Here is a 288,358-nt window from a genome sequence, read left to right on the forward strand (position 1 = left end):
AGGGATAACACACTGGATGGAAGGGTAGAAGAGAAAGAGGAAAGGTTTTAGATGGAAGGATAGAGAGAGAAAGAGGAGATGCTGGATGGAAGGATGCAGAGAGAAAGAGGGGAGACACTGGAAAGATGGGAAGAGAAGGAGGGGAGATGCTGAATGGAAAGGGGGAGAATATAGAGTTAGTGAAAGACTGGAGAATACGAGGAAGGGGCATGGGGAGAACAAAAGTGAGGAAAAGATGAAAAGCCATAGGTAGATGAAGTAAAAAGAGGGAAATTAAAGAATGAATAGTAAGAATGAATTAAATCTGGACAGAGAGAGAGGCAGGAAAAATAAATTGAAGAAAACAAAGGAAAAGGAGAGAAAAATGACAAATGGACAGGAAACCCTGGTAAGAGAAGACAAAGGAAAGCAGAATCAAGAGACTGGGGTCAACATAATTAGAAAAAGTAAATGGCCAGACAACAAAGGTACAGAAAATAATTTTATTTTTAATTTAGGATAAAGTAATTTGGTAGCTGTGTTAATAAAGGTTAATAAATGCAAATAAAACACAATAGAAAATAAGGTGATATACCTTCAATGATTTTAAAACATTTTTGATTAGCCTTCAGAGACCAGCTCTTCCTTCCTCAGGTCAAGAGAGGATACCATAACAGCATTATACAGTCTTGACCTGACCTGAGGCAGGAGTTTTGGCCTCTGAAAGCTAATTGAAAAGGGTAATAGGCTATTAAATTAAATATTTTCTGAAATAGCTGTGGGATTGAGGTGTGCCAGGGGGCAGAGCCATGCAGAGTGGGTGGAGCCAATGCAGAATGGGGTGGGGCTGGGGCATGTACTAAAATCTCCATCTCAAAAATTGGGACCCCTTGGTAGCTCTGCTGGGGCTTTGATGCCTTCTTTTCTCTGGGCCACTTTAACCTTAGTCAGGCCTTGTCTTTAATACTCCTGGTTTTGAATCCACTCCTCCTCCCGGCTCAATTCCTCCCATATGGGACTAGTGTTCTTAAGGTAGCTCAGGTTGTCTAAGGGACAATTCTTAAAGGTGAGGGGCAGAGTTCTATAAACCCCCTCACTGGCAAAAATTAACACTCAGCACTATTCTATAAACCGCTCTTAAAGTTAGGCTTGGTTTATAGATTAGTACTTACACCCGACAATCATACCTAAGTTTGGGCATGGCCATTTGCACCAAATAAAATATGGTGCAAATCCTCACACCTAAATTAGGCATGGCTCCCCTTATTCTATAACTATGTGCATAAATTCTAGGCATGCCTCGATCCACCCATGACCCTTCAATTTTCATACCCCCTTTTTGGACAGACATATTAAATTGAGGTGTGGATCCGGTGCCTAAATTTCTGCACAAAACTGCTAATTAAATTCAATTAGTGCTAATTGCTTGATATGAGGCCAATTAGCGCTAATTGGCTTGCTATTCAATTAAGTTGCATTGCAAATTGGGTGCACACTCAAATTTGCACATGTAACTCAAACCATCATGTATCGAATCTGAGGGTATATTACCTCCAATTGCTTCCTTCCTTTGCTTTGCCACTCAGGTCCCTTTTTGATTGGTCTTAAGAATGCTTCTGATGTTCACCTCTTTGATAGGAACTTTTCGAGGTATTCACAAGGGTTAGGCCATCTTTTGCAATAACATAGGAAATATTAGCAACATATCCTATGTTATTGCATGTTGTTACCAGATGAAATCAAGTAGAAAAACCTGACATTTCAGGTTTTGTCATTTGCCGATAATGGTGCACACACTTTGGAAATAGCGTGCGCTATGTGGAAAGAGGGTGCACTATTTCAGAAAGAGTATGCACTCATTCCCAATAGTGGAACCACCACACGTGTGAACCATTACACATGTGCAGATTCCCTATTGGGAAAACAGTGCACCCTCTTTCAGAAACAGTGCACCCTTCACAAAGTGTTCACTTTTTACAAAAAGTGTGCACTATTATTGAAAGCTGACATACATTATTAAGTTCTAACATGCATTAAAAAAAATTTTATGTGGAACAAAAGACAAAGAGCAGACCTTGCTGAAGAAAAATGCAGTCTTTATTAACGCTCCCAGGATACACTCTCAAAATGCCCAACATGGCCATGTTTTGCCTAGAATACAGACTGTGTCAGGGGCATACAATACCAGTTGGTGCAAATCTAAACACTCTTCCAACATGGATTAGTGCTTATTTTCCTGGGTCCATTTCAAACGCCATCTTGGGCCTGATATCCTTACTCCATTATAAGCCTGATTAGAGTATTAGCTTGTACCCCCTGATGAAGCTTTCTTTGAAGGTGAAACCTGGATCTGAGTTGGGGGGCATAAGAAGATTTGATATACTATACACAATATCTATCAACATTGTTTGATTCCTGAAGGTGAAATGTTGAGCTTATACTATATACAAGATAAGTGACTTTTTTCAGCTTAAGAGACACTATCATTATTCAGTTGAATTTGACCATCTTTTTTTTATGACTGTTGCCTTAAATGAACGAGGAAGTACGATGATAGAGAAAGGTGGCTATTTATGTGAGTTTCACTTGAATCACACTAGTTTCTGAGCACCTTCACTGCAAATTTTAATATATTTAATTTATTGGTTTCCTGGGATTTTGAGTTGATATTCTTTTTGTGTTATCCTGGGTTTAGGAATAAGTAAGGTAATTGGTTGAATCCCAAGTTTTTGAATACTATGTAACTTGGGGTAACCTAAATAATGCTGCGTTACGGTACTGTCACCTGTTTTAATGGCCTTTAAAACACATTAACAGACAAATTATGTTGTTTAGAGGTGTAATGCAGTTTGATAACTTCCCCTCTTACTCTGGTAGTCTAGGCTTTGTGCAGTCCACCTCTCTCCCAGAACACCTTACAAATGGATCAGAAAGATATAGGGGGAGGTATTCAGCTGGCAGTAGTGAGTGTTCTTTTTAGCTGTTGATGGCATTATCCCCAGACAGTAATTCCGGGCCATATCCGGGTTTATGCAGCTAGCTATCAATTATGCGGTTAAGTGCAATATTCAGCACTGAACCATTTACTGTAAGTGACACTGCATAAAGATAGGACTGAGTTTTATGCAGTTTGATTTGGCTCCTTAACTTACAAGCAGATGATCAAAAGCCCCGTGCTGTTCCAAACAGCGCGGTGCTTTACTGCAGCGATGATCAGAGATAATTGCATGCAAATTTAAGCACGCAATTATCTCTGATCATGGGGTAGAAGTGCGGGAGAATTGTGCCTGAGCATGCGCTCAGCACAATCCTCCCGCACTTGTTTGACAGGTCTGGGCTGTCAAAAGCCCAAACCTGTCAAACACAGGGGCTGGAGGTCCATGGGACCACCAGGCCCCAACTACCCCTGCCCCGAGCAATGGGGGCTGGAGGCCTGACAGACCTCCGGTCCCCCCCAGTTAGGTGACCAACCAACCCCCCCCCCCCAGTGACAGGGGGGCTGGAGGTCCACTGGACCTCCGGTCCCCCCCAACGATCCCCCCCAGGTTCAGGGAGGGCTGGAGATCTGGTGGGTGTATAACCCCACCCAGTGCATCCCAGGATACACTGGGCAGGACTGGGCGCCGCTATTTTGCAGTGTCGCAGGAAGAGGAGGGAGGCAGGCAGGCTACCCTCCCTCCTCCAACACATGTAGGGGGGACGACCACCAGGGACCCCTTGCGGGGGGACTAGGGGGGGCTGGAGACCCACCGGATCTCCAGCCCTCCCTGAACCTGGGGGGGATCGTCAAGGGGGACCGGAGGTCCAGTGGACCTCCAGCCCCCATGTCACTGGGGGGGGGGGGGGGGTTGGTCACCAGGGACCTTTTGCTGTGGGAGTTAGGGGGGGCTGGAGACCCTCCGGATCTCCAGCCCTCCCTGAACCTGGGGGAGGGGGATAGTCGGGGGGACCGGAGGTCCACCGGACCTCCAGCCCCCTGTTGCTGGCAGGTTTGTTGTTGGGGGGAATGGGGGCCTGCCAACATGCAAATGCATGCTGGACAGGGCTCACCATTTCTCCCCAATGCTCTTAAAACCCTAACACCAGCTCACAAAAGTTTGGTGTATTACAGGATTATTAATATAATTTATTTAGGATTTATATTGTAAATATATTATATACTGAGGGGCCCTTTTACAGAGTGGCAGTAAGCGCAATGCGGTCTGTTGGGACTGCCTTCGGCCCAATATGGCCACCGGTGTTAGTCCTGCCCCGAGCATGTGGCATTTCCAGGAAATGGCTTGCACGGTGGTAGCCCGGTGGTAGTCGGGCATCTCCGCGTGCTGCCTGGTTACCACTGGGTTAAGTGCAGGAGCCCTTATCGCCACCTCAGTGGGTGGTGGTAAGGGCTCCCCGTCGCATGGCCATGTGGTAAGAGTTCACTTACTGCATGGCCATGTGTGTCTGGGGGTTTTTTACCTGCTGCGGTAAAAAGGGCCCTGGCGTGTGGGGAAAATGGCCCCTGCCACCAGCACAGGGCCCTTTTTCCTGCAGCTTGGTAAAAGGGCCCTTGAATGACATAAATATTGCACAAAAAATATAAAGTAGGAAAATTTGTTGTTACAAAACAGCTAACTAAAATTAAAATGAAGTAACAAAATAAAAGACCTTTTTTTTTAATCGCGCTGTGCTAGTGGTTCCTGCGCAACAATGCTGATGGAGCACAATCAAAGTGAATGGGCTTTGTTGGCATTACAGCACCAGGTGCCACTAGTGCGGCTTGATAAAGATGCCCAAAGTTAGTTGATTACTTATTAATATATAATATAATGTGATACGTGCTCAGATATAATGTTGTCAATCGCAGACTGGCTTAGAAGATATATACGTTCCTCACTGCACTTATCCCATAAATACAGCTAATAGAGCAATAACAAGAAAAGGTCTGAAATACGTATCAAGAAAATTGTCCATCAAGTACGATGAAAAAACTTGCTTCCCAGTGACTTTGATGATCCAGTGTCCATAAAGTGAAAATGTGTAAAATTCACATGCTTCTTACGCCATATATATAATTGCTGCCCTCAAAAACTCAGCCTTTCAAGTTCAGCCACCTTCAAATCTTCAGCTGCCCTCATACATACAGAATCCTCTTCTCTCACAAATAATAATAAAAAAGAATGTTAAACAAATTATCTATATACCGTCATGACCATTAGCTCTAACCCATTTACAACTAGACAGCCTGCCTAATTTACAATAACAAACAAATAGCACATTATGGTTTGAGGGTAATAAAAAGATCTAAGCCTAACTTGCTACTAAATGAGACAAACAATACTAAAGCTCAATTCCATTATAGATGTTTGGTAAAAAGCCAAGTTTTTAAAGCATTGTATTTACTAATCTAGCATAAGGACTGCCTTATTGCACACAAAAACATGTTTTGATGCACATAATTTACTGTAGGTTCTATTTTATTCAACAGCACATGGAGCAAGTTGTAGAAAATCTAGCCCTATACAAATTTCACGTGTTCTTGTGTTTTCTTGTCTGCAATAAATGGGCAGTCTTGATTCTATGTTGAGTTTCCCCAAAACACATTTCTTTGGATGTCAGTCACTTAAATTATGAGCCTACTAGGGACACAGAACGTACCTGTATATAGTATATAAACCACTTTGGTCGTATGGTAGAAAGATGGTATATCATATGTTTGACCTCCCCTTCAATTATCTGACTCACCTCCCCTTCTGTTTCCCACCTTCATGAATGTCAGTTGAGGCAGGACAAAGAGAGGAAAATAAATACATTTAAAACATGTAGGGGTTGATATTCAAAGCAATTTAAGCTGCCAGAAATGGCTCATGGCCAGTTAAATCACTTGTGCAGGGCTATCCGCTGATATTCACTGGTTAGTGCCATTGAATATCACCACAGACTGCTAAAGTGAAAGCCGGCTATTTTGTGGGTGGTTCACAGGCAGCATCAGCACTTATGCGGTTAAGTGGTGATGTTCAGCATTTCAGACCATATAAAACTGAGCCCTATCTTTATGCAGTGTCAAATAGGTGGTTACGTGCTGAATATTGCACGTAATCGCTTAAGAGATGGCTGGCCGCATAAACCCAGATATTCAATGCCGGTGCCCAGACATGGTCTGGCATTGAATATCTGGGAATAACATCGATTGTGGCTCACGTGGAGGGGCACAATCGAACAAAAACGTCTATCTCCATGGGCGTTTATCTCCGAGAACGGGTCTGTGAAGGGGCGAACCGAACCGTATTTTCACAAAAAATAGACGTCCATGTTTTATTCGACAATTTGTGAGCTGGGCGTTTTTGTTTTTCAGCGATAATGGAAAATGAAAGTGCCCAGCTCAAAAACGAATAAATCCAAGGCATTTGTTCGTGGGAGGGGCCAGGATTCGTAGTGCACTGGTCCCCCTCACATGCCAGGACACCAACCGGGCACCCTAGGGGGCACTTTTACAAAAACAAAAAAAGGTAAAAGAGCTCCCAGGTGCATAGCACCCTTCCCTTGTGTGTTGAGCCCCCCAAATCCCCCTCAAAACCCACTGTCCACAAGTCTACACCATTACTATAGCCCTAAGGGGTGAAGGGGGGCACCTACATGTGGGTACAGTGGGTTTGGGGGGGTTGGACGACTAAGCATTAAGCAGCACAATTGTAACAGGTAGGGGGGGATGGGCCTGGGTCCACCTGCCTGAAGTCCACTGCACCCACTAACAACTGCTCCAGGGATCTGCATACTGCTGCCAGGGAGGTGGGTATGACATTTGAGGGTGAAAATAAAAAGTTGTGAAACATCATTTTTTGTGGTGGGAGGGGGTTAGTGACCACTGGGGGAGTCAGGGGAGGTCATCCCCGATTCCCTCTGGTGGTAATCTGGTCATTTAGGGCACTTTTTGGGGCCTTATTCGTGAAAAAACAGGGTCCAGGGAAAGTGCTCTATCTAGCTACAAACGCATACTTTTTTTCCATTATCGGCGAAAGGCGCCCATCTCTGTTCAGGTGATAACCATGCCCCAGTCCTGCCTTCACCATGCCTCCGACACGCCCCCGTCAACTTTGTACGCTTCCGCGATGGAGTGCAGTTGAAAACGTCCAAGTTCAGCTTTTGATTATACCGCATTATTCGTTTTTGTGAGATAAATGTCCATCTCCTGATTTAGGTCGGAACTTGGGCGTTACATAAGTACATAAGTACGTAAGTACATAAGTAGTGCCATACTGGGAAAGACCAAAGGTCCATCTAGCCCAGCATCCTGTCACCGACAGTGGCCAATCCAGGTCAAGGGCACCTGGCACGCTCCCCAAACGTAAAAACATTCCAGACAAGTTATACCTAAAAATGCGGAATTTTTCCAAGTCCATTTAATAGCGGTCTATGGACTTGTCCTTTAGGAATCTATCTAACCCCTTTTTAAACTCCGTCAAGCTAACCGCCCGTACCACGTTCTCCGGCAACGAATTCCAGAGTCTAATTACACGTTGGGTGAAGAAAGATTTTCTACGATTCGTTTTAAATTTACCACACTGTAGCTTCAACTCATGCCCTCTAGTCCTAGTATTTTTGGATAGCGTGAACAGTCGCTTCACATCCACCCGATCCATTCCACTCATTATTTTATACACTTCTATCATATCTCCCCTCAGCCGTCTCTTCTCCAAGCTGAAAAGCCCTAGCCTTCTCAGCCTCTCTTCATAGGAAAGTCGTCCCATCCCCACTATCATTTTCGTCGCCCTTCGCTGTACCTTTTCCAATTCTACTATATCTTTTTTGAGATACGGAGACCAGTACTGAACACAATACTCCAGGTGCGGTCGCACCATGGAGCGATACAACGGCATTATAACATCCGCACACCTGGACTCCATACCCTTCCTAATAACACCCAACATTCTATTTGCTTTCCTAGCCGCAGCAGCACACTGAGCAGAAGGTTTCAGCGTATCATCGACGACGACACCCAGATCCCTTTCTTGATCCGTAACTCCTAACGCGGAACCTTGCAAGACGTAGCTATAATTCGGGTTCCTCTTACCCACATGCATCACTTTGCACTTGTCAACATTGAACTTCATCTGCCACTTGCACGCCCATTCTCCCAGTCTCGCAAGGTCCTCCTGTAATCGTTCACATTCCTCCTGCGACTTGACGACCCTGAATAATTTTGTGTCATCGGCGAATTTAATTACCTCACTAGTTATTCCCATCTCTAGGTCATTTATAAATACATTAAAAAGCAACGGACCCAGCACAGACCCCTGCGGGACCCCACTAACTACCCTCCTCCACTGAGAATACTGGCCACGCAATCCTACTCTCTGCTTCCTATCTTTCAACCAGTTCTTAATCCATAATAATACCCTACCTCCGATTCCATGACTCTGCAATTTCTTCAGGAGTCTTTCGTGCGGCACTTTGTCAAACGCCTTCTGAAAATCCAGATATACAATATCAACCGGCTCCCCATTGTCCACATGTTTGCTTACCCCCTCAAAAAAATGCATTAGATTGGTGAGGCAAGACTTCCCTTCACTAAATCCGTGCTGACTTTGTCTCATCAGTCCATGTTTTTGTATATGCTCTGCAATTTTATTCTTAATAATAGCCTCCACCATCTTGCCCGGCACCGACGTCAGACTCACCGGTCTATAATTTCCCGGATCTCCTCTGGAACCCTTCTTAAAAATCGGAGTAACATTGGCTACCCTCCAGTCTTCCGGTACTACACTCGATTTTAGGGACAGATTGCATATTTCTAACAGTAGCTCCGCAAGTTCATTTTTTAGTTCTATTAATACTCTGGGATGAATACCATCAGGTCCCGGTGATTTACTACTCTTCAGCTTGCTGAACTGACCCATTACATCCTCCAAGGTTACAGAGAATTTGTTTAGTTTCTCCGACTCCCCCGCTTCAAATATTCGATTATAAGCAGGAAAATGTTCACCGCCAGCAACTGAATATCTGCCCCATAATCTATCCCCCCTGATGTTCAGCTACAGCAGTCAGTGTTTTTGAAAGCACTGACCACCACAGGCTGACTTAGGCCCAGATTTTCAGTGCCAGCCTAATCTGCGTATTGGCATTGCCCAGAAGTGATCCATGCACTGCTGATATTTAGTGCCATACTCAGATAACTAACCAGGCAGAGTTAGCACAGCATTTCCCCCCAAATTCTATATAGCACGACTGAAATTGCTTGTGGCAAATCCAGTCGTATTCTAGATTTACATGTGCACTTTATTTATTTATTTAATTTATTTATAGCATTTATATCCCACATTTTCCCACCCATGGGCAGGCTCAATGTGGCTTACATCAATCTGCAAAAACCTACATCAATTCAGCAAACAATCAAAGTCAATGAAGTAAAGAGACTAGCGAGTAACAGCAAAGGAGAGGAGAAGGAGAAGGAGTAATAAAGTTCAATATGTTGTAGTGACTGCAGCAGTTCAGACGTTATAGATGCTAGGCGGGTCTGAACGTAAGCTTTCCCAAATAATAGGGTCTTCAGAGATTTTCTGAAGGCCAAATGATCTTGAATAGATTTTACAGATTGTGGTAATCCATTCCACGAGTGAGCGTTAACATAAGGAAAGGTGGATGCATAGGCAGTTTTATACTTGATGCCACAGCAGGCTGGGTAGTGAAGATTCAAGTACATGCGTGATGATCTAGAAGAGTTCCTTGGTGGTAAGCTGATAAGGGCATCCATATATGCTGGAGCTTCACCGCAGAGAATTTTATGCACCAGGATGCAAACTTTAAAAGTTATCCGGTCCTTGATAGGAAGCCAATGCAGTTTCTCACACAGTGGTCTTGAACTTTCAAACCTCGATTTACCGTAAATCAGTCTAGCAGCTGTGTTCTGGGCGGTTTGAAGTTTGTTATGAAGCAGAGCTTTGCACCCTGCATATATACCATTGCAGTAATCAAGATGACTTAAGACTAATGAGCGAACTAAATTGCAGAATACATCTCTTGGGAAATATGGTTTAATATGTTTCAGTTTCCAAAGTGAGAAGAATACTTTCTTAGTGGTGGAGTTTGTTTGCTGCTCCAGCGTTAAGTTTCTATCGACAATTACACCCAATAGTCGCAGAGTCTCTGAGATTGGTAGGGAACGTTCAGGAGTGACTAAGGTGGTTGGCTTGAATTTACTATAAAGAGAGGAGAGTATAAGGCAATGAGTTTTCTCTGTGTTGAGTTTGAATTTAAATGAGTTAGCCCAAGCATGCACGGTATGTAGACCAAGTCTGATTTCCTTGCCTATTTCGCTTAAGTCCTTTCTAAAAGGGATATAGATGGTGATGTCATCTGCGTAAATAAACGGGTGGAGTCCAACTGTGGAAAGAGCCTTGGCCAGAGGTGTCAACATTATATTGAAGAGCGTTGGGGAAAGGGGCGATCCTTGTGGCACGCCACAGTCAGCTGACCATGGAGGTGATAAACTTGTGATAGATTGAACTTGGTAGGTTCTTGATGTTAAAAAGCCTTTCAGCCATAGAAGAACATTTCTACTGGCACCAAAATAATCGAGGAGATGCAGAAGGATGTTATGGTTGACCATCTGGTTGCACAGTTTGTAGGAAAAAAAATCCAGCGCTGCTCTTTATAATTAAAAAATTGTTCAATATTCCCACCCTCCCATCCTAGTTGAACTTTCTCTAGAACACGCCATTTGACATCTTTTAATTGATGTAGGCAATCAAACCAATGTTGCGCCAATGGAGCTGAAAAGGTTTTATTTTTAATGTGAGACTTAAGTTCATTGAGTCTTGTCTTTATTGGTCGACTAGAATGCCCAATATACACTAAAGGGCAAGGGCACATAATCATGTACACAACATTCTTAGAATTACAAGTAGTATGTGCTTGAAATGTAGCGTTATATTTTATTGCAATATAGTTTTTTTTATTTATGCATTTTAAGAATAGTACACAAGACAACTCTTGTATCAGAACTACAGAACATATTATATAATAAAAGTAGCAAATGATATAAACAAGAAACAACTTGCTCTTCCTTAGACCACAATTATATAGGAGGGGGAAACCTGAAATTAAGTAGAAGACTTAAATCAAAAGAACAAATTTACTAAGGAAAAGGCTTAACAGGCTATCCCTTAAGGTTAATTACACAAAATGCAAGCAAAGATTGTATCAAACTAATTTCTTCAAATTCAGGAATTCCCTCAACTGTTCTGGGATAAAGAAGACATATTTTGCTTTTCCATACCGAATCCTGCATTTACAGGGATAAGCTAACAAAAAAGTAGCTCCTAAATCTTTCACTTCTTGCCTCATAGAAGAAAAGCCTTTCTACGTTCCTGTGTTACCTTTGTCACATCAGGAAATATCCACATTTTGTAACCAAAAAATAAATCTTGAAAATATTTAAAGCACTGTCTCATAATAGATGTTACATCAGGTTCAAATACCAATGATACTAATAAAGTTATTCTCTGAGATATTTCACTGACAGTTTCTTCAAGGATAGCTGAGATATTATTCAAATTCAGAGATTGATCAAGAGCTGACATGAGCCATTCCACTTGTATATTTTTGAAGGTAATCAATAGAAATAAAACAAAATAAAACATGGAAAAGAAAATAAGATGATACCTTTTTTATTGGACATAACAATACATTTCTTGATTAGCTTTCGAAGGAGGTTGCCCTTCTTTGTCAGCTCGGAAATAAGCAAATGTTGGTAGGTGACTGCTTTGTCACCCTCCTATCTCCATGCATATCTCCCTGTCCCTCAGACTCTTCCTGTCTCTCACCTATCCACCCTCACCCTGTTAGATTGTCACTGAAATGCTTTGATGTTTCACTTATATATACTGTCACCTACCAACATTTGACGAAGAAGGGCAACCTTCGAAAGCTAATCAAGAAATGTATTAAGTTATGTCTATTGATTACCTTTAAAAGTGGACTAACATGGCTACCACACCTCTCTATTCAAGATGGAAGATATTTTTTTAACAAACTGGCAAATAGAAGATCTTATTTAAAGGAGGCAAAGCATCTGGGGAAAACTTCAAAACATCAATTAAATACTTCTTAAAAAGATCCAAAGGTGTCATGGTTGCCAACTTAGGAAAATTCAGAACACGCAAATTAAATCTCCTATTTTGATTTTCTAGCTGTTCTAGTCTACGTTGCATCATCAGTCTATCCACCACTGCAGAAGCCTTAAATTCCTGTTGGCCTTTAACTTCAGTCTAAATTTAACACGAGGCATAATGATACACATAAAAGGTACCAGCTAACAGCTCCGGCGCTCACTGCAGTGAAAGCCTGATGCCCTTGCAATATAGTTGATAAAAAATAGCTTTAAAATTTGTTTTTGATCGATGATGATTTATACAGTGCTGCTTGAGAAAAGCTGATTCTGCAGTATTTGTGTTGTAAGATCTGAAGATCCTTCTCTTTAAAGAAAATGATTTCCTATTAGATGATGTGTAAAAAGAATGTGGTGATAGAAGAAGTTTTTATGCTGGGATTATAGCTGTAGAATTAGGTGCAGGCATTGCTTTAAGGCATATTCTATAAACTGTGTCTAACTCTAGGCACGGTTTACAGAACACACCTAGGTGGAAATATTTTTGGCACTGATGTTTCAGTACTACTTATATAAAGTACTCCTTACACCTTTAATATCTTAAACTTGTTTTTTATTTTATTACTTGTGCCTAATACCTCTACCCTCAAAACTCACATTCTCACATTGCATTCACACATATCTCACAGTGTCTTTACATGATCCCTTGTTAATTAATTAACCATTTAAGTTCTATATTCACTTTTCAATACAATACATTTACTATACAGCAGTTTCTCTGCCTTATTTCAGAACATTTTCAAATCAATGTCTTCCGATGTACTTCTGATATTCTTCTTAAGTCCCAGTTCAAATGTCTGATGTTTCAGTGCCATATATAGAATCTAGTCCTTTATACAGTCCTTCTTCCTCTCTTAGGAGCCCTTTTACTAAGGTGCGTAGGCACTTACACGCTCCAATGCATGACAAATTGGAACTGCTGCCTGGCTACCGCATGCCCTGGGCAGTAATTCCATTATTGATGTGTATCTAAGACACATGGTAGAAATTTTCTGCCGCGTGGTGCTTACCCAGCGGTAATCAGCAGTGTACATACGCTGATGATTACCGTCTGGTTAACGTGTGAGACCATACCGCTAAGTCTATGGAAGGTCTGAGGCCAAAAATGGAAGCGTGCTGGTTTTAATTTTGCTGTACGTCCATTTTCGCCCCCCCCAAGACCATTTTTGTAGGTGCGCTGAAAAATGGACCTGCGTGCTCATACCAGTGCAGGCCATTTTTCGGTGTGCCTTAGTAAAAGGGCCCCCTAGTCATCTGGGCACCGATATTGAATATCTGCGGTGCCCAGATAACTTATGGGTCCAGCCGGACTCCACCTCTGGACTGCCCCAGCACTAATTTGATAGTGCCACCATAGTCAGACATAATATTCAGTGGCATTATACAGTTGTGCCCTTGAATGTAATGTTCCAAACCACACAGCACTATTTAACTGGGCGTTTGGTTCATTAGGGCAGTGCTTCTCAACCCAGACCTCAGGCACACCCAGCCAGTCAGGTTTTCAGGATATTCACAATGAATAAATCATGAAAGAGATTTGCATACATTGCCTAGTTTGTCCATGCATGGAGGTTTCATTATCAGGAAAGAGTGCATTAGAATTTACTTGCACCACGTTATAGAATGCGCTTAGCAAGTTGAGTGCATAAATTCTAATTAAAGCCAATTAGTGCCGCTAATTGGTTGTCAAGTATCAATTATTGGCGCTGATTGGCTTGTTAATCAATTAAGTTGTGTGCACAATTTGGCCATGCAGCCAAGTTAGCACGCACAACTTAAGGAGCCATTTAGAGAATTTGGGGGAAAATGTGTTTTCTTTCTGCTTGTTTTCATCTGGTAACAAGATGCAACAACATAGGATATGTCATTGCAAATGACAACCCATCTCTATGTAGAAGTACACCTGTGCCAATGCACAAAAGAGAGAACAGGCATACTCAGTTGGACAGACAGAATTAGTGATATGAAACAAATAGGAAGTAAAATACCTGAAACAAAAGACAGCCCTCATCAAGCTTTTCTTTTTACATGCAAGGTCCAGTAGTTCTTGATTGCATTTTGTCCATTACCATAGAAGTCTTCTATGCATATCTACACCAGACTGAGCAGAATTTATGCCCCTACGGCAGGCAATCATGCTGAAACACAAATCTGTGCCTGGTTCCTCTGACCTAGTGCACTATCCTCTGGTGGAGTTTCTTCGCAATCAAATTTATATTGTTTGATTTTATTATGGATCTTTTTGATCTAGTGTGCTATCCCCTGGTAGACTTTCTCAAGCAGTCAGATTGACCACAGTGGACAGACATTACTCTGAATTTTGTATGTCTATTACAATATTTTGGAGTTTTTACTTCTTGTGTCTCTTCTTGTTTTTTGGAAACCCATAGTCCAGTGGTTCTCAAACCTGGTCCTGGCGGCACCCCAGTCAGTCAGATTTTCAGGATGTCCACAATGAATATTCATGACAGAGATTTGTTTGAGGTGGAGGCACTGCATGCAAATCTCTTTCATGAATATTCATGAGTATCCTGAAAACGTGACTGGATGGGGTACCTCCAGGACCAGGTTTGGGAACCACTGCCATAGTCTATCCCTACTACTTTGTATGTGTTGACTTTTTACGTAGGACTTTTTCCTCCTCTTTTATAGTTAACATTTTAAAACTCCATGAGTTAGCTAGTTGTCTTGAAGAGAAAGACACTGACATGGATGAAAAAGCATTTCAATCTTTTCCTGAATCCTGCACAACATTGTCACATACATACTGGGGGAAATTCTATAACTGGGCACCTGCATTTAGGTGCCCTGAGGATGCATGGTGAGAGTCTATTCTATGACAGCATCTGGGTGCCATGATTTCATTATAGAACACTAGCGTAACCTGGCATTGGTGCAGTTAACATTTAGGCACCCGCAGTTCACCAGCCATAGACTTGGTGTGAGTGCAGGCATGGGAACCCGAAACTTACAGTATTCTGTATTATTTTTCCCAGATTTATATGGTAAATTTTTCTTTCCCTGTCAGCTTTGGAACTTATATCTATAATATATTTGTATTTCCTTTTTTTTTAAGCTATACACCTCTCCAGCATAGGGCCACTGCCTCCTGTCACAGCTACATTTCCAAATGAAACATCTTGTACCAATTTACAGTAGTCTGTAAGTTATGGGCCAGATTTTATAAATGGTGCAGATAAAATTGGGCGATCAGCACTATTCTGTAAAGGCTGCTATGGAATGAGCACTCTATAGAATAGCATTGAGTGCCAAATTTGGCACTCAACTTTGGGCTCAAGGACTTACACCAACTGAAACTTGGTATAAATCCTTGCATGCAAATTAGGCACAGATCCCTGTTAATCTGTAACACTGCATGCATATTTTGTGCATGCCCCTGACCGCCTGTACCCATCCCATGGCCATGCCCTCTTTTGAGTTTCGCAAGATCCAATTTAGGCACCCATGTAGCACAACAGAACAGATGCAAAACACTCTTCAGACTAACATAACCCTAGAACGCATATTGGGGGCCTTTTAGGCCCCCATGCTTACATTTTTGCTATTATCTGCAAAATTACTTTAGTTAGAATTTTGAAACTCAAGGTATTACTCAAGTATGTCATTGTTGATAATATCCAGTTGTTCATATAATTTTTTTTCATAGGCATTATGGTGTAACAATGCTTGTTTGGTGAAAACTACATCTGTACGAATTGGGGGCCTTTTAGGCCCCCGCTGTTTTTATCATGTTCTCAGAAGTGTTTGTGTCTCAAGTTACTTTATTTGTACTCAGTAATGCTGGTGGAGGGGCCAGGGTGTGGATAATAACATGTGAGGATGTCATGTGATTTTCGGAGGGAGTGATAAGGCCATGACATCACCTCAGGTCCTCTGAACACTGAGGACAGTATACACTGTGAGCTAATTGCTGAAGGACCTGTGATAAGATAAGCTGTTGAGAGGAAATCTGTTTCATTTTCTAACATCTAGTCAGCAATGGCACAGTCTTCCTCCAAGTGTCTGACTGACCAAGAGATTGAAGCGATTATGTTTCAAAGCGATGATGAAAGTGAACTATCTTTGTCTGATGAAGAATATCTGCCACCAGCTAATCAAACATCCTCATCCAGTGATTCTTCTGATGATGAAGAAGTGAATCTAGTGGATCCTCAAGAAGTGATAAGTAGAACATCCAAAACGAATGTTTTTTGGGACAGTAATCCTACATTAGTCGGACGTACTCCAATACACAATATTGTGAGACAGGCTCAAGGAGCTGTGGGAAGTCCCAGTTACTTTACCCCTAAAGATGTATTCTGTACTTATTTTTCTGACAATATTGCAGAAGAGGTCCTATTATGTTCAAACCTAGAAGGAAGACGTATCGCTTCAGCAAAAAATAAGTCCTGGAAAAATATCTCAAAAGAGGAACTTTATGCATATATTGGACTTTTCCTGCTGGCAGGGAGTCAAAAATCGTATGATGTCCCAATACGAGAATTATTTCTGGACCCACTTTCTGATCCACACTATAAGGCGACAAAGTCAGTGGGCAGATATGAGGAAATTAGAAGGATCATTCGCTTTGATGATAAGCGAACTCGTGCAGCGAGGTTTGAAACAGACAAATTAGCCCCTATCAGTTATATCTGGAACATATTTATCAAAAATTGCACAAAACTTTACAATCCTAGTACTAATGTTACTGTAGATGAGCAACTTGTACCGTTCAGAGGACGCTGCAAATTCATACAATACATGCCCAGCAAGCCAGCCAAGTACGGTATAAAAATCTTCTGGATGTGTGATTCTGCAAATTATTATGGCATAAATGGCGTAATCTACTGTGGCAAAGAGGTTGGTGCACCAGTACAGAAGGATCTGGGGTCTGAAATAGTCAAAACTCTTGCTGTTCCAATATTCAATTCAGGTAGAAACATCACCATGGACAATTATTTCACCAATGTTGAACTAGGCAATTTTCTGCTTGCAAAAGCTATTACACTTGTTGGTACTATAAAGCAAAACAGACGAGAAATTCCAGCAGCACTCAAACACAATCGTCAGCGAGCACTTTATGAGAGTGTCTTTGGATTCAATAACAAAGCGACTTTGGTATCTTACAAGGCAAAGAAGGAGAAATCTGTAATTTTACTCAGTACCATGCATCACGATTGCAGTGTTGACAGCAATAACCAAAAATTGAAACCAGAAATCATCCTGCATTACAATGCAACAAAAGGAGGTGTAGATAAAATGGATGAGATGGTGGGAGAATATTCGTGTAAGAGGCAAACAAAACGATGGCCTGTAGTACTATTTTCAAATATGCTTTTTTTTTTTTTTTTTTGTTACATTTGTACCCCGCGTTTTCCCACTCATGGCAGGCTCAATGCGGCTTACATGGGGCAATGGAGGGTTAAGTGACTTGCCCAGAGTCACAAGGAGCTGCCTGTGCCTGAAGTGGGAATCGAACTCAGTTCCTCAGTTCCCCAGGACCAAAGTCCACCACCCTAACCACTAGGCCACTCCTCCACTGATGTAGCAGCCCTAAATTCATTCATTATTTATACAGAAACTCATCCTGAATTTCATGCACAGAGGAAGGACAGGAGACGCTTATTCTTGAAGGACCTTTGTCATGAACTTGTAATACCTCACATGATAGAGCGAAGCGACTTGAAATGCTTGCCAAAGAAAACTAAAGAAGCAATGAAACGGTGTGGCGTACAGTTTCAGATTACTCCAGAGCCAGGAGAAAGAAAACGAAAGCGTTGTTTCATGTGTCCAAGAAACATAGAGAGGAAACTGAGCGATATGTTCCACTTGTAAGGAAACTGTTTGCAAAGAACACTCTTCTGAAAAAATAACATGTCAGAATTGTTTGGAAGACTAATATAATAGAAAAGAAAGTTAGAATAAAAATGTAGCTGCAGCTAATTTGCTATAGATTTCTATGCATTTTTGTGTGTTTTCATGTCTTTGCGTGAAATTTGGGAAAAAAAAGATTTTTTGGTGTTTTCTGTGAAAAATTATAATTAAATGTTGTCCACTATTCATATTTTATTGAGCAATTTGAAATAAACTTGTGAAAGTTATTTAAGTGTGTTTTTCTACATTATGTGCATGGGGGCCTAAAAGGCCCCCATGACGTTAATATGTATATTTTTAACGTCATGCGTTCTAGGGATAAGCAACATCACAAAGCAGAGGCATTCCAGAGAAGGAGCAGACTCAGGGTTCTCACTTGTCCCGACTTGGACAAGTTTCTGCACTTATGCCTTTGTTAGGGGGTCAAGAAAAGCTCCTTCTTCATAAAAAAGCAAATTAGGCAAATAAACATGCATCCAATGTAGCTATCAAACACTCGTGCGCTGGATGCTGAACGTTATTATGCAAATGGTATAGAAATAGAATAGCGTGTAGCCAGATCGGCACCCAAATAATAATTAGTGCAATTTATGTGCGTATTAACTTCAATAATCAAATCCTTGGAGTCCATAAACTGATTATTTTGTACACTGATCTTGGATCCACGCTCAATTTTGGTGTCCAAATTTGTAACATAGTAAATGACGACAGATAAAGACCTGTATGGTCCAGTGGCGTAGCCAGACTGCCAATTTTGGGTGGGCCTGAACCCAAAGTGGGTGGGCACAAAATTTTCTCTCTACCCCCCCCCCCCCAGCAAAATGTAGTCACACTCAGATGCATTTGTCACACAGGGTAAAGTGCTGCTTTTCAGTGCATCAGATTTCAGACAATTTATTTAATAGCCTTAACACCCTTTTCAGTGAGCTTTCAGAGGCCAAAACCTCCTGCCTCAGGTCAGTATAATGCTGTTACGGTATCCTCTCCTGACCTAAGGAAGGAAGTATTGGTCTCTGAAACTTTATTAACACCATATTACTTTATCCTAATTAAAAATAAATTATTTTCTTTACCTTTGTTGTATGGCCATTTACTTTTCTCATTGTGTTGCTCCCAGTCTCTAGATTCTGCTTTCCTTCGTTTCGCTTGACTCTTCTGCCAGGGTTTCCTGGCCATTTGTCATTTTTCTCTCCTTTTACTTTGCTTTCTTCAATATTTTTCTGCCTCTCTCTGTGTCCAGATTTAATTCATTCTTACTATCCATTCTTTAATTTCCTTCATCTACTTATGGTTTTCATCTTTTTCTCACCCTTGTTCTCCCCATGCCCCTTCCTCTTATTCTCCAATCTTTCACTACTCCCCCTTTCCATGCAGCAGCTCTCCTCTTTCTCTCCCCATCCTTCCAGTGTCTCCCCTCTCTCTCCCCATCCTTCCAATAGTCTCCCCTCTTTCTTTCTGCATCCTTCCATCCAGTGTCACCACTTTCTCCCTAACCTTCCATCCAGCATATTCCCTCTTTCTCTCCCCATCCTTCCACCCATCTACCCTCTCTCCTGATCCTTCCATCTAATGTCTCTCTCCCTCCTTCTAACCAGTGTCTATCTCTCTACCCTTTTCTGTTCAGTGTCCTTTCTCTCTCCACATCCTTCCACTCTCCCCTTTTTCTCTGCATCCTTTCATCCATCTCCCCTCTTTCTCTGCCATCCTCCCATCTGTTTTCCCTCTTTCTCTCCCCATCCTCCATTTTCCCTCTTTCTCTGCCATCCTCCCATCTGTTTTCCCTCTTTCTCTCCACATCCTTCCATTTTCCCTCTTTCTCTGCCATCCTCCCATCTGTTTTCCCTCTTTCTCTCCCCATCCTTCCATTTTCCCTCTTTCTCTGCCATCCTCCCATCTGTTTTCCCTCTTTCTCTCCCCATCCTTCCATTTTCCCTCTTTCTCTCCCCATCCTTCCATTTTTCTTCTTTCTCCCCATCCTGCCATCTGTTTCCCTCTTTCTCTCCCCATCCTTCCATTTTCCCTCTTTCTCTGCCATCCTCCCATCTGTTTTCCCTCTTTCTCTCCCCATTCTTCCATTTTCCCTCTTTCTCTGCCATCCTCCCATCTGTTTTCCCTCTTTCTCTCCCCATCCTTCCATTTTTCCTCTTTCTCCCCATCCTGCCATCCATTTTCCCTCTCCCATTCAGGCCCACCAGCCCCAGCTCCCATTGCCGGCCACTGCTGCTTTTCCTGATGAGCAGCAGGGCCGGCGCTACAAAAGAAGAAGCGCTCAGCTGACTGAGCTGAGCGCCAACGCGTCGCTAACCCCGACAAGAAAAAATGTTTAAAAAAAAATGCGGCACTGCAGGCAGCCTCGAAGCGTTGGCTGCTGGCTCTGCAGGCTCCTTCCGTCTCTTACGTCACTGCCCCTGCTTCGCTACAGGGGCAGTGATGTAAGAGACGGGAGGAGCCTGCACAGAGCCAGCAGCCAATGCTTCGAGGCTGCCTGCGGTGCCGCATTTTTTTAAAAACATTTTTTTCTTGTCCTTAGCGACGCGTTGGCGCTCAGCTCAGTCAGCTGAGCGCTTCTTCTTTTTTGTAGCGCCGGGCGCCGGCCACTGCTGCTCATCAGGAAAAGCAGCAGTGGCCGGCAGTGGGAGCTGGCGCTGGGCGGGCCTGGGCTGGAATTGGGTGGGCCTGGGCCCACCCAGGCCCACCCGTAGCTACGCCCCTGGTATGGTCCATCCAGTCTGCCCAACAAGATAAACTCATTTTACATGTTATGTGATACTTTATACCCAAGTTTGATTTGTCCTTGCCATTCTTAGGGCACAGACCATAGAAGTCTGCCCAGCACTGTTCTTGTACTAAGTTCAGAAGCTAACGTCGAAACCCCTTAAAATTTATACTCCAGCCCATCCATATCTATTCAGTCACGATCAGGGCGTAGACCGTAGAAGTCTGCCCAGCACTGGTATTGCTTCCCAATTACCAGCGTCGCCACCTTATCTCCGCTAAGATTCCGTGAATCCATTCCTTCTAAACAGGATTCCTTTGTGTTTATCCCACTCATGTTTGAATTCCATTACCGTTTTCATCTCCACCACCTCCCGCGGGAGGGCATTCCACATATCCACCACCCTCTCCGTGAAAAAATATTTCCTGACATTTGGGCAACCTTTATAGAATCTGGGGGTATGTGTGTAAGTGGGAGACATGTCCATCTTCCACCCATGTTCCACTTACATTTGCCCCCTTACACCTATGCGCTGTAGCACTTCCGCACATTTTTAGAACAGTGCTTAGGGCACTTATGCATATAAATACAGGCGCCCTGTTGTAAAATTGCCCTTTGATTGTCTAGCTAATAGAGAAGCAGCATAAATGGAGTGAATAGGATGACGATGCAAAATATTTAGAGCCATGAAAACAAGAATCTGTTTGAGATCAATTCCAGTTTAATAGAAAAATGGAACGCTATGCATGAAACCAAGTCCTCCAGGAAACATTACAGATAAAGCTCTGAAGGGAGCATCATCTACAATCAAGTCCATTTCATAATGACACAGGGAGATTCTCCTTTGGCAGAGATGTATACAAATCAATACAATGAATTCTAGTATTTCATTTGTAAAATTTCAATTTACAAAAGCATTCCCATTGAAGGAACATTGTTTTCAAAGGCACTGTGTGTATTGCTTCTTCTGGGAAATTCCTCTGATAAGAACATTCTGCTTGTAAGAACATTTTTGTTTAGTCCCAGAAGGGTTCTTATGAAAGGAATCTTCTGTATCTTGTGTTCTTGAAGGCAGAAATTGCTCAGCATAGAGAAGAAATGTCCATAGTTTTATACCTTTGAAAACCTGAGAGAGAGAGGGGAAGCATAACAGCTGGAATTAGAAAGGATCAGTGATGTTGACCTGTTTGATGGATTAATTCAGTGGTTCCCAACTTTTTGGTTCAAGGTATGGCTCCATATGGCTCCAGAAAAGGGAGGATACATTGATCCAATCCAGGTTTTGCTTCCATTGAAAGGAATGGAAGTAAAACCCAGACTGGCTTCAAACTGTCCTCCGTTTTCTGGAGCCATATAACCCTAGTTCAAGGCACCCTTAGTGTTCGAGAAAGTTTTAGCGGACCCCCCCCCCCCCCCCCCCCCCCCCCCCCCGCTATACCAGGTCTCCACCCCTGGCCACACAGGTCTCTACCGCCTCCCCCGCTACACATCATGTCCAATATTTCTCCTCTCTCCACCATGCACCATCTCTCTCTTCCCTCCACCCCTAGGTTCAACATTTCTCCCTCTCTGGCCCCCTTTCCCTCTCTATGCAGCATCTCACCCTTCCCTCGACCCCCGTATACAAGATTTCACCCCGTCTCCCCCTCCAACTCATATCCAACACTTATGCATCTCATTCTCCTGCAGCACTCCCTTCCACCACCACTTACAATTCTCCCTTAGTTTGAACGGGTCCATGGCAGAGACAGCAATTCCCACATGGTGCCTGTCGCTAACCTAGAAGCCTCCCCTTGGTTTCATGATTTTTTTTTAACTTGCGATTCTTACAGGTTGAGGCTTAATTCTTGCTCACCTTATCTCTATCTCTCTACCAGCTGCTTATAAAATCTTGTCACCGATGGAGGATCGATCACGGCTTAGCTGTGATTGGTCACCGGAGCCTGTCTGGCGCCTAAAAGGATGATCCTAATTGGAAACAAAGAGTCTCACTCATTGCTTCCCAATCAGGATCACCCTTTTAGAAGCCAGACAGGCTTGCCCAGCCATGTAGATTTGCTGGAATGCCATACAACATTGTTCAAATATCTCTCTATATAAAACGCACCGCGAACGTTCTAATGAGCCTCAGCCGGAAACTTGAGGTGGCATAGATATCCGTTTGGCCATAAGTGTCAGCCCCGCCCTAGCATCACAACCTGATGACGTCGAGGGCGGAGCACTGACACTCGAGGGCCAAAACGGAGAAGGCACAGGCGCGGAGGCGGAGCAACAAAAACAAACCAGCGTCCCGAAAAAAACCGACGTCGCGAAAAAAAAGTTTCAGCTGTATCACGGACAAAGCCAGCCACAACGTGCGAGGTAAGGAGGGAGGCACACAGGCAGCCTGAACGTCGGAGGCCTGGGAGAGAGGGACCACAACTAGCCAGCCAGCCAGCCTCTCCAGTGCCGAAAAAAACAAGGCACAGGCGCGGAGGCGGACCAACAAACATACACAGAGCGTCCCCACACAACAAGCGTCCGCCAATACATAACACACGAACCTGGAACAACGTGCAAGGGAGGGAGGCAGTGGCGTAGGAAGGGGGGCGGTGGGCGGTCCGCACACAGCAGCCTGAACGTCGGAGGCTGGGAGAGAGGGACACAACTAGCCAGCCAGCCAGCCTCTCTAGTTGCCGAAAAACACAAGGCACAGGCGCGGAGGCGGACCAACAAACATACACAGAGCGTCCCCACACAAACAAGCGTCGCCAAATACATAACACACGAACCTGGAACAAACGTGCAAGGGAGGGAGGCAGTGTCGTAGGAAGGGGGGCGGTGGGGCGGTCCGCCCAGGGTGCACGCCACTGGGGGGTGTCGGCGCCTCGCTGGTTCCTTGCTCTCTCTGCCCCGGAACAGGTTACTTCCTGTTCCAGGGCAGAGAGAGCAGGGAACCAGTGAGGCGCCAACACCCCCCAGTGGCGTGCACTCGGCGGATTGGCTCTCCCGCCCGCCCCTCACCGCCTTCCAGGTATGTTCTCGGGGGGGGGGGGGTTGTGCTCCGGAGGGGGGGGGGGGCGCCGCGCTGCACCCGGGGGGGGGGGGGGGTGCGCAGCGGCGACCCGCCCCGGGTGTCAGCTGCCCTCGCGATGCCACTGGAGGGAGGGAGGCAGGCAGCCAGACAGCCTTTACATCGGACAGTGGGAGGGAGGGAGACAGGTAGTCAGCGAGCCAGCCAGCCATCCTGAACGTGGCAGCCAGGGAGCCAGCATTAACGATGGTGGGGCGGCAGCCTGCCTGGCTGTGGCAGTGGGAGGGAGGGAAGGATGGTGAGAACGAACCTGAACGTCGGTGGCAGGGAGGGAGGAAGGGAGGGAGGGAGGAAGGCAAGAAGGGGGGGGGCACAACCATGACAGCTGCAGGTAGGGGAGCCAACCACCCTGAAGCTGGGAGGGGGGAGACACTCTCAGTCTTTCTCACACACACACTTTCCTTCTCAGACACACACTCTCACACACACACACACTCGCACATTAACTCTGTCTCTCGCTCTCTCACACACACTTGCACACACACTCTCTCAAACATACACACTCAGAGGCACACCTTGCTAGTGCCCATTTCATTTCTGTCAGAAATGGGCCTTTTTTACTAGTGTTGACATATTTGATGTCCCAGTGTGCCTGTGAACCTCCCATCTGCCCTTCGGCACCCCTGTAAGTTTGCTGTGGCGCACTGGGGTGCCGCAGCGCACAGTTTGGAAAACACTGGATTAATTATTAAAAACCTACAGGAAAAAAGAAATTAATATTCCAATATTTTAATTTTGTTCTAATCTTCATATTTTGATTTAGCAATAAAAGACATTGAAATGGGATATAGTCTTTATAAATGTTCTCTTAGGCTTTCACGGCTGGCATCATGATTGTTGCAGGTGTCCGGGTCTTGTTGCATCTGAGTAAGTGGAACTGACATCTCAGCCATTGTGCGGTGGCTTTCTTCAGGGTATACTGTAAGGTCTGCAGTTTGTCTTTATATATTGTGGGTTCTCAGACTTCATTGGATGGGGTTTGAGGTAATCTCGGTGGAAAATGAGGCAGCAAAGTCCATTGGTCATGAATTTGAATTTTGGCGAAAAAGTCACTTGGTCACAAATTTTAATTTTGGCAGGAAAAAAAAATTTAAATTTTGGTGGGAATGTCTGTTGGTCACCTTTTTTAATTCTGGCAAGAATAAGGCTAGAAATTCAAATTTGTTTTCCCGCCAAAATTCAAATTTTGTGACCAATAGACTTTCCTGCCTCAATTACTTCAAACCCCAACCATCAGGTTTGAGAACCCACTGCATATAAACATAAACTGCAGATCTCACAGTATATCATGAAGAAAGCCACAGCATGATGGCTGAAGCGTCGGTTCCACTTACTCAGTGGCAAGACCTGAACAACTGCAACAATAACTCTTTATAAATAATGGGGTGGTATTTAATGAGACTTATCCAGCTAGCAGCAGCCCCTACCCTGATAAGTCCTACTCACAGGGTCCATACCCAGATTTCAAAATTTGGACCGATCAGTTCATCACTATGGGGTCCTTTTACCAAGTTGCAGTAAAAAGGGCCCTGCAGTAGTGGCAGCGGCCATTTTTGCTGTGTGCCTGGGCTCTTTTTACCGTAGCGGATAAAAAGCCCCTAAAAAAGACATGGCCATAAGATAAGATTATTCTTACCATGTTGCCATGTGTGTATGTGTGTGTGTGGGGGGGGGGGGGGATTGGACTTATCGCCACCCATTGTGGTGGTAGAAAGGGCTCCCATGGTAACCTGGTGGTAACCGGGCAGCAATTACTGCCAGGTTAGCACCATGCTACAACTTGGAATTATTGTCTTTAGCACCAGAAATGGTGCACTCTGAGGCAGAAGTACCACTGGCGGCTGCATTGGGCTGGTGGTAGTTTTGGGTTGCCATGCGGCAATCTTTTAGTAAAAGGGCCCCTATTTGAATTGTGCTGGAATGGTCCAGAGGGGAGTGGGAATGGGAGAGGTAGGGCAGAATTTCCACTTAACCATTTAGCAGTGAAAGTCAGTCTCTTAATCAGATAAAGCGGTCAAATACAAACTAACACATGCGTCCAGCTTTTCCTACATGAGTACGAAGAGGTGGAATGCACTACGAACTCACTTGAAAACGATCAATGAATTAATTAGCTTCCGCAAAGCTTTGAAAACCTATCTCTTTATCAAAGCCTACCACGAGAACCCATAACTACTTGAACACAACCCTTACACTCCTTCAGTCAGAATATCTCACGGTATAGCTGCATAACCAGATCCTCTTGTTTCTTTTATCTCTTTACAACACCAATTGTATTTCTTCCCTGCTATGGCGCTGCCATAACAGATCTTTGTAAGCCACATTGAGCCTGCAAATAGGTGGGAAAATGTGGGATACAACTGCAATAAATAACTGCCCACATAAAGTCAGGACAAGTTTATCTGGTAATTTATGTCAGCACTGGTTTGAACATTGCCAGTAGCCAGTGCTGGCAGCCAAGTTATACCCTGATATTCAGTGCCAGCCAGTGTCCACATTCTGGTGTTGACTATTCTAGTATAAAAAAACTCTGTGGCAGCTAGCAACTATACCAAATGCTGACTGCTGCTGAAGATTAGGGGGAGTAAATTTAAATAAATCCAAATATTGCCAGCCAATTAATTTGCGTGCTTATTCTCAAACAGTGCCCAAATTTTGTTGCCATATTTAGAACCCGGGGGATAGTGTGTAAATGCAAGGGGAGCATTCAGATGGGTGGAGCATAGGTGAGGCTGTCACTTATGCATGCAACTTACAGATTACTGTAAATTATGCATGCCGTTGCTGTATTTAAGTGCCTGCTATTACCAGATGTAACTACAGGCACCAAACTTTATGCACAACACAGTTGAGTTCTGCTAGTATTCTGTAAAGCAAAAGGTCAATTCTATAACCTAGTGATCCATATTTATTTGCACTTATGCATGTATATGAACACATAACCACATAAATGCTAGCAGGGCACCTAGGTTCTATTCAGCAAATACCCATGTAACTTCATAGTGCAGATTTTGCACGGGGGTGTGCACAGGGGAGGAGCATGGGCAGGGCTTATGCAGGGACTCCTTATGTGGGTAACTTACAGAGTACTGTAAGTTACGCATGCGCCTGCTGCATTTGGGTGCCCGCACTTGCACCAGTTCTAAGACTAATATATTTGTGGGTGCCTAAATATTAGGTGCTGTGTTCTGTTCCCTGACAGCCTTGCACTAGTTCATAACGTGATCCTAAAATGTGAGTAATGTCTTTACTGTTATTCTCATTTCTAAGAACTTTCGCTGCTGCAGTCTCTCATTGTAAAGATATATGAGCAATGCACTGTGGGTAATGTAGTTCACAGGCAATGCAACCACACTTGTTTGGCTGTGTAAGAACTGCTATCACTGGTTGTGAGGCTGCTCAGACCTTCTCTCTCTCCCTCTCCCTCTGCCAAGCTTGGCTCTTTTGTCTTCCTGTTCAGTCTTACTATCAGAGGTCAGCCAGGTATGACCTTTCCCTCCTATCTCTAGGACTACCCCTTGCTATCCGATAGCAGGCTCTGTTCCCCATTGGTCTCTGTCTGCTCCTCCCTGTATGAAGCCCCACCACTTCCTTGTCCTTTCAGCCATGTGGGGCTTCTTCCTCCATTATAGCCAGGGCATGGAGCCCACCACCATCTCGCTCCAGACAGCTCTGTCCTGCTGAAAATCCCTGTAACGTCTAAGCCCTCGCACTCCCTGTAACGAACCTGGATTTTTTACCCTGTAAATATTCTTCCAAATGAGATATGCACATTGCAGTCACCCAGCTTTGGACTATTTCTACCTGTTCAACTACTTTCCCCTCCCCCTGCAATACAACTACCTCTCTTCAGATCTCCACCTCCCACAGCCTCCAGATTAAGAAGTCTCTGTATCCTGAACATCTATCTGTGAGTAAATTATCTGTGATTTATTCAATAAAAGAGACTTTACAAAATAATAGAGACTTCAGGTGATTGCTGCGCCAGGGTTATGCTCCATGATATTGGGGCTTCTTATTATCAAGCCCCGAGAGTCATGACAGTAAAAAATCCAGCATTATAACTGAATAGCTGTGAGGAAAGTTTGGAGCAGGACAACTGTGCCTTTAAGAGAACAGAAGGGTCAAGTGTGTGAAAAGAAAAGGAAAATCAGTAACTGCGCATTGTCTGGATGTTAATTGATCTGCATTCTAGTGAAGCCATAAGGAAAGCAATGTTGGATGATCTGTTAAAGTTAAAATGCATTTACTAGATAAGTGGAGCTTGTGAAAGAAGCAGAAAATCGTGGAGGTTTAAACTGAATCCAGTGTCTGCCTGCATTCTTGATAGTGATTAATTTAAATACCCTCTCCTGCACAGAAGGGGCCCCTTCTCATCTGGCCGCCAGTAAGCAAAGTAAAAAACCAGAATTAAAACAGCCATCTGCACTGTGTTTAAAGAAATCAGTGACTCTGCTAGCACTGCCTATGTTAATTGAAATGCATCTAAGTGAACTTGCAGCTAAAGGAAGCAACATTGGACTGTTTAAAGTTTAAAAGCACTTTAAACGGAAGGACTTAGTTGTGGATTTGCAGAGTTTTCAAAACCAAAGCTTTGAGAAGACTGTGCTAGCAATGGGTCACATTCCAGAGAGCCATTAAGTCAAAAGCACTATCCTATTGTCCTCTCCCGCTCGAGAGCAGCCCCCCCCTTTTTTGGGTCATCAGTAAATGAAGCCAGTAGCTAAAGGGTCGGAGAGAGAAGAAAAATGTTTTGTGTTGACAAACCTGTGAACGTTTAACCTTCAAGCAAGACATCAGAGTGAGCCAAAGAATGTGCAGCTAACTCTTTGTCTGAATATCACACCTCTGTGACTGTTGCAGGAATTGATACATGAATTTGTGATGCTTCAGGAGTCAGACAGCACACACCAGTATGAGAGAGAAATCTTCTTTATTTGCCAGCAAACAAAGCAGGACATCAGTTCTAGCTCTCTTCTCCTCTGTCTCAGCTCTCTGGATATTATGGCTTCTGTCTCAGCTGCTTCTCTTCTGCTGTCTCTCCTGTTGTCTTCCAGCTTTCTTCCAGCTCTCCTTCTGACGTAAACTGCTTCTGCTCCTACTTAAATACAGTTTCTATCCCCCTCCTAGCCTAGCCCCCCCTTACTCTCCAATTGGTTAAGGAATAGATTGGTCACTTTGCCTCAACCAATCATTACTTTTGAAATATCAGTTACATAGGTTTGGTATTCCTCAAACTGACCTGTGACCTGGGGCCCCTTACACCAGACATTTGGTCTCCAGAACTCCTGCATGTTATTATGATTGATTTCTCATATTCCTAGTACTAACTGCTAACTAAACTCTGGCATTCATTAAAGGGGTCAAGGGCCAATCTTACTTAATGGCATACGGCTATGGTCTGTTATTACTTTCAGGAGGCCATTTCTACATTTTACCTATAATTAATCAAGGAGAAGAGAGCTGACTAGTTCTGACCTCGTTCACCTATCAGCTTATACATTGAACCAGCCAGAACTGCAGATAAGTCAAAACACATGTTTGACCTCTTCACTGCAGTCTTTGCTTGACCTCTTAAACAGCAGACAAAGAGTAATACAGAATTTAAAAAGGTTTTCTACATATTAACTACACAGAATACACATATTCTAAAATAAGCATCCTTATAAGACATATTCTACATACTTATAATGGTCTATATATCTAAGCTATCTCCTTATAACAAAATCTACATATCAAGAACTTCTGAAATTATTTCAGCTTATTCTACAATATGTCATATGTCTGGCTCATGCCTGCTTACAAAACTACAGTATGCCTAATAGTATACAGATGTGCCAGCTAGCATTCATCATTCACCAGGGTGAAAGAAATTCCTGTCTCTGACCTTTTTAACCCTTTTGCTCGACAGCTAGAGTTCTAGTAATTAACTCCAGCCTGCATTCCTTCACTACTTGCAGGACTGAGAATTCAAACTTCAAGCTTTTAATATCATTTCTTATGTATATATAATTATGCCCATGGCTGCCTCATTCCCCCCTTTGAGACTAAAATCAGCTTATGCAGAGATAAGTCTCACATCTCAAACTCTGGAGATTATAGTGATCCTAACTGGGAATAGACTTGTGAATCACCATTACCCTACTTGTTAAGGTCCGACGGCATACTGCCGAAGCACATGAGGCCAAGAAACAAAACAACAACCCTGCTAAAACTAAGACTATTAGGGAAATGAACAAGGGACGTATCCAGGAGGTCAATGACCACCACCAGGAGGTAAGGTCTAATCCTCCTCGGTAATCCTCCACATTAAGGCTAGCCAACTGTAGGACTTTATCCATGGCATGCCTAACTACATGCGTCCTATTTATGACAATAGTACAGCACTCTGAAGAATTTAACACTGTGCAGAGACCACCCTGGGCTGCAAAGAGGTAGTCAAGACCCATACGATTATACCGAGAAACTATACTTAATTCATTAATTTGATCCTGCAATGCATTGACTACCACATTCAGCTCATGAACTAAAACATGGAGTAGGGACTGAAGTCTCCGAGTAGCCATACCTAGTTCAGTAATACCCGCTACCGGGCCTCCAATTGGAATCCAGGCTGTGGCAGAAAGGGCTACAAGTCTCTTTTTAGTCAGAGGATAAGTAGAATTAATATACTGGAGGGCTAATTCAATCGCCTCATCCTCTGTGGCAACGGAGGAGGGTAAGGACAAGGCCTCTCGCTTAGAGCGGTGCGGGGATGGTGGTTTGAGAAGAGGAATAACTTTAGGAAAATAATTCAAGGTTACCAATACACAAAAATCATATGTGGAGGGAAGAATCATGTGGAGGACATTATCACAGAGCCAGTAATGACCAAGGAGAGGGTGAGGAAAGTTCCCAATAAATGTTGGCTCAGGCTGGACAGGGTACTTAGGGTGCCCATAATGCGAGCCCCTATCCCAGGGGGAACGAAGACGAAATGGAGACTTTGCACACCATAGGCGCCAATCCCCAATTGTGACAGGCTGCTCATTTGTTAGTAACTCTTCATACCCCGGGGACTTATGAAAGTAGAAAATAAGCTTGGACACTATAGTCTTCTCAGTGGTACGCTTAGGAGCCAGATAATCACCTGGGTCATAATCTACAGGTATGGTAGTAGGGCACATAGGAGTACCTGGAGAAACTACCCACACAGATTCTCCTTTTTCTGGGAGAACATTAGTATAGTTACAGGGAATGGGAAGAACAGTTGAGATGTTTCTTGTTAAACAAAACACTCCAGAAGCTGGATAGGGAGACGTAAAAACTGGCCTTAGAGAAGAGTCAGAGGGGGAGGTAGCATTATAAAAGGACCACCAAGTATAATCCTGGCTCCAAGGGCCTGAACTCGAAAAGTAGGGAGGTATAAGAGCTGGGAGCTGCACAGGGACAGGAACAGCTGGGACATCTGTGGTATAAGGAGAAAATCGGGAACACACAATACAAGGGGAAGTAATCTTTGCCTGGCTAATTAGTTCCTGGACAGAGTGTAACCAAAGGTTGGAGCGAGTTGGGGTATTAGGAACAAGGAGGCAAGGAGTAGAAAACAACAAAAGCATGCAAACTACTAACATTTTCTTTCTTCCTAATCTAAAACAAATACAGCAAACTAATTAAGCAATAATATTTCAACAGTCTGTGCTAATCACAGATTACTCTAATATAGTGTTCTCAGTCTTTGAGTTCTTATACCAGTTGGGATAGACCCTCAACTGACAAGGATCAAGCTCTCAAATTCCAAGAAAGCCAGAATCTGGGCAAGAAAGAGTCTCAGTATGAAGCCGAAGTTCAGCCGCTCCTGCAGTATGCAGTTGACCCTTCTTTTCAGCTAGTAGATTCTTTGGTTCGGGTCAAGCGCAACTTCAATGGCTCCGCTGGATCACTTTCTGCTCTCCACTGTCTAGGCTCCGTCTGATCCGTGCTGGGCTCAGTCTGGTCAGCAGACTTAATTCGAGACCAATGGACCCATGGAGTTATCCCTGCGACCTTCACAGCTGTAGGGGTAGAAAGCAAAACAGTAAAAGGTCCTTTCCACCGGGGCCCCAAAGGCTGGAGCCTCCAGTCTTTCACCCAAACTCTATCCCCTGGCAGGAAGGAATGTACCTGAGCCTGGAAGGGGACAGGGTTTATTTCTCTCACATAAGACTGAAGCTCAGAAATTACCTTACCCAGGAGGGCTACCTGCTCCTGCACCTGGGCAGACCCTAAAATCCCTATGTCTCCCTTAATTCCCTGTAAAATGGCTGGGGGCTTCCCATACACAATTTCAAAGGGAGAGAGGGCTGTTCCTTTAGTTGGAGTGCATCGGAGGCGGAAGAGGGCTAGTGGCAATGCCTGTGGCCATTTCAATTGGGTTTCCTGACAAATCTTTGCTAGGCTATTTTTCAAGGTTCTGTTTGCTCGCTCAACCTGCCCTGAACTCTGGGGACGATAGGCACAATGCAATTTCCAGGTAATGCGCAATGCGCGGGACAGGGCCTGAAGTGTAGCTTCAACAAAGGCGGGCCCATTATCTGAACCTATGGCAAGGGGCAATCCATACCTGGGGATGACATCCCTAAGGAGAGCTCGAGCTACTTCTGTGGCTTTCTCAGTAACTGTAGGATATGCTTCCACCCACCCAGAAAAGGTACAAACCATAACTAAGAGGTATCGGAACCTACCACTCCTGGGCATTTCTGTGAAGTCTATAACTAGGGACTCAAAGGGTGTTAGTCCTCTAGACTGAACTCCTGGTGGAATACGGGGTCCCTGACGAGCATTATTCTGGGCACAGAGAGTACATCGGGCAGAGGCAGTGGCAACCAGACTATCCAATCCTTCCAGCACCACTACTCGACTGAGTAGGCGGGCTAGTGCTGTTTTCCCTAAGTGTGATAGGTCATGAGCTTGAGACACTACAGGCCAAGCTAGATGGCGTGGCACCAGAACTCTGGTATCAGGGAGATGTAACCAGCCATCAGGTCTCCTTACCGCACCTTCCTCTTGAGCCCATTTCTCTTCCATTTGGGTATACATAGGCGTCCATTCTTGCAGTCGAATTTGGAACAGGGGGGTCACAGTACTTGCTGGGGGTCCTCGAGCAGCTTCTTTGGCCACCCGATCAGCATGGCGGTTCCCTCGGGCCACTGGAGTATCTACCCTTTGGTGTCCCCTACAGTGAATGACAGCTACCTTCTTGGGGGCCCAAACAGCCTCTAGCAGCTGAAGTATTTCGGGTCCATACTTAACAGGTTGGCCTGCAGCATTTATGAGTCCATTTTCCTTATACAAAGCTCCATGAGCATGTAGGGTTGTGAAGGCATACTTGGAATCAGTATAAATGTTGGTTACCAGTCCTGCTGCTAGCTCCAGAGCTCGTATGAGGGCCACAAGTTCTGCTTTCTGGGCTGAAGTTCCTTGGGGCAGGGCTCTCGCTTCTATCACCTTGTCCTCTGTCACCACAGCATAGCCTGCCAATCGCTTGGAGTTCTCCACATAACTGCTTCCATCTGTAAAATAAATTACATCTGGGTCCCTCCAAGGCACATCTTTAAGATCTGGTCGACTGGAGTACACTTCATCCATAGTTTGGATACAGTCATGATCCGGTGGTCCCTCAGATGCTGGCAAAAGAGTGGCAGGATTAAATGTAGCCACTGTTTCCAGGTGTATCCGTGGATTCTCACACAAGCTAGCTTGGTACTTAACCATGCGGTTATTTGTAAACCAGTGGTTGCCCTTATACTCCATGAGGGTGAGAACTGCATGGGGGACTTTAACAACCAGTTCTTGCCCCAAGGTCAACTTATCAGCTTCCTGGACCAGTAAGGCTGTTGCTGCAATGGCCCTCATGCAGGCTGGCCATCCTTTAGCCACTCCATCCAGCTGTTTAGACAGGTATGCAACAGGCCTCTGCCAGGATCCCATCATCTGGGTCAGCACACCCAGAGCAACCCCCTGTCGCTCGTGGACATACAATGAGAAAGGTTTCTCCACATCAGGAAGGCCTAACGCAGGGGCTTGGAGTAGGGCTTTCTTTATGGCAATGAAGGATTGTTGAGCTGTAGGTCCCCATTCAAATGGTTCCTTTTCACCCCCCTTTGTGGCTTGGTAAAGGGGTTTCGCCATCAATGCAAAATTTGGAATCCAAATTCTGCAGAATCCGGCTGCTCCCAGGAATTCCCTAACTTCTCTTCTGGACTTGGGTTGGGGAATTGCAGCTACCGCTTGCTTCCTACTAGCATCCAGTCTCCGACTTCCCTGGGAAATGCAAAAGCCCAAATACTTCACTTCTGACTGACAGAGTTGGGCCTTTGAGCGTGAGACCTTATAGCCTGCATCCAAGAGTAGCTCCAGCAATTCTCTAGTAGCCTCAAAACACTCTTCCTGGGTCACTGCTGCAATCAGGAGGTCATCTACATACTGGAGTAAAACTCGCCTGGAAGGCTCAGATTTAAAAGTCTTAAGGTCTTGTCCTAGGGCAGTCCCAAAAATGGTGGGGGAGTTCTTGAACCCCTGTGGCAGGCGAGTCCATGTATACTGAAGCTTCCTTCCTGTTACTGGGTTTTCCCATTGAAAGGCAAAAAGCAATTGACTAGCGGGGGCCACCCGAATACAAAAGAAGGCATCTTTTAGATCTAGTGTCGTGAAATGGGTAGCTCCAGAAGGTATCAATCCTAGCAGGACATATGGATTAGGCACTACAGGGTGTAATGAAATAGTGGATTTGTTGACCACTCGTAAGTCTTGGACTGGCCGGTAGTCCTCAGTCCCTGGCTTCTGAACTGGCAATAGTGGCGTATTCCATGGAGACTGGCAAGGTCGAATAATTCCATGGGATAACAGACGATTCAAATGTGCTTGGATCCCTTCCAGAGCCTTTCTGGGAATTGGGTATTGGCGAAGATGGATTGGCCGGGCACTTGGAAGTAAATCTACATGGACAGGAGGAATATTTCGGGCCAACCCTGGGGGATTATCTTCTGCCCATACCCCACTGACCTGAAAGCTGTCTGCCAGGGGTAGGTCAACTTGGCCCTGTGACTGATGCAGCCGCCATTCTTCTTCAAGAGGGCAACAGAAACTCAATATACCCTTAGGGCTGGATGTCAGGGGCCGAAAGGAGACTGAAGTCTGGCCATCAGAGTCAAAAGAAATTTGGGCCCTAAGCTTGGACAGCAGGTCTCGACCTAACAAAGGGATTGGACAGTCTGGCATATACAGGAATTCATGAGTGACTATGTGTGAGCCTAATTGGCATCTACGGGTTGTCAGGAAGGGCCTCCGGTTCTGCACCCCCGTGGCTCCCACCACTCGGACAGTTTTTCCAGACACAGGCGCTAATCGCTCCGTCACAACAGAATGTTCAGCTCCTGTATCAATCATGAATGGAATTGAGCGGCTCCCTATAGTTAACTTGACCATAGGTTCCTGGGAGCCCAGTTTGTAGGAACCCGGTCTGTCCTATTCATCCCATTCTGCCATCTCGGCTATCCCGATGATGTCAGATTCAGGAGGCTCATATCTTCCCTCTCGAACTCGGCCTCGGCTTCCTCGATCTCCTGGTCCCCTTCTCAGTCCCTGGCGCCTCTGGGGGCATTCATCTTTCCAGTGCCCTCTTTCCTTACAATAGGCACACTGATCCCTCTCCAATCTTGGTCTGGGATTCTCCCCCCTTGGCCGGGATTGATTGAAGGAATCTCGGGGCCTGGCTGGTGGTCCAGGGTCCCACTTTGGCTTCCCATTAGCTAGAGGTCGACCTCGGTTAAGGGTGGAATTAGTAATGGCTGCCGCTAAAAGGTCGGCCTTCTTCTGCATCTTCCGGTCAGCCTCTCGGCGCACCTCCTGATCTCTATTAATGAAAACCTTGGTTGCGATCTCAATTAGCTGGGTGGTATTCATCCCTGCGAATCCCTCCTGACGCTGCAACTTCTTCCGGATATCTGGCATACTCTGGGCCACCAATGCGCTATTCACCATTCTCTGGTTTTCTTGGGCTTCAGGATCAAATGGGGTGTATGTTCTGTAGGCTTCAATTAGTCGCTCTAGAAAGGCCCCAGGGGATTCAGTTGCCCCTTGGAGAATTTCAGAAACCTTTGCCAGATTAATGGGCCTCTTTATGCCTTTCCTCATACCTTCCAGCAAGTCCCGGCAATAGCCAGACAACAGTTCATAGTGCTGCCCATCATTTGGATCCCAAGCTGGAGCTGCGCGAGGAAACCGAGCTCTAACCCATCCCTCTGGATCCTGTGTCCCCCCGGGGACACGCTCTCGCGTGATGGCCTCAGCATTTTGCAAAATCTTCCGCCTCTCCTCAGTTGTGAAGAGGGTCAGGAGAAGTTGTTGACAATCAGTCCAGGTTGGGTTATGGGTGGCCATAATGCTAGTCACTAGGTCCACCACTGCCTGAGGCTTTTCAGTATAAGAGGGGTAATGCGTCTTCCAATTCAGGAGATCGGTGGTTGTGAAGGGTACATACTGATAGGCCTGTGCCTGTATAACCTGACCCTCATTATTAGGATCCGGTCGAGTGATGGTTACCTGTCGGAGTGGCAGAACTCTCGAGGAGGTGGGAATGGAACCTGAGGTAGAGCTAGGAGCTACCCTCCTATCATGCTCAAAGGTGATTGCAGCGGGTCTAACCCATTCAGGGGAGGTAGGTTGAACCCCTGAGGGATGGGGAGGGGTACTCATAGACTGAGAGGTGGTCACAGGTGATTCAGTCCATTGAAAGGGATGCCGGGCCCCTAATGAATGGGTAGGGGTATTAGAGGGAGAGGCTGGGCTGTCAGGAGTTGAGGAGTCAGGGAGTGGAACCCAAAGCGGGTCTTCAGAGGTTAACAGGAGAGGATGTGGCACAGAAGGGTAGAGACTGGGTGAAAAGTCCAACCTAGGGTGTGGCAGGTTTTGCACAGGAGGGGAAGAACTATCCGGAGAAGCCTGTGCTGGAGAAGCTTGGGCTGGACGGCGTGGATCTCTGGGGGTAGCACGGAACCCCAACAATGGGCTATAAGGTGGTGGCTCAAGGTCTGAGGGGTCATCAGAGAATATGGGTTTCTCAGACAGGGTAGGGGCGGAAGCCACCGATTGGGTGGTAGGCTTCCTAGGGCTCTTTCCCTCTTCTAATTTAGATTTTCTAATCTTTCTTTGAACACGGCCTAACATGAATTTTACTGGGGATCCCATATAAGTTTTTAACCAGGAAGGAGGGTCAGTCACAAGGCTGTCCCAGGAATCTATATAAGGGAGTTGTTCAGAATATTCTGGTTCTCCTACAACTATGCTGTAGACCTTCCGGATTACTTCAATATCTAAGCTGCCACTAGGGGGCCACCCCACTCCCATAGATGGCCACTCAACTTCACACAAGGTTCTTAAAGTACTTGAGCTTAAAGTCTGTCCATAATCATTAATTAAAAATCCTTTCTTGAAGTTCTTAAGCATACAGTCTAGGGGAGTATCAATTTGTCTAGACGATTTCCCTCCCATAATGCTTACAGTTACAACACACAAAAGGGAGGGAGTTTTTGAAAGTGCAGTAAGGGGTCCGCACTCTCGAGACACTAGGTAGACAGACAGCAATCGCTTCCTTCCGTCGCTGGTCAATTGAACTCGCGTTAATTGAAAACGCAGCTATAAGAAGTCCGCACTCATTTAATCATTCACGCATCACACATTCCATACAGAAAATCCCACCCAACAATTTCAGATTTCTCAGATACAGATAAGCTCAAGCGTTTTCGCTTCTAGTCCCCGCGACTAGAAGGTACTAGGGCCTTCGCTGAGAGTTGATCAGGCTCTCCTTCCTCAATTTTTGAGGGGCTGATTTACAATTTTCTAGCTAGAATTACAATACAAAATACAGAATACATACCCGGCGAATGTTCTCCAGTCAGTTGGGTGCTGGGATTAATGCAGGATTCATCCCACCGCTGCCACCAAGAATTGTTGCAGGAATTGATACATGAATTTGTGATGCTTCAGGAGTCAGACAGCACACACCAGTATGAGAGAGAAATCTTCTTTATTTGCCAGCAAACAAAGCAGGACATCAGTTCTAGCTCTCTTCTCCTCTGTCTCAGCTCTCTGGATATTATGGCTTCTGTCTCAGCTGCTTCTCTTCTGCTGTCTCTCCTGTTGTCTTCCAGCTTTCTTCCAGCTCTCCTTCTGACGTAAACTGCTTCTGCTCCTACTTAAATACAGTTTCTATCCCCCTCCTAGCCTAGCCCCCCCTTACTCTCCAATTGGTTAAGGAATAGATTGGTCACTTTGCCTCAACCAATCATTACTTTTGAAATATCAGTTACATAGGTTTGGTATTCCTCAAACTGACCTGTGACCTGGGGCCCCTTACACCAGACATTTGGTCTCCAGAACTCCTGCATGTTATTATGATTGATTTCTCATATTCCTAGTACTAACTGCTAACTAAACTCTGGCATTCATTAAAGGGGTCAAGGGCCAATCTTACTTAATGGCATACGGCTATGGTCTGTTATTACTTTCAGGAGGCCATTTCTACATTTTACCTATAATTAATCAAGGAGAAGAGAGCTGACTAGTTCTGACCTCGTTCACCTATCAGCTTATACATTGAACCAGCCAGAACTGCAGATAAGTCAAAACACATGTTTGACCTCTTCACTGCAGTCTTTGCTTGACCTCTTAAACAGCAGACAAAGAGTAATACAGAATTTAAAAAGGTTTTCTACATATTAACTACACAGAATACACATATTCTAAAATAAGCATCCTTATAAGACATATTCTACATACTTATAATGGTCTATATATCTAAGCTATCTCCTTATAACAAAATCTACATATCAAGAACTTCTGAAATTATTTCAGCTTATTCTACAATATGTCATATGTCTGGCTCATGCCTGCTTACAAAACTACAGTATGCCTAATAGTATACAGATGTGCCAGCTAGCATTCATCATTCACCAGGGTGAAAGAAATTCCTGTCTCTGACCTTTTTAACCCTTTTGCTCGACAGCTAGAGTTCTAGTAATTAACTCCAGCCTGCATTCCTTCACTACTTGCAGGACTGAGAATTCAAACTTCAAGCTTTTAATATCATTTCTTATGTATATATAATTATGCCCATGGCTGCCTCAGAACTATGGGTTCAAAGAGGTACTGTGTGTCCCAGCTGAAAAGCCTGTGTGTCTAGAACAGTGAAGAGGGACTCTGTGTCCGGGGACTGAGTTAGTACTGAGCCCAAATGGATGTGTGAGAGGGCTCAGGGGGAAGAAATCTATGGACATTGAACTGTGCAAGAAGAAATGTTTAAAATGGAAGATTGCACTGAGTAGAAAGAAATGAAATGTTAAAGCTGGAAGAACTGTTGAAGCTTGTAGCTTGTGAAAGTGTTTTAAGCTAAAAGAAGTGTGCCCCAGGGGCTGGAATAAAGTTGTGTATGAAAATAGCCTGATTGGTGAAACCTGACTATGTTTGCTTTTTGAGAAGCAGGTCACCCTGAGCAGAAAAGGGTGGTAGATTAATTTGCATAAATCTGCATACTGAGAACCAGCTCACCCTGAGTGAAAGAGGGACCTGGGATCCTGAGGTGGGAGCTTCATCATCACAATAGCCTCATCATTTTCACAGGGGACAGAAATCTAATCCTTCTCTAGTTTTTTTTTTTTTTTAAAAGAAATGGCTGTGCAGCAAGTGCTGAGCACTCATTTTGGGCGGGAGAGGTGGCAGTAAGAGCTCCCATGCTATCCTAGCGATAACCAGGCAGTCAATTAAAATATTTTTGTAGCGCACGTCAGGGGCGTAGCCAGACCTCGCTGGGAGGGGGGGCCAGAGCCTGAGGAGGGGGGCACTGTTTACCCCCAGCTGCCGCCACATTGGACCCGCCTGCCGATGACCCCCCCTTGAACCCCCCTCCAGCCAACAACCCTCCCCTGCTGCCGCATCAGATACCTCGTTTGCTGCAGTTGAAGAGAGTCTTCTTCAATTCACCGCCGGAGTAGCGCCTTCGTTCAATGAAGTTCCTGCTGTGATCAGCTGGTTCTGACGCCTTACGTCCTGCACAATGCAGGACGTAAGGCGTCAGAACCAGCTGATCACAGCAGGAACTTCATTGAATGAAGGCGCTACTCTGGCGCTGAACTGAAGAAGACTCAGCTGCAGCAAACGAGGTATCTGATGTGTCGGCGGGGCGGGCGGCGACAGCGGGTTGGTGGCGGGAGGGGGGGTTCAAGGGATCGTCGGCAGGGGGGGCAGGCCCCCTCATGCCCCACGTAGCTACTCCACTGGTGCATGCAGGAGCTGGGAAATACTGCTGGGCTGCTGCGGTAGCCTGGCGGGACTTCCTTTTTAGTGAGCAGTAAGCCCACATTGGACTTACAGCTGCTTTGTAAAAGGGCCCCTAAGTGATTTGCCAAAGAATTCAAGGAGCAGCAGTGGGATTTGAACCGGGCACCTCTGGATGTCAAGACCAGTGCTCTAACCATTAGGCCACTCCTCCACATATTGATGGAGTAAAGGCCCCTGTGGCCCACCCCATTCTGCTGCCTCTGGCACAGAAGATCCTCAGTTATAGAGAGCCGAAGGGAAGGCCTTAGATGAACTGGGGTCTATGACACTACAACAGGAGGTAAACTGGGCCAACTAGAGGGGCTATAAAATCCTTGGAAACCATCATCCTCTGTATTTCTACGCAGTCTTTTGAAATGGGACATGGCTAGAAGTTAGCATGTCAGTAAAGTACTTTCTTCAGAGGTATGAAAGTGTTTGTTTGTTTTGTTTTTTTGCAGCAGTTAATATTGCACTACTGTGGTTTTGTTTTCTATGCAGAAGTCGTATTACCTGCCTGCAGCAGCAGCAGCAGTGAGATGAAAGCTTGCAAAATGCTGGCCACTATCAGAGAGCGATTGGAGCAGTTCTTAAGTGCCACTGTTTTTGGAAAAAATATTAAGCACAGAAACATTGAATGGGAAATGATAAAGAGGAAGGTCTTTTATATACTATTTATCAAGCTCATTCCTAAATCATGATGCCAGGTACAAGTTAAACTCTGAAATGCATTGCCAGAGAATATGGTACAAGCACTTAGCTTAGCAGGGTTTAAAAAAGGTTTAGATAATTTCCTAAAAGTCCATTAGCCATTATTAAGATGGACTTGGGGAAAACCCACTACTTATTTCTAGGATAAGCAGCATAAAATCTGTTTTACTCTTTTGGGATCTTGCCAGGTACTGGTGACCTGGATTGGCCACTGTTGGAAACAGGATATTGGGCTTGATGGACCTTCGCTCTGTCCCAGTATAGCAACTCTTATGTTAAAATATTGTATAAAGCAAAGCTGATTGTTCATGCCCTTTATTTCAATTTAACTGCTAGATGCAGTAGGCAGAACATGCTTTACAAGGTGCCGTCAACCATTTAAAAATGTTATACTAACCATCATTTAATAAAAACCTGTTATTTTAAATATTAAACCTGTGTAAACTCACACTTGTCACAGATCTAGCATTCCAGTAAGATACAGTACTGTATGAGAGATGCAGTGTAGACTGAAGCTTTTTAATTTACTAAGGGTTTTAGTAAGTGCTAATGATTAGTCTATATTTATTTATTTATCGCATTTATACTCCACATTTTCCCACATGTTTGCAGGCTCAATGTGACTTACAATAGACTGAAGAGGCTATCGCCAGTCCAGTAGTTATACAAATACAATAGAGTGTGGTAGTCAGAGTGGATAGAAAGAACAGGGTATAAAGGGTAAAGGTAAGAGAGTCCAAAATGGTCCATTTATATGCTATTTTGAAGGACTTTGTGTGTTATGTTGGAGCCTAGGGGTAGGCTTTCCGGAATAGGCTGGTCTTGAGTAATTTCCTAAAGTTGAGATGGTTTCGAGTAGTTTTGACAGCTTTTGGCAGTGCATTCCATAATTGGGTGCTGATAAAGGAAAAGGATGAAGCTTAAGTGGATTTATATTTGAGGCCGTTACAGGTAGGATAATGGAGATTTTAGGAATGAACGGGATGTGCTTGATGTATTCCTGGCTGGAAGATTGATTAGGGTGTTCATGTATCCTGGTGGTTCTCCAATCCAAACCAGTTGATAGAAGTTTGCCACGATTAGACATTCTACATTTATAAAGGTGGTTTTTGGTAAGAAGAGAAGTGAAGCGTCGAGACAGACCATGTTGATTTTGTATAATGGGAATAAAGTTAAAATCTGCTCTCTTCATCCGTCTACTCCGGCCCCCAAGACAGCTAGTGCGGCGATCCGTCGAGGTGAGAGGGCACATTTTGGCCCCCCCCCCCCGGCACCGCCCCCCCCCCCCCCCCCCCCGCCGACAACCCCCGCCAGCCGAGGTCCTCTTCTTCCGTTGCAAGGCTTCATTCAGTTTCTGAGTCTGACGTCCTACACGTTGTACGTGCAGGACGTCAGGCTCACAGAAACAGAACGAAGCCTTGCAGATCAGCCAGCTACCCCCCCCCCCCCGCCAGCCGAGGTCCTCTTCTTCCGGCGCAAGGCTTCGTTCTGTTTCTGTAAGTCTGAGGTCCTGCACGTACAACGTGAAGGACGTCAGACTCAGAAACTGAACGAAGCCTTGCAACGGAAGAAGAGGACCTCGGCTGGCGGGGGTTGGGGTTCCCCGCCAGCAAAGATAGGTCCAGGGCCCAATCTACGGGGGGCACATAGCTACGCCATTGTTTAGCGCACGGTACACACATTAGTAAAAGGGTACCTAAATGTCATGTGGCTGCTAGGTATGAAATAGGATGTGCAGCATTTAGCGAGCACTAAACTTTAACGCTGGAAGCAAGCTGCCTTCCCTACCATCGAGGGACATCGAGGGGAGGGGAGGGCAGGGCAGTGGAGAATCGACATGGATGGGTGGGTAGGGTACAGGACATGGAGGGGATGGGAGGAGAGGAGAGAATCACGGGACATGGAGAATCGCTGGACATGGAGGGGGTGGGAGGAGAGGAGAGAATCATGGGACACAGAGAGGACGGCAGGGCAGAGGACAATGCTGGACATGGAGGGGAGGCCAGAATTACAGGATACGGAGGGGAGGGCAGGGCAGAGGAGAATCGCTGGACATGGAGGGGAAGCCAGAATCACGGGACACGGAGGGGACGGCAGGGCAGAGGAAGATCGCTGGAAATGGAGAGGCCAGAATCGCGGGACACGGAGGGGACGACAGGGCAGAGGAGAATCGATGCACATGGAGGGGAGGTCAGAATTGCGGGATATGGAGAGGATGGGAGGGGAGGGAAGAATTGCAGGACATAGAGGGGAGAGCAGGGGAGAGTGGAGAAATCACTTCGACGAGAGCCTTAAAAACATAATCACCATTATAAGATAGCCTTGCTAGCGCCCGCTTCATTTGTTTGAGAAACGGGCCTTTTTTACTAGTTTAAACCTAAAAATGTTATGGAGATTTAAGCAAATGCAGAACATGAATTTTACAAAACACTATGGAGTACAGAGACCTGCTGTAGCTTGCTTAAAGGTTAGTTCCCTCTTTTTTGAGTCTGCTAGTTTAAACAAGTCTTTTGATGTGAAGATTTAAAAGAACATCTTTGAGAACACATAGGCTCACATAAATAATCAGAAGGTTGGTCAGAAGAAAGTGTTGATGGCATGAAGTACAAATAACGAGCTGCAATGTCAAATTAAAGCAGCTGAAAAAATAGATGCATCCAAACCTAACTACAGCTGCAACAGATATCGCAAATGTTCTGAAATTAACAGACCACGGCATTTACTTAGAACGCATAAAGAAGCTTTAGTTGTGTTCTGCAATACATAGATACCGTTCAGCATTCATTTGGTGATGGAACATTTTCTTTAAAAAAAAAAACCCTAGGGGTGTTTTTTTTTTTTTTGTTACATTTGTACCCTGCACTTTCCCACTCATGGCAGGCTCAATGCGGCTTACATGGGGCAATGGAGGGTTAAGTGACTTGCCCAGAGTCACAAGGAGCTGCCTGTGCCTGAAGTGGGAATTGAACTCAGTTCCCCAGGACCAAAGTCCACCACCCTAACCACTAGGCCACTCCTCCACTGTTGCTACTATTTGAGATTCTACAAGGAATGTTGCTATTCCACTAGCAACATTCCATGTAGAAGTCGGCCCTTGCAGATCACCAATGTGGCCGCGCAGGCTTCTGCTTCTGTGAGTCTGACGTCCTGCACGTACGTGCAGGACGTCAGACTCACAGAAACAGAAGCCTGCACAGCCTTCTACATGGAATGTTGCTAGTGGAATAGCAACATTCCATGTAGAATCTCCAATAGTAGCAACATTCCATGTAGAATCTCCAATAGTATCTATTTTATTTTTGTTACATTTGTACCCTGCGCTTTCCCACTGATGGCAGGCTCAATGCGGCTTACATGGGGCAATGGAGGGTTAAGTGACTTGCCCAGAGTCACAAGGAGCTGCCTGTGCCTGAAATGGGAATTGAACTCAGTTCCTCAGGACCAAAGTCCACCACCCTAACCACTAGGCCACTCCTCCACTCTTTATGATGTTGGGGAAGGGAAGGGAGAAAATAATGGGGCTTTTTTTTTAAAATCTTATCAGCATAAGTACATAAGTAATGCCACACTGGGAAAAGACCAAGGGTCCATCGAGCCCAACATCCTGTCCCCGACAGCGGCCAATCCAGGCCAAGGGCACCTGGCAAGCTTCCCAAACGTACAAACATTCTATACATGTTATTCCTGGAATTGTGGATTTTTCCCAAGTCCATTTAGTAGTGGTTTATGGACTTGTCCTTTAGGAAACCGTCTAACCCCTTTTTAAAATCTGCTAAGCTAACCGCCTTCACCACATTCTCCGGCAACGAATTCCAGAGTTTAATTATGCGTTGGGTGAAGAAAAATTTTTTCAAGGTGCCAATCAAAATATATTTTAATACTTAATAAACCTTGAAACCCGGGACTTCATTTCTCATTACACCTCCTTCTGGGATCTGCTTCTTTTCTGTGGGGTGACATCAAACAACTGTCTGAAGGCTTCAGGAACATACTGCCTGAGGGGCCCTCTTACTAAGGCTCGTAGCGCCTACATGCATACAACGCATGTCAAATTGCAACTACCGCCTGGACACTGCATGCCCCGGGCAGTAACTTCATTTTTTACACGGTGGCCTGTAACACGGTGCACTTTATGCAAAGAACTGACCACCCCCCAAATGTTTTTTTTCCCCAAAATGAACCAAAATGCTTTTGCCTTTGCACATCCCTACCAATTAGCTACATCACAGTTTTGACCCGAAAAAACAGTATTTACCGTCAAATACGAACCTAAAATATATGGTGCCAAAAATCAAATATCCATGTATTTATACCCACTGCTCCTAACACCTTTATTCCTTCAAAAGACCAAACAATGATAGAATGTAGTTTAATATAAAGTAAAATTCAAACCAATTAAATAATGAATCTCTTCTATTTTTTAAGGTCCATACTACTAACGACAGCCTGACCAAAATATCAGCCAAAGCAATAAAACAGTGTACTGATAAAAAAAAGCATCTCATTCCAGAGAACAGAGATACAATACAGGTGCTGCTGACTATGAGATAGGACATGAGGTATCTTGGGGAGACTATTTCACTGCGCCGGAGAAGAACGACGCTGGCACCTTGTCATGGTTTGCTAAATTAAAGCAGGCAAACAGCTCAGCACAGGGGAGATCAAATGATTTCCCGCTCATCAAATTCAAGTCAAGGAGAAATATGAATTTCCATCAACATAGGAAGGAAGAATTAGGAGTAGGGGAGGAAGAACATGAGAGAGAATAAAACCCATGAAGGAAAAGGGATCAGATAAGGTAGAGAGGAATAACAGAAAAACATCAGTGAGTGGTAAGTGGTGAACAAATGAACACACACAAGAAATGCTCAGGTGATATACTGGCCAATTTGATGATTTATCACCTCATCAGATGGCCTCAATGAAAAAAAAACTGGCTGATAATCAAACTTTCCCCAAGTGCTGTCTTGAATGTTTCCATATTAAAAAAAAAAATCATTTTGCACAACAGATCTTACAAATAGAGCATACACACTCTTTTCTCTAGACTGGTAGCATCTCCGAAAGGAGACGATTTCTCAGTCTGAATACAATCGATAGCAATTTTCAGATGTACTATATTCTACTTAAAATAATATTTTCTAATGATTCCAGAAGGCCTACAGAGATGGCAGCTTTTTACATTTTATTTATTTATTTATTTTTAGGAAACATAATAAACTGCAAAAAATCAATTGAATAAAAAACTGCCTAGGATTATTATGATCAGATACAGTGGGGGAAATAAGTATTTGATCCCTTGCTGATTTTGTAAGTTTGCCCACTGACAAAGACATGAGCAGCCCATAATTGAAGGGTAGGTTATTGGTAACAGTGAGAGATAGCACATCACAAATTAAATCCGGAAAATCACATTGTGGAAAGTATATGAATTTATTTGCATTCTGCAGAGGGAAATAAGTATTTGATCCCCCACCAACCAGTAAGAGATCTGGCCCCTACAGACCAGGTAGATGCTCCAAATCAACTCGTTACCTGCATGACAGACAGCTGTCGGCAATGGTCACCTGTATGAAAGACACCTGTCCACAGACTCAGTGAATCAGTCAGACTCTAACCTCTACAAAATGGCCAAGAGCAAGGAGCTGTCTAAGGATGTCAGGGACAAGATCATACACCTGCACAAGGCTGGAATGGGCTACAAAACCATCAGTAAGACGCTGGGCGAGAAGGAGACAACTGTTGGTGCCATAGTAAGAAAATGGAAGAAGTACAAAATGACTGTCAATCGACAAAGATCTGGGGCTCCACGCAAAATCTCACCTCGTGGGGTATCCTTGATCATGAGGAAGGTTAGAAATCAGCCTACAACTTCAAGGGGGGAACTTGTCAATGATCTCAAGGCAGCTGGGACCACTGTCACCACGAAAACCATTGGTAACACATTACGACATAACGGATTGCAATCCTGCAGTGCCCGCAAGGTCCCCTGCTCCGGAAGGCACATGTGACGGCCCGTCTGAAGTTTGCCAGTGAACACCTGGATGATGCCGAGAGTGATTGGGAGAAGGTGCTGTGGTCAGATGAGACAAAAATTGAGCTCTTTGGCATGAACTCAACTCGCCGTGTTTGGAGGAAGAGAAATGCTGCCTATGACCCAAAGAACACCGTCCCCACTGTCAAGCATGGAGGTGGAAATGTTATGTTTTGGGGGTGTTTCTCTGCTAAGGGCACAGGACTACTTCACCGCATCAATGGGAGAATGGATGGGGCCATGTACCGTACAATTCTGAGTGACAACCTCCTTCCCTTCGCCAGGGCCTTAAAAATGGGTCATGGCTGGGTCTTCCAGCACGACAATGACCCAAAACATACAGCCAAGGCAACAAAGGAGTGGCTCAGGAAGAAGCACATTAGGGTCATGGAGTGGCCTAGCCAGTCACCAGACCTTAATCCCATTGAAAACTTATGGAGGGAGCTGAAGCTGCGAGTTGCCAAGCGACAGCCCAGAACTCTTAATGATTTAGAGATGATCTGCAAAGAGGAGTGGACCAAAATTCCTCCTGACATGTGTGCAAACCTCATCATCAACTACAGAAGACGTCTGACCGCTGTGCTTGCCAACAAGGGTTTTGCCACCAAGTATTAGGTCTTGTTTGCCAGAGGGATCAAATACTTATTTCCCTCTGCAGAATGCAAATAAATTCATATACTTTCCACAATGTGATTTTCTGGATTTAATTTGTGATGTGCTATCTCTCACTGTTACCAATAACCTACCCTTCAATTATGGGCTGCTCATGTCTTTGTCAGTGGGCAAACTTACAAAATCAGCAAGGGATCAAATACTTATTTCCCCCACTGTAGATATCACCGATCAACCCAATAGAATTCTTTGCATTATAAATTCTGCCCTAACATTTAGTTTAAGCATTTAAAGACATGCATTTTTTTTTATCAAGATGATAAAAGACATCATGGCCTCTATTTAAATGTTTAGAATGAAATGGGATTTGTGGTAAATAACATATGATAACAATGTTATCGCACACTAAGCATTAGTAAATAGAGGCCAAAATGTTTTAGGAAACCTTTTACCACGCTGAGGTAAAAGGACCCCTGCGCTGGAGTCGGCGAGCAGGATTACTGTACACCAAGACCCCCTTTTACTGCACAGGTAAAAGGAGTTTTTTTTTTTTTGCTTTAAAGAAGGAAATGGCTGTGCAGTAAGTTAAGAACTTGGGATGCTCGGAAGCGGTAAGGGCTCCCGTGCTAACCTGGCAGTAATTGAGCAGTGCACGGTGCTGCCCAATTACAACCTGGTAAGCCCCCAATGGTAAAAAAAAATTTCCAAGCACCAGAAATGGTGGGCGGCGTACGCCTTCCAGTGGTAAGGCCGATTTGTCGTGCACCATTGCTGCAGTAGCCCTCCTGTGGGTTTGTAAAAGGGACCCTTGGTAAATAAGGCCCCAAATACTTAACCAATATTTTAAGTGTCCTGGAAAACAATGAGACCTTTGGGTTTGCTTATGTGCCTTTTCTTTTGATCAATTCATCTACCAATTATATTTTTACGCTTAATTTATCACTGAAAAATGGCTTATGACTATCAAACTGTATTTTTTTTCCTTATCAATTAAAACAATCTGAAACTTTGCTACTGAGAAAATTAAGCACTAAGGCGGGGGTTCTATATATGGCACCCTTTAAAAAAATATGCACGGAAAACACTTCCAAGCGTATTCTATAAGCAGCGCCTAGACTTAGGCGTTGTACGTAGACTATGTCTAGTTGACACCCTAGTGCCTGTGCACCTCCATTTACACCAACAAACACATGGCATAAATCCCAGCACGTAAATTTAGACGCAGAGGGCCATAGTCTATAAGCATGCACATACATTTTGAAACGCCCATGAAACACCCATGCCCCTGCCCATAATCACACCCGCTTTTTGCCTGCATGACACACTGTGCATTACAGAATACACAGCAATTTTCACGTGTAAATGTTAATTATTACCAAATAGTGCTCATTATTGCTTGTTAAGAGCTGTTATCAACACTGATTGGTTTGCTAAGCCAATTAAGTTATGCGCGTTGTTATAGAATATGCTTGGATTTCAGCACAGAACGCTAGGTGTGCTATATAGAATCTGGGGGTAAGCTCTATTCTATAAGAGGAGTGCACCCTGTATTGAATCATGTTTGGCGGAAGAAACCAAAAGGACCAGACTGAAGACCACAAATAGTAAGAGCACGAAAATAGTTTTATTAGGACCCTACACGGTCCGTGTTTCGGCCAAAAAAGACCTTCCACAGGGGTCTTTATCACATATAAATTCGCACTATATATATAGTTTTAATATAAGTATTCGTGTATGTGGCTTTGGATGTTTGAAACAGCATCATAACATTTTTATGCCTATATTATGCAGCTTTGGCTTTTATTGTTATTTTGGATTATTTCATATCATCGCATCTTTATTTATCTTTTGTAACAATTTTTTGGCCGAAACACAGACCGTGTAGGGTCCTAATAAAACTATTTTGGTGCTCTTCAGTCTGGTCCTTTTGGTTTCTTCCGTTCTTCTTGTGGTTGCCAGTTTCTCACACTGCCATTAAGGAATCTTTGCCTATTCTTCCATACAGAACTATTTCTCAACTCTATGAAATTTGAGGGGGTCTTTTACTAAAGCTTAGCTTGAGTTAATTGCAGCAGGGCCCATTTTATTCCTACGGGCCCCGCTGCAGATAACTCAAGCTAAGCTTTAGTAAAAGGACCCCTGAGTGTTTCTATGCATGGACAGCTTACTTCAGATCAGAACCCAGAAAACAAAAGAGTAGCCCCTGTATCAAGCAGAGTTTGATTGGGAATCCCAAACCAGGTCATCATCTCCCCCAGCAGCCTCCCTGAAGAGCTTGCCACATGCCACAAAAACAGGGGGCCTCCCACCCCCTTGCAATGGCTCAGGGGCTGCAGCAACAGCCTACGAGGAAACCGGCTCACCCGGGGGTGAAATACAGCTCATCACAGGGACTAGAGGCAACAGAGGAGGAAGGAGAAGCATGAGCATGTTTCCCCCCTATAGAGTTGCTCCCCGGAGCCACCCCCAACTTTTTGGCCTTCTTCTTGGAGGGAAATATATCCACAGCCAAAGTAGCACGGGCCACTTCTTTAGACTCCTGGGGGGGGGGGGGGGGGGGGGGGGGGGGGGGAGGGGAGGGGGTCTGACAATGCTGATTGGGACCACAGCTGGAGTACTCATCCAGTCCAGGGATTCCTGCCAGAAGAGATAGATCTCTGCATCAGCTGGAGCGGAGTCTTCTGTCATGACGCCTCCGAGGAGCAGGAAGAATTCTGCTCCCAGGAGGCCACAGCATCTTAACCAACCCTCTCACAGCACAAGGGAAGGATCTGATTCCCACCACAGAACCTTTGAACAATCCCAGCCAATTTGCTAGGACTGGTGAGATGTCCTCCAGCCTACCCAGCATGCAGACTAGCTACCCAGTACAGATACCGCTAGCTTACCCTAACTCCTCCCCCCCTGGCCTGGGCAAGCAAGGCCATCAAGAGGCCTGCCATGGTCACCCAGACCATCATCGGGTGCGGCTCACACCACCATTATAGGTGGGATGAGCCTGTCACCCTTGATAATGTCTATATGCTTTGAAAATGAGTACCTATACCTTCAAACAAATGTACTACAGAATGGCCAAATCAAAGCCTTGACCTAAACCCTATAGAAATGGTGTAGCAAGACTTGAAATTTGTTTTTCATGCCAGGCAGCCCTCAGACAACACAGACTCGAAATACTTTTCTGTACGGCAGGTACTAGCTAAAATTCCTCCAAGGTGCTGTGAAAGATTTAACAACAGTTACTAAAAATGTTTGCTGAAGTTATTTCTGCTCAAGGTGACACCACCACTTAATGAAGGGTTCATATACTATTTCACACAAGAATATATATTGCAGAATAATTTTATTGAATAAAAAGAGATATACATTTTTCTTTTTTTACCTGTTATTTGTCCAATAGGGTTACTTTTCTCTCATACTAGGGTTTCGTTACAATCAAATCATGTTTTTGAGTGTAAATTGTGCTAAATCTGAGACCATCCTACTGTGTGGGTTAGAACCAGGACCACCTGGTCTGCACCCAACACACCCTACCCCAACTGTATCTTGGGATGATACCGACCTGATAAGTGGGTCGCTTAAAAGAAAACTACGAACAAGAAAGTCTTCTCACGTTAGTAATGTTTATTCTTAGAAAAATTAGTAAAAATAAGAAACGATCTGTAGCAAAATAAAGCAGGGTAATTAGGACACACAATCAAAGGGTAAAACTGGCACACAGAAACACCTATCGAACTGATGACTCCCCAGCAGCAAGAGGACGTCCGTGTTTTACCGCCCCTCCTTCTCAGGGTGTTATATACTATCATTCTTAACTCAGAGTACAAAGAAGCTGATTTTGTAATATGTTATTCTTTTTTCATGATTGAAAAAAAAGTACATAAAAATATCTTTTCCTGCTTTTCTAATTACACAGGTTCTTGTTAAAACTTATCATCTCGTTCATACGAAGGAAAAGGCCATGGTCCTAAAGAAAAGGTCACATTCTTACAAAAAAAAAACAGTATATTTTTTCTCCCTCGCCCCAGGCAAGTCCTATCTCATATCCCCCTACATTCTGTCCTCCCTTCATAAGTACATAAGTATTGTCATTGAGCCCAGCATCCTGTTTTCAACAGTGGCCAATCCAGGTCACAAATACCCAACAAGTTTGTCTTGCTTCCTATGGTTGTTTTTTTTTTTTAATTGTTGTGTCTGTGCTCCTGTGTCGTTGCATGCAAGGAGGTTTAATAAACAGGAGTGAAAGTGAGTCTATCTAGTCTATTGTAAGCAAGGAAGCCAATTAGGACAATCTGAGATTTCCCTTCCCAGCGCAGCCCTCATCCCAATTTACTCAAAACAAAGCAAGCAAACAAACAAACGGAATTCAAACGTGTGGGATATCCTGTTCAGAAGGAATAGATCCTCAGGAGCTTAGCCGAGATTGGGTGGCAGAACCGGTAGTGGGAGGGGGGATAGTGCTGGGCAGACTTATACGGTCTGTGCCAGAACCGTGGTGGGAGGCGGGCAGGGATAGTGCTGGGCAGACTTATACGGTCTGTGGCTCTGTGCCCTGAAAAAGACAGGTACAAATCAAGGTAAGGTATACACAAAAGTGGCACATATGAGTTTATCTTGTTGGGCAGACTGGATGGACCGTGCAGGTCTTTTTCTGCCGTCATCTACTATGTTACTATGTATAACATCTTAAATGATCCTTTTCAGGAAGATGGTACATCAAAAAATTTATAAATAAATGAACACATACATACCATGTGCCAATGGTTTCCCTCAGTTTATATGCTTAAATCTGCGCCTTCCAAACAACCATCTCACTACAGAGAGATCTGGTCAGTCTCTCTCAGTGAAGACTGCACCTCGGCTGGTTCCCTGCACTATCTGCTCAACCCCAGCTAGGTAGAACTAAGTAACAGATTTCTCGCTCTTTCCAGTCTCCCTATCTGCCTTGGATGCTCACTTATTCCCCCTCCTCCCTAAATAATGGCCTCTGTGGAAATCACCGGCCCCTGTATTTCAGCATGAGCTGGGAACAATGGACAAGATTATGTTAAAAGTGCTGCTTTCTCCTAATGGAGATTAGGTTTCCCATAAATTGCCAACATCACATGAAAACCCTCCAACAAAGTGCACTTCCTTGATGGAAACACTGGCAACCCCTTTATCTCCATACGGTTCCCTTGATCACACAGCTGCGTAGACAGTATTGTATTGTATGGGCCATTGCTCTTGAGGACAGATGGGGGGGGGGGGTGTGTGGAGGGAGCTTGTGCAGTAAATTCCTTTCGTTTATTTAATTTTACCCACAGTAGAGGTAAATAACACCCCACCACCTGTAGTTGTAAATTCCTTTTGCTCTGCACACCATCAGCCCTGCACTGCCCCGCCCCACCCCCCTTACACTACCAAGTTCACAAAAGTTCTCTCAGCACTGTGGGGGAAATTCAGTAAATGGTGCCCAAAGCTAGGTGCCAGAATATCTGTGCTAAGCTAGTACTCTATGTGGAATGAGCTTTACAGAATACTAGCTTAGTATGAATTTCACACCTAACTTTGAGCGCCAAGCATTTGCCTGCCAAAGTCTGGTGTAAATGCTGGCACCCGAATGATGGCGGTTAGGTGTGCAAATGCAAGTATTCTATAACATCATGTCTAATTTCTGGGAACGCCTTTGACCCACCCTGGCCCTGCCCCTTTTGGAGTTGTATGCTATGAAATTTAGGCAAAATGAAAAAGAACCAGAGAATGATATAATGGAGATAACAAAACAGTGAAAGGATTGACCCCAAAAAATGTTCTATGATGTACCAACAGAAGAGCGGCACTTTACATTTTTTTCCCGATTTCGATAAGTGAAAATTTAACATATATAGAGTTCCTAAAGAAGTTCTTCAAAACCCTGCAGAGTCAGACTCATTATGATCTCACTTTGAAAGCATTATTACTACTTGAAGATCGAATAAACACTGGAGATTTTGGACTCACTATCATTTTACTTTGAAAATTCAGCTATATCCAAAAAAAAAAAACCGCTGGACATTTTGCTACAGCTCCACTTGGATTTGTTTTTTTAGTGAGTTAAGATCGTCAAGAGGGCCATTGGATAGATCGTTTGACGGCATTGATAACACTATATGGACCAAAATCTCATTCAGCGTGGAGTGGCATTTTCTACATACGCTAAGTGCCTTTAAAATTTTTCATTATTTGTTTATTATAGCTACTCTTTATAGAAATGACATACTAAACAGACAGTGATTGTAGCACACTCACACATACATAAAAATATTTCTTTGTGTGCAAGAGGTTCGTTGGAGCCAGTGACAGGATTGACTCATTTATTCTTTAAATTTAGTGATAAGAGAATTTTCATGAACATTGTTTTTATTTGGATATCACTTATAGCACGTGGGTGCACTTGATTAAAAAATTAAAAATAAAGAGAAACTCTATGATCGAGAAACTTGTCCACCCTTAGAGACGTCGTTCACTTCGGTGTAGCCTCGCTTGGGTGAGTTTATACTCTGAGAACTTTTCTATGATTCTCACATATTTATAATATCGTATTTATACAAAAAAGATTTTTTTTCTAAAGAATAATTCATCGTAGAACAGTTTTGGGGTCAATCCTTTCACTGTTTTGTTATCTCCATTATATCATTCTCTGGTTCTTTTTCATTTTGTTATTGTTATTTCACCAGAGACTTTTAGGGAATTCATTTTTTGATAATGAAATTTAGGCATGCATATTATAGAATAGAGTGTATGGCAGATTTGTGCATAACTTCTAATCAGTGCCAATTAAGTGCTTGTTAACGCCCAACATCTGTCATCGCCTAATTAATTAGTTTCCATGCAAACCTGTGATCCATGTTCAACTTGCTCACCCAAGTTTTGGTCAACCTGTGCAGAATCTGGTAGTGTGTGCACCTCGAAACACTCTGAACAAAGCAACCTATAATCACCACAGGACACCTTAAAATAGAATTTCTCAGGCAGAAGTTTTTAATATGATTCATGATACTGCTAACTCCAAAAGGTCCTGGTTGATTTAGGTGGGATATAAGAACAGGAATAGAATAGAATAGAAAGGCTAAATTAATTATATTCTAGCGTATCTTGACCAATGCACGAAGCTGGAAGTTTTCCCTCCATGAGATGTTCCAGGTTCATTATGTTCTCTTCTGCACATCCACTGCGACATTTTGTTTTGGTTTCTCTTCAGATTTTTCAAGATGCTGTGTTCTCTGTCTAAATATTAGTCGAGGGTCGGGGTCAGAAAGAGCAGGACAATTACACATTTCTCTTATTTTAAGAGCCTAAAAAAAAAAAAAAAAAAGCAAACATACACATGAAACAGAATTAAACCATAAAATAGTGCTACTAATAAGTGTTACCTGGATTTAGATAAATCATCAATTAATTGGTTACCCATGCATTTTATCATTTAATATTTTAAAAAATTATGCATATGACTCTGGAGAGGCTGAACCATACTGTATGCAAAAAAAGGAGGAAAACAGAAAGACAGTAAAAGAGGGTCAATAGCCCAGGATGTTTGATTTTTTTTTTCTTTTTAAGTATTATAATCTTTTCATGTCCATACACCATGTCCAAAGTTATATTTCCGCCAATGATCATATTTGAACACTCACAAATGTATGGTCATTGACCAAGTTTCATTGGGTAAGGGGGGGGGGGGGACATTAAAAACATTCTACGGCGAAAGGAACAACATTGGATATACCTTTTGAATACAGTCGAACCGAAAGGTCTTAATAAAAACAATAAAAACATTGAATGGAATGCTTATTATTGATCTGCCAAAAACCACCTTTAGAGAAGTGTCTTCCTGATAGGGGGAGCCGCCCTGTTTAGTGACTGGCTAGTCCATGACGTCCAATGATTTAAAAGGCAGTTAGCTTAGCAGAGTTTAAAAAGGGGTTGGACGGTTTCCTAAAGGACAAGTCCATAAACCGCTACTAAACGGACTTGGAAAACTCCAAAATTCCAGGAATAACATGTATAGAATGTTTGTACGTTTGGGAAGCTCGCCAGGTGCCCTTGGCCTGGATTGGCCGCTGTCGTGGACAGGATGCTGGGCTCGATGGACCCTTGGTCTTTTCCCAGTGTGGCATTACTTATGTACTTATGTCCTCTACTTGGCTCACTTTTATTACATAGAGCAGTGATTTAACCTATTGTGATGTCATAGTGGCTCATTCCACCAATAAGAGCCAACCTCATTAGTGATGTCACAATGGCTTGATTGTATAGAATGTTTGTACGTTTGGGAAGCTTGCCAGGTGCCCTTGGCCTGGATTGGCCGCTGTCGTGGACAGGATGCTGGGCTCAATGGACCCTTGGTCTTTTCCCAGTGTGACATTACTTATGTACTTATGTCCTCTACTTGGCTCACTTTTATTACATAGAGCAGTGATTTAACCTATTGTGATGTCATAGTGGCTCATTCCACCAATAAGAGCCAACCTCATTAGTGATGTCACAATGGCTTGATTGTATAGAATGTTTGTACGTTTGGAAAGCTTGCCAGGTGCCCTTGGCCTGGATTGGCCGCTGTCGTGGACAGGATGCTGGGCTCGATGGACCCTTGGTCTTTTCCCAGTGTGGCATTACTTATGTACTTATGTGTGGGCGTCGAGGATTCTCTCTGCGCCATCTTTGTGAAACCAGCGACTGGGACTCAGATTTTTCTCTCGTATTGGACATTTGGAGTCATTACAGCGCCCTTCCTGAAGCAGCCAAGGATTTGGCGAAACAAGGCGCACTTGTTGAAGGGTTTATTGATTGCGTTGTAGGCCGTAGCCAAGAAGTAAAGAAGGATTGCCGGTTCGCCTCTCAGACCAAGCCGTTATCAGCCTTATTTCCTCGGCATCCATCACAACCTGTAGTTAAGTATTGTTTATTTTTTTAGGTTGAGTATAGAAGGTTCTGGTTTAGATTGATTGGCTTGCTTGTGTATATGGGGGGTTGCCCGTGCAGTTAGCGTTATACATTGGAGCCGGGTACAGTCTGTTCTAGTTTTCTAGTTTTAGTTTGGTGTCTCTCACGAGGTGATAAGGAAGGAACAAAGGAGTTTTTAAAATCATTCGCTTTTCTCATGTAGAGTGAGTTTTTTGCGCTTGATTATTTTTTTTCCTTTGCTCCTCACAGGAACCAATGATAATAATGGACTCCTAAGCTGATAGTGGTTTTATCAATACGATTGTATTTTCCCTATCTGGAGCTTTGAGGTTCCCATTTATGTAATTGGTCATTATAGATTTCTTTATTGGAATCTCTAGTAAACCACTGGGGAGACACCCACAAACTAAATTCTCAATTTTCAAACTTCTGTGAATGCTTGGGAAAGATCCTCCATAGTGCAGGGCCATCCTTAAAGAACGGACAGATCAAAAGGCATTGAACAGTCTGCATCACCAACAAATTACAGGTAACTGGATTTATATATTCATTCGATGTGTAACTGTAACTACTCAGATAATACTTAGCTGTGGTTTGTGCTAGGGCAAATTCAACTAGTCCAAGCCCAACGGCGAGCTCCCGCTTCGCTCGTAGCTTCTTAAGGAGCCGGACAAACTAACCCTTCTCAGCACCTTCACGGACCACCAGCTTTCAACTGTTTCAACTGAGGCAGTTGAAAGCTGGTGGTCTGTGAAGGTGCTGAGAAGGGCTAGTTTGTCCGACTCCTTAAGAAGCTACGAGCGAAGCGGGAGCTCGCCGTTGGGCTTGGACTAGTTGAATTTGTCCTAGCACAAACCACAGCTAAGTATTATCTGAGTAGTTACAGTTACACATCGAATGAATATATGAAATTGATAGATCGATGTGCAAGAGGTTTTTATGACTGATGAGGATTCTTGCCAGCGTGAACTGAATGTCAGACACGCAGAGCAGAGCGGTCAGCTAGTTTAGTTTTGAGCGTAAACAGCTGTGACCGGGAGTCTGAAGTCTTTTCCTCTATAACTAATTGCAGTTGCCATACTGGAGTAAATACTTGTTCCCATTTATATTTATGTAGTAGTGCATTGCAAGAACAAGTACCAAAGAGATTGTTTAGGTAACTGGATTTAGCAATGTATTCCCAATTTGCCACGCTAGGTCTTGACCTGCGACTTAGATATGCGAGCAATTTAGAGTCTTCTGCAGAAGCTGTTCAGTTGCCCTGATGCTTCAGCTAAGATCGGTGTCAAGATTTCCAAGTCATGCCTGCCACACCACTTCATGGGAATTTGCAGATAAGCAATATTGCAACAGAATTTGTTAAAATAGCTATAAAAACCATGAATCCAATAATATTAACACCTTATCAGAATGTATCTGCGGCTGTAAGAGGAATTAGATACCGATGAAACCTATTTTGATAAGCCATAATTACAGTACGTACAGCTGACTTGTTTGCTAAATGTTTGGCTTGTGTTGCTCAAACTATGTCCATAACCATTAAATGGAGGATCTCTTCCTTGTAAGATTTGGTTTCCTGCCAAAAATGTAGGCAAAGGTACACAACTGAAAATACAGATAAATAAAAACAGTTACACCATCTGGTTTCAATGTGATTATGAATCATCAAGAGAGCAGGATTAAGGGGTTGTACCGATACCTTCTATTTTTAAACCTCTTGTTGCTGTGCATAATTACAAGTCCAGAGTATTTGGGGATAGCTTGCCTTTCCTTTTTAAAATGTGTCTATAAATCCAGCTTAACATACTGAAGTGAATGCTTTTTCAAGGGCAAAGAAACTTCTATGTCATATTTGTAACCACAGCAACCAGTGGCGTAGCTACGTGGGGCCTGAGGGGGCCTGGGCCCCTGTAGATTTCAGTCGGGACCCCCCTCCCGGCGAACCCGCCCCCGCCTACCTTCGGTTTTGCTGGCGGGGGACCCCAATCCCCGCCAGCCGACGTCCTCTCCGACCGTTCTGCAGTCAGAGTCAGACTCAGAAAAGTCTTCTTCCTTCAACAGTTGCAGGGGGAGGCGGCAATGGCGGCGGGGGGGGGGGGGGGCGGCTAAAATGTGCCCCCTCCCCTCGAGCTCTGGACCCCCCTCCCACGGAAGTCTGGCTACGCCCCTGACAGCAACAGAGTCTTGTTTTATAAGCTTCTGCTGGATGCAGGAAAAGAGCAGATCCAGATCTAAGGTCCAATCAGCAAATTTATTAATGTAAACCATAACATGGTCCATGTTTCGCCATTTCAAGGGCTGCCTCAGGGGTAAAGTACTAAAAACAATAACCACGACCATCAAAACTTCAGGTGATCTTTAAAGACCTATCTGATTTGCAAGGCCTACCCTATTGATCCTACTTAAATGCCTCAGCTCTACAATGCATCTATACATAAATTGCAATGGACATTTTTCTTTCTTATTTCCTTGTCCCTTATTGTACCCATTTACCCCTACCTTACCTGACCCTTTTCTAATTGTATTTGTTTAATACCTACCGTACTTGGCGCTCACCATTACGGTATTTTTGTAAGCCACATTGAGCCTGCTAATATGTGGGAAAATGTGGGATACAAATGTTACAAATAAATAAATAACCACCTATGACTAGGTGGTTTCCATAAAAACATTCATAATCTTTACAACAACAATACAAAGACATTACTCAGCATAAAACATCATACTCGTATTAGTTATAGAATAGCGCGCAAGCAGATGTGTGCGCAAATACAAATTAATGCCAATTAACTTCAATAATTGATTTCTAAGGCCAATTGATTGATCATTAATGGCTTGTTAACCAATTTAGTTGCATGCGCATCTTAGATCCATGCCAAAATTTCAGCAGCATATATAGATCCAGGGGTTTGTGCTGTCGGTGTATACTGAAGTTAGCATAACCAAGGGATAGGTGTGCTCCTTTTTTTGCTGGTTTCTATAACTCTAAAGATATTTAGGCCTATTCTGATTTTTCCTTATGGCATTCTGTTCTAGAGCCAATGATTGCCGCTGACCCATTTTTTTCCATCGCTACTCACTTGCATATGGCCTCACTGTATGCAGTTCCTATAGTATGGGGCTGTTATGACCACAAGCCTCATTCACTGTTCATGCAACCAAAAGTAAAACATCTTGCTGGTTACACACCATTTACTGTAACACCCTGCTTTTCACCTCATCTATGGAATCCTGTCTAAAGGTTGGCTTAAACATAACATAGTAGATGACGGCAGAAAAAGACCTGCATGGTCCATCCAGTCTGCCCAACAAGATAAACTCATATGTGCTACTTTTTGTGTATACCTTACCTTGATTTGTATCTGCCATTGTCAGGGCACAGACCGTATAACTCTGCCTAGCACTAGCCCCGCCTCTACCCACCGGCTCTGCCACCCAATCTCGGTTAAGCTTCTGAGGATTCCTTCCTTCGGAACAGGATTCCTTTATGTTTATCCCACGCATGTTTGAATTCCGTTACCGTTTTCATCTCCACCACATCCCGCGGGAGGGCATTCCAAGTATCCACCACTCTCTCTGTGAAAAAATACTTCCTGACATTTTTCTTGAGTCTGCCCCCCTTCAATCTCATTTCAAGTCCTCTAGTTCTACCGCCTTCCCATCTATGGAAAAGGTTCGTTTGCGGATTAATACCTTTCAAATATTTGAACGTCTGTATCATATCACCCCTGTTTCTCCTTTCCTCCAGGGTATACATGTTCAGGTCAGCAAGTCTCTCCTCATACGCCTTGTAACGCAAATCTCATACCATTCTCGTAGCTTTTCTTTGCACATCCTTAGCAAGATGCGACCTCCAAAACTGAACACAATACTCCAGGTGGGGCCTCACCAACGACTTATACAGGGGCATTAAAACCTCTTTTCTTCTGCTGGTCACACCTCTCTCTATACAGCCTAGCAACCTTCTAGCTACGGCCACCGCCTTGTCACACTGTTACTTAGTCCTAGTTCCTTACATACTAAAGTTGTATTAATGTCCCAATTACAAAGCATCACCTTGACAAATTATGTCTCACAGAGAGGTGGTTAAAAAAAAGAAGACGAAGCCTATTTATTGGCTTGCTTGATTCCTGGTTGTTAATATTTTTTCTTGCAACAAGCTGGGAAGGCTGGATGCGAGCTTGCTTTAATCTACTCAAAAGCTCTTCCCATTATTTCAATGTGATGGATATAAATCACAATATCCTTGAAACCTTAGCCATTCATAGTGACTATTTAGCCATTTATGTACTCTTACACTCACCACCACCCTAACAGCCACCTCTTGGGATGCTTTATATTAACTTGTACTTCTGATGTGGAAGCTTGTTATAGCATCACTGGTAGTGGGAGCCCCTCAAATTCACACAGAAAATCCCCCGAGATCCCATGATAAGGAGTTAATTCATCTTTTAGAAATCCATCAGCACATTCCCTTTCCTACTTATGAAGCAGGACATACACTGGATTGTATTATCGCTATCATGATCTTCATTTGTTCTAACTCGTTTCACGGCTTTTTCATTTTCATGGACGGACCACTTTCTTGTCATCTTTGATTTAGCATCCATTTTACCCAGCAAACATCAGAATAATTTACATATTGTTCTAGAGGCTTGGCTAATATCTATCTTGAAACACTGGCCTCTACTGGGATTGACTTTCTCACCAATTTCGAGACCTTGCCTTTGGTGGACCACGTATGTATTCTGAATTCTGCATTAGAAGCTGTAGCTCCTTTACAGACCCATTCTCCTCCTCATAAGCCTTGCCAGTTGCCACCCTTCAGTTTTTAAAAAGACAAGCCAGGAAGGCGACGAAGGCGCGAGCTGTGGGTAGCTCTAAAGAAATCAAAAGAAGCTACTTTCAGCTGCCCGTGGATGCTTATCACATTTTGGCGGCCACGATGATAAATCTGCCTGCAAAAAAGCAAATTACAAAAAAAAAAAAACGTTGGTGTGTGTTCTCCGAGGTCCACAGGCAGTAACTATAACCGGCCACACAAGTCAAATAGATGTGGCAAAAAGGAACATTATCAATTGAAATGAAGCTGATAAAAGGCAGATGACAACTTTCCCATTCAGCTGTACCTTCTAATGTTCTGATTTACTGAATAAAATGAAGCCCAAGGTTTTCTGTTAGATTCTTTCTTTTGCCAAGTCTCTGTAATTTTAGTGTTTGCCTCCACCATCATTTTTCTTTATTACCACCTGTGCGTCACCTTTCATACAGTAAGTGTCTGCGAAAGACAGAAACAAATGGCCAGTCTCCTCCTACAAATGGTGCCCCACTTCAATTTAAAAACCGTGATCCTATTGTTTTGGAATTGATTGGGCTCCCAGATTCCTACCTAAAGAAACTGAAAAGGACAAAAGAAAAAATAACACCACACAATATATTAAGTGGGATGTTTACAGGGCAGCAAATTCAATGCAACATAAACTTATCCTGAAATTTAAAAAAACAAAAAACCTATATGTATTTTTTTTGTCTATTATTTTATCATTTATATAGCATCTTAAATCAGGGTGCTTTGTCATTAGTTGCCTACTTAGTTCAATGAATCTTGGCGCATAATCACAATTTACTGATTAATTCATGAAGGTTTTCTACCATACGTGTCGTCAATGGGGGAAAAAATTACAAAATAAACAGTATGCAGAAAGCAACTTCCTTTCTGAGGTGGAAATAAGCAAGTAATTATGTTTGTTTAATACAAAGATCCCAAATTGGGCCTTGCTTGATATCCCTTTAAAAGGGATCTGGATGTAGCTCATGCCTTTCTTAGTAGTTCAAGGTGAGATACATTCAACATAGGCGCCGACTCCGTGGGTGCTCGAGCACCCCCAATATTTCACCCACCGGAAGTTCGTTTACCCACCAGAAGTTCGTTCCATCCCTCCGTCCTCCAAATTTTAAAAGTCATCTATTTTACCTCGTCGGGGTTAGGGCGGCAGCAGTGGTAAAAAGCATACAGGCTCGGCTCGGTGCTTAGTTGTTTTCCCTTCTCTGTCTCTCAGCACTGGTCCCGCCCTCATTTCCTGTTTCCGCAAGGGCAGGACCAGAGCTGAGAGACAGAGAAGGGAAAACAACTAAGCACCGAGCCGAGCCTGTATGCTTTTTACCGCTGCTGCCGCCCTAACCTCGATGAGGTAAGATAGATGACTTCTAAAATTCGGAGGGAGGGGGCCTGGAACTCGAAGGGAGGGCGGGAGGAGGGACCCTGTACCCTCCTGTGCGCATGCGTCTGGTAAAACCCGAACATGAAGCACACATTAGCGTCTGTTTTCTGCGGACTAAATATAAGCATTTTTAATTTTTTTTTTTTTTTTTTTTAGCTTGGATGCTTATATTTAGACGCCAATGTGTGTTTTTTGCTTGGATCTGCTTTTTTCTCATGACCAGCGCTTAAGGGCTTGCACGAGCTTCCTTCTGCTTCCAAAAGCAATTAAAACCAGCAGATGTTGCAGAAAGAATCATGAGAGGAGGGAAAGGGTGAAATGGGACTTGATATACCGCCTTTCTGAGGTTTTTGCAACTACATTCAAAGCGGTTTACATATATTCAGGTACTTATTTTGTACCAGAGGCAATGGAGGGTTAAGTGACTTGCCCAGAGTCACAAGGAGCTGCAGTGGGAATCAAACTCAGTTCCCCAGGACCAAAGTCCACTGCACTAACCACTAGGCTACTCCTCCACTAGCAACATTCCATGTAGAAGCCTGCCCTTGCAGATCAGCAATGCGGCCGCGCAGGCTTCTGTTTCTGTGAGTCTGACGTCCATACGTGCAGGATGTCAGACTCACAGAAACAGAAGCCTGTGCGGCCGCATTGCTGATCTGCAAGGGCAGGCTTCTACATGGAATGTTGCTAGTGGAATGGCAACATTCCATGTAGAATCTCAAATAGTAGCAACAGAATCTCAATAGTAGCAACATTCCCATGTAGAAGCTCAAATAGGGAAAGGGAAATGGGACTTGATATACTGCCTTTCTGAGGTTTTTGCAACTACATTCAAAGCGGTTTACATATATTCAGGTACTTATTTTGTACCAGGGGCAATGGAGGGTTAAGCGACTTGCCCAGAGTCACAAGGAGCTGCAGTGGTAATCGAACTCAGCTCCCCAGGATCAAAGTGCACTGCACTAACCACTAGGCTACTCCTCCAGGAGCATAGGCATCATGAGAAATCTTCTCTTCCAACACCCTAATGCCTGCTCCACCCTGGCATTATTTTTTTGCAGCGATAAGGCAGTTTTGTTTTGGGCACTCTTTTCTGAGCATAGGGGAGGAATACAAATGACCTCATTTACATGAGCTTCACTACATTTGCATGCTATCTGAGCTAGTGCCTGGTGTGCTCATTGTTTCCCGCGCTAGACCCTTCTGAACATTCTGCGCAGGTAAATTGCAGGCACCAGTAGGGTGCTAATGGCCTCTGGCATCCGCGTTTACTTTTAAGCATTGGGGCCTAACAGCCAGCTCAGCAGGGATATGGGAATGGCAACTCAAGGGATGGGGCGGGGGGGTGTGGCACAGCATGCCCATGAAATTATTTCCAGTCCCTCTACATTTACCGCTATCAACACACCTAAACTAAATCTGCCAATCTCTGAAACTTTAAAAATCCTTGGAGTCACTATTGACCGCCACCTAACACTGGAGACTCATGCGAATAACACAACCAAAAAGATGTTCTACTCAATGTGGAAACTGAAAAGAATAAGATCATTCTTTCCAAGATCCGTATTCCGCAGCCTAGTGCAATCACTCGTACTCAGTCATCTGGACTACTGCAACTCACTATGCGCAGGCTGCAAAGAGCAAATACTGCGGAAACTTCAAACAGCCCAGAATACAGCAGCCAGACTCATCTTCGGAAAACCAAAATATGAAAGTGCAAAACCCTTACGTGAGAAACTACACTGGCTCCCACTCAAGGAACGTATCACCTTTAAAGTATGCACCTTAGTTCACAAAATCATTCACGGTGAAGCCCCTGCATACATGTCTGACTTAATAGACCTGCCACCCAGAAACGCTAAAAGATCATCCAGAACTTTCCTCAATCTCCACTTCCCTAATTGCAAAGGCGTAAAATACAAAGTATTGCATGCATCAACCTTCTCCTATATGAGCACGCAGTTCTGGAATACACTACCACGCAACCTGAAAATGATCTACGAATTAACCGACTTCCGCAAACAATTGAAGACTCATCTCTTTGAGAAAATTTATTGCAAGGATCAAAACACATGAAGTCCATACATACTAATAGAAATGCATCAATACACTCCCTTCTGAACTTCTCTTACCCCGTATTTCCACCACACTTCAAACTCCACCCACAGATAAAATGTTATACCCTATGTTCTCTTGAAATTGTTCTATCGCCTTATCTTTTCCCCATTGTAACATCACATGGTTTCCACGCCCTAACGATTTTTGACTTGACTTTGTCTTCCCATAACTCCTCTCAATGTAACCCATAATTGTACTGTAACACACTGAGCCCGCAAATAGGTGGGAAAATGTGGGATACAAATGCAATAAAATAAATACATGTGTGTCTGTTTTGTGTGCACATCTCTGGGTGCAAGTATGTGTATATCTGCATCTCTGGGTGCTTGAAACGGAGAGGAACCAACTTTTCAAAATTATTGGGGGTGCTAAGCCCAGTGAAAATAACTCTTCCCTGGACACATACAAGGAATTTTCTCAAGCACCCACAGAGTCGGCTCCTAAAAAGAGCAATCCCCTAACTGTTATGTTTCAGTGTATCAGTGTTTCTAAGCTGCAAAAGCTGGAACTGGTTAACTCATAGAAATGCATAGGGCCACCTTTTTTTGAGGGGGGGGGGGGGGGCCTCTGGATTTGCCAGTTCCATCTGTTCCATTTTTAAACTCAGTGTCTCTCTCTTTTTTTTTTTAATCAGTTTTTATCTCCATACTAAATCTGGTCCCGTCCCATTACATTTTTTGAGTGTTATTTTGCCCCCCAGGCAGATGGACAGACATTCTTACCCCCTTTTGTATAATTTATTTCCAACATTTGCTTGGAAAGAATAAAAACAGCATACTTCATAAGATTCTTGTTATTTGCTTGTGTCTGATCCAATGTAGCATTTTGCAAAGTTAAAGCACAGAAGACTGATCACAGTACTCAGCCCAGCCATGCATGAGATAGCTCTGCATATATTAAAGACCCTTTGTATGGAAATGGTAATGGTAAAGACTCCTGGATTTGATATACTGCCTTTCTGTGGTACAACCAAAGCAGTTTACATTTATATATGCAGATACTTTCTCTGTCCCCCTAGCAGGTTCATAATTTAAGTTTTTGTATCTGAGGCAATCAAGGGTTCAAAAGCAGCCACAGTGGGAATCAAACCCAGTTCCCCCAGGTTCTCAGCCCACTCCACTAACCTTTAGGCTATTCCTCCAACACCAATCTCTCTCATGCATATTCGCTGTAGTCTCTCATGCATATTCGCTGTAGTAATCTTAAATTCTGACTGGCTAAAAGGGCCTGCAGCAGAGGGTTGACAAGCAAGAAGTAGTGAAAACATTATTCCCAATTGTAGAGGAATTAAATACAAGACCTACTACGCATCCAGTTTCTCCTTTTTGGGCAGCCAGCTTTGGAACGCTCTACCCAGACCAATCCGATTAATAAACGACTTCTTGCCCTTTAGAAAAGTGCGGAAAGCTCATCTCTTTAAGCAAGCCTACCCAAATGCCCCAACCTAATCTCGCCAACTTCCACCCCCAATTCTGTTCTGATTTAAATACCAACCTCCCATCCTTCTCTTTCCATCTCTCCTTAATTTTATCCCTCCTTACCCCTTTTCTCCCAAATTACACTATCCTATCCACCCTCTTTTATCCTAGTCATATATTATCTAGCTCAACTTATCATACATACACTACTAAGCCCAACTTTACATTGTTTTCTACTGTTTTATTAAAATTCTATTAACTTTGTATTTCAAATTACTATGTAAGCCGCATTGAGCCTGCATTATGTGGGAAAGTGCGGGGTACAAATGTAATAATAATTATTATTATTCTGGTTCAGGGGTTTTTAAACAGTGATACCTGCAATGCCAAAGGGTGCAGGAAAAGGTCAAATGTGCGAGCCCTCCAAAACCCACCAAAAACCCACTGTACCTACAAATAGGTGACACCTACAGGCATAAGGGCTAATGTAGTGGTTTACAGTAGCATTTTGGTGGGTTTTGGATGACTCACCATCAATGGCGAGATGTGTACCTGGGAGCTTTATGTGGTCCACTGCAGTGCCCCCTAGGGTGCCTCACTGCTCTTCTGGGATGTCTGTTTGGCCAGTCTGCTAAGAATGCTGGTCCCCCCATACAACCCAATGGCTTGTTTTTGACTTGGGACCTTTTTTTGTTTTCCACCAAAAAAATGGCCCTAAAAGACAGGCACACTGAGCACAAAAATGTCTTGCAAATGGCCATTTTCGAAACAAAGCTGGACGTTTTTCTGGTTTGAAAATGGCCATTCATTACTGGATTTTTGGAAGTTGTTTTTTTTTTGGAAAACGTCTAAAATCGGATTTAGATGTCATATTGAAAATGCCTTTCCAGATCTCTTAAAATCAGCTAAAAGTTACCAAAGTTATATAGGGCCCTGTTTACTAAGATGTGCTAGCATCTAAACGCTAGAGACACACATATATTCCTATGGGTGCCTTTAGCGTGCGCTTAAAACGCTAGCACGCCCTTAGCGCAGCTTAGTAAACAGGACCCATAGTCACTTTGCAGACCCCTCAATTTAGACCCTACCAACCCCACTCGAAAATTTCTGGTTTTCTTATAAAATATTGTCAGCAAGACACTGAATTGGTCCCTATTCACAGACTCTCGATTTTCCTTCTCCCACAGAGAAAATCTCTTCAGGAGTATTCGTTATGTAAGGAAAAATTATGCTCTTACCTGATAATTTCTTTCCTTTAATCATACCAGTTCAGTCCAGACCAATGGGTTATGTCCATCCACCAGCGGAAGGAGACAGAGAAAATAGTTTCAAGTACTTTGCCCTTAAAGGGTATCGTGCAGCCTGGAATCCTCAGTATTTCTAATAGCCAAGAATGGTGCTCTCAACTGCAACAAAGAAAGTACAGGAAACATATCCCACCTTCACTGAATAACATGCAGGCAGTAGACCTCCTGGGTTCTTGCCAACCCAGGGCCGCAGACAACCCATCAAAGAACTAGGTGAGACAGCACTTAGGCTTCAAAGGAAGCCGGTACAATCCACAGGGAAGAAGCAAAATGCAACCACCCAAGGCAGAGTAAAGCGCAGCGCCCAGAGGCAGAGGAAGGCTTGGCACCCAGAGGCACAGCCAGAACCAACGCTCAGAAGCAGGGCAAGGCTCACTCTTCTGAGAAGCAGCCAAACTCGACATCGTGAGACAGAGCAAGGCCAAACTACCGGAGGCAAAATAGGGCACAGCAACCAAAACGGAAATGCGCTCTACAGCAAGAGATGGGGCACAGCCCGACCTCCAGAGCCGGGGCAAGGCCCGACCTCCAAAAACAACAGCTTACCTTACCACAGCTGAAAACAGCATGTCAGAAAAAAACACTGCCAGCCAAAAAATACCAAAACAAACAAAAAAAACTGAAATATACTTGCCCAAAAGAAACCAAAATAGTCCAGCATCTTACCACAGTTAAGTCTGCCGAGTCTCAAGATGCTCGGGCGAGAGCGGGAAGGGACCTAGTAGCACTAAGTATCTCGTAGCTGGAGATGAGGGACCCAGGAACACTGGGTATCATCTTAAGGAAACCCAAGACCGTGTTACCAGCAGACCCCCTTGCTCAACAGCCCCCAGCACAGCAGGAGCCACATAAGCATAAGTACATAAGTAATGCCACACTGGGAAAAGACCAAGGGTCCATCGAGCCCAGCATCCTGTCCACGACAGCGGCCAATCCAGGCCAAGGGCACCTGGCAAGCTTCCCAAACGTACAAACATTCTATACATGTTATTCCTGGAATTTTGGAGTTTTCCAAGTCCGTTTAGTAGCGGTTTATGGACTTGTCCTTTAGGAAACCGTCCAACCCCTTTTTAAACTCTGCTAAGCTAACCGCCTTCACCACTTTCTCCGGCAACGAATTCCAGAGTTTAATTACACGTTGGGTGAAGAAAAACTTTCTCCGATTTGTTTTAAATTTACTACACTGTAGTTTCATCGCATGCCCCCTAGTCCTAGTATTTTTGGAAAGCGTGAACAGACGCTTCACATCCACCTGTTCCACTCCACTCATTATTTTATATACCTCTATCATGTCTCCCCTCAGCCGTCTCTTCTCCAAGCTGTATAGCCCTAGCCTCCTTAGTCTTTCTTCATAGGGAAGTCGTCCCATCCCCGCTATCATTTTAGTTGCCCTTCGCTGCACCTTTTCCAATTCTACTATATCTTTCTTGAGATGCGGAGACCAGAATTGAACACAATACTCAAGGTGCGGTCGCACCATGGAGCGATACAACGGCATTATAACATCCTCACACCTGTTTTCCATACCTTTCCTGATAATACCCAACATTCTATTTGCTTTCTTTGCCGCAGCAGCACACTGAGCAGAAGGTTTCAGTGTGTTATCGACGACGACACCCAGATCCCTTTCTTGGTCCGTAACTCCTAACGTGGAACCTTGCATGACGTAGCTATAATTCGGGTTCTTTTTTCCCACATGCATCACCTTGCACTTGCTCACATTAAACATCATCTGCCATTTAGCCGCCCAGTCTCCCAGTCTCGTAAGGTCCTCTTGTAATTTTTCACAATCCTGTCGCGATTTAACGACTTTGAATAACTTTGTGTCATCAGCAAATTTAATTACCTCGCTAGTTACTCCCATCTCTAAATCATTTATAAATATATTAAAAAGCAGCGGTCTACTACTACTACTACTACTATTTAGCATTTCTATAGCGCTACAAGGCATACGCAGCGCTGTACAAACATAGAAGAAAGACAGTCCCTGCTCAAAGAGCTTACAATCTAATAGACAAAAAATAAATAAAGTAAGCAAATCAAATCAATTAATGTGAACGGGAAGGAAGAGAGGAGGGTAGGTGGAGGCGAGTGGTTACAAGTGGTTACGAGTCAAAAGCAATGTTAAAGAGGTGGGTTTTCAGTCTAGATTTAAAGGTGGCCAAGGATGGGGCAAGACGTAGGGGCTCAGGAAGTTTATTCCAGGCGTAGGGTGCAGCGAGACAGAAGGCGCGAAGTCTGGAGTTGGCAGTAGTGGAGAAGGGAACAGATAAGAAGGATTTATCCATGGAGCGGAGTGCACGGGAAGGGGTGTAGGGAAGGACGAGTGTGGAGAGATACTGGGGAGCAGCAGAGTGAGTACATTTATAGGTTAGTAGGAGAAGTTTGAACAGGATGCGAAAACGGATAGGGAGCCAGTGAAGGGTCTTGAGGAGAGGGGTAGTATGAGTAAAGCGACCCTGGCGGAAGATGAGACGGGCAGCAGAGTTTTGAACTGACTGGAGAGGGGAGAGGTGACTAAGTGGGAGGCCAGCAAGAAGCAGATTGCAGTAGTCTAAACGAGAGGTGACAAGGGTGTGGATGAGGGTTTTGGTAGAGTGCTCGGAAAGAAAGGGGCGGATTTTACGGATGTTGTAAAGAAAGAAACGACAGGTCTTGGCGGTCTGCTGGATATGAGCAGAGAAGGAGAGAGAAGAGTCAAAGATGACCCCAAGGTTTCGAGCTGAGGAGACAGGGAGAATGAGAGAGCCATCAACAGAAATAGAAAACGGGGGGAGCGGGGAGGTGGGTTTGGGGGGGAAAATGAGAAGCTCGGTTTTGGTCATATTTAATTTCAGGTGGCGTTGAGACATCCAGGCAGCAATGTCAGACAAGCACGCTGAAACTTTGGTTTGGATGCAAGGTGAGATATCAGGGGTAGAAAGGTAGATTTGGGAGTCATCAGCATAGAGGTGGTAGGAAAAGCCATGGGATGAGATTAATGAACCAAGGGAAGAAGTGTAGATAGAAAAGAGGAGGGGACCAAGAACAGAACCCTGGGGTACGCCGACAGGCAGAGGGATAGAAGTAGAAGAGGATCCACCAGAGTGAACACTAAAGGTGCGGAGGGAGAGGTAGGAAGAGAACCAGGAAAGGACAGAGCCCTGGAATCCTAGCACGGACCCCTGAGGAACCCCACTAACTACCCTTCTCCATTGTGAATACTGCCCATTTAACCCCACTCTCTGTTTCCTATCCTTCAACCAGTTTTTAATCCACAATAGGACATTTCCTCCTATCCCATGACCCTCCAATTTCCTCTGTAGCCTTTCATGAGGTACCTTGTCAAACGCCTTTTGAAAATCCAGATACACAATATCAACCGACTCCCCTTTGTCCACATGTTTGTTCACTCCTTCAAAGAATTGAAGTAAATTGGTCAGGCAAGATTTCCCCACACAAAAGCCATGCTGACTTGGTCTCAGTAATCCATGTCCTCGGATGTGCTCTGTAATTTTGTTTTTGATAATAGCCTCTACCATTTTCCCCGGCACCGACGTCAGACTCACCGGTCTATAATTTCCCGCATCTCCCCTGGAGCCTTTTTAAAAAATGGGCGTTACATTGGCCACCCTCCAATCTTCCGGTACCACGCTCGATTTTAAGGATAAGTTGCATATCACTAGCAGTAGCTCCACAAGCTCATTTTTCAGTTCTATCAGTACTCTAGGATGAATACCATCCGGTCCAGGAGATTTGCTACTCTTTAGTTTGCCGAACTGCCCATTTACGTCCTCCAGGTTTACTGTGAAGTCAGTAAGTTTCTCCGACTCGTCCGCTTGAAATACCATTTCCGACACCGGTATCCCACCCAAATCTTCCTCAGTGAAGACCGAAGCAAAGAATTCATTCAGTCTCTCCGCTACGTCTTTGTCTTCCTTGATCGCCCCTTTTACCCCTCGATCATCCAGCTTTTAATATACCGAAAAAAATTTTTACTATGTTTTTTTGCCTCTAATGCTATCTTTTTTTCATACTCCCTCTTGGCAGCATAAAATGTTTTGTACTTTTTGGGATCTTGCCAGGTATTTGTGACCTGGATTGGCCACTGTTGGAAACAGGATGCTGGGCTTGATGGACCTTTGGTCTGTCCCAGTATGGCAATACTTACAGTGGTGGAAATAAGTATTTGATCCCTTGCTGATTTTGTAAGTTTGCCCACTGACAAAGACATGTGCAGCCCATAATTGAAGGGTAGGTTATTGGTAACAGTGAGAGATAGCACATCACAAATTAAATCCGGAAAATCACATTGTGGAAAGTATATGAATTTATTTGCATTCTGCAGAGGGAAATAAGTATTTGATCCCCCACCAACCAGTAAGAGATCTGGCCCCTACAGACCAGGTAGATGCTCCAAATCAACTCGTTACCTGCATGACAGACAGCTGTCGGCAATGGTCACCTGTATGAAAGACACCTGTCCACAGACTCAGTGAATCAGTCAGACTCTAACCTCTACAAAATGGCCAAGAGCAAGGAGCTGTCTAAGGATGTCAGGGACAAGATCATACACCTGCACAAGGCTGGAATGGGCTACAAAACAATCAGTAAGACGCTGGGCGAGAAGGAGACAACTGTTGGTGCCATAGTAAGAAAATGGAAGAAGTACAAAATGACTGTCAATCGACAAAGATCTGGGGCTCCACGCAAAATCTCACCTCGTGGGGTATCCTTGATCATGAGGAAGGTTAGAAATCAGCCTACAACTACAAGGGGGGAACTTGTCAATGATCTCAAGGCAGCTGGGACCACTGTCACCACGAAAACCATTGGTAACACATTACGACATAACGGATTGCAATCCTGCAGTGCCCGCAAGGTCCCCCTGCTCCGGAAGGCACATGTGACGGCCCGTCTGAAGTTTGCCAGTGAACACCTGGATGATGCCGAGAGTGATTGGGAGAAGGTGCTGTGGTCAGATGAGACAAAAATTGAGCTCTTTGGCATGAACTCAACTCGCCGTGTTTGGAGGAAGAGAAATGCTGCCTATGACCCAAAGAACACCGTCCCCACTGTCAAGCATGGAGGTGGAAATGTTATGTTTTGGGGGTGTTTCTCTGCTAAGGGCACAGGACTACTTCACCGCATCAATGGGAGAATGGATGGGGCCATGTACCGTACAATTCTGAGTGACAACCTCCTTCCCTCCGCCAGGGCCTTAAAAATGGGTCGTGGCTGGGTCTTCCAGCACGACAATGACCCAAAACATACAGCCAAGGCAACAAAGGAGTGGCTCAGGAAGAAGCACATTAGGGTCATGGAGTGGCCTAGCCAGTCACCAGACCTTAATCCCATTGAAAACTTATGGAGGGAGCTGAAGCTGCGAGTTGCCAAGCGACAGCCCAGAACTCTTAATGATTTAGAGATGATCTGCAAAGAGGAGTGGACCAAAATTCCTCCTGACATGTGTGCAAACCTCATCATCAACTACAGAAGACGTCTGACCGCTGTGCTTGCCAACAAGGGTTTTGCCACCAAGTATTAGGTCTTGTTTGCCAGAGGGATTAAATACTTATTTCCCTCTGCAGAATGCAAATAAATTCATATACTTTCCACAATGTGATTTTCCGGATTTAATTTGTGATGTGCTATCTCTCACTGTTACCAATAACCTACCCTTCAATTATGGGCTGCTCATGTCTTTGTCAGTGGGCAAACTTACAAAATCAGCAAGGGATCAAATACTTATTTCCACCACTGTATGTACTTGGGATTCTGAATGGAATCTTGCTACTCTTTGGGGTTCTACATGGAATGTTGCTACTCTGAGATTCTGCATGGAATCTTGTCACGCTTTAGGATTCCAGAATCTTGCTACTCTTTGGGGTTCTACATGGAATGTTGCTACTCTTTGGGGATCTTGCCAGGTACTTGTGACCTGGATTGGCCACTGTTGGAAACAGGATGCTGGGCTTGATGGACCTTTGGTCTGTCCCAGTATGGCAATACTCATGTACTTATGTATTTAGGATTCTGAATGGAATCTTGCTACTCTTTGAAAGTCTGCATGGAATCTTGTTATTCTTTAGAATTCTAGAATCTTGCTATTCTTCGCAGTTGTACATGGAATGTTGCTACTCTTTGGGTTTCTGCAAGGTACTTGTGATCTGGATTGGCCACTGTTGGAAACAGGATGCTGGGCTTGATGGACCTTTGGTCTGTCCCAGTATGGCAATACTCATGTACTGAGGATTCCAGGCTGCACGATACCCTTTAAGGGCAAAGTACTTAAAACTATTTTCTCTGTCTCCTTCTGTTGGTAGATGGACATAACCCATTGGTCTGGTATTGATGACAAGGAATGATATGTTACTACATGAACAATGAACACATACACACGTGTGCTAACCCCTTTTAAAAGAGATCTGAAAACACTTATTTGAACAAGCGTTTGTACAGGAAAGCAACAACACACTTCAGAGTCTTTAAGTAAAATTTTTAAACTAGAAAAATAAAAGAGAAGATGAGATTGAAGACATCGAAGGACTACTACTACTACTACTTGACATTTCTAAAGCGCTACTAGGGTTACGCAGCGCTGTACAATTTAACATAGAAGGACAGAGAGTACGTTATTAAACAATGACTGACTGTTAGGAAATATTTTTGATAAGTGTTTTTAAACATTGTTTTTGTAAGGATATGTTATGCTTTTTTTAAATATATAATGAATGTTTTGATGTGTTATCAAACGATGTAAACAAACGTGTACTCCTGAACAGATAAATAAAGTTGGTCTGACAAAAAAACAAAACAAAATCACATTCTTCCAAGTGCTCACCTCAGGTATGAGCCTGTCCAAACGCTTTGCACGCTTCCCATGGGAGGGGTGTGTGGAGACCCATTCTGGTAATTGAGGTTGCCCTTTCACTGCCTCCAACAACTCCAACTGTTGCCAGAATACTGAACTTGCTCTCACATCTACGCAGGCCTGAAAGAAAAGAAGACAAGCTAATCTAACACAACATTAATCATGCATAAACATTACTATTTTTGTCACATACTAGGAACATGCAGAAAGAAAGAAAAACTCCAGGAGCAGAAGAGAAACGGTAACAGAACGTTTACTCTGCAAGTGGTAGGAGTTGCAATATAGAGAAGGGATACCTGCAATGCTGTGGTTCTGGCTACATAAATTTGGTCTGACTCACAGAGAAGTAGCTTAGTGGGTTTTTCAGATTTGGATTTAGCTCACATCTTTTCAGTAGTAGTTATATTTTCCTGTCCCTGGAGGGCTCACAATCTAAGTTTGTAACCTGAGGCAATGGAGGGTTAAGGGGTCCTTTTACAAAGGCGCGCTAGCGTTTTTAGTGTGCACTAAACGCTAGAGACACCCATAGAAATATATGGGTGTCTCTAATGTTTAGCATGTGCTTATTTTTAGCGCACGCTAAAAATGCTAGCGTGCCTTTGTAAAAAGGACCTCTAAAAGACTTGCTCAAGATCACAAGGAGCAGCAGCAGGATTTGAACCTGGCTTCCCTGGTTGTTTTTCAGACCTATGATGACTTTTTTGACCAAACACATTGTCGTGTGGTGTTGAACCTCAGTATTATTGATAAGGTACATCACAAGCTGAAAGCCTGTGAGGGAATCAGTGGAACCGCTAGATCATGTTGGAGCAAAAGGGGCACTCAGGGAGGACAAGACCATAACGAAGAGACTGAATGAATTTTTTTGCTTCGGTCTTTACAGAAGATGATGCAAGAGATCTACATGTACCAGAAATGGTTTTCAAGGGTGATGGTGCGGAGGAACTGGAAAAAATCTCAGTGAATCTGGAAGAGGTACTGAGCCAAATTGACAAATTAAAGAGTAGTATATCACCTGGACTGGATGGCACACACCCTAGGGTATTGAAAGAACTCAAACATGAAACTGATGATCTGTTGTTAGTGATCTGTAACTTGTCGTTAAAATTGGAGGGTGGCCAATGTGACATCAATTTTTTAAAAGGGTTCCATGGGTGATCGGAGAAATTACAGACCAGTGAGCCTGACTTCAGTACTGGGCAAAATAGTGGAAACTATTATAAAGAATAAAATTACTGAACACATAGACAAACTTGGTATAGTGGGATAGAGCCAAGGGAAATCTTGCCTCACCAATTTGCTTCATTTCTTTGAAGGCGTAAACAAACATGTCGATAAAGGTGAGCTGGTTGATGTAGTGTATTTAGATTTTCAGAAAGCTTTTGACAAAGTTCTACATGAGAGACTCCTGAGAAAATTAAAGAGTCATGGGATAGGAAGTAATGTTCTGTTCTGGATTAGGAATTGGTTATTGGACAGAAAATAGAGAATAGGGTTAAAATGGACATTTTTCTCAATGCAGGAGGGCAAATAGTGGATTGCCGCAGAGATCTGTACTGGGACTGGTGCTATTTAAAATATAAATGATTTTGAAACTGGAAAGACAAGTGAGGTGATTAAATTTGCAGATGACACAAAACAATTCAAAGTTGTTAAAAACACATGTGGACTGTGAAAAATTGCAGGGAGACCTTAGGAAACTGGAAGACTAGGCATCCAAATGGCAGATGAAATTTAATGTGGACAAAAGCAAAGTGATGCACATTGGAAACAATAATTTGAATCATAGTTACTTGATGCTAGGGTCCACCTTGGGAGTCACCAAGAAAGATCTAGGTGTCATTGTAGACTATATGCTGAAATCTTCAGCCCAGTGTGTGTGACGGTGACCAAAAGCAAACAGGATGCTAGGAATTGGGATGGCAAATAAAAACAAGAATACTATAATTCCTTTGTAGCGCTCCATGGGGTGACCTCACTTTGATTATTACGTTCAACTCTGGTTGCCATATCTCAAAAAAAGATACAGCGGAATTAGAAAAGGTTCAAAGAAGAGTGACCAAAATGATAAAGGAGGTGGAATTCCTCTCTTATGAAGAAAGGCTAAAGAGGTTAGGGCTCTTCAGCTTGGAAAAGAGACAGAGGAGGGAAGATATGATTGAGGTCTACAAAATCCTGAGTGGTGTAAAACGAGTAGAAGTGAATCGATTTTTTACTCTTTCAAAATGAACAAAGACTAGGGGACACTCAATGAAGTTACATGGAAATATTTTTTCGCTGAATGAATAGTTAAGCTCTGAAACTCATTGCCAGAAGATGTGGTAACAGCGGATAGCATATTTGGGTTTACAAAAGGTTTTGACAAGTTCCTGGAGGAAAAGTCCATAGTTTTCTATTGAGATAGACATGGGGAAGCCACTGCTTGACCTGGGATTGGTAGCATGGAATGTTGCTAGTATTTGGGTTTCTGCGGTACTTGTGACCTGGATTTACACTGTTTGAAACAGGTCTGACCCAGTTGTCTATTCTTATGTTCCTAACTATGCTTATATCCCAGTATACTTTATCAGGATTTCAAAAAGTGGGGGGAATCCCTGAAAAGATGACACCTCAGCATATTCCTCTATTTGGCATTAGCACCTTTAAAAAGAATAGGTTCAAACTGCTGTACACTACAAAACAGGAGATTCAGGTTTGATTCCAAAACTCTAGAGAGGAATCCTATGCAAGGATGACACCTATGCGTTAGACTTTGGGTGCAGGGTTCCAAACGGAATCGTGTTCTGTGGCTTTGTAAGCTCTTTGAGCAGGGACTGTCTTTCTTCTATGTTTGTGCAGCGCTGCGTATGCCTTGTAGCGCTATAGAAATGCTAAATAGTAGTAGTAGTAGTAGTATCCATGCAAATTCTTTCGCTGTTATGGTTGCCTTATAGAGGGGAAGGCCATGGAAATTATAAACATGGGGAGGAAAAACCTAGGTTAAACTGTTTTCCCGTGCCCAGAGTATATAGTACTGTGTCATTTTAAAAAGGCCAAAATATGCCTTGTAAGTTATGCTATCTATAATTTACGCAGTGCTGCATGCCATGGATGTTTTGTATTCTGCTCAGAAGCACCCCTATCTCCCTGCTGAGTCTGGCAGGAAGCTCAGAGCTATCACAGTGGCTTCCTGAAGGGCTAAGCAGGGAGCCTAATGGATGAGAGTCCAGGAAAACAACTTTTTATTAAATGAACAGAATGCTGTAATTTAGGGCTATCTATCCCTACAAGCATGAAGCCTGGTTACCTGGCACAATCTCAGACAGCATCAGAATGCAGGGAAGCACAGCAGAGACAGGGGAAGAATTGTAAAGCTGAGCTCTTTACAACTGGTGTGGCTGGGTCCAATGGACTTGATCTTTATCCGCAGGTCAGCCCTTGACTAGTAAGTTAGTACACATGCTTTATCCTTCCCTCTGCCATTGCTTATATCCCCCCCTTTTATATTTTTATTACAGTTCCATTTCTCCCTCTCCCTACTGTTTTTTCCCCATGTTATTTCTACTTTTCTTTCTCTCTTTTACTGAATTTTTTAGATTTGTAAGCCACATAGATATAAGTTTATGACTTGCGGGATGGAGTGGAGGAGTGGCCTAGTGGTTAGGGTGGTGGACTTTGGTCCTGGGGAACTGAGGAACTGAGTTCGATTCCCACTTCAGGCACAGGCAGCTCCTTGTGACTCTGGGCAAGTCATGTAACCCTCTATTGCCCCATGTAAGCCGCATTGAGCCTGCCATGAGTGGGAAAGCACAGGGTACAAATGTAACAAAAATAGATAGATACTATTGGAGATTCTACATGGAATGTTGCTACTATTGGAGATTCTACATGGAATGTTGCTACTATTGAGATTCTGTTGCTACTATTGGAGATTCTACATGGAACGTTGCTATTCCACTAGCAACATTCCATGTAGAAGGCTGCGCAGGCTTCTGTTTCTGTGAGTCTGACGTCCTGCACGTACGTGCAGGACGTCAGACTCACAGAAGCAGAAGCCTGCGCGGCCACATTGGTGATCTGCAAGGGCCGACTTCTACATGGAATGTTGCTAGTGGAATAGCAACATTCCATGTAGAATCTCAAATAGTAGCAACAGTGGAGGAGTGGCCTAGTGGTTAGGGTGGTGGACTTTGGTCCTGGGGAACTGAGGAACTGAGTTCGATTCCCACTTCAGGCACAGGCAGCTCCTTGTCACTCTGGGCAAGTCACTTAACCCTCCATTGAGCCTGCCATGAGTGGGAAAGCGCGGGGTACAAATGTAACAAACAAAAAAAATAAACTTCAAACTTGACATGTTCTAGGTAACTTCTAAGACTGCAAGGGCAAAGGGCTATTTCAAATTGATTTTTTTTTCAAAAATTTAGCAACACATTTCTTGGTTTGCATTTCTGTAGTTATTAGCGCTTATGAAATGGTTGAGAATAAACAAACACTAGCAGGGACCAGCAAAACATTTGTGGTCAAATTAGTACCACAACACAAGACTTCGGATATTCTTATACCAAAATATTTAACAGGACGTCAGGGAGGGACACAGATTCAGAGGGGAAAAAAGGATCAGGACTGGGGAAAGGGAGGTTTCCTGCCCTCTGCTCCATTCCCTCATATTCCCACACAATCTCCCACTCCCTAACTCCAGTCCCTTTTCTCTACTTTTCAATCCCCTTCCCTGTTGCCCTCTCCCTCCAAACACAATGACTAGTATTGTTTCAAATACACACCTTTTCCTGATGTCAATCCCTCTTTCTAACATATACCATGGCATTAATTAGCTCTTTCATACATATACACAGTAGATCTGCCATAATTTTCTCCTTTTATGATCCTTTCTTACCAAGCCCCAAGATGATCTGTCGCTCTCACCACCCAAACCAAGATCCTGTAGCTCATTTTTCTCACTCCCAGTTTCCCCATTCAATTTTCTTCAACTGATCTCCTGTCACACTCCCCAGCCACCATTAATCTCCTCTCTCATGTGTTCTCCTGTTGCCCACTACTCGTGGTCTGCGCAGTTCCTATAGCACCTCCCACTTGCCCCAATGCATACCGGCCACAGCCCAACTGTACCAAAAACAGAATGTGGTCCATGTTCTGGAATTTATCATTTCTGATATTCATTGCCAATGCACCGATGCCAATGTTGCTGCCACGGCTGTAGCTCACCTTCCCAGGAATGCAGCTTGCCCTTGGCATCACTCATTCATTGCACATTGCTGGCAGTCCTTCATCAAATCTTATTTCAATACCATTAGCATGCAGATCAAGGCAACTCCAAGCACCCCATGGCCCAACTCTACTTAAGTACATAAGTGTTGCCATACTGGGACAGACCAAAGGTCCATCAAGCCCAGCATCCTGTTTCCAACAGTGGCCAATCCAGGTCACAAATACCTGGCAAGATCCCATGCATGCATGTTCAAGACAAGACAAAAAAACAACCCTGTAAGTTGTAAGATACGGCCAGTATGTGGCCACTGACAGTACTGCAGACTCATGTTTCCCATTGGATTAACAGACTGAAGTTCGGCACATAATTATCAGGCGACTCGGAATCACAGGCAGTGGAATGGGGCCAATTTTATTGTCCCCCACATTAACAACCACCAGGAAATCTGAGGGATAGAGTTTGGTTTGTTTAGCCTTGCCAAGCAAAAATATGTTCTGCTAACCCTATTTTGAATCACAGACCACTCGTACACAATGCCAACAGCCTTAAGGTATTCATCATTAACAATGACGATGAGCTTTACAAGGGAATATGTCTTTCTGTAATTAAGTTGCGAGACACAGAGATAAAGAAATGTCAGTGATTAATATATAAATAGCTGCCTGGCTTGAAATAATATTTTAAGTTAAACAGGTGGTGTGTATGTGTCTGTATGAGAGACAGGGAAACTTCGATTAATTTAATGAATAGTAGTGCCATCTGGTTCCGAGTTACTGACCTTGGAGGAATTTAGACAACACAGAGCTGACACTGGAAGCAGAGTAATAACACAGATGTGACTTAGAAGGGTTACTGTAATGTTGCGGAGTAGCACTGTTGTGCTTACAGCTCTGTAACTGCTACCAGTGTTAAGAACCTCTCTTCAGGGAAGTAGAGCACAGATAAGAGTAATATTTTTCATTAAAGGGATGCTGTCAGGGTTTGCAAAAAAATAAGCCAAGTGAAGGGATGCAGAAAAATTAAAACACTTTTCCAGTGGACTGTCTTAACCCCTTTGTGAATTATACCTTGGGAGGATACTTCTCAAAAGCTAGCTGTAAATGTTTTAAATGAGTCCTAGACAAAGGCATCACCTACAGCAGATTTTTGAACCTTTATTTCTACTATCCAAACACATGAACTACATTGATGTCGTCAGCTGAAACTCTTCAAGAGCTTATTAGGACGGAGCAAGTTTTGCTGCTGTAGTACACAGGAAAATGAAATAAATAAATACAGGGACCTTTTACCATGCAAACAAGGTAGAGCAGAAATGTTTGAAAGCATTTTGTGATATTCTGCCTATGTGCACTGACCTGTTACCAATTTTTAAAAAAAATATTGTCAGAAGAGGGCTATTCATGGACGGAAAGTAAGCGTGGAAGCGTTAAACCAGCTACTGAATCATACTTAATTCACAGTCAATGGCTAACAAAGAGTTAATGCAGAGTGCTCCCGCATTAACTCTATACTGATAACATGAACTAATGAAAATATTAATCACCACAATATCCGCTGCATCAAAACGACATTAATATAACCTGTATATGATACAGTGTTATGGTTAACAGGAAAAAAAGGCCTCAAACAGCTCACAGATCTTAATGGAACTGTTCGAGGTGAAACGGATCACCAGATCCTACCTTCATCATCGGCCAAAAACCTTTTGATGTGCAAGTTTCCTGTCACTGTAGCTGGTCACAACTTTACTATTGGATAGAGTATCTAGTTCTTTCAGAAACGCTAATGTTTTAAAGGTACCAGCACTTATCTTTAGCGGTGGTGCTCCTGAGTCACGTTGCCTCAGTGCTTTACTGTGGTCTCTCTGGACTCATGTGCCGAGCCGACGATGGCCAGCGTTTCGCAAGGCTGCTTCAGGGTCTCGGTACCACATGGGAGAGTAAACAGCACAGCTTCTCAAAGCATTTCTGGTCATTTTGGCCGATGATGAAGGTAGGATCTGGTGATCCATTTCAGCTCAAACAGTTCCATTAAGATCTGTGAGCTCTTTGAGGCCTTTTTTCCTGTTAACAATAACACTGTATCCTATACAGGTTATATTAATGTCGTTTTGATGCAGCGGATATTGTGGTGATTGACAGATAGTTTAGCATATCTGCACCCGGAGAGTTTAATTGAGTCTAATGAAAATATTATCCTATGACTTGCAATAAGGAGAAATTAGGTCTTACTGATAATTTTCTTTTCATTAGTCCTTTCCACTATTCCAGAACCTGTGGGATAGTTGTGTCCATCAACCAGCAGGTGAAGATAGAGAACTGAAAACTAAGCTGAGACATCTCTCCCTTGGCATCCAGTCCAGCTCTTCAGTATATGCATGCAAACAGTAAGGAGAAACTCCGAATAAACACAACCACCTTAATTAAACAACTCGATAACCCAACACTAACCGGACAAGCCAACATGTATGGAGACCCCTCTTATCTCTGGAGACAACGTGTAGAGAACAAGAAATATGCAGGAAGCACCATGCAAGGTGACAGTCATTATCTGACCTATTACTCTGCACCGACTAAACATCTCAGAAACCTCGGGCGAGCCTTTGGAATAGTGGGAAGGACTAATGGAAAGAAAATGATCATAGCTTCCCATTATTCCAGAACCTGTGGGATGTTTCCCTACAGTGGGTGGAATCTTGGCACCGCTGCCCATCTGAGGACCGCAGCCCTCGAACTGGCTACCGATCACACCACGTTGTCTGCCCTGCAGCGCTTGGCAAAGGTATGCAGCGTTGACCTGTCACCACCGCCTTGCAAATATTCACTGAAAACAGTAAGGTAGTCTCCACCAGGATGTCTCTGTACATTCTTCCACTGTTAGAAGAGAAGCGTGGACCAGCTTTGCATCACTGTGAAACTTGGAAGGCACTGGGTGCTCTAGCTGACTGAGAGGAAGGAAGATTAGCTGACTGAGACGAAAGGAAGATTAGCGTGCCTGAAAGTGGGACAAATATTGCTGATTTTATTTTTATTTTTGTTACATTTGTACCCCGCGCTTTCCCACTCATGGCAGGCTCAATGCGGCAGGCAATGGAGGGTTAAGTGACTTGCCCAGAGTCACAAGGAGCTGCCTGTGCCGGGAATCGAACTCAGTTCCTCAGTTCCCCAGGACCAAAGTCCACCACCCTAACCACTAGGCCACTCCTGCTGTCTTGAAATCGAGATCGAAAGCCCCCTGAAGATGGGCAACCAGAGGCTTTCGGTTTATCCTCCGGCAATCACTGTGGCTTAGTTTCCCCCAGTTCTTTCACCAAGTTACTGAGATCTTCTCCAAATAGCCACTTGACATGAAAGGGAAGTTTACTCATCCATTTGATGCTGCATCCGTTGCCCAATGCTGCAATCAGAGTTGCCAATGTACTGTGACAGCCAAAGACATACTGTGGGCCATAACCCGTAACATGTGAAATAGCATCTGTCAAGAAGGTCAACCCCGCTTCCAGCAGGGCGTTATGGCAACCATCTTGTGTTGTGCTCTGTGCATGATCAGACAGAGGATGTTTTGCGCTGCCAGTTGGACCTGACAAAATGGTGCCCGTCCCCGTGTTCTCTTGCATCAAACTGTGCACCAGCTCTTCCGGAGAACTCAAATCCCTGGCATTTTCAGATGCTGCGACAAATCCGAAGACATGCAGCTGCTGACCGTTTTCCCCATGTCCCGCGGGATTCCCGGCTTGCATGCACTGCAATACTCCAACACCAGCTGGTGGGTCCCACAGCAGGAAAACCACCCAACTGACTCTGTGGGAGTTGCCATTCACCCCATTTGGCACAAGCGCAGTACAACGCAGTCCCAAAAAGTAAGTCAGGTCTCCCCACCCTGCACCAAGTAGAACTTGTAGCCCCTCCAAGCAGTTCCGAGTCAAATTTTAGCTGCTCCCCCAAAGCTCACAGTCTCTACAAGTCTTATCCCAGATGAGAATCAGGACTGATACTCTGTCCCACGCTCTCCAGTAAACCTCTTTCCTTCGCCCTTTTTATTTTTTTTTAGTTAAGTGCTGTTAAAGGGGAACTCCACAGGAAACAGGGGAGAAGTGAAGGGAGAGAAGACATAAATTCATGGGTCACCAGAGACGGGGATCAGAAGACCTCCAGATATGACTCTGCAGACTCAAGACACCCGCACAGCTCAACTTGAGAACAGCTGACCAACTAGACCAGGAGCAAATCACTCAGAATCAGAGGCTGAAAAGTGTGTCCATCCACCCGCTGGAAATGAAAATGGCGAGGAGCTGGACTGGATGCTAAAAGCGATATGTCTCAGCTTAGTTTTCTGTTCTCTATCTCCACCTGCTATTTGATGGACACAACTATCCCACAAGTTCTGGAATAGTGGGAAAGCTACGTAAATGGAACACATTTAAAAAAAAAATCCCCCCACAAGTGCTGCGTTACATTTGGGATTAAATCTCACTTTAAACCCAGATTCTATCAAATTTTAGTGAAAGGGTCCCTAAATAAATAAATAAAACCAAGGAATTAAAGACAGGGGGGGAAAAAAGGATTACAGTTCTTCTTCAGAACAGTTACAAAAATAATGCAATTAACATACACTGAAAAAATAATTAAATGTAGCTTTTACTAAAACTTTAAGGGTCCAATATTCATCCGGTGGCCATCAGCATTTTGTTGACTGTCACCAATGCTAAATCCAGAAATTCAATGCCTGACCATGTTCGTTCAAGGGAATTGAATTTCTGGATTTGGGAAGCCAACTAACATATAGCCGGTTAAGTGCAATATTCAGCACTTAACCGGCTTATGGCTTATCGCGTAAAAATAGGACTGACTTATATGGGCCTATTTATGTGGTTATCTGGCCAGTTAAGTTCTGAATGTCAGCATTTAACCGGCCAAGTGCTGACTCCACTCCCGGGAACATCCCCAAAATAGTCTGTTTTTAGTTTGGCGCTAACCAGCTAAGTGTTGCTGAAAATGACCAGTTAGCCCTAAACAAGTGATTTAACCAGCCAGGAGCTATTTCTAGCCAGTTAAATCATGTTCAATATCAACCCCTAAGTTTTTGGCTCAGATTTTTACTTTTATAGCACTTTCATTTTGTTTAACCCATTAGTTTTTTTCTTGATCCTGTGGGCCTCCAGCTCAGTCGCAACCCCAGTTCGACATCTGGCACTTGCTGAAAAGTTAACAAAAATTAGCAGCTACCCAGAGATTTCTCTCAATAAAAGCTCATGGAACAGTAGCGAAGAGAGGGCAGATCTGATTAAGCTGTAAACCCAAAAAGAATCAGCAGGAAACTGCCAGGTCAAAAGAGGTATATTGTAAAATATATTCAGATAATAAAGAACCTTTTGGTAAAAAAACAAAACAAAAAACTCATTACGTCCATTAGATCTCTTGTGTGTAGGAATGGCACAGAAAAGCATTGCATTATCTAGTATCAACTCTTTTCACTAGATGGTGCTGTTTCTAAAGCTATCTATTTTTCTGCATGAAAGAAGATGTTCAGACCAAGGGCTCTGCTTACTAAAGTGCGCTAGCGTTTTTAGCGCATGCACAAAATTAGGGCACGCTGTGTAGGCGCCCACAATATTCCTATGGGCACCTACACAGCTAGCATGCACTAAAAGCACTAGCGTGCCTCTAGCGTGGCTTAGTAAACGAGGCCCCTAGAGACTAAGGGCCCGGTTTACTAAGCCACGTTGTAGGCGCGCTAGCGTATTTAGCGCGCGCTAACTGCAGGCACGTGCGGTGAGTTAGTAAACAGCGCCCTAAGGCCCTTAACCCTAATCCGACCAACTGAAGTCCCACGAGACCCCAACATATTTTTATGTTGGGGTCTTGTGGGACGTCAGTTGGTCGGACAGTTGGTCGGATTGTGGGTCTGTGATTATTTGTTATAACACACAAATAGCCCAACATATTTTAAGTTGGACAGTTGGTCGGACTCCAGTTTGTGGGTCTCTGATTGGCGACCATTGGAACTCGGATACTGAGCCTGATAGACCTTCAGTCTGGGCCAGTATGGCAATTGTGATCAATTTTCATTAATCTGGCAAGATGAACTATTAGAAATGTAATCTGAAATCAAACAAATCATTTATGTTGTAAAATTTATGTTGTCAGGAAATATTTTTTCACGGAGAGGGTGGTAGACGCTTGGAATGCCCTCCCGCGGGAGGTGGTGGAGATGAAAACGGTAACGGAGTTCAAACATGCGTGGGATATGCATAGAGGAATCCTGTGCAGAAGGAATGGATCCTCAGAAGCTTAGCTGAAATTGGGTGGCGGAGCAGTTGGGGGGAAGAGGGGGTGGTGGTTGGGAGGCGAGGATAGGGGAGGGCAGTCTGTAACAGAGCCGGTGATGGGAGGCGGGACTGGTGGTTGGGAGGCGGGAAATACTGCTGGGCAGACTTACAGTGGGGGAAATAAGTATTTGATCCCTTGCTGATTTTGTAAGTGTGCCCACTGACAAAGACATGAGCAGCCCATAATTGAAGGGTAGGTTATTGGTAACAGTGAGAGATAGCACATCACAAATTAAATCCGGAAAATCACATTGTGGAAAGTATATGAATTTATTTGCATTCTGCAGAGGGAAATAAGTATTTGATCCCCCACCAACCAGTAAGAGATCTGGCCCCTACAGACCAGGTAGATGCTCCAAATCAACTCGTTACCTGCATGACAGACAGCTGTCGGCAATGGTCACCTGTATGAAAGACACCTGTCCACAGACTCAGTGAATCAGTCAGACTCTAACCTCTACAAAATGGCCAAGAGCAAGGAGCTGTCTAAGGATGTCAGGGACAAGATCATACACCTGCACAAGGCTGGAATGGGCTACAAAACCATCAGTAAGACGCTGGGCGAGAAGGAGACAACTGTTGGTGCCATAGTAAGAAAATGGAAGAAGTACAAAATGACTGTCAATCGACAAAGATCTGGGGCTCCACGCAAAATCTCACCTCGTGGGGTATCCTTGATCATGAGGAAGGTTAGAAATCAGCCTACAACTACAAGGGGGGAACTTGTCAATGATCTCAAGGCAGCTGGGACCACTGTCACCACGAAAACCATTGGTAACACATTACGACATAACGGATTGCAATCCTGCAGTGCCCGCAAGGTCCCCCTGCTCCGGAAGGCACATGTGACGGCCCGTCTGAAGTTTGCCAGTGAACACCTGGATGATGCCGAGAGTGATTGGGAGAAGGTGCTGTGGTCAGATGAGACAAAAATTGAGCTCTTTGGCATGAACTCAACTCGCCGTGTTTGGAGGAAGAGAAATGCTGCCTATGACCCAAAGAACACCGTCCCCACTGTCAAGCATGGAGGTGGAAATGTTATGTTTTGGGGGTGTTTCTCTGCTAAGGGCACAGGACTACTTCACCGCATCAATGGGAGAATGGATGGGGCCATGTACCGTACAATTCTGAGTGACAACCTCCTTCCCTCCGCCAGGGCCTTAAAAATGGGTCGTGGCTGGGTCTTCCAGCACGACAATGACCCAAAACATACAGCCAAGGCAACAAAGGAGTGGCTCAGGAAGAAGCACATTAGGGTCATGGAGTGGCCTAGCCAGTCACCAGACCTTAATCCCATTGAAAACTTATGGAGGGAGCTGAAGCTGCGAGTTGCCAAGCGACAGCCCAGAACTCTTAATGATTTAGAGATGATCTGCAAAGAGGAGTGGACCAAAATTCCTCCTGACATGTGTGCAAACCTCATCATCAACTACAGAAGACGTCTGACCGCTGTGCTTGCCAACAAGGGTTTTGCCACCAAGTATTAGGTCTTGTTTGCCAGAGGGATCAAATACTTATTTCCCTCTGCAGAATGCAAATAAATTCATATACTTTCCACAATGTGATTTTCCGGATTTAATTTGTGATGTGCTATCTCTCACTGTTACCAATAACCTACCCTTCAATTATGGGCTGCTCATGTCTTTGTCAGTGGGCACACTTACAAAATCAGCAAGGGATCAAATACTTATTTCCCCCACTGTATATGGTCTGTGCCCTGAAAAGGACAGGTACAAATTCAAGGTAAGGTATACACATATGAGTTTGTCATGGGCAGACTGGATGGACCATGCAGGTCTTTTTCTGCCGTCATCTACTATGTAACTATGTAAAAATGACAATTTTCCTATTTATAATTTGCACAGATGGGCCTGATGTAAAAAAGCAAACAAAAAACCTATGGGAGGCCTAATTTGGTAGTTTACTTCAAAATTAGCGTACATTTTTGTGTAGTAAGGGCTTCTTTTACAAAGCCGTGCAGCAAATGAGAGGAAGCCCATAGGAATTGAATGGGCTGCCTCTCATTTTATTTATTTAGATTTCCTCACACCTTTTTCAGTAGTAGCTCAAGGTGAGTTACATTCAGGTTCTCTGGATCAGGAGCGTATCTGGACTCTGGCGGTAGGGGGGGCCAGAGCCAGAGAGAGGGGGCACATTTTAGCCCCCCCCCCCAACGACCCCCCCCCCCCCCGCCGCCATTGCCAGAACCTCCCCACCAACGACTCTCCACCCTCCCCCCCGCCGTCAACCCTCCCCCGCTGCCGTTGTTTACCTTTCCTGGCGGGGGACCCCAACCCCCGCCAGCCGACCCGACATCTTTAAAGTTCTTCTTCGGCCTCCGTGGCCGTGCTGTAGTTGACTGTTCAATCCAGTTCGGAGTCTGACGTCCCAGCACGTTGTCCTGCACGTACAACGTGCTGGGACGTCAGACTCCGAACTGGATTGAACAGTCAACTACAGCACGGCCACGGAGGCCGAAGAAGAACTTTAAAGACGTCGGGTCGGCTGACGGGGGTTGGGGTCCCCCGCCAGATGAAGAAATATCTTTAAAGGCGGCAAGCGGACCTCGGCTGGCGGGGGGTTGGGGTCCCCCGCCAGCAAAGGTAAACAACGGCAGCGGGGAGGGTTGACGGCGGTAGGGGGGTCCAGGGCAAAATCTGCGGGGGCCCAGGCCCCTGTGGCCCCACGCAGATACGCCCCTGCTCTGGATATTTCTCTGTCCCAGGAGGGCTCTCAATCTAAGTCTGTACCTGAGGCAATGGAGGGTTAAGTGACTTGCCCAAGATCACAAGGAGCAGCAGTGGGATTTGAAACGGCCACCTCTGGATTTCAAGACGGATGCTGTAACCACTAGGCCACTCCTCCACTTCAATCGGTAGTGCGGCTTTGTAAAAGAGGCCCTAAAATTACTTTTGATACAGGCAGGGTTTTGGCTTACAACATAATGAAGCCCCTTTACAAAAGTTTGGTAAATGCAAAGGCTGTGTGTTAACCCTTATTTTATCATCCTCACTTTAATATTCCCTTATCTCTTGTTTGTCCTGTTTGTCTGTCCTAATTAGATCGTAAGCTCTGTCAAGCAGGGACCGTCTCTTTATGTTCAAGTGTACAGCGCTGCGTACATCTAGTAGCGCTTTAGAAATGATAAGTAGTAGTAGTAGTAACTGCTAGGAGCGTTTTGAATGTGTTTCCATATCGCTACCACACAGAAAAAAAAATCCTTACTACGCAATAAGTGCAGTGACAGTGCAGATGTATTTACTGCCCTTCAATTTCCTCCTGCCGTTGATACGTGAAACGTGTTTTGTGTAATGCTTAGAGCCTGACAGCCCTGGAAACTATACATTGAAGAAAGGGAATTCTGGAATCACTCTTGTCATGACTGAGCACACCTCGATCCCTTGCCGTCCATTCCACAGTGTCCTTTCAAATCAATACAGAAAGTGTAGCTTGTAAATAATATGTAATTTTTGTTTTCCCAAGAGATGCGATATTGTTGAGAAGAGTGTTGCAGAGAGGAAATGGAGAAAGTGAGCCACAGATGCTCACCCCATGCTGATACCAAGGCAGCTGCAGAGATGAGATATTTTTGCATACCAAGACACAATGACTGAAAGAACATTGAGTTCCTGAGAAGCCATTTCCAATATTTGGATCACAGTAGAAGCAGCCTGATCTGTGTAGCAGAGATGGTGACAACTATAACTGTTGTTTGCTATACACTGCACAATATTGCAGTGACACGGGGGATACCCATGGAAGAAGAAACTTCTTGTGCAGAAGAGCCTTCCTGTCCAGCAGCTAAAAGAGCAAAACCTCATCACCATCATGAAGAAAGTCTGTACATCTTCTAATCCATTCTATGGATGGGAAAGGTGGGGATTGGGGTTCAGAGGTCAAAACTCCAACAACGCCAGAGTGAGAAGGATGGATAGGTGATTGGACACCAACGGAGACATAGTCTAGGGTGGGGAGAGGTGAATAATTCTAAAATTCTAGTATGAACCACTGAGCATGCAGAAAGCTTCTGTATCACTCTGCAACCTCACCTTGAGTATTGCATTCAATTCTGGTCGCCGTATCTCAAATAAGATATAGTGGAATTAGAAAGAGTTCACAGATGATCGACCAAAATGATAAAGGAGATGAAACTCCTCTCATATGAGGAAAGGATAAAGAGGTTAGGGCACTTCAGCTTGGAAAAGAGATGGCTGAGGGGAAATATGACTGGTGTAGAACGGGTAAAATGAATTGATTTTTTGTAAAATTATTTTTATAGATTTTACAAAAATACAACAACATGTTCAAAACAGAAAAACATGCACAATTTAGAAAAAAAAATATTAGATCCTTGGAGCTTGAATATGCTTCTAACTCAAAATTTAGAATTTTTCAAACACTTTGTAAATTTAATTCAGATTATATAATTCTATATGAAGTAAAATCTCTACTCATCAAATGGCCATTTTCGGAGCTAAATACTACTCGGAAAATAATAAGATGGGACGTTTACTGGCTAATGTATTAAAAGGAAAAAAAAGTAAAACAAAGGTAGTATCTCTCAGAGACTCAGATAGTAATTCTGTTGTCACGAATGAAACCCAAATTTTGAAGTTATTTCAAGACTTTTATAAACAGTTATATACTTCAGAATTATCTGTTTCAGATCAGTTTATTAAAGATTTTTTAAAATAATTTGTCATTTCCTAAATTATCTCAACAAGAAGCAAAATTATATGATTCACCATTTTCAATAAAAGACATTGAGCTAGCCATAAAATCTTTGCCTTTAAACAAATCACCTGGACCGGATGGTTTTGCTGCTGAATATTATACATTTTTTGCTAAAGAATTACCTCCTTTATTATTAGAATTTTTTTTGGTATCTCAAAGAGCCATTTTGTGGATGGCACATTTACAGAAGCAAAGATTATTGTACTGCCTAAACCAGATAGAGATTTGACCTTAGTTTCAAATTATAGACCAATTTCGTTAATTAACTTAGGGGTATGTTTACTAAGGTGTGTTAGCGTTTTTAACATGCCTGTAAATTTAAGGCACGTTAAATGCTAACGCGCCTATACATTTCTATGGGTGCGTTAGCGTTTAACACGTGTAAACCATTTACGAGCGTTAAAAATGCTAACGTGCCCATAGCGCCGCTTAGTAAACCTAGTCCCAGACAGTAAATTTATGCTAAATTACTTGCAATAAGGTTATCAAAAGTCCTGCAGGATATTATTCACTCTGATCAATGTAGTTTTATGGTTAATAGATCCACAAGTGATAACGCAAGGTTATTTTGTTAATATTCTCTCTGTGGCTAATCAACATGTAGATAACATGGTGGCCATTACCTCAGATGCGGAAATTATTTTGGTTTTGGATCTTTATTCATAAGTACGGTGAAGTTATTATACCAACAGGACGTCAGGCTCACAGAAACAGAATGAAGCCTTGCAGATCAGCCAGGATTCGTTCTGTTTCTGTGAGTCTGACGTCCTGCACGTACAACGTGAAGGACATCAGAAACAGAACGAAGCCTTCGGAGCAAGAAGAGGACCTCCTTGGCTGGCGGGGATTGGGGTCCCCCGCCAGCAAAGGTAGCCCACAGCGACGGCGGGGGAGGGTTGGTGGCGGGAGAGGGGGGGGTCGAGAGGGTCGTCAACAGGGGGGTCCAGGGCCAAATCTACAGGGGCCCAGGCCCTATGTAGCTACGCCACTGGCCTGTCTGCAAAACTGAATTTAGTCATGGTTACTTAAATGCAGATGCCTAAATTACACGCAAACCATGTGTATTCTATAACTATGTGCACAGATTTTAGAAATGTCGACAACCTGCCCATTCCACACTCATGGTGACTCAGAAGTTACACGCATCATGTTATAGAATAAATTTTGATAGTTCTGCTTGTAAATTCTAATTAATGCCAATTAGCATTAATTGATTGCTAAATGGCAATTATCAGCGCTAGTTGGCTTGTTAACTAATTAAGTTGCATATGCAAATCCAGAATACGACTGGATTTGTGCACGTGCAACTTAAATTGTGCTACATAGAATCTGGGGGTATATGTAAAAATTAAGAAGAAAGCCCCTAAGGAAGGTTGTTCCCAGTGGCATACTAAGGGCAGGGCAGTGGGGCAGTCCACCCCGGGTGCAGGCAGCAAGGGGGTGCACGGAGCAGTCATGCAGCTGTCAGCTCTTCCGGTTCCCTGCCCCCTCTGACATTACTTCCTGTTCCAGGGCAGGGGACCAGTGGAGCTGACAGACGCGCGACTACTTCGTACATGCATAGGCGGTAAGGATGATACACTTCGGGGGGGGGGGGGGGGCGTAGTGGCGTCCCATCCTCGATGGCAGCAAACTTCCTATTAAAGAACAATTAAGGACATTAACTCACTGAATTCTTTGTGTTAAGCCCTGGCTGAAAATCAGCACATTTTATAAAACAGTTCTGCTCTCTTTGGAGGAGATGCAAAAGCCAGCGAGGAAGTCTTTTTGGTTATATATTTATTTCCCATTGCAAAATAGGAAACACATGCATAATTTTCCAGCCCACCCACATCACACCCATAATACGCCTCTTCGAATCTCAGTATTCTAGGCATCTATAGGTATAAATAGCAGCTTTCTGAAATTGATATATACATATAGAGCCAATCTACATATCTAAATGCTGTTATTTATACATGTAGACATTTCATATTGTGCAGAAGAGAAGAGGCTCTTTCAACTGAAAGGAAGCTCTGGAATGAGGAGGCATAGGATAAAGGTGAACAAGAATAAACTCAGGAGTAATTTAAGGAAACACTTCTTTATGGGAAAGGGTGGTATATGTGTAGAAAGGCCTCCTGGTGGAGGTGGTGGAGATAAAAACTATCTGACTTCAGCAAAGCATGGGACAGGTGTACATATAATCTTTTAAGATAGAGGAAGGGATAATAGATGATATGGATAGGCAGACTGGATAGACCATATAGTAATTAGTGATTTATAGTTTATTTATATTCTGCCTATATCAGAAGTGGATTACAAGCAAGTGGAGGAGTGGCCTAGTGGTTAGGGTGGTGGACTTTGGTCCTGGGGAACTGAGGAACTGAGTTCGATTCCCGGCACAGGCAGCTCCTTGTGACTCTGGGCAAGTCACTTAACCCTCCATTGCCCCATGTAAGCCGCATTGAGCCTGCCATGAGTGGGAAAGTGCGGGGTACAAATGTAACAAAACTAAATAAAAAAAGACATGTATAATCATAAAACAATATACAATAATATTTTAAATAAAACTTTCAACAAATATTCAAACATAAATGCAAACAAAACTATAACATATCATAAACTACCACCATATACGTATATTCCAAACAAAATAACAGTTGGAAAAGGATCAGAAATTTTTATTTTTGTTTCATTTGTACCCCGCGCTTTCCCACTCATGGCAGGCTCAATGCGGCTTACATGAGGCAATGGAGGGTTAAGTGACTTGCCCAGAGTCACAAGGAGCTGCCTGTGCCTGAAGTGGGAATTGAACTCAGTTCCTCAGGACCAAAGTCCACCACCCTAACCACTAGGCCACTCCAGAAATGAGAAAAAAGACCTTGTCTCAAGAAATCTTTTTCTCTGTGAAATTGTGCTTTAATTCCTTTTCATGATGAATGTATTATCTTACACAAAATGTTCCTATACACTTATGGATGAACACTTGCTATTAGTATTTTTATTTTATTTTATTTTATTTATTTATGTAACGGCTCATGTGGACGGCAGCCACTCTAAACTCAAAGTCCTGGATTTCAAGCGAGCTGACTTTAACAAAATGGGAGAATACCTGAGGAAGGAGCTGATGGGCTGGGAGGACATACGAGAAGTGGAAGGACAGTGGTCCAGGCTAAAAGAAGTAATAAACAGGGCCACAGACCTTTATGTAAGGAGAGTAAATAAAAGCAAGAGAAAAAGGAAACCAATATGGTTCTCAAAGCAAGTGGCTGAGAAAATAAAGATTAAAGAGTTAGCGTTCCAAAAATATAGAAAATCTCAAGAGGAGGAACACGGGGAGGAATGCCGGATGAAACTGAAAGAAGCCAAGAGAGAGGTACGTCTGGCGAAGGCGCAAGCGGAAGAACACATGGCTAGAAATGTAAGGAGGGGAGACAAAAACTTCTTCAGGTATATTAGTGAAAGGAGAAAGACTATAAAGGGAATTGTGAGACTAAAAGATACAACAAAACACTATGTAGAAAATGATGAAGAAAAAGCCAATTTGCTAAATAGATACTTTTGTTCTGTTTTCACTGAAGAAAACCCTGGGGAAGGACCGAGAGGGACTGGCAAAAGTACACCTGAGAATGAGGTGGATAGAGCGCCGTTCACGGAAGAGAGTGTGTATCAACAACTTGGAAAGCTGAAGGTGGACAAAGCCATGGGGCCGGACGGGATCCACCCCAGAATACTGAGGGAGCTCAGAGAGGTTCTGGCGGGTCCTCTTAAAGACTTGTTTAATAAATCCTTGGAGACGGGAGAGGTTCCGAGGGATTGGAGAACGGCGGAGGTGGTCCCTCTTCACAAAAGTGGGGATAGGGAAGAAGCTGGAAACTACAGGCCGGTAAGCCTCACTTCGGTTATTGGAAAAGTAATGGAAGCCATGCTGAAGGAAAGGATAGTGAATTTCCTGGAAGCCAATAAGTTGCAAGATCCGAGACAACATGGTTTCACCAAAGGGAAATCGTGCCAAACGAATCTCATTGAATTCTTTGACTGGGTGACGGGAGAATTAAATCAAGGACGTGCTATGGACGTCATCTACTTAGATTTCAGCAAGGCTTTTGACACGGTTCCCCAAGGAGGCTCTTAAATAAACTAGACAGCCTGAAGATAGGACCCGAAGTGGTGAACTGGATTAGGAACTGGTTGACGGACAGACGCCAGAGGGTGGTGGTGAATGGAGTTCGCTCGGAGGAGGGAAAGGTGAGTAGTGGAGTGCCTCAGGGATCGGTGCTGGGGCCGATTCTGTTCAATATATTTGTGAGTGACATTGCCGAGGGGTTACAAGGTAAGGTTTGCCTTTTTGCCGATGACACCAAGATTTCCAACAGAGTGGACACCCCGGAGGGTGTGGAAAACATGAAAAAAGATCTGAAGAAGCTAGAAGAATGGTCTAACCTTTGGCAATTAAAATTCAATGCGAAGAAATGCAAAGTGATGCACTTGGGGAGTAGAAATCCAAGGGAGACGTATGTGTTAGGCGGGGAGAGTCTGATAGGCACGGACGGGGAGAGGGATCTTGGGGTGATAGTATCTGAGGACCTGAAGGCGACGAAACAGTGCGACAAGGCGGTGGCAGTAGCTAGAAGATTGCTAGGCTGTATAGAGAGAGGAGTGACCAGCAGAAGAAAGGAGGTTTAATGCCCCTGTATAAGACGTTGGTGAGGCCCCACCTGGAGTATTGTGTTCAGTTTTGGAGGCCGCATCTTGCGAAGGATGTTAAAAAAATGGAAGCGGTGCAAAGAAAAGCTACGAGGATGGTATGGGATTTACGTTCCAAGACGTATGAAGAGAGGCTTGCTGACCTGAACATGTACACCCTGGAGGAAAGGAGGAACAGGGGTGATATGATACAGACGTTCAAATATTTGAAAGGTATTAATCCGCAAACGAATCTTTTCCGGAGATGGGAAGGCGGTAGAACGAGAGGACATGAAATGAGATTGAAGGGGGGCAGACTCAGGAAAGATGTCAGGAAGTATTTCTTCACGGAGAGGGTGGTGGACGCTTGGAATGCTCTCCCGCGGGAGGTGGTGGAGATGAAAACGGTAACGGAGTTCAAACATGCGTGGGATATGCACAGAGGAATCCTGTGCAGAAGGAATGGATCCTCAGAAGCTTAGCTGAAATTGGGTGGCGGAGCAGTTGGGGGGAAGAGGGGGTGGTGGTTGGGAGGCGAGGATAGGGGAGGGCAGACTTATACGGTCTGTACCAGAGCCGGTGATGGAAGGCGGGACTGGTGGTTGGGAGGCGGGAAATACTGCTGGGCAGACTTATATGGTCTGTGCCCTGAAAAGGACAGGTACAAATTCAAGGTAAGGTATACACTTATAGGTTTTTCGTTGGGCAGACTGGATGGACCATGCAGGTCTTTTTCTGCCGTCATCTACTATGTTACTATGTATTTTTGTTACATTTGTACCCTGCGCTTTCCCACTCATGGCAGGCTCAATGCGGCTTACATGGGGCAATGGAGGGTTAAGTGACTTGCCCAGAGTCACAAGGAGCTGCCTGTGCCTGAAACGGGAATTGAACTCAGTTACTCAGGATCAAAGTCCACCACCCTAACCACTAGGCCACTCCTCCACTATTGCTACTATTGGAGATTCTACATGGAATGTTGCTATTCCAACATTCCATGTAGAAGTCAGCCCTTGCAGATCACCAATGTGGCCTCGCAGGCTTCTGCTTCTGTGAGTCTGACGACCTGCACGTATGTGCAGGACGTCAGACTCACAGAAACAGAAGCCTGCGCAGCCTTCTACATGGAATGTTGCTAGTGGAATAGCAACATTCCATGTAGAATCTCCAATAGTAGCAACATTCCATGTACAGTCTCCAATAGTATCTATTTTATTTTTGTTACATTTGTACCCTGTGCTTTCCCACTCATGGCAGGCTCAATGCAGCTTACATGGGGCAATGGAGGGTTAAGTGACTTGCCCAGAGTCACAAGGATCTGCCTGTGCCTGAAGTGGGAAGTGAACTCGGTTCCTCAGGACCAAAGTCCACCACCCTAACCACTAGGCCACTCCTCCTCTATTTATTAACACATATAGAGGGATATTTTTGAAAGGAACGTCTAAGTTGGAATTTGGATGTCTTTGTAAAATGTCCAAATTCAGAGGCGGGGAAAAGGTTATTTTCGAAAAAAGATGGATGTCCATCTTTGTTTTCGAAAATACCATGGACGTCCTTGAATTTAAACGTCTTTGATTTTCGGCAATTTTCGAACGCAAAGACATCCAAGTCTAAAACGTCCAAAGTCAAGCCATTTAGACATGGGAGGAGCCAGAATTTGTAGTACACTGGTCCCCCTGACATGCCAGGACAGCAATCGGGCACCCTAGGAAGCACTGCAGTGGACTTCATAAAATGCTCCCAGGTACATACCACCCTTAGCTTGTGTATTGAGCCCCCCAAAACCCACTACCCCCAACTGTACACCACTACCATAGCCCTTACGGTAAAGGGGGGGCACCTATATGTGGGTACAGTGGGTTTATGTTGGGTCTTGGAGGGCTCGCTGTTTTCCTCCACAAATGTAACAGGTAGGGGGGGTATGGGCCTGGGTCCACCTGTCTGAAGTGCACTGCACCTATTACTAAACTACTCCGGAAAACTGCATGAACTGTCATGGACGTGAGTATGACATCTGAGGCTGGCAAGTAATATTTTTAATGATGTTTTTTGAGGGTGGGAGGGGGTTAGTGACCACTGGGGGAGTAACGGGAGGTCATCCCTGATTCCCTCCAGTGGTCATCTGGTCATTTCGGGCACCATTTTGTGCCTTATTCGTAATAAAAAGAGGTTTGGGTGAAAACGTCCAAGTTTTAGTCATGGACGTCTTTGCTTTTTTCCATTATGGCTCAAAGACGTCCAAGTCTTAGGAACACCCAAGTCCCGCCTCAAACACATCTCCGATATGCCCCCTTGAGATTTGGACACCCTTGCGACAGACTTCTGATAAAGACGTCCAAAATCGAGTTTCGATTATACTGATTTGGACGTCTCTGTGAGAAGGACGTCCAAGTGCCGATTTATGTCACTTTTTGGACGTCCATGTCTTTCGAAAATGAGCCTGATAGTCTTCTTATTCACAGAGCTGACATCATGTCAACTCCAAGAAGGACTGTTTGCTTACCTTAGCAGCTATCTGCAGGCCAACTTCGTCGGCTTCGTTCTCCAAAGTTCTACTGTAAGGCCTTTCAAACATAAACTGGGGAAAAAAAAATCCCAAAAGTTAAGCCATGGAAATAATCTTTTTCCCCATCATCATACAAATTCAACGGTATAGAAAAGCATGCTATCTTTATTGTATCATTTGAATTGTTTTTTAACCCATTTGCTACCTCTTAAAATTAAAATACATGGAATAGCCAAATGGCCTACAGTAGCACCATGTGTACAGTGCTTTGATTGTTGGCTTAGGATCCAGCACTTTAGAACGACCAGCATTAGAAATAAGGCAGCGCTATTTTGCAATCACTGGGAGAACAGAATACCAGAGTTTTCTCTAATAGAACACCCACTTGTTAAACACAGAAACACAAAACATGATGGTAAAAAGATCTTTATAACCCGTTCAACCAGCCCATTCATGTTGTTCAATTCTACAGCCCCTTCCTCGCCCTCAAAGACCCTCTCTGCTAGTCCCATGCTCTCTTGAATTCAGATACTATCCTTGTCCCCCACTCAAAGCATATCAAATGAATGTGATATAAAACACGCATTCTTGTTCTCAGGGCTTTTTTTGAGGGGGTACTTGGGGGTACTGAGTACCGGCACCTTTTCTATTGTCTGCTAAAATTGGCCCATGGTCCCCAAGTTTTAATGAAAGAGCTCAGGCTCTACACACCAATTCTTCCTTGTCATAGATTCTGTGGCTGGTTGAAGGGGGCCTGGCTATTATGGGGTGGGTCCCTCAGTGATCTCCCCACCCCTAAAGGGTGGCCTAGCGTTTGAGTACCGGCACCTTTTTCACTGGAAAAAATGTACTGCTTGTTCTTGATCTGTCCAATTCTACAGTCCCTGCTAAGTTTTATTTTAGTTCCATACTCTTTCCATCAGTGGCGTAGCTATGTGGGGCCAGGGGGGCCTGGGCCCCCGTAGATTTGGCCCTGGACTCCCCTGCCGACAACCCTCTCGACCCCCCTCCCGCCGACAACCCTCCCCCGCCGTCACCATGGGCCACCTTTGCTGGCGGGGGACCCCAATCCCCACCAGCCGAGGAGGTCCTCTTCTTCCCGTGAAGGCTTCGTTCTGTTTCTGAAGTCCTGCACATACAACGTGCAGGACGTCAGAAACAGAACGAAGCCTTTGCGGGAAGAAGTGGACCTCGGCTGGCGGGGATTGGGGTCCCCTGCCAGCAAAGGTAGGCAACGGCGGAGGACGGTTGGCGGTGGGGGGGGGGGGTCGAGAGGGTCGTCGGCAGGGGTCAGTGGGTGGCGGGGGGGGGGGCAGTAATGGCGGGGAGGGGGTCAGCGGCACCTGGGGGGGGGGCTAAAATGTGCCTCCTCACCTCGGGCTCTGGACCCCCCTCCCGCCGAAGTCTGTCTACGCCCCTGCTTTCCATATAAGGATCCTTTGTGTTTATCCCACGCGTTTCTGAATTCTCTCACCGTTTTTGTCTCCACAACCTCCACCATCCTTTGTAGACTCAAATTCTTATACAAGTTTATTTAAAAACTGCAGCCTCTTAATTCTTCGGAGAGACTAGAATTACAGTGGAATCATACTTTTGCAACCGCTGAAATATCATCTTAAACCAAAAAAAAAGAAAACTGCAAAAAAGACAGTGCAACCTTTCCCTCATGAAAAGGCCCTGTTAAAGCAAAATGAAGAACAACAACTATGCATCAAGTTTAGAAGACATGGACCCAAAAACACATATGGAAAGGAAAAGGCATGTGAATGGAGAATATTTAATTATTTTTTTCAGTTTCATTGTAAGCATGGGTTGCTGTTTTACAACATGCATTTATATATTTTTTTTTACAAATAGAAACAGTATTTCACAGGCAGAGGGAGACTGATAATTCAAAAAAAAATCATCAAAACGATTTATTATTTTGGCTCTCTTTCATGATAGTCTATCCCCAGAAAGGAATATAAATTTTTGCAAGAAGTCATAGTAGAAGATTCACAATACATTACTACTACTACTTATCACTTCTATAGCGCTACAAGGCATACGCAGCGCTGTACACCATACATGAAAAGACAGTCCCTGCTCAAAGAGCTTACAATCTAAATATGGAATGTTGCTAGTGGAATAGCAACATTCCATGTAGAATCTCAAATAGTAGCAACATTCCATGTAGAATCTCCAATAGTAGCAACATTCCATGTAGAATCTCAAATAGTAGGAACATTCCATGTAGAATCTCAAGTAATAGCAACGTTCCAGAATCTCAAATAGTAACACCATCCCATGTTCCACTGCACTAACCACTAGGCTAGTCCTCCACTAGCAACATTCCATCTAGAAGCCTGCCCTTGCAGATCAGCAATGCGGCCGCGCAGGCTTCTGTTTCTGTGAGTCTGACGTCCTGCACGTACGTGCAGGACGTCAGACTCACAGAAACAGAAGCCTGCGCGACCGCGTTGCTCATCTGCAAGGGCAGGCTTCTACATTACTACTACTTATCACTTCTATAGTGCTACAAGGCATACACAGCGCTGTACACCATACACGAAAAGACAGTCCCTGCTCAAAGAGCTCACATTCTAAATAGGACAGGCAAACAGACAGAACTACTTATTTCTAAAGCGCTACTAGACATACGAAGCGCTGTACACTTGAACATGAAGAGACAGTCCCTGCTCGACAGAGCTTACAATCTAATTGGTTCAGAATTCAGTACAGTACACACTACACTCAAGAACAATACTGCACGTCCCTCAATAAACAATCTACCATACCAGAAAGCCGGCTATGGTGCCAAGGTAAAATTTTATAACATTTCAAGACTCAATGAGTGGCGTGGAGGAGTGGCCTAATGGTTACTGTAGTGGGCTGAGAACCAGGGGAACCAGGATCAATTCCCACTGCAGCTCCTTGTGACTCTGGGCAAGTCACTTAACCCTTCAAATTTAAATTGTGAGCCCCCCAGGGACACAGAAAAGTACCTGAATATAATATTGTACCACAGAAAGGCGGCATATTAAAAGCATTACCCTTACCCAATGCAACATTTTAAACAGCACTCTTTTAAATGTGGTGTGAAAGCCAATTCCTCTAGTCACTTAACTCTTACCTCTTTCAACTTTGACTGGATCCACTGGCCTAAGATGGCAAGACTATCCATTGGACAGATTGCCCAAATCATCATAAGAGAAATGAGAAGCAGGAAGTCCAAAAGGTGGGCTACACTGCCCTTCTCTGCCTGAAAACACACAAAAAAAAATCAATTTGCTTAATGCATCTTTTTTATATATATATTTTAAAAAATTGAAGCTGCAAGATTGGTATTATCAGAACCCAAATGCTTCTATTTATCCTTCAGAACAGTTAGAGCACAGGAAGCAAAGACATGAACTTCCCCGGGAAACAACCTTTATTCTGCTTACTAAGGGCCCTGTTTACTAAGCCAAGCTAGAGGCGCGTTAGGGAACGGAAGGGAAATGGGACTTGATATATCGCTTTTCTGAGGTTTTTGCAACTACATTCAAAGCGGTTTACATAGAATATTCAGGTACTTATTTTGTACCAGGGGCAATGGAAGGTTAAGTGACTTGCCCAGAGTCACAAGGAGCTGCAGTGGGAATTGAACTCAGTTCCCCAGGATCAAAATCCACTGCACTAACCACTAGGCTACTCCTCCACTAGCAACATTCCATGTAGAAGCCTGCCCTTGCAGATCAGCAATGCGGCCATGAGTCCTGCACGTACATTGAATAGTGGAATAGCAACATTCCATCTAGAATCTCAAATAGGGAAAGGGAAATGGGACTTGATATACCGCCTTTCTGAGGTTTTTGCAACTACATTCAAAGCGGTTTACATATATTCAGGTACTTATTTTGTACCTGGGGCAATGGAGGGTTAAGTGATTTGCCCAGAGTCACAAGGAGCTGCAGTGGGAATTGAACTCAGTTCCCCAGGATCAAAGTCCACTGCACTAACCACTAGGCTACTCCTCCACTTGCTTCTAGCGACCGCTAACCATTAGCGCTCGCTGTGTAGGCGCCCACAATATTCCTATGGGCGCCTACAGTTAGCGTGCGCTAATTTTGTGCACGCGCTAAAAATGCTAGCGCACCTTAGGAAACAGGGCCCTAAGGAAATAATACAGGTGAAGCAAAGCAGAGGACAATGCAGGTTAATCTGTTCGTCTAATGTTTATTGTTTTAATCTTTAAAAAAAAAGCTTATGTGTATGGTTTATCTGATCCATGAGAAAATAAGTGCACAGAGATAAACAATCAACCTATAGCCACCAAATTTTCGGGATAGCTATATCTATATAAATGTTAGAAACCAAAATGTTTTGCCCCCCAAAAAAATTCTGGATCTAACCAATATTCATGTTTATGAATTGCTTGTTGTACCACCCTTCAATAGGATATCACAGTACATAGAGCAAAACTCCCAATAAGAATACATTTACTAAGTCCAAGAAAACTATAACAAAGGGTGAAAGAAAAATGAGTATCAGAAGAAACAATGAACAAAGAGTTGACAGAAAGGTTTCCTGCTGCATATGGTAACCGCCAACACTAGCCAATCCCACTGAGTTCATATGCGATAGTACTGTAATGCATCTTAACACCAGATTTAAATTTATGATAGGAACTTGTTTGAAGGCCCTTAGGGTTGGCGTTCCAGGGCACCAAAATATAAAAAGCTGAACTATGTGTATCTCCCAACTGAGCATGGTCTGGAGGGGGAATTGACAACATTCTGTCATGCTGAGACCATAAAAACTGAATTAGCTGCCAAAGAACGTATTACTTTCAAAATCTGCACACTGGTCCACAAAATTATCTACGGCCAAGTCCCAGGATACATGACAGAACTTACAGACCTACCACTCAGAAACATAACCAGATCATCTCGAACATACCTAAACCTCCACTATCCAAACTGCAAAAAAATTAAATACAAAACAACCTATGCGTCCAGCTTCTCCTATACAAGCACACAATTACGGAACGCACTGCCAAAAGTTGTGAAGGCAACCTACGACCACCTAAACTTCAGGAAATCATTAAAGACCTACCTGTTCAAAAAGGCATACCCCGCCGACCCAACATAAATGCCTGCACTCTGCAACACAACATAACCAAAGCTTGTACTGGACACTAAATAATCTTTCCTCTCCTTGATTCCCATTGTAACTGAAACATATGTTCCTTACTCAACCATAATACCACCTGTATTTGTTTCTTTACCGGACTGGCGAATGCCTCTACGGTACTATGTAAGCCACATTGAGCCTGCAAACAGGTGGGAAATTGTGGGATACAAATTAACAAATAAATAAATAAATGTTGGCAAGAAATATACAGGGGACCTTTTACTAAGCTGCGTAGGTGCCTACACGTGCCCAACGAGCGTGCCAATTCAGAACTACCGCCCAGCTACCACGTGGCCCGGGCGGTAATTTCATTTTTTACACAGGTCCACTACGCATGCCAGAAAATATATTTTATTTTCCGGTGTGCAGCGCTAACCGGGCGGTAATCGGCATTGTACGCATTCAGACGATTACTGCTCAGTTAACGCACAAGACCTTACCGCTAAGCCAATGGGTGACGGTAATATCTCAGGCCCAAAATGGACATGCACCAATATTTATTTCACCACCTGTCCATTTTGGATCAAAAACAAAAAAGCCTTTTTTGTAGGTGCGCTGAAAAATGGACCTGCGTGGGTCCAATATACACATCTACAACAGCGCAAGCCATTTTTCAGCGCGCCTGCAAAAATGGCTTTTTTTTAAATCCAAAATGGACGTGCGGCAAAATAAATATTTGTGCTTGACCATTTTGGGCCTGAGACATTACCGTCACCCATTGGCTTAGCGGTAAGGTCTTGTGCGTTAACCGAGCAGTAAAAGGACCCCTCAGTGTCAGAGTTCAAAGGTAAAAGACTTTTTCCCATGAAACCTATATGTCTGTGTATCTATTATTTCCTCAACCATTCAATTTACAACTTGCAACAAACATTCAAAAAGCAAAACAGTGAAAGAATGGAAAAAAAAAAAAAGACCACAAGGTAGCAATATTGTTTAATATTAGGATACTTCCATCTTTTGAAATTGAAAGGGGGGGGGGGGGGCTCATTACCTTCTAAGCCCAGTGCAGATGTCTCCACAGGCAAGTCACTACAACTCCTGTCCCACTGGTGCACCCACACAACAGGAAGCATATGTAAACATTTGGGGGGGGGAGGGGGAGAGGCAGAACTACCACAACAGAATAGACCTCCCAAAATCTGACCAACCTACCTAGAGCAGCGGCACATAATCAAAATTGTGTGGTTTATAATCATATGGCAGAAGGACAATCAATGGGACACTGTTACCAGGGTATAAATTAAAATGATAGGGTAGAACAAATTGGAGAAGAGGTTGTGCTGTATGTGAAAAAGGGAATTGAACCAGTCAAAATAAAAATTCTGCATGAAACAGGCAGCAATATGGAATCCTTATGGATAGAAATTCCATTTGGGAAGGAAAGGAATATACACAGAGTTGTACCACCATCCGCTAGGCCAGAACGATCAGACAGATGAAGATATGTTAAATTAGAAAAGCTAGAAAATTTTGCAACAGTATAATAACAGCTGAATTAAATTACCCCAATACCTGACTGGTTAAATTTCACATCAGGAGGGTTCTAGGGAGGTAAAATTCCTAGACGAAATAAATGACTGCTTCTTGAAATCGACAAGAGGGGGAGCTATTTTACATCTAGTCCTTAGCGGAATGCAGAACTTAGTACAAGAGGTAACGTGTTGGGTCCACTGGGAAACAGTGATCGTAACATGATCAAATCTGAGTTAATAACTGGAGTGCAGTCACTAAGGAAATGTACTGTAGCAGCATTTAATTTTCAAAAGAGCAACTATGATAAAATGAGGAAAACGGTTAAAAAAGAAACGGCTGAATGGCTCAGCTACAAAGGTTAGGACTTTAAATCGGGCATGGATGTTGTTTAAAAATACCATTTTGGAAGCACAGACCAGATATATTCCATATATTAATAGATGATTGGGGTGGGGGGGGGGGAGCAAACGACAGCAGCATGGTTAAAGGAAGAAGTGAAAGAGGCTAGTTCAGCCAAAAGACCATTTTTCATAATATGGAAAAAAGACCCAAATGAAGAAAACAAGAAGCAACATAACCACTAGCAACTTAGATGCAAAAGCATTGATGAAGAAAGCCAAAACAGAATACAAAGAGAAAGTTGCCTCGGAGGTAAAAACTGATAGTAATTTTTTCAGGTATATCAGAAGCAGAAAGCCTGTGAGGGAATCTGTAGGACCGTCAGATCATCAAGGAAGGCCATAGCAGAGAGGCTGAATGAATTCTTTGCCTGGGTCTTTACTGAAGAAGATAAGAGATCTTACCTGTACAAGGGATGGTGTTCAAGGGTGATGACGCACAGGAACTGAACGACATCTCAGTGAACCTGGAAGATGTACTGAAAGAAATCGACAAATGGTATACACCCCAGGGTACTGAAAGAACTCAAACGTGAAACTGCAGATCTGCTGTTAATGATCTGTAACCAGTTGTTAAAATCGTCCATAGTACCTGAAGATTGGAAGGTGGCCAATGTAATGCCTATTTTTAAAAAGGGATCCAGGGGTAAGCCCGATGTCAGTGCTGGGCAAAATAGTGGAAATGATTTTAAAATAATAAAATCACTGAACATATAGACAAACATGGTTTAATGGGACAGAGTCAACATGGATTCAGTGAAGGGACGTCTTGCCTCACCGATCTGCTTCATTTCTTTGAATGCAAGAATAAACATGTCGATAAAGGTGAGCTAGTTGATGTAGTGAATCTAGATTTTCAGAAAATGTTTGATAAAGTCCATCATGAAAGAGTGCTGAGAATTAAAAACCCATGGGAAAGCAGGCAATGTTCTGTTGTGGATTACGAATCAGTTGATGGATAGAAAACAGAAGGTAGGGTCAAATGGCCAATTCTCTCAGTGGGAAGGGTGAATAGTGGAGTGTCCAAGGGATCTGTACTAGGACCAGTGCTATTTAACTTATTTATTAATGATCTGGAAATGGGAAAAATCAGTGAGGTGATTAAATTTGCATACGACACATAACTATTCAAAGTTGTTAAAACGCATGCGGATTGTGAGAAATTGCAGGAAGACCTTAGGAAACTGGAAGACTGGGAATGCAAACGGCAGAAGAATTTTAATGTGGACAAGTGGAAAGTGATGCACATTGAGGAGAATAATCCAAATCATAGTTATTTGATACTAGGTTGGTTTATTTATTTATTTATGTATTTATAGCATTTATATCCCACATTTTCCCACCCATGGGCAGGCTCAATGTGGCTTACATCAGTCTGAAAGACATGCATCAAACAGACAATAAACAATCAAGTACATTCTTTTAACAGGGTAAAATCTCCTGGTAGTTTTGGAAAAAAGCTATTAGAAATAAATCCCAGCTTGGTTCTAATTTACCTGGAAGCCCAAACAGAGAAGGAAGAAAGTTCTGGGTCAAAAGAACAGTAAAAGAAAATATTAGTCTCCTGCTCCTTTCACTCAATGTGGTTGTTACTCATATTGAATTTTGGAAATAGTGGGCTATATGGTTTTAATAAATAAATACAATATCATGGGCTTGATTAAGGCTCAAAGTGGAGGGAAGGCTTAGAAGGCAAGAATTACTGGGATTCAGATGGGGTTGTTGGGGGGAGTTTCTATAAGGATTTATTCTTTATCTTTGAGTAGAGAGGTGTGGTAGCCGTGTTAATCCACTTTTAAAGGTAATAAAACAAAATAAAACATGGAAAAGAAAATAAGATGATACCTTTTTTAATGGACATAACTTAATACATTTCTTGATTAGCTTTCGAGCCTATTTCCAATCTGACGAAGAAGGGCAACCTTTTTATGTCCAATTAAAAGGGTATCATTTTATTTTCTTTTCCATGTTTTATTTTGTTTTATTTCTATTGATTCTTTATCTTTGGAAGTTGTATTAATAACGGTTTTAACTCTGCCAAGAGGAGATAGAAGAATCAATTGTTACTACAGGAGTTGATACTTTGAAGGGAGGGCAGTGTAGAAAGGGTTGAAATGGTGAAAGGAAAGTTCAGGTTATTGTCTAAGAGATGTTGTATTCATAAGTTTCATTTTGCTAATCTTATGTATTTTTGCTAAGTTGTGTGACTGTACTTTCATCATAAACAAACAGAATGATTCTATCATCCAAAAATAAGTCAACTGTAAATATTTACCACATGACATTCACTGAAATTATTCTACTAAGTAGTGAATTACTGTCAGGAACTTGGGATGATGATTCTACATTACTTTGATGGGCACTGGTTTTACTTCTGATGTGGTTTACTTTTACTGTATTTGTGTATTTAATTTTGTACATCGCGGGAGGTGGTGGAAATGAAAACGGTAATGGAATTCAAACATGCGTGGGATAAGCATAAAGGAATCCTGTGCAGAAGGAATGGATCCTCAGGAGCTTAGTCGAGATCGGGAGACGGGGCTGGTGGTTGGGAGGTGGGGATAGTGCTGGGCAGACTTATACGGTCTGTGCCAGAGCCGGTGGTGGGAGGAGGGGCTGGTGGTTGGGAGGTGGGGATAGTGCTGGGCAGACTTATACGGTCTGTGCCAGAGCCGGTGGTGGGAGGAGGGGCTGGTGGTTGGAAGGCGGGGATAGTGCTGGGCAGACTTATACAGTCTGTGCCAGAGCCGGTGGTGGGAAGCGGGACTGGTGGTTGGGAGGCGGGGCTAGTGCTGGACAGACTTGTACGGTCTGTGCCAGAGCCGGTGGTTGGAAAGCGGGGCTGGTGGTTGGGAGGTGGGGATAGTGCTGGGCAGACTTATACGGTCTGTGCCAGAGCCGGTGGTTGGGAAGCGGGGCTGGTGGTTGGGAGGCGGGGATAGTGCTGGGCAGACTTATACGGTCTGTGCCCTGAAGAGCACAGGTACAAATCAAAGTAGGGTATACACAAAAAATAGCACATATGAGTTGTCTTGTTGGGCAGACTGGATGGACCGTGCAGGTCTTTTTCTGCCATCATCTACTATGTTATAATGTTACTATGTACTCTGCTTAGTTCTTAGGCAGAATAGAAATTTTTTTAATAAAATAAGTAAAGATCAAAGACTGAAAAGTGATTTCTGAGACCTGATTTCAGCACATATGTGCACATCCCGATAAACAAATGCACACAGAAACCAGACGATATGCCTGTCAAGGCGATGAGATATTTATGTGTATATTTGTACCACATCATTATTCAAAATCTCAAGCATGCAGAATAATTCCAGGCATGTAGACAGGTAACGCGGAGAACAGCAAGAACAAAATGTCAGAGCAATAAAGCCAGGACACTGTGTTACTACAATAAACAGGGTGGCTGTGGCACGTGAAGCCACATCAACACAATGAACAATGGGATTTCCATTACTTGTTTAAGGGCATTGCTAGGAACATAAAAGATGTTTTTGCTAGATCTCTGAACTGACAGGCAGTCATAATGGGTTATGCATGCGAGAACAGTGCTGGCGGAATGCTACATTCGGCTGGAATAAATAAACAATGCTTTAGAACGTTAATGTATTCCGAAGATGAGCTGAATTCAAATGCACTAAATGTCACTTGATAAAAAATGTAGTTCCCACTTATAAAGGGCAGTAGAATCATATGTATGTCTTCCAGCCGGAAATAACTGAAGGGTAACTGGATAATGTTTGGCACTGAAGCTGGAAAGCCAAAAATGGGGGGAATCTTTCAGGGAAAAGACGTTAATAATGAGATACTTAAAAGCCAAAAATTATTCTAGTTCCACATCAGAAATAAGTTACATAGCTGACTGCATGTTTGACACTGGTTTTTATTAATGTTGTTGGTTAAATTACCATTAACAATTACAGGTAATGCACAATCATAACAGCGATTAAAATTAACAACGACATTAACCTTGAGCACCTCCCCCACCATCACCACCACCCATTATGTAACCACCCAAGGAACCCTATCCCGGACCTACTTTAAGGATGCCTTGGTGATCCAGGGTAGGTCAAAATGGTGGCCACGACCTTTAGCAATAGTCTTGTGGTACTACTGTTAGGGACCTGAACTCTAACGGTACTATGAAGAGACTACCATCACAGGCCACTGTTTTGAATCCAGAGCCAGTACAGGCAGAAGTGACTGGGAACTGTTCCTGCCTGCCCTACCCTAGACCAGATGCTAATAATTCCCAATAAGACCACTGGTATATACACACCTGATAACCACAAAAAAAAAAAACAGGGTACTTAGCAAGCGCCCAAATGAGACTACCGCCAGGCCAGCATGCCCTCCTGGTGGTAATTTCAGACGTCCATCTTTTTTTGAAAATACGATTTTCCCCGCCCCCGGATTTCGACGTTTTGCAAACGTCCAAATCACAACTTGGACGTACCTTTCGAAAATGTCCCTCCATGACACATGATGGACTGCCTGAGAGAATGTGTGTGTAAACATTTGGCATTACCTGCACTCTATCATCCAAAGATTTCACTATTTTAGTATCACAGCATTTCAGACATTTCATTTAATTAGCTAAGAAGCACTTACCGTGTGTTCTAGCACAGCGTGAGCAATTTCATGCCCCAATATACACGATAGCTGATGAATATCTGTCACTGCTTTCAGTAAGCCAGTGAAAACAAATACTTGCCCATTCTGGAAGCAGAGAAATATTTAAAAAAAATTAAAATAAATAAATACGATGTGTGTGTCTTTATATACCTAAATTTAGTTCACACTTTTCATAATAGTTCAAGGTGAATTCTATTCAAGTACAGTATGTGTATAGCATACAGTATATACCAATCTATGCTGAAAACCCACCTTTTCACTGCTGCTTTTTAGCTCCTAGCCACTACTCAATTGCCCTCCCCTTGTCCCTTCCTTCCTTCTCACCCATTACTTCCCTCACCCGTAACTGTCTTGTCTGTCTGTATTATTTAGATTGTAAGCTCTTTTGAGCAGGGACTGTCTCTTTGTATCAGGTGTTCAGCGCTGTGTGCGTCTGGTAGCGCTATACAAATGCTAATAATAATATACTTATCAGTCTATTTAATAAGCTGCATTTGAACACAAACATTTAGACTTGGATTCAGTAAATGACGTCTAAAATGTAGGTGCGTCAGAATAACCCACATAGCGCTATTCTGTAAGCCATGTATACAGTAAGACTTGGTTTATAGAATAGCGCATAGGCCGGGAGAATGTGCGTTCCGGGAGAATGTGCGTACATTTAGGTGTGGCTATTTATGCCACTGAAAACCTGGTGTAAATACCTGCGCCTAAATGTACGCAAGTTCCCCCAAATTCTATAACACATGCAAATTTGATTGATGCCCCTGACGCGCCTACACTCCTCCCATGGCCACGCCCTTTTCAGTTATGTACACTGGAATTTACAAGGGCCTCTTTAGAAGACGTCTAAAAAGAAGCACATGCAAATTCCAATTATTCCCAGTGATAATTGGTTCTCGGACAATTATCACTAATTGGCTCGTTACTCAATTAAGCAGTGCTCATAAATTGGCTGCAAGTACAATTTAATGTGTGCTATTCACCACGCCTATACAGAATCCAGCCCTTAACAGATAACAGTATCCTGCTTATTTTCGAAAGAGAAGGCGGCCATCTTCCGACACAAATCGGGAGATGGCCGCCCATCTCTCAAGGCCAGCGAAATCGGCATAATCGAAAGCTGATTTTGGCCGCCCTCAACAGCAGTCAGTCGCAGAGCCGGCGAAAGTTTAAGGGGGTGTGTCGGAGGCGTACCGAAGGCAGGACGGGGTCGTTCTTAACACATGGCCGCCCTCAGCCGATAATGGAAAAAAGAAAGGTGGGCTTGACGAGCATTTGGTCAACTTTACTTGGTCCATTTATTTTTAGGACCAAGCCTCAAAAAGTGCCCCAACTCATCAGATGAGCACCGGAGGGAATAGGGGATCACTTCCCCGTACTCCCCCAGTGGTCACCAACCCCCTCCCACCCAAAAAAATAAAAAAAATTTTTTGCCAGCTTCTATGCCAGACTGAAATGTCATACCCAGCTCCATGACAGCAGTATGCAGGTCCCTGGAGCAGTTTTAGTGGGTGCAGTGAACTTTAGGCAGGCAGACCCAGGTCCATCCCCCTCCTACCTGTTACACTTGTGGTGGAAAGTGTTGAGCCCTCCAAAAAGCCCCAAAACCTACTGTACCCACCTGTAGGTGCCTCCCTTCACCCCTTAGGGCTATGGTTGTGGTGTACAATTGGGGGGAGTAGGTTTTGGGGGCAATTTGGGGGGGCTCGGCACCCAAGGGAAGGGAGCTATGTACCTGGGAGCAATTAATAAAGTCCACTGCATTGCCCCCTAGGGTGCCCGGTTGGTGTCCTGGCATGTGAGGGGGACCAGTGCACTACATATGCTGGCTACTCCCACGACCAAATGCCTTGGATTTGGCCGGGTTTGAGATGGCCGGCATCGGTTTCCATTATTGGCGAAAAACGAAGCCGCCCATCTCTAAGTCCGGCGATCTCACCATTTAGGTTGACTAAATATTGAGATTTGGCCGGCCCCAACCGTATTATCGAAACGAAAGATGGCCACCCATCTTTTTCGATTATACGGTTGGGGCCGGCCCTTCCCGGGGCAGTCCCTGGAGATGGGCGGCCCCGTTCGATTATGCCCCTCTATGTTAACTGTTAGTGTGTGCTAGTTTATTTATTTAATACATTTATGCCCCACATTTTCCCACTAGTTGTAGGCTCAATGTGGCTTACACATAACAGTAGGGTAGGCTACAGTTCAGAAAGTATAAATGAACAATGTAACAGTAGGTTATTAAGCGTATGGGTATCATATGAAACAACAAAAGATAGTACAGGGTAATACAAGATAATAAGGTCCATGGATTTTGCTGAAAACAGGAAAAATTAAGATTAGGTTGTCTGGAAGGTATACCTTTTTGAACATGGTGGTCTTCAATAATTTTCTGAAATTTAAATAATATGCATGTATGTGGGCAGATAGACACACAAATGCCAATATTTCAGCTATGTGCCATTCAATAAGGTGCCTAAATGTGGTGTTTCTTTTACTTGCTTAGTATCTTCTTGAAATAAACTTTCCGTGAAGTAATTCCAAGTTTCTGGAATTCCTTGCCAGATGGAATTAGACTACAACAGGATTATTTGTGATTCCTACTGAAAACTTGTGACTCCTTTTACAAAGCCGCGGTACTGATTCCCGTGCGGCAAATACAACAAAGCCCATAGGAATGAAAGGGCTTTGTCGCATTTGCTGCACTCAGAATCACTACCTGCATTCAACCCCCAACAAGGAAGGGTATGTAGAATCTCTACCTGTTTTCAAATCTATGCTGAAAACCCACCTTTTCACTGCTGCTTTTTAGCTCCTAGCCACTACTCAATTGCCCTCCCCTTGTCCCTTCCTTCCTTCCTTCTCACCCATTACTTCTCTCACCCGTAACTGTCTTGTCTGTCTGTATTATTTAGATTGTAAGCTCTTTTGAGCAGGGCCTGTCTCTTTGTATCAGGTGTCCAGTGCTGCGTGCGTCTGGTAGCGCTATACAAATGCTAATAATAATATGCCTTACAGGTAATGGGGAGATATTCTATATTTAGGTGCACTGGGCCATATTCTATAACTAGGCACGTAAATTTTGGAACGCCCACAAAGCGCCCATTTCCCCGCCCATAACCATGCCCCTTTGTGCCTGAATGCGTTAGAAGTTCGGCACATATTGTTACAGAATACGCTTAGCGAGTTGTGCACTTAAATTCCAATCAGTGCCAATTAGTGCTCATTATTGCTTAAGTGCTGTTATCAGCACTCATGATTGTTAGGCTTGTTAAATTATGCACATTGTTACAGAATCCGCGCCGAAATCTCTAGGCATGCTATATAGAATCCGGGGCTTCTCATTAACTGCTAACGTAGCAGGTAACAAAGAGCAGGCACACCACCACCTCATGAAGTGTAGCTAATATCATTGTGCCACTGATGCATGGTAGCAATCTTTGCTCTGTGTTAACTGCATGGCTGCTTTCCCTAAAGTGCTATGAACGCCCCCATATACAGAGGGCTTTTTCGGTTTCTGCTGGTTAGCTGCAAACCTTTTCGTGCAGCTCAGTAAATAGGGTCTCAATGAACAGTTCTTAACTGTGGTTATCACAAGTCACGTCTATATTTGTTTTGCTTACTGGAAGCACAGAAGCATTAATGTCCGATTTCTCGACAACATGGAGAATCCATTCCATCTTGGAAATTCCTGGAAGGTCTCTGTTGGACTTTATTAGCTGGTCAATAATTATTTTAACAACTTGATAACGAGGATCATTCTCAGTTAGCATGTTCTCAGCAAACTCTTCCATTAACTGTGGAAGTAAAGAAATACTGCCAATTAGCAGCTTAAAAGAGATGCAGTGTAGCATTCATGCATCATTCCAACACACAATAAGGACTCAGGAACTATCTATAGTTATACAATGGGATGGAAGCAACCATAATTACTGAAATCTGCAAATGAGACCTCTATCATATCACACTGTACATTTTTCATCCTGATTTTTATTTAATTTCTGAGGTGACAGCCAATAACATATTTTGTAAGCAATTCTTACTTAACCACTCCCACCCTTATGGGTCTACTGCAGGGGTTATCAACCCTGTCCCTCAGGGAACACCTAGCAAGTCAAGTTTTCAGGATATCCACAATGAGAATGCAGGATATAAATCTGCATACGAAGGAGTCAGTGTTTGCAAATCTCTCTCATGGGTGTTCAGTGTGGATATCCTGAAAATCTAACTGGCTGAGTACGCCCCAAGGGCTGGGCTGAAAACTCCTGGTCTACTGGGACCTATGCAGACATCTCTTTAATGACTACAGTACCAAAGAAGGTGAGCAGATTTAGAAAAAAAAATCTTACTAAATGGAAGGGTGGCTAAAAACAACAACAAAATCAACAAAATCCCCAAAACAACTCAGTAGTAAAATCTACTAACATAAAAACATGATAAAAGGTATCCACAATGAATATGCAAGAAATAAATCAGGCTAGTGGTTCCCAAATCTGGTCCCAGAGGCACTCCAGCCAGTTAGGTTTTCAGGATACCCACAATGAATATTCATGAGAGAGATTTGCACGCACTGCCTCCACTGCATGTACATCTATCTCATGAATATTCATTATGGATATATTGAAAACCTGTCTGTCTGGGGTGCCTCCAGGACCAGGTTTGGGAACAACTGACATAGGCAAATTACAACCTTACAAGGTCCTACCACTAAAGCCACCCAAAAGTTACAGGACCAACGAACACTAGCAATTTAAAGTTTGGGGTAAGAGTTTCTTTGCAGTAAATATGAACTTTGCACATCTCCTTACCTTTCTTCCCCCCCCCCCCACACACAATTTACAAAGCCATGTGGTAATGTCAACACAGCCCATTCACATGGTGCAATTGCATTCTTGTTTTAAGAATGTTCCAGTAGCGGCTTTTACACAATAGAAGACTATTGGAGAAAAATTGGTCCATCAAAAGTTTCTGCGTCAAAAGAAGAGCCATATAACAACTGCCTCCCGTGAAGCTTGTGGGAGTTACCAATGGTGTAGTCTGACTTTGTCAGGGAACCAGTGGATAGATCCCTAGTCTGGGAAAGTGTTTATTATTTGTCCCTGTGGGTTGGTGTATGGAAGGCTTACTAGTCGTGCTGTGAATGAGCACAAGTCACGAATTTTGGATGAGAATCAACAGGCACATTAGTACTTCATTGCATGACTTGTGGACATTCTGTAAACGAGTTGAAGTGGAGAATAATAGATCAAGTGCAAGTGGGTAGGGAGGGTGGGCATTTTGAAAAATATCTAAATTATAAAGAACAAAGATGGATTTATTCTTTCCTTAAATACGATGACTCCATTTGGTCTAAATGCGGAGATTTTATTTATTTAATTAATTAATGCATTTATATCACACATTATCCCACTAGTTGTAGGCTCAATGTGGCTTACATAAGCTGTATTAGGACTACAGTACAAATAGTATATTTAAACAGTACAAACAGTAAAATATTAAACAAAGATTTGCATTATAATAAACATCAGGATAGTGAGTAATATATAAGGTTTAAATGTCTCTGAATTATTTGAAAACCAAAGAAAGTGATCTGATTATGTTGCAACTAAAGAATACCCCTTTTTGAATAGGATGGACTTTAATAATTTTCTAAACTTTAGATAGTTCTGATTTGATTTTACTAATTTGGGTAAAGCATTCCACAGTTGAATTCCCAAGAAAGGAAAGTTGGAGGCATATGTAGATTTGTATTTGAGTCCAATACAATCCGGATAGTGTAGATTTAAATAAGATCAGGAGGAACTGGATCTATTTCTGGGTGGTAAGTCAACCAAATCTAGCATATATTCGGGAACTATGCCATAGATGATCCTATGAATCAAGGTGCAGACCTTGAAGGCAATTCGTTCTTTGATGGGAAGCCAGTGTAATTTTTCACGAAGGGGCTTGGCAGATTCAAATTTAGATTTTCCGAAAATCAGTCTCGCCGCTATGTTCTGGGCCGTCTGAAGTTTCTTAAGTAAATGTTCCTTGCAGATTGAATGGGGATCTTTGATTTAGTCTTGACACTCTGTGACTGGCTGTTGGGAGGTCAGGTATTTGAGGGGGTATATTAGGAGGCGTTTTAGACACCGCCGCCATCTTGGTCATGAAAAGGCTGTGGCTAGAGATGTGCGTAGCATAAGGTATTTAAAAGTTCTATTATATTTTAGCTTGAGACGTTTTTGTTATTGTACCATCTAATATTGTTTTTTTCTCGCAGGGGCAGATCCTTGATAAAGCCATGGGGCGAAACACAACATGTGTTGGATAACATACCTTCCTTGCCGAACTGAGTTTATAATGACTTGAAACGTAAACATCAATAAGATAGTATACTTATGTGTCGTTTTGATAGTGAAAGACCGATGAGTGGATGCTTATTTGTAGGATGGCACATTCCATTCAGCTGTGCAATAAGTAGCGGGAAGTATGCTAGACTATTATAATGTGTTATGGGTTGGTCTTCCGAGTAGGGAACTGAGGAGACTTCATGTTGCACAACATATATTGGCAAGATTTCTCCTCAAGATGCTGGAGACTACAGTGCTAAATCTTGCTAAATTGTTCACACTGGCTGCCTGTAAGGAAATGGGAGTATATTTAAATTGATGATGTTTAAACATCTAAATAATGAAGACCCTAAAATGTTGTGGTTGTGGTATGTTCCAGGATGCCCCCTTCGGTCTTCCCATACAAATCTTTTAGTGTATCCCAGTAAAAAAAAGTAATGAGATAAAGAACAGTAGAAGAAAAAAAAAGTTTTCGGGGGGGGGGGGGGGGGGGGGGCTGTAGTGGAATGGAATAAACTTCACTGTTGCAATTTAGGACAGGTTTGGTGTCTCTTCTTTCCCTTGATTTTCTCTTTTTCTGTTCTGTTCTTAGCTTTTTAATTGTGGTTTTACTTGTATACCATCTTGATTGGTATGTAGCCTTCAGCTTGGAGAAAAGGCAGCTGAGGGGAGATATGATAGAGGTCTATAAAATAATGAATGGAGTTGAATGGGTAGATGTGAAGTGTCTGTTTACGCTTTCCAAAAATACTAGGACTAGGGGGCATGCGATGAAGCTACAATGTAGTAAATTTAAAACGAATCGGAGAAAATATTTCTTCACTCAATGTGTAATTAAACTCTGGAATTCGTTGCCAGAGAATGTGGTAAAGGCGGTTAGCTTAGCGGAGTTTAAAAAAGGTTTGGACGGCTTCCTAAAGGAAAAGTCCATAGACCGTTATTAAATGGACTTGGGGAAAATCCACTATTTCTGGGATAAGCAGTATAAATTGTTTTGTACTTTTTTGGGATCTTGCTAGGTATTTGTGACCTGGATTGGCCACTGTTGGAAACAGGATGCTGGGCTTGATGGACATTTGGTCTTTCCCAGTATGGCAATACTTATGTACTGTAGAATATGGTCACCATTTGCCTTCAGCCTTCAGTGAAATACAGGTCAAGTGGCTTGCAGCAGCTAGCTAGGCCTCGAAGAAATCATAAGACATCTCTGACCCAAGATTCACTGAATTCAGCAACAAAGTTATTGTGACAGGCTGAAAGGTAAGTGAAACTTGGCATGGAAACAAGATTGCCACAGCTGAGGCAAAAATGCCAGCTGGTCAGTGGCATAACGAGAACTTGTGGTCAACAGATATCCCGTAATAGATAAATTTACTGGTAGCCAGGTGCAAGAAAACAGAACTATAATGAGGGCTGATCAAAAGTGGAAAGTTAAGAAGTCATTGTGGTCGAAAGTAATGATTTCAAAATATAAATACTGATGATAACGCGAAACTGCCATTAATGTGATTAGTAGAAAAGGGTATAAAACTGGCAGCCGAAAAACTGTTCAGAGGGAGAGTCCAGTATTTGTGAGACACAAGTTTGATTCGCTTGCTGATCTCCCCTGAGAAATGTACCTGGCTTGTACTAACATTGATCCTGTTGTATTTGATTGTGGTGAGTATAAATAAAAAGCTAATTTCTCATATCCACTGTATGTCTTCTGATTATTGCCTCTAGAATTATTCAGAGTGAGTGCACTGCTCTGGGGATTCAGGAGTCTAGATAAACGAGGACAAATATACAGAAGCAGCCTTGGGTGCTTTGTTCATTCCTAGATACTAGTGGCTGGTCCACAGTACTGGAAGGGACAAATACACCCTAAATAATATACAGTACTTACGTATTATTAAGGATTATTAATGATTTTCTCTTTAACAGGTTCACAATATATTTAACTGGGTTTCAAGGGCAACATTTGATTGCATTGAAGACAAAAGGGGATGAACTACACCCACTAAAATTTCAAGAGGCGGGCAAGCAATTCCAACTACCAACACAATCTATATTTAATTTTAAAGCTTTTAATTCACTTTTCCAAATAAAATTACCTTGGCACCTTGCAAGGAGACTGCAAGAACAGGTCTAATTATGAACCAGCTCCCCACATTTTTATGAAAATCTAATGCACAATCAATGTTGTCCTGCTCTTAACCAGCTGTGCAAACTTGATGCATTCAGAAACAGTGGAAGCAGTAGAGGCAGGTGCTCGTAATCTTATCTTCCCACCCCCCAATACCTTTTTTATCCATTTATTTATTTGTTGTATTTGTATCCCACATTATCCCACCTTTTTGCAGGCTCAATGTGGCTTACATAATGCCGTAATGGCGATCGCCATTTCCGGAATGAGAAATACATAGTAGTATTACATTTAAAGTACATAAATGTTGAAATAAATTGTAAAGTAAGTTAGATAAACAGTTCGTTTCAGGCATGAGAGATAAGGGGGTAATGCATTAACGTTCATTAGTGACAAATTAATTGAAGCAAACAGGAATAAAGAGTACGATATTGTCTAGTTCTGGTAGAGTTTTGATATCAGGTCATTTATGAAGGATCACTATGGTATGTCTTTTCGAACAGGTTGGTCTTTAGTAATTTCCGGAAGGCTGCCAGGTCGTGCATTGTTTTTATGGCATTTGGAAGTGCATTCCATAGTTGCGTGCTGATGTAGGAGAAGCTAGATGCATATATTGATTTATATTTAAGTCCTTTGCAACCAGGGTAATTGAGGTTCAAGAATGTGCGTGTTGACCTTTTTATGTTCCTGGTTGGTAAGTCTATGAGGTCTGACATATATACCGGGGCCTCGCCATGAATGATTTTTATGAACCAGGGTACAGACTTTGAACGTAATTCGTTCTTTTAGTGGGAGCCAGTGTAGTTTTTCTCTAAGGGGTTTGGCACTTTCGTATTTCGCTTTTCCGAATATGAGTCTGGCTGCAGTGCTTTGGGCAGTTTGGAGTTTCTTAATAACTTGTTCTTTGCATCCGGCGTAAATGGCATTACAGTAATCCAAGTGGCTTAACACCATTGATTGTACCAGGCTGTGGAATATTTCCCTTGGGAAGAAAGGTTTTACTCTCTTGAGTTTCCACATTGCGTGGTACATTTCCTTTGTTACATTTTTTGCGTGATTTTCTAGTGTGAGATTTTGGTCAATTGTAACTCCCAAAAGTTTCAGGCTGTCCGAGACAGGTACCGTGTAGTCTGGGGTATTTATAGTGGTGTGTTTGATCTTGCTATATTGTGATGAAAGAATAAGACATTGTGTTTTTTCTGTGTTGAGCTTCAGTTGAAATGCATCTGCTCATGGCATAAAAGTTGCAGGAAGAGTTTTTCTAAAATAATACCCACAGGGAGAAACAAGAAAATAACTATTTACTGGCCATTTTTATTTTCAAATTAATCTTCACTTGTTGTTTCTGGATTCTTATCTTCTTATCCTTCATAAGGGAAAATGAACATGGAACACTCTAAACACACTTTTTATTCTATGTAGACTGTAATCCTTTCACAAGCACTGACTGATTCTTAAGTGCTGCTCTGCTGATCTCAGCAATTTTGAACTGTCCTATCTGGCTGCTCCCAACCACTGACAGCAGTCAGCTGTTCACTGAAGTAGGGAGTGCAGGCACTGAGCAGAGTCAATCATGGGCCTTTTCAGGCTGATCATGTAAGATATTGCAGCACAGAAAGAAGAATTCTGCAACCCTGCCTTTTGACCATGTAAAGCACTCAATTTATTCTGCAAAGACTTTAGCTTTGTATAGTTTTGTTTGATCAACGTATGCTCATTTCTCAACAATACTTTTAAGACCGCTTGGAAACAAAGGCTAAGTCTGACTTTCATAATGTTTCCAAGTTATACTGAGGTTTAAAATAAATTAGTCCCATACATTGTCACCTATTATCCTTTGCTATGTGTTAATGTCGGCCACGTAAGTCTTTTTGTTATTCCAACCCAATGGAAAGTTGGGAAGAAATGATATTTTAGCTGTCACAATAGTGATGAGATCCATTGAAATGGGACACATAAAGCACCCCCCCCCCCCAAAAAAAAAGGGCCCAATGTATTACTATGGAAAAAGCAATTCCAGCTTCTGCAGCATACATACACTGACACAACGAAAAAAGTTAGGAAATTGCTCCTTTCAAAATGCTTCTCCCCTTTCATAGTAACATAGTAGATGGCGGCAGATAAAGACCTGTGTGGTTCATCCAGTCTGCCCAAAAGGATAAACTCGTTACATATGATATGAAGTGATACATCATAAGTATACCTGATCTTCATTTATCCTTGCCTTTTTAGGGCATAGACCATAGAGGTCTGCTTGGCACTGGTCTTGTTTAAAATTTCTGAAATTGTTGTCAAAACCCCTGAAAAGATCCACTCCAAGTCAGTCTCAATCAAGGCACAGACCACAGAAGTCTGGCCAGCACCAGCTTTCCTACCTAATGTCTCCTAAGCTTCTTTGGATCTGATCATTCTAAATAGGATTCCTTTGTGTTTGTCCCACACATTTTTGAATTCCGTTACAGTTTTCATCTCTACCATCTCCAGCGGAAGGACATTCCAGGTATCTAACACCCTCTCAGTGAATAAATACTTCCTGACATTATTCCTGAGTCTGCCCCCTTTCAACTTCTATTCATGCCCTCTAGTTCTACCATCTTCCTTGTCTCTGGAAATGGTTTGTTTACGGATTAATACCTTTCACATATTTGAACGTCTGTATCTCCTTTCCTCCAGGGTATACATGTTTATATCAGCAAGTCTCTCCATGTATGTCTTGCTACATAAACCCCCTACTAATTTCATCGCTTTTCTCTGAACTGCTTCAAGTTTTAACATCCTTGGCAAGATAAGGCCTCCAAAATTGAAGATAATACTCCCAAGTAGGGCCTCACCAACGACTTGTACAGAGGCATGAACACCTCTTTTTTGTCTGCTGGTTATACCCCTCTCTACACAGCTTAGCATCCTTCTGGCCGCGGCCACTGCCTTTTCGCCATGTTTCGTCTCCTTGAGATCTTCAGACACCATCACCCCCCCCAAGGCCCCTCTCTCCTGAGCCGAGCTTACCAATCTCTCCCCTCCTATCCAGTTCATCTCTCTTGTATTTCTGCACCCCAAGTGCATCACTCTGCACTTCTTGGCATTGAATTTCAACTGCAGACCCTTGGCCATTCTTCTGGCATTTAGAGATCCGTTCTAATGGTTTCTACTCCCTCCAGGGTATCCAATTGAGTGGCTATTTTTGTGTCATCTGCAAAAAGGCAAATTTTTCCTTCTAACCTTTCAGCAGTCTTGCACAAATATAGTAAATTTCTTTCCTCTCCCAGTCACATTAAGGTTTTCTTTTTCTGTAAAAGTTTATGACCGAGCTTCCCAAACTTGGAACTCCTTCTCCCTTACAAATCTATTGGATCTTTTTTTTTTTTTTTTTTTTGGGGGGGGGGGGGGGCAACCTTGTGCATTTTTAATCAGGTTTTTCCATATGCCAAGTTTCATCCCATTCTGTAAAATTTTCAAGAGGGCTATTTTGCCACCAAACGGATTGACAGACATCCTCCACCCCTTTCGTATAATTCTTTCCAAATTCCACAATTAACTATTGCACGCTCAAAAGAAAAAAGGCTCATCGGGTTAATGCACTCAATTCATGCCATGTGCCTAATTTTTGTCTTGCACAAGCTGTGTGTGTGTGTGGGGGGGGGGGGGGGGGGGGAGAAACTCTTTAGCAAAATATCAAATTCAAAATTGATAGATTATCAATCTACAACTATTTCAAAAGCCCCTAATACATGACAGTATGAAACGTTTCCCTCTTCCCTGTTTGGTCACCTTTGAATTTATATCCATTACTTACACCTTCATACTCCAGCTGTGTAAGAACATCGTAATGCTCTTTCCTGAAGAGCAGCAGCCGGCTGCGGCCAGTGACTGGGCTCTCTTCCAAGTGAGTGAAATAAAACAAAATAAATATAATCCCTAGTCCACTCAGGCCTGCAAACAGCTTCCATTTGTTGCTTCTCAGATATTCTGTGAATAGCGTCCGCTTGTTTGAAGGAAGAGCTTTCCACCACTTTCTAATTCTCCTGCAAGCAGAAACAACAAAGCAATTCCAATTTCAAGTAATAATATCACATTTTTTTTCAATTATTCAGAACTATGGAGTAGCTGCCTATGGTTATAACACAGGGGCTGGCACCCTCCGTCCTTGAATGCCACAACCCGATCACATTTTTCAGGATTTCCCTAATGAATATGCATGAGATCTAGTTCCATATAATAGATAGCGGTGCATGCAAATACAGCTCATGCATAATCATTGGGGGAAATCCTGAAAAAAAACAACTGGGTTGCAGCCTTCGAGTACCGAGGTTGCCCACCCCTGTTCTAGGAGCAGGCTGGGAACAGGAAAACCCAGGTTCAAATTCCATGGCAGCTCCTTGTGGTCTTGGGCAAACCAATTAACCCTTCATTGACTTGGGGTGGCACTAGCAACCTCACCCCAGTTAGAGCCTGCCATGGAAAGTGTCAAGCCTGTGATGGCCCCATAAGCTCTTCACATCTGGGTGCATGTGAACACGGGACAGAGGAGAGCAAAGAGGTTTAAAATTTCACCAAGCTATTCCAATTTGTTTTCATAGAACTTTGGACTTTAACTAGCATTTCTTTCGGTGTGACCTTCCTACGAGGTTGATGCAGAAAGGCTCATGGTAGCACATGTGGAAGTCTAGGCACAAGGCTTCTACTGTGAGTATAATACAGCACCATACAGCAAGGTAAATATATTCAAATTTTATGTATGGAAAACTTGCAGTTAAATGTGTGTGTGTTGGGGGTGGGGAGGGGTGAAGCATGCTGAATGCTTATTTGTGCGCATGTCCAAAAGAAAATGGAAATGCCAGCATACATCGGTCTTATTCTTTTACACCTAAAGTGAGTTTAAGAGGCGGAAGGGGCCACTGCGCTAACCTGTCTGTAAAGAAAAAATGGCACGCACTGGAGGAGGAGGTAGTGCCAGACTGGCGAATGACAAAGCGGCGGTAGCTCTACCGCTGCTTTGTAAAAGGGCCCCTTAAAGCACTAAAGGAAAAGGGGGTCATTATTTTCAGAAAGATATGAAACATTTATTTTGTTTACAAATGTTTGAAATGTTATTACTTTTTATGTTATCACTTGTGGTGATTTATTTTTTTATTAGGGCTGTACATCAATTTAAATTTTTAATCGTATAATACGCCCCCCCCCCCCCCTCACATTTCCTCCTGTACAGTGCAAAATATAGACAGTAGATGTAAATACTCAAAACTGAATATTTCAATTACTAAACTGAACATAAAATCATTTTTCTTACCTTTGTTGTCTGGTGATTTTATTTTTCCAAACATCTTGTTCCCTGCCTCTAGTTCTGTTTCCCTCTGCTCCCAGCACAGTTCTGAACTGTTTCCAGGGCCTCCTGTTTATGCACTAATTTTAATCTCCTCCTTCAAGTCCTTCCCTATAGCCAACTTTCACGTTCAGCTTTTTCCCATCTTTCTTCCTCCTTCTGATATCTATCTAGTTCCATCTCCTCTTCTCCTCTCGTCCCTTTCCTTCCTTCCAGAAGTACTATTTCTTCCCTATTCTCATCCCTCTCCCCGCACTTCTTTGGCAATTCCTCCCCCCCCCCCAATCTTCTCTCACTACCAGACTTTTGCTCCCCTCCCAACTTTCCTTTAATGCTGCAGTGAAAACATGCTGCTTCTCACCTGTCCGAGACCTCTCTCTGTAGCATTCAAAAGAGAGAGTGCAGCCTTAATGCACACCATCTTGAATGGATCTTTGTTGGTTCCAAGAGGGTATACAACATTTCATAAATAAACGTGCCAGATTTTGTTAGCCTGCTTTAATCTTACAACAGGGATATCACTGGGACCCTAAGGGTAGATATCACTCACAATGGTTAGATGTCAAACGCTCATTTGACCTTCCCTTTTCCTTTGATCTATGAATTGGAATGAAAATGCCCTAAACTTAAATCTACACACCGTGCATTTGCCTTAAACAGTTATAAAACCGAAGTTCCAAGGAATGCTTCTGTATTCACCTCCCCATAGTACAGCTGGGTTCAATTCCCACTGCAGCTCCTCAAAAATGGTCCAAAAAGATAGAAGCACTGAGCACAAAAATGTCTAGCAAGTGGCCATTTTCAAAACAAAAAGATAAAAAGACATTTTTCTGGTTCGAAAACTGATATGTTCACAATTTGATTTTTGAACATTTTCAGCAAGACGTCCAAAATCAGATTTAAACATATCGAAAATGCCCCTCTTTTATTACAAAGCTGAAAAAGAAACCAAAGGTGATGATCCCACTCAAAAATATAAATCATTTTTTTTCCATCTTTCACCACCAGGTTTAGGAACTATGACAATAAAGAAAAAAAATTTTTCACCTGCCGAGAACAATGGCAAAAAGTTTCTGTGCTGGTTTAAGCAGTAGCCACACATGTGGGGGCAGCAGAATGTTCAGTACCGGTGAAGTGCGGAAGTGCCTGGTTTTCTGGAGAGAATATTCTGCAGGAAAGCAACGTGGGGCGGAGAGTGGATAAAAAGTCCCTTGTAACGTACGTCCCCTGGCAAAAGGCACAGATGACAGAAAAACGTGGCTTCTCATGCAACATTGCACGTTTCTTTGTACGTCTCGATTCTGGTGACTTAAAAGTAATTTGTGATTGTCATTGACAAAATACCTATGAACGTCATAGCCTGTAGCCCTGAAACAGTCTTTACGTTTGCTGCTTATATTCAATTGTTGGTGTTTCATTTCTGAGCAGTAACTTGGCATTTCTGGACCGTCCCTGGAAGCCACAGAACAAGTGCAGTTGTCTCTGCATTTCCCTCCAGCAATCTGAAGACTGCAGAAGCTTCTTATTTCCTCTTTCACTAGCTCACCCTGGAACATAAATAGATTATTGTAAATTTAAAGAAGAAATGCCTAAAGCAAGCAAAGGTTTTGCATTTTTTTTTTAATTATTTATTTATGATTTTCAATATACATTTATGCAATTTAGAAAATAACAATAGGAATAGCTATATGTAATTGTCAACTTTAAATTCCAGTATTTGCCCACAATTTCTTGGATCCAAGAACAAGGAATATATAATACAAAGGAAATTTAAAAACTTGTTATGCAGTCGAGTGGAAGGAGAATCAAATCATGCACAATTCGACACAGCGTAAGCCACCGAGTGGATCAACCTTGTTCTTTACTAGAAATAAATTCAACTAAGTTCTTTGGGTCCAAAAATATATAGTTCAATGAATTCAAAGAAATCACACATTTGCATGGGAATCTAAGGAGAAAAGTTGCTCCTAGTCGAGCATCTCTCTCTCCTTTAACATTAGGAATTCCTTTCTCCTTCTCTGAGTTTCTTTAGAAACTAGTAAAAAAGGCCCGTTTCTGAGACCAATGAAACGGGCGCTAGCATGGTTTTCATCGTGAGAGTGTGGTGTGAGAGAGACTGAGTGAATGTGCGAGTGTGTGTGACAGAGTGAGGCTGTGTGCGTGAGAATGAGTGTGTGTGTAAGAATGTGAGTGTGCGTTTGATATATGTAGACTTCGTGTGTGAGTGATTGAGGGAGAGAGTGTGTGCGTTTGAAAGAGTGTGTGTGTTTCTGTGTATGTGTGAGTGTTTTTAAGCAGGTGGTGCATTCCCCTCCCCCTACCCTGCCGCTGTTCTTTCCCCTCCTCTCACCGCCCCAGTCACCCTCCAAGTTCCAGGCCACCCTCCCCCCCCCTCAGAGAGAGAGTGAGTGTGTGTGTGTGTGTGTGTGTGTAAGTGTTTTAAGCAGGTGGCGCATTCCCCTTCCCGTTCTGTGCTCCTCGTCCTCCCCCTGTGTTCACCGTCGACATTCCAGTCTGCTGTCCCTCCCCCAAGCCCCCCTCCCTCTTTTCTGTACTGCCTCCCTGGCAGTGCATGCAGCATTCATGCATTGATTTGTTTGCTGTGGTGCTGCTCCTCTCTCCTCTTTCTGTCTCGTAGGAGCGCAGGTACCAGGAAGTTGTTTTGAAGTTCGTGTTCCTGTGCTCCCGGGCCAGTGAGAGATGAGTGGCTGCAGCGCAGACAGGCAATGGCTGAAGGCTGTGTTTTTTGTTTTTTTTTTATTAAGATTAGCGGCGATCATTGAGGGGGGAGGGTGGATATGTGAAACGGCAACCTCGGGGGAGGGTGGGCTTGAGAGAAGAAGCTGCGAATTCGGGGGGGGGGGTTGTGTTTGAAAGATGCGACCTGTGGGGGGGGGGGGGGGAATGGGGGAAGCAGCGACCTCGCTCGCGGGTGTTTGGAGAGTGGAAGAGTCGAACTGAATAGGCGACCTTGGGGGGGGGGGGTGGCGAGGGGGAGGTGCGTACTTGTTTTGAAGCCTCCAAAAGTCCCTAGCAACGTGTGTGTTCGATGTGTGCTCGTCCCTCGCGTCCAACTTGATGACATTGAGGACGGAGCGATGCGATTGGTTGAGTGTCATTGCTCCGCCCTCGACGTCCTCACGTTTGACGCGTGGGCGGGGCAGACACAAAGCGATCTCACCCCCTTCACTTTTAGAATGTTGGGTAAATGAGGCTTCATTAGAACGTTGGAGGTGCGTTTTATATAGAGAGATGTCCGGAAAAATCTGTATTTTGGAACCCAGGAACTCAGTATTTAGGTGGCGAAAATACAAACGAAATATACTGTTCCGATCAGGTTCTAGTGCAAAGGAAACAATCATTGTAGTCCTTTCGGTAATAGTTTCAATTGAATTCTCCAAAAAAGCAGTCAAGTTTTAAGGTTTTGCATTTTATTTATAACTAGGAAAGAAGGCCCGTTTCTCAGAGCAATGAAATGGGCGCTAGCTTTTTTATTGGGGGGGGGGGGGGGGGTGACTCACATACGGAGAACAGTGGCGATTTTCCTGGGCTGCCCCGTGGCTCGTTGCGGTTGTAGCTGGTTCGTGCACCGCCGCTGTTGCTAGCGTTGTAACTCTGTGTGGGTGTCGATTTTCCTGGGCCGCCCTCGACGTCATTGCGTTTTGACGCGAGGGCGGAGCACAGGTACAGCAATAAAACTCACCCTCAACGTTTGCTCCGCCCTCGATGTCATGACGTTTGACGCGAGGGCGGGGCCCGGTGGCTTCACCACCACGAACCTTCGAACCTGAAGGAACTGAAGTCAGTGGCTTGGCTTCACTGACGTCAGCGTCCTCAGAACGTTGAGGGTGAGTTTTATTATAGTAGATGATGATGATATAGATTGCACAAAACAGTAGCAATTGTAGAATGCACCATACAGTTTAAATAGATCTTTTTAACACATCTCACAAGCAAAACAAAAATAGCCACACAATAAATAAATTATTTAAAAATAAAAACAAAAACAGTTTTCAATCAGCATTTGCACTGAATTCTGCAGGAAGGAGTTCCAAAAATATGTATGTTTTATTACCGGGAAGATCTGGTGATATATACTGTTGCCCTTGATTATGAAAACTCATCTTTTTACTATTAAAAGAAAAAATTTGGACAGATATGGTAGAAGCAGTAGAACATAGATCTAAAATACACACAGAGAGCAAATAAACTGGAATACCTGTACCTACGGAGTATCAAGGCTCGAGGACCTAAATATGTATACCACAGAGGAAGAGAGGGGGATAAGGATTGCCTAAGACCCCACCAGAGCAGGTTGCATACCCAGTTCATAGGAACAAGTATGCCAGCGGATAGAGATCTGGTCAGCCTAAATACGTTAAGAAATTCTTCATGTAGAAGAGCTAGGAGATGCCTGAAGACAGCCTTCCAGAGAGGATAGCAGAGATAAAAACAGTAACTAAATCCAGAAAAGCCCCGAATACGCACAGAAGATCCTTTGCACCAAAAAGGGAAAACCAACGAACTGGGGCCAACTGCAAAAGGATGAAAACTGGGCAAACAGGATGAGTCTTGCAATTTTTATCTGTTCTCACATTCTATATTTATAACTATGATGCAGCAGTAAAAACAAACAAAACAAAATTTCAAACTGAAGAAAACAGGGTTGAGGCTTCTGTTAATTTAACTGAAGATTGTCTACTGAAACAGTCATTCACCTTAAGTAAATGCATCAAGAAATGTTACACGTGTAGTCACAGTAACTAGAGCTATAGACTCGGCTGCCAAAACTAGAGACATCCAGGCCATCACTAGAGCAGGAGTTAGAGCTGGTTGTGCAGCAGTATCCATACAGTAGCTGGTGTCATATAATCGGCTGTGGCTGGTGCCATACAGGTGGCAGTGTGATAGAGGGAGCTGTGAGGCTTATTTTCGAAAGGGATCGCCGGCGATCTTCCGACACAAATCGGGAGATCGCCGGCGATCTCCTGATCCTGGCCAAATCGGTATTATCGAAAGCTGATTTTGGCCGGCTTCAACTGCTGTTTCATCGCGGCACCGGCCAAACTTCAAGGGGGCGGGTTGGTAGGGTAGTGAAGGTGGGACGAGGGGTGGGACGGGGGCGTGGGTACGAGATGGCCGGCTTCGCCTTATAATGGAAAAAAAAAAGAGGCCGGTTCGAACAAGCATTTTGCCGACCGGACTTGGTCCATTTATTTTTAGGACCAAGTTTGGAAAAAGTGCCCCAACTGACCAGATGACCACCAGAGGGAAGCGGGGATCACCTCCCCTTACTCCCCCAGTGGTCACCAACCCCCTCCCACCCCAAAAAAAAAAACAACTTTTTTTGCCAGCCTGTATGCCAGCCTGAAATGTCAGCAGTATGCAGGTCCCTGGAGCAGTTTTTAGTGGGTGCTGTGCACTTCAGGCAGGTGGACCCAGGCCCATCCCCCCCTACCTGTTACACTTGTGGTGGTTAATGTAGAGCCCTCCAAAACCCCCCAAAACCCACTGTACCCACATGTAGGTGCCCCCCTTCACTCCTTAGGGCTATGGTAATGGTGTATAGTTGTGGCGAGTGGGTTTTTGGGGGGGAGGATTTCGGGGGCTCAGCACACAAGGTAAGGGTGCTATGTACCTGGAAGCTATTTTTTTTTTTTTTTTTAAATCTTTTTAAGTGCCCCCAAGGGTGCCCGGTTGGTGTCCTGGCATGTGAGGGGGGCCAGTGCACTACAAATGCTGGCTCCTTCCACGGCCAAATGCCTTGCATTTCGCCGGGTTTGAGATGGCCGGGCCCAGTTTCCATTATGGCTGAAAAACGAAGCCAGCCATCTCATATATAAACCCAGCGATCCTTCTGTAGACCCGGCGAGCGATTTGGCCGGCGCCGGCCCCGAAGATGGCCGGTCATCGATTTGGCTGGTGCCGTTCGATTATGCCCCTCGGTGGTAACTGGCAACCAGGGACATAGCCAGACCTCAACGGGATGGGGGGGGCCAGAGCCCATGGTGGGGGGGCATATTTTGGTCCACCTCCCCGGAGCCACCCTGCTGCCGCCGCCACCACCTTCCCCCCCATCCCCACTGGAAGGTACCTTAGCTGGCGGGAGGGACTCCAACCCCCACCAGCGAAAGCGTTTGTCCCGGGCTGGTCTCACATTGCCTGGCGCCCTGCCCTATTTTCAGCGCCTTGCACGCTCGTTTTAAAGCAACTGAGCATGCTTAGTTTCATTAAAACGAGCGTGCACAGTGCTGAAAACAGGACAGGGCGCCAGGCAATGTGAGACCAACGCGGGACCAATGGCTTAGCTGGAAGGGAGTTGGGGACCCCTGCCAGCCAAACCGGGGGCCCCTGAGCCAATTTGGGGGGGCAGGCCCCCCGTAGCTACGCCACTGCTGGCAACACACAGGTGGCCACTGCCTCTGAAACCATACACTTGCATGCTGCATGCAATATAACATACATTTGCCATAGCTGACGTATATGCATGGATGCCGACTGATGCCCTACTTATGGTTACCACAGCCAATGACACGCAGTCAACTGCTGACTGGTATGCCGTATAAATGTCCACCCAAATGTACTATAGACACCTGGAACATTTGATGCCCCAGGCAGGTCTGAAACGGTGTCATATACACAGCTTCCATAACTGGGCCATACAGACAGTTGCTGGAACTGTGCTATACTGGCAGCTGGTGCCTTTCGATATCTAATACAATCAATGGTCCTAAGCCATGCAGATTATTGCAACGGAATCTACGCGGGTTGCAAAAAACAACTCCAGACTGCCCAAAACACAGCAGCCAGGCTGATATTCAACAGAACACGCTTCGAAAATGCCAAACCTCTTGGAGAAAAGTTGCACTGGCTCCCAATCAAAGAACGGATCACCTTCAAAATCTGCACCTTAGTCCACAAAATTATATACAGCGTAGTCCCAGGATACATGACAGACCTTATAGATCTGCCAATAGGAAACAAAGTCAAATCGTCAAGATCCTACCTAAACCTACCTGAAATACAAAACAACTTACGCATCTGGCTTCTCCTACATAAGCGCAAAACTATGGAATGGCCTCCCAAAAGCTGTGAAAACAATGCACGACCACCTGAACTTCAGGAAATCACTAAAAACCAAACTCTTCAAAACGGCCTACCCCAACGACCCCACGTAAACCTCTTCACCCAGCAACACAGCATGACTATAATCGTACTGGACAACACGCAATCTTCATCCCTTCCGACCCTCCACTTATACCTCATACGATCACTATACAACCTTGTATCTGTTATCAACCGACTGGGCAAACGCCTTGACGGCACTATGTAAGCCACACTGAGCCTGCAAATAGGTGGGAAAATGTCGGGTACAAATGCAATAAATAAAATAAAAATACCTGCTACTGAAGAAGTTGGACATATATGGTGACAGAGTAGACAAGTTACACAGCTGGAAACGAGAACAGCACTATATAACCGTCTTGGAACACTAGCACATGTAGGCGACTGCTGAAGGTAAAGAAGAAATTCAGCTACTTTAGCGGCGCAGCACAGCTGATCGTGCTACCATACAAGACATATGGTTGTCATATCTATGAAATACCAGTACTGAGCTACACATAGGGCTATCGCAGGTACAGGAAATAAGTGGCTGCTTAAGCTGAGTAGGTACCGGCGGTTGTTGCAACTATGGAATGAGCCAGTTATTGCAAGTAAGCAAACAGCGACTGTTGAAACTACACATCAGAGATGATGGTAGCAGGAGTGACACAGGTCCCTCCCCTCCTTTTAAAAAGCTGCGCTAGCAGCAGCCGGTGCAGTAATGCAGACACAGTCCATTCAAAGTGAACGGGCTGTGTCGGCATTACTGCGGGGCTTTATTTTTTTTAAATTTAGATTTACAAATATCTTTTTTATTGGTAGCTCACAGTATGCTACATTCGGATACAGTAGGTATTGCTATGTCCACAAAAAAAGCTAATAATCTAGGGGCAATAAACAATTAAAGTAATAGATCGATGACAATAATGGGGAACTAAATAACACACCAATCTATTATCACACATTAGAAAATCTAGCCCTTGGTTGCTACCCGAGGCAAATGGAGAGTGAACTGACTTTCTAAATGTGACAGGGAGTATCAACAGGACTTGAATACTAATTTTAAATCTGCTGCTCTAATCACCATACTCCTCCTCCCCCTCCACATAGTAAATAGTCTTCACATTTTAAATAGTATGTTCTGTTCTTAATAACTTTAGTCTCTGAGGCTAAGAAAACTATCTTTTTATTTTATTTTTTTGTTCATACCGAGTCAGACCAATGATCTAGCCCAGTATCCTATTTCCAACAATGACCAATCCAGGTCACAAGTACCTGGCAGAAACCCAATTAGTAGCAACATTCCATGCTACCAATTCCAGGGTAAACAGTAGCTCCCCCCCCCCCCCCCCCCCCCCATATCAATCTCAATAACAGACTATGGACTTTTCCTCCAGGAACTTCTCCAAAACCTTTTTTAAACCCAGATACACTAACCGCTGTTACCACATCCTCCGGCAGTTACTTCCAGAACTTAACTATTCTTTGACTGAAAAGATATTTCCTCCTATTTGTTTTAAAAGTATTTCCATGTAATTTCATCGAGTGTCCCCTAGTCTTTGTATTTTTTTTTGAAACGGTGAAAAACTGAATCATTTTTACCTGTTCTACAACACTCAGGGGCCCTTTTACTAAGCTGCCTAGGCGCCTATGCACGCCAAATTGGAGTTACCACCTGGTTACCGTGTGGCCCTTGCAAAAATTTCAATTTTGGCGCGCGTCTGGGTCGGCCCGCTGAGCTGTAATAAGCTTCTGGATGGCTTCATGCACTGGGAATGCCCTGGACGGTTTCCTTTTGCTCGCCATCTCAATATTCACCATGGAGGCAGCCTGTGTCTCTGAATCTGCAATATTCAGCACTTCCAAAGCCTCAGCAATCAGAGAAGGCAACTTCTCTCTATGGAAAATTTGCACAGCTGTGGGGTCATCAGGTTCTTTCTGAAGAACCTCACCCTCCTCCATTTCATCCAGCCGAGAAGCACGCAAAAACTCCCCAGATAAAGCCACCATTGAGGGGGAAAGGGAAGCAGGGCCCATCGACCCCACCTGAGAAATGGAGGCCAGCCGCCTCTGTTTTTGCACCAGGTCCCATGACGAGGAGTACAGGTTCTGACCCAAGTCCCTCATGGGGCCAGAACTACCTGAGCTGGCTGAGACAGTGGTAAGGCCCTCTAACAAATGGGCTTGGTATTAAAGCAAAACGAATTTGGGAGAAAAAACATTCCCCATAGCCCACAGGCTCCGAAAGAACACACGGAGCTCCGACCATCGATGAAAAAGGAACCCCCAAAGTGGAACTGCCAAAGCTAAAGTCCGGAAGCGCTCTGGATCACAAGGGCTCCGTGTCCAACTATCCCACTGACGGCTGCCCAGAGGGAATCGCGTCGGCGGGAGAAAGCAAGGTGGCATGCACGCCTGGCACCTCAGTGCATAGAACAAGTACGTCAGGGGAAAGAGCAACGCTATCCCCCACCAGGCCCTCAGAACACCCCTCTGTACAGAGTCCCGCTGCCGACCATCTCTTACCGCAGCGGGAGCATTTCAACCATCTCCGCAGCCATGCTCTGTACCCCTGACTACAACAGTAATTAAGAATTTAAAGTAGCCACTCATCACAGGTGCGGAAGGTCAACAAGTCTCTGCCAAGCAGCAGTCCCCTCAGGTCAGAGCCTGCTGCCCAAACCGGCTCACCAGGCTCAACAGCAAGAAAACCCACTCTGTAGCTTTTTTTTTTTTTTAATTGTGATGAAGGCTAAAGCCAAGGAAAGCAAACAATATCTGTGAATCTGGGACGTAGGGAACCTGGGGTAAGGCAGGGACTCAACCAGGTACGCTCGCAAGGATGGCACCTCTTGGCCAAACACCCCTTGGCTCAACTGGCTTGGGTCTAGCCCAGGAACTCCCCAAAACGCGAAGAATCCAGGAGTTGGTGAGAAGCCATCCACTGCCTGCTGGAGATAAGAGATATACTGACTGACAGAGGGGCTGGCCATCCGATATCACTTTCTTCAGTACAGTATTCTCTACCTCCACCTGCTGGGTAGATGGGCACAATCCACCAGTTTCTGGATTCATCTGCTCCAAAGGCCAAGGAACTTATAATAGCTTGCTTCCACTATTTCAAAGGGCAAATTTATTCAGACTATTCTCAATTTACTCTCCAACAAAAGAAAAGTTTCAGACCTCTAATACAATCTCTGAGATACAAACATATTAATTACAGATAGTCTTTTCTGTTTGGGCTGATACTCTCATATCAAGGAAAACAAATGTATATCTCTGAAATGGAAGATGGTCTAGAATGGGTTCAAACCCTTGAAGGTACACATGGATCCTCTACAACTTATTCACCCCGGAAACCTTCCAACTCAGATTGGTACCAAGTTACAACTAAATGCCACAAGATCTCCAAGAGAAAACGTATTCCAGAAAATGAATCAACTAAACGCTGTACGTAATGGAAACTGCCAAGGTGTTAGACTGATATTCTTGCTAACCTTTTCATTAATATTCTTTCATTTCACGATTAACAAGTTTCTCTCTTGTCACTGGTACTCAGTGAGGTAATTTCGGAAGCATGAGAGACTACAATATTCTGCCTGTTGTGCTTCCATGTGCCCTTTCCTCACACTCACTGGGCAGAACACTGGATTGTTCCTGCTCTAATTTTCTTAGTATTAACTGTTCAATTTTATTTTTTGAATTTTACTGCTACTACTATTACTAAAGGTCAGAGAAGTGACAAACTCGAAGTTCTCCTTAGTTATAAGCTTGAAGGGTATAATTTAGGAGTTGAAAAGTCTTTTGAACTTTTAATACTTCTCCCACTATATTTTAATTATATGACTAATCTTTTTTTTATTTCTCTTAAATGTCAACTAAATTGATCTCCTGGAATGTACATGGGTTGATTAACCCAATTAAACATAAAAGAATATTACTATGTTATGAATTTTAGGACATCTTAAAAAGACAAATTCCCAATCTTTCTGCAAGAAACCCACTTATTCCTATCAGAACATGATAAATTATCTAAAGGTTGGATTTCTAAAGTTTTCAGTTCATCTTTTAGAAAATTTAGGAGGGGGGTATAGCTATTTTGTTACCTAAATACTGAATTTCTCCCCCCCCCCCCCCCCCCAAAAAAAAAAAGTTATAATCTGATAATGAAGATAGATACGTAATTGCTATAGGCATCTGTAATAATTTCAAAATTACCATAGCCAACATTTATCTTATTTTATTTATTGTACAAATTTATACCCCGCTTAACAATAACCCTCTAATTTTATAAAAGTCGTCAAAATTTGCGCACAAAAATTTGAGCATGCGCCCAATTTGTGTACACATTGTAACTGAATAAGCTAATTAGCACCAATTGGCTTAGCAATTATTGGTACTAATTAGATTTAATTTGAATTTACACATATAGATTATTTTATGCATGAGTATTTATGTTTATTAAAAATTTAGTACGCCACTTAACTTTAGTAGACCCAATTGGCTCACAATACAATAAAAACATAAAAGCAAACAAACATTTGATGTCCAAGAACTCCATAAAAATGATAGAAAAGTCCTATATCCGTTCACACCAGGAACATGCACAGTAAACAGAAAATTACATGAAACTTATACTTCACAAAAACATCAGTAAACCCAATCCCTGTCCCCACAATCAGTATTAAAAGAGGAAATGGGAGGGTCATGTGTGGAATGGGGGTGTTCCTAGAATTTAAATGCATTGTTATAGAATAAAGAGGGAAAAGCAACCAATTTAGGTGTGTACATTTGCACCACGTTTCAGTTAGTGCAAATGGCCTTGTCTAAAGTTAGATGCGATTCCTGGGCGTAAGCCCTATTCTATAAATCGCATCTAAGGGCCCCTTTTACCAAGCTGTGAGTAAAAGGCAAAAAAAAAAAACCGGATGTGTTAAGTACATACTTAATGTGCGGCCATTTCCGGAGGGAGCCCTTACCACCACCTATTAAGGAAGCGGTAAGGGATCCCGTGCTAAACCAGCACAAAATAATTTGTTTTCTGTTGCATCGGAAATGGGGGTATGCAGGGGGGTGGCATTACCGCCGGCTCCCACGGTATGCCTGCGGTAGTGCTGGATTGGCATACGCCAATGCCATGGCAGCTCTACCATGGCATTGTAAAAGGGCCCTTAAGTGTGGCTTATAGAATAGCACTTTTTTCGGCGTCATATATAGAATTTACCCCTGTGGCGAAATGATGAATTTTCCAGCATATGAATTATAAGATTATTTCTTGAAGTGTATTTCTCTAGTTTGGCCAGCAGGTGGTGCATGTTTATGTTTACAGTTACACAAAAACTGACTGTTTTTTCTTTATTCTAACTCAAATAGGAAGTAAAATGCAGTAAACTTTTGAAAACTTGTTCTGGGCTCTGATTGACCCAGGATCTCAATTCTTCTAGGATATACTGACTTATTTTCTCCAGTCTTAGCCCGGGAGAAGAGAGAGAAAGATCTCTTTGCTGAGGCCCTGTGAACAGTTATATTTGATAACCTGTGAGCAGCTATACGTCCTGAACTCCCCAGGTACTATTTAGATAGAAAACAAATGTTTAGATAGTGTTATAAATGATCCATATTTCAGTTACTATTACTGTTTGCTGATTGCACCTTTTCTGCTTATTGTTCTAATTTTTCATGACAATAAACATTTCTAATTTATTGCCTCTGCTTGTCTGGGCTGACTAAGAATCCTGGTGGTTCGTGTGTTGGGTCTGTGGTTGCTTTCTAGGAACTGTGGGACCACTGGGAGCATGGCCCCAGTAACCTAGGAATCACTGGGGAAACTTGAGAGCAGGAGATTCGCCCAGAGGCAGTTGGAACGCAGTCGTAGGGTGCTAGTGTAGTGCACAAGCGGCAGGTGGAGGCGGACCTGAGCTGTGCTAGGGACATACTCTCTAAGTGGCCGCGGGTTAGCCCAGGCAGGTAGCTAGGCATTTCGTGACAACTCCTAAGCAGCTTATAATAAAAACATACATAAAAACTCTGGGAATTTCATTTAATTTCTAGTTTAAAAACTGTCGCCCAACAACTTATTTCATGATATTTATTTTATTTTGACCATTTATAACCCACTCTAAGCAATTCTAGGCAGCTTAAACAACATGCTCAAGGAATGCCATATATACGAGAAGATTTCAATAGCACCATTTCCACTAAAAATAGATCTACAGATAGAGATTCTAATCCAACCGTTAGCAAATCACTCCATGGCTTTATTAACATTTTCCACCATATAGATATTTAGAGGAACTTTCACACATCCAAAAGAGATTACACCTTCTATTCTCATACTCATATTGTATATTCTAGAACCAGTGGCGTAGCTACGTGGGGCCAGGGGGGCCTGGGCCCCTGTAGATTAGGCCCTGGACCCCCCTGCCCCGCCAGCCCAACATGGCCACCGACAGTAGTTCTACCTCGAGAGTGCACCATTTCCAACGCGCCAACAAAATTTTTTTAATATAGCAAGGCGCTAACCCGGCGGTAATTGAGCATCACCACACAATGGCTGGTTACTGCTGGATTACCGAGGGAGCCCTTACCACCACCTTAACAGTTGCCGGTAAGTGCTTCCCCTCCCCCCCCCCCCCCCCCCCCCCCCCCCAATATGGCCATGCGGTAAGAGTAATTTTTCCACATGGACATTTTTTAAGGGGCTTTTTACCCACTGGGTAAAAAGGCCCCTGGCGAGCGAGAAAAATGCCCCCTGACGCAGGGCCCTTTTTCACACAACTTAGTAAAAGAGCCTCTGAAGTACAGAGTTGCAAGGGGACAGAAATCTTACCTATCCCCAGCCTTCCCTGCTGGAACCTTACCCATCCCCGCAAAAATTTAACCCAACCCAACCCGTCCCCACCAGTCCCCGCAAGAATTTAACCCATCCCCGTAAGAATTTAATGGTACATAAAAGAAAATTCCGGTCAGCTCCCTCAGTCTCTCTCTGGATTTGAGCCACAGCACTGTAGGCAAGGAAGGAATGGAAGTTGGAACACTCTGGTGTGCACATGTAAGATTTGTCTCTGATTTACTGGCACTGTGTGCTGAGAGGTCGCCACATGCACGCACCAGTAGGTCAGGTGACATCCGATGCTCTTGCCTGTGTCAGAGCTGAGGTCTGCGCATCAGCCCGGAAGCAAAGAGGATTAATTGTAACATAGCAAGTGGCTCAGATAAAGACCTGAATGGTCCATCCAGTCTGCCCAATAGTCACACTCGTTATCAATTCATGATTAAATCAACGAGTATGATATTATATACTTGATTATGGTCTTTCTTTGGTGGTTCTGGAACATAGACCATAGAAGTCTATCTGGCCCTATCCTTATGTTCCAACTGCTGTTGAAGCCCACTCCAGTCTGTTCATCTTCTCATTTGTGGGACACAGACTGTAAAAATCTGTCCAGCACTGTCCTCATGTTCCAGCCACTGAAGTTGCTGTCTAAGTCCTTTCCAGCCCATCCTATGAGATACAGACCATACAAGTCTGCCCGGTATCAGCCCTAGTTCATCAAAGCCAGAGTCGCCATCTAAGCGTCACTTGACACATCCACACACATGCAGCCATTTAAGGTTAGGTGTTTTATAACTTCCATTTTCTAATTAGAGATCCTCTCTGTTCATCCCATGCCTTTTTGAATTCCATTATCATTTGTGTCTCTACCACCTCATTAATGGAAGACTTTCCACATTTGTGCTGTTAAAGCACGGAAGAGGAGACAGTACTCAAAGAACTTGGTACTCGGTAGATGAGAGGCTGGCGCAGGTACAGCTTACACTTTCACGAGAACCCCACAGAACTGCTTCCATCCCCGCGGGAACCCCGCAGAACTGCCTCCGTCCCTGAGGGATCCCCGCAAACCCCGTTCCCGTGCAGCTCTCTACTCTGAAGGACATTGAAATAGGCAAAGCAGAATATTATATCAGACTAACCAAAAGACATTTTTATGAACATGCTAATAAATCAGGCAAGCTGTTGTTATGGCAACTTAAAAAGACAAGACTGGATAGAAATTTTTTCACCATCAAAAATAAGAATATTATCCCGATTCAAAAAACGGTTAACTGAATGCTTTGCAAACTTCTATGCTAATCTGTATCAATCACATTCCCAGTTCTAAAGAAGTACAAATCGATGCTTGGTTAAATGACCTTAACATTTCTAAATTATCCCTTGATTCTTCTGATTTTATGGACTACCCTTTTGAGTTCTCAGAAGTATATGAAGCCATTTCTGAAATACTACTACTTAACATTTGTAGAGCGCTACTAGGGTTACGCAGCGCTGTACAAATTAAACAAAGAAGGACGGTCCCAGCTCAAAGGAGCTTACAGTCTAAAGAACGAAATGTCAAGTTGGGGCGGTCTAGATTTCCTGTGTAGAGGAATAAATAAACAAAATCTGAAAAAAGCTACTGGACTCAATAGTCTTCCTGCGGAGCTTTATAATTCAATTGAAATTCAATTCAAATCAATTCTTGTATACCGCTAATATCCCCTTTCCAGGGTTCAGTGCAGTAAGGGCCCTGTTTAGTAAGCTGCGTTATAGGCACGTTAGCGTTTTTAACATGCATTAACCGTGTAGGCGCCTACAATATCCCTATAGGTGCCTACACTGTTAGCATACACGTTAATTGTAGGCGTGTTAAAAACGCTAACGTGCCTTAGTAAACAGGGCCTTAGGTGAGACAAAAGCAAATCAGGACTTGGTTTTGGATTGCCAAGTTATATTTTCAAATAGAATTCAAAATTTCTAATGGTTTGGAATTTTGGTCCTCAATTTGGAAATATATATTTAAGGGGCCCTTTCTCTAAGCTGCGTTAGGACTAATGCATGCTTTACGCAGCTTACAATGGAACATTGCAGGATGTGCTCACACATTCTGCAGTAAGTGCCATTTTAGCAAGCACTAATTCATGTACTAAAACAATTTTCTATTTTTTTTTTTGGAGAGGGCATGTTGTGGGGGGGGGGGGGGGGGGGGGAAGTATTCCTGTGCTAATCAGTTAGCACAGCTACATTACCGCAGGCTAACTGCTTATAAAATAGGTGGTAGTAAGTTTCCTAACAACGCATGTAACTTAATTGGCTTAACAAGCTAATCAGCATTGATGACAGCATTTAACAAGCAATAATGAGCACTAATTGGCAATAAATAGAACTTACGCGCACAACTCACTAAGCGTATTCAGGAACGTACTGCGCCTAAATTCTAATGCGTGCAGTTCAAAAGGGCCATGGTTATTGGCGGGGAAATGGTTATTTATTGGCGTTCTCAAATTTATATGCCTAGTTATAGAATCTGGCCCAGTGCGTGTAAGTCTATGTGCAGGGAATTATGCCACATTTTCACTGGTTTAAATGGATGCACCTACTTTTAGGCGCTATGGTATCAACTAAGTGTATTCTATATACCACGCCTAAATCTAGGAGCTGCTTATAGAATAGGCGGAAATGTTTACCACATGGATTTTTTAGGCGCCTTATATAGAATCTGGCCCTACACCCTCTAATTTAACTTCTAATTAGATCTTCTGTTCTCAGCTAGATGTGTAATTACTCATCTGTGGAAAAGACCAAGTGTCCACTTCTAAAACTGAATGGCTGCAATATGTAACAGAAATTGTGTCATCAGAACTGAGTGTCAATTTGAACAAATGCAAACAATACATACAAGTCTGGCAATCCATATATATATTTCTAAATAACCGAATGATCTTAATCTTGGAAGTACTTTATTTTTTTTGTTATTCTCTTTGCTTTACTTTTTGAGACACACTTGGAGGCGTATTTTCAAAGCACTTTGACCTACAAAGCTACATTGTAACCTAAGGAAATTTGTAAGTCTAAGTGCTTTAAAAATGAACCCCTTTGTATTTTATCTAATTGAAAAGAATTTATTAATCCTATTGATTCACTTTATATATTCTTCATGTTCAATTGTGAAGCGCTGCGTACGACTGGTAGCGCTGTAGAAATGATTTGTAGTAGTAGTTTATTTTTAGATTTTTTTTCTCTGATTATTATTATTATTAACATTTAAATGTAATATAGTGATTCTCAAAGTGGGTGGTACTGCCCCCCCCTGAAGGGGGGAGGGGTTGGACTAGTCTAGGGAGGGTGCTGAAATCAAGGTGGAAGTGGGGGTGCTGCGCTAGAGGAACAAGTATAATATAGCAATGTGAATAATTAAGAATTAAGTATTTCTTTTTTTTTAACCATTTTATCAACTTGATAGCTTGGCGAATAGGCCTGCCTATAACACTATTTACCTACACTAAACAATACTTTATTTTATTAATTAAAAACTTTTATTAAAATATTGAATAATTTGTTTGACTAACAGCCTCAATGGGTGAGGGAGTGGCGCTGTAATAAATTTATGGAACCAAGGTGGTGGCAGGCTGAAAAAGTTTGTGAACTGCTGATGTAATATCTTTTTATAAAATTGGTTGGGTTGGTTGTTCCTGTTTGTTTGTTAATAAAGTGTTTTGAAAAGAAAAAACGGTACAGCCCCCACACTTTTACAATTATAACCCAGGAGATAATTTTAACAAAGCTGTTTTTATTTGTAGAAAAGTTAACACCCCCGAATGAGCAAAAAGCCTTAAGGAATTAGAGATGCAGCATGCACTCACTAGTGACATTTTCAGCAAGTGCAGCAGCAGCAGCCCTTCTCCTCCTCTCTACTACTTACCGGAGCCCCACAAACTCCAGAAGGCAAATATGAACTCCCTGCAGACAGGGCCCGAGCTTTCAGCCTGCAGCATATGCGGCTCATTTTCGGGTGTAACAACATTCCGCAACTGGGGCAGGAAGGTAGGTCAGCCCACAAAAAAGATGGAAGCTAAACTAACCTCCAAAGAGATAATAAAGTCAAGTCTATCTCACAGTCACAGACAGTAGTAGAGCGAGGGAGGAGGAGGGAACGCGGATCGCGCGATGCTATTGGTTAAAAGCTTTCTGTGACGTCAGTGGATCCTTGTGTTCACCCGGTGGGGGCCGGGGGGAAGGAACGTACGATGGCCTAATCTGTCTGCTCGTTCGGAATTTCCGTGTTCGGCCTGCCCTGTCCTTTCCTGACCTACTGTTCCCTTTTCTTTTCCTGCCTTAACCTTTCGTCGCTTTTTTGTTTTTTTTTTTTTGCAAGCTATGCTTCGTCTAGCACGACTGGGCTTGTCTGTTGTGGATAAGAAATAGCCCAAGAGGACCGCTGTCTGGGTCTCGGAGGGTCTGTGCAAGGAAGGAAAAACCTCCTTGGGTCTCTCTGTGCATGTCGGCTCGCTATGGCGGAAGAGGCGGATGTGGATATCGAAGGGGACGAGGCTGAAGGGCCGCGAGGGTGAGGGGGGAGGGCTTTATATTTGCTTCACTATCGCTTGTTGCTGCTGTATGGATTCTAGGATGCATCCAAGTTTCTCGTTTTGCATTTTTTTTTTTTTAATAACCCGTTTTTGCTGCTTACCTCGCTGATCTAGCTGGCTGAACGCTGCGGGGACAACTGGATGTGATGGTGCATCTCTTGGTCCTCCAGAGCACAACACAAGCTAAATCTGTAGAGCATGTCAACAATGAAAGAAGTGGGATTAATGTAAATATTTTAGATCCTAAGTCAGGGCTGCCCAAACCTGACCAGGGGACCTCATAGCTAGTTAGGGATCCATTATATGGGAATGTATGTACACCTGTGGTGTGCGTGTGTAAATATATACAGACAACTTAGGAGCCGATGTACGAATTCTTACATTAAGAGTTGTGCACTGTGGGAATTAATAGGTGGTCATCTTCATGGCACTTAACCTTACCATTACTCCTCTATTCAATACCACTACTAATTTGCCTGTATTGAATACCTTAATTGTCTGCATTTGCATACCTTAATTGTCTTTAGCTATTTAGATCTATTAATCTGGCCCTATGAACTATTGTGTAATGAGATGTACTATACTGCCCTAATTTGATTGTCTCTGTTGTTATGGCCTTTAGATTGTATGCTCTTTTGAGCAGGGACTGTCTCTTCATGTTTGACTGTACAGCGCTGCGTAAGTCTGGTAGCGCTTTAGAAATGTTGAGTAGTAGTATAAATAAAGTTTCCAAATACAGGTCCGAAAAAGTTTTACATCTGATGTGGTTGTTGATCATTTGTAAAACTTTGAATGGACTGTGTCGGCATTGCCGTCCGGCTTAGAAAACAGAGAGGTGAATTTGCAGGCGACACAAAACTATTCAGAGTTGTTAAAATGCATGTGTAGTGTGAAAATTTGCAGGAAGACATCCAATGGCAGATGAGATTTAATATGGGTAAGTGCAAAGTGATGCACATTGGGAAGAATAATCCAAATTCTAGGAGTCAGCACCCAAGAAAAAAGATCTAAGTGTCATCATGGACAATATGCTGAAATCTTCTGTCCAGTGTGTGATGGCAGCAAAAAAAAAAAAGGGCAAATAGAATGTTAGGAATTATTAGGAAAGGGTTGGAAAATACGGCAAAGAATATTATAATACCTCTGTATTGCTCCAAGATATGACCATGCCTTGAGTATTGTTTGCAATTCTGGTCGCTGTATCTTAAAAAAAGATGTATCAAAATTAGAAAAGGTTCAAAGAAGGGCTACCAAAATGAGTAAGGGGGATAGAACTCCTCTCATCGAGGAACTGCTAAAGAGGTTGGGACTCTTCAGCATGGAAAGAGATGGCTGGGGGGGGGGGGGGGGCAGTGATAGAGGTCTACAAAATCCTGAGTGGTGTAGAACGGGTAAATGTAAATTGATTATTTACTCTTACAAAAAGGGCAAAGACTAGGGGACACTCAACAAAGTTAAATGAAAATACTTTTAAAACAAATAGGAAGAAATATTGTTTCACTCAATGAATAGTTAAGTTCTGGAACTCGTTGCCAGAAGATGTGGTAAAAGTGGTTAGCATATCTGGGTTTAAAAAAGGTTTGGTCTAGTTCCTGGAGGAAAAGTTCATAATCTGCTATTGAGATAGACGTGGGGAAAACCACCACTCATCCCTGGGATCAGTAGCATGAATCTTGCTACTATTTGCGATTCTGTCAGGTACTTGCAACCTGAATTGACTGCTGTTGGAAGCAGGATACTTGGCTAGATGGACCATTGATCTGACCCAGTATGGCTATTCTTATGTTCTTATGTACATAATACTAGCTTAGGGCAGATCATCCTGACATCATTTATTGAATTCTCCCCTTTGTGTTGCATGCATGATGCTGTAATTATCAGTATGCCTCTACGTATTTCATGAGGCTTTGAGTTTTCATTCATATAAATTATTGATATTTGGGTTTTAAAAAGGTTTGGACAAGTTCCTGGATGAAAAGGCCCATAGTCTGCTATTGAGACAGACATGGGGAAGCTACCGCTTGCCCTGGGATTGGTATCATGGAATGTTGCCGCTGTTTGGGTTTCTGCCAGGTAAATGTGACCTGGCTTGGCCACTTTTGGAAACAGGGTACTGGGCTGGATGGACTATTGGTCTGACCCAGTATGGCTATTCTTATGTTCTTGATGTACAAAATAAGTATATTTTTGTTGCTTTACCCAGTATGGATCCAGTATACCTTGTTGCACTAGGGCTAAATCAAATCCTGTTTTTTTAGGTACACCGTATCTATATATCAGACTCTCTACGTTTGTTTTTAACAATTCATTTTCTTTCTTCTATACTTAATTGGGGTTGGTTATACTATCTTGATAAAATGTGTGGACCTCAAGTATGATATGCTAGTGAGAATTACAAGTTCTGAACCATGATACCTTTGTTTAATTGAAATCAGCCTTATACAATCAAAGGATATTCATTTAATTCAGTGTTCCTTGAGACATAGAGTGGAATTTTACAAAGGATGTCCAATTCAGAATATGGATGCCCATTTCTCATGTATTTTAAGAACAAGATCTGCTGACATGAGAAATGGACGTCCAGTGCTGGCTCCATCCAACATGAGCATGCATTTTACAAACTGAAATATCCAAACTGTGAAGGGGCAAGACAAGGGACTTGGACATCACAGGCAGCATAGGAACATCCATACTATAAAGTGGCCACACAGACATCCAAGGGGAGGAGTAGCCTAATGGTTAGAGCAGCCAGGTAAGAACCAGAGTAGAGAGCCAGAAGTTGCGGTTCACATCCTACTCTAGCTGCTTAATTTTCTTTCTTTCTTTTTTTATCGTGAGCATTCCAGGGACAGAAAAATATCTCGTATGACTTTCTTACTCCCTCCAGCGGAGAACTGCTCAATCGGAGCACCTTTCTGTAACCTGTAACCTTCGCCTCCAGCCTTTCCTCTCAGTGTCCCGCCCTCCTCTGAGGTCATTTCATCTTTCCTCGAGGGCGGGACACTGAGAGGGAAGGGAACGCTGGAGGCGAGCTGACGTCAGCTTATTTGCATGCTGTTACGAACCCAGCCAGCCAGCCATCCAGGGAAGCAGAGTGACCAATTATATAGATGTTGTCAGGTCTGTATGTGTGTTAGATTGATTTGGGGGATTGGAAAGGTGTGTATTACTTGGTGAACAGTGTGTGGGTTGCTTGACAGAAGATGTGTGGATGAAATATGGAATTGAGATGTTTGAGTAGCTGGTGAACAGTTTTGTTGATTAATAGAGTATGTGCTCTGATTGACTGTAGAAAAAAGGACAGTGGTAAAAAGGTAGGTGTGTGGGTCTATGAGCGAATGGAGATATTTCTGTGGGGTAGTTAACCAGATTTCAGTAGCGGCCATTTTTAATTTCTGGGAAGCCCCAGCATCGATAGAATGTCTTACAGTTAGGGGTAGAGGGTGCTTGGTTCCTCACTCCACCCTGAGTCTCTCTGGATCAGGGATTCTAAACCTAGTCCTCAGGACACACCCAGCCAGTCAGGTTTTCGGGACATCCCTCCATTTTGTGCTGGGCTTGGGGTTGCTGCAGCTCTGAACCTGAAAAGGCCCAATTAATGACGTTTTTACTTTCAGTCGCTATAGTTTTATATAAACATTTAGATACTTTAGAAACCTTGTTTGTCTCGCACACAGATGTCAGCAGCTGAAAAGAAATATTGCCTTTTCAGGTGTTCTCTTTGAATGGCTAGCTTTACGGGACACACGCAGCATGGCAGTTTCTTGCAATTTGTTTATTGATTTTCAGTTCACTTCTGTATTAGTGCTAAATAATACAGCTGAAAAAAGGGACTTGGGAGGCTCTGAAAACCATTGTGATGATAGTAAACATATCTGTTTTAACAGAATTTGGTGATCACAGCCCACCAGATGTCTGTGGCTTTCTTGGCAAGATACTATATTAGTTTGCCATTGCTTTCTGTACCCCACAGCACTCGTCCAGTACAGTGAGGCCAGACCCTGTCTGGCTTCCAAGATATGAGAGGTTTGGACTTACTCAGGCTGGTAGTGTTGTATGAAAACCTAATATATGCATTAATAAAGATTGCTGATTGAATATAGCAACATGTAAGAATTCAGCGTTCAATTACATTTGTCTGTGTTTGTACAGTTCACAATTTGAGCTTATTTTTAGTAGACACAAATCACTTGTTTGAGCTCTGTAATTGATCATCATCGTCTTTCTATCTTGAATTGGTATTTTAGAGACTATGAAAGAGCAGCTGGTGGTTTCAGACAGGATCATTACCTTGATTCAACCTGGAAAACTGATATAGGCCTCGTAGTAAGTATTTTGTATGAAACAAAGGTCCGTTACGTTTGCAATCAACGGATTTATTTTAGATGATCGTACAGCGTCAAAATGTTTTTTTAAAACCTTTTTGGGAGACTTATTGACTTTGCAGGGAGAATTTTTGGCCTATATTCGGTCCTTCTCCCCTGCTTGTGCTGTAACTTTAAAGAAGTAAAACCGGAGTTCTTCAGCTGGAGAGGGCATTGAAGCTTAGGGGTATGTTTGCTAAGGTGCATTAGCGTTCCTAACGCACATTTAAAGTTAAGGCGTGTTAAACGCTAACGTGCATATACATTTCTATAGGCGCTTTAGCGTTTAACACTTGTAAACCATTTACGCTCGTTAAAAACACTAACGCGCCTATATTGCACCTTAGTAAACAGGCATTAATGGTTCTGTTGGTTCAGAAAGGAGGTATATCCCAGTACCAAAGAAAATTGGTGTGTTCTTGGTATAACTATTGCTTAACTGAACTGAATTCCAGAAATACCTTAAAGCCTCTCTGTTTAAGCAATTTCTCACGGATGGTCATAATTAATTTAAACCCCTAATTGTACAATTATTAAATTTCTCAGTTCCAATCTAATTGTTATTATATATAGATGACTATAAATTGTTACCTTTTTGCGTCTAGCATTCGTTTCCATATTGCAATTACTCAGTCCTCATTTAGGACTCTCATTATAGGCGCGTTAGCATCTTTAACATGCGTTAACCGTGTGCGCGCTGATTGTAGGCGCGTTAAAAATGCTAACGCGCCTTAGTAAACAGGGCTCTTATTTTGTTATTACTATTTAATGTATGCTATCCTGCATCACTTTTTGTACTGTCAGCCACATTGAACCTGATCTATCGGGATGTAAATGAAATAAATAGATAAATCTGTTTGAGGAACAAATGTTTGTGACTGGAAGGACGTCCCATCTTTAGAACTAGGATTACTGCAACTTGGAGAAGACTTGACATCTGTTATTTCTCATTACTTGAGTCAACTATGTTTGTAAAATTATTTTCAGTGTCTGTAAAATTTTTCTCAGTAACTTTGAAATTGTCAAGGAGATGACCATCAAACTTAGCCATATTGTTGCTGGTAGAATGGTATCTTTTGCTGTCTCTTTTAGCTTAGATTTCAAAGTTGGGATTTGACATAAATCTATTTGCTTTGTGATCGTTTTAACTCATTCTCTTTATTGGCAAAAAGACTTACGCCTATGTATACACTACCAAATATTTTTAAGTCTTAGGGACCCTTTTACTAAGCTGTGTAGGCGCCTAAGTGGACTACTTCGTGGCCTGGGCGGTAATTCCATTTTCTACGCGCGTCCGAAAATATTTTTTATTTTCGAATGCGCGGCACAAACAGGGTGGTAATCGGCAGCGTATGCGCACTGACGATTACCACTCGGTTAACACGTGAGATCTTACCGCTAAGTGAATGGGTGGCGGTAGGGTCTCGGACCCAAAATGGACACCTGCCAATTTTTATTATGCTGCATGTCCATTTTCGTCCCCCCCCCCCCCCCCCCCCCCCAAAAAAGGCTTTTTTATTTTTACAGGCGTGCTGAAAAATGGATTTGCGCGCGTCTAAAACACGAGCCTACACTAGCGCAGGACATTTTTCAGCACACCTTAGTAAAAGGACCTCTTACTGTTTTACACCGATCAGATCTTAAGCATTCACAAGGAAGGTGTACAGGAGGAAAAGAAAACAGTCACCTGATAAGTAATTAGGCTCAACTGTATTAAAACTCTCATAAGTCATTAAAAAACCTGCTCCTCCTTTTATTTTTTTCAGTTTTTTGTCCTTTTAATTTCAAACTTTTATAATATAATTACAACATCCAAAAAACCACTTAGCTTTGTCCGGCCATATTCAACGGCCCAGTGGTGACAAATCAGTGGGTCCCGCTAAAAGATTGAGAATGGCAAATGTCATGAGGCAGCTTCTGCAGAAGCTTATTCTGGTGAAACGGAGAAACTCCATAGAGCGTGGCTCAACAAAGCAAAGTGATTTTCTGGATGCCGTAATTATATATATAAAAAAGTTTGAAATTAAAAGGAGAATTGAAAAAAATTAAGGGAGGAGGAAGCTTTTTATGATTTATGACGGTTAATACGGTTTAGCCTAGTTATCTGGTGACTGTTATGCTGAAGTCTTTTTTTCTCCTGTAGACCTTCCTTGTCAGTGCTTAAGATCTGATCAATGTAAAACAGTAAGACTTAAAAAATATTTGGCTTTGTGACCATTTCACATAATTATTATCCAGAATCATTAAGTGCACAAAATGTCACTTTTCTTTATTTCAGCCCTGGGCCCTGGATAGCTCCATCAGTGAGGAGAACAGAGCTATTATTCAGAAAATGCTACTTGAGGAAGAGTATCCTTCGGAAATATGTTTTACCTTCACCCTTTCTGGTGCTGTAGGTATGTGTGTTGGAATCTATGATTTGACTGAGCAAAATCAAAAAAGGTACCTTGCATGGTTTGTGAGTATTAGATACAAAACTAGGCTCATATACTTCAGAGGTAGGCGAGCTTTTCTCTTATGCAGGACCCTGTTAGTAGCATTTGCCTGCACCAGGGCTGGGGAGAGGGGTCCCCTCTCGGAGCTCCAGTTTGGGAGTTGGAGTTTCGCCTTATTCAGGGCACCAGTGAGACTATCTGTCGCAGGAGCAAGGAACACAACTTGTAATTCAGGATATATGATATAGGGACCCTTTTACAAAGGCGCACTGAAAAACAGACTGGGTAGGGTAGACACGTGTTTTGGGCGAGCGCAGAATAATTTTTCAGCGCACCTGTAAAAAAATGCCTTTTTTTGCCGAAAATGGACGTGTGGCAAAATGAAAATTGCCACGCGTCCATTTTGTGTCTGAGACCTTACCGCCAGCCATGGCTGCCAAGAGGAGGGGAGCAGGGGGGACAAAATTCCCCGGGCCTGGGCCTCCAAGGCGGGGCCTGGCGCCGCAGTCCCCTCCACCCACCCCCTCTCCGTCCACCACCGGGCCGGGCCCCCCTGAATTCAAATCATAGCACCTCACCTCGCTCCTTGTGAAAGAAGGGCAGCAGCGGCAGTCTGCAGATCGCCTCCTTTCGGGCCTTCCCTCCCTGTGTCCCGCCCTCGTCTGACGTAACTTGCGTGAGAGTGGGACACAGGGAGGGAAGCCCTGAAGTGAGGCTATCTGCAGACTGCCCCTGCTGCGCTTCTTTCACACGGAGCGAGGTCGAGGTGAGGCGCTATGATTTGAATTCAGGTGGGCCCGGCCCGGTGGTGGAGGGGGGCGGCGACAACGATGACCTCGGGGGCAGGAGCGGGGCCCCGGGGGCAGCCTTGCCCCGGGCCCAGCCCCAGCCCAGTCTCTCGGCGGCCCTGCCGCCAGCCATTGACCTAGTGGTAAAGTTTCACATGGTAACCGGGCGGTAATGACCTACGCACGCCAAATGCCACTTTGCACTTTGGACGCGCGCCAAAAATGAATTACCGCAAGAGCCACGCAGTAGCCGAGCAGTAATTCCATTTGGGCACGCGTAGACGCTTACACGACTTAGTAAAAGGGCCTCATAACGACATAGAGATGGTGGCAGGCTGAGATGATCCATTTGATCTGTCTAGAAAGATAGCTAGGGTTGTAACTGCTGTTTTTGTGTGCAAATGACCTCTCCCGGTCCCTGTGCCCACTCGAAGTGCAAAAAGGTTATTTCGATGCTGTTCCAAGCCGAGGTACCCAAAGCTTGGTTTCCATCCATGCTTCCTATACTCATCAGAATTGCAACAGTTTTCTGCCTCTGCATCTTTCTTCCAGACCAGTCAGATACCGTAGGCTGTGGCTGTCTCCTCTACTGCCTGTTTGTTTGACTGTAACTGCCTTTTTCTCAACCTTCCTGTGTTACTTTCACCTTCTGCAAGCTGGGGAAACAGTGCCTCTGTAGCTCTACATCTGTCTTTGACCTCTTGGTTAAAGATCTACAATGTCAGGCTTTGGATAACGTCAACAGGGACAGCCACAGAGCTAATGGATGACATGCTAGTGCCTTTGTTCACCTAAACGTTTTTTTAATAATAGTTGGACCAGATTAAAGGATTTTGTGTGCTAGTTTCAGCTCATAGGCTGTAATTTGGCCATTTCTGATAGTGCTAAACTTACTTACATAAGTACTTAAGGCAGAGGTATACTACTTTTCTTTTGGTAGGTTTGTGGGTATGTAAGTCTGGCACATTTTATTACTAGTGTAGGATTAAATATTAGATAAAATTTGTGCTCTTTAGTTTTCCTTTTTTTAATTGTTATATAGCAAACATTCCTTAATAGGCTTTGCAGATATTATTTGTCTAATAAACCCCTTCCACACAAATTATGGCCCGATGCAGAAGAAAATGACAGGTTGAAAAGGTAAGTGCAGGAATCTTTCTGGTTACTTGCTTAAGGGAAAACTCAATGGGGAATAGAATCGGTAGAAATATTACCACACGATGTTTCTAAAAACATCATAACCTGTTTTGTCAAAAATTCACACTAGAAGTATATTTTAAAAATAGATTTTGTGTTTATTCCACAGTCCCCAAAAGAAACCAGTAAAAGTCACGTATGTATCTTTTTTTTCTTTTAAACTAATCTGCTATAATAAATAGTGGCATTCCTTCTTCTTTAAATATAATTAAGACCATTTTCCTTTTTCATCATTTAGGTTGCGTACTCCTGCTAAGCCAGGCAGCAGTCCAATAAAGTGGAGTAATGAAGAAAAGGAGCTGTTTGACCAAGGACTAGTATGTATTTTAATGCTTGAGAATCTGTGTACATTTCATATAGTATGGTGTATTAACAGGTCAATCGATGCGTACACAGAAGAAGCAAATCCTCGCAGGATGGAAGATGAGTGACGCAACAGCAGAGAAGACTCAAAAAATCAACAGAGCTCTTTTCACACGGGCTTTTGCTTAGAGCCCAGAAGCCTAAGCGAGTTTTTCATCTATTTTGATGCACGGAGTGCCCAGTTCGCTTTTTGCTTTCTTCGTTTAAACTACAAACACTATTCCAAATGGACATTTCACTGCAACCTAAGAGACTCCTGATGCAGGCCTTGTTGGCCGAAACACAGCTGTGTCGGGTCTCGTTTGCTTCGCAATAAACATTTTGACCTTCTGGAGCATCGTCTGTTGATTTTTGAGTCATCTTCGCTGTTGTGTCAGAGATGAATTAAATGTTTTACACCAAGCGCACTATTGGAGCAAAGTTAAAAAAATGTTTATGTACATTTCACCAGATTTATCTATTCCCCACCCCCACCCCACCCCATACAAAGCTGTGATAGCGGCTGCCGGTGAGGTAATGCCGACACAGCCCATTCAAAATGAATGGGCTGTGTCAGCATTGCCACGCAGCTTTGTAAAAGTGGGATGGGGTAGAAAGGTAAGGTGTATAGGCAAAAACCAGGCATAGTCAAACACTTTGGAGTTTTTACTAATGGCTGGTGTGCACTGTCTGCTGCAGGGCCCATAGGAATAAAATGGGCCCTGCAGCAGAAAACACATATAACCATTAGTAAATGACCTCCTTTGAGAGTAGAAAGTTGATTAGAATAAAAGAGAAATGAGCTCAGAAAATATTGATTTATGCTTTTATTAAATAATTCAAAAAATATAAGGCATTATTAAATTAATTCAAAACTATATATATACTAGTAAGAAATACCCCTTCAATCTGTTCAGAACTCTGCTGCACGTCTCATATTCCGCCTGAACCGATATACTCATATCACCCCTCTTCTCAGGTCACTTCACTGGCTTCCAATCAGATACCGCATACAGTTCAAGCTTCTCCTTCTTACCTACAAATGCACTCAGTCTGCAGCCCCTCATTACCTCTCTACCCTCATTTCCCCTTACGTTCCCACCCGTAACCTCCGCTCACAGGACAAATCCCTCCTCTCAGTACCCTTCTCCACCACCGCCAACTCCAGACTCTGCTCATTCTGTCTCGCCTCACCCTATGCGTGGAATAAACTTCCTGAGCCCTTACGCCAAGCCCCCCCTACCCATCTTCAAATCCTTGCTCAAGGCCCACCTCTTCAATGTTGCTTTCGGCACCTAACCTTTATACCTTTCAGGAAATCTAGACTGCCCCTATTTGACTGACTGTACATTTGTCCTTTAGATTGTAAGCTCCTTTGAGCAGGGACTGTCCTTCTATGTTAAATTGTACAGCGCTGCGTAACCCTAGTAGTGCTTTAGAAATGTCAAGTAGTAGTAGTAAATGCCCGTTTCGGGAAAAAATGAAACGGGCGCTAGCAAGGTAATCAATCCCCCCCCCCCCCTCCGCACCATCCTCCCTCCCTCCCTCCTGAGTTCCAGACCTCTGTCCCTCCCTTCCGAGTTCCATCGCCCCCTGTCCCTCCCTCCATTCCTCACTAACTTGTTTGCGAGTTTGTGGTCAAAGTTCGCAGCGCTGTTTCCGCTGCTCCTGTCCGAATCTCTGCAAGTTGGAACTCGTGCGTTGTGCCTTCGCCGCCCTGCCCTTGACGTAATTCGCAACCCCTCCCTCGACGTCATCGCATTTTGACGTGAGGGCTGTGACTGCAGGGCAAACCGGATATCTCGGGCGCCTCATCCGGCTTGAGGCTTCATTGGAATGTTGGAGGTGCCTTTTATATATATAGATATTTGTTTTTTTAAAAAACAGACTTAACTGTGCACACATCAGAAACACCAGTTGATGAAAGAGAGGTGTTGAAGAGTCACTGTGAGTTACAACATTGTAGAAACAGAACATAGAAACTTTTAGGGCCCTGTTGACTAAGATGCGCTAGTGTTTTTAGCATGTTCTAAACAGCACTTGCTAATAGTGTAGACAGCCATAGGAATATTATGGGCGTCTACACAGCGCATGCGTTTTAACGCGCCTCTTAGTAAACAGGGCCCTTAATTTATTTGGTATTTCACTCAGAAAGGACTGCCTAAGGGAGTGTAAAATACTAGTACAAATGGTGGTGGTGATTTGGGGGGGGGGGGGGGGGGTTATAATTATGTAATAGATAAACTCTTTTTTTTTTTTTTTTTTCCATCAGGGAAGGAAGGTATATATGTGTGTTGGTAAGAATCAGAAGTCCCAACTTTAAATTATAATTTAAGAAATCTTTTACAAAAGTACGTTAAGCAGTTAATGCATCAGTTAGCACATGTTAACTGCTACCACACAAAAGTGCTGTTTCTGCAGTGGTTTAGCAGTTAGTATGTGCTAATTCACACGTTAAATGCACTTTGTATATATGAGGGAGTGGGAACTAGGCGGGCCATGGGCAAAGAATGAGCGTGGATAAGTATACTATCATTGTGTGATATAGATAAGGCAGGGGCATAGCCAGACAACAGATTTTGGGTGGGCCTAGGCAAGAAGTGAGTGGGCACCAAGTGTTCTCCTCCCCTTCCCCACCACCAAAAAAATATCTCAGCTGGTAGGAAAACGCTTCTTTCCACCTTGGCAGTGCAGCAGGAATACGCTGAAAACTGAGCACGAGCAGGTACTGGTATTGTGGAGAGTAGCGTTTTCGTTACCATCAGAGGGAAGTCTTCAGCTGGTGGAGTTTGGGATCCCCACCAGCTACCACTAAACGTGTGCTACTATTAGGTGGGCCTGAACCCTAAGGCCCACCCAGGCCCACCTGTGGCTACGCCACTGACATAAGGGCCCTTTTACTAAGCTGCTTAGGCGCCTATGTGTGCCCAACCCGCGCCGATACATGTGTCTATACCAGCACAGGCCACTCTTCGGCGCACCTGAGTATAAGGACCCCATAGTGCACTCCATCCCTTGCGCAGTTAGTGTAGGTTCACAGTCTGTTTTACCTGTTTTCAACATTTATTACACACACATATTCTAAGTGGATCAGCTTGCCCTCTATTCTGGACTTTTCTCCACTACTGTTTTCCTCTGACAATTTATCATCACTTGAAAGCAAAAGTCTCGCATGTGCAATTTTTGCATTATATAAGATAGACACATATCTCAGTGCACCACAGTAAGATCTCTTTGAATACCACACTCTTGTAACAGCTGAAAGGCCATATCTCGATTAAAAAGTTAAAAGTTTTGATGTGTTATTGGTGATGTATAATAAATGCATTAAACATTTCATTTTCTTTGTTTTTGAATTGAGCATATATACTACACTCTAGCTTTAAGGCAATGATAGTCTTCAGATTATGAGGTCTTCGTTGTAAGAGAGATTGATTTTGGGCCATAGTTTTGTTTTATTTTCCAGAACAGAATTTAATTCATCGATTCAGAGGCCTTCCATTTACTTTCTTATCTGCAAGTTTTACAGCCTTGGCTGCTTAGATTCTGTCTAGAATTAATGTGTCCCATAAAAGCACTGTATATACTCTCATACAGGTTGCAAAATGTTTGACTATTTTTAAGGTCAAATGGAGGGGAGGGGCGACATATATATGAGTTTACCAGCTTTCCTTTCCCACCCATCGTGGTTCCAGCATCTTTTCCACTCCCCCCTCCCCCAAGATGTCTTCTCCAGTTTGGCAGGCAGCAGCTACATGCATAGTGTTCCCTTCCCCATGCCCTTGCTTTCCTTTATACCTCTTCCCAGGACTCCAGAGCAGTTTCTGTGCCAGTGCAGGGCCTTCTTGTACAGGCCCGTAGTCAGGCATACTGCGTATTCTTGCCATCTTCTTCTTTGGAAATGCTTCACGGGAGCTTCTGTGATGCATTTCCTGTCAGATAGAAGGCAAGCTGTGGCAGCGCACCAGAGTACAGACCTATACAGGAAGGGAAATGCGAGACCTGTGGATAGACAGGGCAACCTATAAGCAACTGATCACATATGGACATAGAAATTAAGGAGAAATGTGACCTATGCAGGGGGGTGATATATAGGCAAGTATGTACAATATTTAGTACTCCATACTGACTCTTGCTAAAAATAAGATTTGATGCAGCACAGTGAAATACTTTACACATTTAATCATATAATTGATTTAGGAATAAGGTCAAAAGTTATGGATAGGCTGCAGTATTTGAAAAGAAGTGTTCTTGCATACTTAGGTCAGGCCCTTTGAGGCTAGATTTTTTTTTTTTTTAATTTTCTTGGTTGCTTATTGAGTGGCACCAATTTTTAGCTAAATTGGTGATAATTGAAGTTTGATTTAATGTCTGTTATATTTTTCTAAATTTCTATTTCTGTAGCTTTAAGTGCAACATGACAGCAGCATTTCGTCCTGTTTGGGTTTTTTTTGTTTTTTTTTTGCTTCTTATAGGCTAAATTTGGCCGAAGGTGGACAAAAATTGCAAAGTTAATCGGAAGCCGCACAGTTCTACAAGTAAAGAACTATGCCAGGCATTACTTGAAGAACAAGGTGAGAGTAATGTACCTTTCTTTTTTTTTTTTGTATGCTAAAAAAAATTATTCAATTCCTGACCAGCATAGAACTGGAAGACTAATAACAGTCCTCAACAAGAAAGGAGTTGCAATATGATTCACTGGAGCTCATGTTAAAGTAATCCAGCAATCATGAAAGCGCATGTAGTTTGAGGATGCATTGAGGGCAGTACCAAGCCCCCTCCTTCCCCAAATTCTTTGGGATGCTTTCAAATTCTATAGCATCATAGTGGATGAAGAGGAGTCAGAGGAATAGACAGTTCTATCTCAAGTAAAGAAAACAATTATTTATATGATGTGTCGCTGATCCTAGAAAAGTCAGTCTGTCACTGGAACATGGGCATGGTACACATGTGTTCCTCTAGCTGTTTGGGTAATCTGAGGCCAAGAGCAGTGCTGCAGGAAGAGGAGAAAGCATGCTGGGAGAGGGAAGGGAAAGAGAGAGTATGTGTCTTGGAGGGCGGAAAGGGGGAGGGGGAGAGAGTGTCCATAAGGAGGAGGAAGAAGTGAGATATGGCATGTGCCCTTGGTGGAGGAAAGAGGGTGAACGTGTGTGCATACCTGGAGTTAGAGGGAGAGAGAAAATGTGCTAGAAGAGGGGAATATGAAGGGTGATATTGGAGAAAGGATGGGAGAGCTGTGTGGAAGAAGGAAGGAAATGAAAGAGGGATAAAACATGATGAGGGAGGGTAGGGAACAGCGATGATTGAGAAGGGCAGAGAGAGAGAGAGAAGGAAGGAAGGACAGTGTGAAGGAGGGAGAGAATGAGGGAAAGGAAGAATTAGAGAAGAGGTGGGGTGGAAGGATATTGTGGGAGAGGAGAACAATATAGATAGGATAAAGAGAAACGCAAAGAAAAGGAAAAATAAAAAGTGGAACATAGGGATAAATAAAACAAAAGACAAATGCTGAGAAAACAGAAGAATGAAACTTAGAAATCAGGTGGGAGAGGAAATGTGGGCAAAGGAAAAATGAATTCATAAGAAAAAGCTGGAAGAATAAAGAAAATTGTATAGAAATTGAAGAAGGATCATAGAAATATAAAGGAAGACAATGAGAAAAAAAGATGCAGAGGTTTGAAAATGCTTTATTATATTTGGACGTACTTTTAGTCTTATTGCTCTGCTGCAGCTACAACCAAACAGGCAGGAAGGTTGAGGGTGATAGAGATTGCTAGTGAATGTCATTGTTTGGGGGGAGGGAGAGAGAAAACTAATGTTTGAGGGATGGGGAAGAAAGTTCACCCTGCCTACTCCCCTCCAAACGAAGCAGGCAAACTATTCCCGTGGTTGTGAATTATTTAATACAATCAAACGCTCATTAACCTGTGATCTGTCATGATAGGAACATCTAAGTTTTCAATGAAATCTTTGTATTTTTCATAGTCGAAATTGGAGGAGTCTGAGAAAGAAGAAATGAATCAGACTAGCACCACCCACCTGCACGTGGAAGATGAATTGGGGGAGGAAGATGTGATGGTGCCAACAGCATCTGCACAGTTAAGGGGCCGTGCCGATCCCAACTTGAACGCAGTGAAAATTGAAAAATTGTCGGATGATGAAGACATTGACATCACAGATGACACTGGCGAGCTATCAACCAATGAACTGCCCAACCAGCCTGAATTGATTGCATCATCAGACATCCCCAATAGTTCATCCGTGGAGACCAGTCACTACGTATATATGTTGGAGCCTGATGGACAATTGGATGGCCTTCCCATATCTACACTGAACAAAATGCCAGTGCCTCAGCCCGCTGAGGTGGTGGACTTAAGGACTCCTGGAGTGGGAAATATATGCTGTCAGAAAATAGACTCAAATATGGCAGACCCAGATGGCCTCTTGGAAAGGAAAGGACATGAAATGGGGGATGCCGAAACTGTAAATCAATTGCCTGATCAGAAACTTGGCCAAGAGGAGAATGAATTGGTAGACAGTGAAATGCTTTTACTGCCCTCTTTCCAGCTGGATGAGGATAATCAGGAGGAAGAGGAGGAGCTAAAGCCACCTGACCAGGAAGTGGAAATAGACAGAAATGTTATTATGGAAGATGAAAAACAAGCCATTCCAGAATTCTTCGAAGGGCGTCAAACAAAAACGCCAGAACGTTACTTAAAGATTAGAAACTACATACTGGATCAATGGTAAGATGGTCTACATATATTCTAACGGGTCTCCTGGATGAACAAACTGTCCCTGCTGCTGTTGCCCAGAATCGAAAATCACTGCTTTAGAATTGTCAGATTTTGCTATGTGGGGGTTAATTTTATAACAAGACGCAGATGTCAAAATTAGAAAAAGTTGCTTATTTATAATGTAGCCCCCCCCCCCCCCCCCCCCCCCCCCCCCCAGAAACGAGCATGGTATCAAACCTCCGCTCTCAAGACAAATCCCTCCTTTCAGTACCCTTCTCCACCACCGCCAACTCCAGGCTCCGCCCTTTCTGTCTCGCCTCACCCAACGCGTGGAACAAACTCCCCGAGGCCATACGCCAGGTCCCCTCCCTGCCCATCTTCAAATCTCTGCTTAAAGCTCACCTCTTCAACGTCGCCTTCGGCACCTAACCTCTACACCTCTACCCAGGAAATCTAGACTGCCCAACTTGACATTTCGTTCTTTAGATTGTAAGCTCCTTTGAGCAGGGACCGTCCTTCTTTGTTTATTTTGTACAGCACTGCATAACCCTAGTAGCGCTCTAGAAATGTTAAGTAGTAGTAGTAGTAGTCAGATTATATGTCTGTATATTTTCTGTTGTGGCCTGCCATGAAACACTTTTTCGCAATCTTGCCTCCGTCCAGCCCTCCGCCTGCTGATCTCTTCCCAATTGGTCGGACGGGCCTTAAGTGACAAGGCACAGCCCTGCATTTAAACCACCAGGCGTACTCCCTGCCACTTATTTCTGGCATACTAGTCCCTGGCATGGTCCAAGCCCAACATAACTTGCGTCTGCAGTTCAGCTGCCCTCCTGAACTTGGGAGCTCACTGCAGCTGACGCTTACAGCATTTGGGAGTGGTATAGCATACTTTCCTTTGCTACTCCTTGGTGACTTTAATTTGACTGCTTTTCCCTGGCTGAAAGTATTCAATATTCTCAGCGTATCGCTTTTCCTACTCATATTCATGGCAACACATTAGATCTAGTCTTTTCTTATAATTCTTCCTCTTTTATCCCATTCCCTGTTCTGATCACCTCCTCATAAAATTCCAAATACTCTTCCGGTTATCTTGCATCTCTTCTCCTTCTAGTTCCTACACCTACGGACCGCTTACAGAGAAGGAGTTAGTCAGATTTTGAGACTTTAAACCTTTACACAGCACCGTCTTCGAGCTGGCAGTTGATGAGTAGAGCAGGTCAACTCAGTGCATGACTCTGAAGTGCTTTCCCCTGTCTCCCCCACCTCCCCTGTCTCCCCCACCTAACAAACCACTTTGCTCGGTCGTCAGTCATCCTCACGCTGATATCCTGGCTTAAGCTTTCTCAAACTACAAGTACTCGGTGTCGTACGTAAATGGCGCAAGCTTCATTCCTCTTCACACCTTTGCTTTAAAAATGCTTACAGAATCTATTGTAGTACCGTTTCAGCAGCTAAATATAATTTCCAGTAGCGTTTCACTTCCTACTTCTGATCCTTTTATCTCGCCGCACCTTATGCCTGGAATAGACTCCCTGAGCCATTACATCAAGCTCCATCCCTGGCCGCCTTCAAATCCGGGCTAAAGGCCCACCTGTTTGATGCTGCTTTTAATTCCTAACTTGTCACCTGCTCGTAACCTTTATCTTGTCTTCCTCTCTTCAATAGTCCCCTTTCCTTATGTGTCCTATCTGTCTGTCCTACCCTTACCCCTTATTTGTCCTGATTTAGATTGTAAGCTCTTTTGAGCAGGGACTGTCTTTTCTTCATGTTCAGTTGTGAAGCTCTGCGTACGACTGGTAGCGCTTTAGAAATGATTTGTAGTAGTAGTATCTACTGATCTCAGCATGGCACAATAAGATTAATGCACTTTTTAACAGACTGGCTGCAAATCCTCATGTTCGACTATAACTGGCGATAGCATATCTTCTCTGTTTAGCCAATGGCATTCATTTAATGTTCCTGCTCGTCGTAATCTGCTTGAAACGGTTCAAACCCCTTGACCTTACATCTTTTCCTCTGCATCTCCCCCCCCCCCCCCCCCACCCCCCAGTCTTAAGTATTTTACCACTCTACTCATGCCCATTCGTTTACCATTTCTTTATTGAGGTCTTCAATGTGGCATAGTTGCCACTATTCTCAAAACCCCCTGATCTCGATCCCACTGACCCTCTTAACTACCATCCCACCTCAAATCTACCTCCGTTTGCCAAACTTGTAGAGAAATTAGTACAAGCTCCAGGTTAATAAAAAAAAAAAAAAAAAAAAAAACCTATAGAGCTTAGCTTTTCATCATTGGCAAAAAACCTTCCAAAATCACCTTTGTGTTCTTCAAACAAGTGTCCGTAGAAAATACTGCAAAACAGTCTCTGCTTCAAACAAGCTTAAATATAGTGCACTTATCTTAGCAAATGTCCATTAACATTCTTGAGCCCTCCTTTCCAGATGCCCAGAACAATGGTGGCCAGTGTTTTGCTCTGCTTCATCAGGGTCTGAAAATACTGGGGCTGTAAAACATATATATCAAAAATTAGTACTAAATACACAGACACTTATTACTATTCTTTACAACTCGCTTCTCTTCTCAGCGCCATTTAACTTAGCTGCTGGAAAATGGCTCTCGTACTACAATCAAAGATGGCTGCTATATATAAGTGATGACATCAGACACTTAGAAGTTCTTCAACCAATCAGTGGCTGAACGGGTCACTGTACATTATATTGAAAAGAAAATCAGAAGAAATGACACCATTCAACACGGTAGTTCAATTCCATTGGTTCAAGAGAATTTAAATAAAAAATCCATTTTTGTTCACTTTGAAGTATCGATTCCTCCCCCCTCCATGTAATGGTGCTGTTCATTGCAGTACAACACATCACAGTTGCCAATGGAAATGCCGTTCTTTGAATTTAACTGAGCACAAAAGTTCTGTTTAATCTAGTTGAAAGCTTACAGGTAGTCTGTCCAAGATAAAGTTTTTTTTTTTTACAGGGGCATACTGAACAATACACAACATAGTCAGAATTACACGAAGTATTTGTTCTCAATGTGTATTCTTTATCAGAGGTTTCAAGCATAATGTCACAGAAACTACATTCGCCACATTTTCCGTGACCCGTGGGTATTGGATTTACATCCGTTTTTTAAATCAGAAGTTTAGAAGGACTTGCACTCCTTTAAATTCCTATCCTGGCTGTAAGCAAACCTTACTGTACATAAGTATTGCCACATTGGGACAGACCAAATCCTGTTTCCAAAAGTGGCCAATCCAGGTCACAAATACATGGCAAGATCCCGAAAAAGTTCAATACATTTTATGCCGCTTATCCCAGAAATAAGCAGTGGATTTTCCCCAAGTCAATTTATAGTCTATGGACTTTTCCTTTAGGAAGCTGTCCAGGCCTTTTTTAAACCCAACTAAGCTAAACGCCTTTACCACATTCTCTGGCAATGAATTCTAGAGTTTAATTACATGTTGAGTGAAGAACAATTTTCTCCGAATAATATTAAATTTACTACTTTGTAGCTTCTTCGCATTCCCCCTAGTATTTTTGGAACAAGTAAACAAATGATTCACGTCTACACTTTCCACTCCACTCATTATTTTATAGACCTCTAACATATCTCCCCTCAGCTGTCCTTTCTCCAAGCTGAAGAGCCCTACCCAGATTCAGCCTTTCCTCATAGGGAAGTCATCCCATCCCCTTTATCATTTTCATCGCCCTTCTCTGTACCTTTTTTAATTCTACTATATCTTTTTTGAGATGCTGCAACCAGAATTGAACACTATATTCGAGGTGCGGTCGCAACATGGAACCATACAAAGGCATTATAAGGTCCTCATTTTTGTTTTCCATTCCTTTCCTAATAATACCTAACATTCTATTTGCTTTCTTAGCCGCAGCAGCACACTGAGCAGAAGGTTTCAGTGTATCATCAACGACGACACCTAGATCCCTTTCTTGGTCAGTGACTCCTAATGTGGAACCTTGCATGACTTAGCTATAATTCGGGTTCCTCTTTCCCACATGCATCACTTTGCACTTGCTCACATTAAATGTCATCTGCCATTTAGACGCCCAGTCTCCCAGTCTCGTAAGGTCCTTTTGAAATTTTTCACAATCCTCCTTTGATTTAACGACTTTGAATAACTTTGTGTTGTCAGCAAATTTAATTTAATACCTCACTAGTTACTCCCATCTCTAGGTCATTTATAAATATGTTAAAAAGCAGCGGTCCTAGCAGAGACCCCTGGGGAACCCCACTAACTACCCTTCTCCATTGAGAATACTGACCATTTAAACCTACTCTTTTTCTATCTTTTAACCAGTTTTTAATACACAATAGGACAGTACCTCCTATCCCATGACTCTCCAATTTCTTCTGGAGTCTTTCATGAGGTACTTTGTCAAACGCCTTCTGAAAATCCAGATACACAGTATCAATCGGCTCACCTTTATCCACATGTTTGTTCACCCCTTCAAAGAAATGTAATAAATTGATGAGGCAAGATTTTCCTTCACTAAATCCATGTTGGCTTTGTCTCATTAATCCATGCTTTTGAATATGCTCTATAATTTTTTTCTTTATAATACACTCTACCGTTTTGCCCGGCACCGACGTCAGACTCACCGGTCTATAATTTCCCGGATCTCCTCTGGAACCTTTTTTAAAAATTGGGGTTACATGGCCACCCTCCAATCTTCCGGTACCATGCTCGATTTTAAGGATAAATTGTCATCTTCCTGTCTCCATGCATATCTCCCTGTCCCTCATCCACCCGACTCTTCCTGTCTCTCACCTATCAACCCCCATCCTGTTAGACTGTCACTGGAATGCTTTGATGTTTCACTTATATATACTGTCATCTACCAACATTTGCTTATTTCCGATCTGACGAAGAAGGGCAACCTTCAAAAGCTAATCAAGAAATGTATTAAGTTATGGCCAATAAAAAAAAAAGGTATCATCTTATTTTCTTTTCCATGTTTTATTTTGGGGGTTTTTTTTTTGTTACATTTGTACCCTGCGCTTTCCCACTCATGGCAGGCTCAATGCGGCTTACATGGGGCAATGGAGGGTTAAGTGACTTGCCCAAAATCACAAGGAGCTGCCTGTGCCTGAAGTGGGAATCGAACTCAGTTCCTCAGTTCCCCAGGACCAAAGTCCACCACCCTAACCACTAGGCCACTCCTCCACTCCTTTCTATTGATTAAGGATAAATGATATATTACTAACAATAGTTCCACAAGTTCATTTTTCAGTTCTATCAGTATTCTGGGATGAATACCATCTGGTCCAGGAGATTTGCTACTCTTCAATTTGTAGAAGTGCCCCATTACATCCTCCAGGTTTATAAGAGATTTCATTCAGTTTCTCCGACTCGTCAGCTTTGAATACCATTTCCGGCACCGGTATCTCTCCCAAGTCTTCCTCGGTGAAGACCGAAGCAAAGAATTCATTTAATCTCTCCGTTATGGCTTTGTCTTCCCTGATCACACAGTTGCTTTAACCTCCAGTTATTAGAACCAATAGAGTTTTCAAGAGTGTATTAGCCATTATGTGTAATGCTGTTTTCAAAAACTTGGTCTCCTCTTTCCCTGGAAGGCAGCCATGAAAGCTCTCCTTGAAATGTTATTTGCCAGAAAAGGTTCACAAAAAGTAGCTGTTCCTTTCCTTAATATTGTTAATCTTTTCCTTTATCTAGGGATAGGTGCAAGCCCAGGTATCTGAATAAGACCTCTGTACGCCCAGGCCTGAAGAACTGTGGTGATGTTAACTGTATAGGACGAATACACACATACCTGGAGCTGATCGGAGCGATCAACTTTGGCTGCGGTAAGTTCTTAACTTCTGCCAGTCCTTTGAGAGTGCTTCTACACAAGCGCTACACAACCGAATGGACACTGTGTGTGTGTGTGTGAGTTGGCTCTCTGTGTGTCCAAGACCAGGAGAGTAGAGAAAAGGTTAAAAAAAAAAAGTAGTTTGAAAGGAGCAATTCCTTAAAAGCTTTATTTAAATAAATTGAAGTTTCTAAGCTCAAAAGCTGGAACTGCTTCTCCCATAGAAGTGCATTGGGGCAGTTTTTGGAGGAGATTATTTCTCTAGAGCCCCCAGTCCTCGATCTGACCTGTTTTTGAACCTGATGTGTTTTCACCCCTTCTTCCCACACACCAGTTTATGTTGCAAAGGATTTATAAAATGATGCAAGTAAAATACCTCTGGGATAGAGGCCTGTAGGCATCACTGAAATTTGACTTGTATTGAAGCAGTAGATTGCACTATTTTAACAGCCAACAAGCCATCCTGGAAATTAATTTTGTAGAAATCCTGTTTTATTGAATATACATGACTGGGAACATCAGACATGTAACTGGGTCAGACTAAAGGGTGGCTGTATTTTAGTTTTGGTGCGCTGAAATTGGTATTCGGCCGTACTTTATTTTCATCTGAAAATGCCAGTGCATTGTGGCTGAAACCAAAGCTTAGTACTGTGTCCCCATAGCAGGGTCGCCGAGAGGGGGGGGGACAGGGGGGACAAAATTCCCCGGGCCTCCAAGGGGGGCCCGGCGCCGCAGTCCCTGATCTCACCCGCCCTTGGCTCCGCCCCCGAGGTCGCCGCGCCGCCCCCCTCCGTCCACCACCAGGCCGGGCCCCCTGCATTGAAATCATCACAGCGCCTCACCTGTCACCTCCGTGACTGAAAGCGCAGCAGTGGCAGATCGGATTCACGTCCCTTCGGGCCTTCCCTCCCTGTGTCCCACCCCTGCGGAAGTTACATCAGACGAGGGCGGGACACAGGGAGGGAAGGCCCGAAGGGAAGCGAATCCGATCTGCCACTGCTGCGCTTTCAGTCACTGAGGTGACAGGTGAATGCACTGTGATGATTTCAATACAGAGGGCCCAGGCCGCTGGCGGACGGAGGGGGGCCCGGCCCAGTCTCTCGGCGGCCCTGCCCCATAGCATTAACCTCTAAATAGGATCAGGCTCCACCCACCCACAAACAAGATCAGCCCCCCCCCCCCCCATCCCAGACCCACCTGTAGGCTCTCCAAGCCCACAGTCACTCCTGCCCTTGCCACCTCTTTAAGCAGAATGACTACTGTGTCCTCCTGCTTGAGGTTCAGCAGCCATTAAAGATTGGAGCCAGCATGGACTGGAGATAGCTCCTGCCTCAACTACACCAATAGACCACCAGGGACTCTTAAGGTAGACTCTGGGGAGGGACCTGTGAGTGTGTTCAGGGACTACGTCTGTTGGAGGAGGGAGTGGAGGCTGTTACTATTTGAGGGTGGGGCCAGAAACAGTGGTGGTTTTCGGCCACAGATTCCGTTTTGGCCGAAACAGAAAAAAAAACAGTTTCGGTCACCCTCTAGGTCAGACCGTGCCATTCCCTACTCCTTACATACTTGAATTATTTTCTGCTGTCGGGAGATCAGGTCTAATCCATCTAATCTTTCATCTAAACTAAGCTATTAAGTCCTACTTTCAAATATATTTTGCTTTAACATGTATTAGTGATTTTTCTCAGTCATTTTGTATGCAACAAAAGGTATTAATAATAGTATGTGTATTCGGTTTCAGAAAACTGTTCTGAGCCTGACTTCAGAAGAACACAAATATGTGAACTGTTGTAGATTAAAGCCGTCGTGGCTGCTGTTGAACATCAGGTTTTGACTTTTAAGCTTTAGCAAAACAATAATTGATTTTTGTTTGTTTTCGCAAGACTGAGTTTTTAGTATTGTTTGTAGTGTATTTTTTCTATTGATTGCATAAATAATACAACATCCTGTAATACTGTACTGCCTGCTGTTTCTATTCCTTCAGAACAGGCCATATACAGCAGGCCACGACCGGCAGAGAAAACGAGATCCAGAGAAGGAAAAGATACAATAGAAGCCTACCAGCTGGCTCAGCGTTTGCAGTCCATGGTAAGATGAAATTTGGAGTACGGGGTGGGGCAAGAGGGAAGGGAATAAAGAGCAGTCATTATGTTGGTGATTCTATAGAACTCGGTCTGTATGAGAGCACATTCTTGCTTCAGTCTGCTATTAGTATCATAGTAACATAGTAGATGACGGCAGAAAAAGACCTGCACGGTCCATCCAGTCTGCCCAACAAGATAAACTCATATGTGCTACTTTTTGTGTATACCATACCTTGATTTGTATCTGTCATTTTCAGGGCACAGACCATATAAGTCTGCCCAGCACTATCCTCACCTCCCAACCACCAGCCCTGCCTCCCAACCACCGGCTCTGGCACAGACCGTATAAGTCTGCCCAGCACAATCCCCGCCTCCCAACCACCCCCCCCCCCCCCCCCCCCCCACCGGCTCTGCCACCCAATCTCGGCTAAGCTTCTGAGGATCCATTCCCTCGGAACAGGATTCCTTTATGTTTATCCCACGCATGTTTTCTGCAGTTCACCTCTAAATCTTTCTCTTTAAAAAAAATCTATGGGAATTTCTTAATGGTTTTCTTGTGTTTGTCAAATCCCACAATCAAGTCTTTCCTATTTTCAATAACGTGTCGGAGTGTTAATTGAAATTGGAGGAAAAGCCTCACGTGGCGTGATGTAACTCCTTGTTTCGCAGTATACACTGTCATATATCTAAGGAGTACTCACTCGCATCATTGCCATAAAAACCTCCAGTCGATCAGAATGTGCAGTTTACTATGTAAACATTCTAAATCCAGCTTCGGTCTCACTCCATTTACGGTTCTTTGGAGTGTTCAAACCCTATGGGACTTATCTTTTGCAGTTCCACAGTCCGATTCCTTTCCACAGTACTATACATTATCCTTCATAGTGCTCCATTTTAGTTTTAGATTTACTTGTATTTGTAACAGGTTCTCGCTTGCTGAAAACCATCCAAAGAAAACTACCTGGGTTTTTAATCTTGGATATTTTTTTACACTGGCATACAAAAGCAACAAACAGAAGAGCAATCCTCCACGGATACAATCCAACAGTACAAAACGTTGGAAAAGACCAAAAAAAAAACAACAACAAAATGTCAAGGATGTCCAAAGGAAATAACTGTATTAGATCTTCACCAAGAGCCGACGTGGCTCGTGTTTCGGCCTATATGGCCTGCATCAGGAGTCTGGCACTGGAATGTGTGAACAATACAACTGTGCTGTTGAAGCCAAACTGTGGCGCAGTTGTATTGTTCACACTTTCCAGTGCCAGACTCCTGATGCAGGCCATATAGGCCGAAACACGAGCCACATCGGGTCTTGGTGAAGATCTAACAGTTATTTCTTTTGGACACCCTTGATATTTTGTTGTATTTTGGTCTTCTCCACTGCTTTGTGCTGTTACATTAGCATACAACGGTATTAAGGCAGTTTTCCAAACAGAGAGGCCCTTTTACTAAGCTGTGTAGGCACCTACGCGTGCTAATTTGGAGCTGCCGCTTGGCCCTTGCAGTAATTTCATTTTTGACACGCGTCCGCAAAATACTTTTTGTTTTCTGACTTGACGCGCGTAGGTCATTTACCGCCCGGTTACTGCGTGAGACCTTACCGCTAAGTCAATGGCTGGTGGTAAGGTGTTGGACCCAAAATGGGCGTGCGGCAATTTTTATTTTGACGCACATCCATTTTCAGCAAAAATTTTTAAAAAGGCCTTTGTTAAGCACTGAGGTTGATGTATTTTGTGGCCTATGAATGCTCCATGTCTGGATTTGCATCCTCCAGCACCCCCCTTCTTTTTTTTTTTTTTAATTATTTCTCCACCTCCTCTTTCTTCCCCCTTTTTTCTTAATGTGTTTCCAGTTGTGGATAGTTGTTTCTTGAATGTCCGCTCCAGTTTTGCCATGTTTGTAACTGTTGCTTGTTGAACTGTGGTGAGCTCTTGCTTCTATTGCATTATGTTGAAATCCAATAAAAGATATTAAACTGTAAAAAGGCCTTTGTTAACAGGCACGCTGAAAAATGGATCTGTGCGCGCCCAAAACCTGTGCCTACGCTACCGCAGGCCATTTTTCAGCGCACCTTAGTAAAAGGACCCCAGAGTTGTCATCTCAAAGCGTTTTGTTACTTTCAGATTATGGAAAATATGGTTTCCTTTTTTTTTTTTTTTTTTTTTACCCTCTGGAACTTTCCCTCAGGCAGTGGCTTAGCTGCAGTATTATTGGATAGATTCATTCTGTATTAGTTTCAGATGATGGTATTGTTAACGTATAATAGACAGTTATGGACAGGAAGGAGAATAAAGAATGAAGGGTCCAGTATTTAAAAAAACAACAGAGCTCCTAAATATATGTTCCTGTTTTGCTCCCAAATGTGTGCCCTGTTTTCTGTCAAATTTATGAACTTAAGTTTCAGCTGAAAATTCATCTTAATTAAAGAGTTTAAAAGTTATGCATATAAATTTGGGCCTGCCAGTTATTATTATTTATTACATTTGTACCCCGCGCTTTCCCACACATTGCAGGCTCAATGCGGCTTACATAGTAAATACAATTACAATCACAAAGTCTAGAAGGAGAGTATTATTAGTTAGCGCTGGGCAGACTTATACGGTCTGTGCCAGAGCCGGTGGTTGGAGGCCGGGATAGTGCTGGGCAGACTTATACGGTCTATGCCAGAGCCGGTGGTTGGGAGGCGGGGCTAGTGCTGGGCAGACTTATACGGTCTGTGCCCTGAAGAGCACAGGTACAAATCAACGTAGGGTATACACAAAAGTAGCACACATGAGTTGTCTTGTTGGGCAGACTGGATGGACCGTGCAGGTCTTTTTTCTGCCGTCATCTACTATGTTACTATGTTACTAAACTTAGTGAGAGTGGGATTTTGAGGAATAAGTGAGTTGTACATGTCGGGGCAAACAAAGGTAGGATAAAAGGAAAAGAAATTGGGAGGGGTGAGGAGAGGGAGGATGGAGAGGAAAAGATAAGGGGATTTATTATTAGTTATTTGCCTAGATTTAAGAGCCAAGTGCTGAAAATCAGTGCTAAGCTCCTAACATTTCTTTTTTTTTTTCTCCTGCCTTAAATCTACTCCTATTATCACTGTATTCCTTGCTCCTAAATTTAGGAGTTTTAGTGAAATTTTGAGTATGAAGTTATGCGTTCAGCCCTAGTAATTTTCAAAGAGGTCGACTTAGGAACATAACTCTCAACGTTAGATATATAAATCCTTGAATATTTGGCTTGAGCTGTATATACCAGAGCACCTGAATGCATGATAGTGGGAAAACAAAGGCAAGCGGGATTCAAATTCTGAAGCACTAGATAAACTCCGAGAAAAATCATGAAGCACTACATATCGCAGTAGGTAGACGCCTATTAAGAGGGTTTTTTAAAAATCTGGCTGTCTTTGCAATGTGTGTGTGTGCGTGTTCTATATATATATTTTTGTTGCCAAATATCAACTGTTTATTGATATGCAGACACTCTCTGATTGCTGAAAGACTAAACAGCCAATCAGCCCTTAGCCACCTCTTAGTTTATATCAGTTTTTCAAGCACATAAAAGAACACATTTTTAATAGGTGCTCTTTGTCTGCTGGAGAAAGCCTCCTAGAAGCAGAGATCAGGAAATCCTTTCATTCACTGTGCCATGTTACATTTTGAGACTATTCAAACCCCCTCCTCTGATGTACTTCAAAGTCCTGTAAAGGATTTTATGGGAGAAAATTGGCAGCATTGATTAGAGACAAGGGGGTAATGATGTGAACTTGGAAGGAAGTAGTCTGAGAGGAATTGTAAGAAAATACTACAACTGAGAGGATACTGAATGAATGTCCAAAATTGCCCGCAGGCAGACGCAGTACTTACCAAAGCTATAGCAGAATCAATCATCCTTGGGACTCGTTCAGAGGACAAGGAATGAAAACAACTTTTTGATGTCATTGGTTCAAAAGCTCATGTAAATGCCTCCAAAAACTAAATTTGTAGTCTGTTTTCCTTTTTGCAAATGTCAGTACCTTGATGTGCACGAATGCTTTCTGTTTGATAAATGCTTTAACCTGCTGGTTACAGCGAACCAGGAAACGGCGTGTACGAGATCCATGGGGTAACTGGTGCGATGCTAAGGATCTGGAAGGCCAAACGTTTGAGGTAATGTTCCAGTTTCCTTAATGCAAAACAATTCCTTAGTAGTAATTCGCGAGACATAAATATTAAAATTCTGTTTTGATTTTGAAACCTTAATTTTATGGCATGAATATAATGGTAGAACTGATGATTGGTAATGACCTCCTTAACCCGAATTACATTTCTGTTCATTAGCATCTGTCTGCTGAGGAACTAGCAAGGAGGCGAGAGGAGGAGAAAAACAAACCAGTAAAATACTCCAGAGGACCAAGACTATCTAAAAGGTATTGTGTGCGCAGAGCTTGTATGGTGTGTTTCACAGATGCAATGGAGTAGCAAGAAAACTACTTGTGTATTTTATTTTTATTCATATATATTTCAAAGATCGAAAGTGTTCCATCTGAAAAACTCACGTTTTTGGTTAGAAGATAAATCTGACTTGTATCTAAGAAGGAAGAAAGCTTGTCTCATACTTGACATAATCAGATGAAATAACGAGAAATCTCTCTTAAATCTGGAAGATGTAATGGGCAGTTTGCCAAACTAAAGAGTAGCAAATCACCTGGACCAGGTAGTATACATCCCAGAGTACTCATAGAACTAAAAAAATGAACTTACAGAGCTGCTATTAGTAATATGCAATTTATCTTAAAAATCAAGCATGGTACCAGAAGATTGGAGGGTGGCCAATGTAACGTCAGCTCTTAAAAAGGGCTCCAGAGGTGACTCGGGAAATTATAGACCACTGAGCCTGATGTCGGTGCAGGGCAAAATGGTAGAGACCATTATAAAGAACAAAATTGTAAGCAAATACACAACCAACATGGATTTAGCCAAGGGAAATCTTGCCTCACCAATCTACTACATTTCTTTGAAGTGTGAATAAACGTGGGTAAAGGTGAGCTGGTAGATATTTCTATTTTAGCTGCTGCTGATTCATAGTGAGCAGAGAGTGTCAAAGTATCATTGATGATGGCACCCAGATCTTTTTCCGAGGTGGGACACCTAATGTGGAACTTTGCATAATTTAGCTGTAGTTCGGGTTCCTTCTCCCTGTCTGCATCACTTTGCAGTTCCCTACATTCGTTCCAAAAGAGCAAGACTCCTCATGTTCTAATCACTTTGATTACTGGATGTGGATGTATTATTATGAGGACAGGCTTATTGCAAAAATGCAAGAAGTTGCTGAAAATAAAACCCCACAACTTGTAGCAGGGATTCCTGGTAATGGCTGTGAACGGATTTGTCTGTCATGTTATCCATATTGATTCATCATCAGATGAATTTGCAAAGCTTGATTACCCTGAAAACCTAACCTGTGAATGGTCCTTGAGGACCAGAGGATCTTTGCACTTGAACACGTAATTGCTGTTACTTTCTCTCTCCCCATAACTAAGAACAAAGATTTTTCTTCTGCTCTTTAAAACAAACGACAGTGGGAAGGTGGAGATGGCTTGAGAAAAACCAGGTACGCTGGATGCTTGCTAAAACACTTTATTTCTGCGATAACATGCAATACCTGACACTGCAGTGGGTTTCGGCACAAAGTGCCTACCTCAGGGGTCTGTCGGATATGAAATATAAATAGAGTAAGAATTACATAAGTGCATAAGTAATGCCACACTGGGAAAAGACCAAGGGTCCATTGAGCCCAGCATCCTGTCCACGACAGCGGCCAATCCAGGCCAAGGGCACCTGGCAAGCTTCCCAGACGTACAAACATTCTATACATGTTATTCCTGGAATTGTGGATTTTTCCCAAGTCCATTTAGTAGTGGTTTATGGTCTTGTCCTTTAGGAAACCGTCTAACCCCTTTTTAAACTCTGCCAAGCTAACCGCCTTCACCACATTCTCCTGCAACGAATTCCAGAGTTTAAATATGCGTTGGGTGAAGAAAAATTTTCTCCGGTTTGTTTTAAATTTGCTACACTAGTTTCATTGCATGCCCCCTAGTCCTAGTATTTTTGGAAAGCGTGAACAGACGCTTCACATCCACCTGTTCCATAAAATTTCATATCATTTGATATTTTCTATTCTTTATGCTATAATTCTTACTCTGTTTATATTTCGTGTCCAGCAGACCCCTGAGGCAGGCACTTTGTGCCGTGTCGGGTGTTGCATGTTATCGCAGAAATAAAATGTTTTAGCAATTTATCATCCTGCGTACCTGGTTTTTCTCAAACCGTCTCCACCTTCCCACTGTCGTTTGTTTTACTACGTTCTACGTGGAATTCCTTTTGGTTTTATTCTCTTTTGCTCTTGAGACATGAGAGAGAGAGAGATTTTGAGAGACAGTAACATCTCAAGACCTTTCTCCTCTGAATGCTGTGATCTGTTTTGTCCCTTCGTACAATGTTTGTAATGATTCAGGACATAAATCCCCTGTCGAGGGATTGTCCCATGAATCTGTTCCTTCTGCCGTACACAAAGTCATCATCGACTGATGGAAAGGACATAATGAAAGAGAGCCAAAGGAATGTTGTGTTGCTGTATCAAGTTGTCTGCAATTATTGTTAGCCCATTTTGAGGAAAACTTTCGTTTTGCTTTATAGCTCTTTTGATCCCTTCCAGTTGATCCCTTGCTGCTCGTTTAATGAGGAGAAACAGGCAAGTGCTTAAAAACTTGTTGATTTAAAAGCTGCCGTTTATTTTGTGTAATTCTTACAATGAACTTTGTTTGATTTGCAGGAGCCGTTTCAAGTGAAAGTAGCATCAGAAGCCTTATTAATAATGGACTTGGTAAGGATGAAGCCTTTGTTTTTAGGTAGACTGTTCATCCTCTTTAATTGTACCTTTCTTATTAAGTAAAAGAAAAGTTCTCGACCCTGGATTCAGCATTTCAGGCCTACAGGAACTAGGGTTACTGTATATGCAGCATTCGTAGCCCTGCTCTCTCTGAAAGGGAGGGAGGGAGCTGAAGCTATCAGGCAACAGCACCAGGTTTTGGACGGCGATGCAAAACAGAGATTGCACGGGGACAGAAATTTCACCCATCTGCAATGAAATCTAACCCATACAAGATCTGTTCCATCCACACAATTAATCTCCTCCATCCTCACCCATATCCACAGGAATTGACTATTATTTACTTGCTTGCAGTCCTCTGTTTCCTCCCAACCCTAACAGCATCCCGTGGTTTTTTTGAATGGTATTCACTATTCGACCACTGAACGTTTCAAGTCTCAGTCTGGTATTCCAGCTGCCTTTGTGGACATTCCAAGCTTCATTCTGGCTCTCCAGCAGCCTCTCTCCATATGTTCCAAGCTTCATTCTGAAGTCACCAAAGATTATGAATACCCTCCCACGGCAACGGCTTCCATCCCCACAGGAATCACATGGGTTCTGCAGGATTCCCTCAATCCCCATTCCCGTGCAGCAAGTTAGGGAGCTCTGACTTAGGGTAGTTGCTGTAATGTGAAGGTTATATGGGATGAGCAAGTATGTTAAAAGAATGTTTTAGGTGGGGGTAGGAGCCATGAAGGGTAGTGAATAACATCTCATGGCTGAGATTGAACTGGAAGCCTGTGGGAGCAAGAGAAACCTGCGTATTAAAAAAAGAATTTAAAAAGCGGAGAAAGCATGGCTCATACATGTTGCATGTATGTTTACATCCGTGTTGTCTATATATACAATATGTGTGTGTGTGTATGTTTTGTCTCTGAGAGGAGAGGGGTGTGGTGGTTTCTATGCAATGGTTTCTAAATATTTTGTTGGTTTTATTTGATTACCTTTTTCAAGACAAGTGTCATATCTAACCACTAATGTTACTGTCAACACATTCAAATAATTCATTTTACATTTACCGTATTTTTCGGACTATAAGACGCACCTAGGTTTTAGAGGAGGGAAATAGGAAAAAAAAAATGTTTCCTTTTTCCCTCCTCTAAAACCTAGGTGCTCCGGTGCGTCTTGTCCGAGTTCGGGATCGCCCTCCCCTACTCACGTCACGCGATGTTCCCTGGTGGTCTAGTGACGTCGGGGCAGGAAAGAGCCCCCTCTTTCCTGCCCAGTGCGCTGCTCTCCGAATCTCCGTCCTCCTGTATGCTGCCTGACGGTCTCGGCGAGATTCAAAATGGCCGCTGAGACTTCAATTCTCGGCGGCTATTTTGAATCTCGCCGAGACCGTCAGGCAGCATACAGGAGGACGGAGAGCAGCGCGCTGGGCAGGAAAGAGAGGGCTCTTTCCTGCCCCGACGTCACTAGACCACCAGGGAACATCGCGTGACGTGAGTAGGGGAGGGCGATCCCGAACTCGGGGGGAGGGCGATCCCGAACTTGGAACTCGCTACCTTCGGACTATAAGACGCACCCCCCATTTTCCTCCCAAATTTTGGGGGAAAAAAGTGCGTCTTATAGTCCGAAAAATACGGTAATCAATAGGGGCCAGTGTAGCAAGGCAACAGGTATTTCCATGCTTTTTCACCACTAGGAAGCTGTATGTAGCAACCAGTAGCAAACTACATGGTTTTGCTACTAGGTGTTACCGTATATAGCAACCTGTACTGGCTGCGTTTATGCTATTCACTTTGTACCAAAATAAAGAAAAATATCATAGAATAAGTTTAAAGGAATCAGAGAGTTAGAAGTGGTTTTTATTCTTACCAGCACAGCTTCAGAAATCAGTTTGAAAGTCTTGGGAAAATATCACATGTACAGAATCTCAGTTAGAAAAATATCATCACATGTACAGAATCTAATATCAATAGCTTAGGTAATAATAATAAGCAATCAGACTAATTTGATAAGGAACAGTTGTAAGGAAAACAAAGAAAATGAGAAAGACAAATCAGCACATGTTATCCGAGACCATGGAGAGGTCAGCACATGTTATCTAGAAGTATGGAGAGATCAGCACATGTTATCTAGAAGTATGGAGAGAGAGAGAGAGATAGGTCACATGTTATCTGAAAACATGTAGAGATCAGCACAAGTTATCTGAAAGTATGGAGAGAGAGAGAGAGAGAAATAGCAGGAAATATATCAGGGGTTCAAGCAGGAAATATATCAGTGGTTCTGAAGCAAGATAAAATATAAAGAAAGGAGATGATAGTTCTCTGTTATAAAGAAATAGTTCTTACCAGAAGCAATGCAGAAATAAAGAAGGGAAAATATATTTCCTGGAGAATAGCCAATTAGCAAGGATGCCCTGAATCAGGACAGAGAAAAGTCTCCTGCAAAATATGGCTAATTCTGAAGATTTCTTTGTGTGCAGGTATTCTTATAGAAAAAGTGATGTCGTCACCTCTCCCCCCTCCTACACCAATGGAAGGTAGCATAGGTGTCCTGCCAACACCCTATTGGTACATTTGACCTTGACCATCTTGTAACTGAAGAAAAGATGTGTATTCCAGATACTGGGCTGCCATAGTAACAAAAGCCAGGGATGTCTGCATTCCTGTCTATGGCTACCAGCAGTGACTAGCAGCCAGGTACAGAAAGACAGAGGGGGGATGGGAGGCAGTACAGTACAGGTAAAGTAGAACATCTTTTTACAAACCATAGCAGGAAGATTCAGTTAGAGGGTGAGTGAAACTGAATCTGCAGCTGAAATTCGCCACTCAGTTTCATCCAGAACTGAAACCGGTGCCCCCGCCCCTCCCCCAACAGGAGGTGGGAGGGCGGCACAGAGTGGTCATGGGTGGGGGCAGGGAGTTTCGGATTCAGCCAAAACCGCACTTGAATTTTCGGCCGAATCCAAATTTCAAGCCAGTTATGGTGCTGAAACTGAAATCCCGTCAGCCTCTAGATTTAGTCACCACATTTTACTGTAGAATTGACAAAATAGAAAATGAAATACGCATCAGATTCACTGATAGCCAGCTCAGCAGGGATAGGGGTTGAGGGGGTTGAGAGGGAAAGCATGTGAAGTGTGCCTCAGAATAATTTTCTGGCCCTCTGTGTGTGTGTCTATGTATGTAAGTCTGTGTGTGGTTGGGAGAGAATAGGAGAGGAGGACATTTTGAAAGGAGCAATTTGGCCATTTTTGGGGGGATGGGGGGGGGGGGCACAACATTATTTTTGTGGAATCCCCACTCTGATCTGTCCCAATTTTGAACTAGATGTGACTTCTCCTCATGCTAAATTTGGTTCTATTCTATTAAGGTTTTGGAGAGCTATTTTGTCCCCAGACAGACATTTTCAACTGCTTATGTGCAATTCATTAAGCAGATCTTGAAACATAGACGCATACATTTTTAAAGAACTGCTTAGCTGCCAAGAGAGCCAACTAGGTTGTGACCAGAAATAGATTTAAGCTACTCTAGTTATGGCTGTACCAAGTGCTAGCTAGTTACATTAGCTGGTTAGCAGTGAAAATTAGCCCTGGCCATTCAGTGCTTGTCCCAATATGGCCTCTTGATCATCCAGCTTATTTTAAACAGCTAAATAGAGCTGCCTAGTTCAGTGGTTCCCAAACCTGGTCCTGGAGGCACCCCAGCCAGTCAGGTTTTCAAGATGTCCACAATGAATATTCATTAACTATATCTAAATGAGCTCCCTTTAATTTGTTGCAGACTCAATATAATAACTTCCAAGTGACTGCAATTCACTTTATGTATTATTTTTATTCAGTATCTAGATTTTAACATAAATAGGAGTGGAGGAATGGCCTAGTGGTTAGGGTGGTGGACTTTGGTCCTGGGGAACTGAGGAACCGAGTTTGATTCCCACTTCAGGCACAGGCAGCTCCTTGTGACTCTGGGCAAGTCACTTAACCCTCTGTTGCCCCATGTAAGCCGCATTGAACCTGCCATGAGTGGGAAAGCGCAGGGTACAAATGTAACAAAAATAAAATAGATACTATTGGAGATTCTATATGGAATGTTGCTACTATTGGAGATTCTACATGGAATGTTGCTATTTCACTAGCCAAAAACAAAAAAGGAGGTAAAAACCCTCACGAAACCGTGGGATATGAAACAAAAAGTGAGGAGAGTGGATGAGGATACCAACAATAATGTATTTATTCACTTGTAAATTAAAAGATGACAATGTACATAAAAATGACCCGACACGGCCGTGTTTCGGCCCAATGGCCTGCCTCAGGGGTCTTTGTAACCTCAGAAGATGTAACATAGAATGTGTACTCCAGGGGAAATGACGAAACACAATCCTCTCAGGTCTCCTCTCTTCAAAAAGATATATATAAAATATATATTAAAGAACAGAACGGACTTTCAATACTCCTCTCCGAAGAGATGTCTACAATGTCGGGTCATTTTTATGTGCATTGTCATCTTTTAATTTTTTAATCTTTTATTTTACAAGTGAATAAATACATTATTGTTGGTATCCTCATCCACTCTCCTGCTATTCCACTAGCAACATTCCATGTAGAAGGCTGCACAGGCTTCTGTTTCTGTGAGTCTGACGTCCTGCAGGACGTCAGACTCACAGAAGCAGAAGCCTGCGCGGCCACATTGGTGATCTGCAAGGGCCGACTTCTACATGGAATGTTGGAACATTCCATGTAGAATCTCAAATAGTAGCAACAGTGGAGGAGTGGCCTAGTGGTTAGGGTGGTGGACTTTGGTCCTGAGGAACTGAGTTTGATTCCCACTTCAGGCACAGGCAGCTCCTTGTGACTCTGGGCAAGTCACTTAACCCTCCATTGCCCCAGGTACAAATAAGTACCTGTATATAATATGTAAGCCGCATTGAGCCTGCCATGAGTGGGAAAGCGCGGGGTACAAATGTAACAAAAATAAATAATGCCCATATATTAGCATTTATCCTTAACTCTTTCCTCATTCTCTCTCTTTCATACTACTATCGTTCTCCCGAGTCAACAAAAACTCTTGTTAAAATCTAGATATTGAATAAAAATAATACATAAAGTGAATTGCAGTCATTTGGAAGGTATTACAATGAATATTCATGGGATAGATTTGCATGCAGTGGAGGCAGTGCATGCAAATCTCTCGTATGAATATGAATTGTGGGTATCCTGAAAACCTGACTGGCTGGGGTGCCTCCAGGACCAGATTTGGGAACCACTGGCCTAGTTAAACCAGGAGACTATATGAAGCTGCAAAGAAAAACTTTGCACTGTTGAACATCAAAGTTAGACAGCTACCTTGCTTTCTATATCAGCCTTTTTTATTTTTAAGTCATTTCTTTAAGACTCCCACACCTCATGCAAGCTTTGCCCCATGCACATACCTGCTTATCCTGGTTCACATAAGTCTTGTGGCGAGTAAAGTACTGGTGTGATTCCTCAGTTTTCCAGCAGGTGGAGACTTGAGCTCTGCCTCAGCTATGGTATAGCTGCCTCCAGTGTGCAGGACACAGAAGTCATCTACAGTTTTTCCATCTATGGGAAACTTTTAACCCCTCTGGACATGGCTCTGTATTCTTCGAGATGATGTAGTCCCACCCAGAGTCCTTTGGCCAGCAGCTGTGGCCTCATAGTAACATAGGAGAAGATAGCAAATAAAGACCAATGGGTCATCCAGTTGCTCAGTTGTCTTTCTCAGTGGTTCGCTGCTGTTTTGGATAGATTAACGTATACTTATTCGTATTTAAATCCACATTGCTTCCCCCACACCGTAGCCCTAATACCTACCTTGTTTCTACCACTGCCCTCTATGGACTTGATTTTATTTATTTATTTATTTATTACATTTGTATCCCACATTTTCCCAACTATTTGTAGGCTCAATGTGGCTTACATAGTACTGGAGAGGCCTTTGCAGGCTCCGGTGTGAACAAATACAGGGTAGCCCTTCTCTGACATCTATAAGCAGTTTATATTTCTCCAGAGGTACAGGGCTTCAAAGAAAAAAATAATTCACTAACCATTCCAATTCACTCCCTCACTTCTGCTGGGACTGATTTATTTATTTATTTGTTACATTTTTATCCCATTTTTATAGCAAGACACCTATCCCCCAATATTCAAATCCATTTAACCGGCCAGGAATGACCCTTGGCCGGTTAAATGGCACTTAACCAGCTATGTGGCGATGTTCAGCAGTGGATAGCTAGTTATCTCCCACTGAATATCCCTGGTTAGTGCATAGGAGATAACCAGCTACGTCACGCAATATAGCCAGCTATGCCCGAATATTCAATTCATATCTGGCTATTGTAAGCAGGCACATCGGGTCGCTTAAGTAGCTGGTATATCTTTAGCTCATACATCTTCATTGAAGATGCATTCAATTCAGGAGAAAGAAATACATAGCCTAGTAACATAGTAGATGACGGCAGAAAAAGACCTGCACGGTCCATCCAGTCTGCCCAACAAGATAAACTCATATGTGCCACTTTTTGTGTATACCTTACCCTTGATTTGTACCTGTCTTTTTCAGGGCACAGACCGTATAAGTCTGCCCCGCCTCCCACCACTGGTTCTGGCACAGACCGTATAAGTCTGCCCAGCACTATCCCCGCCTCCCAACCACCAACCCCGCCTCCCACCACCAGTTCTGGCACAGGACGTATAAGTCTGCCCAGCACTATCCTCGCCTCCCAACCGCCAGCCCCGCCTCCCACCACTGGTTCTGGCACAGGACGTATAAGTCTGCCCAGCACTATCCCCGCCTCCCACTACCAGGTCTGATTAAAGCACACAGCTATGATTAAAGCACACTGCGCTTCTCACAAAAAAAAAGAGATCTTGTGTACGCTGGTATCAAACATCGTATTAGCGATGTAAGTACACAAGATTGTGTTTTTTTTTTGTGAGAAGCGCAGTGTGCTTTAATATTAGCATTTCTTTCTGCTGAATTGAACGTATCTTCAATGAAGGTGTATGAACACGCTCTCAGCGACATCGGTTGATTATGAGATGAGGTTGTGAGATCAGACTCCCGATGAAGGCTTTTTAGCCGAAACATGAATTTGTGTTGAATGGCTCCCTCAACATAATAAAGTATCACACCTGTACACAATCATCATTTGGACTCCGTCACCTTTGCTGTTGTTTCGTTCTGTTCTGACTGGGAGGTTCTGCCACGTAAGGGGGGGAGATTGCAAACATGAATATGGATACATTATATTTCCAGGTGTCTATTTATTTATTTATTTGTAGCATTTGTATCCCACATTTTCCCACTATTTTGCAGGCTCAATGTGGCTTACATTTGCCGTAGTGGCGATTGCCATTTCCAGTTAACAGAATTACAAATGATATTGCATTCATTTTTGAAGACTTGAGGCCCATAATCTTGAAACTATGAAGGATAATCAGCTTATTTCCTCAGCAATCTTCCAGACCGTTCAAGACGCTTGGGTTGTGCACTTTTACCAGCAGAGGGAGACTGAGAACACTAAAACTTCTTATACAAGTAGCCTGTGCAGACCTTCTACTAACCAGTATTTTCTCAGTCTCAGCAGAGGGTAGAAATGTGCAGCCTGTGCAGTGTACTCAGTCTGGTAGGCCCGTTTGGGGTTTCTAGGTTGGGTTGTAAATGTTAGAGAACTTGAAACTATGAAGGATAATCAGCTTATTTAATTCTGCACTGTCCACCATGACCTTATGTAAATCCCACATTTGCATGTGTCCCTGCCTGGCTACAGTTATAATATAGTAATAATTCTTTTCCATCTTCTCCACTTCAGAAGTTACGAAGTGCACAGCAGGCCACAGAATGATTACAACACTGAGGTGGCTTTACCCTCATTCTCAGATGCTGAGAGTGTAAAAATGCTTGGAGATCTGATTAGATATGAAATTATATTTAAAGCCCAGTTATTTATTAAATATAAGCCATCGCATGATGGTTGAAAAGCTAAACCAGATACAGCAAAATACTTTGCTTATTTGTCCTTGGGCCCCTTCTCTTTTCAATCTACACCTCTTCCCTAGGCTCCCTGATCTCTTCTCATGGTTTCCACTATCATCTTTATGCCGACGACACCCAGCTTTATCTCTCCACACCAGAAATCACTGCGGATACCCAGGCCAAAGTCTCGGCCTGCTTATCCGACATTGCTGCCTGGATGTCCAACCGCCACCTGAAACTGAATATGTCTAAGACTGAACTTATTGTTTTCCCACCCAAACCCACTTCCCCTCTCCCTTCACTCTCTATCTCAGTTGATAACACCCTCATCGTCCCCGTCTCATCTGCCCGCAACCTCGGTGTCATCTTCGACTCCTCCCTCTCCTTTTCTGCGCATATCCAGCAGATAGCCAAGACCTGTCGCTTCTTCCTCTATAACATTAGCAAAATTCGCCCCTTCCTCTCCGAGCACACCACCCGAACTCTCATCCACTCTCTCATTACCTCTCGCCTTGACTACTGCAACCTACTGCTGACCGGCCTCCCACGTAGCCATCTATCCCCCCTTCAGTCCATCCAGAACTCTGCCGCACGTCTTATCTTCCGCCTTAACCGATATACTCATATCACCCCTCTCCTCAAGTCACTTCACTGGCTCCCAATCAGATACCGCATACAGTTCAAGCTTCTCTTACTCACCTACAAATGCACTCGATCTGCAGCCCCTCCGTACCTCTCTACCCTCATCTCCCCTTACGTCCCTACCCGTAACCTCCGCTCTCAAGACAAATCCCTCCTTTCAGTACCCTTCTCCACCACCTCCAACTCCAGGCTCCGCCCCTTCTGTCTCGCCTCACCCCATGCCTGGAACAAACTCCCTGAGCCCATACGCCATGCCCCTTCCCTACCCATCTTCAAATCAATGCTCAAAGCCCACCTCTTCAATGTCGCCTTCGGCACCTAATCACTACACCTCTTCTCAGGAAAACTTATCTACCCCAACTTGACATTTCGTCCTTTAGATTGTAAGCTCTTCCGAGCAGGGACCGTCCTTAATTGTTAATTTGTACAGCGCTGCGTAACCCTAGTAGCGCTCTAGAAATGTTAAGTAGTAGTATTTGATCTGATGCATTTTTTTCTCTGTTAAGCATGCACACGTTTCCATGGCCGAGGTGATTGGTTTATTGGGAGGAAAGTATTTGGAAGCTGACAAGACAGTAGAGGTATGTGTGTGTTGCTGCTTTTCAATCAGCTTCAGCTCTCATTCAGCACATGGGTATTACGAGAGGGCTTTTGCGATGTCTCTCAGGCAGTTAAGTGTTTAGTAATTTGCACTAAAATATCTGGCCGTACTGCTCCTCAGTAGCTGCTGTAAAAATAAGTGTTTGAAAAGCTCAAGGATGTGACCTGGTTATGAAGAATGAGAATTCCTGGCATTTCTTGACTAAAGGGCACTAGATAGTTTGGGGGCTTAAGTTATAGAAACAGTGTTTGGGTTCGTTGATCAGTGTTAACCAAATATCAGTAAAATGTTTGTTTTTCTTCAATCAGAATGCATTTTTAATTCCTTTTCTTTAATTTAAAAATTAAGAGGTCCTTTTACTAAGGTGCACTGAAAAATGGCCTGCGGTAGTGTAGACGCGTATTTTGGGCGCGCGCAGAATTATTTTTTAGCATACCTACAAAAAATGCCATTTTAAAAAATGTGTTGCCGAAAATGGCAAAATGAAAATTGCTGCATCTCAGTTTTGGGTCTGAGACCTTGAGGCATATTTTCAAAGCACTTAGCCTTCCAAAGTTCCATAGAAACCTATGGAACTTTGGAAGGCTAAGTGCTTTGAAAATATGCCTCTTCCTCAGCGACCCTCCAGACCGGTCAAGACGCGTGGGTTATGTCCTCCTACCAGCAGAGGGAGACTGAGAAAACACTAAGCTTTTGAAGCCTGTATATATAACCTGTGCAGAACCTCCACTAGCCAGTATTTTCTCAGTCTCAGCAGAGGTAGCAGTTGACAGCCTGTGCAGTCTCCAATAGTCTGGTGAGGTAGTTTGTCATTGGGTCGTAGGATTTTTTCCTTCCAAACTTTATTCTGTTGCAGTACCCTGTACGTGTGTGTAAAAAAAAAAAAAAAAAGTGCTTTGGGGCCCTGGATCCGGTGGGGCCCAGTTTTTCCCCCTGGGGTGTTACACCTATGTTTGGGTCCCTCCCCCTGTGCTGCTCTCTATTTCTGTTTGCTTGGCAGCTTTGTGCCTCGGCTGCTTTCTCAGTATTGTAGCCTTGAGTGCCTTACAATTTCCAGATGCCAGAGTTAGAGTACTGTGCCTTTAAGGTCAGTTATTCTATTTCATTTTGCTTGCCAGCTTTGTGCCTCGGCTGCTTTCTCAGTATTGTAGCCTTGAGTGCCTTACAATTTCCAGATGCCAGAATTAGAGTACTGTGCCTTTAAGGTCAGTTATTCTATTTCGTTTTGCTTGGCAGATTTGTGCCTCGGCTGCTTTCTCAGTATTGTAGCCTTGAGTGCCTTACAATTTCCAGCTTCCAGAGTTGGAGTACTGTGCCTTTAAGGGCATTTATTTCTTTATTTTCAGCGGACCGAACGGGGGTTTAGATTCCTTGCTGGAACGAGGGAGCAGCGCTTTCTTCAGTGCTTTTGCAGTGTGAGTGAGTTTTTGGTTTGGCGCGTTTGCGGAACAGCTTTTCCCGTCCCTCGTGGTTTATGGCGGCCCAGCTCCTCCGATGTCGCGCGTGCTCGTGGCGAGGGGTAGAGGCACCGGGCGCTCAGTGTAGCTTTGCGGTGCACCTATAAAAGTGGCTGTGGCTCCCCCCGACTTGACCCCGGAGGGATCGATGGTGTCGGGAGTCTCCGGGTCAGCGGGAGCGTAGGCAGGGCCGCTGTCAGCGGCAACAGTTTCGGCGGGAAAAGCCGCCATCTTGAGTCCGACGCGGCCCGTGGAGCCATTTGTTTTTGGGCCTGCGGCCTCCGTTTTTGGCACAAAAGGGCCTAATGACGGTCCAGGAATGGTGGGCTTTCCTCCAGATTTTGTCTGGACGCGGTATCAGGCCTGGAGATTGGGACCCCCCCCCCCCCCCCCCAATTGGAAGAGGGGGCTGTTTTCGGCTTGGCTGAGAGACCACGGTTAGAGTGGTCAGAGGACAGGCAATGTTTTTCTCCTGTAACTGCAGAAGCTGCTCTTAGTGATCTGGGGGAGTCAGATGGAATTGACGGCTCTCAGGAGCAGGATTGTTGGATTCCTGGAGAGGATCCTTCAGTAGTGCGGATTTTCCATAAAGATGAGCTGTCAGAACTCATAGATCAGGTGTCATCCACCCTTCAGTTTGGTCCTGAGGTGGCTTTGGGGGAAACTGTCCAGGATCTGTTGGTGAAGGGCATTCAGCGTCAGGCGTGATCCTTCCCTATGAACAAGGATCTCCGGGAGATGATTTGTCAGGAATGGGATTTGCCGTGTAAGGTGGCAAAGGCAATGGCGAGGCTTTATCCCCTCCCTCAGGACGATAGGGATTCCTTTAAGGCTCCCATGGTAGATGCAGTAGTGACGGCAGTAATTATAGCTACGGCTATTCCAGTTGATGGAGGAACGGCCCTCCGTGATCCTCAGGATAGGAGGTTGGGATCTTTTCTCAAGCGTAGTTTTGTTTTGTCGGCTCTAGCCCTGCAGGCCTTGGTTTGTGGGGGTCTGGTAGCTCGGGCATGTTTTCGTTGGGCCGAGAAGCTCCTGGATGATTCGGTAGATGTTGGTTCATCCTTTTTGTCTGAGGCTTTTATGATTTGTTGCGTACTTCAGACAAAAAAATATGGCTATGGTTGTGGGTCTCTGCCACTTAAGGGAGCTATGCTCTTTGGAGAAGATTTGGACAAGTTAGTGTGAGGTCTTAGTGATACCAAGGTTCTATGGCTTCCAGATTTTCGGTTCAAGGCAGGGGCCAGAACTAGTTCCTCTCGGGGACGGTTTAGGGAGGCTCAGCGGTATAGGCCGGGCAGATCGAGTGGGACCTACCCCTAGCTGTCTGTTCGTCTGTCCAATTTAGATTGTAAGCTCTGTTGAGCAGGGACTGTCTTTTCATGTTAATTTGTACAGCGCTGCGTAAGTCTAGTAGCGCTATAAAAATGTTTAATAGTAGTAGTAGTAGGACCTCTAGGGGTCGGTTTTTCCAGCGCACACAGTTCTTTCGTGAGAGTTGTCGCGGAGGGCGTGGCTTTTCCGCGGGAGGTTAGTATTCAGGCCGCAATTCCCAATGAAGGTGTGGCGGCTTAGGCTCTGTTGCATGTTGGGGCTCGGCTGAGTCTGTTTTACCAGAGCTGGGCCCAAATCAGGTCAGATCAGTGGGTTCTCAAGGTGTTTCGAGGCGGATATGCGCTGTAATTTGAAAGCTGTTCTCCCGAAGTGTTTCTGGAATCCCTCTGTCGGTCTTGGAGCAAGAGGGCAGCAGTGAGGGACACTCTGCGGTGGCTGCTCGCGTTGGGAGCCATGGTTCCTGTTCCTTCAGATCAGCAACGCTCAGGGTGCTATTTGATCTATTTTGTGGTCCACAAGAAAGAGGACACTTTTCGTCCCATTTTAGATCTCAAAAGGGTCAATGCGGCACTCAAGGTGCCCTCTTTCCGGATGGAGACGTTGCGGTCGGTCACTGGTGCGGTCCGGAAAGGAGAGTTTCTCACTTCCCTGGATTTGACGGAAACTTATCTTTACTTTCCTTCTTGCGGCCTTTTGGTTCCAAGTTACAGGGTCCGATTTGTCGGTTCCTTGCAGAGAAGGCGCCGACGGCCCATACTTATCGTCAGGTCCTGGTCCTGATGGCGGCGACCATAGAGGTAGTTCCGTGGGCCAGGGCGCACATGCGTCAGGTACAGTCAGCTCTGCTCAGTCTTTGGTCCCCTCTGTCGCAGGACTTGGAGAGGTGTTGTCCGCTGTCGGTGGCCCCTCGTCTCAGTCTCCGATGGTGGCTCAACCCGCGCAATTTGGGAAAAGGAATGCCGTTGGAGTCCCCACAGGGGCTGGTAATGGTCACGGATGCCAGTCTGCAAGGTTGGGTGGCCACATTGTCTCGGTCAGGTAGCTCAAGGCCGGTGGTCTCGGGCAGAAGCAGAGTGGTCCATCAACCGGCTGGAACTCGGGCCATTTGGGTGGCGCTCCAGGCCTTGCCGTCGGTGGTTCGCCACAAGGCAGTCCGAGTGCTCTGCGACAACGCCATGGCAGTAGCGTATGTCAACCGTCAAGGGGGGACGAAGAGCCTTGGCGGCGCAGTTGAACTCATCTTCAGGCTCTCTTGGCAGCGCATGTGGCCGGGGTAGGTCACATAGATGCAGATTATCTCAGCAGGCACACTCTAGATCCCAGAGAGTGGTCTTTTCTTCGGTCAGTGTTCCAGCGAGTTGTGTCGGTCTGGGGACTTTCGGTGATAGATTTTAGGGCAACGGCTCGCTATGCGCAAGTTCAGAGATTTTTTTTTTTCAGTCGCTGAAGAGACCCTCGAGCGGAGGGAATCGACGCTCTTCTGTTGCCTTGGCCTCGGGAGTGGCTGTATGTGTTTCCTCCATGGCTGTTAGTCGGTCGAGTAATATAGCGCATCGAACATCACTCCGGTCGGGTGATTCTGGTGGCTCCGGATTGGCAGCGTCGACCATGGTACGGAGACCTGGTGCGGTTGGCAGGGGCGGCGGCCCTGCCTTTGTTGGGATCAGTTCTGTGTCAAGGCCCGATAATCATGCCGGATCCGGCTCGGTTTTCACTTACGGCTTGGCTCTTGAGCGGCACAAGTTGAAGAAGAAGGGGCTTTCGTCCAGTGGCTTTGCTACGATGTTGAGTTGCCGTAGACGATCCACTTCCTTGGCGTAGGTCCGGGTTTGGAGAATCTTTGAGCACTGGTGTGAAGACCATCGAGTTCGGCCGTTTCGCTCTTCGGTGGCGGAAGTTTTGGAATTTTTGCACGATGGTGTTGATAGGGGTCTGGCCTTGTCTACTCTGAAGGTTCAGGTGGCAGCTTTGTCATGTTTTCGTGGGAAGCTTCAGTGAAAGTCCTTCGCTTCTGTGCCTCAGGTAGTGCGTTTTTTGAAGGGTGTTAAGTTGCTGCGTCCGCCTCAGTGACGGATGGTGCCTCCGTGGGATTTGAAGCTAGTTTTGAATGCTTTGATCAGGCCTCCGTTTGGGCCTCTGGTATCGGCATCTTGTAAGGATTTATCTTTAAAGACGGTCTTGTTGGGGGCGATTACTTCAGCACGGAGGGTTTCAGAGCTTCAGGCTTTGTCTTGTAGGGAACCATTTTTGTCCTTTCTGAGGGAAAGGTTTCGTTGCGGACGGTGCTTTCCTTTTTTGCCCAAGGTGGTTTCCGAGTTCCATGTTAATCAGGTCATCTCTCTGCCAGTGTTGGGTGATATGGCTGGAGATTCGGAGCAACGTGGTATTGCCAAGCTGGATGTCAGGAGAGTTTTGAGTTGTTATCTCTCTGGAACTCAGGACTTCAGAGCCTCTGACCGTTTGTTCGTTCTTCATGGTGGCCCAAAGAAGGGTGCAGCGGCTCCTAAGGTGACCATAGCACGGTGGTTGAAGGAGGCGGTTGCATCTGCTTACTTGGTGAAGGGTCCTGTGGTGCCTAGGGGCTGGTCTGCTCATTCCACTAGGGGAATGGCAGCCTCGTGGGCGGAGAATAGTATGATTTCTCCATTAGATATTTGTCGGGCTGCGGTTTGGTTTTCGTTGCATTCCTTTGTGAAGCATTATAGGATTCCTGTGCATGCGAAGGACGAGGTGCGCTTTGGGGCAGCTGTTTTGACCTCTGGCCTTAGTAGGTCCCTCCCGTAAGTTAGTTACTGCTCTGGTACGTCCCACGCGTCTTGACCGGTCTGGAGGGTCGCTGAGGAAGGTGAAATTAGATCTTACCTGCTAATTTTCTTTCCTCTAGACCCTCCAGACCGGTCAAGAGCCCGCCCTGTCTGTATTGGAGGCCAGGAGGTGTGTTTGTTGGATAATTCTTGGCTGCTGTAGATTGTTGTTTCTCTAATTGCAGACTCTGTTTATTTCTGTTTTGTGATAGGAGTCTGGGACAGGTGAGGCTCTTCTTTGATAGTCCACCTGTAGAAGCCCAACTGTTTTATCAAAGGCAAAGGAACATGTTTCCGTAAGAGCAAGCGGAAGATGTTTCTTGTTTTTGCAGTTTACTGTGTCCATGTACAGGGTTGCTAGTTGTTGTTAGTGTTTTTTGTTTCTCTGCTTTGTCAGGGTTATACTGGCTAGTGGAGGTTCTGCACAGGTTATATATACAGGCTTCAAAAGCTTAGTGTTTTCTCAGTCTCCCTCTGCTGGTAGGAGGACATAACCCACGCGTCTTGACCGGTCTGGAGGGTCTAGAGGAAAGAAAATTAGCAGGTAAGATCTAATTTCACCTTTACCGCCAGCCATTGACTTAGTGGTAAAGTTCTCACACGTTAACTGGATGGTAATGACCTATGCGCGTCAAATGCCACGACATGCGCAGCTCATGCGCGCCAGAAATTTAAAAAAAATTTGGACACGCGCCAAAATTGAAATTACGGTGAGAGCCACACGGTAAGTGGGTGGTAACTCCAATTTGGCACGTGTTGGTGTGCGTAGGCGCCTACGTGGCTTAGTAAAAGGACCCCTAAGTGATATATGCGCTTTCATTCTGTAGACTGTGGAATGCAGTGAGCGGTCCTGCTTAAAAATATTGTTTTTTTCCCCAAGACTTTGTGTAGCACTTTATTTATTTATTTATTAGGATTTATTTACCGCTTTTTGAAGGAATTCACTCAAGGCAGTGTACAGTAAGAATAGATCAAACATGAGCAATAGACAATTAGAGCAGTAAAAATATTCGAACAACAATACAAGGTATGGCATGGTATACTACTTGCAATGACAACACAATACGTAATAGAACATTATAATTGGTAGTGAAGGGTAAGGCAAAGTTGTAACATATAGATGAGTAAGAAAGTAGGAAGAATTTGAAAGTAAGGTGACTGATTTGAAGAAATTTGCACATGAGGTCAGAGAGAGATGGTTAAATATTATCTCAGTTAGGCTAGGAGTGGAGGAGTGGCCTATTGGTTAGCGTGGTGGACTTTGGTCCTGGGGAACTGGGTTCGATTCCCACTGCAGGCACAGGCAGCTCCTTGTGACTCTGGGCAAGTCACTTAACCCTCCATTGCCCCAGGTACAAATAAGTACCTGTATATAATGTGTAAGCCGCATCGAACCTGCTATGAGTGGGATAGCGCGGGGTACAAATGTAACAAAAAAATAAACATGTCCCACTGCAGTAATCCAGTTAACACAGAAAGAGAGAGAAAGATACGTTTATTAGTCATTGCATTGTTGCCTCACTTCATTATAAACACATTGAGATAACACACTGCTTTTCATCTTGCTCATCCTGCTGATTTTGGACTGTCAGTAGGTCACAGATTTGCTTTCTTGTTTCCCTGTTATGCATAACAGTTATTTTTAATGAGATGCTTCCCCATATACATTATGTACATGTGTGAAATGTAATAATTTTTCATTTGTTGCTTAGTTGTATTTATTTATTTATTTGTGACATTTATGTTCCACATTATCCCAAGCAAAGGCTTACAATAAACAGTATAGGATACATAACAAAGAATAATGCATAAGAAACTAATGTTTTATAAGAATCCAATTTTACAATACAATATCATAAACATACTGGGATATCTATGAAAGTTTAACATTTAGAAAATCTATTATGAATGAGAAATTGTACATGAAGCAAAGAGAAAGTTAATGGTAAATAGAGTAATAACCAACTCAAGTAATAATTAGTTATTTTGAGATATGGTTGTTCTTTCTGAGGGTTTGTTTGAATAGGAACGATTTGAGGATTTTGCGGAATCTAGTATATTCCTGTATATTTCTTATTTTGGGGTGTAAGGAGTTCCACCATTTGGTTTCTAGGTAAGTGAAGTCTGCAGAGCCGGACAGTTTTGTAGATCACTTTTTTGCAATTTGGGAGGTGTAGTCTGAGATAGTTTCTATTCTCTTATTTAGCATTTGAGGTAAGTTTATTAATGTTGCCTAACTACTAAGAAATTGGAAAGTTTTGAATATTTTTGTTAGTATTTCTATAGCAGTGATATAATCACAGATATTTTATCTACCAACTCGCTTGCTGTGGTTTGTCAGGGATTGTAATATACGTCTTCATTAACGTGCCTTTGAACGTCCAGCTTCACATATACTCACAGCACTCTGTTACTTACAGATTTGTGCAGCTGAGCCATGCAACAGTCTCAGCACGGGACTCCAGTGCGAGATGGACCCTGTGTCACAAACCTTAGCATCGGAGACGCTGGCTGCCAGAGGGTATAGTGTCATTGGCTGGTATCACTCTCACCCTGCCTTTGACCCCAACCCTTCCATACGAGATATTGATACCCAGGCTAAATACCAGGTACTTCTGAAAATTAAAGTATCTGTTTCACGTCTAGTATCTTCCTTTTAACTTGCATCAAATCAATAATGGTAACAGTGGAGTTTACAAGCTGCAAATTAGCCTGGTCTTCTATTGATCCACAGCCATTCAAAGGAAGAGTAGGATTAATTTTTATGCAAATGTAATTGAAGGTGAAGCATGAAGACACGGTAATATAAAAATAGGAGAGATTCGTGCAATATTTTATGCCACTCATAAATGTTGATAAAGATACCAGCAAAAAAAATAGTACTTGAGCTTCCACCCCCCATTTAATCTTACAATTGAAGGCCTTTCAGTCTCGGTAACTAAAAAAAAAAAAAAAAATCTGCTTTAAATTTACATGTACAAGAGGGGGTAATTGATAGAATGGGTGGCTGGATAGGTTGGGGCAAGGTGAATGACAGTTGTAAAAGGCTATCGTAGGATTGAACATAGGAGCATTTGTCAATACTAAGGTCCAAGGGGGGTTTATTTATTTATTTATTGCATTTGTATCCCACATTTTCCCACCTTTTTGCGGGTTCAGTGTGGCTTACAAAATGAGATGAATGATGGAAATACAGTTTGTTACAAATTGGTTATGGATTACATTGTGCAGAGTTGTGCGAGACAATCGAAGTGTCGTTAAGGAATGTAACAATGGAACACAGACATTGAAACGTTGGAAGGAGACAATGGGAGCTTAAAGGGCGATAATAAGGCATAAAGACATATGGTATGCATATTTCTGTGAGTAAAGGTATGAGTGATGCGAGATTACGGGGGATGAGAGTTCAGAAGTGGATGTTTGATGCATTAGTGAACAGTGAGAGTGGACTCTATGTGTTTTGGCTCTTTCTGTAAATTTTTTCAAAAAGATGGGTCTTCAATAATCTGCGGAAGGAAGCTTGCTCGTGGATCGTTCTTAAGTTGCGCGGCAGTGTATTCCAAAACTGCGTGCTCATGTGAGAAAAGGTTGACGCGTGTAGCGTCTTGAATTTCAAGCCCTTGCAATTGGGGAAGTGGAGGTTGAGGAAGGTTCGGGATGATCTTTTGGCGTTTCTGGGTGGTAAGTCTATTAACTCAGATATGTAGGCTGGGGCTTCGCCGTGAATGATTTTGTGGACTAATGTGCATACTTTAAAAGTTCAACTCACTAGGGTTTTGCAACTCAAGCAGAACCGCTGAATGGAAGCCAACATTGGTGGGGGGACAAGGTCATAATTTAAGTTTATTTTTATCTAAGTATTAAGAAACGTCCCATGAACAAGGGGAGGGAGGGAAGAGGGGGGGGGGGGAGAAAAACGGTTGATAACGATTATCAATATTATGTTCAAATGTAACATGCTCTGACATTTATTTTGCCATATAGAAACTGGTGGAATGTTTAATACGTTATCATCAATAAAAACAGTTGAAACAAATTTACATGTACATTTGCTAACTGATTAGCATAGAAACGTCTACTCTCCTCCTCCAGACATTCCTATCCCAGAAAAATATTAAAACATTTTTAGGGCATGGTTTGCGCTCACACATTCATAACTTCCGTGGGATACCTCAGCACGTCCCGCGTAAGCCCTTTTAAGCTGTAGTAAGCACGCATTAATGCTTACCACAGCTTAGTAAAAGAAGCCCTAAGACTTTAGCATTTATTTATACGATATAAACTGCTCTGAAAACCCTTGGCAGAAGGGCAAATTCTCAAGACGGCATGCTGTGTTAACTCCAAGTCCTGCACTTCTCTTCCTCCTTCAGAGTTACTTCTCCCGAGGAGGGGCAATGTTCATCGGGATGATCATAAGCCCTTATAACCGGAATAATCCGTTACCGTACTCCCAGCTCACCTGTCTGGTTATTAGTGATGAACTGAGCTGTGATGGATCTTACCGTAAGTATCTGAACACGGGGCTGCCCATGCCAGACATTTTAAGGGTCAGGGCTTGAGCCAGTTTTGCCATCTGTGAATATCCTATCCTTTAATCTTGTAGTCATGCCTAGACACCAACACAGGTACACAATGCTTTATCCAAAATCCTTGGGACCAGACATTTTTTTGGATTTCAGAATGGTAGTCGGGAAGATTAGGAATTAGGAGCTTAGTGAAAGTATTGCACAGCTTATCAGTACTAACTGGTAAATATCGTTCACTTTTACTTCTCACTGTTACCCATAGGGGAATCTGCAGCTGTTTTGGGTTGAGCATGTGGCATAGAGCAGGCCTCGACAAATTTTCGTTAAATCTAGGAGCCAGCCCAAAAACAGAGCTGGCAGCTGAGACCTCTCTCGTATCTCCTTCCCCACTGCTCCAACTTTGTTCCCAGTGAGTGGGTTTTTTTTTTTTTTTTTAAAGGGGGGGGGGGGGGGGGGGGGGGGGTTGGAGAAGCACCCTCTGCCAGATCAGCAGTAGCTCTTTTCCTATTCTATGGCCCTAGGCAATGACATTTTAGTAAATCAGTACCTTAAGGTGCCTATCAGGCTTATTTTCGAAAGAGAATGGCGCCCATCTTTCGACACAAAGCGGAAGATAGGCGTCCTTCTCCCAGGATTGCCCAAATCGGCATAATCAAAAGCCGATTTTGGGCTTCCCCAACTACTTTCCGTCGCGGGGACGACCAAAGTTCCCGGGGGCGTGTCGGAAGGGTAGCGAAGGCGGGACTGGGGCGTGCCTAACACATGGGCGTCCTTGGCCGATAATGGAAAAAAGAAGGGCATCCCTAACGGACACTTGGCCGTCTTTACTTGTTCCTTTTTTTTTTTTTTAACGACCAACTACAAAAATGTGCCCTAAATGACCAGATGGGCCACCGGAGGGAATCGGGGATGACCTCCCCCTACTCCCCCAGTGGTCACTAACCCCCTCCCACCCTTAAAAAAAAATTTTTTAAATATTTTTTCCAGCCTCTATGCCAGCCTCAAATATCATACCCAACTTCATGACAGCAGTATGCAGGTCCCTGGAGTAGGTACTGCAGTGCACTTCAGGCAGGCGGACCGAGGCCCATCCTCCCCCCCCCCCCCACCTGTGGTGGTAAATGTGAGCCCTCCAAAACCCACCACAAACCCACTGTACCCACATCTAGGTGCCCTCTTTCATTCCTAAGGGCTGTGGTAGTGGTGTACAGTTGTGAGTTTTGGGGGGCTCAGCACACAAGGTAAGGGAGCTGTGCACCTGGGAGCTTTTTCTGAAGTCTACTGCAGTGCCCCCTAGGGTGCCCAGTTGGTGTCCTGGCATGTCAGGGGGACCAGTGCACTACGAATGCTGGCTCCTCCCATGACCAAATGGCTTGGATTTGGTCGTCTCTGAGGGCATCCTCGGTTTCCATTATCGCCGAAAATCGGGGAACACCATCTCTGGGGATGACCATCTATCTTGAAGGTCAAAACGAAAGATGGCTGCCCATCTTGTTTCGATAATATGGGTTTCGCAGCTCCTTCGCAGGGACGTCCTGTGAGGATACCCTCAGGAAAACTTCAGCGCCCCGTTCAATTATGCTCCTCTATGCAAGTCACTGCCAGGAGCCAGCAGTCTTCCTTCCCAAAGCATGTTGTCAGCTGTGTGAGAGCAATGCCTTGATAGGTGAAGCAAAGAGGGAAGCCTCTGTTTCACACATCACCTTGGCCTGGGTCCCCATTAGTCAGTTCTCTCTGTCTCCTATACCGACATGACTTGAAACCGTGAGACTTTCCAAACTTCCTGAATCGCACAGCTCAAGTATGTGGAGAGCCGATCGCTTTGCAGAGGCAGGAGGAGCAGTTTCTGAAAACAAATAGGCAGGCGATTTTCAAGATCCAGCATGGAATAGAAAAAAAAGATGCGAATTGCCAATGGCAATGTTGAGAAAAATAATTTATTCACCACAATCATTTAAAAAAAAGGCTGACACGGCCGCGTTTTGCCCTCCTAAAGGGCTTCGTCAGGAGCTAGCATTTAACAACCGAGTGGTGCAGTAAAACCAATTCCACCTGCTGGACTAAAACAACTCCTCTCCTGAGAAGCAGCTGCTGCGAAACGCGGCTGTGTCAGGCTTTTTTAAAATGATGTGGTGAATACATTATTTTTCCTCAACATTGCCATTGGCGATTTGCAGCTTTTTTTCTATTCCGTGCTTTAGTAGTTTCTGAGGCAGCACTGCAAAATGGGGGGGGGGGGGATAAAAAACATCTTTCAGGAGGGATATGAAATCCCGGGTACCAGGGTGCAATTTCTAGGCGGCATGTTAACCTGGCGCCTGGGATTTTTTCGAAGCCCTGGCATAGGGGCATGTTTGGCGCCAAATATGATCTTTGGTGTATACACAACCTTCATGAAAAAATTTTTGGTTTTTGGAGCCTTTGTTCTCAGAATTATTTCGGATAAGAGATTGTGTACCCGTATTTGTGTAGAAAGTTAGACCTAGAAAGACATTCTGGGCTCCAGAGATATCAAATCAGTTTTCAGGGGCAAAGCTTTACAGGGCATTTGTCATTACATGCATTTCCAGCAAGATTGTTCTCTGTTCTTGTTTTCTAACCTGGGTGAACCTGCTAAGCCTCAAGTGTAGTGAGAAGCAGGATTTAAATCATTAAGGGGTCCTTATACTAAGGTGCGCTGAAATATGGGCTGTACTAGTGTAGGTGTGGGTTTTGGATGCGTGCAGGTCAGGGCCCCCGAGAGACTAGGCTGGGCCCGGGGCAAAGCCGCCCTGCCTCCCCGCCGCTGCCGCCCCCCGTCACTCCCCCTGCTGCTGCGCCCCCCCCCCCATCGCTCCCCCCCCCCCCCCCCCCCCCCCCCCGCTGCTGCAGGCCGCGGTCTCACCTACTTGCCTCTACGGCTCCGGGCCCCCTTCATTCAAAGCGGCAGTCGCAGATCGCGTCTCTTCTGGCCTTCCCTTCCTGTGTCCCGCCCTCGTCTGATGTAACTTACGGTTTCCGCGAGGGCGGGACAGAGGGAGGGAAGGCCAGAAGAGAAGCGATCTGCAACTGCACTTTGAATGCAGGGGGCCTGGAGCCGAAGAGGCAGGCAGGTGAGACCGGGACTGCAGCGCCGGTGGCCTGACTCTGGCGCCAGGCCCCCCTTGGAGGCCCGGGCCCGGGGAATTTTGCCCCCCTGCTCCCCCCCTCTCGGCGGCCCTGGTGCAGATCCATTTTTCAGCACGCCTCTAAAAAGGGCCTTAAAACAAAATTGTATTTTTGCCGAAAATGGATGTGCATCAAAATAAAAATTGACGTGAGTCCATTTTAGGTCTCATCTTACCGCCACCCATTGACTTAGCAGTAAGGTCTCACGTGGTTACCGTGTGGTAATCATGTACACGCGTAGAATGACGATTACCGCCCGGTTTCCTCCAAGCACATGAAAATAAAAATTATTTTCCTGCAGGCGCAGCAGACGCGTAAAAAATGAAATTACCGCCCGTGTCATGCAGTAGACATGTGGTAACTCCAAATTGGCACGCATTGGGCACACATAGGTGCCTATGCGGCTTAGTAAAAGGGCCCCTAAGTCTTGATTAACAGAAAGCAATCTCACTAGAACTGCAGTGAATGAAATCCGGTGTGAGGAGTTTTTGTGGTTCTGTGGGGTCCGTTATGACTTTCGGCTTCATGCAAACTACTACAGGGTTTCTTTTATGCTTTACAGGTCTGCCTTACAAGTTTGAAGTGCACCAAATGTTGGAAGAACCACAGTGGGAATTGGTACTTGAAAAAATGAGATGGATAATAGAAAAATATAGGCTATTCCCTAGGTATGCACAATGTCTAATCATAAACTGAATGGAGGCGGTCTGCTGTGGTTGGCTGTGGCCAGTCAGAGTTGTGAAAGGGGTTTCCTCAGTTTTCCCTAAGGGCTGCTGTGTAAAGACGGTTGTGTGTAATCATTAACACAAGTTCTTACAGCTTCTAGTAAAGAGAGGCTACACAGCCTAAGAAACAAGATGGCAGGGAGCAAAAGCTCAAGATTTTCTTTAGGCATTATCTTTTTGATTTTAATTCATGTCCTCATACTCTGCGTTTCTGTTCTCTTATAGTTCTGTTGCACTTTATTCCTACCCACTTATATCTTTTCATAATCATGCAGTTACTCAAAAAAAAATTGTTGTACCATTTTGTCTCCTCCTCACATCCAGTAACTCCGCTATGCTTCCTCTTCGTATTGCTCACCCTTCCCAATAGTCTCCCCCCAGTGCAAGTCCTCACCACTGTCGAATCTACTGTCCTCTATCCTGTCTACTGCTCTTGAGCTCTACAGCAGTCTAACTCATCCATCCTCATCCCTGTCCCCGAGAGCATCTCATGCTGTTCACCATCACTGCGTTTCCATTTCTCCACAATCTCTTAGCTTGCAACAGCTGTCGCCATTCTGTCCCTCCAAGGCAGCTTTCACCCAATTTTGCGTTCTGTAACTTGTCAGACCTCCTTTTTATCCATTTCTTTCCTGCCTTATTCCCTGTGGAATGGCTGCTATATTTCCAACAAAAGACAGAGGCAGGTGGCGTCTTCAGTTATCAGGTCCTGAAACTTTTGTTGCTCAGTAAATTGGTTAGTATGAAAGGTGCCACATGCCTAATCTCCTTATCTTTCTCCACTTTCCTTCCAAATCTCTTTCCCCTCTTGTTTATTTATTAAGGGGCCCTTTTACTCGTGTACAACGCATGTCAAATTGGAACTACCCACATGGCCCGGGTGGTAATTTCATTTTTGATGCGCGTCCAAAACACTCTGTAGAAATTTTCTACCGCATGGCGCTTACCCGCCTGTAATTGGCAGTGTACACCGCTGACAATTACTGCCAGGTTAACGCGTGAGACCTTACCAGTAAATCAAAGGGTGGTGATAAGGTCTCAGGCCGAAAATGGACGCGCTTTGATTTTAATTTTAATTTTGCCCCACATCCATTTTTGGCCACAAAAAAAAAAGATCTTTTTTTTTTTTTGGAGTCGTGCCTTAGTAAAAGGGTCCCTAAGATTTACCACACTACCTTGCATGACGAACAGAACAAAGCAGTTAATAAATTCATAGGAAAGAAAAGAATGCTTAAGAGCGGAAGAGAACCATGTCCCAAGCACAATCGTCTCTTAGAAAAAGAAAGCTGAGGAGGTTAGCGTACGTAATAGAGTAAAGAGGAGAGAAAGATCACTGGTACAGATTCTCGCCCTATCGACCCTGCAGGTCCCAGAGGTCCCCTTGAATGCATGGGGAAAAATAAGTGGGTTTTTATGGTGGTCATAAATTGGGGGGGGGGGGGGGGGACTAGACAAGCAGCTGTCCTGAGTCAAGTAAAGATGGTGCTAGCAAAATTCACTCTAGCCACTATTTGGTGCTGGTGCTGGAGCCAACTATATGTATAGAGCAGTACTGAACCATTATTGGGCTCATTTTTGAAAGAGAAGGACGCCCATCTTTCGACATAAATCGGAAGATGGATGTCCTCCCAGGGTCATCCAAATCGGTTTAATCGAAAGCCGATTTTGGACATCCCCAACTGCTTTCCGTCGCAGGGATGGCCAAAGTTCAAGGGAGCGTGTCGGAGGCGTAGCGAAGGCAGGACTTGGGCTTGCCTAATACTTGGACGTCCTCGACCCATAATCGAAAGAAACAAGGACGTCCCTGACGAACACTTGGACGACTTTACCTGGTTGTGTTTTTCTTACGACCTAGGCAACAAAAAGGTGCCTGAAATGACCAGATGATCACTGGAGAGAATCAGGGATGACCTCCCCTTACTCCCCCAGTGGTCACTAACCCCCTCCCACCCTCAAAAAATATCTTTCAAAATATTGATTGCCAGCCTCAGATGTCATACTCAGCTCCACCACAGCAGTATGCAGGTCCCTGGAGCAGTTTTAGTGAGTGCAGTGCACGTCAGGCAGGCAGACCCAGGCCCATACCCCCCTACCTGTTACGTTTGTGGAGGAAACAGCGAGCCCTCCAAAACCCACCACAAACCCACTGTACCCACATCTAGGTGCCCCCCTTCACCCGTAAGGGCTATGGTAGTGGTGTACAGTTGTGGGTAGTGGGGTTTGGGGGGCTCAGCAAACATGGTAAGGGAGCTATGTACCTGGGAGCAATTTATGAAGTCCACTGCAGTGCCCGGTTGGTGTCCTGGCATTTCAGGGGGACCAGTGCACTACAAATGCTGGCCCCTCCCACGACCAAATGACTTGCATTTGGTCGTTTCTGACATGGACGTCCTTAGTTTCGATTATCGCCGAAAATCAGGGTTGACCAAATTTAAGGATTTTGACGTCTCTGACCGTATTATCGAAACGAAAGATGGACGTCCATCTTGTTTTGAAAATACGGGTTTCCCCGCCCCTGCATGGGGAGGTTTTGCGAGGACGTCCCTTTCGAAAATGCCCCTCCATGTGGTTTACTTTAGAGCTGCTTAGCTATGTGTGTTCCTGAATTTTGCTGGTGTATTATAGCTACCAGCAGTCAGTATATTACGTCTATATTCAGCACTTCCGAATATTTGTACGTCAATGCCACAGCTGGCATTTAAGAAAATATGCTGACCACTGGGTGTGAATTTTGACCCATATGTATAGCCTATCTATTGAATACATATATAATAATCATTTTTTTTTTTTTTTTTTTTTTGCTTTTTTGAGTAGCAGTGTTCCCATGGATAAAATATTTCGAAGAGATTCGGATTTGACCTGCTTGCAGAAAGTAAGCTATTTTAAGACTTGCATTATTTAGCTAGTAGATAGTAAATGTGGGTAGTATGTAAAAAAAACAATTTTCACTTTAATATTTAAAAGAACGTTTTAATATGCAAACAACTTAAAAAAATTACAACATCAAATAGAAGAAAAAGTAGCAAAACTGTCCAAGAGCCAATAAAAACCAAATAAATCATATCTTGCTTTTTAAATAACCACAATGGGCTATGAACTGGTCATCAAGAAAGCAAAAAAGTAGTCACGTTAAAACATCACCACAAGGCCCTTCGTGGGCCTTTTACAAAGGCACGCTAGTATTTTTAGTGCACGCTAAAAATAAAGCGTGAGCTAAATGCTAGAGATGCCCATATATTCCTGTTCGGACATCGCTAGCATTTAGCACATGCTAATGCTACCACGCCTTTGCAAAGTTCCAGCAGGTAAATTAAGAAATCTCCTCAGTTGACTTGGTCTATTAATTGTTCCTGACTTTTAATAGGTTCTTCCAAATGGATGGGTTCAATAAAAATATACTCTTTACACTTATGTTTGAGAAAGCACTTATGTGCTCTTCTACTAAGCTGCAGTAAAATGTGGCGTTAGGACTCCTTTGTGTGGGTTTTCCCACATGCTAAGGTCATTTTTACCACAGCCGTAAAAATGGCCTTTTTGTATTAATGGCCATGCACTGATGTTACCATTAATGCATAAAAACAAAAAACCAAGACTCACGAAGCACTCAAGATCCTGGCTAATGCAATACAGATCCAGGTGTCTCCTATGGCATACAACACCAATATTAATACTTTTTTACTCATTGCTCTTAGTATAAATATGATAAAGAGAGCCCTCAGTAAAAAACACTTTTTTTAGAGGCAATATGTTTCTTTGCTGAGTGGTATAGCACTTCTTTCATCGGGTCTCTCTTAGTTTTCTGTATGTGCTATTGCCTCACACCTTAGTGCTCTATTCAAAATGAAATCAAAATGTGAACTTATCTGGATCAAAATATGCTGCTTCGTTGCTTCACAACAGATTATGGCCTCCCCTTGAAACGCCCGACTCTGCGGGTTTCATAGAGTCTTTCTTCAGGGACTCGGTTTAGAGCGGTCTCAAAACTCACTGTGAAGTCTAACCCGAGTCCCTGAAGAAACACTCTAGGAAACCCGCGGAGTCGGGCATTTCAAGGGGAGGCCATAATCTGTTGTGAAGCAACGGAATTCTACTACATATCCTTGAATACTTTGGAATCGGAGGCAACGTTCTCAATTGGTTCAAGGGGTTCCTAACCACACGATCATATCAAGTGACATCAAATTCGATTACATCAGCGACATGGACACCTGAATGCGGAGTTCCACAGGGATCCCCTCTATCACCGACCTTATTCAACCTAATGATGATACCCTTGGCCAAGCTACTATCAAATCAAAACCTCAACCCATACATATACGATAATGATGTAACGATCTACATCCCATTTAAACAAGATTTAAAACAAATCTCCAATGATATCAACCAAAGTCTACATATCATGCACTCATGGGCAGATGCATTTCAGCTGAAACTTAATGCAGAAAAAACCCAATGCCTAATACTCACCTCTCAACACAGTACGAACAAATTCACCACCAGCAACACACCAAAACTGAACCTACCAATTTCTGACACCCTAAAGATTCTTGGAGTAACCATAGATCGACACCTAACACTTGAGAGTCATGCGAAAAATACAACCAAAAAGATGTTCCTCTCAATGTGGAAATTAAAAAGAATAAGACCATACTTCCCAAGGAATGTCTTCCAAAATCTGGTACAATCATTAGTACTCAGTCATCTAACGCGCCTATAACACAGGTTAGTCCCCTGTTATGTAATTCTATGCTCACGTTCAGTCTTGTAGGCTGTTTTCTTCCTCTGATAGCAAGTGTTATCTCCTTATGGCCAAAATTAGTTTAGATCCAAACTGGGGGGGGGGGGGGGATCCTTTTAGTAAAGTGTGCTGAAAAATGGCCTGCGGTAGTGTAGGCGCGTGTTTTGGGCGCATGCAGAATCATTTTTCAGTGCACCTGCAAAAAAATGCCTTGTTTAAAATTTTTGCCAAAAATGGACTGCGCGTCCGTTTTGGGTCTGAGACCATACTGCCAGCCATTGACCTAGCGGTAAAGTCTCACACGGTAACCGGGTGGTTAATGGTCTACGCGTATCAAATGCTACTTGGCGCGTCCAAAAGTAAAAATTATTTTTCAGAGGCGCATATCAGATTCGCACCAAAAATTAAAATACTACACGAGCCACATGTTAGCCAGGCAGTAACTCCATTTTGGCATACGTTGGGCACGCGTAGACACTTATGCGGCTTAGTAAATGGGCCCCTGAGTATGAAAGAGAGAGCCACAGAATGATGTAATATTTCGGAGAAAATGAAACACTTGAGTTCCAGTATTCAAAACAACTTAAGCAGGCAAAAGAGGCTCCTGCCAGCTTCAATCGCCTGTGGCCGCCTAATCCTTGATATTTAGCGGCACTAAACTGGGCGGTGCTGCTGACTATCAGACTGCCCATAAAATAAGCAAAAAACAAAGGAGAATATGCACTCAGTTTAAATCACAATTATATCGATGACTTTTTTTAAAAATCTGTCTTCTGTATTTTTTATGTTTATGAAAATTAAAAATGGAGGATACAAAGGCATCAGCAGTCAAGACTAAAAGCTATAGCATAATGAGCACTTAAACTGTGTGATCATACTCTTCAGTCATTCTGAATACTGTAACGTCTCAAACTTTAGACCAGTCATCGGCCAAAAGCAAATCTACCTCACGTATATTCGTTGTGGATATCCTTTAAACATTTGCATAGAATAGTGGTAGTTCATGCAAATTTATGTTCGATGTGTAACAGAAGAAACAAATCTCCGCAGAAATATGTAGCGTCAAACAAAACAGCGAAGATGACTCAAAAAGTGGACGACGCTCCAGATAAAAATAACTGTTTATTGAAGGTTGAACAAGACTCGACACAGCTATGTTTCGGCCTATGAGTCTTGTCGACTCCTGATGCAGGCCTCATAGGCCGAAACACAGCTTTGTTGAGTCTTGTTGACTCCTGATGCAGGCCTCATAGGCCGAAACACAGCTTTGTTGAGTCTTGTTGACTCCTGATGCAGGCCTCATAGGCCGAAACACAGCTGTGTTGAGTCTTGTTGACTCCTGATGCAGGCCTCATAGGTCGAAACACAGCTGTGTCTTGTTCAACCTTCAATAAACAGTTATTTTTATCTGGAGCGTCGTCCACTTTTTGAGTCATCTTCGCTGTTTTGTTTGACGCTGCAAATTTATGTTCTGCATATTCGTTGTGGATATCCTGAAAACCTGACTGCTTAGGTATATTCCAAGGATTGAGAACCTGTGACCTAACCTCTTGTCAGCCTCTTACTCCCAGGCCGTTCTCCCAGCATTAGACCCCCTTCTCCCACTCCCATCCTTTACCATCTGCTCTTTTGCCCTTTCTCTCATCTTAGCTCTGAGCCCCCTTCTCCTAGTTCCAACATCATATTCTTCTCATCAGACCTCTTTTCATACCTGCTTTGAACCTCTAAATACCTTGCACAGAGATAGAAGCTTATGTTTTTACTGCCACCACTCTGCCTGTTCTCAGCTGACTCTGTCCCTGACACTGTGCAGGAGTTGAAAGCAGAAAGCACGTATTTCCTGTTTCTCATGCAGTGCAGGGGATTTAGAAGTGATAGGCAGGTAGGAGAAGTGAGCTGATGTGGTCCCCAGTTCATCGCCTGTGCGCATCATCCTTTCTGCGACCCTGTTGGTTCTACACTGCTGCTCATGTGCTCCGAGTCCTAGGCGCCATGCAACTGGCAGCTGGGGTTCGTGGAGCCTTGCTCTGATATATCCAAGACCAGCCATAAAGGCAAGGTCAGAAAGTGCTGCCTCTAGCACTGGTACCAGCCTGATTTTAAGAAGTACATAAGTAATGCCACACTGGGAAAAGACCCAAGGGTCCATCGAGCCCAGCATCTTGTCCACAACAGCGGCCAATCCAGGCCAAGGGCACCTGGTGAGCTTCCCAAATGTACAAACATTCTATATATGTTATTCCTGGAGTTGTGGATTTTTCCCAAGTCCATTTAGTAGTGGTTTATGGACTTGCCCTTTAGGAAACTGTCTAACCCTTTTTAAACTCTGCTAAGCTAACCGCCTTCACCAATTCCAGAGTTTAATTATTAATTCCAGAATTATTATTAAGGAAATATTATTCATTTCCTATTTTGCTCTTCGCCTCTAAAAACTGCTGTAAGGGGCCCTTTTGCTAAAAGGTTGGCATGCAACAACAGGCTTGCTGTGTGCCAATCTAGAACTATCACCAGGCTTCTGCAGGAGCCCGGCGGCAGTTCCCACCCCCAGCGTGCGCCATTTCAGGCGCTACAAAAATATTTTCTATTTTTGTAGCGCCGGTGCTTACCCGCCGAGTTAGTTCAGGAGCCCTTACCACCACCTCAGTGTCCGCCCAGTAAGTTCTCCCCCCTGAAATGGTCGCCCGGTAAAAGGGGGGGGGGGGTCTCAGCTTTTACCGCAGCTTAGTAAAAGGACCCTAAGTGACTACCATGTTCTTAGGTAGGGAAGAGCTGTGGTCTTGTGGTAGTTAGATCTCTTCCACCACTGTCTGTGTGACATTAGAAGGTCACATTGTTTTTTCTCTTTGAGTTTACCCAGCTGCAATTGTTTATACCCCGCTTTTTGAGTGCCAGGCATATGCACCCCAGAGGTGACTGCCTTTATTTGCGCTACGATACTGTAAAAACACTATATAATGTTCTCTGGAAATCCAAATTACTGTTTATTCTAAGTTAAGCATCAAGCCATATAAGACATAGATTAGTCCAACACCTGCGAAACTTCCTTCTTTTCATTGGTGCCAACTGAATTCTAGCCTTGTTTTTTTTCCAAATCCCACCCCTGTTCATTCTGGTCCTTGCCAGCTGCACCCTCTTGTGTGCTTTTTGCCTGATTGTGTACCCTTTAAGAGCCAGGTTAAAAAGGTCAGGCCCAGCCTAACATAGTGAGAGAGAATGTTTCATGCCAAATCAATGTTTATTCAGGCATGTCTGAATTTAAATCAAACTACTGTGATTTGTTTTTCTCTCTCTTTTAATTTAGCTGTTGACGTGTTTGAGGAGAATATTGGAAAAGGTTGCCAACTGCTTTATTGCCGAAGAATTCCTGACCCAGATTGAACATTTGTTTCTGTCTAGTTACAAAACCGTGAACAGCAACCTTGAGGAGCATAAGACCTCATCCCCAGAAGAAAGTTCAATGTAACAGACTAAAACAAGGACATCGGGGGGAAAAAAAATACCAGTTGGCCAGTTTAATTTCTGAAGGACAGCTTCTATGCCAGTTTCCACATTTACTCAAGCAATTCCTCAATCATAATGTAATACCTTGGTGAGGCTTCATCCAGAACTGGAACTATCGTTTGCACTTAGCGTGGAGTGCCGGTGTCCGTCCGTCCCCCCACCTAAAGTCCTGCATCCAAGCAGTAATTTTTGTGGCCTGAGCACTGGAGCATCTTAGTAAATTCAGAAACTAATATGTTTTGATAACTTTTTTTTTTCCTGGAAGTAATAACGTTTCAGCCTGACTGCTGGATCCTAAAAGCTCTGCACTGAGGCTACTCACTCTGGGTCCCATTGCCAGCTATGAGTTTTCATAACAGATGAGTCAACAGGTCTTGAGACTATCGCGATTCCGGCACTGATACGGAGCTTGCTGTGGGATGACCTTGGTCCTCTTGGTTGGAATCATTCTGCAAGTGAGAAAGCGTACACTAGTGCAGGTGGAAAATCCCTGTATTACACTCGCATAACAGTATTTAAGAGGATCATGGCTGCGGCAGAGACATGGAGCAAATGCCACTGTGAAACTGATCAAAGCCAGTGCCAGTATATATTAATTTACACAAGTTAAGCAGTGTGAAATTACCCACATAATTTGCTTTTTACTGTAATTACAGCTCCCAGTTGTGTATGAGAAGTGTTATTTCTATATATTTTCAAAGTCGCATTCAAATAACTAAATTCCCAAGCAACATCCATGTCCAACATTTAAAAAAATAAAATGATATATAAACAATAGTTATTGTCCTAATTTGGAAACAATACCTAAACCTAAAATGACCTGAACTCTTTGGGAAGCCACATTGAGCCGTATCAGGAAAAGGAAGGAAATTTTTACAACTGCTGCTGCTTTGCAGCTGGTCATACTGTACTGGGATAGAACTGATGTTGGCAATTGTTTATTATTCTAATAGTACATACTGGCAATTCTATAAAGTGTGTCAAAAGTTAGGCATCAAAATACTGGGCGCCATTCACAGGTTTTATAATGGCATCTGGGTACCAAGATTCCATTACATAATACCAGTGGCATAGCTACAGGGGCCTGGGCTCCCCAAATTGGATATGGGGCCCCTGGTTTGGTTGGCGGGGATCTCCAACCCCCGCCAGCTGAAGCCTTTCTCCAGCACTGTTCTCTGCGCATTGCCTGCCCTGCTTTCGCATCGCATGCATGCTCGGTTTTAGTGAAACTGAGTATGTGCGAAGTCGTGCATGCTCAGTTTCACTAAAAGCAAGCATGTATGTGATGTGAGGGAAAGCAGGGTAGGCAATGCGCAGAGGACAGTGCTGGAGAAAGGCTTTGGCTGGCGGGGTTGGGGACCCCCACCAGCCAAGGTATGTGGGGTTGCAGCAGGGAGGTGGGCCAAACTGTGCCCTTCCCATACACACTTTGGGCTCCGGACCCCCCCCCCTCCCCTCCCCCAAACGTTGAGATCTAGCTATGGCTCTGCATAAGAACTTAGACTAGCAATACTGGGTCAGACCAATGGTCCATGTAGCCCAGTAACCTGTTTTCCAAACAGTGGCCAAGCCCAGGTCACAAGTACCTGGCAGAAACCCAAATCGTGGCAACATTCCATGAATAACCCCAAAGAATAGCAAGATTCTGGAATCCTAAAGAGTGACAAGATTCCATGCAGAATCTCAAAAAGTAACAACATTCCATGTAGAACCCCAAAATAGCAAGATTCTGGAATCCAAAAGTTGCTTTTCATGTCTGTCCCAATTCATCCAGGAATTTTACCAAACCTTTTTTTAAATGCTAGTTTAAGTTGCCATTTGTGAGCCAACATTTAGGATGCCCACATGGCGAGCGTAAATGCGTGCGCCTAAATGCAGCACCTCAGCTTGTACATGACACTTCTATAACTACAAAAAAATATAGCAGAAGAAACCCCCTGAAAAAAATCAAGAAGTTCCAACACAGAGATATTTATTGACAGCTAATCAGCTTAAAACAGATGTTGGAAAGGGACTCGACATAGTCCTCCATTAGTCTAAATACTTCAAACTGAGTTGATATCAAAAGAAATGTCTTAACGTATCATCCAGAGTGGCACATTGAAACACCATCAAGATGTCAAAATACATTTAAAAAATCGCCAGACGCGGTTAGAAAACTCAACCAAATTCTCTCAAACTGAGAAAAGTGAAGCGCCAGCAAACTTTCACTCAAGGAAAAACATAAACTGCAGAACGCAGTTACTTCTTTGGTCGTTCCCTCCCCCTTTTTTATTTTGTTTTACGGTACTATTCTATAACTTGCACACACATACGCCTATGGACAACTCACAGGACCCTGTCTTGTATTTGTACACTATACAAATTGTGTATTAAGATTTATACCCCCACCACCACCGATATTCAGCCAGGGGTGGTCAGCGTTTTTTTAAATGCTGTCACTGGCTAGATTAGCTCCCAGTATTCAGTGCTGGGCCATATGTAGGCATCAGTACTGAAAATCTGAGGCTAATTTCCCTGGGACTGGCTGCCAGAACTTATGCGGGTTATGACCGATATCCAGCTGCGGCCCAGCTGAATATCATCCAGGACCCACATAACTTGTTTTTTTTTTTTTTTTTTTTTTTGGGGGGGGGGGGGGTTACCACCCTCAAGCCCCTTCTTTCTCACCACAAGGCTGCTGCGAGAGGTTGCAACAGCCATTTTATCTTACTAGCTGCAAAGGGCTGGAGTGAGAGGGCTTTGCTGCTGTCCCCAATGGACCACCAAAGACGAAAGGTAGGTTGGAGGGGGGGGGGCCTCTACCTAGAGGTGGGAGGGGTTTCTGACGTGGGCTGGGGGAAGAGAGGAAGGGGGGGGGAGCTTTTGAGCTGTCCTAAAGTAACCTACTTAGTTACCCTGAATATTGGCAGCATCCACATAACCCCTTGGCTGCTCGCTAACGCTTCCCACTGTGCCCACCCTGCCCTGCTCACTTTCTCTGGGGCCATTTAGAGGCGATATTCAGCGGCACTGCCCACTTCAGTACCGCAGAATATTGGGGGTTAGGCAGTGATAAGCTACGCAGACAGGAGAAGCTCCTGCCCACTTTGAATCACTTTGAATATCGGCTAGCCCAACTATCAGTAACATTCAAGTGTTTGTTAGTATTCTATAATCTGAGCGTGCAAATGATGCTTATATTTAGGCGCTCGCACTATAGAATGACAGAATGTAATGGACAGGTTCTCTCTTGACTTCTGCTGTGCTTGGAAATAGTCATTTCTAGCCACTTAGCATCCAGCCTGAACTGAAAATGATGAAGTGCGTTCAGCTTATGATTATACGTGCCAGCTGGTAGGACTAAGAGAAGGTACATCTCAAACACAATTCTTTTCTGAAAAGAGATAAGAAAGAAAAGCAAAACCTGGTTGGCATTAAAGAAAAATCAAAAGAGAACAGGAGCGTTTTCCGATTAATTCATAATGCATTTCAAGTTAACACACACATTTTTTCTGTGTCAGATTTTATTTTACCTTCTACCCAGTGACAATCCCTCTCAGTGGTTTGTCATATCTAGCTTGTGAATAGCAGAACTTTTGAACTATAATGTAGAGCTGGCAGCAGTGTATTACTTATAAAACCCAAATTTTGAACAAGGCTAACTAAACAATGTTAAAATTTGGGGATACCTGGAGGAGTATCCCCATCCCTTTGTCTTGCACACCTAAAAGCCTTTTGTCAACCCCCACCTTTGTGCTGCATAAAATAAATAAGAGTAAAGAATATGGCTTGTGGTCAGACTGGAAGACAGGCCTAGAAGGAGTCTAGTAGAGATCGAAGTTGATGTGTAGAAGACTTGGCACAATAAGCAGAAGCTCCTGTAGACCACTCCATGTTCATCTTCCTCTACGCCGCTTAGGTCAAAGTCACACTGGGAGTGGTGCAGGTGTTGCAGTTTGCATTGGGGCTGCTGACAAGTGGTATGGACTGGGAGGTCTCGAAATGGCCACTGGCATAGTGGGAAATTGAGGTTCAATGCAGGGTATGCAAATGACTCTGGGCCTGTGGCGATGCCTTCAGGGCATGCTTCTAGTGTAGCAGGCTGGTCAGTGCACAGTTCTGCATACAGAGTCAGCTGATAAGTTATTAGGAATGAATGTAAAGAGCTCTTCAGTTTCCTTACAAGGATGCATGGCCATCGAAAAAAGAATGGATGAGTCAACTATTTTGTCATTTTCAGGAACATGATACACAGGTCTACAGCTCTCTTCCCTTGCATGGCACAAAGGGATATGTTGCAAATTCTGGCAATATCGGTACAGGGCCCTCCAGTCAGTGCTGCTAATGGTTTGAGCTTCCTTACTCATTCCGAGGGATTTTCTCCCAAGTTCATCCTCCTATATAAGGCTTTTCAGCAGGTACAAGGTCTCTCCTCAAGCCAGAAGGTGAGGGAGCAGCCTAGGAGCTTGGGGAAGCCTTTACAGGCTAAAAGGTCTCACCTTGAAGTCCCAGGGGACAGGAATAGGCAGTTTGAGGTGGAATCTGAGCTTTGAAGTTCTCCTAGTATGACTGGTAAGGTGACCTTGATGGTGGATCTGTTAAAAAAAAAAAAAAGGAGAGATTCCTGTTGGAGAGGTTGATGATCTTCTAGAAGGAAGAATAATCATACACGATTTCCTAAGTGCTAGAGGCACTGAATATGTCTGAACCTCCAGGGAAGGAGGCAGAGACATTTAGTGGTTCCATTCTGGATGGAATACATAAGCTGAGCAAAGCTTTTCCAGATTTCAAAGAGATCAAAGCCCTTGTTTTGGCAGAGTGGGACACCTCAGAGGCAGATCTCGCAGTTGGAAAGCCAATCGGTAAACTTTATCCATTGGTCCCAGAAGAAACCAGCTAAAGGTGTCAAAGATTGATGCCTTGAAGACTTACTATTTTTTCTGTCTTAAATGACTTGTGTTTATGTTGAACTTAACAGCACTGTACAAGTCATTGGTAAGGCCCCACTTGGAGTACTGTGTTCAGTTTTGGAGGCCTTATCTTACTAAGGATGTAAAAAGACTTGAAGCAGTTCAGAGAAAAAGTGAAGAAAATGGAAGGGGGGTTACGTAACAAGACATACATGGAGAGACTTACTGACCTAAACATGTATACCCTGGAGGAAAGGAGAAACAGGTGGTATGATACAGATGTTCAAATATTTGAAAGGCAATCCATAAACAAATCTTTTCCAGAGACAGGAAGGTGGTAGAACTAGAGGGCGCGATTTGAAGTTGAAATGGGGCCGACTCAGAAATAATTTCAGGAAGTATTTTTTCACTGAGAGGGTGATAATTCCCTCCCACGGGAAGTGGTAGAGGTGAAAACTGTAACGGAATTCAAAAATGTGTGGAACAAACACAAAGGAATCCTGTTTAGAAGGATCAGATCCAAAGAAGCTTAGGGGAGATTCAGTAGGAAAGACAGTACTGGGCTGACTTCTACGGTCTGTGCCCTGATCGAGGCTGAATAGACTTGGATGGGCTGGAGTGGAGCTTCTCAGGGGCTTTGACAACTTCAGAAGTTTTGCAGTCTATGCCCTAAAAAGGCAAGGCTAAATCAAGATCAGGTATTACATATGATATCACTTCATACCATATGTTGGGCAGACTGGATAGACCATACTGGCCTTTATCTACTGCCATCTACTATGGTACTATATTGGCTTAAAAAGGCTGTGTTGTCAGCTTATATTCTCAAGCTGGGTGCATCTTAATTTTTGGGCACTGTCAACCAGGGGGATGGTGACCTTAGTGGAATCTCAGTTGGTTTCCCCAGTTGAGATTTGTAGGGCCACTCTGTGGATATCTTTGCATTCTTTCTCCAAGTACTATAAACTAGATGTTTTCTCCCCAAAGGATGCTGTCCTTTAATGTTGGGGTAATTATAAGGTCTTCCTGTCAAGTGTAAGAGGTGCTTTGTTTTATCCCATGTGTTTTCTGGATAGTAAAATTTGGTCTTAATGGCTAATTTTCATTCCTAGAGTCCCAACCTGGTCAGACCCACCTGCTAGGTGATTATTCAATTTTTTTTTTCTATTTTATTTTCTCAGTTCATTAAAGTGTCTGTAACTAGAAGCTTTCTGGGGTCACTTCTGTGTGTGATGCTTTTTATATGGATTCTCCCTCCTCCTAGGAGCATCTGGAGGGGTGGGATTTGTTTGATTTGTAACAGAAATATTGGAGAATAAGTCGCTGCATATAGGGCAAGACTTACAGTTCTTCGTTGTCTCCATCTGGTGGCTGAAGGGCATAAACCCCTGTGTTCTGGACTGGTCTGGTTGGACTCACGGAAAGAAAATAAGAAATGGTAAAATTTGGTCTTACCTGCTAAACTACTGTGGATATTTTGGTCTGAAATTCACATCAAAGAAATTAATGATGGAGCAGAATGATGCAGGGCAGTGGTTTCAAATATTACATAACCTCAGCCCTTCTTTCTTCCTGTAATTCTGCTCCAGCCTGACTTGCAACATCACCTGCTATTGCTACTGACATCTCTACTTCCCATCAAACCCATGTAGGCTGTTATAGCATCCAGTGAAGTTGCTGCCTGGGTTTTTGAGGAGGAGGAGGAGGTTTTGACTGCCATGATTCTAAGCCCCCATATGGTAACCACTGAAATAGAAATATACATGTTAAAACCAAGACATACTTAATAAAAATTGTTTCGTAAGTCCATGCAGTGCTTATCAGGGCATTATGCATTTCTTCTGATTTCACGGTTAGTTTCATTTCATCTTCCGAGGAAGTATTCTCATCGTATAGGGGGCACTTAGTAGCATGTCCAGAAAAGCACCGTCATGCTGCTTTTGAGTGTCCAATTCGCATCCATTTCTTGATTGAATGGACGTGACTTGGGCTCCATCCAAGTTTGCTTTTATGGCACTGAACCATAGTAATGGATTCCTGGAACAGCTCCATTTGTTTTGTGCTGTACAAATTAATCATGTCTAACCAAGCAATCGATGAAGGTCAGTCAAGACTAGCTTGGTAGAACTCACAAAGAGAAGTTTGCATAAAACCTTTAAATTCAGTAGAGCTTGGAAGATTAAGTATCAGCGGTAGCAAAAAGTAATTTCAAGAACTTAGTTAACTAAAAACAACTGAATGCCCGTTTTGCTGTGTGTTTAATTTCACATTCCCAAACCAATTTTGATTAATATTTATTCTCTTCCTCTTTAGATACTTCCCATTACTGTAGATGTAAATCTAATGCTGTTCTGGTGGCCCTTAACAGATCCCATGTAAGCAGGGGTGTGCTGGTAAATTTTTAACAACAGGCTCTTTCTCCGGACACAGCCAGCTCTGCAGTTGGAAGGGCCAGGGGTGGCCAGGTGGGGTGGGGTGGGAGAGCAATACTTGCCTCTCTCTCCTCCTTCCCTTCGTGCGGGCATGCTAGGCATACCTTTGCTGGCAGCCAATAAATGGACTGCCACCACTCCCAACGTCTTGCTCTGAGCAGCATGCTGGAACTTCTCTCACGTGCTCGAGAAGTCCCAGCCTGCTGCCCAGAGCTGGAAACAAGGAGCGGGGAGCAGCAGTAGTCTATTTACTTGGCTGGTAGGGCTCAGCATCCCCACCAGCAAAGTAAAAGATAATTCAGCAGGGGGCCCAAGCCCACATTTTGGGAGCCAGTTGTTAAAGTAGCCATGGAGGGCCCTACTTTAACAACCAGCTCCCAAAATTCTTAAAAACTTAACAACCGGCTCTTGCGAGCCTGCTCCAGCACACCACTGCATGTAAGAATCACACAGATGTTTATAAAGCATGGAGAGTAAAAACGTTAAAATAAAAACTCCAGAATGTCAAAACATTAGAACAGTGAATAGAAATCTTTTTTTTTTTTTTTTTATGTTTCAATCATTTTTATTGGAGAAATTTCAGAACAACATTTCCAGCAAGCATTTTGCCATTACATTCAACTAGCTTGGTTCGCTGCCTCTGCTGGGACAAATAAACACGATTTACATCAGATATGAACTGCTCCAGTAACCTTTTACATTCCCCCCCCCCCTCCCCTCCCTCCTCTCTCACAGGTTCATTCCAGTCTGTGTGCTCTTACTATCTTGTGTTAGCGTCCATGTTACATGTTCATTATTTGCCCCCTAGCATGGGGTGTCAGCCAAAACGGGGTCCAGCAGTTCCAAAAGGCGTTTGTGAACAGTGGTTTTCGATCTCTCAAACTTGTTCTCTCAGTTCGTAACAGGTGGAGCATCTGCCCTCTCCATTGAGACACCATGGGGCCTTCCGACAACAGCCAGGCCAACAAAATTGTTTTCTTCGCCACCATTATAGTTCCGGCGACGAATGAGCGGCACCCCCTTGGCAGGCGGCCCGCTAACCGCGGTTGTCCAAGCAGGAGCTTGACTTCTGCTTTCCATTGTATGTCCCAGATCACAGCAATCTGTTGGGTCAGTTCTTTCCAAAACTGAAACAAATCTTTTTTTTTTTTTTTTTTTTAAAGGCAACATAGTTAAAGACCAGGCAAGTTTCTTTCAAGAAAAGTAGATTACGTTTCCTCAAAGTGCACAGCAAGTCTCTTGGCTTGCTTATTTTTTTTTTTTTGGAGTGTACTGAATCCTGTTGGCATTTTCAAGGTCAGTCTTTATAAGGTAACGATGGTATGGGTTTGCCTTGGTCTAAATATTGAGGGTACCTTGTCAGGTGCCCCTTTACTGTGGACCACTGTTGTATGATTCTATTATGAACTGCACCCCTGATGCAGACTCTGTCGAAACATGTCGGGCTGTGACTGATGTTAATATGTTTTCTTTGAATACACTTGCTGTAAATGTATGTCTTTGGTGCCTCTATTTATATTTTTTATTGGCAATTGAAAAAACATTATATTTTGTAATCCTGCCAGGTTTTGTGTTTCTCTTTCATTTTGGTTCTCAGTTTTTGCAGCAGTTTGTTCTTCTGTGTTTTAGCCCTTAACAGAACCCACGTGAGAATCATGCAGATGTTTACAAAGCATGAAAAGTAGAAACATTTTTAAAAAAGAACAAAAATGTCAAAATTTTAGGACAAACTAACTATAAAAATAAGATTTAAAAAGATAAACAACATAGCTAAAGATCAGGAGAGATTGTTTCAAGAAAAGTAGATTACATTTCCTTTAAGTGTACAGCAGGTATCTTGGCATCCTTTAAGAAAAGACAGAACAACCAAATAGGGTAAATATATTCCAAAATAGTTGTATCAAATGTGCCGCAACATTGAATGTATTACAACTATGTCTATTCAAATAGTTTGTTATATGATTCATAATAAAGATATCTTCAATCCAATATGCTAAAAACCAAGTACACCACTCACACACTTCACTCAATAACTCATGCTCCCTACATACTTGATATCCAAAAGGTAAGCATTCAAACAAAATCTCAAATAGGCTGAATACAAGCGCCAATGGATATGGAGCAACACTTAACTTGAATAAAATCGCGCACGGACAGCAGCACTCGTCCCTGAGGAAGCCACTCGAAGATGAAACGGTGGCGCCTTTGGACTTAGTGTTGCTCCATATCCATTGGCGCTTGTATTCAGCCTATTTGAGATTTTGTTTGAATGCTTACCTTTTTGAACCACAGCATCGAGCACTTTCAATAATATAAAAGGAGGAGAGTTAAGTGAATCCCCATGATAGAAACTTAGCAACGGTTTTCATCATATCCGTTGCAAGCCTGGGACTTTCAGTCCATCAGGTTTCTGAGGGATTCTCTCCTTTCTAAAAATACATTAGTGATCTAGCCTGGACTAGTGTTATATATTTGATTTGTATTTTATTTTGAAGCACTGTAGGTGAACAAAAGGTTCTTGGTAAAGACCTTTTGGAGTGGAAGTACGTGTCCTTGTATACCTTGGCTGATGGTCCTGTTGCAATGTGGTGCTGGATCTTGTGTTAGTGTTTTATCTGATACCATAGTGGTCATTTTAGAAGCTCTCTTGTACTGCAGTATGGCCATACAGCAAATGGGACGTGGTCTGGGCATGTTTTAGGTGGGACTAGGGAGGACCCAAAATGTGGATGTCCAACCTTGGTCACAGATTGGGAAGGGACGTCCATGTCTGAAAAGAAGGACATTGGTATTTAGACCTGGTATTTTACATGTCCAAGTTACAGAAAGGTACTCTGAGCAGCTGTCCACTGGAGGAATTTAAGGCAAGACAGATCCCTAATCCCCCTGTGTTTCTGTCTGCCTTCCTCTCCCCCAGGCTCTGTGACAGCTTCAGGCATTATGGAATTCTTATGAGAAGCATGCTGGTCTGAGGAGTAGCCTAATGGTTAGTGCAATGGGCTGAGAACCAAGGGACCCAGGTTCAAATCTCACTTGGACTCCGTTTTTTTTTTGTTTGTTTTAATTGTTAATTGTGAGCCCTCCAGGGATAGAAAAATCTGCACCATAGTCCACAAAATCATATATGGCGTAGTCCCAGAATACATGACAAACCTCATAGACTTACCAATAAGAAACAAAGTCAGATCATCAAGATCCTACCTGAACCTACACTGCCCAAATTGCAAAGGACTGAAATACAAAACCACTTACGCAGCCGGCTTCACCTACATAAGCGCAGAACTATGGAATGGCCTTCCAAAAGCTGTGAAAACAATCCACGACCACTTGAACTTCAGGAAATCACTAAAAACCAACCTCTTCAAAAAGGCCTACCCCAACGACCCACACAGCATGACTATGATCGAACAGGACATCACGCAATCTTCATCCATTCCGACCCTCCACTTAGACATCATACAATTACTATACAACTTTGTATTTGTTATCCACCGACTGGACAAACGCCTTTGACGGTACTATGTAAGCCACATTGAGCCTGCAAATAGGTGGGAAAATGTGGGGTACAAATGCAATAAATAAATAAAAGCACCTACTGTTCCTGAATTATAAGACAACTGCAAGCCTGTTGTACATTCAGGTAAGTTTAAAGCAGTGGGTTGAGAAGAAGGAGACAGGTGTTCAAATTCCACTTCAACTGTGGGAGCTCACACTTAAAAAAAAAAATCATAAACAGCTGAAATGGGATTTGAACCCCTGTTGATTTTCAACCTACTGCTCTAAACATTAGGCTATCCCTCTGCACTGCATGGACGTGTGTGGCCATTTTATAAGATGGATGTCTGTATGGCAGCATAGCTACGTCCATGCCTAGTTTTTCCCCATTCATAATTTTGACATTCCATTTTGCAAAATTTGTTTGTTGCATTTGTACCCCACATTTTCCCACCTATTTGCAGGCTCAATGTGGCTTACCTAGTACCATGAGGTGTTACCACCTCCGGTGATGAAACAAATACAAAGTAATGTTAAAGCGAATGATGGATGTTCATGCTGGACATTTCCAGCCCATGAATGTCCATCTCACATATATTTGAGAGCAGATTGTATCTTGTTTTAAATGGCATGTGAGATGCTACAATGCTATTCTACGTTTCTATTTTAATACATAACAACCCAAACCGAGAGCCCACTCTAAAGAATATTCCAAAAGAAACTCTTTCCAACTATACGTTAATCATAAGACCAAAATGTTTTTGATTAAAAAAAATCAAACGTGTGTATAAATAATATTGTAATGTGAATAGAAGCCCATGGTTATAGGTCAAGGCAACCAGCCCTCGTAGAACAGAGCAGTGTTTGGCACACATTAATGCTCCTCTCATGTCAACATCAACAGGCTCCCATGTAAAACCTGTGCTCTGTGTTTCATCGATAAACACATACATGAATAATATAGGGCCTCTTTTATCAAATCTCACTAGTGGCAACCGATGTGATAATGCCGACAAAGCCCATTCGCTTTGAATGGGCTCCATCAGCATTGTCATGTGGGAACCGCTAACATGGCTTAATAAGAAGCCCATAATCTCTATAATGATTAGAAAATGATAAACGGTTTCAAAGTAAATTGCCTAAGAAACAGCACATTTGTATATGAAATACCACGTAATGCCAAAATAGTTCAAAATTCATAGAACTTATCTGAGCAAATGACGTTCGCTATGCCTGATGATGGAAGAGTCCAATGGAGCTTTAGGAATGACCAATCCTTCATCAGGAACCCCAACGATACAGTCCTGTGGAGAATGTGTGCTGCAGCAAAGATGGTGAACTTGGCAGCGAAACGATCCTTTTTTCACTCCTCTCTAATCCTGCCATCTTGACTCGCCCCAGTCTTTCCCCCTCCCTAAGAAAGGGCTAAGCCCATGCAGCTCTGGCAGTCCTGGCTAGCACAGCTTGTTAAGGTGCTTCCTCTAAAATCTATCGTCGGTGCCGTGCATTAGCTACTTGGATTTGAAAAGAATGGAGAATCTCAGCAGTATGTGCAAGAAAGTTAACAGAGTTTAGACAGCATGTGTTCAAATTTATTTTGGCAATAGAACTGTTACTATGTTCTTACTAGCTAGTTCTAAAGTAAAATGTTCTTGATTGTGCAAAATTAAAGTCTCAGTCGCAGAACTAGGACTAGGGGGCACACAGTGAAACTAGAAAGTAGTACATTTAAAATGAATCTGAGAAAATATTTCTTCACTCAACATATAATTAAACTCTGGCATTCTTTGCCAGAGAACGTAGTAAAAGCAGTAAGCTTAGTGGGGTTTAACAAAGGTTTGGATGGCTTCCTAAAGTTCATAGACGAGGAGTGGCCTAGTGGTTAGGGTGGTGGACTTTGGTCCTGAGGAACCGAGTTCACTTCCCACTTCAGGCACAGGCAGCTCCTTGTGACTCTGGGCAAGTCACTTAACCCTCCATTGCCCCATGTAAGCCGCATTGAGCCTGCCATGAGTGGGAAAGTGCGGGGTACAAATGTAACAAAAATCAATAAATAAAATGGACTTGGGGAAAATCAACTGCAGAACAAAATGTACTGTTTTGGGATCTTAGTTGCGAGGTACTTGTGATTTGGATTGGCCACTGTTGGAAACAGGATGCTGGGCTTCATGGACCTTCAGTCTGTCCCACTATGGCAATGCTGTTATTGTTATTACAAGTTAGTACACAATTAGAAATGTAACAACAAGGAAACACCAAAAAAGAATGCACAAACTAGGAAGACAAGTTTTGTTTATTGGTTTGGTAAATCAGGCTAGTAGGAAGAGCCCTAAATTTCCTTACTTGTGGCATCTTCCTGGAAGGCCATGAAGAACCGGCCAATGCAAGAGAGATCTAGGAACAGGAGGAAGGAGCAGAAAACTAAGTGTCCGAGAGTTCTGAAAAGTGTGCGAAAAAGAAATAAACACAAATAAAGAGACCAAAAGGACAGAGATAACACAGATAGAGAGATAGATAAGAGAGGAATATAGAGAGAGTAAGAGATACGTACTTGATTGTTCAAGTCGTAGAACCTGGAAGGGAAGGAACTTGAAAGAATCTAGTCCTAAATGAAGCATAGCTCTAAGTACATTTGTGTTTAATCTTCATACTTATCTGAGGAAGTTCTTGTTATTCTTGAAGACAAAGCTGTTTTAATCTTGCAGCCCTGCAATTGAAACCTATATGTGATATTTTGATAATTGCTAGATTTGAGACCAAAATGATAAATATTTAATATCCAAAGATTACAAATATGTTTTATTATATTATTAATGTTAAAGCTCCTGGCTTGGTGTTGAGATTAATTGGGGAAACCACCCTAACATATTAGATATCATTTACTTTGAAGTGTAATACCACGCTCTGCCAGGAGGGGGTTTACAGAAACATCACAATGTTGTGTGTCAGTGAAGGAATTCATTCTAGTTCTGTTAAGCATTGAGTCGATTCAACAAAAGTCAGCAGGTCTGCCTTCATTAAGGCAAAGTGAATATAAGCGTGTATTAGTACTCAAGGGGCGGTGTTATCAACATGGGCTACGTTAAAACCTGCTATTTTACTGTTAACCGCAGTTATTAGTAACTAGAGCTCATTGCATAAAATGAGGTTTGTGCTAAAACAGGATGAGTTAGTAGAAAAATAACAGTAGCCTGCATTGATAACTGTGCCCCTCTGTCTACTTTATCTAGCTACTAACACGTGATCATCCTTTAACAACTGTATGTCATCTTTCAGGGTTATTTTTGGCTCGCCCTGTGTCGTGAACCACCCTTGCAGTTGCTCTGGGCACTAACCTGTATATAACATGTAAACTGCTTTGGCAGTATATCAAAAAATCATAGAAACAAACTTTAAATATCATTTTCTTTTGTAGAGCACTATTGAATACAAATCAAGCTACCAAAAAGAGGAAAAACTTGTTGGTAAAATAAAATACATAATATTTGTAATTAGCCTTAACTTCCACCAGGTGTCAGCACTGGACTATAGTTCCAAGAGAACATGTTTTTCTTTAAACTTAGATTTTTCTTTTTATTGCACACCTTTCAGTATTTGCTCAAGGTGAGTTACATTCAGGTCTGTGAGGTATTTCCCTATCTCCAGAGGGCTCATAATACAGTATAAGTTTATACTTGAGGAAGGAAGGGTTAAGGGGCCCTCTTATGAAGCAGTGGTAAGCCCATTACCACATGTCAATCCGGAATTACCGCCAGGTTACTACAGGAGCCTTGCAGTCCTATTTTTGTAGCACCTGAACTTAACCGGCGGTAATCGCGCAGTGCCACGCACTGCCCAGTTACTGCCGGATTAGCATGGGAGCCCTTCCCGCCATCTCAATGGGTGATGGTAAGGGCTCCTCACTGACATGGTCATGCAGTAAGTGGGTCATGGCCATTCCTTTCTCCCCAAAATAGACAGCCTTGTCTCTGCTGTGGTTAAAGGGGGCCTTAGCATGCATCAAAAACACAATACCGCAGGCCCCTTTTTAACGCAGCTTAGTAACAGGACCCCTAAGTGACTTGTTCAAGATCACAAGCAGCAGCACTAGGATGCTCTCAATACCAGGGAAAGGGGACTTGATATACTGCTTTTCTGAGGTTTTTGCAACTACGGTTTACATATATTCAGGTACTTATTTTGTACTAGGGGCAATGGAGGGTTAAGTGACTTGACCGGGGTCACAAGGAGCTGCAGTGGAAATCGAACTCAGTTCCCCAGGATCAAAGTCCACTGCACTAACCACTAGGCTACTCCTCCACTAGCAACATTCCATGTAGAAGCCTGCCCTTGCTGCAGATCAGCAACATACATGCAGGACGTCAGACTCACAGACTCAGAAGCCTGCGCAGCCACGTTGCTGATCTGCAAGGGCAGGCTTCTTGAATAGCAACATTCCATGTAGAATCTCCAATAGTAGCAACAGAATCTCAATAGTAGCAACATTCCGTCTAGAATCTCCAATAGTAGCAACATTCCCTGTAGAATCTACAATTTAGTTTCAACATTCCATATAGAATCTCAAATAGGGAAAGGGAAATGGGACTTGATATACCACCTTTCTGAGGTTTTTACAACTACATTCAAAGCGGGGTTTACATATATTCAGGTACTTATTTTGTACCAGGGGCAATGGAGGGCTAAGTGACTGGCCCAGGGTCACACGGAGCTGCATTGGGAATCGAACTCAGTTCCCCAGGATCAAAGTCCACTGCACTAACCACTAGGCTACTCCTCCACTCAAGGGTACTCCTCAGTGGCGTTCCTAGGGGGGGCGGACACCCGGGGCGGCGCCCCCCCCGGGTGCAGCACCCCCCTGATGCAGCGCGGAAACCCCCCCCCCCGGGTGCACGTCGCTGGGGGGGTGCCGCAGCGCACGCCTGCTCAGAGTTCCCTGACTTCGCACGTTCGCTGCAGCTCCCTCTGACCCGGAACAGGAAGTAACCTGTTTCAGGGCAGAGGGAGCTGCAGCGAACGCGCAAAGTCAGCGAACTCAGAGCAGGCGCGCGCCACGGCACCCCCCAGCGGCGTGCACCTGGGGCGGACCGCCCCCACCGCCCCCCCTTGGTACGCCACTGGTACTCCTCAGCTCTAACTACAAATGTTTACAACAGTGTGGCTGTGGTTTTTAAAACATCACAGAAAGAAATGATCCTTTTAAGTTCTTTTATTTCATATATTTCTCAATCTTATGTACACAATACCTTGCAAAACTCTTCACCCCCTTTGCTCATTTTTCACATTCTGCTGTCAAACAATACAATTTAAAATGCCTTTAAGGTAGGTGTGTCTACAAAATGTAATGACGGTTATGGAAATAGTCAAAAATGAATAAGAAACCAAAAGTGCTTGACTGCGTAAGTAGTAACACCCTTTACCATTGCAAAGTCAAATTAGTTTCATTTTCAGAAACTGCCTTAACAGTAGTGCTGTCCAATTCACGATTCAACTCGATTTGCTTTAAAAAAAAAAATTGGCTTCTTCAATTCCCCCCCCCTCCCCCAGCGTGCCTTTTAAAAGTCTTGTTCTTCGCGGCCCAAAGCACAAGTAGCCAGTGACACTGCTCGGCTCATGCCAGCCACACAGCCTTCCTAGTGATGCAACTTCCTGTTCCCACAGAAACTGGAATACTAGAGGGAAGACAGTGGGGCCTTTGGGAGCAGTGTTGGCTGCTCCCGTTCACTGCCAGAGAAGAACAGTGCTGAATCTAAATTCCAGGGAAAAGAAATTCACAAAAGTGTCAGGCTCGGTCTGTTGGCGCCACTTGTAATATTAAAGTTGCAGAGGCAGGTGGAACCAAGGAGTGCAAAAGTTTCTCACTGGGGTAAGAGAATTTGGAGGGGGTTCAAGAGTTTTGGGGGAAGGGAGGGTGGCACTGAAAGGTCAACATTTTAGCTTAGAGTCATTTATTGTTCGATTTCTTACCATTGGGCAGTGTTAATCAGCCAATGAGCCATATTTTTCTTTGGACTACAGTTTATAAGCAAAATACAAACTGGTCATCTCTCTGAATCTGATAAGGCATTTGTATGCAAACTCTTTTGCCTGGTCTGTCTTCTGTATAATCTTACAGAGGATTTACTAATGCTTTTCCCCTAAAGCACAAAAGGGAGACATAATCGTTAAAACCAGCAGAGTACAACGTATTCTATAAAATATTTACTTACCATTGGCTTTATTGCTTTCATTTATTCCTAGTAAATTTAAAACGAATCAGAGAAACCTTTTCTTCGCTCAACGTGTAATTAAACTCTGGAATTCGTTGCCAGAGAATGTGGTAAAGGCGGTTAGCATTGCGGAGTTTTTAAAAAGTTTGGATGGCTTCCTAAAGGAAAAGTCCATAGACCATTATTAAATGGACTTGGGGAAAATCCACTATTTCTGGGATAAGCAGTATAAATTGTTTTGTACGTTTTTGGGATCTTGTCAGGTATTTGTGAACTGGATTGGCCACTGTGGGAAACAGGATGCTGGGCTTGATGGACCTTTGGTCTTTCCCAGTATGGCAATACTTATGTACTTATGGATATCTCCCCCCTCCAAGTGTATTGCTAAAGCTGCACCATGGTTGAAGGACCATCATCTGGTCCTAAATCCTCAAAAGACTACCGCTTGCTGGATATCTGGGCATGTCACTCCTCCTCCTTTCATTCCCACTCTATTTGGCCTCCCAGTACAGCCAGATCATTGATCATTTAAGGATTTAGGAGTTATTATCAATTTCAGACTTAGTTTTTCCTTCCAAATTTCATCAGTTATGAAATCCTGTTTCTGTGCACTCCGTAAAATTAGAGCTGTTTGGAGTTTTTCTCCTCATTGCATACTCTCATTGGCTCCCATCTTGACTACTGTAACATGGTCTGGGCAGCTCTCTCTCAATCTGAATTTAAGACTCCAAATGCTTCAGAACACCACAGCCCATGTTTTGTGTAAAGCCAAGCAGCAGAATCATATTCCACCTATTTTTATTTATTTTTATTTTAATTACATTTGTACCCTGTGCTTTCCCACTCATGGCAGGCTCAATGAGGCTTACATATTATATACAGGTACTTATTTGTACCTGGGGCAATGGAGAGTTAAGTGACTTGCCCAGAGTCACAAGGAGCTGCCTGTGCCTGAAGTGGGAATCGAACTCATCAGGACCAAAGTCCACCACCCTAACCACTAGGCCACTCCTCCACTGTTGCTACTATTTGAGATTCTACATGGAAAGTTGCTGCTATTCCACTAGCAACATTCCATGTAGAAGTCAGCCCTTGCAGATCACCAATGTGGCCGCGCAGGCTTCTGCTTCTGTGAGTCTGACGTCCTGCACGTATGTGCAGGACGTCAGACTCACAGAAGCCGAAGCCTGCGCAGCCTTCTACATGGAATGTTGCTAGTGGAATAGCAACATTCCATGTAGAATCTCCAATAGTAGCAACACTCCACTCCAATAGTATCTATTTTATTTTTGTTACATTTGTACCCCGCGCTTTCCCACTCATGGCAGGCTCAATGCGGCTTACATGGGGCAATGGAGGGTTAAGTGACTTGCCCAGAGTCACAAGGAGCTGCCTGTGCCTGAAGTGGGAATCGAACTCATCAGGACCAAAGTCCACCACCCTAACCACTAGGCCACTCCTCCACTGTTGCTACTATTTGAGATTCTTCATGGATTGTTCCAACATTCCATGTAGAAGTCGGCCCTTGCAGATCACCAATGTGGCCGCGCAGGCTTCTGCTTCTGTGAGTCTGACGTCCTGCACGTACGTGCAGGACGTCAGACTCACAGAAACAGAAGCCTGCGCAGCCTTCTACATGGAATGTTGCTAGTGGAATAGCAACATTCCATGTAGAATCTTCAACAGTATCTATTTTATTGTTGTTACATTTGTACCCTGTGCTTTCCCACTCATGACAGGCTCAATGCGGCTTACATGGGGCAATGGAGGGTTAAGTGACTTGCCCAGAGTCACAAGGAGCTGCCTGTGCCTGCAGTGGGAATCAAACCCAGTTCCCCAGGACCAAAGTCCACCACTCTAACCACTAGGCCACTCCTCCACTCCATTTTTTTAGACATCTTAATTAGTTATCAATAAACCAGATGATCCAATTCAAGATTCTGTCTCTGATTTGCAAGCCCTTCATTCTGACCTTCCTGTCTATTTAGCCAGACTAACTATCCCGTGCCCCCTACTTGTTTACTACACTCAAAAGACTGTGGAGGAGTAGCCTAGTGGTTAGTGCAGTGGACTTTGATCCTTGGAAACTGGGTTCTATTCCCACTGCAGCTCCTTGTGATTCTGGGCAAGTCACTTAACCCTCCACTGCCCCAGGTACAAATAAGTAGCTGTATATAATATGTAAACCACTTTGAATGCAGTTGTAAAAACCACAGAAAGGCGGTATATCAATTCCCTTTCCCTGGCTCCTTTTTTATGGAATAATCTTCCACTTGCTCTAAGATCAGAGCTATCTTTTACTAATTTTAAGAAAGTACTGACGATGCACCTTTTTCAGTAGCTTTTGACTGAAGTGGTTTTCCCTTATCTAATATAATTCGCACCGCCAACGTTCTGAAGCTGACTCCATGGCAGTGAAGCCGTGTAGTGTTCGTAATCGCCCTGCCCTCGATGGAACTCTGTGGTTTCGCTTCTGTTTCTGCAGTTCCTATGGTCCCGCCCTTCTGCAAACAGGAAATGAGGGCGGGACCAGAGGAACAGCTGAAACAAGCGGCGTCTGTACTTGCTGCACTTCACTGTTGCCGGATGAGCAGGAGGTAAAACTTTTTAAACAGCAGCTGCCACGTACGAAGGGCTGGGGCACATGCACACGTCCTCCTTGCTGTCGGAGGCCACAGAGGGAGGGAGGCGCTGGACGGCGGAAATGAGAGGAGGGGGGCCCAGATAGAGGGGGGGGAGGGGTAGAACATTAATGGCAAAAGGTCATTACCTTGCTAACGCCCATTTCATTTCAATGAGAAACGGGCTTTTTTTTTTTTTTTTTACTAGTGTGTGTGTGTGTGTGTATATATATATATATATACATACATACAGTGGGGGAAATAAGTATTTGATCCCTTGCTGATTTTGTAAGTTTGCCCACTGACAAAGACATGAGCAGCCCATAATTGAAGGGTAGGTTATTGGTAACAGTGAGAGATAGCACATCACAAATTAAATCCGGAAAATCACATTGTGGAAAGTATATGAATTTATTTGCATTCTGCAGAGGGAAATAAGTATTTGATCCCCCACCAACCAGTAAGAGATCTGGCCCCTACAGACCAGGTAGATGCTCCAAATCAACTCGTTACCTGCATGACAGACAGCTGTCGGCAATGGTCACCTGTATGAAAGACACCTGTCCACAGACTCAGTGAATCAGTCAGACTCTAACCTCTACAAAATGGCCAAGAGCAAGGAGCTGTCTAAGGATGTCAGGGACAAGATCATACACCTGCACAAGGCTGGAATGGGCTACAAAACCATCAGTAAGACGCTGGGCGAGAAGGAGACAACTGTTGGTGCCATAGTAAGAAAATGGAAGAAGTACAAAATGACTGTCAATCGACAAAGATCTGGGGCTCCACGCAAAATCTCACCTCGTGGGGTATCCTTGATCATGAGGAAGGTTAGAAATCAGCCTACAACTACAAGGGGGGAACTTGTCAATGATCTCAAGGCAGCTGGGACCACTGTCACCACGAAAACCATTGGTAACACATTACGACATAACGGATTGCAATCCTGCAGTGCCCGCAAGGTCCCCCTGCTCCGGAAGGCACATGTGACGGCCCGTCTGAAGTTTGCCAGTGAACACCTGGATGATGCCGAGAGTGATTGGGAGAAGGTGCTGTGGTCAGATGAGACAAAAATTGAGCTCTTTGGCATGAACTCAACTCGCCGTGTTTGGAGGAAGAGAAATGCTGCCTATGACCCAAAGAACACCGTCCCCACTGTCAAGCATGGAGGTGGAAATGTTATGTTTTGGGGGTGTTTCTCTGCTAAGGGCACAGGACTACTTCACCGCATCAATGGGAGAATGGATGGGGCCATGTACCGTACAATTCTGAGTGACAACCTCCTTCCCTCCGCCAGGGCCTTAAAAATGGGTCGTGGCTGGGTCTTCCAGCACGACAATGACCCAAAACATACAGCCAAGGCAACAAAGGAGTGGCTCAGGAAGAAGCACATTAGGGTCATGGAGTGGCCTAGCCAGTCACCAGACCTTAATCCCATTGAAAACTTATGGAGGGAGCTGAAGCTGCGAGTTGCCAAGCGACAGCCCAGAACTCTTAATGATTTAGAGATGATCTGCAAAGAGGAGTGGACCAAAATTCCTCCTGACATGTGTGCAAACCTCATCATCAACTACAGAAGACGTCTGACCGCTGTGCTTGCCAACAAGGGTTTTGCCACCAAGTATTAGGTCTTGTTTGCCAGAGGGATTAAATACTTATTTCCCTCTGCAGAATGCAAATAAATTCATATACTTTCCACAATGTGATTTTCCGGATTTAATTTGTGATGTGCTATCTCTCACTGTTACCAATAACCTACCCTTCAATTATGGGCTGCTCATGTCTTTGTCAGTGGGCAAACTTACAAAATCAGCAAGGGATCAAATACTTATTACCACCACTGTACGTATATATATAATCGGTCAGGTTGGTTGACAAATAGGTTCCCTCCTAACTCTTTGTATGGCTCTGTTTGAAGGAATGTTGACTTCTGTCCTATAGTTTAATGGCGTTCCTTTCTGTATTGCTTTGTTGCTATTCCATATTGTTCATCCCCCTGATTTGCTGTGCAACTAGGGCAGTTTTATAAAATACCAATAAACAGTTCATTTTCCCAGTACTGGTTCTGAAATATTACATATAATTATATTATGGAGTAAGGGGCCCTTTGATGCACCGAAAAATGGGCTGCGCTAGTGTAGGCACGTGTTTTGGGTACGAGCAGATCCATTTTTCAGCACACCTGTAAAAAAGGCCTTTTTAAAATTTTTACTGAAAATGGACGTGCAGCAAAATAAAAATTGTCGAGCACCCATTTTGAATCTGAGACCTTACCTCCAGCCACTGACTTAGTGGTAAGAGCTCACACATTAACCATGTGGTAATTGTCTACACACGTAGAATGACAATTACCGCCCAGTTTCTGCCGCGCACAAGAAAATAAAGATTATTTTCTGGCGCGCATAGTGGACGCACGTCAAAAATGAAATTATCGCAAGGGCCACACGGTACATAAGTATTGTCATACTGGGAAAGATCAATCAAGCCCAGCATCCTGTTTCCAACAGTGGCCAATCCAGATCACAGCAAGATCCCAAAAAAGTACAAAACATTTTATACTCCTTATCCTTTAGGAAGCCGGCCAAACCTTTTTTAAACTCTGCTAAGCTAACCGCTTTTACCACATTCTCTGGCATTCCAGAGTTTAATTACACGTTGAGTGAAGAAAACGTTTCTCCGATTTGTTTTAAATTTACCTCATTGTAGCTTCATCGCATGCCCCCTAGTCCTTCTGGAAAGCGTGAACAAACGCTTCACATCTACCCGTTCAACTCCACTCATTATTTTATAGCCCTCTATCATATCTCCCCTCAGCCACCTTTTCTCCAAGCTGAAGAGCCCTAGTCGCTTTAGCCTTTCCTCATAGGGAAGTCGTCCCACCCCCTTTATCATTTTCATCACCCTTCTCTTTACCTTTTCTAATTCCATTATATCTTTTTTGAGATGCGGCAACCAGAATTGAACACAATATTCGAGGTGCGGTCGTACCTTGGAGCGATACAAAGGCATTATAACATCCTCATTTTTGTTTTCCATTCCTTTCCTAATAATACCTAACATTCTATTTGCTTTCTTAGCCGCAGCAGCACACTGAGCAGAAGGTTTCAATGTATCATCGACGACGACACCTAGATCCCTTTTCTTGGTCCGTGACTCCTAATGTGGAACGTTGCATGACATAGCTATAATTCAGGTTCCTCTTTCCCACATGCATCACTTTGCACTTGCTCACATTAAACGTCATCAGCCATTTAGACGCCCAGTCTCGTAAGGTCCTCTTGTAATTTTTCAAATTGATGGGCATTGGGCATGCGTAAGCGCCTACACGGCTTAGTAAAATGGCCCCTAACTTAGATAAAAGAAACCTAAATAAAGTTTATCTTACACACACGCCTTTCTTTCAATCAGGAGACAGAAAGAAATGGAAAAAGCCAAGCTGTTAAAATTTCGAGAAGCATTGCCTAAAAGTTACTCTCAAGCAATACTTAAAAAAAAAAATGAAAATGTATTTGGCACAATAATACAAATCATGGTTTACTGCAGCAAGTGTTTTCTGCAGTGGCCAACAAACTAGCATTATGTTTCCAGATGGTCCACCCCCAGTTTGTTGTACTTGGCATGTCTGGCTCTTTACATCTAAGCCGTCCAGCATAAATTAATACCACCACCCTATGCACCAGAGCAGAATGTCCTGTTCGCCTATAATAAATCAGAAATAGCACTAAATTTAGTTCCTGGTCGAATGCCACGGCCACTGTTTTCTCCCAGTAGAGTCGTCTATAAAGAATCGGCTACTGGCAGGCCCTGCTTTTTAATTTATTTATTTTTAAATTTCTCTTTATTCAATTTAAACATTTATCAGGACAGTTACGTTCTCGAAACAGAAGTTTTGTAAACTACAGCTAATGTCAGAAAAGAAAAACAGCAGCAGCAGCTCTCATTTTACAGAACACAATAGGAAATCTTACACCACAGAGGATCCAAGAATAGAAGGTCATCCCAGAGAGCAGCCTATAAAAAGGAAAAAAATATAAGAATACAGAGAGGAAAAAAAAAGAGAGAACGGCTATGAATTGGGTATCTTATTTAAATCCTAATTTAGGGCCTCCTCGCTAACGGCTCCCGGTACAGTAATGCCGACGTAGCCCACTCACTTTGAATGGGCTCTGTCGGCATTGCTGCGCGGAAACCGCTAGCGCGGCTTGATAAAAAGAGGCCCTTAGCTAGAAAAGCAACACATAGTTCCTCGCTAAGGTCCTTGAGATCTGGTCTACAAAAAAAGTAGCAACTGGGAAGGTTCTTAAAAACAAATGATACAGCTGCGGGATGCATCGCGCATTTGCAAGGAAAAAGAAGAAAACTTTCCTCTCAAGAAGCTGACTTCTTGTCTCATGGACAAGAATTGTTTCCTCCATTCCTGGGTCGTTGTTTGTTTGTTTTTCACAAATATCTGGAAAAATTTGATTTTTTGAATCATGAAAATCAGCTTTCTGAAAGTGGAAGGAACAGTGCATGAACAAGTTTTTATCCTGCAGGAAAACAAAAAGATACAATCAATGTTCTTCTGGTAATAAAGGCTCTAATAGTCCAGTAACATCCAAAGGTGATATGTTAGCACCCACAGGTCCTCTTCTCTGCACTTTAGATGGAATGAAATAAACAGTGTTCAAAGGTGGTATAGAAGCATATTTTCAAAGCACTAATGGGTCTCTTTACTCAGCTGTGGCCATTTTTGCCGCATGCCAGGGCCCCTTTTACCACAGTGGGTAAAAAGGTAAAAAAAAAAAAGAAATGCAATAAATCTGCACTTACCATGCAGCCTTTTGGGGGGCTGGGGGGAACATTTACTGCCATCCATTCAGGTGGCAGTAAGGGCTCCCGCACTAACCCAGCAGTAACGAGGCAGCACACGATGCTGTCCGGTTACCGCCGGGTAACCCCCTGCGGAAATACTTTTAAAATATTTCTGCTAGCCAATGGAAATGATGTGCGCTGGGGGTAGTTCTGGGTTGCCACGTGGCAACCCTTTAGGAAAAGGCCCCCTTTAGTCCAGGGGGAAAAGGAAAAACCCTAGAAATGGCAAGCTGCCCAGTTAGCGCCAGATTAGCACCGAAGACCTTATCGCCACTTCAAAGGGTGGTGGATAACAGCTCCCCCGCCATATGGCCATTTTTTTTTTTTGGGGGGGGGGGTTACAAGCTGTGGGAAATATGTCCCTTGCCTCCAGCGCAGCTTAGTAAAAAGACCCCCCCCCCCCCCCCGAGTCTTTTGGTGAAACAGAGTAAAGCTGTGGAAAATTTTAATAAGCGAAGGTTCGGGGTTCTAGTCAAATTCTCCATACTTTCTAATTCTAATGTATTGCAGTTTTATCTAGAACCAAAGATGTCTAGACTTCTTTTATCACTTTAATTTCCTGCTCAAGTCTTTCTAGCCCTATTCCCGGAGGTCTCCAACTCCACAGCCTGGGACTTAGGAAAAAAGTTTGAAGTAATTGAAGCAAAGGTTAAACAGACCTTATGCATGGATGCTATCGCTAGCCAAACTTATGCAGGGTAATTTCTGCTGGTTTTACCAGGGGAGAAATAGACAGCAAGAAAGCAACAGACTCTTCGCTGCAAACCTCACCCTCCACAGTAGATCCCTCACTGGCATTCTGGCGCAGAAGTCAATGCTGTTGTAGCCGCTGATGTCACTTCCTCTCCGGCAAGCAGTGCACAACAGGGCTGCTCCTCAGCCATAGGATCTGATGCTACTCTCACCATTCCTAACTCAACCTTCTCAGCCTCTCAGGGTCCCTTTTACAAAGGTGTGGGAGGGGTAACGCGTGGGTAGCTTGCACCCAATCGGCGCTACCACCGGGGTAGCACGTGTGTCCAGCGGTAATTCTGATTTTGAAGTAAACCGAATCCCATGGTAAAAAAATAAATTTTCTATAGCAGGGGTATTCCTGGCAGTAACTGGCAGCACGCCCACGTTAGCGTGTGCTGCATGGTTACCGAGGGGTAGTGCATGAACCCTTACTGCTAGGTCAATGGGTGGGAGTAAGGGCTCAGGCCATAAATAGGTGTGCACTAGTTTTAATATTAGCGCAGGTCCATTTCCCAGCCCATAAAAAAATTGCCTTTTTCCCCCAACCGCAGTAAAAAAAAATGGCCCACTGCGCACCTAAAAGACATGCCCACACTACAGCAGGCCACTTTTTACCATGGCTTTGTAAAAGGACCCTTCAGTTTGCAGGCGGTAGATTAGGAAACAATGGGATCCGTGAGAAATCACTGCCCAAAGGGGATCCGCAGTCTGCCCAGCTCTCCCTAGCGGGAACACTCAACTCTATCTGAGGGCTGGCAAGCCACTGGATCATCGAGAAGGTAGGTGTAGCGGTGGGGGGTGGGGGGGGGGGGGGGGAGAGGGGGGAAGAAGTCTAATTTTCTCCTTCTTCTTCGGTATAGCCAAGGAAAATATCACTGGAGAAAACCAACAATAAAACTCAGCGTTCACCAGAGCTCTGCACAATGTAGCTATTCAGCAGCCATCATAGATACCTGATGGCTTTTCAGCCTCTCCCCCCCCCATGCCCCCATTTTAAAGTTAGCAATCCACTACATGCTGAATCACCACACTATCCCCGAATTCTATATATGGCGCTCAAAACTGCACACGCCTAATCTGAGTGACTAGTCTATTAGCACCAAAAATTGGGTGCTAACAATTTTGGCCACATTTTTTTTATATATAAATTTTTAATCTATACAATTCGTAAAAGTACAAGAAAATTGAATCTTCACATTACTAACAAAGACAAAAAAAAAAGAAAGCAAACCAACAAGCCCACGTCATGGGAAGCGACTAAGCCGTACTATTCTAACATATAATCAAGAAGTAATTAATAGGGTATTACAAAATAACTCCTAACATTATACGTCCTAATATTAACTTTGTGTACTTTTAAGCTCAAAACACTGATTACTTCTCATAACCTTCAAATATTGTTCTAACTGTAGTGAATCCCAAAAAAAAACAAAGTTTACCCTGAAATGATATCGTACATTTACACAGCACGGCTGCTGAGAGACTGAGCCGGGCCCTCCCCCCAGGATCATCGCCGCCACTGCCCTCCAAATATTGTCGCTGTCGCAGCCCCGCTGCACTGTAATACTTTGGCTGGTAAGGATTCCAAGGCCCCGCCAGCAGAAGAATCTTCCTCCAGCACTGCTCTTCTCTCTGCCATGTGGCCTGCCCCTGCGGCTGATTTTTCTCTCAGTCACGCCTGCTCGGTTTCAAAACCGAGCATGACCGGCCTGAGGGGAAATCAGCCGCTTGGAAGGCAATGCGGCAGACTGTGAGGGAGAGCAGCGCTGGAGGAAGTATTAAGGTAAACGTAAGCACAGTCAATACTTTTAGGAACCAGAAAAGTTTTCTGTATTATGTTTTGTTCCTTTTTTGCTTTGTTTAGCTTTTGGGGGGCAAAGGGTCAGAAGGGGGCTTCTTTAAATTTTGAGCTTTATATATTTTTTTTGTTGTTTTCTTCTTGCTTCTTTTGCTTTCCTTTTCTCTGCTCTCCGTTCCCCCCTCCCCTCCTTTCTGGCAGCCTTTTTCCCCAGGCATTAGCTCACTGCTTCTTCCACACTCTCCAAAAACAGGGTCTAAACAGTGTCCTGGCCAAGGATCCAATTCTTCTCCCAGTCACAGCAACTTCTTGGGCCACTTTGGAAACCCAGACTTTGGCAACCTCTTCTCCCAGGCCCAGCGGCAGGCATTGAATTTTGAGCTGAACAGAAAAGCTTTCCGCAACCCAAAAAAAACCCAAAAACACACTGCATAGGATGATAACAATAGTTTTGACGACATGTATCTTTCCAAATAATCTCTCTTCAGGCCCTCCACTGAAGCCGCTTCACACCAGCTCCACGATTCTATACAGTGCGCTTAGAGATCTGCGCTGAAATCCAAGCATAGTCTATAACAACACATGTGACTTAATTGTGCTAACAAGCAATAATGAGCACTAACTGGCAATAATTAGAATTTACGTGCACAACAAGCTAAGCGCATTCTGTAACGCAGTGCGCCTAACTTTTTTTTTTTATATATTTTTTTATTAAAGGTTTTTTCAAAACATATAACATAAAAGTAAACACAAAGTCAAACAATATCAACAATCCAGGGTAAATAAGCGTAAATAAAAGATCGTTCCATGACAAAACCTTTAGACAAATAGCATGGATACGTAAGGTCAATTAGTGCTGTGTGGTTCCTGACAAAATAAGTCTAAGCAAGCCCAAGTCTTTAAGACAGACTTAACTCTACGATGTTTATGGGCCAGAATTGTTTCATATTTTCTTATCACACAGACGTAACTCCACCATTCATTATAATTTAGATGCACATTATTTTTCCAATTTGAAACAATTAAGTGCAAAGCAACAGCTAACAGTATATTGAACAATTTATTTATTTATTGCACTTGTATCCCACATTTTCCCACCTATTTGCAGGCTCAATGTGGCTTACAGAGCACTGTCATGGCATAGCCATGTCAGGTTACATCATACAATTGGTGTTACAAGAAGTTAAAGAAGGCAAAAGGAATTGTTCAAGCATTAGTAGGAAAGTATATTCTGAGTAAAGTTGTAAAGGTGTTATATTGGATAGGTGTTGTATTATAGCTAGTTGGGTTCTCGTGGTAGGCTTTGTTAAAGAGGTAAGTCTTCAAGGCTTTGCAGAAGTTAGTTAATTCATTGATCTTTCTCAGGTGAATTGGGAGTGAATTCCATAGCTGCGTGCTCAAGTAGGAGAAGCTGGTCGAGTGAGTTAATTTGTATTTTAGACCTGTGCAGCTGGGGAAGTGTAGGTTGAGATAGGTGCGGGATGATTTCTTAGCATTTCTTGGTGGTAGGTCAATGAGGACTGGCATGTAGGTCTTATCTGAATCTAAGAGAGAGATATTAGGACAAGAGGCTCGCAAAATCACAATCTCATAAGAGATTGCTGTAGACACAGGCAAGTGAAAAATAAGACACATTTTTGCCCAAATAAGTCACCTAACTTCTAACGTGCACAGGCAAAAAAGGGCATGGTTATGGGTGGGGACATGGGCATTCCGAAATTTACGCACACAGTTATAGAATACGGCCTAGTGTGCCTAAATCTACGTGCCAGGATTTATGCCACACTTTTGTTGGTGTAAATGGAGATGTGTTAGCTTTAGGCGCTAAGATATCAACTAAGTGTATTCCATATACTACACCTAAATCTAGGCGCCGTTTATAAAATACGCTTGTATACCACTGAAGTACCACAAATCTTTTCTCTATACTGTTTTTTCATAGTTGCCATCAGTTTACATCAGTCCGCTCATTTAAGCTAACAAGTAAATAGACAATTGTCCTTTTTGTCCATGCCAGCAACTCAGGAAAAATTAATCTGGACCACCGCGATTCCTTTCTCAAGATGAGAGCATGCAAAGACACTGGTAAGGAAAATTATCAACTGGGAGAGTTGCACATATTACAATAATGAACCTCACACTCCTTAGAGTATGTTGAGACATGTCCATCTTACTTAAGTCCACTGCTAGAACTCGTCATTATACCTGCAATGTGCCAAAGCATATAAATAAATAATAAAAAATAAAAACTTATCAAGGTGACCTTGGAAATTCTTTCTGACTGAGGCACTGGCATCCAAAAGAACTGCAAATATTTCTGTACTTTTCTGCCACAGTTTCTTCGTTATTCTTGTAACGACTGCTGTGTGAGTTCTCCAGTGGTTCTGTGCATTGTCTGTTCCAGTTATACTTCATCTTCTGAAGATGAATAGCAGTCTAAGCCCAAAACACTTTGTACCTTCCCAGTACATAATCTCGTATCTGATCCTTGATGTCCCTGCATGCTCTGTGGATTCTGCAGAATGTGTTTCAGTTTTCCAGTGGCATCTCCCAACACACCACTTGAAGACCTTAACCAAATGTGCTTTGGAAGCATTTTCTGTGTGTTAAAAACCAGCGGTTCGTCTTGAGTACCGAGGTCCACACTTGGGCAGTTGTATAATCTGGCACAGCTGCTGCTTTCTCCCAACCTCTGACTGGATTTGTCCACCAGCTCCTCACATTCATCATCAGAGTCATTTTTTATGTCATTATTGAGAACAGGTGTACACAGCAACTTTGCACTTGTACAATCTCCTGGTGAAATAAGAGAAAATGAGATTAATAATCACGTGATACACATCTAATGTAAACATTAACAGTACTGCTAAAGTTGTTTAGTTTTGCAATAAATTGTCTTTATATTTTTAGCAGTAAATAAAAAGACAATTTATTGCAAAACTAAACAACTTTTACACCAACTCTATCAAGGGCTCAACCCAGACACATTCTGAAGAGAGCTATACATAATGCATGTTAATAAAATTAAAACCACATTATATCATCACAAGAATAATACAGAAGCATTCACATTAAAGAAGTCCCAAAAGCACACACCAATATCACAACATGAACTAATAGTCCACCAAGATGGGCGAAATGTTCTCTCTCTCAAGAGCTGTACAAAATCTTTTTTCCTTCCCTAGCTAAGGAGACAGATCAAACATAACCACGTAAAATTAGTTATGAAAGTCTTCTAATTTAAATGGTACAGCCTGCTTAACCAAGTGCAGATGATGCCGTCATAAAAAGTAATACATTTAAAAGCTGCAAGACTTTAGAATTGGTACAAAACTAAAAAAATATATATATATATTGTATGTGGAAATAACCCAAGATGGAAGACATTAAAGCAGATCAGTAGAAGATATATTTGAACTTTATTATAGTTGTTTCACACAAGAATATTGCCCGACACAGGCCGTGTTTCACCCAGCAGGGCTGCATCAGGGGCTATAAAATAATAGAACACATAAAATAATAAATAAACATAATATAAAAATGATATAAAAAAAACTATATATAAAAAAACTAATTATAACAGCTGAAACAACATTTTATTTTTGTTACATTTGTACCCCGCACTTTCCCCACTCATGGCAGGCTCAATGCGGCTTACATGGGGCAATGGAGGGTTAAGTGACTTGTCCAGAGTCACAAGGAGCTGCCTGTGCCGGGAATCGAACTCAGTTCCTCAGTTCCCCAGGACCAAAGTCCACCACCCTAACCACTAGGCCACTCCTCCACTTTAGTTTTTTTAATATCATTAGTTTTTTAATATCATTTTTATATTATGTGTCAGGCAACATTCTTGTGTGAAACAACGATAATAAAGTTCAAATATATCTTCTACTGATCTGCTTTTCTGTCTTCCATCTTGGAGTTTGCGGATCATTTGCCTTGCTGTTTTTTTTGTGGAAGTAACCCAAACTGTATACAGTGGTTACAACCTAACTACCTTGCTGGACAAACTTAAACGTGCCAGGTTGGTCTTTATATGCCAGCATCCACTAGGTTACCGATGTTAGGCACTAACTCTCGGATTCTATAAATAGTGACTAAAGTTGCGTGTGTAGCTGATTTGCGTGCAACACTTAATTGCTTAACAAGCTAATCAGTGCCAATAACTGGTCACTATCAAGCAATTATCAGCACTAATTATAATTTACTAGTTCTGCTTTCTAAGCGTAAACAGTGAAGGAAACAGCTTCAAGAGGGGCAGATAGATGAGATAGAGGAGTAGAATGCGTTGAGAGGTTGGAAGACTAGATGTGCAGAAGGAATGGATCCTCAGAAGCTTAGCTGAAATTGGGTGGCGGAGCAGGTGGGGGGAAGAGGGGTTGGTGGTTGGGAGGCTAGGATAGCGGAGGGCAGACTTATACGGTCTGTACCAGAGCCGGTGATGGGAGGCGGGACTGGTGGTTGGGAGGCTGGAAATACTGCTGGGCAGACTTATACAGTCTGTGCCCTGAAAAAGACAGGTACAAATTCAAGGTAAGGTATACACATATGAGTTTATCTTGGGCAGACTAGATGGACCATGCAGGTCTTTTTCTGCCGTCATCTACTATGTTACTATAAAAAGTGATGCACATAAATTTGAATGTGTGGATCACAAAAGGGGGCATGGGCATTCCTAAAAATTACATGCACTGTTATAGAATATGCTTGATACAAACTTAAATTAGGCACAGACATTTACAACAGGTTTAAGTTGGTGTAAATGGTCGTGCCTAAATTTTAGTCGGGGGGACAGGCGCTATGCGTATTCTATAAACCATGCCTAACTTTAGGTGAAGTTTATAGAATAGCAGCAAATGCCGACTTTTTTAGGTGCCATTTATAGAATTTAGTCTTAAGTGCATGTCTAGGTTACAGAATACTAGCACTTAAGAAGGTCAGAAGCACCAATAATTGGCAGTTACACGTGTTAAGTGGCAGGCGATATTCTATAACGTTTAAAGCATGTAAGTGAGAGGGGCGTACATGGGCATGTTGCTAAGCTATATGTACAACCTCCAGAATATCATCAGTTGCACACGTTACATTGTGCATTTTGGGGGACTTACTCAGACCAGCCATTAGTGGGTGCCCCCAATGTGGCTTTGCACTAGTATTCTATAACTGCTTAAGCGCCTCAAGAAGCCGCCATTGTGTGCCCCATTGTGGTGCTTCTTCTTGACACCAAATTCTAGAATTCCCACGATCCCCAGGATTCTATATAGCACGCCTAGAGACCTGCACCGAAATCCAGGCGTATTCTATAACGATGTGCGTACGTTAATTGGCTTAAGCTAATCAGCGTTGGTAAGAGCACTTAACAAGCAATAAGAACTAATTGGTAATAATTAGAACTTACGCGCACAACTTACCGTGTATTCTGTGAACTGCGCCTAAATTCTAATGCGCGCAGTTCAAAAGAAACGTGGCTATGGGTGTTCGTGGACAGTTCAAAATTTACATGAGTAAAATATGGCCCAGTGGACGTAAATCTACGTGCAGGGGTTTACGCCACATTTTCATTGGTATAAATGGAGACGCATAGTTTTAGGCGCTGGGATATCAACTAAGTGTATTCTATATTCCGCTCTAAATCTAGGTGTCACTTATAGAATACGCTTAGGTGGAAATATTTACCATGTGGATTTTTTTTTTTAGGTGCCTTATATAGAATCTGGCCCGATATGTCTAACAAGCTATGCTAAGCTTGAAAGCAGCACGTAAGACAACTGCTATTAATGGGATACCACCTTCCGAAATGAAAAATAATCAGCTAAGTACAACTGCTACCCACGAGCTCCCAGTGCTAAAATACATCATACAAATTCCAGAGAAAATGACAACTTATACGGAGATTTTCTCCCTAACTTCATGCCTTGATTCAGGGGCCGCACGCTAACTCTTTTTGAAGCCTATCAAAAGTCAACTACCTAAGATGCTTAGAGGAACCCAGCAAACCCCCCCAAAAAACAGATACCTGTTTTAAAGACAAAGCCCTCAGCTCTTTCTGGAATCAATGCTGCATCAACTAAGTCATCTCCAGCTCTCTATAAAAATAATCCAGAAGAGCCTTCATAGCACTGACCCTTTTATTATGGTTATGAGACACGATACCTGGCTGCCTGCATGCTGGCATGGCCTCTGCTGCTCTCTTTCTTGTGTACCCACGTGGTTTCCAGGGATGCTCTTTACAGGAAGGATCCAAGCTTCGTAGTCTCCAGAGGTAGCTCTGGTACTCCTTCTTGAGCTTTTCAATGTGCTCCTGAAACTCCTGAATTTTACGATCAGAATAGTGGCACAGCTGTGACTGCTAAAAACAGAAGACAAATATATCAAAGCTCAGTATTTTCCTCACTTCAGATGTCAAAGATAGCAGTAGAGTTTCTGTTCTATGTAGCCTCCTAAAGCCAAACTGTGATCGATGTAAAGCATTAGGATCTATAACAAATTCAGAAAATTGTAAACTATCATCTCTGTTCTGGGTTGGGTTTCTGTTCAAGAAAGGCAGTACACCTTGTACACTCCGTTCCTTTTATCTTGCCGCACCTTATGCCTGGAATAAACTTCCTGAGCCGCTACGTCAAACTCCATCTCTAGCCGCCTTCAAATCTGGACTAAAGGCCTACCTGTTTGATGTTGCTTTTGACTCCTAGCTTTTCACTTGTTCGTAACCTTTATCTTGTCTTCCTCTCTTCAATAGTCCCTTATCCCTATGTGTCCTATCTGTCTATCCTACCCTTACCCTTAATTGTCCTGTCTGTCCTGATTTAGATTGTAAGCTCTCGAGCAGGGACTGTCTCTTCTTCATGTTCAATTGTAAAGCGCTGCGTACGACTGGTAGCGCTATAGAAATGATTTGTAGTAGTAGGTGTATATAAGCATTATATAATACAATGTTCAAACATTGCTTTGGGGACTGACATAATATTTCTTTATTATGATAAAGAATTTTTAATGAGGCCAGCATAGCCATATTTCCTGTGTGTTCTGAAATTGCTTATCCAATGTGTCACTGAAGCCTCAAGAATAAAAAATGTAACAGGACACGACAAACTAAATCATATTTCAATATCTGACAGCCTGAGATGCTAAGTCTTAAAACTGGGTAGTTAAATCTTGGTTCAAGAACTTACATTCTATGTTGGGCCCTGTCACTACCTCACAATCCTCTCAAAATGCCAAAATTTGAAAAAGGGTTTCAAGCACTTCTTCGACAGTTACTGTCTACATTAATCCTCAGTGAAGCAGCTCCTGTAGATTAGTGATGTTGGTTGGGTGCCAAATCTTAAATATGATTATCATTTGCATTCCATGCAAGGTCACCCAAATAGAGTATAAAACAAATAAAACTTAACTATATAAAGTGCTCAGTGGCATCTTCTCACCAAAGTGCAAGGTACATCTGTGTAGCCCAATGGTAGCCCTAATGATTAGTGCAACAGGCTTTGATCCTGGTGACCTCAGTTCGATTCCCATCACAGCATCTTGTGACCTTGGGCAAGTCACTTAGTACATAAGTATTGCCATACTGGGAGAGACCAAAGGTCCACCGAGCCCAGCATCCTGTTTCCAACAGTGGCCAATCCAGGTCACAAATACCTGGCAAGATCCCAAAAAAGTACAAAACATTTTATACTGCCTATCACAGAACTAGTGGATTTTCCCCAAGTCCAATTTAATTACGGTCTATGGACTTTTCCTTCAGGAAGCCGTCCAAACCTTTTTTTAAAACTCTGCTAAGCTAACCGCCTTTACCACATTCTCCGGCAATGAATTCCAGAGTTTAATTAAATGTTGAGTGAAGAAATATTTTCTCCGATTTGCTTTAAATTTACTACTTTGTAGCTTCATCGCATGCCCCCTAGTCCTAGTATTTTTGAAAACCATAAACAAGCTGAAGAGCCCTAGCCGCTTTAGTCTTTCCTCATAGAGAAGTCGTCCTATCCCCTTTATCATTTTTGTCGCCCTTCTCTGCATCTTTTCTCATTCCACTATATCTTTTTTTGAGATGTGGCGACCAGAATTGAACACAACATTCGAGGTGCGGTCGCACTTAACCCTCCATTGTCCCAGGTACAAAAAAAAAACCCACACATCTTAGATTGCGAGACCTCTAGGGACAAAGAAAATACCTGCATATAATGTGTATAGCGCTGTGTACAACTAGTAGTGCTATAGAAATAATTAGTAATAGAAGTAATAGAATGTAGAAGCTGGAGCTGAAAAATGGCACCATGGAAGCTGAAGACCCATGGAACTGTGGGAGGTGTGCTGCAGAACCAGAGGGTGGAACGAAGAGAAATAGTTGTAAGCTGAGGGAGGGAGGAATGGACAGACGGGGAGAAAGGGGCAAACGCTGGAGCCACTTCATAAACATAATGGCATTGACTACCGAGATCTTTATCAATGTATTCTATAACTATGGTCTTGTGTTTAAAGATATGGAGTAATGAAGTAGTGCCTAAAAGACAAGTTAAAATGGGTATTTTTCCAACCATTCTGTTGAGAAAAAGGAATAGAACATTTTATATAATTTAAATATTACCTCCAAATAATATTCAATTTCGTTTTTAATGCTTGGAATCCACTTTTTCACATCAGCAGCAGAATTTAAAGTAGACTTGGAGAAAACAAACAAAGTCAGTCAAATTCTACAAGTGAGTAAAACAAACAATTAACTAAATTCACTTTTATCATTACCAATCAGTACTAAAAATTTGTTGACTAGACATCTCTAGACTCCCAGAGGAACTACTGTAAATATGAGCGAGATCACATGGTCATGTCAGAAAGCACAATCTAGGAGTAAGTCAAGTAGGTCTTGATACAGAAATAGGATTAAAGGGGTATTTTCGGCACATGAGTGTTAAAAAGGTTTGTATTTCATCTCTAGTTGTCTCAGACTGATGGTAAGTTTCATCTAAGGCCATGGTTCTCAAGCCAGTCCTTGGGGCACACCAAGCCAGTCAGGCTTTCAGGATATCCACAACGAGTGTAGCCTAGTGGTTAGAGCACCAGCCTTGACATCCAGAGGTGACCAAATCTCGCTACTGCTCCTTGGGCAAGTCACTTAGCCCTCCATTGCCTCAGGTACAAAACTAGATTGTGAGCCCTCCAGGGACAGAGAAATGCCTGGTACCTGATTGCAACCCTCCTTGAGTTACTATTGAAAAAGGCTGTGAGCAAAATCCAAATTAATAATAATATGCATGAGAGAGACTTGCATGCTCTGCCTTCTTGGTTATACAGCTCTCTCTCTCATGCATATTCATTGTGGATATCATGAAAGCATGACTGGCTGGGTGTGCACCAAGGATTGGGTTGAGAAGCGCTAATTTAAGGGTTTTAGGAGGAGTGGCCTAGTGGTTAGGGTGGTGGACTTTGGTCCTGGGGAACTGAGGAACTGAGTTCAAGTCCCACTTCAGGCACAGGCAGCTCCTTGTGACTCTGGGCAAGTCACTTAACCCTCCATTGCCCCATGTAAGCCATATTGAGCCTGCCATGAGTGGGAAAGCGCGGGGTACAAATGTAACAAAAAAAAAAAAATTAAGAACCCATCTTAGGATCAATCAGGAAATAACTGGTCCTAAGATGGTTCTCATTCCTTACTTTTTCAGAAGATGGTAGATGAAATCCAGAAAAGGAGTACCAAATGAAAACATAAATCGATCACTTACCAGTTTGGGTCTTTTCTGACGCGCATCCTTCAGATGACCATCTGCAAGACAAAAATATGCAGCACTGTCACAACATATGTTTGATAACTTTTTATAGTAAATTGTACATCGGGGATTGCAAGGTCAGTGGCACTAATCATGGGATGTCCCCTCAGGTTAACAGCTTCAAAATGAGAAAGTTCGCTACAGCTGTAAATTAGCTCCACAGAAAATGCTGAATGAACATTAGTTACAGATTAGTGAGCAAAAAAGATAACTGTACATCACTGAAGCACACTTATCTTGTTTGGGGAAAATAGTTCTGTGAAAGCTTTTTTGTTTGCCTGTTTCCACAACATTCATAACCGAGCTGCTGTGTGCGATACTGTATTGGAGAAGCCTCATATTTGGAAAAACTAAATATGATTAAAGTGCAAAACCCCTAAGAGAGAAACTTCACTGGCTCCCACTTAAGGAACGCATTGCGTTCAAGAGCTGCACGACTGTACACAAAATCATTCACGCAGACGCCCCAATCTACATGCTAAACCTCTTGGACCTACCTCCCAGAAACGCCACAAGATCATCCCACAAATTTCTCAATCTGCACTTCCCCAGCTGTAAAGGACTAAAATACAAGCTGATGCATGTCACTACCTTCTCCTACATGAGCACGCAGCTATGGAATGCATTACCCGTAACCTCCGCTCTCAAGACAAATCCCTCCTTTCAGTAACCTTCTCCACCACCGCCAACTCCAGGCTCCGCCCTTTCTGCCTCGTCTCACCCCACGCGTGGAACAAACTCCCCGAGCCCATACGCCAGGCCCCCTCCCTGCCCATCTTCAAATCTCTGCTTAAAGCCCACCTCTTCAAGGTCGCCTTCGGCACCTAACCTCTACACCTCTACCCAAGAAATCTAGACTGCCCCAACTTGACATTTCGTTCTTTAGATTGTAAGCTCCTTGAGCAGGGACCTTTTTGTTTATTTTGTACAGCGCTGCGTAACCCTAGTAGCGCTCTAGAAATGTTAAGTAGTAGTAGTAGTACCTACAGACCTGAAAACAATTGACAAAATAACTAACTTTTGCAAATCTCTGAAGACATATCTCTTCAACAAGGCCTACAAAGAGAATCTATAGCCTCACTAATCCACCTCACCAACCCATCCAGTTAGGAAAGTCTACCTTCTATACTTACCCGCCTAATCACTTCCTTCTTCCTCCCCTTACTTATTCTCTACACATTACTAATTGTATCTGATATCCTGGAATGACAATGTCATAACTAAACTATGTAAGCCACATTGAGCCTGCAAATAGGTGGGAAAATGTGGGATGCAAATGCAATAAATAAATAGTTATAACAGCAGACTGAGACCCAGCAAAACCAGAGTTCAAATCCTACTGATGCTCCTCGTGACCTTGCAGTCGATTCACTCTCCATTATATCAGCACAAACTCAGAACCTCATTTACCTGCATCAACATGCGTTAATGCATTTTAAACCCTTAAAGGTAGTGCATATGAAAATATTTTGTGGCCCGTCAGATGGTAAGTCATAAGACAACCAACATTCTCATGCGCATACCTCCAGTCTTCAATAATTTGTTTCCGCAGCTTCCATCCACGCAAGTTGAAAGAAAGTTTACCAATTAGTCAATTTTTACACCTTAGAAAAATTTGCTCTACATTAATAGAATTCAAATATCAAGCACAGGAATAGAAGCACGGATTACTGGACAGAGGTTATCTGTGTGCTAGATTTGCAGGGGGCTCATTTTTAAAGCACTTAGACTTACAAAGTTCCATAGGTTACTATGAAACTTAAAATCTAAGTGCTTTGAAAATACGCCTCATTGTTGACTTTAATAGTCCACAAAAATATTTTTATACAAACTACCTGTAGCAGGTTATATTACTGTGGTGGTAGTTCTTCTGACTGTAGTTGGATATTAGACCACAATTCATCGTTTCCATTTAATGCATGTTACTTAACACCTCATTACTCAGCATATAATGCGCAATACTGCACTGTAACATGTTACAATAAGTTAGTACCATAGACTGGGTTCACAGACTGTAAGCCCTCTGGAAACATCAAAATACCTCCTGTAATTGTCCCCGGTTGCAAAAATATTTCATGTTTTATTACATTGGGTTTTAGCCCAAGTATTTTAAATTGAAGTCAGGGGAACACAATTATAAGTTTTAACAACAAATACATTTCAACTCAAATTACAGTGTGTTGTGGAAATTAATAACATGCAAAGTACTTCCATTAATGAGCAATACTGCACAGTGTGAGTGCTAGAACGCCGCTTTGTCAAAACAGTCTACACTAGCCAGAACATGGATGAAAAGAGCTCTACCCACAAGGTGGAACGTGCTTCTTCTCAGCAGGGGAGGGTTTCCAAAGCGTGGATACTGGAAAACGTGTAGGAGTTACAGCGAGATGAAAAATCATTGTAGTTATCTAACTAGGAGAAAGAAAAATAGCAAAGGAGGGCACCAGTAAGCTATTCCAACCACCCTATCACTTTTACCAGAATAAAAGCTGTGACAAGCAGGTTTGATTTGCATTTTTATAATAATTTTGTTTTCTGGTGGGCCTGGCGACTATGATTATAGCATGAAAGCACATACTAAATGGAAACTTTGAGAAGTCAGTTCTCATGCTGATAGGTGGCTGTTATTACTTGTACTGGAAAAATGCAATCATAGGCTAGTCTTTGCCTTTCTCATTTCTTAATGTGAAGCAGGTGTGTATCTTAAGACAGTGAAGCCTCAAGTCGCTTCACTGGCTCCCTATCCGTTTTCACATCCTGTTCAAACTTCTTCTACTAACCTATAAATGTACTCACTCTGCTGCTCCCCAGTATCTCTCCACACTCGTCCTTCCCTACACCCCTTCCCGTGCACTCCGCTCCATGGATAAATCCTTCTTATCTGTTCCCTTCTCCACTACTGCCAACTCCAGACTTCGCGCCTTCTGTCTCGCTGCACCTTACGCCTGGAATAAACTTCCTGAGCCCCTACGTCTTGCCCCATCCTTGGCCACCTTTAAATCTAGACTGAAAGCCCACCTCTTTAACATTGCTTTTGACTCATAACCACTTACCTCCACCTACCCTCCTCTCCTCCTTCCTGTACACATTAATTGATTTGATTACTTTATTTTTTGTCTATTAGATTGTAAGCTCTTTGAGCAGGGACTGTCTTTCTTCTGTTTGTGCAGCGCTGCGTACGCCTTGTAGCGCTATAGAAATGCTAAATAGTAGTAGTAGTAGTAGTAGTAGTAGTGTAGGAAGCAACTCTCACATCAAACTATGAATCTAGTGTTGTCTCATCTTGATCAAGCACAATCATTTTAAGAAATAATCATTTACCTTCAATTTTAGGTGTTCTTAATTCAACAGAGTTCGACATTAAGGGAAATGGGACTTGATATACCGCCTTTCTGAGGTATTTTGCAACTACATTCAAAGCAGTTTACATATATTCAGGTACTTATTTTGTACCTGGGGCAATGGAGGGTTAAGTGACTTGCCAAGAGTCACAAGGAGCTACAGTGGGAATCAAACCCAGTTCCCCAGGATCAAAGTCCACTGCACTAACCAGTAGGCTACTCCCCTCCACTCCATGGAATTACTCTCATATTGTGAACCCTTTCTACTGCTAGAATTAACCATATTCTCTCACCGTTATCCCCAGGCAACTGGTAGGAGTGGGTGAACTACGGTAAAGCTTGCAACACTCAATTAATATTGTAATGTGACTGTGGATTAGTCCATCTGAATGCACAAAAGTCAACTAAAAAAATAATTATAGGGTCATATTGCTTTCTTGGACTAAGATAGCCACCAAATTTTTTTTAAGCAGGCTTTATAGCTGGTTCAGTTCACCACGTGATATACAGAGCACCAATCTGAACTCCAAGAACAAATCAGTTGATGACTAGTAAACAATGTCAGATTAATGTTAACCACTCAATTTCGCGGTTTAGTCCATTAGGTTCTATAGTATTTAAAGTGAACATTTAGAATTGTTTTCTAAAGTTTTTTTTTCAAAATCGCCTCCCTCCCACCCTTCTCTTACTTGATCTATAATACGCCTTCGAAGATCTGTTATCTGATGTTGACATTGGACCCAATGCTGTACTAGCGGGGCTTCTGTTTTACTAGTGTCTCATTGGCACATTCTTCAAATGGATGTAGTTTTTATGGATAAGCCTTTTATAGCCTTTACTCGGTCTAAAAATATAGGAGAGATATTATCCTGGAAAAAACACTACTGTACTATGAAAACTGATGGATCATCACACAATATCTGTGGACATTGCCAATGGTGCCACACTTCAATAGTCGGATCAACATGGGAAGATCCACAATTACCTCATTTTGTAATTCGGACTGCACAACTAAAATGGCAGTGTATATTATTCAATGTCCCTGCAACAAAATCTAGGTAAGGAGAAGTGTAAGAGTGATAAAATTATGCTTGACAGAACACAAATCCAGGATTTCCACTAATAAAATTGAAGCCCCGCTAGTACAGCATTGGGTCCAATGTCAACATCAGATAACAGATTTTCGATGGTGTATTATAGATCAAGTGAGAGAAGGGTGGGAGGGAGGCGATTTTGAAAAAATACTTAACTTTAGAGAACAATTCTGGATATTCACTTTAAATACTATAGAACCTAATGGACTGAACCATGAAATCAAGTGGTTAACACTAATCTGACGTTCTGTTTATTAGTCATCAACTGATTTGATCTTGGAGTTCTGATTGGTGCTCTATATATCAAGTGATGAACTGAACCAGCTATAAAGCCTGCTTTAAAAAAATGTGGCAGCCATCTTAGAAGCCGTCATTCTGAAAGAAACCTTTGGTCAGTAATAGTTAGTTTTAAATATAAGCATGATAGCTCTGTCAGAAACTATGGACTGATACCGAGTTATTTTTTGTAGGCGACTACCTTTAGACAGCTAAAAGCGAAACATGGATCTACGTCGGTGACAACTGGACTCGCGCTAAAAGCTAAGTACTTCTTTGATTGAAAGATATATTATGCTATAAATACAAGGAAGAAAGAAAAGATTAGAATCTTTCTGAAAATTTTTTTTTTAATTACGTTGAGAATAAAATATAGACTATTGTTAAATGTTATAAATAAGGATGAATGAGGATTACGTTAACCCCCCTATTGTATGCTTGGCTCATTGGATTATTCAGCCAATGAGGAGGTGGGTACGTGTATCTGACAGATCCTATCATAGCCCTATTATTCTACCGACTGCTGTACTATAAGGCTGAGACATTTAAGCACCGACATTTATACCTGCCTTTTACACAGCATAAGTCAGGGGTGCTTAATGTCGGTCCTCGAGGTCTGCAACCCAGTCAGGCTTTCAGATTTCCACAACGATTATTGCATGAGATCTGTTTGCATACGCTGCCTCCATTATTCAGCTATTCGGCTTTTAGTGGAAGTATTTCTGATCAACGATAGATTTTAATCATGAGTATAACAACAGTGTGAGCCTTGACAATGGTAGGATAAGTGAGTTGCTAATGCAATGAATTGCCGAGATCTTTTCCTTCACTGGCTGCTGCAGTTTGACTGTATGGACGTTTCACCTGTAGTTCATGTGCTAATGTTGCCACTAGTGCATGGCCATTTTTAAAAATGATCACAGAAGCACTAACCGTCTCCTATTTTGTAGGCTCTTGTATTATCCTTGTGCTAACCTGTTAGCATATAGCAGTGATGGCAAACCTATGGCACGCAGAGCCCTCTCTGTTGGCACGCAAGCACGCCGTCGCCAGGGGCGGGCCTGGACGGGCCCAGGCCCAGCCCCTTTCCCTCCACGCCCGCCCACCCAACATCCCCTCGCATGTCCTCCCCGCCGGAGCTGCTTAACTCCATCGAAGTGGCCACGTCTTTGAAAGCCATGCCCATCTCTAGCCTTCCCTTCGTGAGTTTGTTCCCTCAGAGTCAGTCCCGCCTTCTGACATCATTTACGCGAGGGCGGGACTGACTGAGGAAACGAACTCACGAAGGGATGGCTAGAGTCGGGCAGGGCTTTCAAAGACGCGGCCACTTCGACGGAGGTAATAAAAAAAGATTTACATGCAGTGCATGGATGGGAGCGGGAGGTGAGGGCAGGGGAGAGAAGAGAATTGCTGGGTATGGATGGATGGAGGGCAGGGGAGAGGAGAGTTGCTGGACATGGCTGGATGGAGGGGAAGGCAATTGTTGGACAGGTGGAGGGGAGGGGAGGGAAGACAGGAAGGAGATGCACATGGATGGAGGGGAAGGGAGTTATCAGCATGCATGCAACAGCAAAAATCACATTAATTATTCAAAAGCATGTCGAATGCTTTTAAAGTTCTGTTATTAAGGTTAAATTGCCCTGTTGGCACTTTGCGATAAATAATTAGATTTTGGGTTGCTGTTTGGGCACTCGGTCTCTGAAAGGTTCGCCATCACTGGCATATAGTAACGTAGATGCACTAATAGGTTAGAGCAGGAACACCCAATCTCCATCCCCATGCCCCCTCAAGAAAACTAAAAAAATAATAATAATAATTAGCTTGTAATTTGCATACGCACATTTCAAAACTAACGTAGAATGCATTAGCGCATCCCACGTTAGGCTTTTTTTTGCTGTTAGGCGCGCATCAGCACCTAACGCAGCTTAGTAAAAAGACACCATAAGTAGCAAAATCAGCAGTTCTACATGCACATAGCACTGCTTACACGTGTATTGTCCCTAGTGATGCTGCTCGTTCGTTCTTTCGTTCATTCATTTTTGTGAAATGGTTCATTGGTTCTATATGGCGCCAAACTACGTGTCTCTTTGGCAGCGCTATATGCTATTTTAAAAAAAGGCAAAGTCAAACAAAAAGGAGCAGCAAACCTCACGTGAATGTGAGCAAACAAAAAAAGTGAAGTAGATCCATGGAGGATATCAAGTGGTTTTTAACGGAAAAACGGCTTTCAAGACGACCCAACACGGCCGTGTTTCGGCCCAAAGGACCTGCCTCAGGGGTCTGGTGAATCTCTAATGTTGTAGCAGAAATGCTTAACAACGAGTCTGCTGTTGAGGTTCTTGCTGTTAAAGCCTTACGATATCCTCAGCGGAACAAAGCGCTGAAAAAGTGTCCGTCCAAACGGCAAGAATCAGTGCCGCAACTTTTGTGAAAAAAAAAAAAAAAAACCTGGAAAGAACGTTCTATTATATTGACTCTAATTCCAAAAAAACAAAAAAAAAAAACCCATGCTTTCAGGAGCGATATCACTAATTACAGACTAGTTGCATCTATTCCCATTTTGACAAAGTTAATGGAGGGTTTCGTCAAGCTACTGTTCATGGAGCATCTTTCCTCCTTCTCCCTTTTGCAAAGCTTGCAATCAGGGTTCCCACCATGTTATAGCACTGAAACGGTGTTAACCACTCTTATGGCACATTTTACGGCTGAAATTAGTTTAGTCAGACGAGTATGTCAAGTGCATTTCATGTATTACTTAATTTGCTAGACCACTTTGGGACCTGTGGTAATGTCCTTAAGTGGTTCAATGGACTCCTAAAGGCTACATCTCACTAGGCAAAGTTGTCAGATTCTATTTCTTCCCCCTGGTGTTCCGGATTGTGGTGTACCTCAGGGTTCTCCTCTGGCTCCCACATTATTTAATGTCATGATGGAGCCTTTAGGATGTTTTTTTAGAGGAACATGGGTATCATCCCTTTATTTATGCAGATGTCACTATTTATATCCCTTTTGCATGTGGCTTTCAAGACATTTTGGCATTGGTTAAATCAGGCCTAGACCTGATGGAATCTTGGGCATCTGTATTCAAATTCAAATTAAATAGAGATAAAACTAAATTCCTGGTCCTCACTAATCCTTTTGATCGCACCCCTTTAGATAGTTTTACTATTGTCTATTGGAGTCCGCTTTAAGATTACTGGGCGTGGTTGTAGATCATCACCTAACTTTTGAACCCCTAGTTAGAGAATGACAAGGGGATGGGGACCCGTGAGGAAGGGGACAGGGACAGAGCCCATGGGGACGGGGCAGGGATGGGGACAAACTTTGTCCCCATGTCACTTTCTACTTTGAAGCCTTTTAATGAACTGGACGGTTATTTATGTTTGACACAGACGACAATTATTTATTACATTTATTTATTACATTTGTACCCCGCGCTTTCCCACACAATGCAGGCTCAATGCGACTTACATAGTAATTCGAAATACAAAGTCTTATAATAGAAATTTCAAAACGGTAGTGAAATATTATAGAGTTGAGCTTGAAAATGTATGATTAACATAAGAGAGGGTAGACAGGATAGGGTAGTATAAGTTGGGAGAAAAGGGGTAAGGAGGAATATACAATAATTTTTATTTTTTGGAAAAAGAAGCAAACATGCTGGCCACAGCTAGCAAATTTTGCATGGGGTGGGGGTGGGGGTGGGGGTCCTGTACATCCTGCTACCAGCACATCTTCTATTGCAGGAGGGACTGTGGAAGACAGGAGAGCTAGACTGAATCCTGAGATTGGTGATGACTTCTTATTCATCCACAGATTAAAAAAATCATAACAGTGATTCATAGGGCATTACTTTTCCCCTCTAGGGCATACAGAACGGGTTATATTTTGTACCCCCTGGACATTTTAACAGGGTGGATTAGGATTCCTTGGGTAGTAGAAGTCAGTTATTGTTGGGGTTGGAAGGGTAGAGGGTGGTCTTGGTGGGAGGGTTTATTATAGTTGCTCAGTGTTATTATTGTTTTCTATTTGTAATTTATACATAACAGTTGCACAGCATATTGTTCCTTTTTATACTTTAATAAAAAATAATTAAATATTAAAAAAAAAAAAAAAAAGAGTTTGAGGCTTCTGCAGATGAGAACAGAGACCACGGAGACGGGGCCTGCAGGGATGGGACGGGGATGGGGTGAGGACAGACAGGAATCACAGGGATGGGGCGGGAACGGGGACAAATTTTATTATCCCCTTGTCATTCTCTACCCCTAGTCTACTCTGTTGTGGCCAAATCCTTTAAAACCCTTTGGCAATTAAGGAGAATTTGATCCTACGTCACTTGTTTTGTCTCAGTTTGATTACTGCAATGCAATCCATGCTGGTTATAGGGAGCTGTTAAAAAAAAACATCAAACTCTCCAAAACACTGCAGCTGGGATTGTCTGTAAAGTTTCATGGCTTGAGAGGGCATCACTGTTACCTAAGCTGCACTGGCTCCCAATTAAAGCAACGGTCACTTTTAAACTTTGTACACTTATCTACCAAATATTGTATGGTATGGCCCCTGACTATATGCAGCCTCTTGTTGACCTTCCATGCCGTAATGCTGTTCTAGGAGCTAGAGAATATTTACAACTACACTATCCAAGCTGTAAGAAAAGCTGTTTACAAATCAGTTCCTTTAGCAGGTTTTGCTTATCAGGGCACTAAATGTTGGGCACTAAATGACGTGATTACACGTCATATCAAAAAAGGTTAAAGACCTTCCTTCTTTAGTAGATTTCTGGGAGCGGTTCCTGAACTTCCTGTCTAGGCAATTTTTTTTTTTTTGTTACATTTGTACCCTGCGCTTTCCCACTCATGGCAGGCTCAATGTGGCGGGCAATGGAGGGTTAAGTGACTTGCCCAGAATCACAAGGAGCTGCCTGTGCCGGGAATCGAACCCAGTTCCTCAGTTCCCCAGGACCACCACCCTAACCACTAGGCCACTAGTGGTTCTTTTGTGCAGTGTTGTTTCTTTTATTTCCATTGACAATAGACTTCCTGAGCCAGTACGTCAAGCTCCATCTCTGGTCGTCTTCAAATCTAGGCTAAAAGCCCACCTTTTTGATGCTGCTGTTAACTTCTAACCCCTATTCACTTGTTCAGTACACATATCTATTTTACCCTTCCCACCTTGATGCCCTTTCCCTTATTTGTCTTTGTCTGCCCTGATTAGATTGTAAGCTCTTTCGAGCACGGTCTGTCTCTTCATGTTCAAGTGTAGAGCGCTGCATACGTCTAGTAGCGCTATAGAAATGATAAGTAGTAGTAGTAACTTTTGTGTATTGTAGTCGTGTATTATCTTTGCTTTGTACACTTTGCCATGATTCACTATATTTTTAGCCACACTGAACTCAGGTGGGGTAATGTGGGATATAAATGTCATATATAAATGCTTCCTTGTTAAACTTTCATGAACAGGTCTAGATATTCAAATTAAAGACAATTACAATGGAGATTTGATAAATTGAAGCCATCTCCTCTGTATGGGATAGGAGGAATAAACATCACGTAACTCAGTATTTGAAATATGGAAGAATGTTGTTTGTAATCCCTACAAGGATGTTGCGAGGACTGAATAAAAAAAAGCTTATTTGGACTGAAAAGAGTTCTCTCTCTTTACATCTATCTCAAAACATAATATCTTGTCAGATGGACTCCTACTAAGTAATACTTAAAGAAAGTCTTTTTTAATTTAAATGTGGCCAAGTGAAGTTAGATAAAACATGTTTCATGGTATGCACATGGCTACTTTCATCTGATTTTGACCTTTGTTCAGTAAGCAAGCACATGCTTACACATGTGCCACTCAAGCTGAAGAGCTAGTTATAAAATATCCTTTTCTTTTTTTTGGGGGGGGGGGGGGGGGGGAAGGAAGGAAAGGGGGAGGCCCAGCTTCATTTTGCTTTTTTTTTTTCCACACTTAAAACTTGTATCACATGCTGAAAAGGGCTTTTATAAAACTGCATGTCCAAAAACATGCATTAAAAGAAGTTTTACACAATCTGCACGTAAACATCCCAGGATGCAGTTTGCGCAGAGTGTTATTAATCTATTTTAAGTACATGCACACATTTACACCTTCTATGGTTTGTATTTGTGCACTATTGGGGATAGTTCTCTGGGAGCCTATTTTATAAATGTGCTTAGGTATTTTAGTGCTCGTTCAACATTTCAAAAAGTGAGGAGCCAAGGCTTGTTTGAAAGTGTGTTGTCAAATATATATATTCTCGGAGAACCTGGGAGCCTGCTGCCCACCCCAAATTGGTCGCCTTGACAACAGACTTCTCCAAGCTCCTTCGTCCCCGGGCCCGGCGCGCGCTGTCAGTAGATTGGGGGCATGTTCACCTCTAAGACTAAGCCAAAAACCCAGCGCAAAGGAAGAGCAAACACTGGCTCGCATATGCCTACCCTCTCTCTGCTTCTGCAGCCACAGCCTGTTCAAGCGGCCATACTGCTTCTCCTGGTTCCGAGCCATGACTTCTTCTTCCGCCACCTAATACTACAGCTCTCGACTTCGGTACGTGCCTCTGTGACGTGACAGGGGAACGCCAGCTGCCAGGAAGCGACGACGAACAAAACCCTCTTTGAGTTGACGACCAAGGAGTTTTAATGACAGGAGTCGGCATGACGTCGAAACGGTGAACCCGACTCCCCACTGCGCAGCCGCCATATTGGTTAGAAAAAGACAAACAACAACAAGAAACTATCGGCTGCTGTATCCACGTTGTTATTTTATCTCAGTTGTAGTTAGAAACATGCCGGCTTCTGCAGCATACGGATGCACACAGAGGAAGTATCACAACGGAATAACCTTTCATCGTTTAGAGTAGTATTTAGTTTTCTAAATTGTAATCGTGTCATATTCAGGGGGCTAGTTATGGGGACACCATAGCACGGCTTGTATTGGTGCTGTGATTTTTTTCACCTAGTAAAGGGTCACAAAACAGATCATGCTCTGAGAATTCACAGTTTTTATTTTTAGTTATAAAGTTTATTTTAAAACTTAATTACATAGTAAAATAGTAAGTGACTGCAGATAAAGAGCTTAAGGGTCCATCCAGTCTGCCCAACAGTTACACTCATTATAAATTCTTGATTAAATCAACAATGAATGTAATATATACTTTATGACCAGTCTTTTTTTGGCGTTTCTGGGACATAGACCGTAGAAGTCCACCCGGCTCTGTCCTTATGTTCCATCTACTGGAGTAGTCATCAAAGCCCACTCCAGCCTATCCAAATCTGTCTTGTCATTTGCGGGACCCAGACCATAAAAGTCTGCCCAGCACTTTCTTCCATTCCAGCTACTGAAGTTGTAATTGAAGCCCTTTCCAGCTTATCCTAAACCAGATTGCCATATAGACTTAGACCTACAAAGTCTGCCTGGCAACGGCTTTAATTCTTTACAGCCGGAGTAGTTGTCCAATCGTCATTCACACATCCACCCCCTGCAGCTATTAAAGGGTTTTTTTTTTAAATTCATGTTTATTTTCTACCGTCTATTTTCTAAATAGAGTTCCTCTGTGCTCTTTCATCCCACGCCTTTTTGAATTCTGTCACTGTTTTTGTCTCTGCACTTCCCTCGAGAATGCATTCCAGGCATCGACCACCCTCTCAGTGAAAAGATTTTCCTGACATTACCCCTAAGTCTAACACTCCACAATGAATATTCCATCACAGTTTCATTATTGCTACCAAGTATTACATTTGCTTAAAACTTTGATGGTTTTAATTAATTTGTCCCGTCCTTATCTATATGTTCCATCTTTGCTTTACCCTTTTTAAACCTAAAGGCAAACTGTGTTGTTTCTGTCTTTCCTTATTTTAGACTGTATTGGGTCCTAATGATCTGTATATCTGCTGTATGGAATTTTGGAAAATGGAAAGGAAGAAATAAATTAAATTTTGATGTACTTTGTTGAAGTTGTTTACTTTTGCAGTGTGTGTATGGATGCCTGTTCTGGTGTGTGCATGTGATAACGTTTGAATAACTATACTTAAGGCTATGATTTCTGAACATGCAGCACCATTAAAGGACAGACTTTTAAATCGCCAGTTGGGTATATATGCTAATCTCAACTCTACTTCAGGAAGCAGGTGAAAACCTGGCTCTTCTCCCAAGCCTTTAATATGTAGGGTGACTAACTATACACCCATTCTGCACCTGGACTAGCTGGCTACACATACTGTAACTTGGATCAGTTCCTTATCGCTTGCTTAACTATACAAAGAACTTGCCTTGATTTTAGCTAACCATCAAATTATGCCAACTGACTCTGTACCATGCATCTTGTTCCCATCATATATCTGCTCTTGGTCACTCAGCTATATGGTAAGCCGTATTGTGGAAACTATTTAGCATCATATCTATGTTAATTGAATACTCTAATACATGCTTAGTAGGTGTATCATTAGTATTATGCTAACATTGTATTATATCTCTGGTATTTGAATTCCAGTGCTGTAAAGTGTGTATATTTTTATACTGTTTCACGGTAGTTCTATTATTAGTTTTCAGTTTACTGTTTTCAAGTTTACCTCATTTGCTGTATTTATGTTTATTTTTGGTTATTTTACTTTTGTTATGCTGTTAACCAAATTGTAAGTTTTATGTTAACCTGTACCTGGTGTATACCACCTTGGGTGAATCTCTTCATAAAGGTGGTTAATAAATCCCAGTAAATAAATAAACAAATTGTTATATGTTTCAGGCATATCCATCGACTTGCTCCCATGATGTTATTATTGTCCAGAAAGAAGAGATAAGAATTTTCAGTTTTGGCACAGTATAAGTCTTCACAAGAACAAAATATCAGAAAATCAATGGAGTGCATTATAGCCCATGTTTATCCACTCCTCCCCTAGCTGAGATAATATTTAACCATCTCTCTGACCTCATGTGCAACTTTCTTTAAATCAGTCACCTGACTTTCTAACTCTTCTTACTCTCTTACCTATCTATATGTTCCATCTTTGATTTACCCTTCACTATCAATTAAAATGTTCTATTACGTATTGTGTTGACATTGTAAGTAGTATACCATGCCATACTTTGTATTGTGATTTGAATATTTTTGCTGCTGTAATTGCCTATTGCTTATGTTTGATCTATTCTTACTATACACCGCCTTGAGTGAATTTCTTCAAAAAGGCAGTAAAGAAATCCTAATAAATAAATAGATAAATAAATAAATTTAGGTCCTCTTTTGTCAAACCATGCTAGTGGTCCCCAGTGCAGCAATGCCAACAAAGCCCATTTACTTTGAATGGGCTTCATTAACATTGCTGTGCGGCTTGATAAAAGAGACCTTTAGTTATGTTTCAACAAGGGATCACTTGCTGAAAATAAATAAATGAGAGATCTGCATGAAACCAAATATTTATTTTTATTATTTTGACTTATAAAACCACAGGACCCTGAAACAGGCACGAAACAGAAAAATCCATTTGTGTATCTAAAATGTAAACTCCTACAAAAGAGATGAAGTGAAGATGTGATTCATGTGCCCCAATGAAAGGAGAATTTAATTTTACTTCCACTGAATTTCAATGTATTCCATCTTAATAATACTAGACTTTCCAAGGTGGATTATAACAACAGTTAAGATGAACCCATCAGCAAACAGGATATCCTCACTGAGATTTGGCCATGTATTATTGTATTGTATGGAACAGTGTAGAAAAATGAGCATATCGCTAGCTAATTTTGGAGACAATATTTGGCCGCGTTCATGCCAGGCCTGTCTTTGGCCGGTTTGACTTTAACTGGCCAGTGCTGAATATCGGCTTGGCCGGTTCAAGTAAAACAGTCCAAAAATAAACCAGATATTCAATGTCGGTCACCAGAAATGAGCTGGCATTGAATATCAGGTCTTGGCGCCAACCGCGGAAGTTAGCCCAGCTAACTACCACGGTCTGAATATTACTACTATTACTACTACTACTTAACATTTCTAGAGCGCTACTAGGGTTACGCAGCGCTGTACAAATCAACAAATAAGGACAGGAGCTGCTCAAAGGAGCTTACAATCTAAAGGATGAAATGTCAAGTTGGTGAATATTGGCCTCCATCCTGCTTATAATCGAAATAGAAAAACGCCTATATTGTGACCCAAATCGGGAGATAGACGTTTATCTCACAAAAATGAATAAAGTGGTATAATCGAAAGCCGAATTTAGACGTTTTCAAGTGCACTCCATCGCAGATGCGGACAAAGTTGATGGGGGCGTGTCAAAGGCGTGGTGAAGGCAGAACTGGGGCGTGGTTATCGGCCGATCAGAGATGGGCACCTTTCGCCGATAATGGAAAAAACATATGCGTTTTTAGCGAGAATTTAGGGCACTTTTCCTGGAACCTGTTTTTCCACGAATAAGGCCCCAAAAAGTGCCCTAAATGACCAGATGACCACTGGAGGGAATTGGGGATGACCTCCCCTGACTCCCCCAGTGGTCACAAACCCTCTCCCACCACAAAATATGCCGTTTCACAACTTTTTATTTCACCCTCAAATGTCATACCCACCTCCCTGGCAGCAGTATGCAGGTCACTGGAGCAGTTATTAGGGGGTGCAGTGGACTTCAGGCAGGTGGACCCAGGTCCATCCCCCCCCCCCCCACCTGTTACACTTGTGCTGGTAAATGGGAGCCCTCCAAACCGCCCCCCAAACCCACTGTACCCACATGTAGGTGCCCCCCTTCACCCCTTAGGGCTATAGTAATGGTGTAGACTTGTGGGCAGTGGGTTTTGAGGGGGATTTGGGGGGCTCAACACACAAGGGAAGGGTGCTATGCACCTGGGAGCTCTTTTACCTTTTTTTTGTTTTTGTAGAAGTGCCCCCTAGGGTGCTCGGTTGGTGTCCTGGCATGTGAGGGGGACCAGTGCACTACGAATCCTGGCCCCTCCCACGAATAAATGTCTTGGAGTTATTCATTTTTGAGCTGGGCGCTTTCGGTTTTCATTATCGCTGAAAAACAAAAACACCCAGCTCAAAAAAAGATAAACGTCCATGTTTTTCGAAAATACGCTTCGGTCCGCCCCTTCACGGACCCGCTCTCGGAGATAAACGCCCATGGAGATAGACGTTTCCGTTCGATTATGCCCCTTCACGTCTCCCCTGTGTTTCTCTCACTTCCCTCTTTCTCCTCCAGTACTTTTCTTTTACTGTCTGTTGTTCCTCACTGTCTTTTTTTCTTATATTTTCCCTGTTCCTCACCAAAGATCCAAAGATGACACCGTGCCTTTTGCATCTCTAATATGCTTATATCCCTTACAGTGTCACCACCACACCCTCCCCACATGTTGCATTCCCAATGCTCTGCCCGGTTCTCCTCCCTTTTCTTTCTGCCGGCTGACTGATCTCCCTCCAGCGCACAGCACTGTGGAGCAGCAGAGTCATGGTGGTTGGAAGCATTTTACATGTTTTACAACTGTGGGGTATACAGATTTTTGTTTTAATTGGAAGTGGAATGCCTTTACAGTGTAACAAAGTGAAAGGAAACTTTGAAACAGTTCAGGAACTAAGACTTTTTGAAGTTGAAATGAGCAGATGCTTAGGAACTCAGGAGAAAGATCTGGGCCCCCTAACAAGTGAAGAAACAGAGCATGCAAAAGTCTCCCCTCCCCCATCTCAATGAAAAAAATAATTAGAATGCCTATGGGGCCCTTTTACGAAGCTGCGTTAGGCGCTAGCACGCACCCAAATGCAGCAAAAATGGCCTAACGGACGCAGTAAAGTGTTCTGCATTAGTTTTCCCATCTGCATGCGCTAAGGGGGGAGATTCTATATATGGCGCCTACAAAATCCGCACAGAAAACATTTTCCACCTAAGCGTATTCTATAAGCAGCACGTAGATTGGCGTAGTATATAGAATATGCTTAGTTCACACTCTCCTGCTTATTTTCAAAGGAGATGGCCGGCCATCTTCCGACACAAATCGGGAGATGGCCGGCCATCACCTAAACCCAGCCAAATCGGTATAATCGAAAGCCGATTTTGGCCGGCTTCAACTGCTTTCCGTCGCAGGGCCGGCCAAAGTTAAAGGGGGCGTGTCGGCAGGGTACGGAAGGCGGGACGGGGGTGTGGTTACGAGATGGCCAGCTACGGCTGATAATGGAAAAAAGAAGGCCGGCTCTGACAAGCACTTGGCCGACTTCACTTGGTCCATTTATTTTTAGGACCAAACCTCCAAAAAGTGCCCCAACTGACCAGATGACCACCGGAGGGAATCGGGGATCACCTCCCCTTACTCCCCCAGTGGTCACCAACCCCCTCCCACCCAAAAACAAAAATCATTTTTTTGCCAGCCTCTATGCCAGCCTCAAATGTCATACCCAGCTCCATGACAGCAGTTTGCAGGTCCCTGGAGCAGTTTTTAGTGGGTGCAGTGCACTTTAGGCAGGTGGACCCAGGCCTATTCCCCCCCTACCTGTTACACTTGTGGTGGTAAATGGGAGCCCTCCAAATCCCCTCCAAACCCACTGTACCCACATGTAGGTGCCCCCCTTCATCCCTAAGGGCTACGGTAGTGGTGTACAGTTGTGGGGGGTGGGATTTGGGGGGGCTTAGTTTAAGGGCCTTACTATGATTCTCTCACATTTTCTAGTATTGCTTATGGGTGTGCAGCTCAAGATTTTTTTTTTTTTTTTTTTAAGTTTCTCATGTACTTTATGAGAATTTTAACTTATTTTTGTTTCCAGGCAATGTCATAAATAGTGTATGGTCTTTGCAAGGGAGTGTACACTCTCTATCAGTAGAACGCACATGCACTCTCTATGTGACAACTACACACTCTTTCTGAAAAGTGTACCTACAACACAACAACAACAAAAAACTAAAGGACCCTTTTCCAAAGGTGCGTAAGGGCCTATTAGCGTCCAACGCACACCAAATCAGCATTACCGCTCAGCTACCATGTGTCCGGGCAGTAATTCCGAGTCCGGAGCGTGCTGAAAACATACAGTAGAAAATAATTTTCTATTTTCTACCGCAGGGGCTTTCCCAGCGGTAATCGGCAGTTGGCACGTTCTGGACGGTTACTGCTCATGTAACACATGAGCCCTTACCGCTAAGTCAATGGATAGCGTTAAGGGCTCAGGCCATAAATAGATGTGCGCTGGTTTTCATTTTGCCGCACGTCCATTCCCCACACCAAAAATACCCCCCCCCTTTTTTTCCAGACGCAGTGGAGAAATGGTCCAGCACGCATCCAATACATGCGCCCACACTACCGCAGCCCATGTTTTGGTACTCCTTTGTAAAAGGGCCCCTAAATTTTGGAGTTTTGCCCATTATTTCAGGCTGCAAATGACATCAGAATTATCGTTGCCATTTTCCTTCTTTCAAACGAACACTCGTTCCTAGTATTGCTGACTTTTGCTCTTTCTGTTCTGACATGAGAAAAGTGGATGTCAACCCCACAAAGCTAATCAAAAATGCATTAATGAAAAGGTATCACTTTGGGATCCTTTTACCAAGCCACGCTAAAAAGTGGCAAGCGCTGTTGTCGTAACGTGGGTTTTCCGCGCGCTGCAGCCACTTTTAGCACAGCGGTAAAATGGTGATGTGCTGATTTCAAGCAGGAGCCTTCACAAGCGGGACAAAACCTTTTATTTGCACACCGTGTCCTGTGCATAAAACTTGCACCATTGAACCGACATGGGCCGTGTTTCGGTGCGAAGTGCCTGCGTCAGGGGTTGTTCGATTTTAATACTCTAGAATGAAGACACCAGCTGAAAGCTGAATTTGGATAGAACTCAACTAAAGTCTGCGCAAAAATGCATGCACAATCTGCCTGCTTACTGTACACAGGATCGTAGTGTCTTTTTCACTCCAGCTGGTGTCTTCATTCTAGAGTATTAAGTGACCCCCTGATGCAGGCGCTTCTCACTGAAACACGGCCCATGTCAGGTCAATGGTACAAGATTTATGCACAGGACACAGGGTGTGCAAATAAAAGGTTTTGTCCCGCTTGTGAAGGCTCCTGGTTCTTCTTCTTTTTTTGCTCCTTGGACCTTGTTTTGTGCTTTGAACCCTCTCTCTCTCTGTTGTTGATGTGCTAATTTTCCCATTAGCACGTGGCTATTACCATGGGAGCCCTTACCATAACCTATTTAGGAGACAGTAAGCCGTGCTACCCAATTAACTTAGGTACTCCTACTCTCTGCCCATGGGTATGTCTCCCGTGCTGAAAAATAAAAGAATATTTTACAGTGTGGGATTAGTGCGCAATGAGAAGAAAACTATCGCTGGGATGCCTCAGTGCACCCCATAGTAATGCTCTTTTAGCACATGCTAGAGAGACAGATCTGGGGCAGAGTCACCACAGCCGCCACCCCCCCCCCCCCCACTCGGAATGCAGCCACCACCACCCCACCCCCATACACACACTCACACAACCGCCGCACCTCCACTTAGGATGCAGCTGCCACCGCTGCCCCTCGTTTGGGCTGCCACCACTCCTTCCCTTCCTGCTCAGAGTGTCTGCTCCTCCCCGGCCTCCAAGGGGGGGGGGGGTCTGTTTCTCTCCTGCTCCTGTGTGCCGGGACTACTACTACTACTATTTAGCATTTCTATAGCGCTACAAGGCATACACAGCGCTGCACAAACATAGAAGAAAGACAGTCCCTGCTCAAAGAGCTTACAATCTAATAGACAAAAAATAAATAAAGTAAGCAAATCAAATCAATTAATGTGAACGGGAAGGAAGAGAGGAGGGTAGGTGGAGGCGAGTGGTTACAAGTGGTTACGAGTCAAAAGCAATGTTAAAGAGGTGGGCTTTCAGTCTAGATTTAAAGGTGGCCAAGGATGGGGCAAGACGTAGGGGCTCAGGAAGTTTATTCAAGGCGTAGGGTGCAGCGAGACAGAAGGCGTGAAGTCTGGAGTTGGCAGTAGTGGAGAAGGGAACAGATAAGAAGGATTTATCCATGGAGCGGAGTGCACGGGAAGGGGTGTAGGGAAGGACGAGTGTGGAGAGATACTGGGGAGCAGCAGAGTGAGTACATTTATAGGTTAGTAGAAGAAGTTTGAACAGGATGCGAAAACGGATAGGGAGCCAGTGAAGGATCTTGAGGAGAGGGGTAGTATGAGTAAAGCGACCCTGGCGGAAGATGAGATGGGCAGCAGAGTTTTGAACCGACTGGAGAGGGGAGAGGTGACTAAGTGGGAGGCCAGCAAAAAGCAGATTGCAGTAGTCTAAACGAGAGGTGACAAGGGTGTGGATGAGGGTTTTGGTAGAGTGCTCGGAAAGAAAGGGGCGGATTTTACGGATGTTGTAAAGAAAGAAACGACAGGTCTTGGCAATCTGCTGGATATGAGCAGAGAAGGAGAGAGAAGAGTCAAAGATGACCCCAAGGTTTCGAGCTGAGGAGACAGGGAGAATGAGAGAGCCATCAACAGAAATAGAAAATGGGGGGAGTCAGGAGCAGGACAGAGACAGACCCTGGCACCAGGCCCCCCTTGGAGGCTGGGTCAGAAGAATTTTGCCCCTCCGCCCCCTCTCAGCATGCTGCATGGTAGGGCTGTGGTAGGTCTACTGTGCCTTAGTAAAAGGGCCCTTTACATTTTTCTGTGGTATTTTTGTAAACCAGCTTAATTTTTTTTTTTTTGCATTGAAGTTGATTAACACAGCAGCCACACTATTTTATCCAATATAAACAATAATCAAGGAAGTGCTCCAGAAAGAGGAAACAGGTGGAAACCGGACTGCTTGTGTGACTACATGTCACAGATTTACTTACCTTCATTTATTCACAGTTACTTTGTTTGCATATTCCGTTTGGTCTTTGTATTTGTGCTGTATTCTTTGTTCAGGATATGCTGGGCATGCGGCCAATATGTCTGCAGAGCAAAACTGATGGATATATTTTCCTGATGCTTTTTTCATTTCCCATGCCCATGACTTCATACCTCTTACACCATGAACAAGCGGAAGTGCAGTTAATTAACTGTTAAAACAGTAAATAAGGAGTGAATGGAGTCCAAAAAAGGACCTGAAAGTAATTATGGGAGGAGGGGGGCTTAATGCTGAAGCTTCAGCTAGGGCAACCAATACCCTTGTACAACAAAAAAAGTAGGAGAGTGATCAAGGATACCAAAGACTGAAAGATGTATATTGATAAGAAGGTTTTATTGAAGTATGAAGACTCAAAGAAGAAATCCGCCAAGAGACGGAGAACTCAAAACGCCCCACAGTAGATACAACAGTACAACAAAAAAAAGTGGGAGAGCGACCAAGGATACCAAAGACTGAAAGATGTATATTGATAAGAAGGTTTTATTGAAGTATGAAGACTCAAAGAGTCTTCATTCTTCAATAAAACCTTCTCAAAGAGTCTTCATCCTTCAATAAAACCTTCTCAAAGAGTCTTCATTCTTCAATAAAACCTTCTTATCAATATACATCTTTCAGTCTTTGGTATCCTTGGTCGCTCTCCCACTTTTTTTTGTTGTTGTACTGTTGTATCTACCGTGGGGCGTTTTGAGTTCTCCATCTCTTGGCGGATTTCTTCTTTCACAACCAATACCCTTGCACTAGCCTGTATAAATGCACAGGAGGCAGGCATCTGGATGATGGTGAAAGGGTGGATTCAGGAGTCATCTAAGGAAATATTTCTTTATAGAAAGAGTAGTGGATGTGTAGAATGATCTCCCAGCAGAGGTGGTGGGTACGAGGTTATTATCAAAATTCAGGGACAAGCGTGGGACAAGCATAGAGGATCTCTGAGGGAGAGGAAAGAATTGTAGAGCTTAATAGTTGGTATGGACGGGTAGATTGAATAAGTCATTTGATCTTTATGTGTCATTTTCTATAATTCTATGTAATTTGGGTTTCATGCAAATAGAATTACCACGCACTTTATAAAGTCTGAGGGGTCCTTTTACCAAGCTGCAGTAAAAAGGGCTATGCAGTGACGGTGGGGGCTGTTTTTACCTCGTGCCAGGGCCCTTTTTACCACAGCAAGTAAAAAGCCCCTAAAAAAACACATGGCTGTAAGATTATTCTTACTGTGTGGTCATGCAGGGGGGGGGGGGAAGTACTTACCACCACCCATTGAGGTGGAGGTAAGGGCTCCCACGATAACCCAGCGGTAATCAAGCAGCGATTACTACCATGCTAGAAATTATAGAGGTATTTTTCGCAGCACTGGAAATGGCACACGCTCAAGGTGGAACCACTACCAGCAGCCATGTTGGGCTGGCGGTAGTTCCTGGTTGCCACAAGGCAATCCTTTAGTAAAAGGGTCCCTGAGTGTGTGCACTGTGCACTATGCATTATGTACTATTCTATAAGACAGTGTGTAGGTGTTACAGTGCATAACTGCAAAGGGGTGTGTACACGTGGGCGGAGCATGAGATCAGGGCTGCCGAGAGGGAGGAAGGGGGCAAAATTCCCTGGGCCCAACCTCTAAGGGGGGGGGGCTGGCACTGGCAAGCTTGCTTCTTCTAGGTCTGTCTGTCCTGCTCGTGCGTGCGGGGACCCGAATGATTGCATTAATGCAATTTTGTGTTAAATCAATCATCTGGGTCCCGGCACACAGGAGCAGGAGAGGAGACAACAGACCAAGGGACTGATTCACACAGGAAGTTAAGGGGGTGGGGTGGGGGTAGCAGCTTGAATGTGGGGGCGGCTCGAATATGGGAGAGGGGCGTGGCCCAGTGGCCCAGGTGGGAGGGGTGGTCCTGCCCCAGGCCTGGCTGTCTCTCTTGGCAGCTGTCACGTTTACACGGCAGGAACTAGGTTTGTGAGCCCTTGGGCCACTTCCGAGGAGCGGCAGCAGCAGGCGAAACTACCCCACACCAGAGACAAGGCAGAACTCTCACAGGTTAGACTTCACCTGCACTTGACCACCGTTCCTCAGGAGTTGAGCCCCTGGGTGCAGGTGGCCGGCAGGACTTACCGGACAGGGCAGGACCTGGATCCCCACTAGGCTGAACCAGGACTGAGGGTCAGAGGGGAAAGTAACATACAGGGATAGCAGGGCAAGGAATGGATAAGTTAAGGGACAGGACTGAAAGCTGCAAGCAGCCACTAAAACAGGGAACAAATACCAACAGAGAAAAGACAGGACTGGAAGCTGCAGAGCAGCCACTAAAGACACAGACAAGGACTAGACACAAAACTATAACCCAGAGACAAGACTAGAAAACAGGCAACAACCTAATCTAAACTACACACAGACTAACTAAAAACAGACAAGAATCCCAGGCAAGAACCCAAACTAAGCAGAAGTGCAACAAGCATCAACATACCAGGGCCTAAGGCGATGCAAAGGCAAAGCAGAAAGGTTTCAAAATGGCTAATAAGCCCAGCAGCAGCTGAGGCTCAGCTGCAGCCATCACCAGACAACTACGGGTGCTGTGTAGGTTCAAACAAAACAAGCAAGTCTGGCAGCCTGGAAGATCCGGACCGGACTGGGCTGAAATCTGGAACGGGTGATAATAACCAGACAGTTCATTGCAGCCACCAGGTCTGGCCACCAGGTGGCGAGAAGAAGGAGAGCCCGAAACATGGGCACAACTGTGACAGCAGCCCAGCATGAGAGGGGCATGAGCATGTGTCTGACTGATGTTTGCAACGTAGAGAATCCTATCAGTTACTCTTGTTGGATGGCACATTTAGGCATGGTCATTTACACCTGCCATTGACCTGGCGTAAATGGTCACACTTAAATTTACTCTATAATTCTGTAATGGAATCTGGGTGCCCAAATGTCATAAGCACGTAGGGTGGAATTCAGTAAATGGTGCCCAAAGTTAGGTGCTAGGAAGAGCCACGTAAAATAGCATTCTGCCCTTTTCAGAATACTAGCTTAGCACAGACCTTGCGCCTGACTGTGATGCAAGGACTTCCGCCTGCTGAAAACTAGTGTAAATGCTAGCATGCAACTCATGGCAGCTGGACTTGTAAATCACCCTGTTCTAAAACATCGTGCCTAGTTTCTGGGAATGCCCCTGACCCACCCATGCTCCTCCCATGGCCACACCCACCATTGAGTTGCACACTATAAAATGTAGGCGTGCACTTTATAGAATAGGGCACTGGGCAGATCTGCGCATAAGCCCACATGACTGCCAATTAATACCAATCATTGATTATTACTGACTCATTAACTAATAAGTTTATGTGCGGATCTGGGATCTATGCCCAAATTTGAATATAGAATCTGGGAGATATTGGGTCAGACCAAGAGTCCATCTAGCCCAGTTTCCTGTTTCCAACAGTAGCCTGCCCCAATCACAAGTACCTGGCAGAGTCCCCAAACGTAGCAAGACTCCATGCTACTAATCACAGGGATGAGCATGGACTTTCGTCAGGTGTAACCTAATAACGGTGACAAAATAAGTGAGTACCTTTAGCACTCCTTTATAGAACTGCCCCGTTAGTAGTTTCTTCTCCTGGAATTGTATTGACCACACTATTGAGTTATAGTAAAATGAAGTGGTGGTTTACAGTTTGGAGAACATAATTACATACAACCCGATATTCAAAGGTATTTAACTGACCAGACACGTTACCTGGCCGGTTAAATACCTTCAAGACGGCTATCCGCCGATATTCAACAGGAGATAACTGGCTATCTCCCCCTGAATATCCCAGTCAGCAGATAGCCCGGTCACCGACTTTGTCGCGTGACAAAGTTGGTGACCACTGATTTTCAGCGTCCTGACCAGTTAAGTTTAGCGGCCAGATAGACCTGCGTAAATAGCAGGTTTATCTTTGGCTTCTAGAACCTAGACGGTCAGCAGATGAATACCGGCTTAACCGGCTATGGGGTCCTTTTACTAAGCTGCGGGAATAAGGGCCCTCTGCTGGTGACGGGGGCTGTTTTTCCCGCGCACCAGGGCCCTTTTTTCCCACAGTCAGTAAATCCCCCCCCCCCCAAAAAAAAATGGCCACACGGTGAGATAACTCACACCACATGACCATGCAGTGGGGAGCCCTTACCACCACCCATTGAGGTGGTGATAAGGGTTCTGGTGCTAACCCGGCGGTAACCGGGCAGCACCTTGGTTACCACTGAATTACCACCATGCTATCCATTTCTGGGGGTTTTCTTTTTCCCCCAGAAATGGCACATGCTCGGGGCAGGACTACCGCCGGCGGCTGTGCTGGACCGGCGGTAGTCCCGAAAGAGCGAGTGGTAAGTCCACGTAGAGCTTACCACTGCTCTGTAAAAGGACCCCTATTTTTGTGGCACCTTAATTCAATGCTGGTGGCCGGATAAGGCCCCGGAATTGAATTTCCAGGTTCGTCAGCAACAGCAGGAGTTAGCCGGTCTAACTCCCGCTGTCTCAATATCGGGGTCATAGTAACATAGTACATGACGGCAGATACAAACCTGTATGGTCCATCCAGTCTGACCAAGAAGATAAAAGGGAGTGTGTATCAGAGAACATATTGCACACGTATACCAGTACACGTGCATAAAGTCCTCTTATATAATTACCCCGTGTGTAAAAGTATGCACAGTGGTGTAGGCATGTTCAGGGAATGGGGTGGGCCACTCAGGTCATGGACCCACCTGTATTTGCCCATCACAGCATCAGCAACTACAGAGTTTAGGAGTGTGGCTGGAGATCAGTTTGTTTGAAGTGACCCCCCCCCCCCCCCCCAAGAAAAAACGGTTCCTCTGCATTTTTGGTTACTGGTATCACATCGTTTTCTGCAATTGTTTCTAATTTCATAAAATATGTCCACATCTGTTTTTGTTCTTTTCCTGCTGCTGACACTAGCGCTTTATAAAACCCACCAGTTGGAAGTCCAAAAAAACACTAATGCATCTATTTAAAGCAAACTCTTCTTTAATATGTAACTGTAGAATGAGGGGGAAGGTGCTGATCGGTTCATGATTCTTTAATAACGTGGATAGAATGGACCACAGGTGGAACACACAGGCAGGGAGGCCAAGAGGGGGGGGGGGTAAAATTCCCCGGGCCCGGGCCTCCAAGGGGGGCCCGGCGCCGGGGTCAGGCCACCGGCGCTACAGTCCTCAGTCTCACCTGCCTGCCTCCATGGCTCCGGGCCCCCTTCATTCAAAGCGGCAGTCGCAGATCGTGTCTCTTCTGGCCTTCCCTCCCTATGTCCCGCCCTCGCGGAAACCAGAAGTTACATCAGACGAGGGCGGGACACAGGGAGGGAAGGCCAGAAGAGACGCGATCTGCGACTGCTGCTTTGAATGAAGGGGGCCCGGAGCCGTGGAGGCAGGCAGGTGAGACCGTGGACTGCAGCGGCGGGGGGAGAAGCGGGGAGGGGGGGCGGAGGCGGCCCGGCCTTGCCCCGGGCCCGGCCTAGTCTCTCGACGGCCCTGCACACAGGGGAAGTGCATTTTGTTTGAACTGGGATGAGAAATGCAAACATCATCCCCCCCCCCCACATTGTTTCATGCCATTTCCCCCCAAACTGATTGCAACCCCCCCCCCCCCCCCCCCCAATTTCCAGTTTTTTAATAATGCACACTTTTTGCAAAATCGAACTTTGCATTATTGCTTCCATAATGAAAAAGCTGAGGGGAGGGAGAACCTAACAAAAGGAAAATTCTCAGAAACACAGGAACTGACACAACATAAACATTTTTTGACTGCACACCCTTAGAATACACTCACAGTAAGGAATGACCATTTATTTCTGTGTCAACCTGTAATTCCTTTCTCAGGCTGCAGACGAACTTTAGATCCTGCTTTCTGATGTAGTTCCCAACCGAGCTGACTTCATTTGCAAAGGCAAACTCTGCAGAGGGACATAGTCTGTGAACACAGTTCTGGGAACTGGTATAGAGGATGTCTTAATACAAGCTATACCAATCTCTTCTTACTCTCAGATCGCTCATGAAATCCCAGTGCTGAGCTGAGTACCCATATCAAAATCACTTTATTGTAACAAACCCCTACCAACATGCATATCTGTCACTAATTACCAAGTCAGTTCAATCCCCCGTGGGTAGTATACATAACCAATTGTTATACAAACATTGTGAACATATCACGACCAATCATCACATTTAAACAATGTTATCTTATACTATCTTCACATCCTAGTGAAATATTGCATATGTGGGTTTCACACAATTTAAATCTATTTGCTGCCCAATGAGCAACCCCTTGTCATTTTATTGTCAGCGTACACACACAAAGTCTTAAGGAAGCACACCTTCGGCGCTTCTTTTTGATAAAAACCACTGTGAGCAGCTATCTCTCCTCCATGGTTTTAGCTCACTTTACCTCGTGACCCAACTGTTATAATGTACCTTTAACTTGCGACTGTTGATGATTCCAATCAGGGCTCCCATGTGCCACAAAAAAAACGTTATATCAGTCCTTGATGAAACAGCGCTGTTCAAAATTGGCAATTTCATAACAAACTTTAGATCCTCAGTAAATTGTGTTCCCACTTGCTTTCGTTCCAAAAAAATGCTCTAACTTGCCGTGAATAGTCTCAACGCTCTCTACTTTCAATGGTAATCCAACATAGGGGAGAACTTCCTTCAGTGCAAATAAAAATGAAAAAAGCCCCAAGAACTCCTCTGTTCCTCAGACCTTCTCCGTTCCTCAATGCGTGACCGCATTTCGTAGTGCTCTTCTTCAGGAGGAACTACTTCCCATATATTCTGCAAACACCCAACAACACTAATCATCATCACACCCAACATTCATAAATGGCCATATCAATGTAAACTTCATTTAATCATACAACATATTGATACTACTTATAGCTGCTTACCAACGGGACTACCGTCCAGTCAAAGTCCCGGATATCCTATCCTCAGGCTGCATGCCCTCACATTCTACTACCGGGGTTAAGTGCTCACATTGTAACCTTACCCCTCCCAACTCTTAAAGGGAGATGTACCTTTAAATCCACTCAACCTCCATGTTTTGTCCATTCGGGCCCACTGTATTCCAAGAAAAAATGTACCGCTGCTCAATCTTCATTAATGCCTCAGTGATATCACCTCTTCTAGGTAGCGTCAACTGAAACAAGTCCACGCATTTAAGATCCTCCTTGATAATTAGTGACAGATATGCATGTTGGTAGGGGTTTGTTACAATAAAGTAATTTTGATATATAAATACATGTCTGGAGCACAGTAAATAAGAGAGTAATACATTGAGTGCTGTTGTTGTGAATAGTTTATCCCCTGTTTTTTGGAATAGACTCTCTTTTAATAGACAAAGTTGGTGACCGGGCTATCTGCTGACTGGGATATTCAGAGGGAGATAGCTGGTTATCTCCTGTTGAATATCGGCGGTGCCTTCTCTCTCTCAGCTCTCTGAGTGAAGATCGCCGAGCAGCATGCACGCTGAAGCGTTGCTGCTACCGTGAGTCACACCGACGAGGTGAGGCGTTTTAAAATTCCGACGGAGGGAGAGAAGGTGGTGTGCCTGTAATGGAGGGAGGGAGGGTGCCTATAACGGAGGGAGGAAGGGGGGTGCCTGTAACGGAGGGAGAGTGCCTGGAACAGGGAGGGGGGCCTGTAACTATTTTTCTGACTACAAGATGCACTTTTTTTTTTCCTCCAAATTTGGGAGGAAAACCTAGGTGCGTCTTATGGTCCAGTGCATCTTATAGTCCGAAAAATAAGGTAATGCCAGTTCAAAGCTGACATTATTTTCCTGCCTGGAAGCACTGGGTTGATAATGCATGGCCCTATGCTTGCGGAGAGCTTTTCTTAAAGGATTCTGAGTTACCGCAGGTTAGCAACTCCTGCAGTAAATTAAGCTCTGGTAAAATCTGTTATTTTACCACAGCTTAGTAAACATCCCCTCCCCCCTCTTAGTATCCTAAAAGTTATGCTCTTAAATTTAAGCCTGTCATTCATTTGTCTAGATTAAGACGTCTAATTGAGGAGCCTAGTGCTAAATTCCTATATTTTCCCTTTCCCTACATCCACCCCTGTTGCCACCCACTTTTTAGGTTCCTAAATTTAGGAGCCTAGTGAAACTAGGAGCATGAATTTAGGAAGTCAGCCCCAGTAAATTTTCAGAGAGTTATTCAGGAGCCTAAGTCTCAAAGTTTGAAGTCTAAGCCTGTTGAATAATGGCCTATCTTTGTCTCAGCTTCCTGTTTGTGGTCAAACTGTTGCTCCCCTGTGTACTTTGGACGAGAAAACTGTCTTACTCACATACTTTGGACCCAGTCCTAGAAATATCATCTGAGAGGGAGATTCCCCTTAATCTACTTGAACTTCCCTAGAAGCAAGAGGCAGCTGGTTAGAGGTTCACCTACCCCATGCTGTCTGCTTTCACTGGTACACCCTCTATGACGCAGCACTTCTCAACCACTGCATCTTCACTGCCTGACTCAGCACTCCACCGAATTACCCTGGCAATTCTGATTTAGAATGCCAGAAGTTTCAAACCCACCAGCCACACCAACGTCCCGCATACGTTTGTACAGATTTCTTGTTTGACGAAGGGGGAAAATGTAGAATTGAGGATCATGTTAGATAGCACAACATCTAAAATGCACAGGAGGAAGGGGCTGTGTGTAAGTTGTCTCAGTTGATGCTATGGATTTCCTGGTGTAAATTCAATAGTGGTATTTCAAACGCAAAGGTCTGAAGGAGACATAAGAAAGGAAATGATGGTACTAGCTAGATTACATTATTAATGTAAGATTACTGAGGGTTATACAAATTATTTTATTTTATTAAGCTGCCAAAATTAGGGGTCTCTACCCTTAAATGTCACGATCGTGCCCATGTTTCAGGCTGTCATTCATCTCGCCACCAGGTGGCCAGACCTGATGGCTGCATTGGACTGTCTCTGTGCTGTTTTCCATGTTCCAGAAATCATGCCGGTCCGGATCTTCCAGCCTCCCAGACTGTCTTGGGAATTTTGGAACTTAGCAGCACCCTTACCTGGTGAACTCCCTTGTATGTGGCCTTTATTAGCCACCTGGAAGCTTCTGTGTTTGCCTTTGCATCACCTAAGGTCCCTGGTATGCTGGTGTGTGCCGTGCACTTTTGCCTAGTCTAGTTTATTGTCTGAGATTCTTGCCTGATTCTAGTCTAGTATTTGTGTAATTTATCTTGTACTGTATTGCTTGTTTCCCAGTCTTGTTTCTTGTTTGTATTTCTCTGTCTAGTTCTTGGTTGTCTGTGTTTCTTGTTTAGTGGCTGCCTGGCAGCTTTCAGTTCTGTCTCTTATCTGTCTGTGTTTCCTTTCTTAGTGGCTGCTTTGCAGCTTTCAGTCCTGACCCTTAAGCCTGTCCATTTCCTGCCTAGTGTTTTATTGTCTGTCTGTGAGTCCTAGCTCAGTTTCCTGCTTTGTTGCCCATGTGTATTCCTTTCCCCTCTGAGCCTCAGTCCCTGTTTAGCCTAGTGGGTATCCAGTTCCTGCCCTGTCCGGTAAGTCCTGCCGGCCACCTGCACCCAGGGGCTCAACTCCTGGGGAAGAGCGGTCAAGTGCAGGTGAAGTCTAGCTGTTCCTGTCAGAGTTCTGTCTTGTCCCTGGTGTGGGGTGGTTTTGCCTGCCACTGCCGCTCCTTGGCAGTGGCCCAAGGGCTCATGAACCTAGTTTCTGCCTTGAAAACCTGACAGTTATAGATGTTTGTAAATAAATTAGTTAGAGAATATTACAGAGATGTTACAATTGCTAAGGTGCAGAGAGGATAAGAAGTCAGGACATTAACTAAGAAAAATACATTTTAAAACAGATTCCATATTGCAACAAGGATCAAATTACATTTTTGGAAATTTCAGAATTTATAATCAAAATTATAGAACTTCTAATCAATTAAGGATAAATTAATTCTTACCCACTAATTTTCTCTCCTTGAGTCCCTCCAGACTAGTCCAGACACTAGGGTTTGTGCTGTTTTGCCAGCAGGTGGAGACAGAATTACTGAGCTGTGATATCATCACTTAAGAACCCTATGCAACTCCCTGGCCAGTCAGTATTTATCATAACAAAGCAGAACAGCAAAGGCAATTAGAAAGAGAACCACTAATGAAGAAAAAAGCCCTCCAGAACAAAGATCCAACAGGAATAATGAACTAGCTAAAATCAAAATCTTTATGCTTCAGGAGATAGAAAACAAAACATTATCAAGTCTCTTCAGGCAAGCCAACACAATGTGGCAGAGGCAGATACGATGCAAGAGGCAACAAGTGACAACACCTATATTTACAATGCATCTGATGCTTGATACCATTAACTCCAAAGCCCGGAGAAAGTCCTACTACAGTCACTTACAGTTCTAATGTTAGCTGCAATGACTCTCAGGGGCTCCGAGGCTCAGATGTGGATTCATGCAATCAGGATCTGCTGAGGTACTACTAATACTACTACTATTTAGCATTTCTATAGTGCTACAAGGCATACGCAGTGCTGCACAAACATAGAAGAAAGACAGTCCCTGCTCAAAGAGCTTACAATCTAATAGACAAAAAATAAATAAAGTAAGCAAATCAAATCAATTAATGTGGACGGGAAGGAAGAGAGGAGGGTAGGTGGAGGCGAGTGGTTACAAGTGGTTACGAGTCAAAAGCAATGTTAAAGAGGTGGGCTTTCAGTCTAGATTTAAAGGTGGCCAAGGATGGGGCAAGACGTAAGGGCTCAGGAAGTTTATTCCAGGCGTAGGGTGCAGCGAGACAGAAGGCGCGAAGTCTGGAGTTGGCAGTAGTGGAGAAGGGAACAGATAAGAAGGATTTATCCATGGAGCGGAGTGCACGGGAAGGGGTGTAGGGAAGGACGAGTGTGGAGAGATACTGGGGAGCAGCAGAGTGAATACATTTATAGGTTAGTAGAAGAAGTTTGAACAGGATGCGAAAACGGATAGGGAGCCAGTGAAGGGTCTTGAGGAGAGGGGTAGTATGAGTAAAGCGACCCTGGCAGAAGATGAGACGGGCAGCAGAGTTTTGAACCGACTGGAGAGGGGAGAGGTGACTAAGTGGGAGGCCAGCAAGAAGCAGATTGCAGTAGTCTAAACGAGAGGTGACAAGGGTGTGGATGAGGGTTTTGGTAGAGTGCTCGGAAAGAAAGGGGCGGATTTTACAGATGTTGTAAAGAAAGAAACGACAGGTCTTGGCAATCTGCTGGATATGAGCAGAAAAGGAGAGAGAAGAGTCAAAGATGACCCCAAGGTTTCGAGCTGAGGAGACAGGGAGAATGAGAGAGCCATCAACAGAAATAGAAAACGGGGGGAGTGGGGAGATGGTTTTGGGGGGGGGGGGAATGAGAAGCTCAGTTTTGGTCATATTTAATTTCAGGTGGCGTTGAGACATCCAGACAACGATGTCAGACAAGCACGCTGAAACTTTGGTTTGGATGCAAGGTGAGATATCAGGGGTAGAAAGGTAGGTTTGGGAGTCATCAGCATAGAGATGGTAGGAAAAGCCATGGGATGAGATTAATGAGCCAAGGGAAGAAGTGTAGATAGAAAAGAGGAGGGGACCAAGAACAGAACCCTGAGGTACGTCGACAGGCAGAGGGATAGAAGTAGAAGAGGATCCACCAGAGTGAACACTAAAGGTGCGGAGGGAGAGGTAGGAAGAGAACCAGGAAAGGACAGAGCCCTGGAATCCAAGTGAGGACAGGGTATCGAGAAGTATGCTGTGATCGACAGTGTCAAATGCAGCGGAAAGATCAAGAAGAATGAGGATGGAATATTGACCTCTGGATTTAGCCAGTAATAGGTCATTGGAGACTTTAGTAAGCGCAGTTTCGGTTGAGTGGAGAGGGCGAAAACCAGATTGTAGTGGGTCAAGAATAGCATGTGAGGAGAGAAATTCAAGGCAGCGGCGGTGAACAGCACGCTCAAGTAATTTGGAGAGAAAAGGAAGGAGGGAGATGGGTCGGTAATTAGAGGGACAAGTAGGGTCGAGTGAAGGCTTCTTAAGGAGAGGTGTGACCACAGCATGTTTAAAGGCAGCAGGGACAGTCGCAGTGGAAAGTGAGAGGTTGAGAATGTGACAGATAAAAGGAATAAGAGTAGGAGAGATGGCATTAAGAAGGTGGGTGGGAATGGGATCAGAGGAACAGGTGGTACATTTTGAGGAAGAAAGGAGAAGCGTAGTTTCCTCAATAGTAACTTCAGGAAAGGAGGAAAGGGAATGAGGGGAAGGAGAGAGAGGGGAACGGACTAGTGGAGGGAGAGCTGGTGAGGTAGAGAAAGCAAGGTTTATCTTTTGAACCTTGTTGTGAAAGAATTCAGCAAGGGTCTGAGGAGATAATGAAGGGGGAGTTGGGGGAGGGGGCACATTGAGGAGAGAGTTCAATGTGGTGAAGAGAAGTCGAGGATTAGAGCCAAGAGAGTTGGTCAGTTGGATATAATAATCCTGTTTGGCACGTAAAAGAGCAGATTGGAAGGAGGTCAGCATGAACTTAAAGTGTAAGAAATCAGCAAGGGCCCGAGATTTCCGCCAGAGGCGTTCGGCGGAGCGGGTACAGGAACGTAGGTAGCGGATATTAGAAGTCAGCCAAGGTTGGGGTTTTGTACGCCTTACAGGGCGGGTCATCAAAGGTGCAAGAGTGTCTAAGGCAGAGGATAGAGTATTGTTGTAAGAAGAAACAGCCTCGTTGACAGACGTGGATGGTGCCACAGTAGAGAGGAGGTTTGAAACATGGGAGGATAGAGATGAAGGGTCAATATCGTGAAGATTCCTAGATAAATTAGATAGGATAGGACGGGACTGAGAGGGAGGAGATTTAAGTGTGAAAGTTATAAGATGGTGATCAGAGGAGGGATGATCAGAGGCAAGAAAACTAGAAGGTGAACAGTTGGAGGACAAGATGAGATCAAGACAGTGACCATTTTGATGAGTGGGGGAGGTGGAGCATAGTTGGAGATTAAAGGACGACGTTAAAGCGAGTAACTTGGAAATATAAGAGTTGGAAGGATCATTAGCAGGAATATTAAAGTCACCAAGGATGAGAGAGGGGGAGGAAGGATCATGGAAGAAGGCAAGCCAGGCGTCAAAGTCACTGAGAAAGAATGAAAGGGACTTATCAGGGGGACGATAAATGACCGCTATTCGAAGAGGCAGAGGAGAGAAAAGGCGGATAGAGTGGACTTCAAAGGAGGAAAAACAGTGAGATTGAGGTGGAAGAAGGGGTTGAAATCTGGAGGAGGGAGAGAGAAGTAGTCCAACACCACCCCCACGGCCAGCAGGGCGAGGAGTATGTGAAAATAGATAACCACCATGGCACAGGGCTGCGACTGAAGCAGAGTCATCAGGGCAGAGCCAGGTTTCTGTTATGGCGAGCAGATGGAGGTGATGCGAGATAAAGAGGTCCTGGATATAGGGGAGTTTGTTACAGATAGAGCGGGCATTCCATAGGGCGCTAGAGGTGTACTTGGATTCTCAGGCACCCTATAGCTTTAGATGGTAACACTTTCTTCAGCCTTGTAGATGGTCTGGGACCACCAGTGGATGGAAATAGTCCAGGTCTCCTTGCTGGAGAATAGGCATGCAGCCTAGTCTTTCCATTCTCCTCAGTATCTCAGAAGACATGAAGAGGGTTCCCCGTTCCTCTGTCTCCTTGTACTCCTGAATTATTCCTTGACCTTATTATACCAGCTTAGAGTAGCACTGTATTCAGGGGTCCTTTTACAAAGGCTAGTGTTTTTAGCACATTATTGTTATTATTATTATTATTTGTATAGCGCTACCAGATGCACGCAGCGCTAAACACCTGATACAAAGAGACAGTCCCTGCTCAAAAGAGCTTACAATCTAAATAATACAGACAGACAAGACAGTTACGGGTGAGGGAGTAATGGGAGCTAAAAAGCAGCAGTGAAAAGGTGGGTTTTCAGCATAGATTTGAAAACAGGTAGAGATGGAGCTAGATATATAGGTCCAGGAAGTCTATTCCATGCATAAGGTGCCGCGAGAGAAAAGGAGCAAAGCCTGGAGTTAGCAATGGAGGAGAAGGGGGATGACAAGAGAGATTTGTCCAGTGAGCGGAGTTCACGGGGAGGAATGTAGGGAGAGATGAGAGTGGAGAGGTAATGGGGGCTGCAGAGTGGATGCATTTAAAGGTCAGTACAAGAAGTTTAAATTGAATGCGGAAGCGGACAGGGAACCAGTGAAGTGACTTGAGGAGTGGGCTAGTGTGGGTATAACGATTCTGGCAGAAAATAAGTTGTGCCGCAGAATTTTGGACAGATTGGAGAGGAGAGAGATGGCTGAGCGGAAGACCAGTGAGAAGTAAATTGCAATAGTCCAAGCGAGAGGTGATAAGGGTGTGGATAAGGGTTCTAAATGTGCTACATGCTAGAGACGCCCATATATTCCTGGGGCCTCTCTAGCGTTTAGCACATGCTAACCATTAATGTATGCTAAAACGCTAGGAAGTCTTTGTAAAAGGACTCCAAAGTCTGTAGACTTCTGGGACAACCTTGGAAGAAAGGAGAAATAGGGGTGACATGATACAGACGTTCAAATATTTGAAAGGTATTAATCTGCAAATGAACCTTTTTTGGAGACGGGAAGGCGGTAGAACTAGAGTACGTGGATTGAGGTTGAAAGGGGGCAGACTCAGGACTAATGTCAGGAAGTATTTTTTCACGGAGAGGGTGGTGGTTATGTGGAATGCCCTCCCGCGGGAGGTGGTAGAGATGAAAACGGTAATGGAATTCAAACATGCGTGGGATAAACACAAAGGAATCCTGTTTAGAAGGAATGGATCTATGGAATCTTAAGGGACATTGGGTGGCAGCGCCGGTATTTGGAGAATAAAACCGGTGCAGGGCAGACTTCTACGGTCTATGCCCTGAGAAAATCAGGGACAAATCGAACTCGGGTATAAGTAACACATACCATGTAAAATGAGTTTATCTTGTTGGGCAGACTGGATGGACCGTTCAGGTCTTTATCTGCCGTCATTTACTATGTAAGATGCGTTTAAGTGGCGCAAAGCAAATCACCAAACAATAAGAGCACTGCCACTCAGCCTTAGTTCCTTCAAAAAGCAACGAATTCCAAGCTTAACTTATATTTGTCAGGTCCATTACGTGCTGTATTTGTGCGTTAACTATTTTGGGAGGGGATAAATTATAGGTGGAGAATGGATGTGGAAGCGTTAACCAGCTAGGGCGTTCACATTAGCACGCACTAACCCCCCCAAACTCTATATAGTGCGATATAAGTTGCACACGCAAATCTGGTTGGATTCTGATTTGTGCGTGCAACTTAATTGGCTTAATAAGCCAATCAGTGCCGATAATTGTCACTTAACAAGCTATTATTGACACTAATTGGTGTTAATTAGAATTTACACTTACAATTTTCTAAGCATATTCTATAAAGTGATGCGCATAATTCTAAGAAGCAGATCTGAAAAGGGGGTGTGGCTATCGGAGGGGAATTCCAGTATTATAGAGTATGCCTGTTCTACGCATAACTTAGGCATTGGTATTTACACCAGGTTTTAGTTGGCGTAAATGGCCGCAACTAAATATAGTCACAGGAAATGTGCACTGGGCGTATTCTATAAACTACTCCTAAATTCAGGCATATTCTATAAACCGCACCTAACTTTAGGCGAGTTTATAGAATACACCTAGGTGTATTTTTTTCAGTGCGGATTTTTTTAGGTGTCATAAATAGAATCTAGCCCTAACTGGCTAATGGTGAGTTAACTGCCTGAATAGGAGGCAGTAAGTGATTACTTTTTTCAGGTAATGCACACCAACTCAACATTTGCACATGACCTGATAAAAATAATATTCAAAAATGCCTTAAATCGTGCTGCATTGAATTGGGCTTAGCAGTGCATGGGAAAGCCCTTCACTACCAGATTCTAATGCTCTTTAGTAAAAGGTCTCAGAAGTTTTCAGTTTTTTACAAAAGCTGAGATAGGAATCATCCATTAGTACATCAGATCATGACAGCAGATTCTACACTGTTGTGTCCCTTTAACACACACATGCAGATTTCATAAAAGCACTGCCTCACTTTTGGGTTGTTACATCTGACTAGCAGTGAATTCTGTCTTTGAGTGAATTAATGGTAGCCATGATCAAATCATTTAAAAAAAGACATAAAACCAAAGGGAAAGCAACACCAGAACAAGCAAAGGGGTTTGAACTGCAGTCTCTGATTGTTTCCTATATTCCATACTTACATTTTTGTTAGAGTGCCTTACAAATTTTAATGCATGCAAAATCGATGTAATGTGTGTTATTCTACAAATTAAAGCATTTAGGGGCTCTTTTATTAAAGTATGTCAGGCATTTAACATATGGTTAACGTGCAAAAAGAGAGGCTTCTATATGAACACGTTAAAGCGTTGTGGGGTATTTTCTCTGTTTATGTATGCAAAACCACGCATTATTGAATTTGTAATAATTTTTCTATCTGGGGTGTGGCATGGGTGGGGAGTGGAAGTGGAAGCATTAACTGGCTAGTGCATTATATTTATTTATTTATTTATTTATTTGTACGACTACTACTTATCACAATGCTTATACCCCGCACTTTCCCACTCACTAGCAGGTTCAGTGCGGCTAACATAGTATATCAGGTTAACAAAGTAACATAGAGTGGATGCACTTGTAATATAGTAAGTAATGAGGTGGTCCTTTAGATGTGGATAGGTAAGATGGGCAAGAAAGGAGGATGGTAAAGGTAGGGGAGTGGGGGGAGGATGTATATTGGGATTAGCATGTTGCTAAGTATGGGAGAATGTATAGGGAAGGGTAGGAAGAGGGATGTGTTAGAAAGGATTAAATAGGGAGCATATTTCAGGTTCAGTCTTCATAGTCTGATCCGGGTAGCACAGATGGACTCATATAATTATAATTATCATGTGCTAACTGGTTAACACAGGGTTAATGCAAGAACACTTTCCATCTCCTAAATAGGAGGCAGTAAGTGCTCCTGTATTAACATTTGTAAGGTTACACATGGGGAACATTAGCATATGACAGTAGCTTCCAAACCAGCCAGTCTGGTTTTCAGGATATCCACAATGGATATGTATGAGAGAGACTTGCAGGGCTGGAGCAAAAGACAAAGCAGGCAGGGCTAGAGCAAGACAGGCAGGCAAGCTGGGCTGGAGGCCAGGCAAGGTAGGAAGGAGACCAGGCAAAGCAAGCTGGAGCCATGACAACAAGGCTAGGCAAGGTGACCTTGTTGCGAAGGCAGTGCTGGGAAATCCAGGGCGGTCTTAAATAGGCCACGTCCGTGACGTCACCTCCAGGTGCCTCCGTGGTTTTCCCGCCACTGGCCCTTTAAAACGTGGACTGCAACACATGCACACACCTAAGAGAGCTGAGCCCGCTGAGTCCTGGAGTGGAGGAGACGGCGCTGGCAGCCTGCCGTGCCAAAGAAGCGAACCAGGAGTCCTCCAATAAGACCGCTGCACTCTTCCCCAATTCCCACCGAGACCCGTGGGTAAGTTGAGATGCGGGGTACAGCTCGGGCTGTGACAATTAATGCCTAACGAAGAGTAGTAAATGGCCACTTAAAGTCAATTTGCATGCGTTAAAATATCTAATGTGCATAAAAACTATATATTAATGCACATGCATGACATAAACAAAAGACCAGAATAGCAGACTGTTCTCTTGCACACTTGGAGGGGCATTTTCGAACGGGGACGACCATCTCTAAGGGCACCCAACTATAAGGACGGTACCATGAAGGGGCGGGGCAACGCATATTATCGAAACAAGATGGACGTCCATCTTCTGTTTCGATAATACGGTCGGGGACGCCCAAATCTTGACATTTAGATCGACCTTAGAGATGGTTGTCCTCGGTTTTCGGCGATAATGGAAACCAAACACATCTATCTCAAAAATGTCCAAAACCAAGCCCTTTGGTCCTGGGAGAAGCCAGCATTTGTTGTGCATTGGTCCCCCTCACATGCCAGGACACCAACTGGGCACCCTAGGGGGCATTGCAGTGGACTTCAGAAATTGCTCCCAGGTGCATAGCTCCCTTACCTTGGGTGCTGAGCCCCCCAACCCACCCCCCAGGTCCGCCTGCCTGAAGTACACTGCACTCACTACAACTGCTCCAGGGACCTGTATACTGCTGTGATGGACCTGAGTATGGCATTTGAGGCTGGCATAGAGGCTGGCAAAAAAGTATTTTTAAACTTGTTTTTTATGGTGGTAAGGGGTTACTGACCACTGGGGGAGTAAGGGGAGGTCATCCCCCATTCTCTCCGGTGGTCATCTGGTCAGTTTGGGCACCTTTTTGAGGCTTGGACGTGAAAAAAAATGGACCAAGTAAAGTCGGCCTAGTGCTGGTCAGGGACGCCCTTCTTTTTTCTATTATCGACGACCATCTCCTAATCACGCCCCAGTCCCGCCTTTCCTACCCTGCCAACACCCCTCCCCCGTGAACTTTGGTCGTCCCCGCGATGGAAAGCAGTCGAGGGTGTCCAAAAATTGGCTTTCGATTATGCCGATTTGGACGACCTTGCTAGAAGGACGTCCATCTCCAGATATGTGTCGAAAGATGGGCGTCCTTCTCTTTCGAAAATAAGCGTGTTGGTAGTCCTTTTACTAAGCTGCAGTAAACACACATTAGCGCTTTCTGCAGCTTAAAATAGCTTACTGCACAGTAAGCTCTGAATCTGCATGCGCTACCCCACATGCTAACAAATATTTTAAAGTTTTTGTTGGAGGATGTGTGTCTGGGGGGACATAGAGTAGGCGTTCCTGCACTAATCAGTTCGTCCGCATTATTGTGTGATAACTAGTTAGCGCATGATTAGTTTAGTTTAGTTTATTATCATTTGCTTAAACACCTTTCTGATAAAATCAAAGCAGTGTCTAAATGGAAAAGGACAGGAACTACCACATGAGCTGTTACTGCCTACAAAAATAGGTGTCAGTAAGTGTTTCTGTGGTAATTCTTTTAAATGACCATGCGCTCATGGAAACATTACCACATGGCAGGGCCGCCGAGAGACTAGGCCGGGCCCGGGGCAAGGCCGCCCCGCCTCCACCCCCCCCCCCCCCCCGCTGCCCTGCCTCCGCCCCCGCTGCTGTTGCCCCCCCATCGCTCCCCCCGCCACTGCAGTCCGCGGTCCCACCTGCCTTTCTCCACGGCTCCGGGCCCCCTTCATTCAAAGTGGCAGTCGCAGATCGCGTCTCTTCTGGCCTTCCCTCCCTGTGTCCCGCCCTCGTCTGATGTAACTTCCGGTTTCCGCGAGGGTGGGACACAGGGAGGGAAGGCCAGAAGAGATGAGATCTGCGACTGCCGCTTTGAATGAAGGGGGCCCGGAGTCGTGGAGGCAGGCAGGTGAGACCGGGGACTGCAGCGCTGGTGGCCTGACCCCGGCGCCAGGCCCCACTTGGAGGCCCGGGGAATTTTGCCCCCCCTGCCCCCCCCTGTCGGCGGCCCTGGCACATAGTTATTAATAGAAACAATAGGAAATCAGTCATTTTCTGGCTGCAGTGAAAATAGCCTTAGGCCCAAATTCTATATATGGCGCCTGAAAAATCGGCGACAAAAAACCATGCGCTTAGTGCTATTCTATAAACTATACCTAAAGTTAGGCGTACTTTATAGAATATGTGCATCTGCCCTTCTTGCGCCGTCCATTTAGGCCACCTAAAACCAGGCCTAAATACCTGCACCTAACTTAGGAGCAGATCGGGCGTATTCCTTAACAGCTCGCATAGTTTTGGAATGCCCACAACATGCCTGTTCCACGCCCATGGCAATGCCCCCTTTTTCAGCTGTGCGCATCAGAATTTACGTGCACCGCATTAGAGAAGATGCCTATAAATTTGTGCGTGTAAATTCTAATTAAAGCCAATTAGTATCGCTAATTGGTTGTTAAGTACCAATTATTGGTGCTGATTGGCTTGTCAATCAATTAAGTTAAGAACACAATTTGGCCACATGGCCAAATTAGTGCGCACAACTTAAGGTGCCATATATAGAATTTGGGGGTTAGTGCGCAGGTAAAAAACGCATAAGGTAATGCTACGGCCACTTTTACTGCAACTTGGTAAAATGACCCCCAAATTAGCTTGTATAGTTTGCGATTACTTAGCACATGGGTTGTTTAAATATCTTTACTCCATGTCTATGGTACTGGCTATGTTTTTGTAAAATCATTATATAATACAGTTTAAAGAAAAAAAAAAAAAAGAAAGAAGAAAATCCAACTATGGTGGAGTGGCCTAGTGGTTAGGGTGGTGGACTTTGGTCCTGAGGAACTGAGTTCAATTCTCACTTCAGGCACAGGCAGCTCATTGTGACTCTGGGCAAGTCACTTAACCCTCCATTGCCCCATGTAAGCCGCATTGAGCCTGCCATGAGTGGGAAAGCGCAGGGTACAAATGTAACAAAAATAAAATAGATACTATTGGAGATTCTACATGGAATGTTGCTACTATTGGAGATTCTACATGGAATGTTGCTATTCCATTAGCAACATTCCATGTAGAAGGCTTTGCAGGCTTCTGTTTCTGTGAGTCTGACGTCCTGCACGTATGTGCAGGACGTCAGACTCACAGAAGCAGAAGCCTGCGCGGCCACATTGGTGATCTGCAAGGGCCAACTTCTACATGGAATGTTGCTAGTGGAATAGCTCAAATAGTAGCAACAGTGGAGGAGTGGCCTAGTGGTTAGGGTGGTGGACTTTGGTCCTGGGGAACTGAGTTCAATTCCCACTTCAGGCACAGGCAGCTCCTTGTGACTCTGGGCAAGTCACTTAACCCTCCATTGCCCCATGTAAGCTGCATTGAGCCTGCCATGAGTGGGAAAGTGCAGGGTACATGTAACAAAAAAAAAAACATTACTGAGGCTTTTTTCCCATTCTGTGTCTATATGAAAAAGCTAAAGGTCAACACTGAATAAACTCATGCAGACAAAGTAGTTGCTGGCTGCATACTTTTTATTATTATTTTTTTGGATAGTTACACTGATAAATTTGGGCATTGAAGCACAGGCGCAGCCAGACTCAGTATTCTGGATGGGCCCAAAGGTAAATTGAATAGTCCCTTCCACACACACGTGCTGACACCTCCTCCCCCCCCCCCCCCCCCAGACACATCTTCCCAGAGATATTTTTTAAGAACACAGACTTTTCTTTTCACCTGCCCCACATCTTCAACCTCTCCTCCACGGTGTCCCAGCACCTGCGCTCCTGTCTCTGAACCCCATCCCTCCCCCATGTCGGTATAGGCGTCCCCTGCAGCGAGTCATTCTTGCTGTTTGTGCCGGATCCACAGGCTTCCATCTGTCAGTGTCCCGCCCATAGGCGTAGTTTGACTGTTTCATTTGGGGGGGCAAAGAATGGGCGGAGCATATTAGCATATCATTTGCATATATACATATGCAAATGAATATGCTAATATGGAGGAAGGAAATTAAATTTACAGGCAAAATATCACAGATGCACATTTCAAAAAGCTGACACATTTCAATTAATAAATTATGAATAAAATAAACTTTTATTTACCTTTGTTGTCTGATCATTTAGTTTTTCTATTCGCTTTGATCCCAGTGTCTTCTGTTTTATGCAGTGTCTTCTTTCCAGTAGGCTTCCCTCTGCTCCCCACCCTCCCAGTCCCATCCATCTCTTGCTCCTTCCCTCTGCTCCCCACCCCTCCCAGTCCCAACCATCTCTTGCTCCTTCCCGCTGCTCCCCACCCCTCCCAGTCCCATCCATCTTCTGTTCCTTCCCTCTGCTCACCATCCCTCCGTCCCATCCATCTTCTGTTCCTTCCCTCTGCTCACCATCCCTCCGTCCCATCCATCTCTTGCTCCTTCCCTCTGCTGTGCCTGACCTCTCCAAATCCCATCCATCTCCTGGTCCATCCCTCTGCTCCCCACCCCTCGCAGTCCCATCCATCTTCTGTTCCTTCCCTCTGCTCACCATCCCTCCGTCCCATCCATCTCTTGCTCCTTCCCTCTGCTGTGCCTGACCTCTCCAAATCCCATCCATCTCCTGGTCCATCCCTCTGCTCCCCACCCCTCGCAGTCCCATCCATCTCTTGCTCCTTCCCTCTGCTCACCTCCTTTCCCAGTCCAATCCAATTCCTGGTCCTTCCCTCTGCTCCCCACCCACCCCTCCCAGTCCCATCCATCTCTTACTCCTTCCCTCTGCTCCCCACCCACCCCTCCCAGTCCCATCCATCTCTTGCTCCTTCCCTCTGCTTCCCACCCCTCCCAGTCCCATCCATCTCCTGCTCCTTCCCTCTGACCTCCTTTCCCAGTCCAGTCCAATCCAATTCCTGGTCCTTCCCTCTGCTCCCCACCCACCCCTCCCAGTCCCATCCATCTCTTGCTCCTTCCCTCTGCTTCCCACCCCTCCCAGTCCCATCCATCTCCTGCTCCTTCCCACTGCTTCCCACCCTCCCAGTCCCATCCATCTCCTGCTCCTTCCCACTGCTTGCCACCCTCCCAGTCCCATCCATCTCCTGCTCCTTCCCTCTGCTTCCCACCCTCCCAGTCCCATCCATCTCCTGCTCCTTCCCACTGCTTCCCACCCTCCCAGTCCCATCCATCTCCTGCTCCTTCCCTCTGCTTCCCACCTTCCCAGTCCCATCCATCTCTTGCTCCTTCCCTCTGCTTCCCACCCCTTCCAGTCCCATCCATCTCCTGCTCCTTCCCTCTGACCTCCTTTCCCAGTCCAGTCCAATCCAATTCCTGGTCCTTCCCTCTGCTCCCCACCCACCCCTCCCAGTCCCATCCATCTCTTGCTCCTTCCCTCTGACCTCCTTTCCCAGTCCAGTCCAATCCAATTCCTGGTCCTTCCCTCTGCTTCCCACCCCTCCCAGTCCCATCCATCTCCTGCTCCTTCCCTCTGACCTCCTTTCCCAGTCCAGTCCAATCCAATTCCTGGTCCTTCCCTCTGCTCCCCACCCACCCCTCCCAGTCCCATCCATCTCTTGCTCCTTCCCTCTGACCTCCTTTCCCAGTCCAGTCCAATCCAATTCCTGGTCCTTCCCTCTGCTCCCCACCCACCCCTCCCAGTCCCATCCATCTCTTACTCCTTCCCTCTGCTCTCCACCCTCCCAGTCCCATTCATCTTCCCTCTGCTGCCCCCCCCCCCGCGAGGTCCAGGATCGTGACTCTGTTTACCCCCTCTCTTCCTCCCTCCCTCCGGTGCAGGCAGCAGTCTTCTTCAGCCTTTCTGTGTTCCTGGCAGCGGTAGCGACGTACACGCTGCCTTCGGTCTGCCCCGGAAGCCTTCTCTTCAAGTTCCTGTTCCCACCTATGCGGGAACAGGAACTTGAAGAGAAGGCTTCGGGGCAGAGCTGAAGGCAGCGTGTACGTCGCTACCGCTGCCAGGAACAAGAAAGGCTTAGAGAAGATTGGTGCTGCCTGCGCCGGAGGGTAGGAAGAGAGGGGGTAGATTATAGACACGCTCGTCTCCGTCCGCTTCGCTGCTTCCCTGCCCTCTCTGTCTGCGTCCCGCCTTCCTCTGATGTCATTTCCTTTTGGGCGGGACGCAGACAGAGAGGGCAGGGAAGCAGCGAAGCGGACGGAGACGAGCGCGTGCCTGCTTGTTTGTTTGTTTTTTTTCATTCTAGCGCCAGTCCACGTCTTCGTCGTTTGGGGGGGCATTGCCCCCCCTCGCCCCCCCCAGTCTACGCCTATGGTCCCGCCCTCGCTGACATCGTTGCCTGTTTCCTGAGTGACAGAACGTGGCAAATGGAAGCCTGAGGGGCCAGCACAAGCAGAGAGAATGAATTGCTGTAGGCGCTCGGGATGCCTGTACTGACACCGGGGAGGGGTTCAGAAACAGGAGCGCAGATGCTGGGACGCCGCGGAGAAGAGGGGGGAAGACAGCAGCGTGGCGCTGAAGCTGGGTGGGCTGGAGCCAAGAACGGGTGGGTCTGTGCCCACCCAAGCCCACCTGTAGCTACGTCACTGCATTGAACTCACTAAGGGGGGGAATTTTATAAAGTCATTTTCATGCGGTCTCTTATAAATTCCGACCAATGTAAAGGTACGTGTTGTGACATCATGGAGCAGTCTTTCTCGATAGCTTGTACATGGGTGGAGATGGGGCAGAATATGAGCAGACTGAGCATATATTCATATAGATTATAAAATATGCTAATCTATGCACATACTTAAAAATTATAGACATGGACATTTAGATCTGCGCCAAAGGCAAATGTGAATGTCCATGCCCGTAATGTAGGTATGATTTCAGTCATGTAGGCTACTTTTTTTACCGACATCAGTAGGCTTTATAACATCGAATTAAAATAGGTGCCTGAGAATGGGCTGACACTAGGTGCCCCCTTACAAAATTACCGTCTCCATGGCCAAATACATCCGTATTAAAATGTGTCGTGACTTGGACGATTCTATAAAGGAGCATGCTCTTTATAGAAAAACACTTATGGGTAAATTCTATATGTGACACCTAAAAAAAATCATCACCGACAAATGCACTATCTATAAACCGCATATAGGCAGGGCCGCCGAGAGGGGGGGACAGGGGGGACAAAATTCCCCGGACCCGGGCCTCCGGGAGGGGGACGGCACCGCCGACGCAGTCTGGCGTGCCCGCCCTCCGTCGCCCCAGGAACTGACCTCAAGCACCTCCCTCACCTTCGCAGCAAGTAGCGGCAGATCACTCCTTCCTTCCGTGTCCCGCCCTCACCTGACATAACTTCCGCGAGGGCGGGACACGGAAGGAAGGAGAGGTCTGCCGGCGCTTGCTGCGAAGGTGAGGGAGGCGCTTAAGGTTAGTGCAGAGGGCCCGGGGATGGAGAGAGGGCCCGGCCCGGTGGCGAGTGGAGGGGGGGCCTGGCGACCTCAGGTGGGGGGGGGGGGGGCCCGGGGGTGGCCTTGTCCCGGGCCTGGCCCTGTCTCTCGGTGGCCCTACATGTAGGGCCCTGTTTACTAAGCCGCGCTGTAGGTGTGCTAATGTTTTTTTAGAGCACCTTAGTAAACAGGGCCCATAATTAGGCATGGTTTATAGAATAGTGCTTAAGCACAGGGGTTCTCCCTAAATTTAGGCATGTCTATTTGCATCAGCAAAAAATGTGGTGCAAATGATGGCGCCTAAATTTAAGCGCATTACCCCAATTATGTGCATAACCCGAATCCATGCCCAAGCTGTGCCCTGAACCACCCATGACCCACCCACTGCCGCACCCCCCTTTTCCATCACACGGGGAAAATTTGGGCATGGATCACATGCCTAAATTTGCACGCATACATCATAATTGACTCTAATTAGCACCAATAATTGCTCGCGTGCTGATTTGCACATGCGATTTTAGTCACCGTTCCTAGAATCAGGGGGTTAATGCCAATTGTTTTTGGCGCCGTTTTTGAGCACTATTTGTAGAGTTTTCCTCTCGGAGCATATATTTGCTATTATAGAATACTAGCTTAGTGCCTAGAAGTTGGACACGTTCTTTTAACGCCCTTTATCGAACTGTCCCCATAGCTATTCATTTAACTTTATACGACTGTCAGCCATTGAAAGCTAACAGCTTAGTGAATGAGGTCCAGCGTGTTAACTTGTGCAGTTCCTATAAATCCCAGTCTTAGGCTATTACCTCCCAGAGCTACCTGGTTAATAACATTTTCTTTTTCAAAAATGTTACAATCTGTGCGTGGCTTTCTGTTGTGCCTGCTTCTGCCACTTGAAGGGGTGTCTTCTTGAGACTGTTTGTTGCTTGTAGGTTTGTTTTCTCCCCTTGAGACCAATTCACCAGAGTTTGCACGGAATTGAGGTGACCGGCCTTGCACGCACAGTGCAGTGGAGTGTCTCGATTGTTATCCAGCGCATTCATGGACGCCCCACTGTGTAACAACAATTGTATCAAATCGCTGTGCCCGTGCTCTGCAGCAAGGTGCAGTGGCGTCTTTCTCCAGGTGTTTTTCTCATCAATATTTTTGTTTTTCCCTTCCGTCAAGAGAACTGTCACTATATCCATGTTGCCCTTGGTGGAAGCGTAGTGTAAGGGAGTACAGCCGTCCATATCCTTCATTCCAAACCTCACCTTGGAGCTCAGCATTGCCTTTACTATGCCAAGGTCTCCGCTCATGGCTGCAAGATGAAGTGGAGTCTTTTTGTCCTTGTCAGTAATATTGGGGTCAGCACTGTATTTAAGAAGCAGCTCCACCATTGCCAGCTCTCCCACCTCAGCTGCTAAATGTAAAGGAGTCTTGGAGAGCTTGTCCTTAATATTGACTTTTGCTTTGTGTTGAAGCAAGCATTGAGCGACATCAACGTTACCCCTTTGGCTTGCAATATGCAAGGGAGTAGCTAAGTCCTTGGTCACTGCATCAATTTTGGCTCCAGCCGTGACTAAAGCATCAGCTACATCTGGCTTATTATAAAAAGCAGCCACATGAAGTGGGGTTTGGTCTCCTGGACCCCCGACATTAGCATTCAGCCCTTTCTCGATGAGTAAATTTATAGTGGAAATAACCCCAGCTTGAACAGCCAGGTGCAGGGCTGTATTTAAATTCGGTAACCTCTCATCCAGGTGAGCCCCCTTTTCAATGAGCGCTTGAGCCGATTCCGTGTTACCCAGCTCTACAGCCAAAAGCAAAGGTGTATAGTCCATGTCGTTTTTGGCATTCATGTCTGTGCCCCTGTCAATCAGAGCCATGATGATACCATGCAGGTTTGCCTGAACAGCTTTGAAGAGCATAGACACCATGGTACCTGGGGAGAGTCCCTTGGAATGCTGTAACAGTAAGCCGAAGATAGCGTGATTGTTGCTGTTAAAGGCGGCATCAATAATACTGGAATCGATGCTGGCACCAGCCTCTAGCAGCACTCTTGCCGTTTTCTCAAACCCTTGTGAAATAGCGTAGTGCAAAGCAGTCAACCTTTTCTCATCCTTTGCATCCACGAGGGCCCCGTTTCTTAACAGCAGTTGGGCCAACTTGCTGTCATCCTTGAGTGCCGCCATGTGCAGGAAATTGTGTCTGTTCTGATGTTTCTGGATTTCGTCTTGCAGCATCATTTTCACGATGTCAACATGCTGGTTTTGGGCAGCCAGATGAAGGGGCATGTTACCCTCATTGTCCAAGGCGTAGAGTTTTGCCCCAGCACTTAGTAACACTCTCACTGCCTCAACGTGGCCT

At 43.8% G+C, this 288,358-nt stretch overlaps 4 protein-coding genes across 12 annotated transcripts in view; 1 reads left to right on the top strand and 3 right to left on the bottom strand.

The window, feature by feature from the left end:
* Nucleotides 1–54,452: 54,452 nt before the first annotated feature.
* LOC115458769 (metalloendopeptidase OMA1, mitochondrial-like) lies at nt 54,453–141,888 on the bottom strand. Of its 4 annotated transcripts, none has more exons than XM_030188585.1 (9): nt 141,818–141,888; nt 124,254–124,753; nt 121,680–121,908; nt 113,053–113,226; nt 109,403–109,510; nt 100,867–100,995; nt 97,752–97,826; nt 74,283–74,432; nt 54,453–54,789 (listed from the first exon to the last, which is right to left on the bottom strand). In XM_030188585.1, exons 2-9 carry the CDS (start codon nt 124,643–124,645, stop codon nt 54,643–54,645), a joined length of 1,404 nt encoding a protein of 467 aa, XP_030044445.1. In that variant the 5' UTR covers nt 124,646–124,753; nt 141,818–141,888; the 3' UTR covers nt 54,453–54,642. The 4 variants fall into 4 exon arrangements, with proteins under 4 accessions (XP_030044445.1, XP_030044446.1, XP_030044443.1 ...); XM_030188586.1 differs by lacking the exon at nt 141,818–141,888 and adding an exon at nt 141,050–141,262 and having other exon boundaries at nt 124,551–124,753; XM_030188583.1 differs by lacking the exon at nt 141,818–141,888 and adding an exon at nt 141,050–141,262.
* On the top strand, nt 141,376–204,819 carry LOC115458768 (histone H2A deubiquitinase MYSM1-like). Of its 5 annotated transcripts, none has more exons than XM_030188577.1 (20): nt 141,377–141,694; nt 145,964–146,042; nt 148,359–148,429; nt 150,372–150,443; nt 150,610–150,636; nt 150,739–150,817; nt 155,318–155,416; nt 156,825–157,585; nt 163,282–163,412; nt 165,402–165,505; nt 169,566–169,643; nt 169,815–169,903; nt 172,173–172,227; nt 172,309–172,359; nt 181,496–181,570; nt 189,607–189,795; nt 191,557–191,689; nt 195,422–195,527; nt 198,399–198,456; nt 203,624–204,819. In XM_030188577.1, exons 1-20 carry the CDS (start codon nt 141,639–141,641, stop codon nt 203,783–203,785), a joined length of 2,475 nt encoding a protein of 824 aa, XP_030044437.1. In that variant the 5' UTR covers nt 141,377–141,638; the 3' UTR covers nt 203,786–204,819. The 5 variants fall into 5 exon arrangements, with proteins under 5 accessions (XP_030044440.1, XP_030044442.1, XP_030044441.1 ...); XM_030188578.1 differs by lacking the exon at nt 141,377–141,694 and adding an exon at nt 141,913–141,943; XM_030188580.1 differs by lacking the exon at nt 150,610–150,636 and having other exon boundaries at nt 141,376–141,694.
* Nucleotides 204,820–232,668: 27,849 nt separating this feature from the next.
* Nucleotides 232,669–251,881, bottom strand: LOC115458770. Of its 2 annotated transcripts, none has more exons than XM_030188588.1 (5): nt 251,778–251,881; nt 240,573–240,613; nt 239,441–239,515; nt 237,010–237,205; nt 232,669–233,649 (listed from the first exon to the last, which is right to left on the bottom strand). In XM_030188588.1, the coding sequence occupies exons 1-5, from the start codon at nt 251,842–251,844 to the stop codon at nt 233,261–233,263; spliced, it is 768 nt and encodes a 255-aa protein (XP_030044448.1). In that variant the 5' UTR covers nt 251,845–251,881; the 3' UTR covers nt 232,669–233,260. The 2 variants fall into 2 exon arrangements, with proteins under 2 accessions (XP_030044448.1, XP_030044447.1); XM_030188587.1 differs by having other exon boundaries at nt 232,669–233,652.
* Nucleotides 251,882–286,824: 34,943 nt separating this feature from the next.
* LOC115458767 (ankyrin-1-like) overlaps nt 286,825–288,358 on the bottom strand; it is a 2,271-nt gene continuing 737 nt past the window's right edge. Inside the window, exon 1 of the mRNA XM_030188576.1 lies at nt 286,825–288,358. This exon is cut by the window's right edge and continues 737 nt beyond it. Within this exon, the coding sequence (XP_030044436.1) occupies nt 286,825–288,358 (1,534 nt within the window).

Source organism: Microcaecilia unicolor, unplaced genomic scaffold (assembly GCF_901765095.1).
Source record: "Microcaecilia unicolor unplaced genomic scaffold, aMicUni1.1, whole genome shotgun sequence".
Taxonomy (NCBI): domain Eukaryota; kingdom Metazoa; phylum Chordata; class Amphibia; order Gymnophiona; family Siphonopidae; genus Microcaecilia; species Microcaecilia unicolor.

Coding starts and splice junctions, on each gene's coding strand:
- LOC115458768 (XM_030188577.1), top strand. CDS start 141,639: ATGGCGGAAGAGGCGGATGTGGATATCGAAGGGGACGAGGCTGAAGGG. Junction 148,430..150,371: donor AAAATGCTACTTGAGGAAGA/GTATCCTTCGGA, acceptor TAGGCTTTGCAG/ATATTATTTGTCTAATAAAC. Junction 189,796..191,556: donor ATACCCAGGCTAAATACCAG/GTACTTCTGAAA, acceptor TTCCTCCTTCAG/AGTTACTTCTCCCGAGGAGG.
- LOC115458770 (XM_030188587.1), bottom strand. CDS start 251,844: ATGGCTCGGAACCAGGAGAAGCAGTATGGCCGCTTGAACAGGCTGTGG. Junction 240,614..251,777: donor GCTGCAGAAGCAGAGAGAGG/GTAGGCATATGC, acceptor TTTGTCTTGCAG/ATGGTCATCTGAAGGATGCG. Junction 237,206..239,440: donor AAATTGAATATTATTTGGAG/GTAATATTTAAA, acceptor TTCTGTTTTTAG/CAGTCACAGCTGTGCCACTA.
- LOC115458769 (XM_030188583.1), bottom strand. CDS start 141,151: ATGTTGTTACACCCGAAAATGAGCCGCATATGCTGCAGGCTGAAAGCT. Junction 100,996..109,402: donor ACGCTGTGCTAGAACACACG/GTAAGTGCTTCT, acceptor GTGTGTTTTCAG/GCAGAGAAGGGCAGTGTAGC. Junction 54,790..74,282: donor TGGACAGGCTCATACCTGAG/GTGAGCACTTGG, acceptor TTTTTTTTTTAG/GCTCTTAAAATAAGAGAAAT.